Source organism: Amaranthus tricolor, chromosome 2 (genome assembly GCF_026212465.1).
Source record: "Amaranthus tricolor cultivar Red isolate AtriRed21 chromosome 2, ASM2621246v1, whole genome shotgun sequence".
Taxonomy (NCBI): domain Eukaryota; kingdom Viridiplantae; phylum Streptophyta; class Magnoliopsida; order Caryophyllales; family Amaranthaceae; genus Amaranthus; species Amaranthus tricolor.
In genome coordinates this window covers 40,633,693-40,877,485 of record NC_080048.1, presented here as the reverse complement: position 1 = coordinate 40,877,485, position 243,793 = coordinate 40,633,693, and the positions used below count along the sequence as shown (strand labels likewise).

The following is a 243,793-nucleotide window of genomic DNA, read 5'->3' as shown; positions in this document are numbered from 1 at the left end:
AGCAAATTACTAAACAATGAATGCAAATTTTAATCTCCTTAGAGATCGCTTCTATGTTCTTTTTTTATAAATATTTTACTACTTTCTCCGTTCTCTAATGTTTTTCCCATTTGAAATATTGCATCTAAGAAGAGAGAAATTAAATTAATATTTTTAACACGTATTTAAAAGATAAAATATATCCTTGTGAGATATCGTTAGATTCGTGTTAATGTATATCTTTTTATTAAATATATTTAGAGATATTGAGATTTAAAATTTACTTTGAAAACTCTGTAAAAAGTAAATGGAAAAAAACGGAGGGAGTAATAGTGAAAATTTACTCAACTTAAATCAGAGAACTAACATATATCAAGTGTAAACATAAAAGATAAGTTGATTTTAATCTCACTATATTGTAAATGTGAATTAAAAGTTACTAATAAATAATACTTTTCTATGCCGCCTAATTAATGAGATACTTGGTCTGCTTTTGCTTTTTGGTAGAAATTTTAGAACAAAACTAAAATATATTTTAGGGTTTGTTTCAGAAAATCAAGAATAAAAAATGAATTTGAAAAACATTAAATTAACATAATTACTTAAATTCTATATAAGCAGAGATCATATATATATATATATATATATAGCTCATAGTCTCATACACCTTAAATTTGTGAAAACAAATATTTTGGTTTGGATTGATAGTTGATTAATTCTTTGATATAAGATTAAGTTGTTCATCTTGGAGTGTATGTCGATTTGTTTATTTTATCAAAAGCAATTACCAAATTCGTCCAACAACTATTTTTACTACGAAAAAACTAATAGTTCAAACACAAGTCTAGCCACTTAGAAAATTTAGAACAACAAACCAAAATGCGCAAGCACGATTAGAAACGGGAAAACAAATGTTTGAAGGTGAACCAAGAAACCGAACTCCTAAATCATCCTGGAAAATTTTAGATGAACGCTAAATAATGAAACTTATTCAGTCTCAGCGTCTGGTGTCTCAACCTCAGCTCGCTCTTTCTCAGCCTCGGCTACCTCCTTCTCGCTCTTACGTCCCTTCTTGGACTTGTAATATACGCTCATGAAGGTTCCAACGGCTCCATATTTCCTTCTTGTCTTCTCATAGAGGGAGGCATCAAACATCCTCCAAAAGTCCTTCTCATTTAGTTCAGAGACAGCATATTGTGGCTGGAAAGAGTTGTTTTCAATCAACCACTTCTCCATCTTACGGACAGCCTCAGCACCGTCAAATACTTCACCACGGAGAATGGGTCCTGGTGCGTAGTAAACCCCAACATCAGTGTACATCTGAGCGTACTCAGTGTCACCTTGTCTCTTGTGCTGCTCAAAGCCTGGTTCAGGATATATCATGGTTTTGACGGGCAGTTTGAACAGTCGGTGAGGGCAGAGCCAAAGTGGGTAGACCTACAGAAAAAGCAGTAAGCAAATCATAAGGAAGCTTTGAAAGTTTTAGGGTTTAATTGCTGATGAGGTCCATCACAATGATAAGAGACTCGATTGGGTTTAACTGCAGGCTACGTTACCAAACCACTCAAGGACTTAGAAGTCTGGTAAGATCCTTCGGGAAAACATCATGTATTCATGATATGCCTAAGGATTAAAGCAATAAGACAAGAAATTGCAGAACGAGACTAAACTAAAAGAATAGTAAAAATGTATGAGTGAAATAATGTGCTGAAGTGAACTGAACCAAATGGAACGGAACTGAAATAAAAGTCAACAACCAGGGAGGAGAAAAGTTCAACGCACGTGTGGTTGAAAACCATCCAACTCACTGTCTCAATCCCTCAATTGTAGATTCAGTAAAAATGACAAATTTGTTGCGATTCGACTCAAGCAACAATAGCTAGCTGAATAAGTCTCAGTTCAACAACTTTCCCTTACCCTGATACCCAATGCCATTAACTAGCTCCTCGCCAAGACAGGGTTTTTGGAGTCAGATGTACGCAACCATACATTTGTGAGTGATAACAAAGAGGTTGTTAATGATCAACAAGTCTCAGTTCAATGGTTATAAATGACTATGGAGTGTATTTCTAAACCTTAAATAATGCATCAAAATGACAGCAATGTTAAAGAGCCAAGTGACATTACCTCCATTTCACGATGAACCCATTCAAGAGCATCACCAACCTTGTAAAGTGGAATAAGCATATCCTGAATCACATGATTTTCATGGTAATAATTTCTAATGGCCTCACCTTGAGTAGCTTTAAGAAGGGAAACCTTTGGTGGCATCAACCATCCTAGAAGAAATCTGAACCAGAACTGATCACCAAACGGAATGATAAGCTTTCCTTCCCAATACAAAGATCTGGTATGCCTGTGATAATACTCCCTAGTAGGAATGTACTCTACAAACTCCCCTCTGTCAAGGGCTGTCTGGGCGTGCTGATAGAACCAAGGTTTCCACCACCATCCACAGTTATTGATAACATTGCCCTTCTTCTTAGCCTCTTCTTTGGAAGCATATCGTCCCGTCATCATCACACCTTCTGAAGCATTGTAAACCATGCCTTCCACAAAATCGGGGACCTTATCAGGGTTGTCTTGATCCCCATCTTTGGGTGCAAATGAATCAATATAACCCTGGGCGATATCTTTTAAACTTCCTTTCACAGGAGTGTATGTCAACTTCATGTATTCTTTTATTGGAATAAGCTTAATTTCAGCTGACACAAGAAATCCTAGAGTACCCTGAGACCATGGAATAGCATAGAAGAGGTCAGAATACTCATTATCCTTGGTGGCTCTAACAACCCGTCCATCAGCTAGAACTATTTCATAAGCCACAACTGTGTCAGCGAATAAGCCATAAATATGGGAGCTTCCTTCTATCCCATAGCCATTAATAAGGCCACCCACAGTGAGATCATCCAACTCTGCAACTACTGCTAAAGCAAGATTCATAGGTACAGTCGCTCTAGTAATTTGCCCCATGTTGACCAAAGGCTCAACTTTGGCTATCATGTTCTCTTTGTCAATATTAAGAATGTTCCTAAAAGCTGAGAGATCAACCTCAAAGTGGCGTGCCCTCTTGTAATCCACATTCCTCATTCCCACGGCAATCCATGGTTTTCGGGCTGTGCAAACAAGGCCATCTTTGGCAGGATTCCTCTGTTTGAGCCGCTTAACTACTTTCTTGACATTTTCATCATGTTCTTTTTGGCGAGTCTTGTAGGACTTACATTCAGACCAGACATCGCCAAGATATAGGCAAAAATAGATGGTGGCAGAGATTGGAAGGACAACAAATATGACAGCAATCCATCTGAACTGAACAAGGAAGTCCACAAGAGTCTTCTTCCTCTTGGGGCGCAAGGGAACCTCTAATTCCGACATTTTGAAGATGTAGTCCTCTCAACTGCATACAACATGGAAACTTTGGTCAAGTAGTAATCTACCAGAGAACAAGTGAAACATAAAGTCAATGGATAGAAATTATCCTTAGATCTATATTTAAACACAGATGATAAATCCTCACATCATCACTATGCTCTGGATACAAGACAACCAAGACAGGCCAAGAAGAAATTGTATAATATTAAGATCAACATCACATGATTTAACAATCTTCTGGCTAATCCCCAAAAGGCAAATTATGGTTGGTTTTGGTCTATCTTGGGCCATTTTAAACGTATGCAAATTCAAAAAAGAGATTAGCTAGCAATTGTTGCACTGAGGAGGACATGCTATTTTTTTGTTAAAAAAGAAAACCAATTTTCTATGTCAACTTTAACTGGGGCAATGCAAATGTACGCTATAGAAACAATAAATACAAAACCAAACAAAAAATAGTTGCTATTTTGTGAATCATATATCCATCTAGGAGAAATACAAGCACAATAAAAAGTCAGATAAGAAATGAACAAAAGATAAAGGACTGAACGCCTCAACTAACAACAAAGAATATGAAAATAAAAAAGACTACTAGACAAAAGTTGCTTAAAGGTCCCAAAACCCTAAACTATACAAGACCACATAGCATTAGAAAATCCAAGCTATACCAAATAGATCAGTTCATATTCAGTAACTGACCAATAAATTTCAGTAAAAAGGGCAAAAGATACATCAAAGTCATCAAATAAAGCCAGCAAGAAATGCATGTGATCAGTAACAAGGTTTTCAGACTAAAGAAATTTGTTAAGCTTCAACCAAATAACTTCAAAAGCACACAACCAACCATGGAACAAGTCAAGCTTCAATTTGGATACATCATCCCATTGACCAATGTCATTAGGTGACTTACACCTTGGCGGGATTTGGATTGAATGTATACTTATTCATCCATAACAAAGACATTGTTTCTAATTAACCCTTAATAACATACAGCATCTAAAACTTAACAAAAAATATCAACTGCACAAACACAACATTTTACTATAGTCCATTAAGTTTGATCAAGTTTCATAATTCAGATCTTGACAAAAATATGAATCATCTCATTTCACCGAAGTATTTACATTTTACATAGTAACTGCTAAGGATATAGACAAGAATCAATCATTGTCATTGAGTACCACCTGCATAAGACTGCACCAACTCAGCTCAGATGTAAATCTGATTTGACCTTTGACACATTTGACATTTGTACAACAAATGCAAAAGCTAATAGATCAGTTCCGGTGGTAATCAACATGAATAATGAAAAAAAAAAACTATTTTAATTTAATTAAAGCTAAGCCGTAACACAAATGAAGATACTCTCTCCTAAGCTTTCATCCCCTCAAATTAAATGCTAGCAATTTACAACATTTTTGAAAAAATCACCCAAAAAAACCAAAAAGAGAAAAACATAAAATTAATAAATAATGAAAAGCTAACTGATTCTGATTAAAAAGGAGATTGAAATAAATAATTAAAAAGGAAAACAGATCATCGATAATAACGATTAAAAAGTTGCACTAACAAGAACAAATAAACTTCACCAAACAAATCAAAATGTGCATGCAAAAGCGAAAAAATATTACAGATCCGTTGTTTACTTAACTTAATCTAAACCCTAAGTAAGCCAACATTCACCCAAAATTTCCAAAAATAAATTCACTTAGCCAAAAGCATAACTTAAAGAGCCAAATAAAAACCAGATCGATTTCATATATGTAAACTAAAAACGATTTAAATCAATAATGCAGTTAGAAATACATATAATTCGGTGATCTTAGCGCATAATTAAGAGAAAAATAACATATTAGTAAAACATAAAAAAAAATCAATTCAAGCAAAAATAAATGCAACAAGAAAATTGATAAAAATGTGATAGAATCTATGTGATTTTGATTAGAAAGAGAGAGAAAAGATGATACCAGATGGGAAGAGAGGAGAGAGAAAATGGAGAATGGGGAGATTGTAGAGAAATGGTGGAGATGCAGTAGAGAGGAGACTGTGAGGTGAGTTGGAATTTAAATAGTGTCCTACTTTTCTTTCAGCTTCTAAGATCACCAATGATATTTTATACTTAATTATTTGATATCTGATGATTAATTATTATGACATTTGATTTTTTTTTATATATTTGTTATATTATTTTGGTAGCATTTCTCGTCATTTCTTGTATATTGAAATTTTAAAATTGTCTATAGTTACTTTTCAAAACCTTAAATCTCTAATATCTCTCTAAAAACTCTCTCTGAACACTCATTAAATTAAAATAAGCTAACACTAAAAATTGAATTATAATAGCCAACGAAAATGAACATCAATATGATTGCGACATCAATACAATTGTGTTAAAATTTGATACATGTTCACTCTTTTGGCTATAACTTTAAATAGGAAAATTATATAACTACAATGTTTGCGGCATTAGAACCTAAACTTTAACGGAAAAAATATCTACACCAACGAAGTCGTGTGCAACCACTCATCACAATTATGTAACGGTGGGCCCGCCAGTTCACCTTTGGAGCTATGGAATGGTAATTGATGGGACCAAGCATGCTAAATGAAGCAATCACACGGGTGAGTTGTTAAAATTTGACCTAACAATCAAAATCCACCATGATTTGATTTTATCTATAAATATTATATATAAAAATAATATTATATGAACGATTTACTGAGTATGATGATAATAATGTATATACAAATTATATTTAGAGAAATATTTAAGAACACAAGAGATCTAAGATAAATATTAAATTTCGTATTTGAAACTCGTTCAAATGTTTAGATTTATATTTTTATTAGTCAACTAAGAGACAACATAATAAAGCGAAATCATTATTTTTTTAATGCAATATTTAAATGTACATTTTAGTAGTTTAGCTTTATAAGATTTGCAACGTGAATATTTTATTGTCTCAATGTTATTAAGTAGTTTTCATCTGAATGAAATTTAAAATGTCAAATGTACATAATCTTACCATTTTAAAACTAAGAGATTATTCAAACTGATTGTTTATAACAATTATTTTCTTCAAAGTTGATATAGATAAAAAATTGTACATAATTGAATGAAGTATTTGATTATTATGGTTTAGAGTAATTTAAAATAAAAAAAACCATAAATGATATGATTACTCTAATTAGTGAATTTTATTGATTGTATGGTTAAATGAAAAGGATAAGAATAATAAGCAATGAGAAGTGCAAGAAAAATGATATGATTACCCAAAATAGTGAACATCCAAATCCTATTTCCTTGTACTAACAACAAATGAAGGAAAGAAACACATGAATGATTTAAGTGCCAATTATGATTACTTTTGCTAATAAAATTTAAACTCAAATTTGAAAGCGTTTGATGATAGCTATCCCTATGAATAAACCAATATTAATTAAAATAGTAAGAGTAATTAGTTGTTGCTTACACGTTGCTGCTTGGTTCATCATTCAATTCTGATCACAATCTTGTGACCATCTACTATTATACTCTAAATATAACACGCCAAATTAATTCAATAATAATAATAATAATAATAATAATACAACCACATGACTACTCACTACTAATAATTCTTGTACAACTACTGTACCACATAATTATTCTAAAATACACAACAACAATTTTATATACTTTATTTTAATATTTTCAAATTAAGACGCTTAAATTGTTGTTATTAATACTCTCTCCATTCTTATAAAGGTGTCCTTTTTTGTAGTTGATCTTAATATTTTAGGATTAAGGCTCTAAGCATATAATATTGTTATTGCGTTGTTATGGTTGTTGAATGATTAAAGGGTAGACCGAAAAAATAAGAAATTACACGAGAAATCGAACTCAAAATATTTCTAAAAAGTGAACTGAAAAGTGGGTCGAATTTTTAGTTAAGGGCCGCTTTGTATTTTCTTGCCCGTCATTCTCTTTCCATAGCAAATCTCTCGTGTTAATTTATTTTGATTTATATACTTGATATATATTGTTAATGTTGAGATTAATTGAAATTCCTTCAAAATTGTTAGGATTAAAGTTTTAACCTTGCATTATGTAGGGATGAACATTATCATCGTTATATTCAATGTATTCTGCTCATAAAAAATTATAGTTAGAGATGAACATGGTGCATAATTTTTAATAGCGTTAAATAAGAAATCAATTACAAACTAAAAAAAGTATGAATCAAATTTTTTAAAAAAAATTTACACACAAAAGTTTTTTATTGTAAAGTAGAAATTATTTTTTAGGGTATTATTTTAGAAAAAGATTCCAATATAGTTGTATATAAAGATCAACAAGCTTGAGAGATATATAAAAGTCAAACCTAAAATCTTATCTAGCAAAAGTGAAAATTACTTAAAATTTCCGATTGAGACGACATATGATTTTATTTTCATTATATTTAAATAAAAAAGAGAAATCAAATACCTTACGTGGTCACGTGCGTAACACTTCCAAGATGGTTACTTAGCAAAGAACCAAAATACTAAAACACAAAACGTGACAGCCAGCAAATCTCTCTTGTTTCTGTTCTTAAATTATTTATTTTTCTTTAATTTTTTTATATTTTTTAATTCTCAAATGAATTTAATTACACAAAAAAATGCACCAAACTCAAACATTAAACTTATTTGGCAAATAATTGTTAGTTGAAGTTGTTAGCTGGTTAGACAAGCTAAAAGTATTGGCAAAATTGTTTAAGCCAGTTGTTCCTGAGATGTTCGATGAAAATAATTTATTGGTTGTTGTTTATTTATTAAAGATAAAGAGGGTGTTTAACAATTGGCTATTAGCTATTGACTTTTTAGTTGGCTTGTTTGACTAACTGGAAATATTATTAGCTTTTAAGCTAGCTAAAAAAAGTTAGCTGTTTATAAAGATATTTGGTAAATTTAAGTATTGGGTGTGGCTATTTATTAGAGAAAAAGTGATTTAATAAGCCAAAAGCCAACCAAAAATGCTAACTGAAATAGCTTTTTTATTTTTGCTTAAAAACCACCTATTCAGCTGGCTTAAAAGCTATTCATCAAACACAATTTTTTTTGCTATTTAATCAACTAATAAGCTAAAAGCCAAAAATCAACCAAAAATTAAGCCAAAAGCCATAAATCAAACATCCCAAAAGTAGATCATATGAGCTAGCTTTTTAATTTTAATTTAAAAACTAGTTTTTCAATTGACTTAAGTCATTTACCAAATAATTTATTGGCTATTAACCGATTAAAAAGCAAATTTCCAAACACCCCTAAAGAAGAATTATGGGCTAGGGAGGATAAGACACTGGAGTGAAAAGTGAAGAGTAAATGCTGCTAAAGAGGTGATTGAGGAGTGGTGCATAAATACTTACACCTAATAGTGTAAAATTAAAGAGAAGAATTAATCATCGAGAAAGTAGTGCAAATCAAATGTCTATTGCAAAGCCAGAAGAAAAAACCTTTAAGGACTAACTCATGATTTTCAATCAACCACTATTCTCTCTGTGAGACGACCTCAAATAAGGAGTCTATTTGCTCATAATACGTATGAGATAGGCCATTTAACTCATGTATGACCGGCGTCTCTCAGTGAGACCATCTGATATAACAATTTGTATTTTTAAAACATAAAAAATGTAATTAGGCAAATTCAATGGAAGGAAGTAATCTATAGTTTTTCAACCCTATGTAAAAATCCCCGACTCATGTTATGATCAATGGTTATAAACCATGGTGCGGCTTCATCTCTCTCGACCAATCCAGGTTCAAGTGAAGGGTGACCGAGGGGACCTAGATTAATCTCTCGGCTAGCACAAACATTTATGCAGTACTCCGCGCATAACAATGCTAAAGTCTTAATCCCAACAATTTAAGGTCATATCAAACGGAAATTGCGGCTTATTCAAATCATATTTAGAGAGAGGAATCAGAGTCGTAAAACGGTAAAACTATCATCGTCATCATCCCAATGAGTCCGGCCCAAGGCAGGTTATGGGGGAACATTAAAAGAACCAGTTTCATCAAAAACTACCTGTGGTTTATATATAATATCAAAGCTAGCCAAGGTTACATGAAAGAATGGGGAAAGAGTTAGGATTTACAGTTTAGAAACCCTATTTGGGATGGGCAAAAAAAACTCCCCAACCAACTAAACTTACTACCTCAGCTGGAATTTGCATAACAAGGGCACAACAGCCATGGCTCGAGATGAATCATCTTCGGATCCTTCAAAGAGAGATCGCAGCCTGCTTCCTGTCAGTATAAGCTCATCCAAATCAGAAACCCAAGTCGAAAAACATGCACATTGAACCATCAATTACAAAAGGCGCAATGGAGCAAGAGATTTATAGTTCTTTGGTTCAGATAATAATGAAATATATCAAAAAGGCTGTTAAATTATGTGCCTTCTTATTTATGCGAAGTAGTTGATGATGTTTGCTATTAAGAATAAGGTTGCGTACATCCGACTTCCTTAAACCTGCCTAGGTGGGAAAAACTTAACAGGAGAAAGGTTGAGCTTCCAATATCATCAACTCTTCATGGGCATATTCTTTTCAACTTATTAGAACTACGAGGAAAAAACAATTTTAAATAATCAAATTACATGTTCGAGCAGCCAACTAAGGGGGCTCACTTACTTACAAACGACGATTAGAGATTTGTGACCTGTCTGCCTAAAAAGTTAAATAGCACATCCAACATATCAGCCATTACAGGCTGAAAAATGAAAATCATGTCATACTCCTATAATTGGGTAGTATGTGTATATGGCAAGGGAACTAAGGTAAAAAAGGATCAGAATGAACAGACTTTAAGAGGACTGGTATACATTACCGAGGACGGACCAAACATATTAATGTGGGGAAAGCTAAAGCTAAGATGGAGCAAGAGCAAACAACATAAGAAAAGTTAACTTCAACAAAGCATCAAATTCACTTGCAGCAGCCTAAAGGGCATGGCCGTCGATTAGCAAGGGTAAAGCAGGCTACCGCCCAGGGCCCCAAAATTTTTTAGGTTCCAAAAAAATTATTTTCATGTACAAAGTTATATTAACTTGGATTAAGTGTAGATATAATTTACATTTTTTGTTAAATAATATGAGTTATTAGTGCTTTTTGATAAATTAGTTCAAATATCTACAATAAAAACATAAGTATTATATTATTTATTTGCCATAAGTTTTTAGGGGGACCATTTTTATCTTTCGTTCTGGACCCAGAAATGAACTGGACGACCTTGCTAAAAGGAAGCAACATTTCGTTACCTCAATGCCTTTTAAGTAGCCCCCACCTAGGTAGGGTTTAGGGGTCGGAACTCGGATGTACGCAACTTTACCCTTGTTAGTGATAACAAAGATGTTGTTTCCGATTGACCCTTGGGTATCAAACATAACAAGCAATTTCACGAAAATAAAAAGTGCGCATGATTTAATTTGTAATTTTGATATAGTTCAGTATAATCCGAAACCAAATAATTATTAACCTTTAGCCCAATGGAAATAAGAGACAAACAGCAGCCTAAAGGAGATGTGAAAAATTCTAGCGTCACTAACCATAAAACCAAAAACCGGCATTTGCCACCTCGCAAGGTACTTCAGGGATTAAAGATATTGGACCCACCGACATTCAGAGCAGTTACAACCGCCATACTGGTAATCACAGCCAGCCAGAGGAGCGCAGATCCTACAAAATCCAATCATGGCAGTAATAAGTCATTGAACTAGAAAACTAACTTAATCTACTAGAAATTTTTTATCTTTATTACTTTCTCCGTCACCATCAACCGCAGACACGAGTTCAACTGCAAGGCCTTGAGACGGCTTTGGAGGGGTAGTTGCCGTAGTTCCTGCACTAGCAATATTGTCCCCAACTTTTGAATTTCCAGTTTCAGATGTTACGATTCCCTGAAATTCCTCGCTGACGATTAGAGCGGCAAGAACATCCATGAATGATTCTCTATCTTTATCTCCAATCGGACCCTCTTGCATCGGCTTGTAACTAAGATCGGGTTCATCAGCATCAGAATAATCGTCCTCTGAAACTACTTGTGCTTTTACCCCTTCCTCTTCCTCGTCTTCCACATATGCTTTATATGTCAACCGAAGAACTACTTCGCCGGCATTTCTCTTTCTTAACAAATTCCAACCCCCAGTCAAGACAACAAGCTTGTCCGTTGGAACTGTGTCTTGGAGAGTCGCTAAATCAATCTGACATCAATCCACATGATTAAAAATAGATCATTTAATGACCATTTCTGGGTCATGCTTTAATTAAGTAAATGTAAATATATTTGACGCAATTGTAAGAAGCACAATGCTTCGACGCATCACATATAGCTTCAACGGTACGCATGCTATGATAAAAGGTTTGAGCAACTGTAATTGCCATGAAAAACGAGGATATGTAACAGCAGAACAATAGTGATAAGATCATTTTTTGGCAACACACATAGCAAGACCAGCAAAGACCGGAATCTCAGGATACCAAATTCAGCAGAACAATAGTGATAAGATCATCTAATGCATTATGACATCCTTCACCCACTAAGAAAACAACGTTATTCAATACTACATACTATACAGTTCAGATCAAGACTAACGCATATAACAAAACTTAGCAGTATGGCATGTATCATGTATGCAAAGGAACATTTGATAATATTGAAACCTTGAAAAGAACAAGAAAAAGTACCTCCCCGGTACCAATTGTCATATTTGCAAAGCCAAGAGAGTCTATAACTTCAATGTACAATATTTCTTTTTGAGGATCTGCAACAAGCATATGGAAGTCCTGATTCCAGATTGGTTCACCCGGCGGTCCAATGATAGTGGTTTGACTATTCTTCTTACTTTGAATTTTTTGATCTCCAAGACGTAAAACAACATATGGATCCGTCTTACCTTTTATAGGATAAAAAGCACAATGAAAATCTCTTTCAACAAAGAAGTGGGCGGATTAGAAAAAAAGATCAAGTAATTTCCATCGAATTAAATCTTGATCATGACCCATTTGAATATTTTACTGAAAAGAAAGGAAGTAATGAATCGATAGAAGCGAAGGACAAACTAATACCATATAGAGCATATGAAAGATTACGAGCATCAATAAGAGTCACAGACAACTCTCCAACAGAATCTTTATTTTTCTCTTGAACATCTGCAGATTTAAAAAGATCAGGCACGGGCCCAACTGCTTCCCCTTTCTGAAAATCTAGAACAATTTTCTTAGGCCGTACGAAGAGTCTTGGTAAATCTTCAGTCAATAGTTTTATTAAGAACCTGTTTACAGGAAAGCTTGCAAACAATAAGAAAGCAGAAGCGAAAAACATAACCATATATATGGAAGATAAGAAGCGAAAGAGAGCAAATATGCTTCAAATTTGTTTAAAAAAACATTCGTTTGGCAAAGCGGTGTTTCCGGGCAATTGTTAAACGTAGAGAAAGTTACAAAACCTAAAAGAAAATGTAACTTCTAAAAGTAAAGATAGCATTGAGGAGGAACCCATACAAAAGGGGAAACCACGAACGAGCATACCAAATGAGGAAACAGACAAAAGCAGGAAAGGGGGACAAGTCTAAGTCAAATCAACTTTTATAACATCAAGGGAGAGTGTAGTAATAACAAGGCCTCATACTTACGTGGAAAGAACAGGTATAGCTGGTATTGCCCCGATAGCCCATACAAAAGAAAAAATATGGTTAGTACCGGATATCTATGTCCTGAAAAATCAAAATCAGCACAAGTTTGATGATTGATTTGGTGTTGTCCAACATCTTAAATAAATGCCAACTTAAAAGCAAAACGAAGAAATATTTCTGCCTTAAAAAATCATATTTCAAAGGTAATAACATTGCCCCAATGCCTTCAAACAACCTCTTGGGGGATGGGGGTGGTGGAAGAACGGATGTATGCATACCGTCGATTAGCAAGGCAAAGCGGGCTATCACCCATGGCCCCAAATTTTTTTAGGACCCAGAAATTATAATTTCATATACAAGGTTGATATTAACTTGAATATAATTTAAGCATAATTTTCATTTTTTGCTATGTATTATGTTATTAGCGTTTTTTATAAAAGAGTTAAAATATCAACAATACAAAACAAATGGTGTGTTATATTATTATTACGTCTTAAGTTTTTTGGGACCCTTTTTATCTTCCCTTCATGTATGCAACATGAACCTTGCTATAACAAATTCTGCCCATTATGGTTTTTTCATTGCAAAGAACAGAGGAAGCATCTCACAAATCAAATCAAATCAATTACCTACAATGATGAAGAAGGTAATAGAGATTTCCATTAAGCTATAATCAACAAAATTGAAGCATCAAGCAAGAGCACAAAAGGTTGCTTACCCATTAAATTGAACAAGCGAAATGGTGATAGTTCAAACACTATTTTTGGAAGGTCGACAAAAGCCCATGAAACAGCTCCAATCCAGGGTTCTGTGGGTATTAGACGTAGTTTAACCCAAAGCTCCCCATCAATATCAAAATCTCGAACACCAACTGGAACAACTATGGGAATTATACCAAATTTCAGTGAGAGCATTAAGAGCATACGAGCCCCACCAGTGTAACGAAGACCTATCTGGTACCTACCCAAATCAAAAGAAACACAGATGGGTAAGTAAACAAGCCCAAAACCTTTCCAATACACAAGAGCCCAAGGGAAGGCCCTTTCAAGCCTAAACCACAGTTGATTGAGAAATTCCAGTGTTGATACTAAATTGCAGCCACCACAACATATCCTAAAATTTTTTTTTCTACAAAATTACCTCAAATCTACAATGGAAGCTTTGACATGCCGAAATAAACCGACTAAATTTTCAATTTGCATAACATAAATTGATGACATATCCAAAAATTTGTGGCAACCTCAAGATGTAGGACACTACGAACAGTAAGTAGGTCAATAGTCAAGTAGCCAACCAAAAACTAACTAATCATAAAATCTTTTGAAGTACTTGGACAGCTGGTGTCATTAAGCAATATTAAGGATCTCCAAAGGCACAAATTAATAGATGCCTTCTAAACATCCCAACATGACCAAGGTAATATTGTGGTAGAAAAGTTTAATAATAGTCGCCTAGACTTTTCTTTGGTGCTGCAATACCTCTAGCTACATTTCCTTCAAAAAGCTCCCACATAAACGAGAAAAGTGTAGCTATTATAAAAAAAACAGAGGTAGTATATCAACAAACATCAATGCCAAGTTTTTCCTCTCCAGGTTCTTTCCAGTGTAACACAATTCGCTTGCTAATTCGTTTTTTGAATTCGCGATTTGCTCAACTTTACCAAAGAATAGCTTAAAACCGACCATAATTCGCTTTTTTCGATTCACGAGAAGATTACTGAATCATGTGACGCTAGTTCTTTCAATACAATAACCAATAAAGGCGGAAAATAGAAGATAACAAGCAGAAAAATAGTAGCATATAGCTAGAAACGAGATCACTTACTGCAAATCATTCACACGACGAGAAGTTCTGCGTTCCACGCTTCTTACTGACAGAGGCTCATCCCCTAAGGAAAACTGCTTTACCTCCACTCTTTGTACATAATCGGGTTTTTCTATATTGTCAATTACAGGTTGAAGTAACCCAACAATCCAATTTTCTAGACCAGGCCTATAAACTTTCCACAACTTTCCTAGCACCATATTCACCCATTCAACAGACTCTTTTCTCTGCAAATCCTTCTCTAAAAACATCGAAAACGTAGGGGGTGTTTGCCGCCTCAAAGCAAGCTGAGCATTGGACTTTTTCCTCTTCAAACGTGACCATACCTTGTCAAAAACTACACCAACAAAGAAGAAGAACACAAACAGGGCAAAAACGGTTTGGTTTATCGGAGGTGAAGGGATAGGATGAATCGGTCCGAGTTGTGTCCTAAGCTTATTCACCAATGGGTCTTGCTGAAAATTGGTAAAACTAGACCCCAATTGAATAGATTCTTGTGACAAGTCCCTATTAGCATCATCACTCACAAATTTATTCGAAATCCAGCTCCTACCATGATTAGATACCTCTACATTAAAATTAGTACCACCACCATCACTAGAAATAGCACAAGCATGAAAACACCAATTCTGTCTCAAATTCTTGTGCAATTTGTCCCCAATACACCATATTTTCTTACTACTATGAAACCCTAACAAGTAAAAACTACAAACCCAATTTCCATTTACATTAACTATTCTAGTAGTCCCAACTTTGTTGAATTTACATGGGGAACTCGGGAAAAAATGGGGGAAATCAGTGATTAAACATGCAGAATTCACAACCATTTGAAAACTGCAAATGGGTTGCTTGCCTTATAAAGTAACATCAAAATGTACAAGCAAACATGAATTCTAATCCAAAAAAGAAGTAGATGGGTATTGGGTACAAACAAGATAAACCACAAACAAAAAATGCCCAATAACAATCAAAGCTTCAATGAAAGAAATACAGTAAAGCAAACCTTAAATGAACAGCAATCGTTTGTGCCCATTAATCAATTGAAGGATTATGAAGGAAAGAGGAAAATGTTTTTGGAGAGTAGTGAACTTGTGGAGAAGGATGGAAATTAGAGGGAAAGGCTGAAAGCCTCAAGTGTGGGAAAAAACAGGATAATAATTTGTTCAATTTCTTATTGCCTAAATAAAATTTAAAAAAAAAGGGCTAAAAAGTGTGTAAACTTTGGGTGATTTATTTTTTTATTATCTTGAATAATTTAATTTTTTTTATTGATGTTTATATAATAATTTCAACTTTGACTAATAAATAATTTCAATTTTAGGGTCATTATCTAAAATCATTGTTGCCCAAATGGCTATCGATTTTTTCAGGTTAATTGCTAAAAAAAATAAAAAGTATTAAAAATTAAAGGTTAAAATAAAAAATAATCTTAATTGATTTCATTTTAAATTTTTTTTAAGCTTTTCACTTTTTTATGATTTAATTTTATATTTATTTTTTTATGCAAAATGACTAGTTATACAGGTAAGAGGTTATCTTAGTCCTTTGTGCATATTTAGCAAACACCCCATATAATTGGAGTTATTTATGTTTAATCAAAAGTTGGAATTATTGTACGAAAATCAGTAAAAAGTTTGATTATTCTAAGTAATTTTTTCTTTTTTAATACTTTCTTTTTTCCAGTCATTTTGCATCAATTATTATTTTGGTTCGTTCCATTCATTTTACATCATTTTTATTTTTGACATTGGTCATCACTTTATTTTGATATCATTTATACATTTTAACTCTTTGTTAATTTTATCTACACAATTATTTTCTCTCTCTATTTATTACCAATTTATTAAAAACTTCACAATTTCTCTTTATTTCAAATCTAGTTTGGTCAATGTATTTTTTCTCGATGCACGCAATAATAAAATCGTTAATGCATCACAAGATTGTGATACAATGAAATAATTTTTATTGGATTTAATAGATATTTGCAGCCTTAAAGCGATCATTTATAACCTTAAAATGATTGCTTATAATCTTAGAGTCACTAATTATAATTTTTTAACAGTTGCTAAGTGATAATTTTTTATATTCTTAACGAGTTAAAGTTGATAATTCATAATCTTAAAATGACAAATTATAACTTTTAAGTGATCACTACTTCACTCGTATTTGGAAGTGACAACTTTATATAGACTTAAAGTGATTACTTATAACCTTAAAAATAATAGCTCACAACCTTCAAGTGATCACTTACAATTTAGAAGTAATAACTTTTTATAGTGATCCCTTAAAACTTTAAAGTGATAGCTTATAATTTTAAAGTAATTAATTATAACCTTAATTTAATCACTTGAAGTTTTTAAGTGATAGCTTCTTATACTAAACAATACTAATTTTAAAGTAATTAATTGCAATTTTAAAATGAGCAATTGAAAAAATAATATGATTTTATCTCGTGATAAGACGATCTTATACAAAACTTGCTGGTGGACAGGGAAGCCCATAACACAAACACAAAATACTCTTAATTGATAAACACAATGTTCGAAGAAACGGTCTTTTCGTCTCTAATGGGTTGTACCATTAGATTTTTTTAAAATAAAAAACATAAAATTTGGTGTAACTGCACGCTTACTCGGTAAGATTTTAGGATACCTCAAATAGGGATTCATAGTATGTCAAGTAGGTGTTTCACACATGCAAAAGTTGTTAAAATATGTCTTATGTGTTGTAGGTGTTTAGGTTATTTGCTTTAAATGTTTAATTTATATGTTGTAGGTGTTTAGGTTATTTGCTGTAAGTGTTTTTGTTATGTGTTGTAGGTATTTTTGTTATGTGCTATAGATGTTCAGGTTATTTGCTGTAACGGTTTAGGTTATGTGTTGTAGCTTCTTAGGTTATTTGTTGTAAGGTTTAGGTTATGTGCTATAGGTGATTAGGGTATTTGTTGTAAGTGTTTCTGTTATGTGTTGTAGGTATATGTAGGTGTTTAGATTATTTATTTCTTGTATGTATTTAAGTTATGTGTTGTAGGAATTTATGTTACGTGCGGTAGGTCTTTAGATTATTTGGTGTAAGGATTTATGTTATGCACTGTAGGTGTTCATAATTCTATTTCAGTATACAAAATACTTAATAAAAATTGTAGTAGGTATTTTGTGGAACACAACTTCTTAGTTGAGACCGTCTATAACAAAGACGCCATATATTGGCCCAGCCCATTTTTCAATTTAAAAAATAAAAAATATAAACAAAAAAAACTGAAATGCGTGTAAAGTAATCACATTCCATCAGAAACTTTTTCAACTTTCATTTCTCTTTCTTGACAAAACCCCTCAAACTATCCATACCCAAAAATAATAACTCTTTGAATTTCAATCTTCAATCGTCATTTTCGACCATAAAGCTTTCCATCTTCAACATTTGCTTAGTTCTCATTAAAGGTATGTATCTTCTTCTACATTTGCAAGACCATCAAAGGTATTTATTTATGTTTCATCTTCACCATTTTCGTTTTCAAATCTTTCATTTTCATTTTTTTTGGGTTAATTGTGTAGTATATTAGTTGGAATTACAATCCTCTTATTTTTTTTTAAAAAAATTAAGCTTCATCAATGGTGGAAATAGTGATGTTGAAGAAGAAAAGTGAGTTGGTATTTTAACCTAATTAAAGTTTGTAGTTTAATATTTTATAATTTTAAATTTGTTTGTTTTTTGATTTTACATGTTATTGATTTTAAGGTTTAAAAATTGGGAAAGATAAGTGATGGTGTTGTCTTGGCTTTAGTATCCACAAAGAAGATCACAAAGATTCCTTCTAAGGATCAAAATGACAACCCTCAACAATCAAATGTGGCTGATTAAGTACCCAACAAAGGGCTTATAGTAGCTGGAATTATAATATTATGTATCTAGATTTATAATATTGTGTATTTAGGTTTATAATAGTGGTATTTGTTGTATTGTTATGTAAGTTATTATAACCCCGAATATACTATGTTATAACCCCAAATATATTATGTTATAACGACAAATATATTATGTTATAACCCCATTACTAGACAATGTTTACTCCCAATTACATCAACCTATGTCAAATGTTCACAATTATAATACCAATTATAATTTGATTATATCCTTAAATATATGAATATATAACCACAAATGCTTATATTACAATTCTCCAAAAATTAGTCATAGTTGTCTTCCTCAACATTACTGTTTTCTACCATTGATGAATCTTAACTTAAAAAAAAATCAGAACAACCACAATAGCTTTTATTACTTTCCCCAAATAGTATATATTGTTGTCTACTTTAACATCACTGTTTTCCACCATTGATAAAACTTTATTTAAAAAAATCTCACAATCGAATTAAAGCATCATTTCTTTCATTGTTAGACAATATTTTCAGTGTGTATAAGATGTGTATGTTCGATGGTTAAAGAAATGATATGAAAAAATCAGAAAACTTTTCATCTTTCAAAACACATAGCAGTTTTTTTCTCTTGAAAATGACACGCGCGTGATTTTTTAAAAACAATGATTTTTTTATTAAATTAAGATATTTTTTAAATATAGTAATGTGGGCTGGACTCTTCTTATGTCTATACTATAGATGGTCTCTCAAGAGAAAGTCTGTTTGTGGGAAGCGAGTGTGTAGTATGTGATTTTTTTAATGAATTAGTGAAAAAATGAAATAGATAAGATAAATTATTAAAAAACGGCACGAAATAAGACGAAAATCAACTTATTTCTAAAAATAAGCGTCTAATTTTCAAACCTGAGGTTTGGTTTTGTTCGCAGTTAGTAACTGCGAACACCATCGAGCATAATGTACTTGTTAGTGACTACGAATAGGATCAATAAAGTCAAACAATCCTGTTCGCAGTTATAACTTCTTTGCTTTTTAAAAAAGTGTAACACCCCGTAAATTATCGAGTTTAAAAATAAATAAAATATAATAAAATAAAGTATAACAAAATAAAATAAATAAGTAATATTGAATTATATTATTTTACATGGTTAATTATAAGAAACGAAGTAAGTTTATTTAACAATAACGCGTTTTATCGCATACGTTGTTATTGCGTAATATTTCTTTTCTGCTTTTAACAAAAAAAAAAAATAGACAATTATATAATTAATTAATTAATTAATTAAAAAAAATGATTAGGGAAGGGGAAGGGTGACCGGTTGTGTGAAGGAATGGGAGGAGTCTTGTAACTCCTCTCATAAGTGTGTATTAAGGCACATTAAGCTCATCCCTTAATTGCCTATTAATCCTTTTGAAAACCATTTGAGTTCTTCACCCTTCTAAGCTTCCAATTGAACAAAAAAAATCAGAAAAATTCTCCCCTTTGGGCTTGTGATTCGGCATTTCAAGAAAAAAAAAATTGTTCTCTTGTTCTTCCATTCAATCTTTTGATCAAAGAGGTAAGTTTAATTGAATTGCTAGTTATAGATTTTATATACAAGGTTTTCAAAGATGAATTACATTTTATGTATGATGATATCCTATGACTTTGAGGAGAATTGAGTATATTTTTATGTAATTTTCTTTAACAATCCTTTAATAAACCTTAATTTTGTTAAAAGGATTAAGTTATGTTCTAGATTTATATTCTTTAACAAAGTTTAAATTTTTTATAAGAATTGAGTTTTGTTGATATTCAAATAAATTTCTTTTATGGTTTAAATTTCTCTAACTAAATTTCAATTTGTTAGAAGAAATTAAGTTGGTATGGATTAAGTTATGTAGTCATCCAAGGGTTTAATAATCCATTAGCAAAATTTGATTTACTTGAAGGATTGTGTTATATTTATATATATGTGTGTCTTGATTTAAAAGGGTGATTCAGTTTTGTAATTCTCTACAAAATTTAATTTGTTAAGAGAATTAACTATTTAATTTAGTTATCATAATTTATGAAATTTCAAGTCTCTTGAAAGATTTTGTGAATGTGACCTTGCAAGAGTTATTTTAGTCATGAGATTTAAAAAGGGTTGATAATGTATATATAAACTAATAATAATAATGAATAAAAAAAAAAATAATAATATATAAATGTAGGCGGCAGCAGCTGTTCCACCTCGTTAGAGGTACCGACTCGGAAACGTTAGTCGTTTTCCGTTGTTTTAAACATCGTTGCGTTAAAAACTCGTTAAACGCTTAAAATAATTAAAAATAGTAAATGGATGTTAGAAATTATGAAATTTGGTACCCAAGGTAATTGACGCGTTCCGAACGCAATGGCGAAGTCGGATTTTTCATTTGAATTTTCTAATCTGTCCGAAATGGCCCTTAAAGTTTCTGGTCAGAATTTGTAATTTGGAACTATTGGGATTTGGATGTAAACAATTAAAAGTTATCAAGTCTTAGTGATATTTTAGAGTATGGAGTGGATTAAATGTGTAAACACGTTCTAATACGCGGTCGTTTTGTGTGTGTTATTTAGGACCTCGATTTATAAAAGGGCAAAATTTCGGTTGTGCTTGAGCAATGTTATTTGCAGCGCGTAAAGGTACACGCTTAGACCATACTGTTTATGTGGTTGTGCAAGGAGTGTTGTTTCATTTCTAATCAAGGCATTGTAAGTCACATAAGGATTAGACTTCTCAAATAATATGAAATAATTAACTGAAAATTGTGAATTTATGTGTTTGTCACTCAAAGGGGTTGACGTTTGGTTATGTTACCCAAAAGAGTTAACGTATTGGTTTGGATTATTATAATTATTGTTCCCATGGCAGTTTTGGATCATTACGGTCACCATGGGGGTATGCATACTTTAGCCTTTGGCGATCCGAACAGGACGGGCAACGTCTTAGGTCGGTGGTTGCCTTGGGATTAGCTCTCCCAAGTGTATTCCACCAAATGGATTGGTTTTATACTTGAACGACCTGAACAGGACGGGCAACGTTACAAGTTGAGATTAATTAATAAAAATGTGTAGAGCTTATGCATGCTAGGATGAACTTTCTGCTTGTATTCAACCTGATTGATATTTGTATGAAGTCTCTGACGTGTATTGATTGTTTCTTTGGAACCTACTGGTGCTGTCTTACGACGACTGGTAGGTTGATTGCAGGTGGGGTCGGGTGTGCGATCTCGACGTAGAAACCGTAATAATCACGACTATGTTTTACCTTTGGTATTAGATTATGAGTAGAAAGAAACTCTGAATTAATGTAACAAAAGAGATAGTTTTCTTTTCGCTTCCGCTGTTTCGATTAGTTTGTTTAGAGGCCTCTAGGCTCTCGAGTTGTACGTTAGAGCTTCCGCTGACTTATTACCTTTCACATTGATTTTGTTTTCTGTTTATCTATATTTCTTTATCGAAGGAACGTTGACGGTCCTAGAGAAAAGTTTTCTCTAGAGTCCAAAAAGTGAATCGGAATTTGTATTTTCATATGGATTTCCGAGTCACTTAAACCGGACCGTTACAAAAAGTCAAGCACCTGTTCGCAGTTACTTTTAGAACCAAATATCAGGTTTGAAAATTAGACACTTACTTTTAGAAATAAGTTGATTTTCGTCTTATTCCCTGATTTTTTTAATAATTTATCTTATCTATTTTAATAATTATGAATTAGTCGGGCTTGGAGAGCGTCTCTTAAGAGACCTACCGAAAGATAAAATTACGGCCCAAAATACAAAAGCGGTCCAAATTCTTCCATCAATTCAAAACCCTAACTCCCGTTTTTACATCCACCATCAACAAAAAAAACCTAATAACCATCCCCATTTTTATCGCCTCCCCCTTAAATTGCTTCATTCGCCGCAAGAGGGAGAGAGAGAGAGATCGAAAAGCTCGAAATCGTTTACAATGGCGACAGACGCACCAACACCATTGAAATCAGTGCAATGTTTCGGTCGTAAGAAGACAGCAGTAGCAGTAACTTACTGCAAAGCTGGTCGGGGTTTAATCAAGATCAATGGAACCCCAATTGAATTGATTCAACCTGAAATTCTCCGTTACAAAGTGTTTGAGCCTATCCTTCTTCTTGGTCGTCAACGCTTCAATGGCGTCGATATGAGGATCCGTGTCAAAGGAGGAGGTCATACATCGCAAATCTACGCTATTCGTCAAAGTATTGCTAAAGCTCTTGTTGCTTATTACCAGAAATTTGTTGATGAACAACAGAAGAAGGAGATAAAGGACATTCTTGTTAGGTATGATCGTACTTTGCTTGTTGCTGATCCTCGTCGTTGTGAGCCGAAGAAGTTTGGTGGTCGCGGTGCTCGTGCTAGATTCCAGAAGTCTTACCGTTGAAGAAGAAGAGAGAGGATTCGCGAAGAAGAAAAAAAAGCCATTTTGTGTTATTTTTGGACCTTTATATTATTTTTGCCTTTTCCGTTTAGGTTTAATTTTATTGGAATTATGAGCCTCTTCTCCGTTTACCGTAATTTATGAAGTTTTAACTTTCGGATTACAAAATTATGATATGATATCTTAGTTGCTTTCTGATGGATCAATGGTGTTATTTTGTGGTGATTTGCATTGTTATTTTCTATTCATTATTCGATTTACATTTGTTGATTGTTCATAATGTGCATAATTAGGAGGAATTAGGTCTTTTATGAAAATTTGAAATTAATTCGCATTGCATATTGAATTATCTTAGTTGTTTTGTGATGTATTAATGGTGTCTCATGGTGATGTTTTACATTATTTCTATGGATTGATTAGTAGTATACATTTATTTCTTAATGCCAATATAGAATTGGGTGATTTATATTTTGTTGAATGATCAGAATGTGTATATGCCTATGGGGGTGATCATTATTTTTCTAGGAAATTTAAAGTTAACAGCAGTTTGTTATTCACCTTTGTAATTAACCTTGATTTTCTTGGGTGCTGTTTGGGGATGTATTTTTGGTGTAATCGTGATTCATGGATAAACAGGGATGATGTGGATTGGTTGTAGTAGAAATTGTAGTTTTATGAACTTGTAATTGGAGTATGAGGAGAGCGTTTATGCTGAAGACTCAAGTAACTTGTTCTCCACCGGAAGTTTGTATGCTTTGTTCATTTTATAGTGGTTTGCTGCATATGTGTGATAGCTGTCGAAGTTATTGAATTTGCTATTGTGTTACCGTCGTGATAGCTGGTACGAGATATTTGAACAGGTTGATTATGTGTTGAATAGCTGCAGGATGGTGATTGACATTAAGCTACATTTAGTGATTCTGTACACTGCAGGCTGTTTTCTGTTGCGATACGGCTCAAAATAGCTGGGGTTTTAGCCTCTAGGGTAGTGCCGGAGTGTCTACGATACTGTGATATGGTTTAGTGTGGTTGTGTTTTACTTTTGTTTTTGGTGTTGCATTCTAGGAAGGGATTGAGGGATTCTTGTGGTAAAGCTGTAAAGGTTAAGGTTATCTCGTGGAGGACGCTTCTTGTTGGGGATATTTTGTTTATGCATATACGGTGATGTTTTGTTGGGGATAGAGATTGAAGAATGGAGTTTTGTTTATTCATTCCATCAAGCGTTCAGTGTTAGATCATTAAAGATTTCTACGTTTGATTCTTTGAACTTATTAGAAGCTTAATTTTACCTTAACTATTTGCGTCGATACGCAAGTTCTTTGTGCAGGGTTTATGCTATGCAAAACCATTAGTATTTCTTTGAGAAGAATTTTGATATGGGATTAGGTAAGAATTTTATGTGGCCTTTTGAAGGTAGGCTTTAGGCTAGCTTTTGTTGAGTACTTGAGCTCGTTTTCACCCTTCTCATGGTGCCAGAACCATACCTTTTTTTATTACACGGTAGACTGAGAGAAATGAAAGACTAAATGAGAATCAAACTCAAAGCTTTATCCGGGTAAAATAGTTTTTGCTCCAATTGAAACAATACCTTATACCGTACTCTAGTGCCAAATTACATCTCAAAACCACCTCTTTCTATCAAATTCTCTAAACAATGAATACAAAATTGTGGTTTTTTGATGTACTAAAAGGTTCAACTGGTGAATCTCTGTACTAAATGAGCCTCCTATCAAATTCTATGATACAAAGTAACATTCATACATAGGTAATACATTCATAGTGCTTGGAGCACATGCCAGGCGGATCATCGAACAATTAAAATCGCCTGCTCCAAGTTCCAGCACTGAAGTTTTGGACCACAGCAGCATAGATGCTCAATGCTCTAACCAAAACATGAAATTTCAGTCATCAGAGTCGGGAAAGATAAGTTTCAAGTCTTCGTTATCTCGATAAACTTGTACGAGTGCAGCAGCTTTGTAAGCGAACATTCCCAACATAGCAGGCACGATCTAACAAAAAATCAGAATTAAGAACGGTCAGGACTTAAATACTTCAAGGTTAAACCCTTGTTGATAAATTACGTTCACGAGACGATGAATTACCTGTAAATCGAAAAGGTCACTAGCAAAGTTCTTGTGAAGTAGAACCCAAAATCCATATATTGCTGCCGGAACTACTAGTCTTGGAGATGATAGAGCAATCCCACTACCCTTAACTGATTTTTCTAGACTGTCACGTAGATCCTCGCTTCGTATCCCAATTCTAGTCGGCAAGACATAGAACAAAAAGGCACAACGAATCAAAACGTTAGTCTACTCAACAAACTCTTTGTTATCGCGTGTAAGGTTGCATACATCAGACCGCTCCAAACCCCGCCAAGTTAGGAGGTTTTGGGGTAATGGAATGTTGTTTAATTTGACAAAGTTGAATCCGAAAAAAACAAGACTAAAAAGTTAAAGATGTAAATTACTTCTTCACTTTCTTTTGACGGAATATCTGTGGAATTGAATCCTGCGAAATGTTATCCACATGCCGGTACAACAATTGCAAATACAAGCAACTACATCAGAGAATTTTATATCAGTAAAAAGGTTACATGTAAACAAGAGTTTTCTAACTAATGTTGAGCTAAAGTTCGTGATAACGTACCTGAATCCAACTCCGGAAGCATAGCTTACAGCTGCCTAAGTGACATCAGAAAGAAAATACATGAGCCACATGCATATTTTAGGTTCAGAAATTTACTGCCTGCTATGTTAAGGGGAGTACTCGAAAACAAATTTATCCTTCGGGTTTAAAAAGTTATATTATAAGCTTTAATTTAAATATATGTTTTAGATTACTTGAATTAGTACGACAAAATGAATATTTTTCAAGTTAACAATTCATATTGCATGTCCGCTAAGTGAGTCATAACACAGCGAGGTGCCGCGTTTGCGACATCGCGACCTTTACTGCAATCGCAACATCCGTAATTTTCATTTTCATTTGCATGAATATTGGCTCACATTTATTTTTCTTTCTTAATCTACCTGGATTGAGAAGGTCAGCAAGCAATATCCAGTACAGGCGGCTCCAATTCCAAGTGTCATGAACAATAGCTCTCTCTTTAGCTGAAAAGAAGCAATCACACTAACATCAGCAGTACATTTGAACAACCAACTATGAAAACGAGGGCACAAAATCATGAAATAATTCAACAGAAGTAAGATCATACTCGTGTCCCCTTGAGTTTGCTACCGAGGGGATGGGCACGTGTGTTTAGGAGTAGTTTACTCGATGGTAGAATAAGACAAATAATTGGATTGTGCGGATGATCTTAAAAGAGGAAAAATGTATGGATGAGAATCAAAGAAAATGGTGCCGACAATTTCTAAAGAAATGTATCTAATAAGGTGGAACAAACAAAAATTGGAAATGTGGCAAACTCAAAGGGTTAATTCATTGTTTTGGGCATCATGTTGCGGAGAAAGAGCGGAAAACACAAGTTAAGAGCCTTACAGCGTCGTATCTGAGGAAGTTGAGTCTCTTTCTTCTTTCTCTATCATCCTGTATTTCCTATTATCAAACCTCGAGTCAATAAATCCTCTAATTGCCATCAATAACTCGATAAAGCCTACAAGTAAAGAGAGATGGGAAAAATCAGAAAATAAGAGCTAGAATGCAACGCATTTCAAACACACCTTGTTGGTTGGTTTCCGATTGATTGGTGCCGAAGTTTCACCCATCAACCATTCTTGAGTTGATGTCAATTTTAGAAACCCTTCATCGGGCTCACCAGTCAAAGCCTGAAAGTATGATCGAAAGTATAATGATGTTGCTTCTATCAAGAAAAACGTTCGCATCAAAAGTTTTTTCAAAAAATTTTGGATTTTTAAGTTGAAGCTGATCATAATCGTCTAGGAAGACATGGGAAATTAAGGAACGAGTAATACCTCCTCGGTTGATTTTGAAATTCCATCGAGATCAGCTGGAACATCATCAATGAATCCCATTACTCCCTTCTGGAAAATAATATCAGAGTATTTTGTTATAAAATCTCCGTTTAACAGTCTATCCCGGAAAAATTCTCGTAAAACATCTTCCTCAACACGTTCACTAGCTGGAGACGATAATCAAAGAAAATAAGCACACATATATAGTAGAACATCTCTAGTCAGTATAATTTTGAAGTATGCGCAGTCTGAGCATAGCTGAATATTGTTAAATTTAGGGAATTCTACGTGGTGACTCTAAGTTTTTAGCTTTTTCACGTGGAAGTTTTAAATCGGCAAGGTGACCTTGAGCTTTCAACTTTACCATGTGGTAGATAAAATATTAAATTTTTTGTTAAATTAAGTACTTATCTAGACTGGATTCAAAATATGCGGTCAATTAAAGAGATCGCGGCGTTTGGTTTTTGAAAAAAATGTCAATACATGAGGTAAAAATAGTGTAAAGTTAGCAAAAAAAAAAATTCCCTTTTGTCTACCATATGGAAAAGTTGAAAGCTTGTAAAGTCACCCAAGACTTGGTTTTCAATCCCATTCACGGTTCACCACAAAGACTAAAGTGGACTCTCGATCTTTCAAGTGACGTGTCTGTAGTAGTGTTTCTGAAGGCTTGTAAAGTCGCCCATTTCAAGGACGTTTGGGATAAGGGACTATAAAATCCACAAGCAGAGCTACTGAATCATGCTACAAGTTAGGCTACATGGGCATTTTAGAGGCTCAAATTTTCTGTTCAAAACCCACAAGTCACTTGCAGCTTTGTAACCACAAAATTCCATAGGGTTCCCATTTAAAAGCTTTCATACTCAGCCACCATAACTGAAAGCTTCTAAACATGTGAGCAAATCAAACTAACTACATAAAAGTAAGTAGAACTCCGGGAAAAAAACACACTTCAGGATATCGCTTATTGGAAATACTTCAAATGTAAGGAAGATCACATCACTAAAAGTGCTTGGTGGGTAATTCTCCCACTAACATATAGTTTTGGAAAAGAGTGAACCTCATCAAGTGTGTATACAAGTCAATCCTCATTACCCGTGACCCGTGGGTGTGTCCACACGAGTAGGCCCACGGGTTGATTATGTGAAAGACTGTCACGGCCTAACACCTCTATATGGCAATGGAATCACATATTTGCATGTAGATTACTTCGACATTTCTGAAGTTTGTCTATAACAAGCTGAGATTTGATACATTGATATTAAAGGGCAAACTGATCTTACATCAACAAAAGAACTTAAAATACAGAATCTTGCTATACATAAGCAATGCAATTCCTCCATTTCCTACTAACCTTCACACTTAACATTTCTTTCCGTTCCATAATATTACTCTTTTAACACTCTAAATGTATCTAGGAAGCTTTGCTACTCAAATTCTGACACTCAGACATGGGTTGGTCAGTTAGACACTTCATTTAGGACCAAAAATATTCTATTTCTCAAAATTTAGCCAAGTCATACACTCAGACACGTACCAATATCAGATACGAGTTCCCAAGTCCGGATAAACGAGCAGGGTAGTGTCTTTTCATTATACCTCAACCTTCTTTCTTCCATTCTTTCCCTTTTTCTCCATTCTTCTAAGCCCCATATTCTAAAGTAACTGTTAATAAGCTTGCAGAATCAAGAAAATGATATCATTCTAATAAACATACAATAGATGACTCACAAATCAACAAAACCCAATTAGCTAAGTCACACTACAACAATCCCACAATCACATATTCAATAAAAATTCTTACTTTACTGATTGTGAGAGACCTCAAAACAAGGACCCAATTCTAACTTTTTTTAATTTGTATTAGTTGGGCAAGTGCGTCTTACAGTGAGACAGTCTCGACCCTCATATAATTTGTGAAATTCTTAACATCTCCAAAAGAAATGTCATCTTGGCACTAAATTTCAAAACCCCAAAAGCCTAATACACAAAAAGTCACATTGCAATGTTCTAAGTTTCAACTCTCATACAACAATTTGTGAAATTCTTAACATCTCCAAAAAAAAAAAGTCATCTTGGAACTAAATTTCAAAACCCCAAAAGCCTAATACACAAAAAGTCACATTACAATGTTCAAAGTTTCTACTGTCTTACAACAATTTGTAAAATTTTTAACATCTCCAAAAAAAATGTCATCTTGGCACTAAATTTCAGAACCCCAAAAGCCTAATACACAAAAAGTCACATTATAATGTTCAAAGTTTCAATTCTAATACAACAATTTGTGAAATTCTTAACATCTCCAGAAAAAAAATCATATTGGCACTAAATTTCCAAACCCCAAAAGCCTAATACACAAAAAGTCACAATACAATGTTCAAATAGCAGAAAATCAAAACATAAAGAAGTAAAATTCATCATTAAAAGCTAAAACTGGAATTGATAGAAAGTACCAGAAGAAGAAGGGGATTTGAGGACTGAAACAGTGAGGTTTCTGTGTGGTGTATAAACAAATGGGTCATGAACTGAAATGGATTTGGGGAACAGAATGCAGTGATTTGGATTAGAAATTGTAGTGAATGAAAAATTTCTCATAAAAACTGGGCAGCTTATTCTTGATAAACTACCCATTTTGTGGGTTTGTATGAGTGGATGAATAATGGCAATTGGCAGGATATTGTATTTATTGTGCTTTTTCTGGATAGTTTTTCTTGTGCTACTGAATTGACTACTCTAAATTGTATTTCTTGGTTTGTTCACAAATATCTCCTTTTTTTTCAACAAGAGGGAATTCAACTTATACAGAAATAAAGAAGAAAAGTGGAAAAAATACAATTACTTTTTTTAAAGAAAAATGATATTGATAATCTAATTTTTCGTTTGTTCGTCGTGAATAATTTTATCTTTAAATTATGGATATTAACTTTTCAGCACGTTTGGTAAATGACTTTAGTATCAATTTTTAGTAGTTTGGTCCAACAAACAACTAAAAAAGTGCTTGATATATGACTTTTAAATCACCTATGATGCTCGCTTTTTAGCTAAAACATTCATATTTTCTCTAATAATAACAATTAATTTTTATGCCTAAAATACCCTTTGAATTAATACTTTGCAAACACTAATAGAATTAGCTTTCAAGCTATCATTTTCTAATGTGTTCAAATAAACAATCACTTTTTACAAATACATATTAATATTTACACAACTAGTATTTTACTAAGCACATTTACTTTAATTAATAATTCTAACCATAAATCGTGACAATTAACTACTAGTTTACCTTTAACAATGGAAAAAAGTGTCAAAATACACAAAAAATCCTTGATTAATTAAACCCACATATACATATTTATAATCAAAATAAGATATACTCCATAATTCCTAGTTCTTCATCAATTTCTAGTTATCTTTATGATGGCCTTTGTGATTATGGAGATTTATGTTCGTGTTCTTTACATGGCCGACCACATTCATACTCAAATGAGATTTTAAAGTAGTCTAAGAAAGAACTTGAGGCCTATCAAAAATCCATCGAAGATGACACATGTTCACAGTATCGCGACACTATATCTTCTGAGCCTATTTCTTATTCATACCTTAATGGAAAAGAACCCCCTTTGAAGATTGTTAATTTTGTGTATGATTCTCCTACTAAAATGACTCGTTCAAGTCCTTCTGTTGAAGAAGACCCAAATTTGGTGGTTTCTGATACTCCTGAAGAAGTACTTGTTGCTAGGGCAAAAAAAACCCTAAGAAACGTTGTTGATGATTGTAAGGATATTTTGTTTATGTTTGTTAATTTCATAGCTGAGAACAATCAGAATTTTGGGCTTTAGGATGTCATTTGATCTTTGGGTGAATACTGGAAATTGTTTACTGTTAGACGTGTAGCAGGAGCGGCACTCTCGATACATTATTAACATTAATAATTATACTTAAGATAAATAATGCGGAAGTGTAAAACGCCGAACTGCTAAAAACCATTTGAACTAAAATCGTTCAAAACATAAGTAAAAAAAATATCTTACAACTGAGAAAATATAAAATAAGGTTTACTTAAATACGATAAAAAAAACATAAGTACAATATAGTCATCAAGTAAAATCATTGAAGCTAAGTCCTTGATAGAATAATTAAAGTTGCGGCCTGGATCGAAACCTGAGCTAAATTTTCCTGCAAAATACTGTTATCCATAATACGGATGACAGCCGATTAATCGGTCAGCGATAAAGCCGAGTACAATTTTCTCAACAAGCTTATGATGCGATAGTTAAATCATGCTTACAAAATAATCATCAAGCATAATATAGAAGGTTATTACTCATTATTGACCTTTACTAAGCCATTAAGTTACATTCTCAATACTTGCAGAAGTTTATTACTGCTACTAAATACTTGGTAACCTTAATGCTTATTTAATCAAGTTCAATTAAGCCTCATAGCTTTACCATCATAGCACATCACAAGTTCACAACAATAATGACAACTGATATATGTAAGGGTCTGGTTAGGTGAGGACCGTAGTCCTAAACCCTAACTGTGGTGGGAGTCGTCACTCCTCTCAATACTGTTATGCTCGAGACTTCACAGGATGGGTTTTTCTCGGACCCCCTGTCTGACACAGCATTTTACGTGCCGGCTAACACGGACGTCGGGATTTTACATGCCGGTCCATGGTTCGACGTTACCTTACTATCAGAGTCATACAATCAATATCATGCAATATCAAACAAGACTCTAAACCGAAATAGTTTACATTCTTATAAGTCAAACTTCCACTAGTCAAAATTTTGACAATTCTACCCTTTTAATAGAATCAAATTACTAGTATCTAATAAATTAATATTAATTAAATAACAGATTTTCGTAGCTATACTAAGATTCCTGAGGCTAAACTAAGTCATTATTATGTCATAAATAATCATAACAGTCAAGGGTAATATTTCTAAGTACTTAATAACGTATTTTATCAAATAATCAGTAAAATAGTAAAACGAATCTATCATAACTATAAAAAAACATAATCTGACAAGTTATTAAGGGTCTAAAATCTAAATGAAATGAGTTTTCAAAAAAAAACAACGCTAAGCATTTTAACAAATTTGTTTGACTATTTTACCAATAAATCGATTAAAAATTTATCAAAACACCAAGTTGATATGGAATCATTTTAAACACATAAGTTTATTTAACTAGTAAAACTCATATATATTTATATTATCATATTAATCAAAAATTTCCATATATATGACTTTTTTTTCGAGTGTACCAAAAATATTATTGTTTTGACGAAAATATCACTAAACTAGATATGAATTTAATATTACCATGTAAAGTTTAAATGACTAAAATAAAATCATGTTGATCATACTTTTATATTATCGAGTAACCATAAATAAATATCACATAACGAGAGAGTTAAGAAAATGTGTACCATTTTCCTCTAAAGGTGGTGCTAAACCAAGTAAGAGAATAATAATAGGAAAATAAGGACTTAAAGAAGTAGCTCCAAAAGAGAAAGTCTTCAAGGCTCCAAGCTTCAAAGAAGTAGATCTTCAATTACCCAAAAGAAAATGATATCCAAGCTCCAAAAGATAATACTTGACTTTTCCAAAAGTTGATGATTATTGGCTTAAGAGGTGATAAGATCAAGCTTTATCTTCATTTGATTCTTAAACAAATAAAAAGGGTATAAAGTTAGTAAGATGTTAATGAAGTGAAGATATAAGAAAGAATGGTAGAAAGATTTGATGATGGGGGTGCAAGTGATCTCATGGCTAAGGAGGGGTATTTATAATGGATTTTGGGCAACTTTTTAGTTCATAAGATTGTATGAAAAAGAAGGTTAACTTGTGTAAGTGATTTAGAGTGTGTAAGTGAATGTGTAAGAGTTGGAGTGTGTAAGTGGATGTGTAAGAGTTTGGAGTGTAGAAGAAGGTTAACTTGTGTAAGGAAATGGTGATAGCTTGTGTAAGTGATGAACATTATGGATTGATGTAGAAAGGATTTTGGTTCATCAAATTTTTGTTCTAGTTTATACTAGTGAAATGTTTTAGATTAATGGGAAAGTATGATTAAGGTTTGATCATAAAAATATGATAGTTTACTTAGAAAATTTTGGTTAAAACTATACTTAAAGTTAATAAGAAAAATATAGTTAATTTTTAGGTATAAAATAATTAAATCAAAGTTGTAAGGTTAAAATGATAAGTAGTAAAGTTAGTTTAAGGAAACGAAATTGAAACGTAACGTTTTAATAAAATCGTAAATATAGTATTAAAATTTTACTTTTCATAGTAATAAAATGATATTTTATTGCTTATAAAGAAATTACAAAATCGGAATAAGGTTTAGGAATTAAAGGTGATTTGAATTAGATAAACCAAAGGATTAGGAATTCAAAAAGAAATTTCGGAATAATTAATCGGAAGATTAAGATTGAAAATTTTGAGCCTGTTACAGGACGAATTTGGGTTTTTCTGATTTTTTGGCTTGTTCTTGTTTGATGTTCATAGTTGTTTCTGTTTTGATGTTGAAGCCCCAATGATATTTTGATGATTTGGTTCTGTTTTGATGTTCATAGCCGAGAACATTCTGATTTTTTGATGATTTGGTTCTATTTTGATGTTCATAGCTGAGAACATTCTGATTTTTTGATGATTTGATTCTGTTTTGATGTTGAAGCCCCAATGATGATTTGTTATCATGAGTTCTTATAAATTTCATATTCTGAAAAATGACTTTAAATTCCTAGTTGAGTAGCTTTTGTTAAACGTCTAAAGTCACTGTGTTATATGCATGTTCGGTGGCATTCATTCATTTTTTATGATTGTTTATATTTTGAGAGGATTAACAACCTCTATGATGAAACAGGGGGATTTTTGTTTACTGATAACACTAATAAAATGAAGCCATTAAAAAACATGTACATTAACCTTTGATTTCAAATTTGTTTTGCAAAATGTTGCTCCTAAGATTGTTAAAAAAAGATTTCTAATGATGATTTTTCATAACATAACTAAGGGGCGTTGTTCAAAAAATTTCATCCTTGTGTCTCCTCGATTGCTTGATCATATGCTTCTTGTATTGTATTGGATGATTGTGTCACATCTTTATTCTCTGCTACTGTTTGTGATGCTTGCTGATTTCTGTTTTGATTCACAAAAGCAACAGCTTCCCTAAGTAGCTGTGTCAGAATTCGAACTTGAATTCTAAGCTTCCCATTATCTTCTTCAACTTTTTTACCAAAATGAGGTTGGACGTAGTCATTACATCCCTTAACCTTCAATATCTCATTTAAGTGGTGCTGCAATTAAATCCAGACATTTGTTAATGTCTTTGGATGAAGTTCAACATATGCATCGTCAATTGCACTAATCAACTCTGTCATATTCTTTGGCATTTTCTTATGCATTAATGATTGAATGCTTCTAAAGAAACCCAAGTCCAAGATGATACAATCTGGACTATTAGGGGATTGTTGTGTAAGAATGAAGGTTAACCCACCTTGCTTGTTGTGATGTTTCCATATTGGATCTTCATTTGTAATGTGCACTCTTGCATTGTCTTGTTGAATGAAAATGATTGAAGGGCCTTCATTTGGCCACTTTCTTAGTATTGTCGGAATGAGATTTTGGATGAGCATGTTTCTATAAACTTCTTGAGTGACCAATTCTGTTGGCTTAATTTCAATTGACCCCCTAGGCCTATTCTTCGAGTCCCTCACGGCTGCAACCCTGTTAATAAAGGGGAAAATTCCTATTTTCCTATCAAACGTGCATTGACCGTGTGGACTCCATCTTGGCCTAGCAACCGCCCCTAGGAACATGGCCTTCGGTATAAACTTAGATGACTTTGCTGCCCTATACGAGATCTTCTCTTTGTGTGCAAGGGAAACTCTTTGAGTTTTTTTGGTCAAATAAAACCATTTCTCATCGATGTGAATGAAATCAAACATTCCCTTGTATATTTGATGTCTTTGAATGCTATCTTCTTGGATGACACTCATAATCCACTCCACCCTTCTCAATTTATTGGCATCGGTTAAAGCCGGGTGAAGAGGATTTGAATGTACCTTAATTTTACCTCTTTTAATTAACCTCCAAACGGTCGATGGTGCCAAGTCTAAACAACTTGCAACATCTCTTATACTTGTACGTTCCCCCATCGGTGTAGATTCTAGAATGTTTGGAGGCACCACAACTCTCTTCCTTCCACAGTTTTTGTATTTTGAATTAACAATGTATGGTTTGTTTACTTCTTTTGATTGTATTGCCCTTTTCCATAAATTTCTTATGGTTCTATGATGATAACCAAATTTTTCTGCAATTCTTTGAAATGTTCCATAAGGTAATGAGTCGGTTGTTCGCATTGAGATCATATCTTGAAATATTAAATGCCTCATCTCACTACTGAGCCTTGGCTTATGATGATTGTGTTCTTCTTCTTGTTGCTCAACCATGTCTGTCGGTTCTTTCTCTGATTCTAAGCTTGATTGAGGATCATATTGGCTTGATCCATAATACCATGCCCCCTCGATTTCGTCCTCACTTCCTGAAGCCATGGATAAGGCTGTGATGCGGTGTGCAATACTTGCTTATACTTGGTGGGTCATTGGTTACTGTTTCTGTTGAATTCTTTTGAGCTGTTTTGGTGTTTTGGGATTTCAGCAGATAATATGAAGGATTTTTTTGATGATGATTCTGATTAAAGTTGAGCAATATGGAAGCACATTTGAAGATGATTGTGATTATAGTTTACCAACTTAAATACTCTCAAAACAAAATTTGAAAGATTTTTTTGATGATTATACTTGTAATCTTTGATTAAATTGATTTAATGTATAAATCCATGTACTTAAAAATTGCATAATGCAATTGTTTGTTCATGGATAAGTAAGTTGTATTCCATTTTAAATTTTGCCATTTTCCCTCCTTTTTTAGAAAACGCGCCAAAACTTTCCTAATTTGGAAAATTTAATGGTATGTTACTCCAAGTGTATTTGTAAGGTTCTCTCTCATCAATTAAATGCAATCATTTTTTTGTTCTTTAAATTTTGGTTTATTTTAATTTTCTCTCTCATACTTTTAATACAATCATTACTTTACACTAATATCTAATTAAAATAATACTCACTACAATAAAAGATTTTGTTTTTCTTAATAAGTGTGAAAAACCCAAATTGAACAAACTTAAAAGAACGGAGGGAGTACTATCTCTATTTCACTGAAATTATCTCATTTACTTTTTCACGCTATCCAATACACTATTATCTCTTACTATACATAATAAAATATTATAAAAATTTAATATTAATAATTTTTGTATTGAGATGAATCAAACAATATCTCACTTGACTATGTTTTAATTTATACATTAAGAATAAAATATAAATTAAGAGTAATAAATGAATAGTATAAAAAGTAAATGGGATATTTTTGCGTAATGGAGGGAGTATATTTTTCAAGTGATACATGAAAAAGTTTTTACATGCTACTCTGCCTAATGCCCAAAAAAATCAATGACAATGCATCAAAATACAAAGATTATATCCCAAATAAGGGATGTGTAATTTGTTGTACAAAATGCACTTATAAGATTGAGCGCAACTTCGAATACTCGAATATGTACATCTTTTATTCCTGATGCAAAAAGAATACCTTCCCAACTTAAAAACAATCTGGGAAACGATTGTGAACCGAACCAAAGGCAATCAAAAGAGACAGAAAAAATCCCATCTATACGGAACCTAATCTTATTTACGAAGTAAAAAGAGCTTCCAAATAATCGTCGATGTAAGCTAAGCAAGGCCAGTGATCAGTTCTAATTCGAACCAGTGTGGTAACATCGGAAACTTCCATCCGAAAGAGGAGATGATACCTCGGTGGTAGGAATATTAACACAAGAAAGCATCCCATGTTTGTCTTACCCATGTTAATCTTAGTGTCTTTGTCGTTTTCATATTCGGAGTACGTTAGATACAATGGACCTCTATCGGAATTCACAACTGAGTTATTCTCATCGGAATCTGACAACATATCTATCCACGCAACGTCTTTGATAAACCCACCATCCTTCACGGCCTCGACAAGAGGTCCACCGATCACACTGACAACGAATGGGGCCAAGTATCGTTCAACAACACGAATTACAAAAGTTGAAGGAACTTCGAGGAGCTTGACTGATTGTGTTCCGTGGATTGCTGCAAACACCTTCCCGCCTTTTAGTGGAAAGGTCTCTCTTCCTGCGTTGGTCGAGGCACCACACACTTCCCACAAAGAATCAAAAAGGGTCGAATAATATTCGGGCAACTCACCATGCAAGATCTCGGATGGGGCATTAGCCTTAAGGAACATGTCTTCTATGCCAATCGAAACTCCGTGAAGCTTCCCGTGTATAATCTGCCCGTTTTCTGCATTTGCATCAATGGAAACATCTAAAAGACCAGGCACAGGCTCCCGTGGTTCTAACTCAATGGTAACGGGTGACCCAGAGACTAACTTTTCACTGGAAGACGTTCCCACAGGGACAATCTCTAAAGATTCTTTGTTCGGTAGAGTCTCAGATGTCGATTCGCCAAGAATAAATGGGATATGATAGTATGGTATAGAACCGTATGGAGCGGAGGATGAGAATTTGAGAACTATTCCATACATTGCAGGACGAGCATCTAACTCATTAACACCACCCTCTGACGAACTTGTACCCCATATGCGGTTAAATGGTTCAGAAATGAACCGCAAAGAACATGGTATTCTAATCTTAATCCCCGACATATGCCTAAAATCAGGGATACAAGAAAAATGCTTTCTTAGTATGTCTACGATCCCCGAAATTTTCGAATCCATAACTCGTAGGGGCTCTTGAGGCTGATCTATTCTGTTACTATCGGAGACAAGCTCGGTACTTTTATCACCACTTGGACCTTCGCCATTCACTTGCGCATCACATTCCTTTATGCCATCTACATAAGCATTAACGTCAACATCATAATCTAAAGCTGGCAAAGCCAATGACCAAGATTGCTTTATGCGCAGTGGTATCACCCGGTCAAGATGGATGTAAGATGAAATACTTCTGGATTTCTGAAGATCTTCGGAAAACCGAGGAGAGTGAACATGGAAGAAACTAGCATGAGGAGATGGTGAAATGCCAACTAATTGATCCCCAAGGTTCAGCATATGCTTGAGTTTCTTCCCGGGTATGCATATCAACATCCGTAAGTAAATCCTAAAAAACACGAAAGGAGAAAAATATTCAGAGGTGAACGAGCAAATTGAAATGATTTTAAACACAACTTAAAAGGCAAAGCCACTGTTGTAGCTATTATACAATAAACAAATTTATTGAAATATATTCGATTAAGTAATGCACATAGAACTGAAAATCGAAAAAACAAAAAACTTATAAAACCCATAAAAGAGGAGATGCAACATCTCTCATGAAACATGCCTAAAGAAAATGACATACTATATCGTATCATGGTGTAAAAACAAGGTTGCACATCTCATCGGCCGTGCTATAAAGGTTTTCAAAATAACCGCATTGTAAAGGTGTAAAAAAAACCGCATTTAAGACTGTATCAAGGGATATCTTATGGTTTCGAGTTTCGACCTATATTTAGGCGTTACACTAACCGCATTACTTCTGTTACCGCATTACCGTTTCGTTATCGCGACTATTACCGCATTTTTACACTATACATTGTTTTGAATGTATTATAAAGTACTCCAGCAGAAAAATAAGAATTTAGAGTCATGTCATTCAATATAATGCTAAAACAATACAAATACTAATGGTGTGGGGATGATAAATTTAAACAGCAGGTCATTTCAGTACCTTGCATTATCACGAACTTCCAGATCAGGAAAATGAAGAGAAATAAATGAAAGAAGACGAGAGAGTCCCATGAACAAACGAGAGCTGTGGTGGTGCAAAAGCAGTGTTCGGCAAATGCCAAGAATTTTGCTTCCCTGGGACCACGACTTTAATCCAGTATCTGGACCATGCTTCTCAACTAGGAAGATTGAGAACTTAATAAGCAACTCTAGCAGTCTTTGAGGAGGTACAATATCATTTTTCCCGATTCTATCAAATATAAGGAAATAAGATGACAATCTATAGTTCATGACAACTTTAGAAAGTAAATGCTCGTCAATAGTTTGAAGTAGCTTTTGCCCCAAACAGCAGTGGTTTTGACAGCTCAATAATCGATCAATTAAGGCAACAACCAAAGGTACCAACTTCCGGTAGTCCAATAGCAAGGTCACAACCATCGTCTGCAACGTATCATGCAAAGACAGCATAGTAAATTCAGTGCATTTCTTCTACAAAAGGTACAACCAAGATAAAATGTAGAGATGCTAACAGAATCAACAAAGTGAAACAAAAAGTTTTTAGTGGTCATCATGTTTTGAATATATGAAACATTACTGTAAACAGATAATACACAAAGAAAAAGAAAAATGGCAGGACATGGAAAAGTTGGAGAGAGAAATCATAAGCAAGCGCAGGGGTTAAGGGAGTAACATTGAAATTGAGAAAGTTCAGTTGTACGTTGGTGGAAAATGTGGTGGGGGAAATTTAAAATGAAGTGAAAGAAGGAGAATGGAAATTTGGGCATGAGAGATTCAAATCTCCTAATAGCCACCAAATCAACTAAGCAGACATATCCACATTCGATTCCCTCAACTATCAACAAGAAAGCCGCAAAAATATACATATGCAACTGAGCATCAGAAGATTATGGCACAGAGTTCTAGGCGCACAAATGTGCTACTAGCAAATTGATACTTCATTTTCACACCACTTTGAGAGCACATGAAACTCCATATCTCCAACTTTCCTCATTAATGCACCCACACACCCAACAATGCAGCACCTGAATCCATCTTTTCTTCCTCAAGCTAGCATACCCTCACATTTTTTTGTCCCCAATTCCCAATTTCACAAACACTTGATACAGAAAAATATCCTAATTGTTTGTCCTCTCACAAGTCCACAACCTTGCGATAAAAACTTGATGAGATTCAAACATCTTCTATCATAAGTGATTATAGAGTTGTTAAAAAGCTATCTTCTTGCAAGAGATACATGTAGGTGAAGATGTCCAAATTAATATGACATGTACATTCAATACAGCAAAAATAACATCCAAAGGCACAAGCATCTAGGCATAGGAATATAAAAAAAATTCACATCCTAACAAGTACAAGCAAACCATGCACATTTATTATTTGGATAGAAAGCCCCTCTGCTTAGAGTAAAACAAGCACCATTATTGCTTTGAATCATAAACACATTTTTAATGCTAAAAGCACGGATTATTTGAAGAAAAGTGAATGATGAATGGTCAGCTACAAAATAATGAAGATTCGATGGTACTTAAATAAGCCCGTACCTCTATTGAACGGAAGATTGCAGATTCCATGATAGCTTTGCTGGAAGATGGATCAGCATCAAAATGAGATGATGAACCAATCAAAAATTTATGAAAACTCCTAAAAGCAACAGCTGTCTCCATGCTCCAAGGAGGCAACCATTTAAAACCATCTACACTTATAAGACCGTCCTTGAAGTAATTCACCACAATCTTCCCGGTAAACCCATCCTTGCTCACATCATCGATTATAACAGAGCAAAATGCAAGCAAATCGAGCTTCAATGACTTTAAAGCAAGTGCATCGTACACATTCGGGTAAAAGCTTGAACCAATCTCAACAATTAACCTCCTTTTCTCAAAATCATTACTAGAAACCAACACAACAAAACCCAACAACCAATGAAGAACCAGCAACCGGAACACCAACGGCTGCTGTCCTTCCTTTGAAATAAACATCAAACGCTTAACAATATCACCTTCCTGCCCATCAAACGAATCCAAAAACCGCCTCCAAAGCACCAAAACAACATGCCAAAGCAAAGGATCAAAGTTATAAAGCAACCCAGAGAACTGAACTTTCAACAAAGAGCTTTGAAGTTCTAACCCAATTGCCAATGGCATCAGCATTGACATAAACTCCAACATCCCACACGGAGTCAAAACTCGAGGCCACTCCAACAAAAACGCCATCACCCGCTTCAACTCCTTCAAACTCGTCCCTGATAATTCGACCCCAAGTCGCACACTATCCTCTTCTCCCCAATTTTCACCGCCACCATTATCATCATCATCAGTAATCACCCAATTCGGAACATTAAAAGGTACTAAAGGAACAGCAGTACTAAAAACAGAAACAACATTCAATTTACAAACTACAATATTATGAATTACCTCCAAAAGCAAAAGAATATAGCTTTGAGAAGCATGAGTTCGTTCATTCTGACAAAGTCCCCATAAATGTCCAACAATTTCCGCTAATAAACAAGGAAATTCTCTCTCCAATTCCCTTAAACACTCACAAGCAACAGCTCTACATTGCCGATCGACTCCATGATTAGGCCGATTAATAATAGTCAATAAAATCGCAACCAAATTCTCAATCTGAGACTTATAAACCCTAACCCTAACCCTAACCCTAATCGACAAAATTGTCATCAAAATCGAAGTAACAGCAACAAGAATCTGCTCTTTTAACGACAAAGTAATCGAAACCCCGTCAATTGGGGTTTGAATCACAATTTTTAGGGTTTCAATTAATTTAGATAAAACTTCTTCATTTCCATCGAAATTAAAAATTTGATCAGCGAATTCGTCAAGAAAAGTTAGTATATGAGATTTCAGTGAAATGGGTAAATCTTTTTTGAGGATAGAAGATATAGCAAGGTCGAGGATAGAGTTTGAAGATGTCCAAGTTTGGATTCGATGAGAATTACCTTGCTGAAAGTCGTCGATTAAGGACTCCCATTCTTGAATCGTAAAATGGGTTTTCTTCGAAGGGAGTTTCTCCATTGTTGGGTGTGTGAATGAAGGTTTTAATGGATGGTTATGGAGGTAAATCCGCCATGAAAGTGGTGGTTAAAGCTTGAAATGTGTAAAAGAGTAGGGTGATGATTGGGATTTAGATGTGGAGTAGAAGAGGATAAAGATTATCCATCTACACCATTATCTAGAGTGAATTGAACCAATTTACCACCCACATGACCACATTCATATATGAGAATGGTCATTGACCCTATAGAGTTCTACACTATAGGGATGTCTAAAAAAAATTGACTAAAATGGGCTTATTTTATGATTCGTATGGTGATTTTATTGACGGGTCAAAATATAAAAAATATAAGAGAAAATTATAATAAACTACCTATTTTATACCCCTCTTTGCAAAAAATTACCTTATCTAAAATTTTTTGCAAAAAACTACCTTATATAATACATTTCTTTGCAAAAGACTACCTTATAACGGTTTTTAGCATTTGACCGTTAAAATTAACCGTTGACTATCACGTGACCTTAAAAAATTAATAAAAAAAAAAAAATAATAATAATAATAATAATAATAATAATAATAATAAAATAAAAATAAAAATAATAATAATAAAAATAATAATAATAATAATAATAATAATAATAATAATAATAAAAAGTAAAAATAAAAAAAATAAATAATGATAATAAAAATATAAAAATTAAAAAAATAAATTTTTTTTCAAAATTTTTTTTTATAAATTATTATTATTATTATTATTATAATTATTATTATTATTTTTATTTTTGTTTTTATTTTTATTTTTATTTTTATTATTATTATTATTTTTTTTTTTTTAAATTTTTTTTTTTATTATTATTATTTTTTTTTCAATTATTATTATTATTATTATTATTTTTTTTTATTTTTTTAAATTTTTTTTTTTAAGGTCACGTGACTATCACGTGATAGTCAACGGTTAATTTTAACGGTCAAATGCTAAAAACCGTTATAAGGTAGTCTATTGCAAAGAAATGTATTATATAAGGTAGTTTTTTGCAAAAAATTTTAGATAAGGTAGTTTTTTGCAAAGAGGGGTATAGAATAGGTAGTTTATTATAATTTTCTCAAAATATAAATGGATAATGATAATATATTGAAATTTCATGTCTTAAGTTTAATTATGAGTATGTTTTTATGATTTTGATGAATTGATATGTTTTGAGGGACTTAACCTTACCAAATTGAAACAAGATTTTGAATCTCACACATTTGGATTTATAACCAAATTTAACCAATTGAACTATAGCCTACAATCAATTTTCAATTACTTGTATTTTCACTAAGCAAAAAGCGCAAATATCTAGTCTTTATGGTACAGTTTAATAACCACGACTCAAAGTGTTAGTCTAATTTAATTCAAATTAAACTTAAACATAACATATAATCCAAAGAGATAATAAAATACGAACTATAGTATATCTAGGCTATAGGCTCGTTAAAGTTAACAAGTTTAATTTTGAAACTAAATCTATATTTTTAAGATTTTTATGGGTTTTATAATTTATTAAACTTTTAAAAATAATACTCCCTCCTATTCAGCTTATGTGTCCCATTTCCTTTTATAGTCAAGTCACCTTAATTGTCCCATTTCTATTTTTAGTATGGGTTTTTGACTTTTATGCTCTTAGTAGTTTTATCCTATTTTTAATTATACCCTTCATTACCCATACTAATTTTCCTCCCTTACATTAAAAAATCCATAATATCACTCTCTTTCCTATCCTTAGGGTCCCACTTTTGACTCTCCTTAAAATCCGTGAAAAGTCAAATGGGACTCCTAAGGTGAATAGGAGGGAGTATGATTTAAATCTAAGTCTGATAAGACTCAAGTCACTTAACCTAAACACTATATATAATCATATTTACTCGTCTCTCTCTTTAAGACTTTTATCTCTTCTAATTAAATTAAAAATAAATTTTTACCTCAAAATAAGCATAAAATGTTAGATGAAGTGTAAATCAATCACCTCATGTACCACACGATTCCTATGTTAGGTCAATTTCATGAAACTAGCTAAATTGGACTTATCCAAGCTTTAACAATTGCTTTTTTTTCAATAAATTAAACTTTTTTAGACAAAATAAATTTACTTTTACTAAACATTGCTTCACATTTTTAGATGAATAAGATAGATAGTCTTATGAACATTTATCAAGAAATCCACCTATAATATAGTACTTCACATGTTAAGAACTTTTTTACAATATAGCTCATATTTAACATGTTTGTGAAAATTATTAAATTTGCAAATGTAGCCAAGGAAATATTGTCCTAACATCATAATAAAAATTCACAAGAGAAGTATCTTTTCATGAACACCAATTTAACACGATCATTAACATTTTTACCATTCTCCTAATTGAGTTTAATCTGATAAAACATGTTTTAGCAGATAATCGTCATTTTCTACTTTTGTATTTTAATTATTTCTCTACCTTATACCTTTCAATCCTTCCATCTCGTTAGATTATCCTTTCCTTCTTGCTGTCATGAGAACCACTACGATTTCCTATGCATTTTTATTACAAGATAGACTAAAGAAAGGAAAAGACTAGATAAGAATCGAACTTATGACCTTTTGTATAAGTGATATTTACTCTTCAACTAAAATAAAACCCAATTCTCCCACGCCTTCAAATGCTCTTATATTAAGGTTTACAGAAAGTACTTTACAAAGAATAGTCCAAAATAGAAGATTTAACTCTAGTGGTTTTCATTTCATGCTTAGAAACGGTTCAATTTTAAGTATGAAGACTATGCATGTCTTCAACCACAATAAATAGAAGCATCTCCTTTGACCCAAGGAAACTTCATCCAAATTCACAATTGCTACGCATCAGGTCAAACTTAGGCATGGAGACGGAGGAGCGTGAGCAAACCTCTCCTTTCATACTCATACTCATTGAAAATTTTCATTTTTATCATCTACTCGCCACTAGTTACCACCAGACATCTTTCCACGTGTGTAGATCTCTTCATACTTGCATCTACGATCATTCATGATCATTAAGAAACTAAAACATTCAAATACAATGAAGTTTGAAAGTTAACCAACAATTTCGAGCTGAATCAAACATTCACAAACTAAATTAATGACTGCTCAAGCTGTTATGCTCGCTAGGTATCACAATGCGGGTTTAGCTTAGCTCATTGTTTCAAACACTAACCATTCTGCCTAACATCAAACAATATCCTTCCCTCTCGGCAACACGCCCTCACTTCACTTTCCCTTCCCACCTCTCTACCATTGCTTTACAGTTTCCCACATATCGTATGCATAGAAGAAAACGAGACAACTACTTCATGAGCCAGTAAGTACTCTTATTGGCTTGGAAGATGATAAGATGACCCATAAAGAACAAGCAACATTATTAGGTGAAGACAATGTTTGGCCTTCATTGTAATTATAACATAAACAACAGAAGGGCAACATTTAGTACCAGCGGCAACACCAGAATTTGACATCGTAATTGAAAATCGAATTGTTAGACATAAAAATTCAAGTGTCTGATATTACATTCATGATCAGATCATACAGCATATCTTTTTACCATCCAGCTGCATAATTAGCTGCCTGAAACCAAATAATGTAAGGTTGAGATTCCTTTCATCTAAGACAGATACAAAAAAGGGCAAAAAGTTCCGAGATTAGATACTTAAATAGCTTGTAAAACATGGTAACAAGCAGAGTTCACTATTTAGCATAACGAATCACACAGTTACCCCAACTGAAAATAATCGATCAATTAATAGTCCAAATAATTGTGTCCGGTCACTAGAATAGAATAAAAGTATGAGGTGGAGGGAGCGGACATTCGAATATTTGTCTTAGTAAGGTGGAATGTGGAAAGCATGAAGGATCTATAACTAACAAAATGGTGTCTAAGACCATTACGAATGGTGGTTAAAAAACCACCAGAATTCACAATTCATACTTTTTTTGACCACCTCATGATTGAAAAAACCATCCCTATTTCACTCATGATAAAAAAATCACCACAATTCACTTTCTTTTACATAGTTTCATTACAACCCACTTTAATTCTCTCTTTTATTTCTCTCTCCTACTCAACACATATTACTTTTCTATTTTCTGTATTAAATAAGTGATTTTTATTCTACGAAAAAATAGGGCAATATGGGTCCCTATTCACAGAGAAGAAAAATATATGGATTTTAGTATAATTATTATTATTCGTGTATTGTATTTAATAAATCAGAATTTAATTAGATATTTCATGGGAATTTCCTAAAATAGGAGAAAGGAAGTCTTGCTAACATGTGGGGGCCTATGATCTGTGTTAATGTATGATCAAAAAACCATCTAACGGTTTTCTTGTTAAATGACCAGCCCATGATACTTTTTGTTCACCATTGGCAAGGATGGTTTTTTTGTTACCAAACTATGTTTTTCATATTTGGAAGAAAAATATCACGAATGGCATTGCTCTAAAAGAAAAAATAATTTTGTTCAATAACACCTACAAATTCTCTTAAGAAAAAAAACCCTCTGAATCCCCCTACATAACACCTTCAAATTCACATCTGAACAAAGCAACTTTTAGAATCTCAATCTTCACTCTATATATCATCAAACTACATTTTCTGCATAAACACCGGAAGACCTAAAGTAGTAGCATACTAATCCGATCTCTAAATCAGCTAATACTAGAGAATTAATACAAAAAATTTATTTTCTAAAGACTGCAAATGACTATAGGGAGCTAAATGTTAAAAACTAGATGGCAGCAAAGAGGCTGAACGGAAGAAAACAAGTACCAAATTCAATACATGCATATTCTCCGTTATCCAGGTAACATAGTGATGGATAGACAAGAATCAGAAGATAAAAAGTGCGCATCATAAACTGATTCAATCTTCAAAAGAAAAAGAAAAAATCCATTTTAGACCTATGTGTACCCAAGGCTATTTTTTGCTCAACACCAGTTTGGAAGTTTTCAAAAACAATGTCAAAACCTTAATCCCAAGAGTATGTAGAAATTTAGAAGCCTTCAACCGAGCAAAAATTAACCTTTGGTGTACCACATAGCTATTACAAATCAAACCCATATTCTCATGAAAATTTTGTGAGCCTACTTTTCTAATTAAAGAGATATTTAAGGTACAAATTAGTTGCAAACTTGTAATGGATCACTTGTTCCCTATCATGCTACTTTTGATCATCAATTAGTAATACTTCTAATCAAAGTATAGAATCATGCAAGTTAACCACATCAAGTTACCAACTCAAATCATAAGGTATGAGGAATACCAGATGTCTGTCTAATGCCCATCATGTCCATGATCATCATGCCCATCCCAAGGATGCCTCAAACCCTAAATTAAGTGTACAAGTTCATTAGTGAAATGGTGAGTGAAGAAAAGCTTTCCACAGCACCTAAAAGATGGAGAGACGATTCCAATTCTATAATCAAAAGATTAGAATGAAGCTCACCAATACAACTGGACCGTCTTGTTTAGCTCTGTAAAGAACCCAGAACCTAGGAAATTCAATATTGGCTTATTAGAGACATTTCATTACATGTTTTGGTTCATAATTTTCAGCCAAATATTCAAACATCACTCAAACATACACCAAAAAATTTATAAGTAACTTATGATACCTCATCGACCATCTCTTGAATGCTAAACACGACAATTAAGTATCATGTCAGCAACATGCATCACCCAGTAGAATCAGGCATAATCTAGATTAAAGTAAGTTCATAAACATGGCTTCAATGAGAAATTATACAGCCAGGTACAATAAGTTTCTACGCACAAGTGATTCTCACATGAAATGGAACAACCCAGACATAGCTATCCTCAAATCCTTATTAATGGTGATGTAATTGTGACACTGGTCTTATAAAGTCAACTTTTACACAACCTCAACCAAGTATTGTCATAAATTTTGATTCACAAAACCATAGAAAGCAACAATACCCAAGTGTAGAAAAATTGAGTTAACAGAGTGAATATCAGCCAGACACTTGCATAACCATCACAGTCCCTTCATTTCAATGATTAATTCAACAGCTTCATGCACAAACCCGGTAAGAAAAAGTATCTTAACAAATTAATTTCAACATCTTATCAACCTACCTCTTCCAATCACTTAGTAAGAGCAATCAAAGTTCTCAAATTACATGCAAAACCAACATCTACATAATTACAGCTTCAATCTTCTCTGACTACAAATATCTCGGAAATCAAACCCTAATTATTCCATCGTCAAAACCCAATCGATTCATAAATTCTAAAAGAAAAGTAGACATAAACAGATATAATTCTTCACATGGATTAGAATTTTGGCAGAAATTAAAATCGGATACCAGATCGACATCTACTTAATTACAGTTCCAACCTTCCCAGACTACAAAGATATCAAAAATCATAATCCTAATTAAGTTCACCATTAAAACTCGATCAGTACTCACAAATCCTAAAATCAACCAGTTCTAAAAAACCACCATTACCGAGTAAAATAAGAAATAAACAAATAAAAATTCTTCACATTAATTAGGGTTTTGACGAAGATGAAAATTGGATCAACAGATTCAAAAAAGAAGAAAAAAAATTACCACATAAGAGCACACATTCCCTTTCCCGTGACGGAATGCCATCGTTTAGGAGTGTGAATAGTCATTCCCTTGTAAGTTGTTCCATGACCGCCATGCCCACCTGCCATTTTTTCCTCTTCAAGTTTTTTTTCCCTTTTGTTTCTCCCTGATTCGGAGTAAAAATGCTGAATTATGGATACACAAGGCGGGTAATATTGGATCCGTTTCTTAGCTGGATCGGTTTACAATTTTGTATGTAGTAGATCTATCTAGTGTCTGATTTCAGGTCGGGTTATTTTCAAATCGTTTTTTCCTTGTAAAATTAGTGTTGAGTATGCCTTTGAGTCGATGGATCGACTCATGGGTGAGCATGGTTATCAAGTATTTTGATTATGCATGAGGTTTGGTTTTGAAAGTCAAAAGGGACATTTGAGCATATGAGAAGTATGTTAGAGCTTTGAAGAGGAGGGATAAGTCGATTCGCCCTTCCTTGTGCATGCCATATCCCAAAGTCGAGTCAACTTTTAATAACTGTAAGTTCATTTAAGGCATGTTAGAAAGTCGAGTCGGTTTCAGATTATCCTAAAAACATACTCGATTTGAGCATTTTGAGAACAATATGCGTTGCTTTTTTTGTTTTCTTTAGCCTCTTTTGAGGTGTGGTGTGTAAACACCATCCAAAATACTTCCAACTTAAATTAATTTAATTCCAACTAATCCATCTCAGTTATAATTCTAATCCTCCAGCCTAAACATTTAGTTGTATTTTTCAACTCTGCAAACTTCTATTTTAAAACCCGAATTGAAGGTCTTCGATAACTTTGTTTTCATCAATTAACAAACACACTAGGGCATGGCGAACATAACTCAAATTGGGTAAATCTCGATAATCTTTAGCGTTATTGATTGTAGTGATTTAAATGTTCTTATAGTTTGTACTTTTATAAAAGGGCAGTTCTGGAACCAACTAATGAGATTGTTGATGATGTCAACGAGTATGTATTGTCCCTAGAAAAGTTTTATTTAGGTTATAATTCAATAAGCAAATGTTAACTATAGATGATGCATTTTCAATTCAGTTCCAAAACTCAATACGTGTATTTGCAGTTTCAGACCATAGATTGGTGTTAAATGTTGGTGTTCCAATAATGTTGAAAGATATATGAATCAAGCATCGTGATTATGCACCGTACATGCTTATTGATGAATCATATAGGTGAAAAAGGTTATATAAGCAATTGATATATGACGCATATCCATGTATAACATTGGTTATAAGGTATTTATTTCAAGAATTACTCTAAACCTATGGTTGTACGGAGAATGTTGTTTATAAAAAGGTATTTCAAAACCTCTAAACCGTTATTTATAAAAATAAACATCTTTATATATATATATATATATATATATATATATATATATATATTATTTAAATTAATTGTTATTCGTTAGAAAAATATGTATGTCTACATACATGAATATTCACATATATTTATATACTATCCAACTATCACTTTATTATTAGTTCATAAATCACATTTTATATTAAAAATTAATTTTTAAAACATAAATTTTATACTTATATTGTCATCGCTTAAAAATCATATTATTATTATTATTATTATTATTATTATTATTATTATTATTAATTTGTATTAAAAAATACGTGCTTTGCACGAGTTTCCTTATTAGTGTTTTAATATTGAAAAATATATTTAATTATGAAAGGTTCTTCTATATCTAACAATGACAATTTTGAGTTAAATTTGAAGAAAAGTATTTTTAGAGCAAATTCTCCAGCAAATCTTGTATGAGACCGTTTCATGGTGAAATGGGCCCATACGTTCAGTCTATTATATTTATAAAAAAAATAACTTAACACTAAATCTAAACTGTTTTTTTAGTAAATTATAATTAGATCAGTCCATATTAAGCCCTACCACGGTGAAATAGTTTTAGTAAAAACTTTATCATATACAATCATAATTAATTGGAACTCCCTCATATTCACCACAAATGTCATATCCATTTTTTTGGGTATTATTTATTTCTTACTCTTAATTTTGTATTTTATTATTAATCTATAAGTACAAAATATAGTCAAGTGGAATCTTGTTTGATTCGTCTCAATGTAAGGATTATTCATATCAACTTTTTATAATTTTTAATTATACATAATTAGAGATTTTAAGTATTGAATAAGTGCATTGAATTGAGTGTAAAAAGCAAATAGACACTTATACTGAATAGGAGGTAGTATTTATTAAAATCATAAGTAGCGAATAGATTTTTCCGAAATTGTTGAGTGATCGATCCTCTGAGATTGTAAAACCTTTGTGTTAATAATTTGGGAATAAATTTGAAAAATAAAATTCGAGTATTTGACATATTTCATATTTAGACGGCGACCAAAAGTCTCGAAACTGCTCACATATTTCTGTTCCTTCGTCACTTCCTCCCATTTGCCTCAGGTAATTATTTTTCTCAATTTTGTTTGGATCTAAATTCAAATATTTTTATCCTCAATTATTTTTTACGCATTAGTATCTCTATTGGTTAGACTTTTCGAGTTCCGTTGAATTATAATTGTTTTATTATTGAATTTGCTTTGATACATTCAAATTAATTAGGGTTTAATATATTGAGTGAGATTGATTACAGTTCAATTCATTTTAGAGTTGAATTAGGGTTTATGAAGATTGTAATAAGCTGATATATTTTGATCGAAGAAGCTGAGTTCATTTTGAAGATGCTTTTGAGAATTGATAATCTTTTCTTTTAAGATAAATATCGAGACCTAGCAAGCTTCATGAAATCTGTGTTGATATGATTGTTTCGTATTTCTGGGGCTTTGTTGAATTTTGATTGATTTACAGATTAAATAAAGCTCCTTTTTTTTGGGATGTAGCTTTAACATATATGCTTAGAAGTTTCAAGAAATTGATAATATTACTCTACTTCAGCGAATTTGCTACATTTTGGCAAATTCACTTTTTCAAGGGAATGATAAGTTTGCTGGGATTTGTTGGGAAAATAATACAAAATATTAAATTATGTGGACCATATTATAAGAGAGAAAAAAAAATGGGTGGACGACAATTTTTATATAAAAAGGAAATGTCTCAAAATCATTGAGATATCTAAATCTAAAATTATTAAATGTAATAATTGAGGGAGATGCAGACTCATGCAGGGAGTATATATGATGTTAGATTGTTATAGTTTTATGAAAGGAATGCTCTTATAGGCACATTATCCATCCTGTTGATATGCAACATTGGTTCTTGTTTCATTGGGCAAGAATTACATCAAATGTGATGTTCTCAATGGTAGAGTGTACTCATAGGAATCAAGCTATGTTAAATTGTCAACATTGATGCAATTGTTGATAAGTTCCAGAATAGGAGAACACTTGTAGTTATGGACGTATGGTGTCAAATTGAGGTCGCATCACAAAGGGATCTTGGTTCACGGAGCCAGTATTTTCTGATGTGATGCAAGACTTTTTGATTCCTTAAAGATTTTCGGCGATCTTAGCTTAAAAAATTGCATCCAGAAGCAAGGTGCACTTGTGCGCTTCTAGAACATAAGGTGAGGCAATTGCTTGAGGTGCAGAGCAGAGGCACTATATTTTTATGGCGTTTGATGCACAACCAATTATCAATTTTTTTGAATTATTTAAGGAAGGAACTAGGTATGAGTGTATTTTTTTTTTAAATATTAAGGTGACAATGTTTTTGGTGATCACCTCAAAATCGGCCACATACCATCTTATAAAGTTCTATGTGTATTAAAATTGTTTTATCTTCTAGATCCTTAATATTTTAGACCAAGGTGATGTATCTTAAGATAATAAACACTATCTTCGTTCTGAAATAATTGCAACTTAGGTTTGTGAACTTGAATAATAGGATAGTGGAATAGCTTTGAAAAGAGAGATTAGTTGGGAAAATGCAAATATCTAGTGGAACCAATAAAAAAGGATAAAATCTAGTGTTGGATAACTTAAATAAGCTTAGCTCATGGTGCAAAAATAAAATTTTGGTCGTGGTTGTGAAACGGATATTGCGGTCAATAGGATGATTTGCAGTCAATACGACCTATATTCCGGTCGCACTAAACTCAAACATTTACAATACGGTTGCAATACAGTGATGGGGCCTTATTTTTGAACTATGAGTTAGCCATAGGGTTGAATGGTGAATATTTGTCAAAAATGAAACTTAGCAATTATGTTGGGACATTTATATCAGGTTGGCTGGTAATTATTTGGGACGAAGGGAGTATGTTAAAATCACATCTTAGTTTTGATAATATTAAGTTGGAACTTGGTGAACATTGTTCACCAAAGTCTGCCATTAAAATATTTGAATTTGTTTTATTTTATAGGGTTTGATTCTGGCTGCTTTTGTTGAATTGGGGTGAAACTGAAGCATTATGGCGAGCTACTTAGGCAAATCTGCACCAACTAATGGGTGCATCTATGTTTGTAACCTACCTGAAGGGACTGATATTAACATGATGGCAGAATTCTTTGGCACCATTGGATTGATTAAGGTACGAGCTATTCTTGATTATCACGTGATTTTACACTCTGCATGTTCTTTAGTACTGGATGTGGTTTGTGATTCTTTACCCATTTAACAAATGATACGCTATATCTGGTATTGGTACATCACAGAAAGATAAAAGAACCGGTCAACCAAAGATATGGTTATATCGTGATAAAGTTACCAACGAACCAAAGGGTGATGCCACTATAACTTATGAGGATCCACATGCTGCAGCAGCTGCTGTTGAATGGTTCAACAATAAGGAATTTCACGGGAATATAATTGGCGTTTTCATAGCCGAGTCCAAAAACAAGGATGATACAGTGGATGCAGGTGTACCTGTTGATTTTGGCGGTCGTAATGAAAGTGCTGTGGACTTAAATGGGGGTGGTGGAAGAGGTAGAGGGAGGGGTGATGCTTCTGGAAAAGCATGGCAACAGGATGGTGATTGGATGTGTCCAAATACAAGGTCTGTGATATGAGATTGGTGAGCAGCTCTTTCTTGCTCATGTTATATCCTAGTTTCTGTTTTACTCTAGCACTATCAGGTTTCTCACACATTTGGTTTTAACAGTTGTTCCAATGTCAACTTTGCTTTTCGTGGTGTTTGCAACCGATGTGGAACAGCCAGGCCAGCTGGTATCTCTTCTGGCGCAGGCGGTGGTGGTAGAGGTAGGGGTCGTGGAGCTGCTGATGCTACTGGCCCTGGACGAGCTCCGGCTGGTCCAACTGGACTGTTTGGTCCAAATGATTGGCCCTGCCCCATGTAAGTCTGAATTACATACACTATGACACTTGTTTTTGCATTTAATCTTAGTGTTTGATAATGTGATGCTTGCTGTATTCTGCTTACAAATGCTAATACATTCATAGAATTGACTTCTTATTTTGTTTTACCCTTTGCTTTAAAATTGTGGTCCAGCTGTCTTCAATTTTTTGGATCATTGGAGGCAAATGCGTCATTTGGAGCCTCACTCTGTGATTACTTGACTTCATATAATTTTTTTCCCTTGAGGACCCTTTGACTCTCTTGTTGTCCAATGTGCATAGCCCACTTTGAAGTGGACAATTTATTAGTTTTGTCCCTTCCCCTCCTATATTTACCAGACTGATGCTTCTTTAGTATCCTTCCAAAAAGCATTCCTTTATCGCTTTCTCTTAAGGAAAAAAATGTAAATGCTCATTCTTTTGTTTTTATGATTTGTAAGTAGATAAAATTTTTATGCATGCCATTTATTAGAAGACACTACATATTTTCCACTACATATTTTCCACTAGTTGAAGCTATAACGTGCATACAATTTGTTTGTGGCTCTCTCCCTCTCTTTTCGGAGGGAGGCATATTAGCGACATGCTGCACAATTTTATTGTTCAGTACTTTTCCCTGATGCAACTAGATTGATGTTGTAGGTGTGGTAACATCAACTGGGCAAAACGTAACAAGTGCAATGTTTGCAACACTAATAAACCTGGTCAGAATGAGGGAGGTGTAAGGTATGTTTTCATCAGCGTTATTTTCATGTTATTTGATAAGTCAACCTGATTATGTTTTTACAATAGGTGTTTGCATGACCTTGGTTTCGTTTCAATTAGTTAAAAATTTTTGCATTTGGCCCTTCTACTTAATAGCCTCGTAAGTGTAGACCTCTGCAAGGTGATCAAAATACTTAGTACCTATGGGATAAATATCTAGGATTTATGATATATCTTGTAATCATTTAACTAAAATGTATTAGCTTGTGTGCGTTTGCACTATGGTCAATGGTCATGAAGTTATGATGATTTCACAGAAGAACTAGTTTTTTTGATTTATATACAAATAGCATCAACAACTTAAGCACGGTTCTTCACGCTATCTTACTTGATGACCGTTGGTAGGCTTTGTCTGGGAATTCGGATGATACCTTCCTCTGTGTTGTTAAAGTTGACATTTGATTTGTATTTGCTTTTAAACTGACTTTTTTGTGGAATCTTATCGGAAAATGCGCTGAATTCAATTCTACTAATTTTTTTGTTTTGTACTTGGTTGGACTATGAATCAATCATGGGTTTTACAAGTTGATTAATCATAAATAATCCCTATTTTGTGGGGTATTTTCCTAGAGTAAACCCGGTGACAGGTGACTTGCTATAGCAAATTTTATTTTTTTAAAAAAACGATAAACTAAAATAAAATGTCGAAAAAAAATGTTACAAAAATGTTCAAAAAAAATTTATGATTTATTTTATTATTTAGAATTTTTTATGTAAATTTCAAAAATTTTCACTAATTTTAAATTAATTTCAGTTTTTTTTTTTGGTGAATTACCTATGTAGCAGGTCATCGGGTTAGCCAAGTTTACTCTAGTCAAATACCTCTTAAAGTTGTGTTTATTCATGGTTAATCAATAGGTGGAATCATTGTAGGAAAATCGCGAATAGATTAGATTATTCTAAGTAATTTTTCCTTTTTCTTATGAATGTTGAGATTTGTTTACAAAATAGACTAGCTTTACAGTTTTGTACGCTGGGAGTGCAAAATCATGACTTCACATTGAAATGGTGTATTATTTAGATGATGCAAGCTTTAAGAATAGATTGAGGGATATAAGAAGGTGAAAGTTAGTTTTGTTTGCCTTTTTGTCAAAATAACATAATAGGGTGTTTGTCTCATTTTGAAGGAAACTCATGTGGCTTATGTTTTGTCGAGAGTTTTATTCCTGAAGTGACAATCATTCTATAAAGTTTGTCTAAAAAACCGAGATGATTTTGAGAGGATGAATGTTGGGATTAAAGGTTTGGAATTGTTGTAAAAAGCTAAGTGGTGCACTAAGTTAGTAAAACAATCCATTCTAGACTTGTGCACACCATAAGAAGTTAAGAACACTAGGTGTAAGCTTGTGTATTTGAAGAAAAAGGTAAAAGTCTTCTATTGCACATAGACTTCACCTTTAACATCATTTAGTCCTTCTTAGGGCTACGTATATTATAATCCTTTAAACATTTAATCTAAATACAATGTTTGTGAATATTTTAGAAAAGCAGTATTAATTGCATTATCAACGAGCAATTTAGTCTGCATTGGAGTTGTTGATCTTGTGTGATCTAGTGCTCACTAAAATAGTGTGCACCAACCATAGACTTAGGGAGCATGAGTTAGAAAGTGTGGGTTTGTGGAGTGGAGGGTGGAGAGTGTAGGCTAGTGAAGAGGCATTTGAAAGTGGTGCACAATAAAAATATTGTGCTTTAAGTCTATGTTAGACTTCCTTTTCAGTCTGATTGATTGACACCAATTGTATTTTAAGTCTGATTGAATCAGGTTTATATACATCATCGACTTCAGTTTTCTATTGCATAATTCATAAATGCATATATATGCAGAAAAATTATTATTTTGTTTAGTGTTTGTTCTTTGAGCACTCTCTTTAATCTGATTCCGTATGGTTTCTCATGTACAATATCATTTATTCGCTCTAGTGATGCTAGATTTTCAGTTTTGGCCTTCATAATTTATTTATCATGATGCAGATAGCAGGATTCACATACTCTGTGACTGGTTAATGCCCATGATACTTTAAAATTAGGATTGGGCTAAATGTTCAGGTGAACTTCTGACCATATCCTTGATTGTTGATTACCAGGGGAGGGCGTGCTGGGGGCTATAAGGAACTTGATGAGGAAGAGCTAGAGGAGACAAAGAGGCGTCGACGTGAAGCTGCAGAAGTGAGATATCTAGATTTGATCATCAATGCTTTTTTATGCATCTGATAGATTTAATCCCGAGTAATCATTGGCATTTTTAGGATGATGGGGAGCTGTATGATGAGTTTGGTTATCTCAAGAAGAAATTTCGTGCAAAAACACAGCAAGCTGAGACAGGGAAGCCGCTTTCTGGATCAGGACGTGCAGGGTGGGAAAGAGAACTAGGTAATGCTTTTTAGCACCTTTTGTGTTTTTCATGCAGTTCTTGATTTTTTTTGAATTCTGCTTGATTTGCGTAGCATGTCATCTTTATTGGAAAGAAGTTATCTTACAGATGTTAGCATTTATAATGTAGTAAAACGTCATTAAATTCACAAGTGTTTCTGTGTCGGAGTATTTTTATGCCAGAAAAATTGGATGCATTGGCTTCTATTATGTTTTGCTGGATTGCAAAGTTGAGGTACCAAAAGGTTCTTTTTATTTTGTCGAGTACTTAGTTTAGCTGCTGATATTAGTGTCTTTAGAACTTAAATGCATAGTTTAATTACTAGATCAAACCTAGTTAATAGGAGTGCTGCTTAACTAGGTTTCTACAATGGTATTTGAGTGCTTCACTTCATGTACATTGTTTACACTGTGCTAGAATGAATTATGTCACTTCTGATCAACTTTTAAGGCTAACGCTCACTTGTTGACTCTACTTATTATTACTTTAAATTGACCTAGTGATTAGCGGGTTCTATTCTGATAATATTGAACTCCCTTAGCAACCATGGGATGCTAGTATCGTTCAGAATTCTGTAGATTAAGTCTCTAAAGGGGAATCGAAAGGAAGAGTTGTAATAGCTCCATAAGGCGAGATGCAACAAAAATGGCATAAGTGGAAGAACACCATAATTCCGTTAGTATGTTAGTTGTACAATAGTGGTAAAAGTGAGTGTTGAGGATGCGAATGTGATTGTAATAAATGAGGGATGAAGCGTATGATTTTTTATTTCCTTCAAATCATTATTTAATATTTATTTATGACGTCCATAATTGTGTTTTATTTTAGGTGTAGCTGATAGAGCTCGAGAGCGAAGCAGGGATAGAGGGAGAAGTTATGATGACAGAGAGACGAGGAGTCGAGACCGTGATAGTAGGGATCAACGCCGGAGCAGAAGCAGGGAGAGAGATAGGGGAAGGGAGTATCGAGATAGAGATTACGATTATGACAGAGATCGAAATCGAGATTACAGCAGATAAAGGGATCACTACAGACACCGACAAGATTATTAGTTGATTGTTTATGCTTTAATTTTTAGTTCATGAGCCACACATTTGCTTCTTGAGGTGGCCTACGGCTGGTTTCTTATGCCTTAGCTCGCTATGGGTGAAAATTTTCTTACGACATTTGCTAATTGGCTTGTATGGTATTTAAAATAGTCTCCGTGATGTGCAACCTAAATGGACTTATTTAAATCACATTGTCTTTGATGAGTACGTTAAATCTGTTATCCTTCATGATATCGGGATATCTTTTTGAGTTTTGAGGACCATGTAATCTGTAAGGAAAAATTAAGATCGAGTGTATATGCTATAACTCATTTGTGCTACGTGTTCTTGGATATTTTTGCGAGAACGTGAGGCAATTCATATGGCTTAGACATAATCACCAATTGTTGATACTTGGGAGTTGGGAGGTCTTTAGCAAGTGGAAATAAGAATTTGGAAACTTGAAGGTGAATAATGATAAGAAAATTACATTTAATCAAATGATGAAGAAAATATGGTCATTTTTTTCAATTATGCTCAAAAACAAAACCATTTTACTACACTTTTGTCTTTGCTCCAAGAAGACACAAATAACCAACTTATTTCCTCTTTGATTCTATTCTTGTGGTGGGGTATTGGGGTTGTAGCCTATTGGAGCCCATGAAGCATCATGGTAGCTAGACAAGAGTGGAAAATTTGAAAAAAATAATCAAAAAAATATAAAAAATTCACTTAATAGTCAAATTTTCAAAATATTTTCCAAGATAAGCAGATTTTTTCCGTACCTGTGGCTTGGGGTTGTTCGTTGTTAGTAACAGCGAACAAAGACTGGAGGTCAAAAGAAGTCAGAGTCTATTCGTTGTTACTAACAGCGAACAAACTCGAGCTAAATTCAACAGATCCCCCTTTCTTAGACCCTGTTTGACAAGGTTTTAGCTTTGTTCGCTGTTAGTAACAGTGAACACACACACCCTTTGCCTTTTTTGAACCCTTAGTATTTGTTCGCTGTTATTAAGTGCGAATATGCCAAACATCAGGTGTGAGAAAAAATAATTTCAAAAGTTGGCTATAATGTGAATTTATTATAGTTTTTTATGTATTTATTTTAAATTTTCACAAGATAAAACATATTATTATAATATCAAGTGAATTTCGTCTAAGTGGAGTTTGGGGTCTGATAACTCTTAGTTTAGGTCAATAATAATTAAATCAAAGGTAATCTTTGTTTAGGACACATTAACAACAGTTCTTGTTCTATATCTTCTTCAAATGTTTATTTTCAGAATTTGAATTCCTGACCTTTTGGTTACATGAAGAAGGCCACTCCAAAAAAAAACCAATAATAAGATAAAAGGTATTAACAAATAATTGAGAAGGACTGGAAAAGACATATTTCATATTTTGGTTTAGATGTGTGTGTCTTTCTACATCAATGGCATGAAATGGAGTTGGACATTTCGATACTGTGCCTTACAATTGCATGGATCCCTTTGTTCACATGTCATTTAATGTAATGTACAAGTATTTCACAAAACAATAAACCCAAAAAATTAATTAAATTTTTAGCTGATACGTTATCTTAAATATTTCACTTAAAAGAACGTCGAGCTTTGTGACTTAGGTAGTGCCATATGATTCACTAACTCTCTTTACGTATCAGAGTTGAAAAAACAAATTATAATCGATTTTAGACTATTTTTAATCAAATTTAAATTAATCGCTAATTTTAAAAGCGAACTAACTAATCAATTATATTACAATACAAGTCTATGTTAAATCCTTGATAAAAAGAGTAATGAAAGACAAATGATATGAGGGGAGGAATAGTATATGTTGAAGTCAAGTAAGTGGGGATACTAGACAAATGGAATAATAAGGAATAGATGGTTAGTGGTCTTAATGCAGAATAGCATGAACCCACCTCTAATATGAAACTTTGTCAGATTCTTAATCTCTCTTGCCTTCACCTACTAGGAAGCAAATACTTCTATGAAGAATACCTTGAGTATATTCTGCTATGTCTTTTTAAATTTGCTACTGAAAATAACATATTGTGAGGAAAAATATCACTTTTAATAATCAACATTAAAATAGGTAATAAAAGTATATTTTAGGTTTAATATACCCACAATTTTGATCGAGCAAAGCTAATCATCTAGATTTTCTTCATTATTGTTAAAAACTATTTCAACTAAAAGCTTATCATATTTTAACTAAACTCAATGGAATACTTCGAGCATAGAATTGATTTTTTTTTACCGGAAACTAAAAATCTAAACTAATATTTGGAGGCTCAAAATATGTTATATCTTCTATACGCTCTCTATGATAAAAGCCCTTGATTTCAAGATGTGAATGCAACTTCATACCTAACGCCAAATATTCCAACAGTATATAAGGTTGGATGAGATTACCTAATATTTTGTGGCAAATAGCAAGTATAGAGAAAGGACAGAAAAAAATATTGTCTGCTTAACTGCCACCACACTACACATGCTCTCCTACTGCCTACTTCACCTTTTGTGAACTTTCACATACAGTATAAACTTTTCCTTCTTTCCTCAAATTTCTTTCTCTCTTTCTTCGATTTTTCTATTTTTCTATTTTGGTGGCTTCATTTAATGAAAACAAACTAACCATGGCAAACCAATGTGATCTCCAAGTTCATATCAATGGTCAACAAACATTCTTTCTTAATCAGGTAATTTCTCATTAAATTATGTGCACTTATCGTTTACGTGAAGTTATCGATGATATTTGCTATAAAGGGTGAAGCGTAAACAACCTCTTTTTTTTCCCTAATTAAAAAGAAATTGCATGCAGCTGACCCTAAACCCCGCTTAGGTGGGGGTTAAGCCAATTGTTTAACCCCGCTTAGGTGGGGGTTAAGCCAATCAAAACAATTTCCTTCTATTACTAATAAGGATAAGATTGCGTGCATCTAATCCTCAAACCCTAATTAGCTACTCAGGGCTTAAGGGAGAAGCCGAGACAGTAAACAATTGTAAGATTGTGTGTATTGGACACCAAATTCCACTTAGGTGGGAGCCGAGCCAATAAAAAGAACCTTTGTTATCACTAGCAAAGAGTAAGGTAGTATACATCTAACTCCTAAACCGTGCTTAGGTTGAAGTCGATTAATGACATTAGGACAATGAAATGCAACTGATAATCACTATCTGAACATACTTATATTTACTCAAATTCCCTGCAGAAAATTGTGTCAGCTTTCTCAGGAAAGGTCAGAAAGATGATCAAACAACAAAAGAAAAAACCCTAGTTCAATAATTTATCTTTTTACCTTTAAGATTTCCCAGGTGGCTCAAATGGGTTTGAGCTTGTTTCAAGATTTTGCTACAACAATGGCAGAATCCCCATTACAATACACATCATTTCTCAGCTTTACTATACTTCAATTTTTCCGGGTATGACTGAAGAATACTCAAGTTTCAATCTTTTACTTCAAACTGAATTTCTTGAAGAAATATTTCAATGGTCTTGGACTAATCTCCTTATTTGCTTAAAATCTTGTCAATTTCTTTTTTTTTTTTTTTTTTTTTTTTTTTGCTGATTCTTGTAACCTAATTGATAAACTTATTACCAATTTGCTTGCTAAAATTGCTCAAAACCCTAATTTCCCCCTCAATTTCTCCTCAAATTCTTCATCATCATCTTCCCCTGATAGCATTTTAACATCCCAAAGATTTAACCTTTCAATTTTATCAACTAAAACTACCCCAGATTTGAGCAAACAATCATGGTGGTTTGATGACTTAGGTACTTTTTCTCCAATGGTGATTGAGAAAATAATAAGAAATTTGGGTGCATTTGGGAGTGATAATAATAGCTTATTACTCACAAAATTCTTCCTTTATTACCTAAAACAAACCCATTAATCCAAGAAAAACTCCCTAATTTACCCAAAATCTGATTACATTAGCCTTACTGATACTGCTGTTTATGGTGTAATTTTGATGGGTAAAAATGCATTTTCTTGTAGATCATTATCTTGGATAATGAAACTTGTTTCAGGGTTTGGATTGAGCAAATTTTGTAGAGATGGGTTGGAAAGATTGATTGGAAGTATGCTTGATCATGCAAAATTGGATGATTTATTAGTTTCAAATAGTGAAGGGATTAATAATGTTAGATGTGTTTATGATGTTAATCTTGTTATAAGATTAATGAGGGTTTATGTACTTTGTGAAAGTGTGTCATTAGAAAGATTAAAGAAAGTTGGTTGGTTGATTGATCAATATTTAGCAGAGATTTCTCCTGATCAAAACCTTAAGATCTTTAAGTTTATTGGTGTTGCTCAAAGTTTGTCTGATTCTTCAAGGGATTGTTTTGATGGAGCCTATAGAGCCATTGATATCTACCTTGAGGTGAATTTCTTTTACCTATTGAACTCACTCGTCCCGATATAATTGCTACATTTTTCTCTTTTCTGTGCGGACTTGTTTGATGACTATGTAGTACTCTAATCGAAACGAGTTTTCATCTTATATATTACGTTATTTATTACTCGATTGTGCTTTTGAAAATTGCTACACAATAATCATAAATGATAAAACTCTCATTTATATCATTATAATTTAGTGAATCCAAAGGTATGACTGTTCTCGAGATAAGAGTTCATTATCATTGTGTTACATTCATAAGCTTTGTAGTATATAAGTAAAATAATTTGAGTAATTAGATATTGTAATGTGCTAATATTTAGATAAATGACTAAAATTGCAGTCTCACCCAACAATCTCATTAGAAGAAAGATCAAGGCTATGTAGATGTCTAAACTATGAAAAACTATCCCTAGAAGCATACAAAGACCTTGCAAAAAACCCAAGAGTCCCTCCAAGGCTAGCTGTTCAAGCACTTGCCTCTCAAAAACATACAAATTATGACAATGACAAAGCAATTGAATTTTACGACAAAAGTTCTCATAAAAGTAACAACAGCAACAACAATAACAATGACAAACATATTTTTACATATGAACAAACGACAAGAACTCAACATCATCATCAATATCAAGATCACGAAGATTGAGATCAAAAAGATCAAGATCATGAAGATCGAGATTGTTGTCATTTAGAGCATATAATGGTCATCGTTTAAATTAAATAATCAATTTGAATAAATTGATTTGAGAATATCCCAAGGTTGCAAAGTTTATGTTTTTAGCAAAAAGTAATGTTCACGGATCGTGAAACAACTTGCGGCTCGCTAGAAAGGAAGGAAAAACTACTGTTTTGCGGTAACAGCAGGTCGCGGCCCGCGCGTTTCGCGCTGTTTTGCGGATTCTTCTTTGCAAAGTTAGTTTATCCGTTTGCTAGTTATAATGTAACTACCAACGGTTAAATGTGGTTATTTTAACCGGATATATTGGGATAGATTGATTGAAAGACGACATTAGTTCGTGAACCAATCTTGTGTCTCATGGAGTAACATGTTGCTTCGTGAAAAGGTGTAAGCTATTCTATAAATATAGAAGGCTTGTGTGGTTATTTTCGATATGGAATTTCAGATTTCTTTTCTTCTCGAGCACTTTACATAGAGAATTTGCAATCCTCGATTGTAATTGTCTGTATCTTCTTCCATTTAAGTTTTCCTTACATCGTTCTAAATTCCTTATGCTAGGAATTTAGTGTAATTCTTTGTATCTCAGAACATATTTCCGGTTTATTCTCAAGCACCGTAGTAGGGATGAAATGATGTTTTAGGAAAGAGCATCTCGCCTAGAATTAATATCAAGTTCAACAAAATCTTTTTGTTACTTTATTCGGGATTGAAGATCATTTTCTCGGAGTTCTCGGTGGTGTACATAAGCATAGTTCTACAAACTTATAACTTTATTTTATTGTTTATTTAATAAATAAAGTATTACAACAGAGATCACGAGGATGAGGATGAATACATCTCAGAAGTGAAGATATGAAGTTGAATATGCAAAGAATGCAATATAGGGTGTTGGAATTGGAGAAATTGTGTAGGAAATGAAAGGTCAAATGTCCAAATTAGTGAGGAATAATACATCTTTTAGTTCCCCTACATATAATAGACCTTCTAAACTCTATTAATTTCCTTTTTTTTGTAATTCTTTTTATCGTTTACATTTTTACAATTGTATAAGATGGTTTGTTTCCTTTTTATTTTTTCTCCCTATATTTTCCTTTTTTTTTTAAGTTTTTTGCTCTTTTTAATGGCACAAATTTGTAAATTTAAGGGTATGTTTTGATATATGCAATAATAATAGGAAAATTTGCAAAGAAACACCTTATAAAACCAGTTTTTTTGTAAAAAAATACCTTTTAAAATTTTTTTGTAAAAAAACACCTTTTAAGAGACTTTTTGTTAAGAAAAACACCTTAAATAAGTTTTCGGTGACTTTTGTCAACTTTCCGGCGTTGAATGCCATTTGAGCTCAAAAGTCAATGCCTGAAAGTTGACAAATGGCAAAGTCAATGCCGGAAAGTTGACAAAAGTCACCGGAAACTGATTTAAGGTGTTTTTTTTTAATAAAAAGTCTCTAAAAGGTGTTTTTTTACAAAAAAAATTTTAAAAGGTGTTTTTACAAAAAACTGGTTTTGTAAAGTGTTTCTTTGCAAATTTTCCATTATAATAAAATAGGAGTTATTGGCTCAATAAATTTTTCCAATCTTTGGCTTAAAGGGAAATACATGTTTATTTAATAAGACAATTTTCTAAAATCAAAATAGAGTGTATGTTTACCTCAACTTGTCTGTATAAAAATTTATGTAGGGAAGCCTTAGCACACCAATTTAAGTGTGTCACTATGTGACTGAAAGGTCAACGGTCTCTTACAGAAATGCAGGATATTATTTGTCTTCATTACACGCATGTGGTGAGAGTGAGGCTCTTCCTCAGACCCTCACTCTGTAAGGAAACGCTGTGCACGAAGCTACCGTTTTTACATTATAGACTATAGTCCATCATAATCCCGACCTTGATTTCCTTAAAAAAACTAAAGTAATCGTACTAAAAATTAGTTTCTCAATATATTACATTACATTACTCTAATACGAGTAAGTGGCTTCCACCTAGGGTGAGGTTTGAGTGGTCAGATGTAAGCAACATTTTCATTGTTTATGATAACACTAACAAATAAGTTGTTTCCGATTATCCCTTGGTAGTAAACATCATGTACAACCTCACATAAACAAGAAGTGCACATAAATTAATAAGTCATTTTATTATAGTTTATTGTAGTCCAAAACCAAAGAACCACATATCTTTGACCTCAACGAAAAAAGAAACATAATTTCTCAATCTATAAAAGGACACAAATTGAAGCTTGATAAAGCAATTCATCTCAGGTTCTAGTACTCATTGGTTATATAGCTACCCATAATCCAAAGCCATGAATGTACTGTATACAAAAATGATACAATAGGAAAAAGCACATAATGCTCAAGGGCCAAGGCTAACAAGATATAAAAGGGCCGCTTGGTGCACAAAACCTCCCCACAAAGCAAGGGTCAAGAGAAGGGTCAAACCACAGGAGTGTAAGGGACACAAACTTTACCCTGTATTTCCGTGGCATGCTGCTTCTAGAAGGATCCAGAATGCTCGTCGTTGTTAATTATTCCGATCCTCCTTCCACACACCACCCCTAAAAGCGACTCCCTCTATTGGGAACGACACCAGTTCTGGAGACCAGCAAGCGTTCACTGTCCGTAACTTTGGCATTACACCCTGAATTTGCCCCCAGTCCACACTTAAATGAGACAGTGAATCCAACTTCATGCCCTTGATTTCCCAAGACGTTTCACCGTTGCCCCAAAAACTTTGATTCAGCCACGCTAGGTTCCCTCCACATATTGAAAGATACGATAGCACAGGCAATGAAGTCGGGTTAAGCCATTTCGGGCTGATTTTTCCCGGGTAAAATTTAAGAGACAGCTCGTGTAACTGTAACGGTGGACTGATTTTCTCGAGTTTAGACACGAGTTTATCGCTCTCGAAGCTGTTAAAACAGTTTATTGTCAAAATCTGCATCTCTTTTAGGCCAGTTAAGGCGTTAGTCTCATCATCATCGTCGATTTCATCAGCTCGAGTCAGGTGCAGTTCTAGTATCCTGAGTCGACTTAAGCTTCGCAAATCGGAGATTCTAGAACCTTCAACACCCTCCCGAGCTGGCTTGAACCCCAACATGACTTCAAGATTTGAAAGCCTCCCCAACCCTTTTGGTAGAAACTCGAGGGACCCACAATGGCTCACGTCAAATACGACTAGATTCTCGAATGTCATCACAAAAGGAGGAAGAGATTTCAGACTCTGACAGTAACTTAAATCCAATATTTGAAGGTTACTTAGTTTCTCCAATGTTTGAGGAACTTGAGTCAATGGATGAGTGTTGCTTAAATTGAAGCACGTCAAGTGTTTTAGGGAGCCAATTTTGCCGAGTAGGTGAGCAAGCGACACTTGAAAGATCGATTTCGACAAATCCAACACTCGCAAGTACTTAAAATCACAAAATTTATACCCTATAGTCGAAGGAATTTTGTTCACTTCACCACTTTTCGGAGTGGATATTAATGCCCGCGTTTTTTTGCTTGTTATTATCGGCTTTTCTTTAGCATCGGACGTCAGTCCCTGGTGACGATAATGTGCGGTGCTTGATCCCGCAAAAGAATTTTCCTCCGCGATGTTGATTACCTGATCTCGAACCATATCATGAACTTTACATGTTGCTATCTTTCCGTTGTAGTCCCATTCAACCACCTCAACTAAGCATCTATTGTTCAAACCGGAGAAACAATCCTCGCTAGCTTCGGTTGCTAGCCTACTATTCCTCTGAGGCACAAAACCCTCCCCAATCCACCATCGGACCAATTGGTCTTTACTTATCTCACAATCCTCGGGATAAATCGAAAGGGAGAGGAAGCACAACTTCAAATATGATGGTAGCTCATCGTAGCTACACTGAAGGGATGCCATGACCGAGTTGTCGTTAACAGCTAATTCATCCCGAAAATGATCAGCAATTCGCCTCCACTCGTGATAATACGGGTTTTTGCATAGCATCATTCCTCCAACCGCCTTGATCGCCAACGGAAGACCTCTACACTTAGAAACAATCTCTTTTCCGATACATTCAAGTTCATTTGACGTACAACGACCATTACTTTCGGCAAAAGCCACATTACAAAAAAGCAACCAACTATGACCTTCACCAAGGACTTTAGGTCGATGAATTCGTGCTTCCTTTACTAGCATTTGTCTCGCAACTTTCTCGATTCGAGTAGTCACAACAATACAACTCCCTTTTTCTTTTGGTAGCCCTTCGTAAATTCTCCGCCACCATTTCGTATCCTCGCTCCACACATCATCCAACACAATCAAAAACCTCTTGCCTAAAAGGTATTGGTGTATCCTCTTTAGTAAGTCACCTCGATCATCCCCAATGTTGGCATCTCCGAGATTTCTCAACATACTCCTCATTATCTGCTCTTCGGTGAACTTTTGCGACACCGATAGCCAAATTCTCTTCTCGAAAAGGATTTCGACTTCTTTATCGTTGAAAACTGTTTGCGCAACCGTAGTCTTTCCTAATCCACCCATACCTGCAATCCCAACAACCATAAACTCAATTGATTATAATGATCATAATCATATGTTAATATTTAATTAAATCAAACCAGTGTCACATGATCCGCTAGCTAATTGAAAAAAGTAAATTATGGTCAATTTTAGGCTATTTTTGAACGATTTTGAGTGAATCGCGAATCCAAAAGGCGAACTAACTAGCGAATTATATTTCACTGAATCAAACACTTAATCGTAGGATACATTCCAATAATCCGGCCATACCTACAATCCCGACAGACATAATCCCGTTGCTATCAGCTTGAGACAACCAATCTTTGAGCTTTCTTGTATCGCCTTCTAGTCCAACAACTTGGGTATGGTCATAGACGGGAGAACTCCATCTAGGTAGTTCCTCTTCTTGCACAGTGCCTTGAATAGATTGAGAAATAGGGGTAAGGTAAGATACAATCTTATCTTTAATACTAGTGATTTTTTCCTTGATGTCCAAAAGTCGATTCCCAATATAGTACTTGGCCGGAACCTTCTTAGTGACATCAAGAAGTTTTCCCGAACTATATGACAGTAATTGGCAATCTGCAAGTATGTCCTCGGCCTCATAGACTAACTCTCGTAAATCTGCCAGAGTAACTTTCAAAGTCTCGTTTTTTCGTTTGAGCCTCTCCGCGTCCTTAATGAAGCTTTGCATGAATACGAGTTCAGTTTGTATCTTTTTAAACTCAGCCTTGTATCCAAGAAGAACATTGCCTTCCTTTTCAATGATTTTCATAAGTCTTTCCATAAATACACTGACTACTGCATCCACCATACTTAATTTCCCTCTTGAATCCTGATAGATTAAAAGAACAACAGGTGAAAATTAGTCAAAAGATCGTTCAACAAGATCACACACATTCCATTACCCAAGTTCCATTAAGTTGGTCCCACTTGGGGGGTTTCAACCGGTGTAACATAATTCGCTTTTTGATTTCATGATTCGCTCAAAATAACCTTAAAATAGCCCAAAACGGTACTTAAATTTCCTTCTAAAAAGCCAGTTGAAAATTGTACTTCAGCAAGTTAGAGACAGCAATTTTAAGAAAAGATCATTCAACAAGATCACACATCCCATTACCCCAGTTTCATTTAGTGGGTCCCGTTTGGTGGTTTAACAATGCAACATAATTCGTCAGTTTATTCACTTTTTGAAATCACAATTTGCTCCAAATGACCCTAAAGAGCACAAAATGGACCATAATTCGCTTTTTTTATTCGCCATTTGCAAGAAAATTAGTTAATTATATGACAGTGGGTTCAACATGATCTTCATTCAACTCTTGTGTTAGATAATCACAATCATTAGTGCAACAACTTCTTACATGTATCATATGGCTACTTCGAGTCCCCATATTATCAGGAAAAATCCAAACCTAACAACTTAGAGAAATAGGTTTTCAATTGATACACTTTCCATACCAAAGAAAAAAGCACAACCCCAAATCATAAAGTTATAAACAATGGTCATATCATAACTTAAATGGAGCCAAAATTTAAAAGCCTTTGATTTTAAATTATAATGTACCATAGTAAATTAGCAGGTTAAATAACATACAACGTGTCCAATAAGGATTGGAGAAATGGTCCCACCACAAATCGGGCGTAATAGAGGCAAACCTTATTGATACTTGTATTAAAGGGCAGCTAACTGCACAAAGCATAATCCGCTAAAAAGTCCCACCACAAATCGGGTGTAGTAGACCTTATTGATAATGGTATTAAAAAGGCAGCTCACCGCACAAAGCCACCGATAAAAGGTGGCACCACAAATCGGGTCTAATAAAGGCAAATCTTATTGATATTTGTATAATAGGGCAGCTCAGAAGCCATTCGATAAAAGGTCCACCACAAATGGGGGTAATAGAGGCAAACCTTAATGATTATTACATGAATCACTATAATTCCTTTTCTAATTGGTATAAAATCGGTAAAGTTCAACACTTTTAACTAATTTCACTACATCCTAATTAAACCAATGTAAAATTCCATTAAAACCCAAGAGTAAAGCACATAAAGAGCAATTAAAATAATTCAACTCCATAAATAAAATTAATATATAAAAAAGAGAGAGAGAGAGAGAGAGAGCTTACAAATTACAATGATGAAGAAAGCTTGTAGTTTAAAGATGATGGTTTGATGATTTTTGATGATTGGATATTCAAATTGAATAAGATGGAAAAAAATATCTTATTTTCAATAATTGTAGGTTAGTGAGCAATACATAGTTGACCTGGTAGTTGAAAAATTTTAAAGGCTTGACGTAGTCCCTACTATGCAAAACAATGGCAACCAAGCAAATATCAAGTTGGAGTTCTTTTGATTTAATTGACATATTTATAACAATTCTTAAACATCGCCACCCTTGATATCGGTTATTATACATCTTATTGCTTTATTGACCGAGAAAATATAAGCCAATAAGTTAAAGACGTAGAAAAAATCTACAATTTTTTATTTTGGCTTAATATCTGTTTTTTGGTTAGCGTTAAAACTGTTTACCAAATATCTATATCAACATCTATAACTTTTTACGGTCAGTTTGATAGGTGGTAATAGACGACGGTAATGGAAATGAAAAACTAGTGTAACTTTGGTTGAAAAATCTCTTAGCTACTTTGATAGTCATACTCGTCTAACTTCAATTATCTCATTTCTTCATAAAATTTATTCCAATGCATTACCAATAAAAGATGTGGTATTAAATGGTAATGAAAATTTGAAAATAAAAGAACTTTTTTGTGATCAAAGTTTCATTACCATGGGAGTGATATGAAACTTTTGATGAAATTTTACGCTATAAATCATTTTCATTACCACCATTTAATACTACCTATTAACCGGACCGTTAGTCTTATACAACTAAATCAATACCCAACTTATGCAACTAACTCAGTAACCAATACAAACAGTCAATAACTTAAACAGACCAAATGGGAAAATTGAATTTGTCACAACTCAACAACTAACAATAAATTGACAAACATTTAAAAAAAACTATCCCAACCTCACTCGTTTTACATCCCAAAAAAGAGCAAATTTGAGCTATAGCCCATGCATAGACTGTTAAACGCACAACATATTGGTTTTAAATCAACTTGGGGGAAGTACTTCTACATTAGAAAATCCTACATAATTTATAAATAATTATGAAAGGACAAAATAAATAATATTAAAATAAACAACATAAGAAAAAGATTAAATAAAAATCTCAAAAGACCTCCTATAAAATAAAGACACCTGAGCGTGATTTACTACTTTCACCGTTACTAATCATTACATCCTCATTCTCGATTACAGACACAAACATAATCGATTTTATATATGATCATATGTCAAACCACCTCGAATTTAAATCAATTGCATATCACCACGTTAAAAATAAACCTAAAAGCCATGTTTGCAATATTCAAATAAATACATCGATCAAATTTAAAGTTTGAATTTTTTTATCTTTCTAGTTCTATTTTAATCTAACCCTTGATAGTAATTGTTCTTGAGGCGAGGGACTTTTTGCGGCATTTTTCTTATTCCTTAATAGTATGATTGACATATATCTTCCCTTTTATAGACCCTGATCACTGTACTTAAAAGCAGCATACACTGAGTACGATAATGATCACAAGTGAGGACTTCAAGAATAGCCGTTAGCCCGTTACCTAAAAAGAGTCTAGCCAACTCTTGGAGACAATGATTGTTTCCCGCTTTCTCTAGCACTATAAAAAAAGACTTGGATTCACCGTCAATGCTTATTCTTCCCGCCAAATCTTAGCCCATTTCTCCTTTTGATTTCAAAAACCCGGGTACTTCAATTTGGCGCTGAACTTGATGATCAAATTCCCATGAAAAGCATCAAATGCTCGGATCTTTGCCACATTTGAAGTCTCAATTACTGTTAGTCTTCTTATTTTTGTGATTTTGTCTATACCCAATTCAATTAATTTCCTTCACAACTAGAAATATCGTTTAATCCCTAACCCTAATTTTTTTATTTGCTAATTTACCCAATAACATATTTATTTCAGTTGTTTCAGACAGTTTTCAATAGCAAAACGGCCATCAATTTATTGCAGCAATCAGAAATTTCAACAAAGTTTTTCAATATCTGCTTCAAAAATGGAAATCGATGAATCCAAGAAAATTGAAATTTCTAATTCAAATTCTAGCCCTAATACACGAGGTGCTTTGGTGGTATTAGAAGGGTTAGATCGAAGTGGGAAAACTTCTCAGTCTTGTGAGCTTCTGTCCCATTTGCAGAGTGTTGGATTTTCTACAGAATTGTGGCGGTTTCCTGATCGAAATACTGCGGTTGGAAAAATGATTTCGGCTTATCTTTCTAATCAATCTCATTTGGATGATCATACAATTCATCTCCTTTTTAGTGCTAATCGATGGGAGAAAAGGTTTGTTCTTTGAAAAGCTTTTCTTTCATTTGTTTAAGTTGTAATTTATGTGTTTGATGAAATGTCTGGTACACAATGCATATGTGTTAATGATTTATTGATTGATGGAATAAAGACACTTTTTTTTTTCCTCACTCTTGATGTCATAATTTTTAATTTTGGTAACATATATTGGGGGAATATTTTTTTGCATGAGATGGATATATACTTGGTGAGATTTAAATTGGGTTGTTATCTGTGAGAAATAATTTGTTGTTTTTTCCAATTTAAAATTGCTCCTTCTATGTGCCATATGGCTAAAGAGATACAAATTTATAATGTTTTGGTTGAGTTATAATGGACCAGAGTTAAAATGATTCATCAAATTTTTTGCACTTATTATGTATGTGAAATGAATTATGCCTGTTATACGAATTAGAGTCAACCTTTTTGTTTATGACACTTCACAAGGGTAAGGTTTATTACATTTGACCTCCAAACCCTGCCTAGGTGCGGCAACTTAGTGACGTTTGGGCGATGACTATGTTGTTGTGGTTTTGTTCCATTCAAAATTTAACATGGTATGATCATGGAAAAAAAGCACTGTCGCGAATGGGTGATTTGGACCTATATCAGGCGACGGCTTAGAATTCACTACAACTTTTCCTAAACTCTGTATAGGTCACATCGGCATATTTGGGGTGATTGAACCTCCTAACTCTAGCTTAATCGCTTATATATACATATATATAATTAAGTGTCTCTAGCAAGACATACAAAGATGCTCTTTACGGAAAGTATGTTGCCTACTTGGTGCCTTTCATTGTTTACCAGGGAACATGGTGACCCTATTCGGATTCCTATATTGCATCCTCACAATGCGAAAACTTTTATGCGAAACACCCTAAAAGCGTGAATGATTAGTATTTGAAAAAGATACTTGGGCTCTATTCTTGGCTCGGCTTAGACTTCTCCAAATAGTTCCCCATTCACTTTATGGGTCCTATCTAGATATTTGGGGTTGTGAAACCTTCTTAGTTCTTACTATATTCAAATCTGTCACATATATACAATAAGGTGTGTTTACTAAGTCATACAAAAGAGCCTTTTGACCTCATTATGTGGCTTTCTTGGTGTCGTTTCGTGTTTTTTAGGGCATGTGGTGACCCAATGATGTTTTCTATATTGCATTGTCACATTGCCACAAAAATTTCTAACAACCCCTAAACGCGTGAGTGATAAAGCCTTTGAAAGGGGGTAATTTGGACCTATGTGGGGCATGGGCTCAGAGATATCTACAATATTTCGCACACTATGTATAGTTTTTTCTAGATATTGGAGGTGATAAAACATGCTTACTCATGCCAAATCTCTTATATATATATATATATATATATATATATATATATATATATATATATATATATATATATAAAATAAGGTGTGTTTAGCAAGACTTAAAAAGAAGCTCTTAAAACTCAATATATGGCTTTCTTGTTGCCTTTTATTGTTTTCTTGGGATCATTGTGATTCAATTAGGATTTCTAAACTGTTTTCTCACGTTGCAAATTTTTTTTTTCCAAAACACCCCGAAAGCGTGATTTATAGACTTTGAAAATGGGTGATTGGGCACTATCTCAGGCCCTGGCCTAAAGTGATTTCTTAATCTTTATTGGTCTTATCAGGATACCTAGGGTTATAAAACCCCGTATTCGACCCAAATTGCCCACGTATACAATATTGGGTGAATACAAGGACATAATAGGGTGATTTGGACGTATTTTTGGGACACGATTTAGAATTCACTATAACTTTTCCAGTTTTCCTAAACTCTTTATAGGTCATATCGGCATATTTGGGGCGATTTAGCCTCCTAACTCTAGCTTAATCGCTTATTTATACATAAATATGGGTCTCTTGCAAGACATACATAGACGCTCTTTACGCAAAGTGTGATGACAATTCAGTGCCCTTCATTGGTTATGAGGGAACATGGTGATCTTATTCAGTTTCTTATATTGCGTTCTCCCAATGTGAAAACTTTTTTTGCGAAACACCCCAAAAGCGTGAATGATTTGTATTTGAAAAAGATACTTGGGCTCTATTTTTGGCCCTACTCAGACTTTTCCAAATAGTTTCCCATACATTTTATGGGTCTTATCTGGATATTTGGGGTGGTGAGACCTTCTTAGTTCCTACTATAGTCAAATTGATCACATATACACAATAAGGTGTGTCTACTAAGTCGTACAAAAGAGCCTTTTGACCTTATTATGTGGCTTTCTTGGTGACGTTTCTAGTCTCCTAGGGCATATAGTGACCCTCTCTATTGCATCCTCACATTCCCACAAAAATTTCTGAAAACTATGAAAGCGTGGGTGATATAGCGTTCTAAAGGGGGTAATTTGGACCTATATTGGGCAAGGGCTCAGAATTATCCACAACATTTCGCACACTCTTTACTAATATTGAGATATTTGAGGTGATGAAACCTGCGTCCTCTTGCCAAATCTCTCATATATACAACGTGGTGTGTTTAGCAAGACTTAAAAAGAAGCTCTTAAATCTCAGCATGTGGCTTTCTTGGTGCCTTATTGTTTTCGTGGGATCATTGTGATTCAATTAGGATTTCTAAACAGTTTTCTCACATTGCAAAAACTTTTTCCGAAACACCCCAAAAGCGTGAGTTATAGCCTTTGAAAATGGGTAATCGAGGACTCTTTCGGGCCCCGGTCTAGATTTCTCCAAATTTGATTTCTTAATCTTTTATTGGACTTGTTAGGGTTCCTAGGGTGATAAAACCTCTGTATTCGACCCAACTTGCCCACACTTACAATATTAGGCGAGTACAAAGGACATATTAAGGGGGTTTTTTGCTCTTTATGGGGCCATTTATGGTTACTTGGGAATGTGGTGACCTAATGAGGATTTCTATGTTGCATTCTTACGCTGCTATAAATAATTATCAAAACGCTTCTAAAGCGTGTATTATAGCCTCTGAAATGGGGTGATTTGGACGTATTTTGGGCCACGGCTTAGAATTAACTACAACTTTTCCCAAACTCTTTATAGGTCATATAGGCATATTTGTGGTGATTGAACCACCTAACTCTAGCTTCATTACTTATATATACATATATACATTAAGGTGTCTCTGGCAAGACATACAAAGACATACTTTACGCAAAGTGTGTTGCCTACTTGGGCCCTTCATTGTTTATGAGGGAAAATGGTGACCCTATTCGGTTTCTTATATTGCATTCTCCCAATTTGAAAACTTTTTTGCGAAACACCCCAAAATCGTGAATGATTTCTATTTGAAAAAGATACTTGGAATCTTTTTGGCCCGATTTAGACATCTCCAAATAGTTTCCATACTTAATGGATCCTATCTAGATATTTAGGGTGGTGAAACCTTCTTAGTTGTTACTATAATCAAATTGATGACATATACACAATAAAGTGTGTCTACTAAATCATACAAAAGAGCCTTTTGACCTCATTATTTGGGCTTTCATGGTGTTTAGAGGTGATATATCATGCGTACTCTTGCCAAATCTCTTATATATACAATAAGCTGTGTTTAGCGAGATTTGAAAAGAAGCTCTTTAACCTCAGTATGTGGCTTTCTTGGTGCCTTTTATTGTTTTCGTGGGATCATTGTGATTCAATTAGGATTTCTAAATTGTTTTCTCAAATTGCAAAAACTTTTTCCGAAACACCCCGAAAACGTAATTTATATAGCCTTTGAAAATGGGTAAGTGGGGACTCTCTCGGTCCGTGGCCTAGATTTCTCCAAATGTGATTTCTTAATCTTTGTAGGTCTTAGCAGGATACCTAGGGTGATAAAACCTCCGTATTCGACCCAAATTGTCCACATGTACAATATTGGGTGAATAACTGTGGCAAAACTTGGACAATATTTTAGTTGGGGTGGAATTACTATAATACATCCGTACGTCTTTTACTTGGTTTTTCCACCAAGTTTAAGGTTGTGTTTTATACATATAACATTAATGATTTAACATGTTTAAGGTCATACGTGTATTATAGTAAATATTTATGATTGAAATAAAAATCAAATTAAGAAAGCATGGTTACAAAAGTTGATAATTTAGAGAATAGTGCATTATTGTTGTTGTCAAAGGTAAAGCATAATTCTAAAATGATGGAGAAGAAAAAATATAAGAATTAATCCTCTAAATCTACTTAAAAATACTATATTCAATTTTTTGTGATTTTCTTTCTTGTGCTTTTTTTTAGAGGTCAAAAGATCACTACAAATAATGGTGCCAATTGTGATATTTAACGTATAATATCATGTCATTTGTCAAATGTCACCAAAATATTATGTGACACATGTAGGAAGTTTCATAAACTAAGATTGAAATATTAGGATAATACTCTAAGAATTGTAACATTTTGATGAAGCGTCAAAAATATTGTCTCATAATTGAACCTTTTTGTAGTGGATAAATTTGTTTAGATATTAAATATATTTGATTTTTATAAACACTCTTTTTTTAATCTATTTCTTTTAGACATATTTGAAATACATTATATTGGGACTGATAAGATATATTGTAAAACCAGAAATTTGGTCTAATAGATAGGATTTTCGGCAAAAATCTCAGGGGGGGCAAAGCCCCCTCCCGCCCTCTTTCAAGTTTCGTTCTTGAATGCAAGGACTTATGAAGGGGGGTTTTTGTTCTGTATGTGGGCTTTTTGGTGCCATTTATGGTTGCTTGGGCACGTGGTGACCGAATGAGGATTTCTACGTTGCATTCTTATGCTGCTATAAAAAATTATCAAAACATCACTAAAGCGTGTATTATAGCCTTTGAAATTGGGTGATTTGGACTTATTTTCGGCCATGGCTTAGAATTCTCTACAACTTTTCCCAAATTCTTTATAGGTCATATCGACATATTTGGGGAGATCGAACCTCCTAACTCTAGCTTAATCGCTTATATATACATGAATACAATAAGGTGTCTCTGGAAAGACATCACAAAGACGCTCTTTTCGCAAAGTGTGTTACCTACTTGGTGCCCTTCATTGTTTACGAGAGAACGTGGTGACCCTATTCGGTTTCTTATACTGCATACTCCCAATGCGAAAACGTTTTTGCGAAACACCCGAAAAGCGTGAATGATTAGTATTTGAAAAAGATACTTTGGCTCTATTTTTGGCCCGCCTTAGACTTCTCCAAATAGATTCCCATACAATTTACGGGTCTTATCTAGATATTTGGGGTGGTGAAACCTTCTTAGTTCCTACTACAGTCAAATTGATCACAAATACACAATAAGTTGTGTCTACTAAGTCATACAAAAGAGCCTTTTGACCTCATTACTTGGGCTTTCTTGGTGTCGTTTCTAGTTTCCTAGGGCATGTAGTGACCCAATGATGATTCCTATAATGCATTCTCACAATGCCCCAAAATTTTTTGGAAACCCAGAATGCATGGGTTATATAGCGTTCGGAGGGGGGGGGTTATTTGGACCTATATCGAGATATTACAGATGATAAACCATGCGTACTCTTGCCAAATCTCTTATATATATACAATAAGGTGTGTTTAGCAAGATTTAAAAAGCTCTTTAACCTCAGTATGTGGCTTTCTTGGTGCCTTTTATTGTTTTCATGGGATCGTTGTGATTCAATTAGGATTTCTAAACTGTTTTCTCACATTGCAAATCATGTTTTCCGAAACACCCCGAAAGCGTGATTTATAGCCTTTGAAAATGGGTAATCGGGGACTCTCTCGGGCTGCGGCCTAGATTTCTCCAAATGTGATTTCTTAATCTTTATTGGTCTTATTAGGGTCTTATTAGGATACCTAGGGTGATAAGACCTCCGTATTCGACCCAAATTGCCCACATGTACAATATTGGGTGAATACAAGGACTTATTAAGGGTTTTTTTTCCTGTTTATGTGGCCTTTTTGGTGCCATTTATGGTTACTTGGGCACGAGGCGACCTAATGAGGATTTCCACGTTGCATTCTTGCACTGCTATAAGCCTTTGAAATGGGGTGATTTGGACGTATTTTGGGCCACGACTTAGAATTCACTACAACTTTTCTCATACTCTTGAAAGGTCATATCGGAATATTTGGGGTGATTGAACCTCCTACCTCTATCTTAATCGCTTATATATACGTATATACAAGGTGTCTCTGGCAAGACATACAAAGACGCTCTTTACGCAAAGTGTGTTGCCTGCTTGGTGCCTTCCATTGTTTATGAGGGAACATGGTGACCCTATTCGGTTTCTTATATTGCATTCTTCCAATGCGAAAATGTTTTTGCAAAACACTCCAAAAGCGTGAATAATTAGTATTCGAAAAAGATACTTGGGCTCGATTTTTGGCCCGGCTGAGACTTCTCCAAATAGTTTCTCATACACTTTATGAGCTTTAGGAAATATAGTTGAACAAATGGTTTCTCAATTGTTAATTTGTAGATATTTTTTTGATGTTGCTATCTAAGATAGACATTGCTCTTGGGTTTTTGGCATCAAATGATCTTTTTAATGGGTTCCAAATATGATGTAAACTTTATTTTATGCATAAATCATATATATGTGATTTTTGTATTGCAGAGCATTGATGGAAGATAAGTTGAAAGCTGGAACCACTCTCATTGTCGATCGTTATTCCTACTCTGGTGTGGCTTTCTCATCAGCCAAAGGCCTTAATATTGATTGGTGTAAGGTAAGTTTGTTAGTTGCAGTCTGTATTTGAGTGACGGATGAATAATCTAAAAGTTTATCTTCGTCTCATGCCTCACTTTCACATTATTATATCTCGATGTCTCGATGAACTTCAACCATTTTTCATCTAGCAATTACAACATTTTATTGTTTCAATTATGCATTTTCCGTAATATTGGAACCGTGGTTTCTATTATAACTGGATGGAAACTTAACCCTCTAAGTTCTAACCATAGATATTTACTCTGGATATGTCTATTCTTTGTGTGCAGGCTCCAGAGTTCGGATTGTTAGCTCCAGACATTGTCTTGTACCTCGATATATCACCCGAGGTACATTTGTACAATACTAACTATAGAATTTCTAAGTTACTTGCAAAAGAACATGTATCATTGATGTGGATCCTTCGGTTTCTCAAAGACACCCTGACCGGGATTTATCACTTGGTGTTTCATGGCGCATTGTATTTTTCTGTTGAGATTCCTTCAGCCTTTTGGAGACCAGATTGTTCAATCAGATTGTACTTCTTACATATAATTTGCAATGGATTATACAAATTAAGTGTCTGACACTAAAAACTACAATCAGGCATAGATAATTAGGAACAATAGTGTCTTAATCTGGAAAGCTTGATCACAAGCTGAATGCACCAAATCTGTAATGTTAGGTCAAGTATATATCCTAAATCTAGTTTTGAAAATGCAGAGAGCTGCAGAAAGAGGAGGTTATGGAGATGAAAGATACGAGCGTCTTGATTTTCAGAAAAAGGTCAGAGAGAAATATCAGGCTCTTCAAGACACCTCGTGGAAGGTATACAATTAAGAGTTGATATTTCATATATCAGTAAAATCAATGCTTTAGATTGGCTTGCTGTAACTATGGGTCTGTTCAAGAATTTCCCTTGCACAAATTCTTGTGAAAGACAGTCTCTTTTAGAGACTATCTCTAATTGGTCGGCCCATAAAGGAAAATGTAGAATAAGAATAGGTATTAAGCTTTATGGATTAGGCTTGAGAGACGTCTATAAGAGAGACGGTCTTTCAGGATACTGGTTGTTTTTCTAGTCGACGCCAACTGTCTGCCTACTTTATTCGAATTGTCTTGAAACTCGGTATTACTGCCACTGACTTTCACGATGATGCTAAATGATAACAGATTGTTGATGCTTGTTTGCCAATTGAAGAAGTCCAGAAGCAGCTTAGAGAACATGTGCTCGACTGTGTCAGGACATGCCAAAGCGGAAAGCCTCTTTCTCGACTCTGGTTAGATTAATAAGGTAGTTCTCACCTTCTCGGCTGATTATCTCCGAGCCCTTTGTTAACTGCTTGCTTGAGGAAAGTTGTATACTGCAGCCTACAGTCAGTAGTTTATCTGCTACTAGTAGAATTATAGTCATAACTCAACAACTTGTTCTGAGTTTAAAGTAGAGGTGTTTTCAACTTGTTTCTTGTGTTTTTGAACTTATGTTATATACTCCTCCGTCTATTTTACTAGGCTTCCTTTTATTGGGAATGTTATGTTTATTTTCATTAATTTTCATCAGCACATTTACTTACCTCATTTAATGTCATTCACACAATATAAATTTATTTCTTTTCATCAAAAAATCATACATTATATATGTGGATAAACTATTTTATAGAAAATTATGGACACAAAGTAATATTCAAGAGAATATTAGCTGGAAGAAAAATATCGATAGAGTGAAGAGAAAATGAGTTTATGATAGAAATTAAGAGAAAACAATGTAATTTTATTCCGAATTAAAAATATAATAAAATAATTAAAACGTCTCTAAATGTTATTGAAGTATATAACTGTTTAAAGAGGACGAAGAGATCAAGAGAATAATCACTAATGAAAGAAGCAAATACAAATGCACAAATAAAAGAAAAGCATCTTAAAGTAAAGAAGTTTGAATAACAAATGGTAACACCAAAAACGTTGCAAAACGTGAACTTATTTTTGTTTTCTTGACAATAAAAGACAGATGTAGTTCTGAAAAGGTCGATCATTCCACTCGACCAATCACTTGAGATTTGAGAACACAAAACCCAGAAAAATCACACATCAAATGTCCAAATCGACTTATAACCTTAGAAAAAGAGTGCCAATATAACATCTTTCATAACGATCAAAAGATACAATCTAACACAGACCAAGATAAAAGCTCGGGTCATTTCATGATGAACATAATCAGCAATAATCTCGTTGAGCCCTTCTTCAACATGGAACAAGGGAGATACAGCTGTATGGTACAATCCTGCAACTCTATTGGAAATCGGTACGCTCTTATCTTCTTTAATTTCTACCTTACTCTCCTTTATGTCATAACCTACAAAAGAACATAGCATTTAAGTAACAAAATTTAGAATATGGGCAAAAAATGATAAGAATAACCTGAATTAAGGGTTATCTTATCGATAAAAATCCAAACTAATGATTTACTCGTGTATACCCTAACTATTGGGGTATCCTTTTCCAAAAACAGTATTAGATTTTCCGTGGCAATAGAACAGGTTAACTAGTGCATGTATTCTATTCTATTCTAGTTGGTCCCCTCTTAAAAAGTTATTTCTTCTACATAGATCACCTAAACCTTTCCAAGTTTCCTCCCTCCATACCTAGCCACCCTAAAGCAGAAAACCATAAACCTCACTGTAGCCTCTGGCTTCTTCTTCACATCATTGTCAAATGTTTGTGTTTTGCCGAACCAGCTCAGCCCCTACTTGACACCATGTCGTCCTTGCCTAGCAACCCCATCTACATCCCTGTCCACAATTTCCCTTTTAATTTGACAAAGCTATCAATAGTGCATTATGTTGCTTCAATTGTATCAATGCTACCTTGTCCCTATTTCAATATTTAACTATTCATTTTCAGAAGACTTGGAATAAGGAATAACTACATGGAAGAATTCCAACTTTTCCATACCCAAATTAATGGTGCACAATGTATAAAATGTTTCAAAGCATTTATATTCACATCAAAATTTGAGGTTTTCTAATGATCATTTACAAGTTAAGGATTAGTTTAGATATAGGCGAGGTTTGGATTTTTTTTTCTAGCTAAAAACTTGTGTTGAAATTTCTGTGTTGAGTCCTATTATTAGGTTCTGTCTACAATTTCTTTATTGTCATTAAATTAATTTTGCTTTATCTTCCACTTATACAGTTGCTCATGGACTATTGCTTTGACTTCAAACTAACATGATTTTTAATCTTGAACATGGATAGAAGAGATAATAAAGAGGACGATGATAAATGGTTAGTCACCAAATCTAATGATGACTAATTCTCGTATTCGGCAGTAGGCAAAAGAGAGAAGGTAGAAGTATTATAATGATTTGCAGCGAAAGTAATAAAAAATAGGAAAGCTATATAATGAAAGCAATTGAGTGAACAACTTAGCGGTATAGAAAGTCACCGGTTGTTTCTTTGGAAGGATATTCCAATACTTAGTAGCTGGAAATATTTTGATTTAGTTCTTAAAATTATTTTGAAAAGATGACTCATAGACTCATAATTAAAATTACTTTTGTCAATTTCTTCTTTAGAATTATAAAATAAAACTTAAAACTAAAAAAAGGAAATACATCCATCGTTTTCCTATTCTCTTCATCTGATCTATGTTCAAATGTTTCTCAACTTAACTTAATACTACTAAATTCATCTGATTAGTATTGAATTTCGGACCCGATTGGCTGAGTATTAAGAGAAGAGAAATGAAATTAGGCACCGCAAATTCCTTTCTAGATATTTGGTTCAAGTTAATGTCATTCTCAATTCCACAGTTTTCGTCTCTAAGTTCATCCCAAAGACCTTCCCATCCTATAGTCCCAACAAGGCTTATGATACCTCGGTATCAGTTTCACCCTTCTTCCCTTCCACACCATGAACACTCAGTACACCACCATTCCCACCCAATGTCACTGCAACTAAAGCCAGCACCACTTGACACCTTCAGCTAAGAATTGCTGATGACGCAACGATCCATCACAAAGAACTCGGGATTGCTGATGACCAACCAAATGACGCCCATCAACCTAGGTTGGTAACTGCATGATACTGCTGCTTCACCAATCACACCAACACTCTCACCCACCCAAACTCCTCAGTCCTCACCACCACCACCTAGCAACTCAATCGCTTGATAACCAGGAAAAAACTAAAAACATAATAATGAGATAAAAAAACAACTCGCAATAATCATAGTGAAATATAAAATGGTGCAGTTGATAACAGTTGGAGGGCACACCGGACTAGCCAATAGTGATGAGTTAATATTTCATGTTAGGGAAGTTTTGCATATGGGCATATGAGCATATGGACATATGGCAGTGTTGGCTTAATTGAAGATCAGGAATGGTGATGGTCAAACAAGCCACAATAGATTGATTGTAGGAGATGTAGGTGGATGCTAGCATGTTGATCTAGAATAGAAGGCAAAAGTGTTGATGCTAAGTTTTTCGTCTCTCTTTCTTAATAGCTAAGAGCCTGAGATCCAAACACCATATGTTTACTCCTCCTAACTTCAACCAAACCAAACAAATGAGTTTCCTAATTCCCTTTCTAATTGCTTTCCTTTCGTTCCCTACCTTAATTGCTTTCTTTTCACCATATCTAAATTAAATGTTTCGCTGAACTATCTCAACTAATCAATGTTAAATTCTACTTATTTGAGCTTATTAGCATCAAACTTATTTTAGCATTGATAAACTTCTAAAAAGTTTTGGAGAATAGGCCTTCAAGGGAAAAAGCTAGAATTTAACTATTATTCGGCAGCAACTAGTAAGTGGCAATAACTAGCAATCATCAACAACTAGAAATCAGCCAATGGTAACTTCTTACATACAGCCAAAAAACATTCCTTTTTTATTTCTCTATCTGATGCAACCACACGGACAAAATAGTGATAAACAACAGGAAAAATTACCCATGGCCACAATAATCCAACTTTCATGATTTTCCTACAATAATCCCACATATTGATTAGCCATAAATAATTCATACTTTGAGCCTTTGAGGAATGTTTGCTTATAATGCACCATAGCAACCCATTACCTAGGTAATTTGGCAAATAAAGAAAAAATAGAATTAAAAAAAAAAAAGAAAAATGATCCCAGCACACTCCTCCTCTCCAAAATTAGCCACCAGCTTCCACCTTCACTGGCCACAAACTCCTCTTTTCCACCGTCGACTTCCACTTCCCCCTCTCTCTCTCGCCGATGAAAACCTCTCTCACTTGCGCCATCCACCACACCCCATGAACAAAACCCTCCGTGAAATAACTCCTCTTGCTCCAGTCCGGCAATCCCCCAAGGCCCCAACCCCAATGAGCCCACCTTTCCTCAGCCTCAACAATCACCCGCCTCCCCCACTCACGTCGATCACATCCCTCCCCCATCTTCAAGCCATCAAGACACCTTGCCTTCCTCCACCAACTATTGGTTTAAAATTAAGGATAAGAGTTTTGGCTAAGCGTGACTAGGTTACAGTGTCAGTGGTGACTGCTTGCACATGACTAGGTGGTGGTGTTAAATTAGGGGCAACTAAGGGATGGGGGTTGTTTGCGGGTTGGCATGGGTGGTAAGTGGTGTGGTGGAGGGGAGGGGACAGTGATGCAATGGGTGGCAGTGAAGGTGGGGAAAGGAGGGGGTAGGAAGGTGTCAGTGAGGGTGGGGAGGGGAAGGGGTGGGGTGGTGGCCAAGGTAGGTGGGAAAGGGGGTTAGTTTTTTCTTTTTACTTTTTTTCAAAGATTTTACCTGCTATGTTAAGTCATATGGAAGTTATGTTATGAGCAAACACTCCTTAAGTTTGGATTATTTATAGTTAATCAACTAGTAGAATTATTAATGGATCATAGATAGGTTGGATTATTAAAAAAACTCATTTTGTATAAACAAAAACAAGTCGAAGAACTGCAACGAAAACACAAAGACCATAAAAATTAAAGTACTAAAAGCCTAGAATTAGAGAAATTTCTTACTTTGATTGTTTGCAGCAACAGTAGAGAAGAACCTTGCAAAACTCGGATTAACAAAATTAGGGTTAGAAAAAGAAGAAAACGAAGGACCAGCCTGCTTAACTGCTGTAATTGATGAAAAATTAAAACCCAACAACCCTGATACAGGTTCATTGCGCGATACAAATACACCAGATGGATTCGCAACTCTAGCACCATAACCATCACAACCAGTAATCTACAGTGTCAAAACAAATTAACAACCGATTAAATGAAAAAACGACAAAACAATAAACAATAAAATTGGAAAAAATTGGAAATAACTTGAGAACATACGGAATTCAAGAATGAGGAACGGAAAGATCTGGAAATAGAACGACTGATTCGTGAAAGCATCATCTTTTCCGATCGATCAATCGATGAGATTATATCGCAAAGAGAGGGAATCGCAGGAGTATGGCGAACTTGGATTGTGTATCAATGGCGGATTTGTTAATGCTAATGATGTGTTTTACCTTGGCAATATCATAGGAGAAGGTAGTTAATTGTGATTAATGATTACTGATTAGGAAGGGGATTTTTGTAATTCCCATTTAGTGTTCCATTTATTTTTGGCAAAATGTTAAAAAACTACCTAACATAAACCCAACTTTGCAAATAACTACCTTAACTAAAAAATTTTGCAAAAAACTACCTTACATAATACATTATTTTGCAAAAGAGTACCTTGTAACGGAATTAGGCCTTTGACCGCTAATTTTGACGTTGACCAGCACGTGCCAGTCACGTGTCACCTTCATTAACCTAAGTCTCCTTCTTTTCACTTCCCAGCATTCAATCCTGCTTCATCTTCCATTCATTCCTCTTTTCTCCCATTTGCGATAAACCCTAATTCTCTCAAAGATCATCGTTTTCTTCCAATTAATCAGTTATGTCTGCTTCTTCTTCAAGCAAAAACTCTTCCATTGAAAATTGTGCGTGTGGAGTTCCCTTTGCAAGGAGGGTTTCATGGACCAAGGAAAATCCTGGAAGAAGGTTTAATACTTGCGTTTTTTATAATCCTGATACAAAATCGAGGGGTTGCAAAAAGTTTAAATGGGTTGATGAACCTGAAATGGTTGTTTGGCAAAGAAAACTCACTAACAAGCTTGTGGAGGAAAAGCGTCAATTGGCAACTGAAATCAAGATCTTGACATCAAGGATATGTTGCTTGGAACACGAAAATAAACAAGCTCTTTCAGAAATTAAAATGTTGAAGAAGAAATGGTTGAATCAGAGGGAGCTTGGAAATCATATCAAAAGCTTTTTTTTAGGGTTTTTGTTTTGTTTTCTGTTGGTATTTCTTGTATTAATCAAGGGTGCTAACTGATGTTTAGCACCTAGTTAAGCATTATTGTAAGATTGATTTGGATATTGTAACATGATGATTCTGATTGAATGAATGATCTTTTTATTTTTTCCATTTAATTTTCTTTGCAGGTATTGTTCTGTGCTTCCTTTGTTTGATGTGGTGCTGTGTATGTTTGTTGTGGTGCTGTGGTGTTGTGTATGAATGAATGAATGAATGATGTACTGAGTTGTTGAACATTGCTGTGGTGCTGTGTGTGAATTGATTTGCCAAAATTTGCTTTGTGTTTGCTGGTGAACTGATGAACTGATGTGGTTGATGATCTGTTGAACATTGAATACTAAACATGGCTCTCTTCAATTATTGAACATTGCTACATACTTTAATGTTCAACATCAACATCAACATTGTTGCATACTAAAATGATCAGTTCTGTTGGTGATGTGTTTGATGATCAGTTCAAAATCATCCTCAAACACAATTCAAACACATTTGCACCACAAGATCAGTTCATTGCTGTTTCAAACACCTTGTTGCACAACATCAACATCAACACCTTGTTTCAAACACATTTTCTGATTATGGCCAATATTGATTCAATTTGTTGATGCACACACATTCTTGATTCAAACACACATTGCTAATGATAAACTTAAATTACTGAACTGATCATTTCAACTTCTATTCAATATTCAATTTTAGTTGAATTACTGATTACTTCAATACATGCTGCACAAACAATCAGTTCAACTTCAAACACACAGTTGCTGCAATAGAAATCAACTTAAATCCACATGATCAGTTCAATTACTATTCAATTACTATTCAATCAACTTAAACAATCAGTTCAATTACACATTGCTGCACATATTTTCTGCATACTCATCTTCTGCATACTGATTCAAAGCACAAAAAGTACTGATTCAAAGCACACTTTGATACTCAGCTTCACTGATACTCTGTATACTCATCTTCAAAATGTGAACTGATTCAAAGCACTTCAGGGTACAGGGTACAGCAACATTACTGATTCACACATATATGCCTACTGATTCAAGATAGTGCAAATAATTCAATTACTGATTGCAAGGAACATTACATTAAGTTCAACTGGGTACAGCAATATTAGAGCAACAGTACATTCTGAGTATACATACTTCATTTGCTAAAAAACATTTAATTAAGCTCAACATTACAGGGTACATCCCAGACATAATTCAACATAGTACAAGTCTATATTTGACTATTTTGATCCATTATACATGAAGTAGATGCAGCGTTTTGCGTTTGTTGTTGACCACTGGAGCTAGGCACATCATTGGTTGTAGATTGTTGAGTAGAAGAAGATCCCATTTTAGGCCTTCCACCTTTTGACTTGGTCTTTGTTGGTGGTGGTGGTTTAGGTTGATTTTTGCAGCCCTTTTTGTAGTGACCAACTTCACCGCAAATACCACATCTCCTTTGCTTGAATTCTGTAATAGCCTTCTTTCCTCCTTTACCTTCACCAACTTCCTTCTTTCTTTTCCTCTTGTTAGGCCTTCCAGGCATCTTTCTATATGGTGGAGGAAGTGGTTTGGCTAAAGTGGTTGTTGGCCACATTTTGTGTCCTGGCATACCATAAAACTTTGGACTATACGTTTTTCGATACGTTTCTATGAGATACGCCTCGTGGACAAAGTCTTTGGCATCTAATTTTCTAAGCACAATACAAGCAACGGCATGTTTGCAAGGAATTCCTATAAGCTGCCAACTTCCACAATGGCAAGTTCTATTGGCCAAGTTTACAACGTAACAGTCTTCAATATCATCCACCTCAAACTCATAAACATCCACTGGGATTACCCTTAAACCATATATTTCTTTTGCATTTTTTTCAATAATTTTAGTGATAGCTGGCATCAACTCACCTTGAAAGTTACTCAACCCTTCCCTTTTGGCTGCGCTTCGTTGCATTACATATCTCCTAATCGACTCCATTAGGGAAATTATAGGCTTCGCCCTTGCTTCTACTAACACATTGTTGAATGCCTCACAAATATTGTTCAATAACATCCCAGACTTACTCCTACTACAAAAAGCATGCCTAGACCAATGTTTTGCAGGAATAGCAGCTAGATATGCATATGCGTCAATAGAAATATTCTTTATTACATTCATTTCTCTATCAAAATGATTCTGTAACGAAAATTGTTACTAATTAGTTTGACATTAAATTCATTTATGTATCTAAAAGATTCTATAAACATAAATGATTCCATACCTTGTTGTAGGCTCTGGCTGCACTCCAAAAGTGTTGTTTGAACAACTCTCCAGGGAACTTGATCTTGAAGTTCGCCCATATATGCCTACAGCAAAACCTAATTTCGCATTCAGGAACCACTGAGTTCAAAGCTTCGACCAAACCCTACATTTTACACAAGTTTTTTTAGGGTAAATTCATTAGTTACATTTGAAACAAGAAATGTATTAACAAGAAATTACCTTTTGCCTATCGCTCATGAAGGTGAAAGCTTCACCTTCTGCTTCAACCCAACTACTCGATGCAGTTACCGACCTAAGGTCTACCACCAGAAGATTTAGAAACCATATCCATGTTTCTACATTTTCAGTTTCAACCACAGCCCATGCAATGGGAAAGATATTATTGTTCCCATCTTTACCAACAGCAGTCAACAAAACCCCAGGGAATTTTCCCTTCAGATGTGCCCCATCAACACCTATAATAGGCCTACAGCCAGCTACAAACCCCTCCTTACACGCTGTCAAGCATATATACATCCTTTGGAACAAAGGTGGGGGTGTGTCTATTCCAATGCATTTAACGATTGCTGTGCTTCCTGGATTAAACGTCCTTATTGCTTCCGCATAATCCCAAACCCTGCTATACTCTTCACTAGCATCACCATATAGCATTTTCATTGCAATTCTTTTAGCCATGTAACACTTAGAATACTTCACTTCACAACCTAACTCTCTATTAACCCGTTTCTTAAATGCCTTTAATTCCCAGGTTGGATTGTCCCTCCAATCATCTATGTATTTCTCAGCTAAATACAAAGCAGTGACTTTCTTATTTTGGTGTTGGTGACCACATGTGTGGTTTGGAAAATAACTCCTTATTTGAACTGTCTCCTCATCTTTCAATTTCACGGCATGAACCTTAAAATAACACTTCTTCTCCTTCCCACAAACACAGTTCACAATTCTACCTTTCAATTTCATGCAATCACATCTGTTGTAGCAATACACACTGATCCTATTTGTACCATTATGCAGGTAATAATAATTGTAACCACATTCAATAGCATGGTACCTTAGTGCTTTTCTAAACACATATGTCGAAGGAAACTTAAGCCCTAAAGACAAATTAATCTTACCCTTGAAATCAATCTCAGGGTTGAATGTAGGATAGCTGCATATACCTTCCTCATCATCAATCAAGGCACTCAAATCATAATCATCAGACTGCGGTTCATCATCATTAAAGTACATGTCTGTGTTGTTTTGCTCATCAACCTCCTTATCTAATATCAACCTAACTTCCTCATCGTCTATAAACACATCATCAAGACCATAAACTACATTTTCCGCAAACAAATCAGAATCATTCTCATATTCATCTTCATTAACACATGTATAATCATCATCACTACTACTATCCTCAACCTCATCAGCATTACCATCTACATTTGCTAAAAACAGCTCAGAACTTTCAATCAAGACATCATCTACCCTTACATTACCCACCTCAGTTGACAACTCACACTGCTTCTTTTTCGAATCAATGGCTTTTTTACGGATTGTCAATTTCTTCATCTTAGCTAATTTTTACGGATTGATATAGCTAATTTTAAGAACCCTAATATAGTATTCAGATACAACAACAATCAAATTACAAATTAAAAGATATGAAACAACAAATTCAAATACAAAAAACGCTGCAGGAGGAAGCAAATCTAAAAACGAAAAAATTTAAAATTATAACTAAGATGCAACAAAGAAGTACAAAACCATAATTAATTAGTAGTACATACCGGATTTGCTTAGAAATTCCAATGAACTTGATCTTACGAGCTGGATGGGAGCGAATTGAGAAGGTGAAAGCTTCAGGAATTACGAGCTGGAAGAATGGCTGCGAATTTGGGAGAAAGGAGATTTAGGTTAATGAAGGTGACACGTGACTGGCACGTGCTGGTCAACGTCAAAATTAGCGGTCAAAGGCCTAATTCCGTTACAAGGTACTCTTTTGCAAAATAATGTATTATGTAAGGTAGTTTTTTGCAAAATTTTTTAGTTAAGGTAGTTATTTGCAAATTTGGGTTTATGTTAGGTAGTTTTTTAACATTTTGCCTTTATTTTTTAAATGCTATTTATCTCTTATTATTAATTTATAAGTTAAACATAGTCAAATGAGATTTGATTTGCCTCAATACAAAGCTTATTCATATCAATTTTTCATAATTTTTCATTTTGGACAATTAGAGATATTAAAGATCGAATAAGTGCATAGAGCAAATTTGACATTTGTGGTGAATAGAAGAGAAAATTGTTTAATTTTAGTTCTTGTGTGTATCTTAATGATTTGAGTTTAGCAATTTGAATTGATTTTTATATTCGAATGATTCTGAATCTAATCGATTTATACTTAATTTACGTTAAATATAAATTTTGTAAGCATGTGATCCATATTATTTTAGTATTCACCAACCTAAAATAGCAAATATTTCCTAATGATTGTACGTATCGCCACGTGAAAAAAAAAATAGTACTAATTTTATACCTTTTAAAGTTGATGTACTAAGTTTATACAAGACTTTCTCTTTTGATCAAGGAGGTACTTCTATACTTTTATTAGATTGGATGCACAAAGGGAAAATAAGAGAAATTATATCTAATTATAATTTTCACCATCGTCATACTTAATATATCATGTTACCTAATGTGTAAGATATGGGTCTAAAAAGAGATGAAAAAATCCATAAAGTAGAATGTTGCCAAAAATTTAGTTAGAGTATAAAACTACATAATGACTTTGGTGGTTTTTTATGTAGCAAATAAGCTTAAGAGTTTAAAAATTGTGCAATTATATCTTTTAAGTGTAAATTTTAGATAATATTTACTTGAGAGTTATTGAACTCATCTAGAGTTGTTTAAACGTGATCTAACTCGAAAATCTGAATCGAAATCAAAAGTTATTTGACCTAAAATATGTTTTTTTAGGTTTATCAAATCGACATTGTCCGAACCAATATTGCACATGAAATAATTGATTAACAAAAATTAGAAAAAATGAATTCAAAATGCAATCGATATTTAATAACAATCAATCGACAATACTAGAAACTAATAGTGACAGAACTGAGTCATATTTGACTCGAATTATGCACGATTCGAACTCAATCCGGCTATAATTTACTTAGCCCAAACGATTTTTAGTCAAACTTTTTGTAAACCCAAATAGATTTTTAATCTAACTGTTGTAAATTTGAACCGATTTTTAATTAAAAACATGTCAAAACTCTAACAATTTTACGATTAATTTTATTATATCAAATTATCATTAAATTTATCCAATAATTTCACCAAATTTATTACTAAGTTAATTAATCATAGATAAATATTTGAAAACTAATTTCCAATTGCACATTGTAAATAACTTTATTAATAAATTAACAAAAATTTCTATAAAATTAACATCAATTACAAAATTATAAATTTTTTACAAAATTTGTTATACTATTTGTAGAAGAGCATTAATTTATTTTACTAACTCTCTCATCTCTACAAGAATCTTCCTCATTTTCATTTTGTTCTCCAAATATGGGTTAAAATTTATTTTAAATGTTTGTTTTTCTTTCTTGTGTTTTTTTATAAAGAAATACTAGGAGTGTTTATTGTTTTCCAAGAATTTATTTTTTAATAATGCTTCTCTGTTTTTACGATTTTAATATTGCTTATATTGTCTTTATATTGACAAATTTTAGATATAGTATTTCAATTTCATCATATTGAATAAATATGACATTTATCAATTATTATTTTTTTTAGATTACTTTATTTTTAATCATTTACAATTAAAATTTAGTGTGTAATGTATTAATAGATAGTATAAGTATTTCACTTAATTCGCTAGTTTCATTCTAATCAAATAACTCAAAAACTATGTACATCTATCATAATTTAACAATTGTTTATTTTAGTTTCATTTACCCACTAAATCAAATTTAGAATATTCAATATCATTACAGGCATATTTACAATTCTATCTTAAATTTATAGATAATTAAGATTTTCAACCGAATCATAAGTACTCAAATCAACCATGCATAACCCATGACTAATAATAAGATTAAAGATATAATTAAAATTAGGGAAATTCTACATGCTAGCATTCAACTTTCATAAAATGCCGGTGATAGCACTTTTTTAAGAAAATTCCACATGGTAGCATCTAGTTTATGCACAAACTAATTGGTGTAGTATTTTCCGTTAAGTTCTTGTAAATTCCGTTTAATTCATCATTTTGTAAGTTTTTTCCACATGGTAGCATCCAGTTTTTGTTTAATTAACAATTTTAATGTTTAATTCACCAATTTAATGTTTAATTCACCGTTTGATTTATTAACGCCCATAAATGCTGTAATAATTTTGTTTTCATTCAAATTGTTAGTATTATAAAGTTCAAAAGGTAAGTAGCTAAGCACTAATATTAAACATATTTACTCCAAGCAAAATTAGAGATAATTCTAATAATAATAAAATGATGATAAGCGGATTTAACAAAAGGCTAAGGTTTTGTTAGAGGTTATGAACACTGGTTCTCCATCGTGTCCATCAACACCAAATCCTACTTGTCATCTTCCTGTTTGTTAACGACGTTAATCATTAGCTTTTTGTAATATTGGTTTTTTTTTCATAAATTGTAAAGAAAAAGATAAATAAATAAGTAACTTTTTTGTAGCAAATTTTTTTAGCAGGAAAATACTTGCTTTTATTATTAGAATCATCTATAATTTTGCTTGAAGTAAATACGTATAATATTAGTGCTTGGCTACTTACCTTTTGAACTTTATAATGCCAACAATTTGAATGAAAATAAAATTATTACAACATTTATGGGCTTTAATGAAGTAACTTAAATTAGTGAATTAAACGTTAAAATTGTGAATTAAACAAAAACTGAATGCTACAATGTGGAAAAAACTTACAAAATGATGAATTAAACGAAATTTAACAAGAACTTAACGGAAAATACTACGGCACTTAATTTGTGCATAAATTGGATACTACCATGTGAAATTTTCTTACAAAAGTGCTACCACTGACATATAAAATCATTAAATTTGATTAATGGCATATAAAATCTTTAATAAACTTTTTTTTCATGAAAAAAATAAAATTATGAAAAGGAGCAAGTTTTCACAGGAAATCCTTATAAGTAAATAAGTAATATACCAGCATATAAAAATTTTCAGGTTGATGAAAAAAACGTTGTCATCACTTATAAAAGTTGTAAACTAAATAGAAAATTTATTTTTATATATTAATTATATATTTATTTTTTAAATTGTTGCAATGTTAGTTTTTTAAAAAGGGTTTTTTTCATACTCAACACCATCTACTATTGTCGTTATAAGCTTTTTCTAATATTTATATTTCTACTTTTGAGCCCGAGCATGACAATATGATAATATGTACATTTCTTATGAGTTATGAGCAATCTAATAAGAAAAGAAAAGAAAAAATTATAATATACAACAATGTGTTTATAAACAAGCAAAAGATGACCCACACCATTTCCTAATTCCAATACCATAAAAACCATCTAATAAAACTAACGAAATTATTTCTGATTATGCAAGCACGTGTAGGGTAGTCTAGGGTATTGTGACAATGGTTAGGATACTCGAAACTTTGAATTTACCCACATTAGAGTGTTTTTGACGATAAGAGGTCATTTGTAACACTGACTTTTTCCTAGTCAATGGCACGCGGGTTACTTGCTTACAGTCCTAAGGCAAGTCGAATCTTTCCAAAGATAAAGTGGGTAAAGTCTATGTAGTCATATTTTTTGCAAGTTAAGAAAGATTGTTAGTAAAGAAATGGAAAATAGTTAATATATGGCTCATAGGAACTTTACAAGGCTTTTTTCAAGTGATGTATGCAAATGACCCCTAATGGGTATTTATTGGCCTTAAGGGTCTTCTTGATATTTTTAAGCACCTTAATGGAAGGCTAAGATTGTGCCATTGTTTTCATCCTGAGTATCCTACTATAATAATATCTAAAATATTTCCTAATAAAATATCTAAAATATTGCTTAATAAAAGAACTAAGATATTTACCACGATAAATCTTGAATCATCTAATTTATGTCCTAAAAACTTTTCAGACTACCCTACACTACGAAAAATATATATGACTCACAGACTCTAGACACTTCTGGAGTGTTCCAGATCAATGGCCCCATAGCATGTTTTTCAAGGCAACCCCCAAATCGTTTCGAGCCATCTTGAACATTACCAAGCCACAATAATTCCATGTTGGTAAGTGTTCTATATTAAGACCCTCATACAAAATTTCATGGCCAACGAATATCTTTTGCCCCTCGGACGGTCCTGTCCTATATAACCCAACTAACATTTGGGTGTCTATTGGGCTTAGAAGGCAAATTTATAATAACTATTTTATAGAGGTGTCAGCACGCATGGGTACCTCTATGGACAGCCATGTGTTGTAGTTACAAGGAACGCTCGGTGGGCTTAGAGATAAGTCGTGACACATTGCTAATAAGCGGAGAGTATTCCAGAAGTTAAAGAGTTTGTCGGCTTGTTGCTGGAGCATATGTCCCAAAACTCAAATGGACGAACTCGAATTAAATGGGAGGTATTAGTCATACCAGGCAAAGAGATAAAACAGTCTCAATAGCTTAAATTGAGGAATTCGGTTAGCAACTACTTCATCCTAATGCTTTCAAGACTCATGCCCAATGATGAATAATATAGTTCACTTCAGTGGTCTCCTACGTAAATCGAATTTCCTTTTTGCTAGCAGTGTATTCCAATCATGCTGATCGTGGATGCAATAATCTACTCAACAAATTGTTCAAAACAGTCTCATTGATTATGTGTTGCAGCAATTGGTTTGAATAAATTTTTCTAAAACAGTCACCTAACACAAAATTTAGACAAAGAGAGCTTTGCTGGAATATAAAATATTGTCATAAACAGAGAAAGAAAGAGCTGGACCTGTATAAGACAGAGCGGTGCGCCAACATCCCAATCTTCTAAGTCAATAAAACACATTGAAAGCTTCAAAGTACGTCATTCTTAATCCTGGTCACTAATGATGATCGAAATACAATGTACCAAAAGAAAGAAAAAAAAACTCAAAATTGAAGCAACAACTTGAGACAGAGAAAGATATACCAAACACCAATAAGGAAGACCATCCAAACAATCAAAAGGATAAATGTTTATCTAAAAGGTAGTGAGAGAAGCAAGTGCCAATATACAAAAAACGATGACAAAGTTTAATGTGTGAGGCTTAATATGACATATAAGCCAAAGATAACACTTCAAATGGGCCACAAGAATGGATAATTCGTTTTATTTTTGGAAACAAAAGGTGAAATGTAAATCCAAACACTCAAATTATTTTCACTTTATCATTCTCTTGAGAATGGTAAGTCCTGAAAAGTCCTCCATCACATGCCGAATACCATAGTAAAAATGGTAAGCAAAAGCAAGGGCAGCAACCTCAAGAGATACTAGAGTAAGTTTTGATGAATAAAATACTGTCTGGTAAAAACTTGGGTGGGTGAAACAAATTGCCCCAGCCTTAAGGTAAACAAGATGGAACAACACCAGCATACCAGTGAGGTACATTCCTGACACTCTATTCAAAATTGACAGCGTAGAGTGAGGTTGCGGCTTGTAAACGGGAAGATGAGGAGATAATGGACGAAGAACATTCTTATTTTCTCCCGTACCCTCCTTTATCTCATAATCTACAAAAAAAATATATAAAATAAACAATGATTAGAAACTTGAAATAACAAGGACTAAAGAACCCAAAAAATTCATAACGATACCTTTTGATTATATTCAATTCAAATTGATTATGAAATAGAATAATTTTGACAAACTGGTGTCTAATTATTTGCTTTCACAAACTTAATTAGAACTTTCATTACGTCTTGCTTACCAACCCACTAAATAATCTTTCCTCTGCTTGAAATTTACATACACTTCCCAAATTGCACGAAAAATAACATCATACTTATCATCACACAACCAATTGAATCAAATTCCCTTGAATCATCAATGTTGGCGTTACTCGTTAGGTCATTTCACATTGATGTTTATTTCTATTATCCTACCAACTAACTCACAACAATTTCCCTCCTGTACGCGTTCTTTCAAATGCCTTCTCATTGTTCCAGTAAATTCATGTTCATACGCCATATTGGTAAGATAAATGCTTTGATATTGTTTTGTCATTTGTGTGTATTAGTGTTTCCTCTTATCAAAACAATAGAATGTACAGTAAACATAAACATCATTCTAAAATCGATGAAATTGTTCAACAATAAATTAATTAAATTCTACCAAAAAACTATCCAACTTTTCATGTAATTAAACACTATTCAAAAGACAACCATATAACAATAAAAGCAAGAACAACAAAAAGGTAATAGATTCAAATCTTACTTATTTTATTAGCGGCATCACTGGAGAAAACCCTAGAGAAACTAGGATTAGCAAAATAAGGTCTAGAAAGCGACGAAAACGATGGATAAACAGCCAATTTTCCAGAAGTAATCGTTGAAAAATAAGAATTGAAAAAACCTAAACCAGATTCACTTCGGGAAGCAAATCCACCGGTTTCGTTTGCAGCTTTTTCTACAAATCCATTACAACCAATTGTCTACACAAAAATTAAAAAACGTCATTAAAATTAGGAATGACCGAAAGGAAATTAAACATTTAGGAATCGTAACTTACTGGATTCAAAAATGATGAGCGAGAAGATCGGGAGATTGAACGACTGATTCGAGAAAGAATCATGGTGATGAATAATGGTGAGTCGCTGATGATTACGGTTCTTCCCACTCAAGTTTTGTTTTTTAATTTCACGAAAAAATATTTAAATTTCAGTTTTTTATTACTAAAATACTTCCTCAATTAATTGGAACTACTCTTGTGAAGTGCAATATCTTTATATCATCACATTGCGACTCATCTCTATGAAAATATATAGTCGATTCATATCCCGTTTGAAATATGTAATTTAATAATATTTATAGTATAAATTTTTTATAATTATTAATTGTGTATAATTTAATATATAGATAATTATAATAATATATTAGATTGTGTAAATGTCTAATATAATGAAGCAGAGTGGATATAGCTTAAAATACTATAGATTTTTCTTTTAGATAAAAAACATTAGTTATTTAAATCAATATTGGGCTTAAAAAACTTTCACAAATTTTGTCTCACTACTCACCATGAGATATTATTAAATTGGGCTAAATAATTTAACTAAATTTAATTTTATAAATTTACTTTCGTGTTTAAAATATATTTTTTAATGTTTAATGTTTAAGACATTATTTTCAATATTAAAATTGATACTTTAAGTATTAAAATACTCACTTTAATAGTAGAGTTAGCTCAAAATTTTATAACTTATAGGTGAGGAAACTTTTACTATATAAAAACTGACAAATATTAAGTTAATTGTATCTTGAACATATTTATGTAATATGTAAGTTATAAAAAATTTATAAATAATTCAAAAATGGGTCGGAATAGTTGGTTCTCAGTTGTCTCGAGTTGGAACAAATTATAGAGTTAGATCAAATACTAACAGTTCTACTTTGGAGTCAATGCATGTCAACGAATTCGCTATATTTTTAATTGGATTGCCTCAATAAATAACATGTATTTATATACTTGAATAACAATTTATAATGTCTATTTTTATTTCATCTAAAATTCATTCTAATTTGTGTTGAATGAGTGAATTAATCTAATTACCAATGGTCAAAACGTAACTTTTCATATAGAATAGAATGTAAATCATTTAGAGTTGAGAAAAGTCTTTAAATATAAAAATCAACGTATAAGTTTTTTTTTTAAAACGGAAGTTAGATTATGAAAAAAAAAAAAAATGGCATAATAGAAGTTATTATGTATTAGTTCACAAATTTTAAAACAAATAATAATATTCATTTCTTACGTGTGTTTGTGCTAATCGAAACAATAACGAGTCAACGATCATGTTTGACCAACACATCAATTCAATATATAATATTTCTTCCGTTTTGAAATACTTGCTATATTGCAGTTATTAACACTATTTATCGTTCAAGCTTATTTTATATATTGCGACTAATGTGTAAGAAAAAAAATATAATCAAGTGAGATATTGTTTGAATCATCTAATCGTATACTTTCATATAATATTAACTGTTTATAATTTTTAAGTGTACATAAATCATTATATAAATAATCAAAATAACATATTAAATTGCGTAAAAAATCAAATATAACAAATATATATAATCCAACGGATGAAGTATATAGTTTAATAATTTCAAGTAAGATCAATTATAACCAAATCTGATTAGATTTACTTATAGAAATCAAAAGTAAAGGATGGAGAAAGTAAAGATAAAACTATTTAGTGGACCAAAAGAGTCAAAAAGAGGAAATAAGTGGTCAAAATAAGTCAACAAATATTGATCAAAAAGATGATGAAACAAAGCATGAAAATTGAAATCTAAGGTTAGGACTCGATTAAACAAATAGATTCCCAAAATATAATATCTCCTTTCTTATTCAAATTTATTTTATATATTACCGTTCGAAATTTTGTTTAAATTGTTCAATTTTATTATATTAAATTTTTATAATATTTAGTTATGCATAATTTAAAATATAAATAATCAAAACAATATATTATATTGCATAATAAAGTGAAATATAACAACAATTATAATGAAAATATATTTTTATTATTGTTCGTTTAGGTTTGCCCCATCGTTCTTTGGAACATGATCAATCTATAACACCTCGCTTTTCATTTTTTACAATTTACCATAATTTTTTTAAAAGTTACAAATTAGGCTACGGGAAAAATATTTATTGATTTGTAATTCAGAAAATTTATGGGGGGTGTTTAGAAAAATAGCTTATTCGATAATTTTCAGCTTATTTTAATATAAATAAACGATTAGATAGTCAAACCATCTAATACTAATATTTGGTAAATTAGCTGATTGAAAATATAATTGTTATGAATAAGTTATTTTTAAACAAATTACTTATAGCATCGAGCTCAAAATTAATTAATAAAACTAATTAATAAAATTAACTGGTCAAATTAATCACTATAATTGACTATCAACTATTTGGTAATTCCGAAGCATCCACAATATTTACTCCAACTTACGCGAAATTCGATAATGGTTTGAGGATCAATCTTATAGGGACAACAAAAGAGTATTTAACTTTGGGAACCCAACAAGTTGGCGCCTAATTCCAATTAAAATAAATAAATTTCCCATCAAAAAACATGGAAGAAAACAGTACAAAAAGATGAATTTCCCAGATCCAAAGGCTCAAAAAGATGCTCTTGCATCATTTCCACCACTTTATTTACCTACTTTTTTTTTGTTTTTCTGTAAAGTTGCATGAACAATTCTTTTTATTCTTCAAATTTGTATTTTTTGTACAAAAATAAGAAGTGGGTAATGGAAATTTCTGGGATTGAACTTGCAGCATCTGTAGCTGTTCCTACTAATCATCAGGTAATTAAAAAAATTAAAATTTTTAAATAAAGTTAAGTTCTTTGTGGGTTTTATTTTTTGTTTCTGCATTTTTTTGGGTATCAATTGTTTTATTTTTGAGTGCAAATGATAATGATCATAAATTTGTAAATTTTTTTGTGTGGGTGGAGTGATCAGAAAAATATACATATTTTTTGGAGTTTAATTGTTTTTTCTGCATATTTTGGGGTTTAAATTGTTTTAATTTCTGGCTGGAAATACCACTGATCATAAAGCTATATGCTTTGTAGTGTTGTGTGCTCCTTAGTCCTTAATATTTGCTTTCATTTATTTCAAGAAAACAACTCAAATGAGAGCTTAAACTGATAAGTTGAAGCACTAAAATATATTATATACTTTATTATGACCCTCACACGAAAACCTTTTGAGCTGAAAGTGTGGACACTACACAATTTTCCCTCGTAACCTATTAATGAAATGAGGGGCGAATGAGAATTGAACTCATGGGTGGGGTTCTGATACCATGTTAAAGAAATCAGCTCAACAAAAAATTTAAGTTGACAGCTAAAAATATATACTCTATTAATTTCCTATTTATAGTAGTAGCATTTATGGTTATAACCCTTATTTCGATAGGGTTAAACATTCATAGTTCTTTGTTTTAAAATTATAATGCATTAAATTAAAATGACTTATTATATCACTTGCAATTATTATTTATGTAAAATTGGGGATGAAGTTTACCAAGTACCCAGAGTTAATCGAAAATAACCTCTTTGTTATAATCAATAACAAGGGTATGGTTGCGTACATTCGACAGCCCAAACCCTTGGTGGCTTAATAGCTAATGGCATCGGTGTTATGAAATATTGTATTAGTAGCATCTTTGTTTATATGCAGAAAATATATTATATTTTTTGGTGTTTAATTGTTTTTTTAAATTTTTTTTCCTTGTATGTTCTTGGTTCTAATCTTGTTTATTTTTTGCTAGAAAGGATACTGGCCATTAAGCTATGTATAATCTTTGTAATGTGGGTTTTGTGATCTTTAATTTCTAGCTTTCATTTCCTATTTGTATCTTTAATTTGTTTTATCCCTATACGTAGTTTTTATTATGTTTAGCTTTGATCTTTTTAGATTTAGAGATCCGCCCATTTGGTTATTAATAGTAAATGGAGTTATTAGTAATTACTAATGAACGTTAGTGTAAATTTGCAAGGAAAGGCCCTTTTCAATTCCCATGGTAAACATGTGTAATACTCTTAAATTTCTGTCACCACAAGTAGCATTTAATACTACATTTTCAAATGATAATCGGTGGTAATGAATTTATAAATAGAAAATGATTGTTCGGGTCAGGACAACCGTTACTATGGAAATGCCACTCTGACCTAGACCTTTTTATAATTTTCAAATAATGCCGCTCTAAATCAGGCTATGATTTTTTCACAAATTCTTTATTAAGACCGTCTCATCGTGAGACGACTTAATATGGACTGGCACAATTTTATTTCTTAAAAATTAATGAAAAAAAAAGTTATCTTGATAACTGTTGTGTAAGTTTAACTCAATTAATTTTATTATAAATCTAAATGATTTGGGATGCTTGTATGAGCCCGTTTCACGGACGGTCTCATACAAGACTTGCTGATGATTTTTTTGCTATGATTTGCATAGGATGAACATAATGATGAGAACTCTTTGGCTCATAATTCAAGACGTCCAAAACTATCTCATCTGCAAATTCCTACAAGATCTTTAGAGAATGCACTCTCTAATATAACATGTATCGATATACCTACCGCATCAAGTCCCTCGTCCACTAGATCAGGATTGCCTCCCAGACCTTGCTCAGCCGGGTTTAGATCGTCTGTGCGAAATATGCTCCCCCAAAGAAGCTTCTGCACAAAGACATTGACATCCCAGGATGGTGAAAAGACATTTCTCATCTTCTCAAACACACAGAAGTCAGACATTCCTGAGGAGAATCCTTCTACTTCGCGGTCATTTTCACTCAACAAGGTTTTCTCTTCCCCTTCAACCAAGAAGGCATGCTCATTACCAGTTACACCCATTGCTAATTCAGGTTCCAAATCTGGACGGGAAAGGGAAGTGATTCCTGTTAGCCATCATAATTGCTCAGTGAGTGTACTATTATATGAACTTGGACCATTTTGGTGTTGTTACTATATTAATATTTTTCCCTTTTTTTTTTTACTCGCAACACTTTGACTTTACACTGTTCACATGTTTTTCTTTGACCTTCTTTAATTAACTATCTTTAACAAAAAATATAGTCATGTAAAATCTTATTAGATTCGTTTCATACGTAGTTTCATTAAATTAACGCTTGATAATTGTTGAGGGCTTTTCGTTCAACCTTGTGACGAGATTTCGATTCTCACCACTTCCCTCCATCTGCTTGTAAGGATTTTTTTAGCCTAAATTCGAATTAAAAAAAGTGCACTGACATGTGTGTTTTGAGAAGTGTTTTAAGTAAAAAGAAATAGAGGAAGGTTTTGTCAGGAAGGATGTTAAAAAGCCATAGCCTCCGTTTGAATACTAATCATGGTTCCCATGTTGTTTTGTGTTTATGCAGAACCAAGCATCACAGTTGCACATGAAACGATCATTTTCTGTTCCAGTGAATGTCAAAAATCCAAGCCTAAGGCGAGTTGGTTCTACTGGAGGTGTAGTTCGCGTTCTTCCAGTGACACCTTATGAAGTAGAAGCGGGTAGATCTTTTCCAAATGATGTCACAGTGGGAGAAAGTGGTATGTGCATTGTGGTTGTTCTAATTTTATGCTTCTTTTGTTTTGTGACTCTTTTGTAATGTCTTATACCTTATTTTGCTTTGAAATGAGAATTGTTGATGATGTAATACCTTTGCTTGTTTTGTATTATTTGTTTTATATCTTTCCTTCTACCATTTTATCATTGTCCCCATGCACTATTCATCAGAATTGTTGTTACAACCATTGAAAAAATCACAGATGTTATCACGACTTGGGTATAACTGATTTTATGAACATCACAATGTGAATTGTTAACATGAAAAAAAAAACCATTTTATCATATTGAATCAAGTTTTCTACAATATATATGTAAAATAAAGCTTATAATAGACCTTTTAGAACCTAATACACAAGTGTGTCTACCATTAACATATAAAGGGACTCTTTGAAATTATTATGTGGCCTTCTTGGCGCCATTAATAGTTTCCAAAGCATTTGGCGACCCAATGATAGATTCCTATATTGCATTCCTCACATTGGTATAATTTTTTTGAAAACACCCAAAAAGCTGAATTTGCCTTTTAAATTGGGTAATTAGAACCTATCTCGTACCCCCATTTAGAACTCCCCCCAAAAAATTTCATGTTCTTTATAGGTCCTATTAGAGTATATTGGGGTGATAAAATCTCCTTACTCTACCTAATTACTCACATATACAGTAAGATGTGTCTATCAAGACATATGAAGGAGCTCTTTGAGCTCATTACTTGGTCTTTGAGCCCTGACTTAGAATTCTCCAAATTTTACCATACTTTGTAGGATATTTGGGGTGATAAAACCTCCTTACTCCTTAGTAAAGCCAAATTGCTCAATATACAATAAGGTGTATTTGACAAGTGATGCAAAGGGGCTCTTTGAGCTCATTATGTGGCCTTTTTGTTGCCATTTATAGTTGTCTAGGGCATGAGGTGACCCAATGAGGATTCCGATGTTGCATTCCGTCATTGCCATAACAATTTTGAAACACCCGAAAGCGTGACTCCTTTGAAATGGAGTTCTCATGACCTATATATCTCGAGCCTCGACTCATAATTCTCACTCTTTGTAGTTCCTATTTGGATATTTGGGGTGATAAAATTTCCTTATTCTAGCTAAATTGTTTACATATATACAAATGGCTTAATCCATGATTTTAGTAGGCATTATTCATCGAATGGTGGTAACAACACTACTTTTTGCCCAGTGGAATATGAGAGAAATTGCCTACTATCTGGACCTGAAATTTCTGAAAGTTGTTTACACTCATTAGAGGAGACAACTCTCTTTCTCACAACTAGTCTTTTTTACGGGCAAGGATACCTCACACCTGGACTCAGAGTTGTTTTGGGCATATGCAAGGTGCTCGGGCCCCTTAAATAAGGAGCCTCATATATATAAAACTATGTTAGCTTTTTGTGTGGTTTTTTTACTTGTTTTAAAGGCCCCAAATTTCAGGAATAATGTAAAAGAAAAATCACCTCAAAAAATGGTGTATTTTTGCACAACCTTGGTACTTGTTTAAGTGTTTGAGATTGATTTGTTAAATAAGTATTTGAAATAGCATGCAAATTTGAAATATTGGCTTTATACTACATATAATATGATCAAGCAGCTCTAGTTATTCAAACATTCACAATGACCTATAGAGTTTTTAATATATCGAAAACTTCACATATAGTACTACTCCCTCTGTCCTACAATGGGTGGTGTTATTTTTTCACATATTGTATTTGAAAGTATTTTGAGGTGAACACTTCCTCTTACTGTATTCTCTTTGGCCGTACTCCTCTTTATGGGTATGAGTTGCCGCCTTCTTTTCCTCCCCAGACCCTAATCATAGTTCCTATGAGCAGGATACACTAGGTATGGTGACGATGATGACGACTTCCTCGTAGTGTATTGTATATTTGTATCCTAACACTAAAACTCCAACAATGTAATATAATTTGTTTTTTTTTCTTTACGGTTTGCTAGGACATTAGCGAATCATGTGACGCTGAATCTTAATAATGTGCTCTCATTTGGTGTTCTAGGTAATAAAGACGCCAGTGAAGACATCCCAGAAGAAGAGGCGGTTTGCAGAATCTGTTTGGTTGAGTTAGGGGAAGAAGGTGTTACGTTTAAGTTGGAGTGCAGCTGCAAAGGTGAGCTAGCACTTGCTCACAAAGAATGTGCCGTAAAGTGGTTTACTATCAAAGGAAATAAAATATGCGATGTCTGCAAGCAAGATGTTAAAAATCTACCGGTCACTTTATTGAGGTTACAAAATCCTAATCCTGTCCAAACACGACCATCGACCATCAGAGAGAATACACAAGTACCGCATTACAGGCAAGTTAGTGATGACTAACTCACTCAATATGTGATACCTATATACTCCTTCTGTTCCCTTTTGTTTGTCCTATTTAGAATATTCCGCTTAAGAAGAGAGAAATTTGAACATAGTTTTTGAGGGACTAATAGAAGTTAAAATATTTGAAATCATGTTAGATTCACGATAGCTTTTATTAGTGGGATAAACTGGGTATGATGGATGAACTATGATAAACTGGATAAACTAGGTATGCTGGTACGATGCGCATATATAATATTGAGAAAACACGTGCTTTAAAAATTGTGCAAAAAGTTAACAAAAGGGACGGAGGGAGTAATGATTTAGGCAACTGCCTCCGCTCTCTGTCGTTTATTACCGGAAAATTGACGAGCAAACACGTGCGTTGAAAACACAGTTGAAAATTAGTATCTTTGCTTCTTTTGAAGGAAAACTCAATCATAAAGGAGTTGTTATGACAAATAAGATCTGATTGGTGCTTCTTAGGTGAACTTGTTGATTAAGTCTGATAGAATTTTCCATTATATTCTGTTTGCAGGGTCTGGCATGATATTCCGGTTCTTGTGTTAGTCAGCATGCTTGCATATTTTTGCTTTTTGGAGCAACTTTTGGTGGGTATTCCTTCTTTTTTAATTCGTGCATGTAAATTTTATGAGATTTTCGACTCAAACGTTTTATCTTGTACTTGATACAACTCATTTACCGTATTTCTACGATCATGCTCTTCCATTCCTAGACTATTTATAGCCAAATATTGCTATATACTATTTTGTACAATACAACAACAACGTTCCATTACCCCAATCTCTTTTAGTGGCTCCCGCCTTGGTCGGGTTTGGGGTGGTAACAAAGAGGTTGTTTCTGATTGACCCTTGAAAACAAACATCATCTGCAGCTTCACATAAATAAGAAGTGCACATAATTTGATAAGCCGTTTTTATAGTCCATTATAATCTGATTTTAAGTACTATATTGTACTATGATAAATTTTATTTGCTCCTTTTGTTCTTCTTAGTTCATGACTATGTTACCTTGTTCTAAATTGATTAAGGCTAATACTATCCAAACACAGGTTTCAGATCTCGGGGCACGCGCTCTAGCCATATCATTACCCTTTGCATGTGTTCTTGGCCTTTTGTCTTCCATGATAGCTTCTACCATGGGTAGGATTTTCAGCTCAAACCTATTGAGTTCACTTTATTATCTGTCTGATTATGTGATGTATGTCTCCTCTGTATGCTTATCCCTATCCATGTTCATTTTGGTTGGATAGAGCAGTACATAATTTACTGATGTCATTTATAACCTCTTTCCCTATTATTTGCCGTCTTTTCTTTGTTACATCTTCCTTGCGTGGAGTAAATTGTGAAAAATGCGGTAATGGTCGCGATTGCTGTAACGAAACGGTGATGCGATTATCGTAACGCCTAAATATCAATTGAACCATAAGATATGCCTTGATACGGCCCAAAAAACGGTTTTTTACTCCTTTACAATGTGGAAAATATCAGTTCATTTGTATTGAAAACTTTTACAACGCGCCATGCGATACGATGCGGCCTTGTTCTTACACTATGGCGTGGACAATCATGGTTTTAAGTACTAACTTTACGGTCCTTCATGGTCATGGAACATCTAGAATTGCCAAAAATCCCTATAAATCGAAGTCTTTAACACACGTTATCCTCACTCTTGCTGTCATGCACATCCTGAGAAACCTCTTGCACATTTTTAGGCTATTCTCAGCAAATCACACTGAACTACGTATTTTTTCAAGTTAGTATATGATTTCGCTGATTGAATATGCAAAAGGAAGCGAATTTTGAGTCAAAAGGCTTTGAAGTTAGGATATATTAATGTCATGTTTCAATTTTGATGGAGTAGAACTTCAATTTCTCGGTTCTTAGTGGCATTGTGACTTTCGTTTTCTGAAAAAACCTTCGTTGTTATGGATGATGCAGTGAACAAAGGCTACATATGGGCTTATGCTTCGTTCCAGTTTGCAATTGTAATCCTATTTGCTCATATATTCTATACATTAGTAAGAACACCTCTGCGTACTCTTGTATATGCAACATGTATCTTTTTGTCGAATATCAAGCGCCCTAACAAGGTTGTTTTTTGCATTCAAATACAGCTTAATGTAGCTGCACTTTTGTCCGTTCTTCTTTCGTCATTTACTGGATTTGGAATCGCAATAAGTACAAATGCCCTTATTGTCGAATATCTTAGATGGAGAACAAGCTCTACGCAACAATCTTCCCATCTGCCTGGTAACAGAGGAAGGCAACCAAGGCAACACCTTCGAGATCATCATCACCACCACCACCACAACCACCACATGCATCAGCATCAACAGAGATTGCATCAGCAACCCGTGCATGTAGAAGTGTCGTTGGGCCCCATGGATCATATCGGGCCATAAGTAAGGTCTTGTATAAAGTGTCGACAGTGCCAGATACATTTTGAAATGATGTTTACAAAAGGTATTGTGTACTTCGAATCACACATCTCCTTTCCACGTCGATTGTCATTTTTTTCGTGAAAAACCTTCCATGATATAAGCAAATTATGTGACGTGTTGCTAAACCTCTCGAAGCTTTGGTCCGTAATAAGCCTAATGATGTATTAATGCTGAGTTAGCGGGAAATTGTGTAGAAATTGGAAATTGGTTGACATTACTGCTCGGCTATTACATGTAGTCGATTTTTCACAATAATGCACACCTTTACTGGCTGTAGGTATGACCTTATGAGTTTATGTGAATCGATTGAAGACCGCACAGTACCTGGATATGACACCCATACGGCCATTCCATCAATGTACTGTCGATTTTGAATACTCGAAATATTGTGATGTTGGAGTATGAATGCAAGGCATTACTACCATCCAAGGTGACCGTGCCAAGAGATACAGTGTGCGCCTTCTTGCCGTGTTGTACCAGAAATGATTTTAAGGCGTTGTAGTTTTTTGTCATTTTTGACGTATGTTGTGTCGGGAAAAGATGAAGTATAGTATGTGTTGCCTATTTTCAGTGTATTCTGCTGCTCGGTTTGTTTTCCGATTTGATTGGCCCCAAAAAGTGATATTGTAAAATTTTGTTAGAGTAATGATTTGTTTTAGAGTTCCATTTCAATTGACATGATATTTGCGGTGAAATTACATAAATGTATCTACTGCACTCGTCATCATTTATCGCTAATAGCTTGTATTGTGCCTTCAAAGGAGGGGCGAGGACAATTTAGATGCAAGACGGATATTTAGAAAAGACGATACCTCTTTGTCTCTTTGAATTTTGCTACTTTACAGCCTATGAAAGTTGAACTGATATCGTTTTAGGTATATCATAACAAATTTAAAGGGCAGGAGTATAGTCTATGCAAGTTTGAAAATCAACTTTTGCCGTAGAATACTAAAGTAGAGTAGATCAACCCATTGGCCTGAATTTCAGATTATGGGCTTTCTAGGCTGATTTGGTGACTTTTCATTTATTTCTATTATCGTGTGGACTTGTTCGGGCCAGATTTGCAGGTCGGGCTAATTTGATCTACGCTCAAAGTTTCAGTCTCCCTTGATCAATTTGCACGGGAAAAAGACAAACGGAGACACCTTACTCGTCATATACACCTTTACAAAAAACACACTCATAATATAAACTTCCTTTGGAGTTAAGGAAGAAATAAAATTATCTTTATGAGGTCAGCATCACAAGAAAAACCTAACTCGAACCCTAATCAGCTTACACTGTTCAATAATGGCAAAAAGTTCGTTACAGACGCTATCATACAAGCCTAGAATGTGTATTTCTTAAAAACCTAAAGGATACAATTGGCATGGCATAATCTATTACTGTATAATAACGACCGTAATGTTGTTCGAACTGATCATCAAAGAAGCCAACTCAAAGATGTGGGCATATCAAAAGGGCAACCAAAAACATGTTTTCTTCCTCAGGGATGTAAAATGACACAGTATACGCTTCTGTCCATTAATTGACCCATTGGAGATGCGTATGAAGTTCACCAACTCAATGCTGCATTTCGATCAAACTCAAACTTTGCATTTTGATTAGAATACCATCCTCTTAGTTGGCTTCATCACCGCCTCAACAAACCTATACATCCAGCGATCTAGCATTCCTGCGGATATTAAAGAATTTGAAGATCCAAATCAGAAATAGAAAAGAAAACTCATCCAAAACATATTCCAGTATATTAATGTTGACGTGTTGATTTCTAAAAAAAAAATAAAAATTTGACGAATTCTTCGATTAAGACCGTCTGACAGTGAGACAGCTTAATATGGGGCTGGCCCAATATTTAATTAAAAAAAGCAGTTATCAAGTAAGTCATGTTCAGTTACATTTCAATTTAACAAATTAATTTCTTTAAAAAATTATTAAATGGGCAGCTTGTATGGGCCCATCTCACTGTGAGATGGTCTCATACAAGATTTGCTGAAAAAATTGTGCATCATCAATGTTTTGCGCAACACAGAATGTCTACGAGAGCTCTAGAATGCATGAGACTAACCACTTACAAAATCAAAATTCAGAATAGTATCGGATATACCTGTCAAAGCAAAGGTACCTCCCAGTACTGCACAAAGCCGAGTAAGGAAATGAAGAAAACTTCGGCGTTCTTCTCTGATTGTCACAGTGATAGGTGATAAATCATACAAGAAGTAAACAGCTGGAAAGAATGAAGCAAACATTTAGAAATATAGGAAGTAAGGTGAAACAAACGAATAACGAAAGAGGTAGCATATAAAACTGGTTCAGTGATGGCAACCTGGCCATGTTCTATCAAAATCTTTCATAGGTGAAAAGTACTCTGTAACGGAAAACTGATTGGTTGGCAAGACATCTTTTGAGATGTATCTGTACTCGGTAGGAACAATCTGAAAAAAAAAAATGGAATATAGTCATGTAAACCATCAGTCTTTTCTAACAAAATCAGAAAGAATTTAATGCTCTATTTGAAGGTCGGTTTTCTTATGACATAAGCTGCAAAAATAAACTCACATAAAATTTTCAGTAATTATTTCCTCAATTACTAAGAATATGTTTCTCAAGAGTCGCATACAAAATGCTAAGCCGCATCAAATCGTTACGCAAAACCAACCACTCAAACTCTAACAAAGATGGCCTCTATGGAAGCAGAATAATTTGAACTATTCATGGAGCGTTCAATTTGCCAAAATACTTCTTTTAAATCTCATGTAATGGAAATCACATGGAAAACCAATCACTGAATTACTAATAATGGATCATGAATGAGACGAATAACTGTAGAATTGTAATAAATACAAAGGTCAATCATCAACTATCACAAGTCACAACTTCAGACACACACTACAGTTAAATGACATGAATATAAACTAAAATCAGCTGAGGAGAAATACCACAGAATGCTCCAATAGAGTTATGAGGTACCTCACCTTGAGAACAAATTACTTTATAGGTAAGTGCACACATGGAAAATCACCAAGAAACTTGAAAATTAAAATTCAAAGACCCATATGAAATCACATATAAATGAACGCAGGAGATTTTTGACCATGGTTAGCCGTTAGCATGAGATACAAATGACTTTAGGCAACACATTGAATAAATATTTGTGCACATATGTTCCCCAAGGTATATCTTAAACAAAAGAAACATTACATGACGATGGAAAACATAAACACATACCTTTATATAGTACTTATAGGTGCCACTAGCACCACGTAAGATACGAGATGTCCCATCGAGGGGGTTATGAATTCCGGGATATTTTGGGCCAAATGATAAATCATGAATGATGTGGCTAACATTTACATGATTTGATCCATCAAAAATCTGTCAAAACAAAGAAAAAAGGTCAAAAATTGAATTCCTGGCTAGTCAATTTATCATGCAAAGAATAAACAATTTAATCAGCACAAGTAACTAAAATTCTTTCAAATATGCTAGAAGCATGTATGCTATTTCAATTTCGCTACCCTTTTAATAATTACTTCTTTTTTATGTGAATGTAAGTCCCTAATATTTTTTATATTTTATTTAGGGGCCAGTGGATGCATTGAGATGATTAGCAAGGAGAAAAGGTTCCAGCACACCAGCTCCAACACCTAGTCTCCTCAAGCCATTACCACATATCATATTCCTATCCGCTACCAGCATCTTATCCAGATAAGCATGGAACAAATGTATCCCCATTGAACAACAGACTAAAAGCCCTTCCCTATTTATGAATTCTTTACATATCATGTAGCTATAAGCAATCCTTCCACAGAAACAGACTCAATTCCTTTGCTCGTCGACATTTTGCGGCATACTTAATTATGAACATGGCTCTCATATTCCATTTATCAATTCGTAACCAATTTGTTAAGCTCATAACTAAAACTAGCTAATGGATTTTCCCGAAAATAATTTTCCTATTTGAATATAAAACAAGTCATGAAGTATACACTTTGTTCATGACAATCTCACATATTGATTTGTATTATTTCATTAACAGTCCCCATATAGTTAGAATTTAGATTTTAGCATTGTTCTTGTTAGGCATTGTTGTAGTTGTACATCAAAATAAAAGCCACTCTCATAATATATTCTCATAATAATAAGAGACACTCTCTGCTTCCATATCTTATATAAACAAGTAATATGAAACTTTATGCAAGTTAAACTCCTTTTACCAATCCAGAATACTTCAGCTCAAAAAAATGAAACCAAAAACAAAATCAAGGTTAAGCTGAGATATGAAAACACGTCAATTGCAGAAGTTGTACAACTCAAAGGCCTTACCATCTGAGCAACAAAAATGTTCAGTCCATGGACCGAGATATGGAAGTTCCCAGCAACCCTTTGCACATCTAAAACACCATACACCTGTGAAAAGAAACTCATCATTTGTTACATCACCACAGGTGAAGATTTCCACATAACCAAAGTTCAGAAATCTAACAAATACCCGACATCCTTCTCCATTAGCCATTGCCTGCTTAACTTTTTTGACCATGCTTTCAGTCTCTGCATCAAAGCTTTGCAGATGACTTTTATGTTTCAATTCCACAGGCTTATCTTTATGGTCACTATCCTTCTGATCATTGTGCTCATCTTTATGATCACCATCCTTCTGAACACCATGCTCATCTTTATGATCACCATCCTTCTGAACACCATGCTCATCTTTATGATCACCATCCTTCTGAACCTCGTGCTCAGTTTTATTATCACTATCCTTCTGATTCCCATGATCATCTTTATGATCACGGTTCTTCTGATCTTTAGGATCTTCATGCTCATGTTTATCATGACCTGCCAAAATGAATATACATTATTAACATTTCTACAACAGCCAAACTTTTCAAAGGAGTGAGCACACTACCAAACTCCACAAAAGAAAATTTTTAACAGCTCACTTAATCATAACTGTGACAGAAAGTGAGGAAACTTTATTAATGTTTTGAAGAGGATAGGAAAGATTTGGATAAGTCTGGGCATACTCTTTTATAAATGATGCATACAAGTTCAAACACATAGGCAAAAAATTTATTGAGGTCCATCTTAAATTGTTTTTTTTTTTTTGATTGAGCAGTTTATTTTTAAAATCTTTCAAGAATGAGAATCGGGTCCCTCACATAAGGTCTTGTGTTCAATTCGCACTTGACCCTTCCCCTTCCCTCAACCTACCCTATATTAAAAAAAAATTCAAGAAAGTGAAAGACAAAAAGTGGTTAAGTAACGTTTAAATGGAGAAAGTCACAACAAAGACAGAAAGATTCCAAAGTGGAAAAACAAAAGATCTGGCCGAAAATGGAAAAGATAGATAAACAACAAAGAATAGGGTAGTAATTGCGAACAATAAATTCATTACCATGGTCATGAGAGTGGTCATGAGAGTGGCCATGAGCATGCCCCTTTTCCACCAAGTCTGACAAATATTCAGTCCCAATGATATGGCCATCACTACTCAAGCGAAGCTGCATCATATCAAAAAGAGAATGTTAGGACCTAACCATCCATTTCCAATAGAAACGAGATTTAGTAAACTTTCCGGATGTTACGAATTATCTAACATGGTTTATTCATGTTGGAACATAGCCAAATGCATATAGAATCAAGGTTTATTCAAGTTGACAAATGATTAAGTAAATCAATCTACCATGATTTCTTTTCCTTAAAAGTATAACACTAGTTTGTAACGTAAATGTAAAAAGGCTAGTTCACTGAGTATTTGCCATATCTCATCAAAAGGACAGCTTTCCCATTAAAACAGTAAGTTCCAAGCAAAATACACAACTATAACGCACAAACATTTCAGAATAAAAAATAAACAGCAATCGTGCGTCACTGTATTCCTTGCAAGGCCAGGATATGCTTGAAATTATGAAATAATCACCCCTGCTACAACCATAAGTTACCACAACATTTGAGCTAAAGTCAGCAACTTTCCTTTGCAATCCAAGTACATAAAGGAGAAATACTGTTTTGCTTTTTTATCAACCTTGCAGGTGGATTCCTTTATTTTTTTTTCCTCTTATATAAACTATAGCAGATATTAACACCGTCATCAAGCAAAAAGTTAAAGGCTAATTAACAACCCTCAATTGCTTCAACTCAAAAAAATTTCTTTCCCAGTTCCAACCACCAAATCAATTAGAAACCAACCCCAACTTATTCTCCAAAAGGATGATGATTGTGAATGGTGGCAACAATCATGCTTAAGAAAGGAGGCGAATCTTCCAGCAACAAAGGAAAAAAATCTCAGCTTTCAACAGGCTGGAAGTTTACTAGGCAATAGTAAGCTTCTTACTCAGTATAATGCAGAAAACTAAGAAAATCCATAGCTCAAAGTTCGAGAAGCTCTTCTGCAATAGAAATACGGATTATTTCAAACAGTACAAATGTAGTGGTATAATAAGATGCATTTTAGGCCTTAAACATAAACACTTATGCTCCCTGACACATAACTCCAAAGAAAATTTTCTGCCTACAGCCCAACAATTACTCGTTAAACGCTTGTTTTTGAAATAAAACTATCATGATTGTTTCCATAATTTTAGAACAGGATGAACTATCCTTGCAGCTCATGAAGCGATTCTTTTGATGCATGACATGAACAAAAGCCTAATGACTAAAGAAGTTATCTGTAATGAGCCATTGAGCCTTACTAGTCACTGGATAAATTAGTCTATCAATGCAAACTGAGTTGAGTTGGTTTGAACTTTCAGATTTGAATACCATAACCCGTCTCATATTGGGGCAGTGAAACATGACATATGATCATCACAAGACTGGAAGTTCTGGCAGTCTCTTAATAACAATAGCAAGTTCTAGCAACATGCTAGGTAATAAATAACAGAAGGAGATAGTTTGTTAAAGGAAAAGCAAAGAAAAATAAGCATTCTCTACCTAAGGTAAAGACCGATCCAATCTAGAGATTTGCAAGGAAGTTAAAATCAATGAAACTTACTTATCATATTTTAAAATCTTGTAACTTGGGTTTTCATCTCTACTACTTCGATCAGAAAAAAATCTTGTCCAGCAGTGTTACAGGAGAAATAAGAAACAGAACCAGTATATTCATAATTCTAAGAGGGAAAAGAAGCTCCAAGATCATTATATCTAATATTTTGAACAATGAAATCATCTGAATTAACAAAGTAGGAAATCTGACTTCATACATAAGCATTCCAGCAACATTTCTGGCAATATTTTCTATTCAGAAAATAACAAACCATATGTACTTCACATGCCAACTCCACCTATCAACTATTGGACCACAAAGTCTTAACAGAATTTTTTTTTTTAAAAAAAAAAACAGAAGTGGAAGAGTGTGAGCCATTGTACAAACAATAACACCGACTATGTTGTGTAATTATAAAATTGAAAAGAAAAGCCTTCAAAAATCATAATATTAGATAAGAAACACATACTTTCCATATGTTTGTATCAAGATCCACCTCGTGCTTTCCAGACATATCTATAGCATCAACACTAAGAACTGCACAAATAAAAATCACTTAGGAAGAAATTGAAAGCAAAAAGACTGCAGTGTTATTTACGTGTGAAGGACAAGAATCAGAAAATTCAAACTGACCATCACATGGTAAGGAAGGAAATGTCATATTTATGTGTATTGGAAGAGTTTCACCCCGCTTCAAATCCACGGACATCTACAAAACAAAACAAAAAGACGCTTTTTAAAAGCAAAATCTACTAAAAAAAGGAAAGTCATGAAAACATAGGGACTGCACTACAAATGACTAACCTGATTTACAGTATAAGTAGTCAAATAATATCTTAACTCGTGTATAAACAGTGTCGCCATAATGACTAAGCCAATGATAGAAACTACATTGCAAAAGAGAATGGTGATTAGTGAGAAATCCATACAAAATCTGATAAAAAAAACCAGAAGAACAAAAAGAAAGTGACTACCAGGGTATAGGATGGCTGAACTGAACTTTGGCTCTAGCCCGTGGTGAGCAAGAGAGCCAATTATCAATTGATGGGCAAGAAAAGTTCTACTCAACGATATACCCATTAAACTATTTAGACAAAAGAAGTTCAATGCCCTTGCCCAAATGATCATATTACAAGCTAAAAATTTCCCCAACCTGAAAAAGAATATCTTTCCCCACCCCGCCCCCAAACAAAAGAGCCTCATTTTTGGAGTATTGGCTCCAGTGGTATTCAAAGTATCACATAGTCCACCATTAATATAATTCCCAGCCATATGAATACCCAATAGCATTCCCTCCATTTTCTGGTTTGTTGAGATCAGAGATGTTTCATTCATCATTTAATTAATTGGATCTTGCAACCAAAAGTCAAGGAAACTAGCTTATTACAAGAATAAGGCTGTAAAATCCAACCTTGCCCTCGGCTGCTAGGCAAGATCCATTTAAGTGCCATCGGGGTGATGTAATGTAGTTGTTGTATCCATTATCTACACACGAGTCTAAATTGAAGTAACACCATTAACTAACCCAAACTAACTGCACATTAATTGATTTAAAAAATAGCAAATCATAACCTCTCTTACAAAAGTTTATGTTAGAAAAACAAGAAAACCCATCCCAAAGGCTAATCCACTAGGTGAAAGAGCCCATTTGATCTATAACCCCTCATCGTCGTAGATGTCCCATGCCTTAAAATGACCTCAAATCTATCACTATCGCCCTATAGTGCCCAGCTTATCCCATGCCACCACTCCCTAGGCCATATACCATGTTTTAGCTAAGATTGGATAATTCATCCCAAAAGACTATCTAATAGGTGAAAGAGCTCATTTTATCTATAAATCCCTCATCAGGAGCCCAAACCTTGCAATGGCCTCAAATACTTCCAGTTTATCATACCAAAAACCAACACAAAATCCACAACTCCGGGTTTTCAACATTAATTCATAACCAAAAATCAAAATTAACCCAAGTAAAAAGAATCTAATTGGCCTAATTTTAGCAATTAAAATCACTAAACACAAGAAATCAAATCCGAAAAGAGGAATCACCAATAGCTCCTGATTGTGTCTTCTGCAACAAATGCTCTTCAGGTCGAGGAAACGCATCGAGTTTCTTTATAGCTTGCTTTACCCCCATCTTAAATTACCTATCCAACAATCAAAATTCTTACAAAAATGAACTTTTTCATATTGTCAAATAAATACAAATTATGAAGTGCGTAAAAACATTTTACATCAAATCAAAAATCGTAAAATGAATAAAAAAAATCAAGTAAATGGGGATGATAAAAAAACGTTAATTATTGTAGAAAGGGAAATTCTTACCGGAAATTGAGCGATTAAAGAAGCCGCCGGTAACGAGGAGAGAGAAAGTCGGTATGACGTAGAAGGAAGATCGTATCGGAGCAATAAGATCGATCTGTCAAAGAATTTAAGAACAAAGTTGACGTTGATTATTGTTTTTGTTTTTGCCGGCAAATTATCCCCTAATTTAGCAAAATTCTCATTTTAGGGTTATCATTTATTATTATTATTATTATTATTATTTATTATTATTATTATTATTATTATTATTATTATTATATTTTTTTATTATAATAAGATATATCATTTCATAATAACAGATTTTACGAAAAAATTAGTGGAGAGTCGAGCAACAAGCTGAACAAAGTTAGTTTCTATAAATATAGACCCTAGACTTGATGCTGCTAGAGTTATTAAAAAAAGGTGCAATCCTTAATAACATGTCGAATGCGTCTTTTCCTAGCTCCTTAAATATGGAGAAAATAAAGGGGATGAATTTGTAGCCATTATCCTCACACTTAGCGGTATATATCTAAAATAAAATTTCTAAAATAAGCTTTGGAGAATTTTAATTTTCAAAATAAGTGTCTTTGTGTTCGAGACTAAGGTCAGGTTTGTTCACTGTACTAACAACGAACAAGAGAAGAGAAAAAAATTTATTAAAAGCCAGATAGTATCGCAACATTTAAGGGACAAACAACAAATAATTTGTTCGATGTAATGAAAAGCGAACAAGCTTAGTTTTTTTTTTTTTTTTGTCCTTTATTATACTCCCTCCTATTCATCTTAAATGTTCCATTTACTTTATGCACTCTTCCAATGCACTTATTCAATCTTTAATATATCGAGTTATGTATAATTAAAAATTATAAAAAGTTGATATTAATAATCTTTACATCAAAACGAATCAAATAAGATCCCACATGACTATATTTTAACTTATAGATTAATAATAAAATGCAATTTAAGAGTGATAAATGAATAGTGTCTCAAAAGTAAATGAGACACCTAAGATGAATAGGAGGGAGTATTGTTTTTCTTTTGTTTGCTGTTAGTAATAAATAATAAAGTCGTGATAGATTTTTTATCTTGTTTGTTGTTAATAACGGCGATTAAACCTAACATTAGACTTAGATGCAAAAACACTTATTTTTAAAATTAAAATTTTTTCTAATTTATTTTAAAAATTGCTTTTTAATAAAAGATTATTCTATTCAATTTTTCGTGCGTGTAGTACAATGCAAATACATTATAAGAATGTTCACATTAAGCTTTGTTATTTATAAATTATTAAAAAAAACCATAAGTAGTAAAAGTAATAATCTTTCCATCGATTTTACATAGAACTTGTTTGCTTGAAGTTGGGTTAGCAATGGCGGATAAAGGAGGAAATGGGTTTTCCATTCGTAAGGGAGGTAAAGCTTCCTCTTCCCCTTACTAGTTTCATTCTTCTATGATGATTTCAATTTGTTTATCTCTTGTTTAATCATGCATTCAATCGATTCTTGTTAAAATTATTGAAATTTATAGTGAATTGGGATCAAAGAATCTCATTCTAATTGCCATGCATTTGTTCCAGTTTTTCCTTAATTGGGCTCTTATTCTGTTTCTCATCGATTTATCTTCCCCCATTTGAAACCCTATACCATTAAGATTCACAAATCACAATCATAGTGCAAAAATACGGTTTTGGATTTGGTCACAGAATCACAGTTGGATGGTTTTCATTTTTACGATATGGTCATAATACGGTGATGCGGAATTGTTTTTCCACTAAGATTTAAATATGATTTGAAGAAAAACTTTAGCTTTTTGAATTTCAAAGGGAAAATTGTTGGTAGAGTAAATGTTTGTGGGTTTTGGAGTTCTTTTATGAAATACCCAATAATATATTTTTCATAATTTAATACAAATTATGAACTTCCCTTTAAGTTTTTGATGAATAGTTTAATTATTAAGGTTTTTTTCCAAAAAAAAAAAGTTGTGGTTTAAATTGGACTTGGTTGGATACTTGGATTCTTGCTTTATTTTCAGTCCTGCAATTTTTTGTGAGTGAGCTGTGAGTGGTGAAAGTCAAGCCCTTTCCCCTCAGCCCTACAAAATATGACATCCATGCATTTCTTATTTGCAAGAGTTTTCTCCATAGTTGGAACCTACCCCTCTTTACCAAGCAACATTTCATTACTGAAATTGAGAGAGGTCATTCATTTTTTTGTGGGTGAAGATCTTCAGAAGTTATTTATACTATCCAAATCAAAAGCAAGACAAAATGGGGTCATTGGTTGAAAGGAGAGAAGAAATGTGGGTGGTTTTCAGTGGTTTACTGTGTATTTTGTGGAAAATGGATGCAATAACTAACATCTACTTTTAAAATCGATTAGAATGGACGATGATTTTTTTTCATAGGTGAGATGGTGGCACATCTATTGCAATCAATATCTCTAGTAAGAACATTTCACAATCTTAAACACCATGGAATATAGAAATGCGATTGTAGACTTGAGGTAGCTAAGCTTTCATGGCCACACCAATTACCTTTTGATCCTTAATGAAATATGAGATTGTGGTCTAGCCAATAGACTTTTTTGGTTTATGCTAGTGCTATACATTCAATGGTAGTGTTTTGATACATTTTATTTTGGAGGCAGATGCAACTTGAGTTTGGGTTTTAGTTTCTTTAGGCTGTTGTTTGATGGACTTTATTTGGGCTCATAAGCTTTACTTAAGGGCTATTGGGTATACACTTCGTACTGCAGCCCATATTATGGTAAGGCGAGAAAAGTCTTTAATAATCTGTCTGGTACGTTAAAGCAATTTTAGTCAAATTTTAGTCTCTAATAGCATTGATGCTCCCTTGGTTCCACCCGTGAATGGCTGCGTTGAAGTTGCAAAGTATTACCTCAAATTTCCAACTTTGAAACTGTGATTGCTTCCTGGACACTCTGACCCATCACCCACTGCAATTGGTACTTGGCCACTGGCTACGCCTATCGGTAGTACCTTGGTCAGTTCATGTAAAGTTAATTTGTAGCATGCATATACCTGTAAGTAAGCTGTTCTAGGTTGGTTTGAGCTCATATCAGAATGTCGTTGCTTGTATTCTTCTATTTTGGTTGAGTTTGGTTCACATCAAAGTTCTATGTGTATGCGGTATGTCTTCCATAATAGATCGAATTGATGTAATTGACATGTTCTTGTGGACAGTGTCCTTTAATGGAAGTTTTGATGACTCTACTGGATTAAAGAAGGGAAGGAAAGTGCAATTCAGTAATCAAGGTACAATCCTGTAGACCCGTCAATCTATTTTTTAACCTTAAGCTCAGTTTTTTTAGTTTTCGTTGTCAATTTGAGTTGGTAGATGTATTATTTGTTGAATTTGAATGTCGAAACTTATTTGTGTGCTTGTTTGTTAGTCATAATCAGCCGTTTGGTAACTAGCTAGCCTTACTGAATTGTTTCAGTGTATTTGCCCTAGTGTACGTTGTGCTTCTTTTTTCAAAGGAGGGAATTTTCTATTTGTTTCGTTTTAAGTTTTGTCTAGTGCCTGTTCACTTCACCTTATTTTTGCTGAACTTTTTTTTTATTGAATTGAACTTAATGTTGTTAAACAAAATTGATTTTTACTAACACTTTTGCTAACATTGTGTTTGGATAACAACTTAACGAAGAAAAGAAATGAAGAGAAGGGGGTAGGAAAGGAAGGGGAGGGGTAAGGAGACAAAGTGCACCTTGTTTGTTTAGAAGGAAAGTGAAGGAAAAAGGAAGGAAAATCAGTGTTTTCCCTTCAAATCTTTCCGCTTTAGGAGACATTGTATTCTTAACAAAATTTGCCCATGTATTCCCTCCAAACCCCTCCCCTCCAAATCCCTCCCCTCTCTTTTTGTTATCCAAACAAGGGATCCTTTATCCTTCCAAATCCCTCCCCTTCATTTCTCTCTATCCCAACCAATGTCACATGATTTGCTAATCACGTCACGAATCACGAATAAAAAAAAGCGAATTATGGTCGGTTTTAGGCTATTTTTTGACCATTTTGAGCAAATCGTGAATTCGAAAGGCGAACTAACTAGCGAATCATGTTTCATTGATCCCAACACAATGTAAGTGAACTCTTGTTTTTATTGTTTCCCGTTGTTTTTCATCTTTGGAGCTACCAATGTTCGTTGATCTAAACTTATATTTCTTGAAACAAACTTATTTTGATTGAACTTAATTTTTTCTGTTACTGCAAAAAAAACATATTCTTTCATCTGGTCTAGTGCCTGTTTTGTTGTGATTTTATTCCTCAAAAAGTTATGAAATACTTGTATCTGGTGGAAACTGATTCAACCAACCTCTTTAGTTAATCAAGAGTTCCCTGCAAACATCTCATCAAACTCTGGAGGAAACTTACAAGGTAATTGTCATCTGAAATCTGAACTTATATATGTTCCATCCTTGATTTTACACGTGGATTTTCTAAAGATTTGAATTTTCTCTCCGTCTCTTTTTCTCTCTATAGGTGATCCGGATAAAGTGGGCAAGGGAGGAAAGGGTGTGAATAGTGGCAAGAGTTCTGGCCGGAAGGAACCTGCAAAATATGTACTCAATATTCAGTCAGGTGTGTACATAGTCTATAGAGCCCTGATTCTTTTTTTTGGAAAAAAAAAGATTTTTATTAATCAAAACCGACCAATTTCACCAATATCCAACTCAAGGCTAATTACAGTCGACAAATTTTTGTGAAGACTTCTTACATGTATTTGCCTCTAAGAATTTGTTTTGTGAGCTGAAAATTTTATTTTGTATCTGATTATAGAGCTTCCAAAGAACTCCCGGTGTGTGATGGATTGTGAGGCAGCAGATATCTTACAAGGAATCCAGGAGCAAATGACTTTTCTCTCTCGAGATCCAACCATCAAACTTCCTGTGTAAGAAGCTATGCTTTAACTTACTTTCTGAACCTCTATCCTTTTTTTGGTATATTGTCTTTAAGTTGCATTTACTGGAGGATTCTGTGAGGTTACGGTTATATTTGAATTCTATATCATAGTGCAAAAATGCGGTACAGTGATGTTGTAACATGAGCGATGCGGTTATCATAATGTCAACTGAAAGCGTGACATATATCTTGAAACGGTCTAAAGCGCTGGTTTTTTATACCTTTACATCACGGCGAACATCAGTTCGGTTTTTTAAATAACCTTTACATTGCAACCTTGTTTTTGCACTTTGGCCTACCCAGTGAAACATAATTTGCTTGTTAGTTCGCCTTTTGAATTCGTGATTCGCTCAAAATAGTTCAAAAATAGCCTAAAACCGACAATGATTCGCTTTTTTTGATTCGCGATTCGCGAGGTGATTAGCGAATCACATGACACTGGGCCTACCTCAACATTCTTGTTTGGTGGCTCCTTAGCCCTTTATGTGATTGTTAAGACTTGTTGTAAACTTATCGTTATGTAACCTACAATTCTTCCAATATCAGATCATTTGACAAGGGACTACAATATGCAAAAACCGGAGCACGATATTCTAATCCCAAGACTGTTAGAAAAGTTCTTGCGTATCCTTTTACCCGATTATTTATTCTACATGACTATAGCCATGATTATCAAAGGTTTTTCCCTTTAACTCGTTAAATAAGGACTCTCAAGAAGCACGGAGTTTCTGATGCCGAGGTTAGATTCACAAAATTTTTCAACCGAGAATCGAAGATGAAAGTTTTTGCTAATGTTAACACTTTCCGTTTCAGATATGCATTATTGCCAATACTTGTCCCGAGACTGCTGAAGAGGTTTTTGCCCTGGTTCCTTCCCTGAAGGTACGCTTTTCATGCAAACTATAGTATTCGATATCTACTACGGTTATATTTGAATCAGATACTCATTTATCAATTTTTCTTGATAGACCAAGAAAAGCAACCTTACCGAACCACTTGAAAACATCATAGCCAAGCTGGTTAAGTTGAAGTTGCCAGCGGAAACCTTTAAAGACTAGGGAGAAATGGTAAGTACGCACGTTTTTGCTTTTCTCGATGCTCTTCTTCGAAATTTAAATTTGCGGAGTCGTTCGTCATTGTGAGGTTTCAGTTTTCAGTTTTGTACAAGCTATAAACAAGTTCTGGGACACTAGAAGATCGACTTTCTAGTTTTCTTTTGTTACTTTTTAAATTACGTTTTTGGTGAAATCTACTTATAAGCTCACATCGTAAACAACCTTTTATTATCACTAATGAATGTTAGGGGTTGTGTACAACCGACATTCCGACCCCTCAAACCCCAGTTACACGGGATCCATTTTATGTCGTTGGGGTAATGGAATGTTTACAAGAGCATTGCCACTCTGAGATTCTGATGCCTTGTTTATTTCGCATCTTTTCTATTTTGCAGTAGTAATCAATGCTAGAAGCATAACGAGCTTGGCTTCAGTACGTATGTGTGGATTCGTTTCTTCTACTTTTAATCAGCATTTGGTAGTTTGTTTTAGTTTTGAAAACAATATTAGGTTTTATTGGATGCGAATCCTCAATCCTGAACTACATGTAAATCCTAACTGTATGAACCATCCATTTGTGAACCTGTTCATTGCTCCTTTGAAGTTCTTGTTTAAATTCACCTTGCATGCACTTAGTTTTGTCTCAAGCACCATTGCTTTGCACCAACTTCATTTGACTATCATTATTATTATTATTATTATTATTTTTGTAATTTTTTTAATAGTTATTGCCTATTCTAAATTAAATAGCATCTTTATAAATCTTTAGTATTGTATCTCTCTTTAAATTTGCTATATTACGTAAAATAAAGCGAAAGCTTTTAAATAAAAATGTGGTAAATTTATTGCACAATTTGTAGTAACAGTTTTTAATATAATATAAAAAATTTAAAGGGATAGAAAAAATAGATAAGAAGCTATATTAGTTGTGGTGTTATATCAATAATAATATTATTATAATGCACCATTAGTTAATTTTATGCCAAGATATTTTACTACCTAATTAATGATTTATTAGCATTATCGCATTATATTTTCTTTTAGGAGCCTAGGTAAAATACTTCTAGTTGAGGAGTGTTCCCATATGCTTTTTCTACTCTTTTTTTTCCATATTTTTTTATTTGGTAAATTTGTAAAAAATAATATAAATTATGACTCATTTATTCAAAATAATCTTTAATATTGATTTGGAGTAGCATTTGCATAATAATTCAAAGTATGTTTCTTACAACTTAGAATGAGATCTCATTTTTATTCAAAAGATATGGTAATTAACAAGAAATCTTAATGAATAACCGGTTACAATTTATATATATAAACAACTTTTTTATTTTTCTATTAGTAGTCTTGTACACAATGTCATGTCTCCATCTGCAGCCACAATTAGTAAAGGAAATTAAAAAATAAAATAAGGTTTATTTTTTAATTACACACAAAATATTTGATTGAGAGTTTCTTTTTATATATAAACAAATGCACTTTCTTTTTATCACCTATCAATCAAACACGACATATTTGGTTTTGCGAGTTCCTAAATATTTAAAGATACTATGTCATTTTTATATATCCATAAACCAATTTGATTGTCATTTTTCTATGAACATTAGACCATTCGATACCAATATAATTTTGATCAAATGATCAAAATCATTGTCTAGGTAGATTTCCCTTTGAAGGGTTGGAAAAAACATCTTCGTTAGTTTTCTCTAATGAAATTGCGTACACCCGATCCCAAACTCCACTCTAGGTGGAAGCCACTTAATAGCCTTTTAGTAACTTCAAATAGGAGCATATAGTTGTAACGTTTTGATATTCCAAGCACATATATGTAAGCCTAAAAGCATAGAAGAGCGGGACAAAAGTTGAGTGACGTGTTTCTGAGCATGTTCACATAATAATTTCGATCGTACACGACATCTAAAAAATAAGGGCATTATATACTAAGTAACACATATTCTATTCACATATATCTTAAAACATAGCACATTTGTATTAGGGTTAAAAGCTTTGAGGAGCACAACAAAATTTTATTTCTTTCTGCAAGTCAAGGGTGATTTCGAGTATGTGTAACATGTACTATCATACATACACGATTCTTAAAAATAAAGGCTTTAAATACTAACTAATGTATATTACACCCAAATATCTTAAAATAGAGCAGGTAGTAGAATATTTTGATATTCCAAACATATTTATCTAATCAATATAGAAGAACAAACCTAAGCCAACATCCTATGGAGGTCATCTCTAGCTTCTATGATTCTTTCTCTTTCAGTACTCTCCACAACAAAGATAATACAACCTTGACCATTGTGGATGAAGTGTTTCCACAATGATCCATTATTTTAAAGTATATTCACTTGTACATAGTAGAACAAAAATTTGATGAACAAAAATTCTTTCTATAGTAACCCATTATGTTTATTACTTACACAAGCTATCACAATTTCCTTACACAAGCTAACCTTCTTCTACACTCCAAACTTTTTACACATTCACTTACACACTCCAACTCTTACACATTCACTTACGCACTCTAAATCACTTACACAAGTTAACCTTCTTCTATACTCCTAATACTCTTTTTTATACAATCTAATGAACAACAAAGTTGCCCAAACCCATTATAAATACCCCTCTTAGCCATGAGATCACTTACATTATCATCATCAAATCTTTCTAATATTCTTTCTTATATTTTCACTTCATTAGAATCTTACTACCTTAATACCTTTATTATTAGTTGAAGAAATTCAAGAAGATGCAACTTAGAACACTCTTTATTTACCTTAAATCATCATCATTATGGAGCATTATTGGGTTATTACTTTGGATACAGTATCATTATTTTTGGAGTTTGGATTTAATTATTTTAGGAGCTTAGAAGATCATCATTATTTTGGGAGTTTGGATTAATTATCTTTGAAGCATTATTATCTATCTTAGAGGGTCTTATTTCTTACTCTTATTTTTCTAATTAGTACTTAATACTAATCCTTGGTGTTAGTATGGTATAACTTCTTACCCTACTCTTTTTGTGAAATTTTACATTATATTTACTTTATAATATGCAAAGTATGAAATATGTTGATATGTTTTAGTAGGAAGTTAGTTTAATGAAATTATGATCAAGATTATATTAAGTATGTGTATGATAAAAGTATTTTTTAGTATGTTAATTTAATATTTTTGGAACAAGTTTAGGAAGTTGGGTGCAAAATTATATTTTAGTGATATTAAGTATGATTCATGTTATAAACTAGTGTTAGTTAGTTTATGCATTATGCGTTACATTAGGAATGTTAGTATATCTAAGAATTTTTATGTTAGAATTTTATTAATATGCTTATGTTAGCCTTCAAATTAGTTTATGAACTTATTTTTTATTAAGTATGGTTATATTAAGAATATTGTTATTATACTTTAATTTGTGATTTAAGTTTATCCTTAAGGTTATAGTAAATTTCTAAGTTATTACGCCTTGTATTAATCCAACTTAAGTGTCCCTTTTAGGTTGACACAGGTGTCAATGCAAGTATTCAAGCCATAAGACATTAAGGCATACATACCAACAGTCAGAAGAGTTTAGACCACTTGAACAAGTTCGAGCTTATAAATGATGACTGTTGAAAAGGTCGAATCATATGTATGCAACCTTACTTCGTGATATCAAAAAGGTTGTTTTTCGAGACATAAAATAGTTGTAAGGCAATAAGGCATACATGCCAACAATAGGAAGGGAAGAGTTTTGACAACCTGACCAAATTCGAGCTTATAAATAATGATTGTTTAAAGGTCGAGCCAAATGTGTGCAATCTTATTCTTGTGATAACAAAGAGGCTATTTTCCGATACATAAAATAGTTGTAAGGCACTTAGACATACATACCAATGGTAGGAATAGTCTTGACAACTTGTATATAATAGTTGTTTTTCCAAGCATTACAAAGTACTTTCATAATTATCCTCATCTCTTTCTTTCCAAACATAAACTTCTCTAAACTTGATAGCATTGCCTCCATTTCCTTTGCTTCAAATTACTTCAATATCATCAAACTTCCTGAAAATAATACAAGTAAAACCCAAAAATGTTTTAATTAATTTGGTTTATAATTTTTTGATTTATAAACTCAAATTATTTGGTATTTAATGATGCATTGGTGGGTATTCTTATACAGTTATATGCAATATTCTTTGATGTAATACAGCCAATAAGAGGTTGGTATTGTCCACTTAGTCAAAGTCAAACCATATAGAATAAATAATTTTAATGTCTTAACTCTTAAGCAACATCAACATGGTTTTCAAAAGAGTTTATAGCTTAACAACAATCTATATTGACTTCTTTCTGTGGCAATGGATCGATTTTCACTTTTTACGAGAAATATTTATATATTTTTTTATCTATACAGATTTTCTAGTATGTCCTTGAATAAAAAATAAATTGTAGTAATATAAAATGAGTCGAACACTTATCTATTCATCTATGTTTGTATCACAATCTTATAAGGAGAAGTAGTTGACTTAACCAACTAAGCGAACTACTATTGATATGATCGCTTCTGTAATTAACATCCTCTTTGGTATATAAAAATTGATGAAAAAATTAGTAATAGATTATAGCTTGAATTAGACGGGCCTACATCAAATCAATTTTTTCGAAAATTTAGTCGAAATGAGTACTTAATTTAACAAAACAGTTAATATTTTTATTATCATATGGAAAAGTTGAAAAATCGAAATCACTATACAAATTAATAAAACATTTATTTACCACATGAAAAAGTTAAAAACTCAGGATAACCAGGTTAAATTTCCCATAGTTATTGATTCATGGGTACTAGAACCCTCCAAGGCACACTAGTGGAATAATAAGGGATAAGTCCAACTCATATCCTTGGAGGTGGATTAGAAATTTATATAATCAGGATAGTTTTGATGAAGGAAAAACATTTGGTGAGAATCGAATTTAATACTTAGGTTGAAAAAATTATATTTATTTTAGTTAAGATAAAACTTGATTCTCTGACTCTTACCCCAAGTTATGCATCAAAATCAAAGGAACGTGACAACAAATGTCAAAAATATTAAGAGTATTTGACATTTAACTTTTTTATTTGGTTATTGATAGATTTTTGGCTTTTGGTCTTTAAATTTGTTAAATAATCAAAAAAATGTTTGATAAATGACTTTTAAGCGCACCGAGAAGCTCACTTTAAGCCAAAATCAAAAAGTTTTTTATTAGCTTTTAACTTGTTGACAACTTTTCTCTAATAAACAATCACCCAACAAATAATTTTTACTTAACATCAATAACAGTTGGCTTAATCAACAAATTTAAACAATTGGATTTTCACTTAAACTTTCTAACTAGCCAAACTATTCATCAATTCTAGCTAATAATCATTTGCCTAACAGACTCATTATAGCCCAAAAAATTTATAAGTAGGGTCCACCTTCTACATAAGTCATACTCAAATTAATAAAGCCTTGATTAGTGCATGAGAGGGAGGGCATGTGTCTTAACTTAAGAGAGAGATAGAAGAATCCCCTTAGGTCTTAATTACTAATTTAATTAAATATACTAATAAAATGGAAAATTGTAATGAAGTGTATGTTATTATTAGAAGAGGAAATAGCCAACAATGCAAAACCAAACCCAAATATTTTCTACATATTTTACATAATCACAAGCACAATCACTTCTTCTCCATTACCCATTTTTCCAATTTTCCAATTTTCACCGCCATTGACGGATCTTATTCATCCACATTCCTGTTCAGGTGAGAGAAATTAAAATAGGGGAGAAAGATAGAATTATAAAGATTTCATCTTTGATCTTGTTCAAAGATTCCATCTTTTTTTGAGGTAAATTTAATCCCATTTTTGTTGGGATTTTTTTTAATAATTATTTTTCATTTTAATTTTTGAAGGTTGTTAAGTAGAATTGTCATCTTTTCATTTTATTACATTGTTTTTATAGATAATTAGTTGATGGAAGAAGAAAGATTTCACCTTGATCTTGTTTAAAGATTCCATCTTTTTGAGGTAAATTTAATCCCATTTTTTGGGTTTTTTATTTTCGCATTTTGATTTTTGGAGGTTGTTATGTAGAATTGTTATCTTTTCACATAATTGCATTGTTTATATAGATCATTTGTTCATATGTTGTTTAAGGAATCATGAAATTCTTGTAAGATGTTAAAAGAAAGATTTCACCTTTGATCTTGTTTTAAGATTCCATCTTTTAGAGGTTAATTTCATCCCACATTTGTTTGTTTTTTTTTTTTTAGTCATTTTGATATTTGGAAGTTGTTATGTAAAATTTTGTGTATATAATTTGTTATAATTAATTAATATTATGTTGTTTAAGAAATCATTTTTTTTATTTGGGAGTTTGATCAAACAGTGGTATTATTGTTGGTATTTTGCTGAAAGCTTTCCATCCTTATTTTGTCTGAATATTTTATGATCTGGGTTTTATGTTTAAATTGCAATGAAATCATGGGTCAATCATGGATGAACTTGAAACAATCTCTTTGTTATTATTATAAGGGTAGAGTTGCTTACATCTGAACCCTTTTACTTCGCCTAGGCGGGAGCTACTTTAATGGCAAATGGGTCAAGAGGAGGTCTTAGTAAATAACGATGATTTGTAAGATGTGGTAGGATTTAATAGGGTGAGACTTTTATGATTTTGATTTACCGTTTTTGGTCTTGTTTATTTTACTATTATTGTTTTTGTCCTTTTGTGGTGATTTACAAATCACGATGATTGATTATGAATTTCTGATGGGTCAATGTAATGTTATTGTTGCTGAGCTGCAATGAAACTCTGAAAATGAAAGTATGACATGGGTTTTCTGTTAATATTGCAATAAAATTGTGGGTCAATCATGGATCAACCCGAAACTTCTTTGTTATCGTAAGAGTAAGTTTGATTACATCTAGACCTTCTTACCCTGCTGAGGCGGGAGCTTCTTTTGTGGCGATGGGGCAATGAAATGTTATTTTTGTTGAACTGCAATGAACTTCTGATAATGTTGGAGTTGATGTTGATACTTTTTCTTTCTAATTTTTTGGTGAAATTTTGATTGAAGGGAGATAGAAAGAGGGGAAATTATAATTTGGTGAATTTGGGCAGGTGATTGCAAGTTATTGCACATGCCGGGGAGCCAATCGCCAGTTGCAAGCGATCATGAAGAAGAAACGGGGGAAAGGGAATTCCGTGCCAATGGGAATTCCATGAAAACTGCTGAGGTTGAAGCCAAACTTGATGAAGGCAATATTCAGGAAGCCGAATCATCGTTGCGCGAGGGTTTATCTCTCAATTTTGAAGTAGATTTTCTTTCTTCTTTTTTTTTTTACCTTCTCATTGATTTGGTTTTAATATGGTGGCAAACATTGATGGTAGGAAAGTGTTTTAGGTTGGATAAATAATTTGATCATGCATTGTATGAAATCATGCTCTGCTAGAGCATATAACATATGCTGGTGCCTCAACCATCATCTTAAGCTTTTGGCTGATTTGGTTCTTTGACATGGTATCAGTAACCAACGTGACAAGAGTTGACGGGTTTGAATTTCAACCACCCCTCTTTAAAGTGGAATATTTAGCGCCAGGTATGCGGAGGCCTGTGTTGCATCCACACTTCTAGCCCATAGGGCTCTCGTGTAAGGGGGCGTATGTTTCTAAGAGATAAAGAGAGATTCCAACTATCACTCCCTCTGTTCCTTGAATTTGGTGAATCGAAGGGAGAGCTTTACATACTTGTAACAAATTCAAAAAGACAGATGGAGTACCTATCTTTAGTTATCTTGAATTTGCCGAAATGTTAATTTTATTGGTTTATTTTTAATGTCTTCATCATAGGAAGCCAGAGCTCTTTTGGGAAGGTTGGAGTATCAGAGAGGTAATGTCGAAGGTGCTCTTCGTGTATTTGAAGGTATTGACCTTCAAGCTGCGATACAGCGATTTCAACCATCTGTAGGAGATAAAACATCTAAAAAGGGCGGTCGTCCTCAGTCTCAATCTATGCATGATGTCCCACAACATGCTGCTGGCCTAGTTCTTGAAGCCATATATTTGAAGGCCAAATCCCTTCAAAAGCTCGGGAGGTTAACTGGTATGGAGCATTTTTTACAAGACTTTTGTGTATATCTATGTTACTTGGACTCGGTACTGATGTCGGATACGTTTAAATATTCAATTTTACGCCTAAATTGAAGTGTCTAAGTGCCATACCAATGTCCGAGCATCAAGGATCGGACACGGGTACGTGAAGTAAAATGAAGAGTCCGAGAAACACAGGTATGTTTAAATATTCAATTTTACACCTAAATTGTTGTTGCTCGTGTTGCAGAGGCTGCAAGTGAATGTAATAGTGTCCTAGACGCAGTAGAAAAGATATTCCTGCATGGCATACCTGATTTGCAAGTGGATGGTCGGTTGCAAGAGACGGTTAGTCAAGCTGTAGAACTCCTTCCCGAGCTGTGGAAACAAGCTGGATCACACGAAGAGGCTATTGCTTCTTATAGACGAGCGCTCCTCAGTCAGTGGAACCTTGATAATGATTGCTGTGCGAGGATTCAAAAAAAATTTGCAGTCTTTCTTCTGTATAGTGGTGTGGAGGCTGTAGCACCCAGTTTGTCTGTACAGATTGATGGGTCGTATATTCCTCGAAATAATTTAGAAGAGGCGATTCTACTTTTGATGATTCTCATACGGAAATGTGCGCTTGGCAAGACCAAATGGGACCCATCAGTTATGGAACATCTCACGTTTGCATTGTCTCTATGTAGTCAAACTTCGGTACTGGCAAGGCAACTTGAAGAGGTCATGCCCGGGATTTTTAACCGTATTGACCGTTGGGTTGCCTTGGCTCTTTCACATAGTGGTGCACGGGAAAACATAGAAGCCTTGAACCTGTTAAGGAAGTCTTTGCATGAAAACGAGAGACCAGACGATCTTATGGCTTTGTTACTAGCCGCTAAGATTTGTGGCGAGGATCCGCTTATGGCATCCGAGGGTGTGACTTATGCTAAGAGGGCCATTAGTAGAGCATCGGGAAGAGACGAGCATTTTAAAGGCGTTGCTCTACAGATGCTTGGACTTTGTTATGGAAAGCAAGCTAAAGTATGCTCGTCGGACTACAAAAGGTCTATATTGCAATCTGAAGCTTTGAAATCGTTGGAAGAGGCCTTACGTTTTGAAAGCAACAACCCGGATTTGTTTCTCGAGTTGGCAGTTCAATACGCAGAACATCGCAACGTAAATGCTGCGTTGCAATATGCGAAGCAGTTCATTGATTCAACCGGTGGATCTGTTTTAAAGGGTTGGCGGTTGCTTGCTTTGCTTCTTTCTTCCCAGAAGAGATACTCAGAAGCCCAAGTTGTTATTGATGCCGCTTTAGACGAGACTGCGAAATGGGAGCAGGGACCACTTCTTAGAATCAAAGCAAAGCTCAAGATCTTTCAGTCATTACCTATGGATGCTATTGAAACTTACCGTTACCTGCTCGCACTTGTTCAAGCACAACGAAAGTCATTTGGCCCCGTCAAAACTAATCATCAGGTTAGGTTGATTCCATCACATCTGAGTTCTTTATGATACACTAATCATATGACTTTTTTTCCATTACCGCAATTTCATTTAGTGACTCGCGCGTTATTTGAGGGGTCGGATATACGTAATCTGGCCCTTGTTAGCGATAACAAAAGGGTTGTTGTTGGTAGCAATCCTTATCTACAACTTCACGTAAATAAGAAGGGCACATAATCATGTGACTTGTATTTGTCAAATATCTTCTCATATATATTAATATATAATATATAATTCCTCAGTGTCTACTTGAATTGAGACGTTATACATAATATATAATTCCTTCGTTCCGTTAGTACTTGCTATATTTGACTTTTTACGCAATCATGTTTTATTTTGATCATTTATATATCAAATTACGCAAAATTAAAAATTATAAAATGTTAAGATCATAGAAATATGCAATTAGACGATTCAAATAAGATCCTACGTGACTATATTGTTTCTTACACATTAGCCGCAATATATAAAATAAACTTGAACGATGAATAGTGCCAATAACCGTAATGTAGCGAGTATTTCAGAACGAAGAAAGTACATGTAGTATTCTAATTTGCTTTTCTAGGTATCCTTATGGATTAGGACTGATATTGTAGTTGCATCTTTTGTTTTTTCTTGATAAATTATATCCAACCCCTGACGCATTCTAAAGTGACTCTTTCGCGTATTGATAGGCTGATGATGATAAAGTAAATGAGTTCGAAGTCTGGCTTGGTTTAGCAAATTTATACTCGGGCCTTTCACACTGGAAGGATGTTGAAGTCTGCTTGGAGAAAGCCGTGTCTCTTAGACAATATTCCGCGGAGACATTACACACTGAAGGCAAGTTCAAATTTCTGATTCATAGATAGTTGAAACTATTTAATGATTCGTTTGCTGCGATTGTTTTCAATTGTGTGGATCAATTTATTAGAAGGCTGTTAAATTCAATTTTGCACCACAGAATTAGAGGACCCAATGACCCGATATTACCCGACATTGAAACCGAACCCGACTCAACTCAACTTCAAAATGAATTTAAAATGATGTAAAAATCAATGTCGACACAAAACCCAATTTTGAACCGACCCGAAATTGACCCGATGACCCGAATGAACACCTTTACGCAGAATGATTGCATTGGATTCAGCATTCATCTTATTGTCGCATAAATAGAGAAGAAAACCTAGAAAACGCCTATCAAACCCTTTTTTTCTTTATTCTGACATTTTAGCTGGGATTTTTTTTTTCTGTGAAATAGCCTCTGTCATTGTCCAGGATAATGCTTCATGAGTCTTTCAGAACCCATCAATGGCAGGATTCAGAAATATCATTGGTCTTTACATCATCCCCGTCTTTACTGTCAAATATGAGAGTATCGCAACTCACAAGTCACAATCCTTGAGATATTTTTAATCGTATAATGGATGGAAATGATTGTTAGAACGCCCAAAAGAATATATGAACTAACATCCTTTAGCAGCAATCTTGCTACACCTTAGTTGTGTACAACGTAGCACTTAGCAGGCTAACAAGAAAGTCAGCAAACCATTCGGCCCTATTAGGGGGCAAGAGGGGCATCTGCCCTAGGCCTATCCAAAAAATTAGAAAAACGACGTTTTAATATTTAATAATTAGGTGCCTATAATAGTGTATTAAGTAATTAGACTCCATAATTAATGTCTCGCCTCGAGCCTCTCAAATCGCAAGGTCGGCCGTGCTTTTCATTGTATTGAAACCTTCCTCCCCGCCCACCCCCACCCCCGATTTATATCACTTATTTTACTGCCACTATTCAGGAAAGTGTACCTGTTCTGCTGAATTTTAGGTGTTGATTCTCGATGTAGTTTGTTAGTAGAATAGATAATCGATAAGGGTAGGAGGTTTTGTAAGAAATGCATGTTAGGATATCATGATTCCCCGGTTATACTAGATCCCCTTTCGAATTGTTTTGACTAGAGCTCAAACCCTTTTGATAATGAATTTGAATAAATTTCTAACATTCCGTTACTACAATGCCACTAACTGGCTCTCACCCAGGCGAGTTTCGAGGGCTTCATAAACTTTTATAGTACATGACTAGAAATTTTTAGACGGGAATTGCTTTTCTTGGAGTTAAAATATGTGAAATTTTGCTAGGTATCATGAATGAAGGACGGGGATCAATAAAGGAAGCGTTGGCTGCTTATACGAATGCTGTCTTTTTGGACCCCGAATATGTGCCGTGCAAGATATTACTAGGTGCATTGTTGTCGAAAATGGGTCCACAAGCATTGCCGGTGGCGAGAAATGTGTTGTCCGATGCACTAAGGTTTGATCCTACGAACCGTAACGCTTGGTATTACCTTGGAATGGTACACAAAGACGATGGGCGATATTCCGATGCTGCCGAGTGCTTCCAAGCAGCCTCTATGCTCGAAGAATCCGATCCTATCGAAAGCTTTAGCTCTATTCTTTAACTCTACCCCAACAATTGCTGCACTCCACAGTACACAATTTTCCCCAAACAAGAATGTACCGAAGGTATTCTTTCGAATCTATTCCAATATTTTCCCGTCTTTTCTCCCTTTCGTTCTCTTTTTCTTTATTTTCGGTTTTGGAGTGTGGGTCATGAAACGGATATGCGCAAAAATGTATATCCATGATATAAGTTAAATTCTAATAGGTCATCATCTTCATAGCCGATACATCTAGCTCAAACCAGGATTCTAGTATAAAAGACGATTTTGTATCATAAATTCATTTCAATATTTTCGTTTAGAAAAAAATTTAGGAATACTTCGTATGAACTACCGAATACACGGTTGAACGAGATGGCGAGTGAATGAAGATATAACCGAGGAGTTGTGGTCTCGTCTGCACCGAAGAAAAGGCGAATTAGTTGTTATGAATCTGTGGTTCTGCTAAGATTGTGTAAATATTACTAATTACATTTGATTATTTTTGATACATATAGAATAATTGATTGTTTCATTTTTGCTATTTTCACCCTTTAAATTCAGCTTTTGTAACCCGAATCGGTAGAGCCAACACTGGGGTTGCCTTTCCTCCCCTTTTCGAAACTATAGAACTATAAATTTTTGGTTAATGAATCAAAATATATCTACATAAGAGATCGTCGCTGATATAAGCTTGTTTTGTTCGGCCTTTATTTTTGATACTAATCTATAATTACGAACATCAATTTGATGTTCTTAGTGGTAGATTAGTATCATAAAAAAGGGCTATCATAATGCAGTGCATAGAAGTATTAAATTATTGATGATCTCTCACGTTGATTTATTTTACTTTATCGACAATCTCATATAGTTGAGGTTAAGGTTTTGCCACCGTTGAATTTATATGAAAAGGTGAGCTTTTTACCGTTAAATCGAAGTTACTTGTATATAGAGTGAAACATGATTAAGCCCTCACATTGAGTGAAACATTTTTACGTCTAATGGGAGAGCTTTTTCTTTCACTTGCCATAAAAACTTGCGAGTGGTGATTTCATATTGAGACCGTTTATATAGGCCGGCCTAAAAATTAAAAACTAGAATGGCCTCAAATCCAAAAGTTAAAAAATAAAAATTAAATATTGACTTTAAGGGTCTCAATTATGATATTAAAGTTATTAATTTCAATGTAAAATAAGCCTTAAATAAATTAATTAATATAAAAAATTTCAATTTTATTCTAAAAGTAATCAATTTTGACTTGAAAATAATTACTTTTGACATTAAAGTGATCAGTTTATACAACTCAGTAATATCTTTCTTTTCCTTACAAGATTCATTCACATCTATAACTTCTTGATGACTTGGGAAATCTACAATGTAAAGCTACAAACAAAAGGCGTGCTTGAATAAAAGTTTGATTACTATGGTAATGATACAGTAGAAACTTAAACCAAAATCATTGTCCTAACCTTCATTTATAAGAGTACCAAACAAATGATATAGAGTCCTTACTCCTTAGAGTATTTGTCGCAAACTCAAAAGAACGAAAAGTCGAAAACCTTATTTATAAACATTTGCAGTTCAAGAAAGTTGATCACAAATACATAAACAAAGACTGTTCACACAAAATATAAATTACAAAGCAAGATCAGTAATTGGCATTAACCAACAGCCACAATTTTAGTACATAATCACAGATGCTGTGATCACATCCTAGAAATAAGGAGAGGGATGCTAATCGAGTCCTCGCCCATAACAGGCTGGAACAAGTCCAACTCGCCATATCGTTCGAGGACACGCATTCTGCAGTCCTCGGCTGCTTGTAGGCCGGTAGAATATGCGCCATGAACTGAACCAGGATAACTTGAGCTTGTAGCCTCCCCCGCAAAGAATAAGTTGTCAACGGGAACTCTAAGCCTTTCGTATAAATCATGTGGCTTGCCGACAGTATCGTAACTGTAGGAGCCTAGAGAGTTCATATCCGATCCCCAATGCGACACTAAATACTGAATCTGCAAATATAGTAGCGTGCATAAGTTCAGATTCAGTCAAATTTTTATCTTCGAGAATACAAAAGGGTTCATTGAATCACGTTCATTTTTTATTCATGTGAAGTTGCAAATGAGTTTGCTACTAAGGATCGATTGGAAACAATCTCTTTGCTATCACTAACAAGGATAAAGTTGCATACATGAGTAATGATACATCCGAACCAGTGTCACATGATTCGCTAATATCCACACGAATAGCGAATTGAAAATTGCGAATTATGATCGGTTTGGGGCTATTTTAGGGCAAATTGAGCAATTCGCAAATTTAAAAAGCGAATTATGTTACACTGATCCGACCCCCAAAACCCGGTGGGAGTCATTTAATGAAGTATAAGATAACCAAAAGGCGGATTTTTGAAACAAGAATAGAAAACTTACAGGTGCGGAAGCATCAGGAAGAATTGTTTTCAACTGCTTAAAAGCAAAATCGACAGCGGCTTCATCAGACATTTTTTCGATGTCCTTGGCCAACTTTCCAGCAGGCATATATACAAGAACACGATGACCAGTAGCCTTGTGAAGATTCAAAAAGTAACTACACCCATACGAAGTCTCGGCAACCACACCTAGAAACTCCACACTTGGCCAGAAGACCTTTTCAAAGTGCAAAATTAACTTGTTCTCGATCCCGACTCCTAGATTAGAGATGGCATCTGCTTTCCATTCTGGAAGCTTCGGTTCGAACTTAATTATATCAGCTTTTAGAACACCGAGAGGAACAGCAATAACCGCAGCATCAGCTACAAAAGTAGCTCCATTTTCTACGGTTACCTTCACCCCACTGTGATGCCTCGTAATCTTTGTTACTCTGCACGACAGGAAACAGTCAATAATGCTACAAAACAAACCAACACAAAATATAATGGTTTTGCATATAAATTCAAACCTGTGGTTCAGACGAATATCTAGACCCTTGGCAAGTGTGTTTATAACAGGGAGGTATCCTCGCACCATAAGCCCATGTCCACCGGGGAGGAGGACTTCCTACAAATCAAGAAACCAACAGAAGTCGACAATGAAAAACCAACGTCAAAACTTCAAATGAAAAAGAGCCTAATTTCGGGTGGTTTTAGAAATATAGATGCCGTCAAAATCCCGACACCGCATAATTGGAAAATCTATAGCCCGCCCCACAGCATCGAAGCTTACAACAGGATGGATAACACATACCTCATCCCAAGCCTTAAGAGATATAGTCTCGGCGTCTGCGGCAAACCAGCCCTCCATCCTACATAAGTACCACTGTAGTACCTTATGAGGAAGTCCCTCTAACCTGCCATTGTATTATCGTTTGAAATAAATAATTATTTCACTATCAGAAGATCGAACTTACAAAAGAAAAGATTACTACATACTTCAAATCGGGTCTTCTTTCAAAGACAACTGTAATGGCTTGTTTTATAGACATGTCCTCAACACATTCCTCCCGTACTTTTTCCGTCTGAATACCAAAAAACCATCAGAGTTTGTGACACCCACATGGGAATCAAGAGGTAAATATAGTGTGATTCATGGTAAGTAAAAAGACGAAAATATAGTGAGCGAAACTAAAACTTGCCTCCTTTAGAATACTTTCAAATGTTTCTCCAACTTTGACAACCAGCTCCGGTGGCACCTTATTTCCGTCCAAATCAAAGAGAGCATAACTGCAATAACGTATTACAAAGACACCACTTCCACTCATTTTCTGATTGTATCAATTATTGACAGAAGAACATATAAATATATATTACAAAATGAGTTGTTGAAGAGCTACCTCTCTAAGTCGTGATCGTATAAAACGGAGTTGTCTTCGCTAGTACGATACAGAGGCAGGCCAAGTCTAGCAATCACTGGTGCCAAGGGATTCTCATTGCATACACCATGCAACCTGATAAATTATTTAAAAATATCAGGGGAGGTTCTGAGCATGTTCAACCGCATGGAGCCCCACAAAGTTGGGGGGCCTTAAATGAATTCGGCAATTTTTGCTCCGACGTTGAAAAATATTAGACGAAGGGGAGAAGGAGCATAGGAAACCACATATACCATCATCATCATAATCATATTCAACGCTCATACAAGCTGACCATAACCCACATATACCATGAAGTCCAATATAAATAAAAGCGTTCATGTCCTTACGAAACTTACCATGAAGCACCAAGGTCAACTGGAAACCCGAATGTGTAATCTGTGCATACTCGACCCCCAACTCTATCACGTGACTCCAACACCGTCACCTGAAAATTCAGGATATGTATCTTCATTAACAAAAATAACCTTGGTAACAAAATATGAAGTGACAAAATAAAATATTATAGGGGTCTCCAGCCACTCCGTGATGGGTCATAGAATGACATGATTAAGATACAAGATGGTGTGCAGGAATGTATATAATCTCAATTTGAGCATCAGCAGCACCCGTTACCTCTAACAAAGCTCCTGCCCTACGCAGGATAAGGGGCTTCAACGTGCACAGCCTTACCCTTGCGAAAACAGAGAGATCATATCCTATTAACCATTAAAACGTTATTCAAGTAATGCAACTTCACAATAACCAAGTAGTGCAGACAGCTCAATGACCCATTTAAAATTATCAGATATATACATCTAAAAGCAAAGTAATAGTGGGCATTTGACGAAAATGAGAATTTTCAAAAGTACAAAAACAAATGTTAGAGCTAGATGCTCTCAGTTTTTTATACATATAAAAATTCTTTTTCAGGGTCTACGTTGAGTCATTGACCACATTTTTGTTACTAATACTTTATTATAAGGAACTTGTTAAATTTGTTTTTCTGCCTATCACAAAATATTAACTTTTTATAAATACTTGGGAAAAAAAGTAAAGGTCAAGAAATACATTTAATAGGCCATGAAAAAAGATTTTGCACGGTCAAGAAATACATTTAATAGCTCCCATCTGATAAGTTAGAAATTCACAATATTTTGTTGAAATTTTGCATATAGGAAATATATGGTTGCACGCACCTGAAATGAAGCGTCAAAAAGAGTGCGAGCTGCAGCAATACCAGCCATACCAGAACCTATAACTATGACAGATGGTGATGTAGCCTGCTTCCCCTCCATTGTAGAGTAGCAAAGACCTGCAGAATACGGTACGTTCAGAGAAGTGCAAAAAACCAAAGAAACTAATGTGTATCAAGCAATAACAGATCAAGCTGCAATGTTTTTATATAACTTTCTCTTGATCTAAACTCAAGGATTCACTTTTCCTTGTTTGTTTTAGCCCGAATAAATGGGAGTTACTAGGAGAAGTAAAAAACTTTGATCTCATTTTCCTTAACTAAATTTCATGAAAAAAACAATATAAATAAAGCCTTACCATAGAAAGAAAGAGATTGTCACCTATAAAGCATTATTAGTTATTCGAGAAAAGCAAATAAATACTTCCTTCGCCCATATTAATTGATACATAAGGGTTTTGGCTCAGTTTGTTTGGAGTGTAGAGGTTGAAAATTGAGGGTAAGGTTGTACAGAAATTAAAATCATCATAGTTATTATTAAACAAAATAGTGTGTAAATGCGTAAATTAGATCAAATTGTATATTTTCCAGGATTAAAACTCAGTCTAAACGAAAATGTATGAACTAAATTGCGATAATCCAAAAATAAATATACAAATAACATTGGGACGGAGGGAGTAATATTTTTCACAATTTCTTATCATCACTTTAAGTATTCTTATTGTTTGCGTCTTAACTCTAGATTTAATATGATATCGAAGGTTCATTTACTAGTATTTTGATCTCATTGCTTTTAACCACAAAAAGAGTAGACCTCCTAAAGCTATCAAGTAGTAGTAGTTGCTATTGTTTCACAAACAACAAACCCCTACTTCTAAACAGTTAGCATGAGTGTTTGTTCGCACACATCCGTAAATATATACCGATACCAACTAAACCTATAGAACAGAACAATCAACTATCATCAACACTTGTTTTTCTAAATATATAGGAGTTAATATATTATGTTTATACGTTCTTGATCTCCTAAGACAATAGGGGACTACATTTCAACAACTGAAAAGATGTATAATAACAAAGATCAGCAAAAACTGGTTTTTATAGAGTCCTGATGTCAGCATACAAGTTCTGGATGCTTCCTAATTGACCTAAGACATCAACTTCAACATGATAAGTTTTTCCATATAGAGTTCTAGCACATGAATAAACTCTTTCAACACTTACCAAGTTCCTACAAACTTCCATTTCGTGTACCTCAATGTAAATTGCCTCCAAAAAATAAGCAAACAAAAATAACTAATCTATGCTTCGAAAGAATCATGGGTTGGTCTACTGGTTGAAGGTTTCCCTTTGCACCCTTGTAATAGAGGTTTGATTATCACCACATAAGATCAATTCGTCCTCCCCAATTAGTCCTCCCATTGACCGGAGGGAATTCTCCTTACCTTTGAATCTCAAACAAACAAGACTTCAAGCATCCAACCATTGAAACAATATAAAAAGTTGTCCCTTCAATAGTCCAAACATTTGTCATCAACTAGGTCAAATAAAAATCATATTATCAACTTAACCCAATTATTTAGTTTGGAATTTGCCCCTAAAATATAATTCTACTTGTCTTTAAAAACACTCAAAGGCTAACGAGCCTGATGTACCAGAGTAAATCCAAAACCCTCCCAAAGTTCAAAACTTCAAGCTCGTTTCTTATGTAAAAAAGGACCCTTAATCATCATAATTCATAAGTATCTTAGCTACACCAACCATTAATCCACCCAAGGATGTTCTTATTTAATCCAACAACTCATTAGCAACTCAAACTCGACTTGATCAAAACTCGATCAAGAGTTGTATCGAATCAAGCATGAGTATTGATATAACAATAACCAACTCAAACTCAAACTAGACTCCATCAAAATTCGAATAAATCTTGACCAAAAATCTAAAACTCTATTGAGTCAAACCAAACTAAACATGCTTACTAAATTCAACAACTAAAAACCAACTCAAACTCAAACTCGATCCGATCAAAACCCCCACAATTTTTCACCCAAAAATTAGCAAATGGAATCAAGTCAAGCAAGCTTTGGATCATGAATCATGATACACAATTAGTTAATTAGAACCCTAAATTCAACTGATTAGATCATACAGCTATAATAAGTGAAAAGGTTTTTAACGTCTTGCAAGAACAAAATTACAGCAGTAAAGTTAAGATCCTTTGGGGGGGTCAAACTGACAAATCATAACTATACTCTGATTACAACATTTTGATATTTTCAATGCAAAATTTCACATCAAATACCCACCACACAAAAAATAAGGCTCTAAATAGTGGACCCCACTAATCAGTGGTCATTCTCCATCTATTTCTACTACTTCCAAAGGAAAAAAATAAAAAATTAGGTATTTTCTAGTAAAATAAAGACTATACCTTGATGCAATTGACGATTACGCTTGTTGTTCTTGAGCTCCATTGACTGGTGATGATTGATCGTCACAAATTAAAAAGAATTCAAGTTATTTAAAATTGAATTAGATGAAATTAATGGTGAATTAAGGGGTTGATTGGTGAGATTAAATAATAAAAAAGCAGGGCGCAATTGAGGTGAATAATGAATAAAGATCAAAAGACAAGTTATGAAGTGATTTGAATTTGACGATAAAAATCCCAGATTTGATTTCAACCAGTTCATGCGTCTGCTTGTTTTCTTTGTATTAATTCAATCGATTTTGGGCAAATTTACACACTGACACAACAATGGTGGATGAAAATTCGATGGGTTTTGGCAGAAATCAAATTCTGGGATTTGATGGGTTTCGATTTTCAAGTAAAAGGGTTTTGATTTTCAGGATTTGGGAAATTAAGAGTAAAGTTGAAATTATTTGAAGATGGGAATTTTAAGGGAGAGGATAGAGAAGAATACGTGATGGGTTTGGTAATGATTTTTGGCAAGGGTGAATATGTATTTATAGGCAAAAAAACTAAATTAATTTTTTAAAAAAAATTAAAATAGGAGAAATGGTATATAGGACGTGTATGAAGTACTATTATATATGAAGTATGAATGTAAAAATATTAGTAAAAAAATAAGTATTTTATTAATTACACTGTTATTTGTGTACATGCATTATTTGCATTGAAATTATAAGATAACTATTTTTTAAGACGAATTTAACGCTTATATATAGTCTTAATAATTGTATATTTATATATATTATTTTTCCTATAAAAATATTTATAAACTTAATATTAATTTAAATATAGTGGATATGCTAATTTCAATTATAATGGGCCTAATAAAATGAGACACAATTTGGTAATGTATGTGTGGTGAAATTAGAAGAAAGATCAAACATTTTTTGTGATTTTATGTTATTTTTGAGAAAATTGTGGTAATATATGCTAATGAATAAGATAATAATTTTTTGGTCACCAACTTATAAAATCTAATATGGCCATGATCACTATTTCTATTGAGTTGTTCTAATGCATATTTATTGTATTAAAGTGATTATTTATAATATTAAAAAATTATTTTTTATAATCTTAAAATGATTGCTTATAACTTTCAAAATAAATGCTTATAACCTAAAAGTGATTAACTAGAAAACTGAATTAGCTATATAATTTATTTTATTATAAGACAGTCTCATATAAAAATTAGTGTACCTTATGATAATAGTTTGATCATTGGTGGGCCATTGGCTACTTTTCTCCCAAGTCTCAAAATGAAATATTTGATTAATTCCTTTTGCTTAGATTTAGGAGAAATTAGACAATAATTCTTTCTGATATAAAATTTTTATATGTAAACATTCAAATTTGTAAATAGCAATTTGAATATATATAGACATGAACAATAATCAAACTAATTTTAATACCTTTCTTCACTTTGTCAACTATTTTTATATGTCATAGTAATCTTTTTTTTTTAAAAAAATAATGATTGGGTTTTGAATAAAATAAATTAAATTTCAAAGAGACAAATCGCAGGAAAAAATGAAATATGAATTCTTAAGCCAAATATATGATCAATAATAAGAGCACATTCCATATTATGCTTGTTAAGAGATAGATTACTTCTATTTACTTATAGTAGACGAATCTATATTTTAAAATAATATAGAAATAAAAGCAACTAAAATTAATCTATGAATTTTTCTAAAAAATATAGTTTTAATAAACATCAATGCTATAAAATGATATATATTCATCTCAATCCAGTTTTTTTTATTAATTGTTGATGAACATAACTGTTATAAGGTGACTCTTATTAAAAGAAAAATTCAAGATAAAAGAGGTTGGTGGAGAGCGGAGAGAAAAAGAAAGAAAAAATTCGGAAAATTATCAATGGTACTCACGTGTTTTGTCAATTTATCAATGGTACCTTTAAGTTTTTTTTATTATCAATTGTATCCTCGTATTATTGAGCGTTTTACAATCGTAATCTTTTTTAACTTTTTATGTTCAAAACCGTTAACTTTCTTTTATGATTTGAATTGAAAAATAAAAGAAAAAGAAAAAAATTTAACGGCTTTGTACAAATTTAGATGAAGAAAGTTTAAAAATGTTATGGTTTGTAAAACGCTCAATAGTATGAGAATAACGTTAATAATAAAAAAAACTTAAGAATACCATTAATAAAATGTTAAAACTCAAAAGTAACATCCATAATTTCCTTAAAAATTATGAAAGACTTGGTGGAGGGTGGACAATATATAGTGAAGAGAGAGAAAAAAAAAAAAAAAGAAAATATAAAGCGGATTCAGAAATATACTTATCGGATGAGACTACCATTTTAATCATGATTTAAAGTGTCGGTAACAACCATTAAAATTCAAAAGTATACCTAAAAAATATATGTAGGTTATTTGATAAGTATACCTTAATTAATTTGTTTGACATGTTAGCTTATGTCATAAGTCTTTGAAATTAGTTGTATAACTTTTTTAAAAATTTGTATATACATGTATAATTGGAAAAGTATTTTCACATTGATTATTTACATGTGTTTGTGGATATTAAGCCTCAAAAATTGAGAAAAAAATGATATTTATAATATAAATTTTTTATGATTTTAATTAATTATGGTTGATCGAAAATAGTAAAAGTTAAAATAGTGCATATTGATAAATTGAAAATAAAAGTAGGTGTTTGGTAAATAATTTCTTATACAATTTGAGTATATTTAGGTACAAATAGATTTTTTATGTATGATATCTTTATGATATAAACTATATATTACTCCCTCCGTTCTTTTTTATCTTCCACATTACTATAACGGATAGTTTCAAAAGTTCTTCCACTTTAGAATACTTTCTATTTTTAGAAAGTTTTTATCCCACTTTTACCCCTTAAAACCCTCCTTTTATTTTAATGTACCCCTTTTCTTTTATTTATAATTATTTTCTCTCTCATACTTTCAATACAATCATTATTTCACACTACTATTTAATTAAAATAATACCCACTACAACCTCATAGTTCCAATACAATCATTACTTCACACTACTATTTAATTAAAATAATACCCATTACAATCCAAAGATTTTATCTTCCTTAATATGTGTGAAAAACTCAAAGTGGAAGATAAACAAAGAACGAAGACAGTACTAGTATTTAGTAAACTAGCTGGTCAAATTATTTTATTGTCCAATTTAGAATAAACTCCATCCACCAGCATAATCAAAACCAACTAGTTAAATCTGCCCGATAAAATTAATTTGTCCAAACAATCACTTTGATTAGCTATCAAGTATAACCTATCATACGATTGTCAAACTCCGAAAATAACTAAATTGAATAAGATGACAAATTAAAAGAATTTGAAACATCAACTTTTATTTTAATATTTTTTTATATCCATTTTCATTCTTAAATCTTAACATAATATAATCACTTTTAATTGTGGAATATTAAGAGTTACCATTTATTGCAATCAAATTCAACCCAGAAATAGTGAAGCACCAAGACAACCCGGTAACCCACCCATTACCGGCAGCATCTACCCTATACGGCAACAACTGCAAATCATCCCATTTCTTGAAGGTAACAACTTCATTGTCCAAACCCATATTCTGTTGCTGCTTTTCTTATTATTATTATTATTATTATTTTTTTTTTTTTTTTTTTTTAAAAAAAAACTATATTTCTTGCCAGATGTTCTGGATGGGATTTTGAAATTTGTTGTGCAAATGGTGTGAACTTTGAAAACTTGTTTAGATTTAACGTTTGGGTAAATTAATTGGGTTTGTTGGGCGAATCGTAAATTAGTGGGTTTCTTGTGAAGGTATTAGAGTAACCGTTGTGTTTTGTTGACTACATTTTTGTACTGATTATTTGATAAAATTAATGGGGTTTTCGGGAGGGTTGTAGTGATAGTGTTCGTATCCTATGTTTGAAATGCTATTTATTTTAATATGGGGTAGGGCGAGGAAGGGGAGGGCTAGGGGATGGGACAACGACGATCAAACATAGGAAAGGAAAGAAAGGTAAAGAAAGTGGAGGAATTTGGAGGGAGTATCCCTTGTTTGGATGGCAAAATGGAAGGAAAGGGATTTGGAGAGAAAAAAATTGAAAGAATTTGATGGATACTTTTTGTTAAGTTTCGATGTCTCTAAAGTTGGAAAGATTTATGGGAAAAACTCTCATCCCTCCTTTCCCTTTCATTCCTTTCTATACAAACAAGAGTTATTACCCTTTCATTCCTCTTTCCTTCCTTTCCCTTCCCTCTCTTCCCTTTCCCTTCTTTTCTCTTCTCTTCAAAATTGTTATCCAAACATAGTGTGATAGTTGATATACTTCTATTTTAGTGGTATTCATCAAGCCCTATTGTTTTACATCTTGTTTTTAGTATAAAAACATAGTCATATGAGATTTTGTTTGATTTGTTTTAACAAAAGCTTTCATAATATAAACTTATCATGAATTTTACTTATACACAAATAGAGACATTAAGGGTTAAAATAGTGCATTGGGCCAAGTAATGTTTTTGTGTTAATGTCTAACTCTTTGATTTAGTCATTAAAAGGTTTGAGTTTCCAATGTTTTTTGGAGTTAGGGTATGTCTTGAACTAATTATTGACTTGATTGGTTGATGTTGTTCCAAAATGCATGATGATTGATTCTGTATAAGTGTTATGTTAAGGATGACGATTTTCTTAAATGGTTATGGTCTTTGATGGAATTTTCTTAGATCGGATAACAGAGGAGTGTAGGAATGAAAAAAATATTGTTTAGCGATGCTATCTTGTTTTTCTAACGCTAACTGAAATAGGCAAAAATAGGCCATTTTGGGATAATTTTGTGCCATTTTTAGGAATTCATAGGGAATGAAAAAAAAAAATTACTATTTTTGTCCGTTCCACAATGTTTGCCTTATTACTATTTTTGGACATTATCCAACTTATAATACCCCACTAAAACGTACAATTTATTTTCAATTCCTACATTGAACTTAATGATTACCCCACTAAAGACTAAAATATCCAACTTAAGTGACGAAGTATCTTTCACGAGTATAAGTAGCAACAAGACAGGGCTCTCGTTAGTTTATGTGGATCAAATTTGAGCTGTAGGAATAATTCGTTTTGGAAATGCTAACCTTTGTTGCCTTGTCTTAGTTGAATACAATTTGAGGAACCAGACGGAAAGTTTAAGTTGATTATAAAAAGTCCCTTATATCTTCTTCGTTGTTACCTTATATCTTCTAGTTGTCACTTATGTTTTTTTTCTTCTATATTTCTAGTCTCTAGTCCATGCTTGTCTCTCTTAGCACGCAGTATAAACTCTGAATGTTGTGGGTCTAATTTTGCCTTTAATGTTTTGTATTTTGTTGTAATAGTTGCTACGAAGTAATGGCCACAGTCCTAAGTAAGGGGTGAAGTCGAATGTCTAGAGTTGAGCACGTTTAGTGTTGCTAGTTCAGTTTGAGTGCTATCTTTTTACGTCTTTTATAGTTTTGTAGTATCTAAGCTTCTCCTTAGTGGTTTGAGTTATAATTTTAGTGTCCATCAATCTTTCAATATCCAATTGTTGTTTGTAGAACAACTTTTTCTCGTGATTCCAACTGCTAAATTTTATCTATTAGACTTAGTGTATTCACTGGTTTTATATTAGATGCGCCTTTCGTGAGTACCTTATAGCCTACATCTTAGATCATTTTTTATTACCCCTGCAAATTAATATTTAAATTTTAGAACACTTGTGCACAAGGATTATAATTGGTCAAGAAAATTTATTATCTTAGTGTCCATCAATCTTTCAATATCCATTGTTGCTTTAGAACATCTTTTTGTTGTGATTCCAACTGCTAAATTTTATCTATTAGACGGAGTGTCTTGATTGACCTTATAGCCTACATCTTGGATTGTTTCTTGAGATTTTTCCTTTTTTCTTTGGTCATTCAGTTGAATCTAGATTAGGATTGAAAAGATGATCTTGAGGGAATTGGATTACATTTTTTTGGGGAAGACTTTTACCCCCATTAGCAGGAATACTGTTCTTCAGATCATGAAGTTCTCCTTCATCCCCCCTCCATCTTCATCAACAAGAGGATACCGATCTTTCTCCACCATTACTAGATCCTGCAAGGCAGGTTTCAGGGTTTTCTTGTTTGTCAAGACTTTTTTATGTGTGGCTATGGTTGTATTCTGTATATTTAGGAGTGATTTTGCATCTGTTAATTGATTATCCATTCAAACATGCAGATGGAAACAGGATCTTTTACATTTGGGCCTTATAAAATAGATGCAAAGGAAGTATTTCACTCTACCAATCTCTCTTATGCCATGGTGAATTTGCGCCCCCTTCTTCCTGGTAGCCTCTTTATCTTGTCTAATGCACATTTTCATCATCTGTTGTATTCTGGATATAACTAATGCTTGTAAATGACTGGCGAATGCTTTGTTCGGACATGATGTACGAAGAAAGGTTAAGTTCTTGTCGAATGACAATTTGCTTGCTTGACAGTACTGACGCTTAGTCTGGTCGATCTTATACACGGTTCAATTAGAAAGAGCACATTGATTCACATAGGCTCAAAGCTCTTTAGTTTTCTCGCTTAAGTTGATATGTAAAATCGAAAGGTTTTATACTTTCTCCTCACATTTTTATAATTTGCACCATTTCTCCTAAAAAATCACAATTATGGGAGGTACGGTGCAAATCAAAAAGAATGAAGTATAACTGATGACCGATGTTGCTCGGACTCTTCATTTTGCTTCACGTGCCTGTGTCCGATCCTTGATTCTCGGACAATGGTATGGCACTTAGACACTTCATTTTAGGCGTAGAACTGAATATTTAGACGTATTTGACATATGTACCAGTATCCAACATTAGTAGTCCAAGTAACATAGGCTACATAGCTGATGACCCATGTTTTTAATATGCAGCAGAAATTGGCTTTTTAGTATTTGCAGTTGCTCATTTTTCACTGTGTGGATTGCCTATAGATAGGCTTTGGCAATCAGAGTATTTATGTAGACTTAAAATAGCATTATTAGAAAAACTTTTCCCTGTTCTAGAAATTTTGTTTCTTGATTATAGAATACATCTTAGAAATTAGCTTACCCATTTCTAAGAGATATTTTTTCATCCTTTTTTGCAGGTCATATCCTCTGAATTTCGTTAACATTGTATTTCATATGATTGCATGTTCGTAATTTTTTGCATGATAATCATCTCAACTGGACAACTTAGGCATTATGAGTCTTTTCATACAAATACAAAAGAGAAAAAGAGAAGATTTACTCATTTGTCTGTTTCCACTTTTCTCTTCTCCTTGATGTTATTTGCTTGTTCTTTTACCTGGGGCGGAGCAAAGATTTTGAAAGCACTATTTATTTTTGCGGTTTCTTTTAAAATTAGGCCCTTCATTATATTAAAAGATAAATTTTTTTCAAGACAAAATGTATTGTAAAAATTATATTACTTTAAATATAAAAAGTTTTACATACAAATTACTTAAAAAGTGTTGCTCGGGATCGGGCTTAAATAGCACCATTTAACATTTGAGGCCTCTTATTTTGGGTGCCTAGGTGGTTGGCTTCTCCGGATACCCTTAGAACCGGCCCTGTCTTTTACAATAAGTAGATTGCTTCGTGCTTATGCTCTTTGTTCATGCTTGTACATGTGACAATAAAGTACATGTAAGTTTTAATATACTAAATGAAACTGGGATAGATCCCGCTATTGTTACCTGGAATGAAATTCGATTCAGAATGGATAACGAGAACAAGAACAAGGAACCCAACCTCGATTGACTTGAGAACGATTGGTACGAAATGCATTATATATAAAAATATCTTTGATGCTTGTATTGTCCATTGCTTGGTTTCCTTGACATTGCTTTACATGTACTCGTCTGCCCGAGGCGTGAAATGAAGCGCTTTGCTGATCTCACTGCCGATGAGACTTGTGATTTATGGCTTACAGCTCAAAAAGTTGGTAGTCGGCTAGAGGAGTACCACAAAGCATCGTCGCTAACTCTTGCTATACAAGTACGTTCTATAAATTTACATTACTTCTTGAAATGTTAACATTTCACTCTTTATAATTTATGAGTTGTATTCATTTTTAATCTACTATCTGTAGTACAATGTGTTAAATGTAAACGTATTAAAACGTCTTGAAGGACAAAAACCGCTGACCTGAAAGCAAATTACGACCCGACATCGTTGTTTATTGTCACTGGTTGGTTTGCCCACGAGGTTTGACACAACAGTATCGAATACTACCACTAGTATGAAACATATTTGCTATTATTAGGGAAAACCTAAAGGGACAAAGGTGTAAATATTTAGGTTAAACGGTCGAACCAATGTGACTAATCTATTTTTCATAATATCCGAGTCTGACACTTGGACATGTATTGTGTCGGATCTCCGAGTAACATAGCATCATGGAATCCTATGTTACTCGGACTCTTCAATTTGCTTCACGTACCCGTGTCCGATCCTTGATACTTGGACATTGGTATGGCACTTGGACACTTCAGATTAGGCGTAAAGTTGAATATTTAGACGTATCCGACACTTGGACACTTACCAATATCCGACATCAGTGCTTGAGTCCAAGTTTCATAGGTGGAATGCAATATACATGATGTTGATCTCGTTATCGATATCTCAGGATGGGCCTCACGCAGGACAGACTGTACCCCATGTTCACATTCACGTCCTTCCTCGTAAAGCTGGTGACTTTGAGAAGAATGATGAGATCTACGATGCGGTATGTCATGAATCCTTTTGTTTCGTTTCAGTTCATCTGTCATGAATATCTTTTACACTTTCGTTTTCCTGCTGTTGTGATCCCAGATAGACGAAAAGGAGAAGGAATTAGCTCAAAAGCTAGACTTAGACAAGGAACGGAAGGATAGAACTCTCGAAGAGATGAATCGAGAGGCCGAGGAGTACAGGGTGCTATTCTCCTGAAAGCTAAATCTTCAATCATTCGATGTACAATGTCTTATGCTTCCGTTCAAACTTCATGAATTCATTTTCCTGGTTGTTAGTTGCACTCTTGATTCGTTAGAAACCGAGCTCATGCACTTACTAATGAGCATACGATATGAATAAATCATTAATGTCGAACAATGTGAAGAAACGAGTAATTGAAATCCGATAGTTGATGCATATTGAACGTTGCCTGTATGCTAGATTGATCATGCCTTAGTTTGTGTAGATTGGCTATACTTAAGATGGCTTAGAGGAGATTGCAAATATTAAGAATTGTTTCGGTCATTGTTTGCGTTGTTTAAGTCATCATTTGACTCGTTCAAAGGATTTTTAAAACACATATAATTTAGTTTTGTCTGATGATTGGATTTAATGTAAGTCGACAAAAAATTGTAAAGTAAATAAACAACATTTTTATAGGCAAAGTTTTACGTACATTTTCATTTTTAATGCTTCAAATAATTATTTATTTTCATGCTTTATCCCACTTAAAATCTTTCTTTATTATTCTCGTGTTTGTCTAAATATAGTCATCTACACAACCAACACTTGGTATCAATCGTTTAGTCATATTGCAATTGTAAACAAAACGATAAAATTTACCTTATTAGTTATTTATAAATTTTAAACTTTAGATATACAATAATAATCAACTAATTACCAAAACAGTCTTAAGTTTTTTTAAATTGCTACTAAATGAGTAATTATTATAGAGATGTTTTATTGATAGTATGAGAATTATAAATTTGTAATAATATAAGATTAGATGAGAACATTGACACTTCGGTCTTTCGCGGGTTAACCCTCGTTTTGTAGGGACGTTTTTGCAAACACTATTTATTTAATGGATATTTCATGATATATCACTGAGTTTCTCCGAAATTCACCATATACCACACAAAAGTTTTAATACACCATATACCACACAAAAGTTTTAATACACCATATACCATTGAGTTTTCGTCTGTTAGCACAGAATACCATTAGTGACAATTGTCGTCAGTGTGTCATTTGTGTTAAATTACCAGTATGCCCTTACGCATTCAACTAGCGCCATTGTTAGGTTTGACTTCCCCAAACACAACATATGTCTTCAAAAAATTGACCCTCATCTTTCTTCTTCTCCATTCAAGAAACTCTCTATTTGTCTTCGTTGATTTAGAACTTTTAAAATCCATCAAAAATTTGCAAAGTATCGATTTGTGTGAAGTGAATTGCAGGTTTGTGAGGCAGTATGGTGGTCGTGACTGAATTTTGCACAAAGTTCGCTAATTCGGTGGATTAAGCATACGCAAGGTATTAGTATCCTTATCCATTTGCATTTCAAGTTCTGATTTTGTATTTTTTTTTCAAAATTGAGTTAGGGTTAGGGTTTGGTGGAAAATGATTATCTGTGTCAGTTTGTTTGCTATGAAATTCGAATGTGAATTATATGAAAGTTAAGTGTGATGTGTTGCATGCGAATTTGAATTATGCTAAAGTGATGTGTTTTTGTTTTATATGTGATTTATAGTTTGGATTGTGATGTAATGTGTTGTTGGTAAATGTTGTTGTTAGGATGAGTACAATGTGGTTGTTATTAGTTCGTGCTCCAGGGGGTACTTTTGATGCGAGGGTAGATGACACTAATAAGACCAATTTGATGGAGTTGATTGAGTATATATTTGAGGATCCAGTGAAACAGAACGTATATCTCCCTAAATACTTCACCCTGTTTGTGAGTAAACCTAGAACAAATCGTAAGTTAGAGTTAGTTGATGATGGGGCAATGTTAAAAATGTGGGAGTGGAATGAAGGGAAGAGTGAAATTGAAGTGTTTATAGAAAAGACAGAAACACTATCTCTTGTGTTTCGGTCTGCAAAAGCTAGTTGGGCAAAAACTTTGAAGAACATGGCTGAAAATATTAGGCTAATGGAGGAAGAGAATAGAAGGATGGCTGAGGAAGCAGAAGCTGAGGAGCAGCTTTTGGCCCAGCAGGCATATACTGTGGCTGTTAAGGTCCCTGTTTTGAATGTTGATGATAATGGGATTGAATATGTAAGAGTGTTTGCTACCCCAGCAGCTGATGAGGTTTTTCCAGGAGATTCACAATCTCAACCCTCACAACCTCCATGCTCACAAACAAAAACATTTCAACTAAAAACATCTCAACCAAATTACCCTCCAAGAAGAAAAAAGCTTACTCCAAAGAAGAAGAAAATACCCCTGCACAGTCAACCCAACAGCAGCCTAGGCAAACAACCCAACCCAAAGAACAAACCAGGTTTAAACCCAAGGAGTGGAGGGTGCCTAAAATCACTGCTGTTAAGTTTGGCCTTGATGTTGGCAAGAAAACTGCACCAGGGAGGCAACTCAACACTAGGAGCAAAAAAAAAATTTGTGATCGAAGAAATTGATGTTGAGTTTGATGGCTGGCTTTCTGATGATAGTGAAGATGGTGATTATGAAGCTTCTGATGTTGAGGCTAATTTTGATATGGAGTTGGACATTGAGGATAAGTACATTGTGAGAGAAGAAGATGTTCCTGATAATATACATGAGAAGACCTTTGAGGATTACTTAGATGGGTCTCTTGTGTTAGACAAAATGTACAAAAATGGTAAAATCTGGTCTCACTTACCATTTGGATCCATTGTTCTTGAGGAGTGGTTGATTTTTGAAACCAAAACACAGTTTCTAGATGTATTCAGAGATTACTGCATACAATAGGGCTTTTCTGTTTTAGTTGACCATGCTAACAATAAGAGATACATAGCAAGGTGTTTGAGGAGGGATTGCACTTGGAGGATTCATGCTTCAGTTCTAAGAGACAAAGTCAGTTGGGCTATAAAGAAGATAGAAGGAGAGCATGCAACTTGTGGGAGGCTGGAAGAGAATCCTATGGTCTCTTCAGCATGGCTATGCAGACAATTGTTACAAGACTTAGAGGCAAACCTAGATGTCCCAGTTGATTCATTGCAGAGGCTGTGCATGGAAAGGTATAGGATCCATTTGAAGCTGAGATTGTTATACAAAGTGAAGAGTTTAGCCAAGGAGCAATTACACGGTGGGTTTGCTGAGTCCTATCCAGCTCTTCCAAAGTATGCTGAAATGATAAAGTCCACAAATCCTGGGTCTTATGCTCTGGTTACATGGACTGACAGTTTGAAATTCAAGGCCTGTTTCCTATCTTTTGCAGCTCAAGTTAGAGGATTTTGGGGTGGTTGTAGACTTATCATAGGAATAGATAGTACAAAAGGATTATGCTCACTGCAGTTGCAATAGATGGGAAAAATAAGATCTTTGTGTTAGCCTATGGGATTGTTGACACAGAGAGCATAGATACCTGGACTTAAAACTTCAGAAATTTGAGGTGCCTGTTTGCTCAGTATGGATCTCAGAAGGATGATTGGACTTTTATTAGTGACGGGATGAGGGTAAGTTTCTTCTTTGTCTTTAATTTGAGATTATGAAGCTGTATACTAACTTAGTCTTTTTTTTAGGGGGTTGAATCAACATTGTTTAAGGTTTTCCCAAGAGCTACCAGGAGGTTATGCTGCCAACATTTGTACTCAAATTGCAAGGTTGCAGGATGGAGTGGGACAACATTTCATAAACTGTTTTGGATTGTTGTAAATGCCTACAATGAGTATGTTTTTGGAAAAGCTATGTCCAAGATAAAAGAGTTTGATGCAACAACATATGATTACTTTACAAATGTAAAAGAGCAGTGGAGTGTGCACATGTTTGACAGGACAGTTTGTTGTGATCATAACACAACAAACTTCTTAGAGTCATTCAATGCAATAATAAAGGCCAATAGGGGCATGCCTGTGTTGACATTGCTGGAAGGTAAATTTTTGTCCCTGTTTTGCTCATTTAAATGCAAAAAAATTGTTGTTGCTTACTGTGTGTTTTTTTTTTGAATAATTAAGCTATCAGGAATTGGTGCATGAAAAGGATGGGTTTCAGGTTTGATAAAGCAATGGGCATGGGACCTAATGATCTGACAGAGCATGCAAAGGGGGTGCTGGCGACTAGGATTGATGAGTCTAGGTTCTGCAATGTCACTGCAGCTGGAGGTGGAGAGTTCGAGGTGAGGGATGGCCATGTCAAGTTCCTTGTCACCCTTGAAAATATGACTTGTGGGTGTGGGAAATGACAAAGATCAGGGATCCCTTGCAAGCATGGTCCAGGGTCATTTACAACCAGAGACTTGATCTTAAGGACTTTGTCTCACCTTTCTACAAGGGGGCTGCATACAAACTCACTTACGGAGACCACATCCACCCCATGGTTGATCCAACTCACTGGCCTTCACTTGATGTGTCAGAAATTGCACCACCCCAAGGGAAAAGAAATGCTGGTAGACCACCTAAGCAAAGGAGAAGAGCTGCTCATGAAGCAAAAAAAGGAAAGAGGTACGAGAATAACAAATGTAGCCTATGCAAAGAACTAAGCCACAATGCAGTGACATGCAAGGCAAAAAAGTCATCAGCAAAGAAGGCAGAACATGCAGCTTCCTCTTCACAGCAAAGGGGAAGAGAAAGGCTGCTACTTAGCATTGTTTAGTGTCATTTTTTGGTAAACAATGTTTAGTGCCAAATTGCTTTTGAACAAAATGTTAACTACTTGGTTTGTATGACACTTCTCTTGTTTATCACAATTCTAATGTATGCACAAACTAGTCCTTACACTCAGCCAACGACTATATTTAAAAAAAATGGTATTTCACATAAAAGTAATAGTACATGGTGAATTATTAATTTACCACAAACGGCACATTGACGGCAGTTGTCATTAATGGTATTCTGTGCTAACGGATGAAAACTCAATGGTATATGGTGAATTAAAAATTTTTGTGTGGTATATGGTGAATTTCGGAGAAACTCAGTGGTATATCATAAAATATCCGTTCTTCTACTTTAATTTAAGAAATTTTTTTTTTCCATAATTAGGATTTTACCTTTTACCAAGTTGACAAATAACCGTTATTAACTTATAATTGCTCTTTTCTAACCGCCTAACGCCGCCATATTCGGAAAGCGACGCCCATCGTGCCACTTTGTCGCCGCCAAAATTCAGCGCTCACTATACTCCCAATTTTCGATAGGCGAAATTAGGGTTTCCCCGGGGAATCACATTTCCATTACCATTATCGACGCCCGTTGTCACTCCTAAGGTAATCCTGTAAGCTTTTTTGCAATGTTAGTTTGCATTTGAAACTATTCAATTTGTTTAATCATCAAATTTTTGGTGGAATTTCTGTAATATTGAGAATTATTTTTTGGAATTTTCGGTCAGTTAAAACACTACTCTATAGCTATATTATCGTCCTATGTGTTTCTTCAATTTTCAACTTGTTCAATTATCATTTTTCGGTGGTATTTCTGTAATAATAGTAATCATCTTTCTGAGAGATGAATTGATGTTCAATTGTTTGATTTGGAGTTCATATCTCAATGAAAAAGTTATCGTCCTATGACTATTTTTGATGATTTATTTGCTCCAAATTTATAGAATTATAGTGTATATATTTTAAAGATTTTCTAGGGTTTCCCCACAGGGATTTAGCTAGTCGAAAGACCTCATTCTATTACTGTTCTGATTTCGTCTGATGATAACATTCTATTTTATAGGTGCACAAGAAAGAGAACTGAGGACCACAAGATGGGTAAAAGAGGAAGAGCAACAGTTGTAGTACTAGGAGATATTGGCCGTAGTCCGAGAATGCAATATCATGCTCTCTCACTTGCTAGTCAGGTGAATCAGTGCCTTCATTCTTTTTTTCTTAATTTTAAAACATTTGTATGTTGTGATTTCACTATCTTCTATTCTTTTTTCACCCATGCTCTCAAACTATGGTGTATATTTATTTATGGTACAAAAAGTGATGGATCATTGGTTTCCATGAGCCAATCAAAGGAAACATTAAAAACAAATGAAGAAAAGAAATGAGAAATTGTTGGTTTTTATTGTAGCTTTATCGTGTGGAGTTTTGCTAATGGATTTACTGTCTAGTGAATGATTCTTTCAAGCAAATGTTGTCTTCAAAATGCTTGATTAATAGTTGTTTATCTGCTAGATTTACTATTTTCGCCTTTGTTGCTCTGGAGACATGCCAGTTTCTAATATGAGTTATTTTTTGCCTTTGTTAATGTCATTTGAGTGACACCTTTGTTTTGTTTTCTTAGGCATCTCTCAAGGTAGATATTGTTGCTTACGGAGGTATGTATGGCATCTGATGTTTTGTTTCTGGTTATCATTTCATGTGGTGCTAATCTTATTGTGTCTTTTATCATGATCAAAAGCCTTCTTTGCTTCCGAAATTCAGATCTTGCTCTTAAGTTTTCTGAATTCTTTTTAGCTTTTGAATTTAGATGAGCTAGTTTGGCATGATTAAGACTCATCTAATGCATTTTATTGACCTTTTGGAGGATTTCTATTTAGGTTACCCGTGGAATTATTTTTCAAATTAAGAGGAGATTATGGTGATGCTTTAGAGGTATTTGAATGGGTATAGTTCATCACTGTATTGAGACCATACTGTATAGGTTTTTCAGCTTACTGCGATTGAAACATAGGCTGGGAAAACCGCAAATGTTCTTGATGAACGCAAAAGCCGTTTTGCTGTTTTGACAGTAACCATATTTTTACACTGTGCAATACTTCCCTTAACCTTTTGTAGTTTCTTTATTTCATGTATGATGAATTTATTCTTTTTATGGAGTGAATCCTAATTTTGTATGGCTTCTATACAACATAAGTCAATAAGTGCGACCATACGTCTGTATATATATATAGGGGTGGAAATCTAATAAAAAGGGTGCTTAAAATAAAAAGGATAAAAACATTATACACCCTTGATTTTAATAAGATTTAAAAAATCTAAAGTCAATATTGAGCAAGAAAAGCTTAAATTGTTAGGGTCACTATGTTATAAACAAGTGAATTTTTTTGAAATTCTATTCTATAACATAGTATAATTCTTATTTTATATACAGTGACAAAATCCTCCTTATCCTTCATATTTTAAGTAGTCTTTTTTATTTGATCCTACATTTGTATTAGAGGTACTTTTACCATATAGAACCATAGATGTGAATAAGTGAAGGAGTGTCATCAATGAGGACACACTTACCCCCTAAGGCCCTAAATGCTCATATGTAACTGTTTTCTTGGTTTTCATCATGAAAGTAGTCATCACATGATGCTATTAGAAATGCCTTGTCGGATTATTTTTGCCTTATTCATCTAGAAGAATAGGGAGAAACACGGAACATGGAACATGGAACACCTCACCAGTTGGCAATACTTAGGTAGTTTGTTCTTTATTTCTATGTCTTTAAATGTCATTATGTTTGTCACTAGATTGTTTAGCAATACTTTCACTGAGTTTGTTTCACCTTTCCTGTTGTCAACAAGCTGTTAGTGTTGTGAAACAGGATTTGAGCATGTTATTTTCCTTATATAGTTGACTTGGAACTTCTGTAGGTTCCGATCCGCACCCTGCTGTTCTTAAGCATCCTTCCATTTGTATTCACAAAATGGTAGTGCGCTGTTTTATGCTTTAAATTGTATTAGTGCAAATTGACGTCCATTTTTCTCAAGTTTTGTGTTGATTTGCAGGCACAATGGCCTAAGTTTACACAAAATCTACCTTGGGTACTCCGTTATTTTGTACTTTTGCTCAAGCCAATATTTCAATTTCTTGTACTTCTCTGGCATCTTTGTGTTAAAATACCAGCTCCAGATGTTTTCTTAGTCCAGGTGAGCAAGTGCACAATCTTTTTTTCTTTAAACCTATTGGTTGAAGTCTCAGGTCAACTAGTTTGAGTTTGTGCTCTGGATTATTGTGGAAATTTCTGTACTTTATATGGCTCTCATATTTGGCAGTTTTATTAGCTTTACGATTTTCTCTTCTCTAGTTAGGAATTCAACTGAGTTGTACTTTGGTTGAAGGGGCGTCGTTTCAGAAAGCTCCATTTCAGGAGATACCCTCTAGATTTGGAGTTGAGGGAGCCACAAGTTTATAGTCGTTCCAGGGTCTTTCTTGTTTTCAGAAAATTCTGATGGGGTATGGTTGGACAAATGCTAAGGTTTCTTTTTGCAGTAGTTTGATGCTTAAAAGAGTCTCATGGCGAATTGGTAGTGTGTAGAATCAGATTAGGCTCTTTTTCAGACGAGGCTATGCTTTGAGTATCTTCTAGCTTGTGAGTTTATGACTTCACAAATCTTAACAGCACCTTGCTTCTGTGGAACAAAGCCAACATTTCTAATGAGGGTAATAGTAAGGAGTGTCTGAAGGGCTCAATTTTAAGCTAGACTACCAAAAAGCTAAACACTGAATTGGATTCTGATTCCACCTTTTTTTCTAATGAGGTTGTTATAGATGATGATGAGGTTTGATTTTTAAGAGAGACTATGAAACGGCTAAAGAGTAAACTGGGATTTCTTGGGTGGAGATATGAAGTCTTAGGTTTTGCCGTTTTGGCTTTGCATTAAAGACACAAATTTAGGGTTATCTTTAACATCTAGTTTCTACCTTTTTGGTTAATGGTTGTCCTGTGATATGGTTCGCAACCTGGATAGAGGGATAGTGCTCATGTTGTCACTTGTCACCTTTTTTACTTGCCTTATGATTTATTTTATTTTCATTATTTATTTACTTGGTGTCATTGAGGTAATGGAATGTTGTTGAAGATTTCCTTTTTTATTAGGATCAAGTTCTGAATATGTTACTATGCATAAACATTTACTCCTTTACATAAAATAATGTAATTGTTCAACCAGAGAGCTTTGCGTTCGTGAGTATGTTGAAAACTAGTCTTTTTTTGGCAAAAATATCTTTTTCTGGATATATTTTATGCTTTTTCTAGATATATTTTATGCTTTTTCTTTAATTCAAAGAAAACCTTATTCTATTATCTTTGTATCTACTATATATTTACACGTGACCAAGTGTGTTTGCCTGAGATTAGTCGCTAGATCACAATAATTGGTTTTCTGTCTCCTTACTGGAGAAATGCGATAGCGGATGTACACGCTGCATGCTTGAGGTGACATCCATACATTTTTTTTTTGAATTTTAGTTTGGAAGGAAGTAATTATCCATCTCAGGGAAATAGACCTTTTACTGATACAAAATACCAGAAAGGAAACAAACAAAACCAATAACCAACTTCTTTGTATAAAAGGATATATGGAGACATTTGAAAAGAACCATAGTCCATTACTAGAACCACAGCCTTGCATCATATTATATATTTTGGGCCTCTGGTACACATTATTTTCTGTACTTCTCTATCATCAACCTCAGTTGTGCGTTTTCTGTTTTTCTTGATTTCTTCATGACTCTGGTAGTATTGTGTATTGTTTTTCACTTTTCCTTCTGAATTGGGTTCATTACAAACTCAATTTGGTTCTAGTTGACCCCTTCCTTTACAATATTTGGTTGGTTTTGCAATGCTTGATTCCTGAATATATAGTGCTACCCTCCTTGACTTTTATTGGGATTTGCACAGAATCCTCCATCTGTACCGACTTTGGTGGCTGTTAAATGGGCAAGCTGGATAAGGCATTCAGCTTTCATAGTGGATTGGCATAATTTTGGATATACTCTTCTAGGGTTGTCTCTTGGTAGAGGAAGCCGTTTTGTTGCAGCATATCGTTGGTAATTTCTCATTGTTCGGTTTTGGCATACATGCTCTTGATATGACTGTATGTCATGATTAATGTTTGTATTTTCTTGCAAGGTTTGAGAAGCATTATGGACAGCTGGCAGATGGCTCTCTGTGTGTAACAAAGGCCATGCAACATGAATTGGCTCAAAACTGGGAAATCACGTGAGTGCTTTACTTGATTAATTGTATCTGTTTGCTGTTAATAGTGATGCTCCTTCAGTGACTAATATTTTTTCCTCTGTCGAGTGTAGAGCCACTGTGCTGTATGATCAGCCTCCGGATTTTTTTCATCCTGCTTCTGTAGAAGATAAACATAAGGTTAGCCAACTTCTTCTTTTTATTTTGGTTTATGATTTCACTTGTATTTGCGCAATTGAATCATCTTTTATCATCTGCAGCTGTTCCTTAAACTGGACAAAGAGTTCAGACACTTTGAGGGAGTTCGAGATTGTATCAGTCATGGTAACATGCGACTTTCGAATGCTTTTCTATAATGTAGGTGATGTGAATAGCCTGTTAAGATGCCTATGTTTTTAGGAAGTAGACATATGACAGATGAGTCACATGACAGTCTTTTCACAACCATTTTCAAAACTGGTGTCATTGAAAAGTCAACCAGGCCGGCACTTGTCGTTAGTAGTACAAGCTGGTGAGCTGAATCTGCAACTTAATACTTCATTGATGTGCTGTCCTGCAAGTATGTCTTACATTTCTTCTTTGTTTGCTGCTTGAGATTGGTCTATAATTAAGTTTTTTGTTTTCTGATGTATTTTCTGCTTTTCAGAATTAAAAAACAAATATAGGGCTATAAGTTGGTGGTTTGTTTATGTGTTCATTTTTCTTTGAGGAACAGGACCTATGTATCTTTACTTCTCTAGCTTATGGTGTTTCTTATAAATGAAGACCCACATGCTTTTCTCATGACTTGCATTTATAAAGGTATTAGGTTGATATGCTAGATAGTTCATGTTAAAATTTTGATCTGAAAACTCAAGCTCATTTACTTGCTTATATTGAATATTATACGCCTTCTCTTGGTCGCTTTTGCAGATTTCTTGTCCTTCATTTTTTATGATAGAAGATCTGTGTGAAAATTGAAGTGTTTGTACCCTTGTTAGAGATTAGGCATGTTGACTATTGAGTATGTAGCATTTGATACAAATGTTAATTAAATGAAATGTCCAAGTACATAGGAGCTTATAATGATCACGTGCATTGTTTCTCGATCGGATTACAAAGTCAATCAAAATTCAAAACTGACATAAAATATGATTCCTCAAGCTGTCCTGTAGCTTTCTTCACTCTGGGTCCACTAAATTATGGAGTACGTTCTTGTTCCTAAATGTTCCTACAAGGAATGTTCACAGGATTTAAGAAAGATGAAATATTTGTAATTGAGTAATGATAAGGTAGGTAGTGAAAATAATTTTATTGGTTTCAATTACGTAGGGAATATGTAGGGACCACAATAAAATAAAGTGAAAATAGAGAAAGAAAAATATGATTCTTTGTGGATTAGATATTTTATTTTGGTTTTAATTGTAAGTGGGAACATTGAGGGACCACGAGAATAGACTATAGAGATTTTATAAAAAAAAGTAAGAACAAATTTGTCCAATATATGTAAATTATGGATTAAATATAAATCGCTATGATGCTTAGTGTAAAAATACTGCAATAGCCGCGATCGTGCTAGCGGAACGGTGATACGGAAACAGGATTGATGTGGTTATCATTATGCCTAAATATTTGTTGAAACCATACCCAAAACGCGGTTTTTGTACACCTTCACAATGTGGGAAGTATCAATTAGTTTTTCACCATAGGTGGATAAATTTTGAAAAAAAAAGTGCTATCACTCGGTTTTCACCATAGTTGGATGCTAAGATATGGAATATCCCTAATTTTTTGGTCAAAGACAATAGATTTCTAAAAGTTCTCAAATAATAAGTTAATCAAATTAAAATTTTCTGCTTACAACTTCATGTGAGGTGTATTAATTTGCCAATACTTGATGTTAGGACACCAGATGAAGATTTTGATATCCTCCTGGAAGCAGCTGTCATGTATGACAGACGCGTTGCAGCAATCTTAAATGAGGATGATTCAATAAAGAACGAGGCTATTTGGGATGCAATGAATGATGGAAAACAAATTATGTATCCTAGATTGTTGTTTGTAATTACAGGTACTTGATGTATTGACATGTTTATCTTATTTGCTATTTCCCTAAGAAGGCTGAGGAAATGAAATTTTCACAAATGGTACATTGCAGGAAAAGGCCCCGAAAAAGAAAAATACATACAGAAAATAAAGAACCTAAACCTTAAGCGTGTGGCTTTTAGAACAATGTGGTTGGCAGCCGAAGATTATCCGTTGCTTCTTGGTAGTAATAGTAAAGTTTTGGTGACGTTGTTTATTCCTCCTGATGAATGAACCTGCTTTCTTATCTGTCACTTAGAAAAAGATTGCAGTTAGTGAGTTTACTAGTTCTGGTTGTTTACAGGTTCAGCTGACCTGGGGGTTTGTCTGCATACTTCCTCATCTGGATTGGATCTTCCAATGAAGGTGTTGGAGTGATGTTAAATTTAATATATATTTGCATGTGATGAACCAGATTTCTTTATCTTGTGGTTATAGATAAGATAGAAGAACCTGCAACTGTGCTTAAGAAATCTTCTTTAATATGATTAACTCTTGGTGCCAGGTTGTGGACATGTTTGGTTGTGGCTTGCCGGTTTGTGCTGCATCTTACTCATGGTATCTTGATGAAACGTTTTCCTTATTGCCCCCTATTTTTCCCACTTAGTGATTAAGTTACACTTTTTTGAAATGCTTGATTCTCCCCATTTCTTAACAATTAACTTTGTAAATCTGATTGGATTTGCTTTTTTTAGTATTGAGGAACTTGTCAAAGTTGAAATCAATGGTCTTCTTTTCTCTTCATCTTCAGAACTTGCAGATCAGCTCTTAGTAAGTTTTCTAATGTTTTGACTTGTATTCATGTTTTGGCTATTGATTAATCTTCATTGTTCTCCCCCTATAAGTCCTCAGTAGTTATTTGTGATAAGGCATAATTTCTGGCCTCGTTATGGGTCAAGGCCAATGGCCTCTTTCAACATTGTTCTTTAAATGAGCTATTTAGAGGGATTCCGATCACTGGATATTAAAATGACTTTCCAAACTCTTTTATGTTATTTGATTCAATTAAATTACCTTTGAGCTTATTGCTCACCAAACTGATTTGCTCCCATTTTGGCTATTTGCTACAGTATTACGCTTTTGGCCTTTCCCTGCTTAAATTCATTGTTATTATTGCACTAATTGTATCCATTATTTGTAGATGCTTTTTAAGGGTTTTCCTAATGAATGCGATGTGCTGTCGTCATTGAGAAATGGAGCTCTAGAAACAAGGTCTTCAGCAGCCTGGGCAACTGAGTGGGAGGAGCATGCAAAACCCTTAGTATTAGAGGCAAGTACTGCTTCATTATCTATTAGCTACTTTTGGTGTGTGCTAAAGTCTTGGGAAATTGAAAAGGTATTGAAATTATATAGCATTTATAAATTTATTTGATAGGAATTTGCAATTATATTTCACACATGAAGGTAAGCCGAATTTATGTGTATTTTCTAATGCACCCTATTCCGAGGTTTCATTTACCTGGAGTATATGTATCATTGCATTGGTACAACAACGATGCTAAAGCTCTAATCCCAACTATACGGGTTTGGCTATATCGATAGATCGTCATTTTAAAAGAGAATACTGGATTTGGCCCACCTCAAATTTTTCACGTCATTCCTCACTTTCTTTTATTCTGATCATCTGCAAGCTACGTCCCACCTCTTCCTCTTTTCGACATTCAACATTTTTTGGTCTTCTTTGCACATGACTAATATTTTATCTAGTTTTCGTGTAAATTTGCAAACAATGACATTTTTCCACATAATTCTCATTATGTTCACAAGGAGTATGTAAGGTTGCATTACTATCCCAAAAGTTTCTTTGTATGTACTACTCTTTTAAAACTTCAAATTGTTACAGATGAACATCGTATGTTCTTTAACTTGCAGGTTATTTCTCGGAACTCGACTTGATCTTCAATCTTCATCTTATTGTGCTCATGAAACTATAAGATCTGCCATTTTCTGCACTTCAGAAAAGCTTTAGAATTCTGTCAAAATTTGGTTATGTAGTTAATCCCCTTGTTCATTTACTGGTCTATCAAAATATGAACTCATAATGTATCTGGATTTCGTCCATATCGGCCATTGTTAGGGCTGTTCAAAAAAAATTCGACCCGTTTGATCCGACCTGCTGACCCGCAACATAAATGGCGGGTCAAATTCATTGTAGTTTCATGTTTTGATATGGATTTAATGGCCTTGGAATCAAAGGCATTCATTCGGATCATCAGTTCGATTACGTGTAAGGTGTTTTCGGTCATGTCAAAATTGAGTCTTGTATTCACGTTGGTTTTTACATTCTAAATCTTTTACAAGTCGAGTTTGATTGTATAAGGTATGGTAAATATTGGATCAATTGCTTAAAGGATACTCTATCATTATTCAAATTTTCATCATCTTTATCTAAATTTAGTGCTTTGTTGGCGTATTTTAGGAGTACCTTTTTAACAATTTGCATTTTAATTATTACAGATTGTTGTATGAGACGGTTTCACTGAGAGACACATTTCATACATACCAAATAGCTTATTTCATATCAAGAGATGGTCTTTTATAAGATTAACTATTTAACTATTTGCAAGTAAGTCTTACCCTTAGTCACTCATACACATTTGTATATGGACAAATGTAAGCATAAACAAATGCTTTTATAAGGTTTAGTTTTTCTATTTGGAAACTTAGAAAATTCGAAGTTTGCTAAATACAAAAGACAGTTTAATTGTAAAAAAAGAAAAACTTTTAACGGGAAAAAAGACTATTAATATTTATTTGAAAATCAACGCATACTCAAATTGTTAATGCTACAATTAATAAATGACCTTAGCCAAATATGAGATAAAATTCAAAAATAAGCTAATTGAGTCAAATTTATATCTGAGTTAACATTAAATCGATTAAAAATAGAAAGATTGAAACAATTAAACAATATTTTTGTAAAAAAATAAAAAAATGAGCTTAATTGCGAACAAACAATCTTAGACTCGAACATAAAAATGCTTATTTTGAAATTAAGTTTACTTAAAGCTTATTTATTTATTTTTGTTAACATTACTTAATTATTTCAATTTTTCTTAAAAATACACAAATCTAAATAATTTATTGAATAAGTCAAAAAGCTCAATTAAAATAATGCCATTTATCAAACATATTGCCCACCCCACCAATTAATCCCATCTACCTCTGATCATTCTTTTTTGTTAATCACTACAACTATAACATTTAATGAACATAGAAATTTGTATGCATATTAATTTTTACATTATTCTTAATCTATTTATAAAGTCCAGTTAAAATCAAATTTAGTTATATAAAGTCGGATTAATAATTGCTATAGTAAAGCTGCGGTCAGGAACTTCAAAATTCAAATAAGTACCATCATCGATCATCAAAGTCTAATCAGAAAATCTCAAACCCTAAAACTCTTTTCAATCAAGAAAAACCCCAACAATTTTGCACATCTCTCTCCCAGAAAAGCCAATTTATTTGACGAATTTGTAGCAGTGACTATTAGATTACACAAAAAAGACAATAATGGACGAAATGGGTGAACTGAAACACCTACAAACACTAGAAGGGCATACAGATCGAGTATGGGGCTTGGCTTGGAACCCTACAAATACCAATATTCTTGCTTCTTGCAGTGGTGATAAGACTGTTCGCATTTGGCAACAAGATATTTCTGGCTCCTTTCATTGCCAGGTCATTTTTCTGTATTTCATTTGGTTTTTTTGTTTTGTGATTATGTTAGTCGATAAAGTTTGATTCTTTTTTGGTGGGTTTTAATATTTATAGTTCTTTGATATCATTAGGAAATAGGAATATATTTCATTTGGGTTATTTGTTTTGTAATTCATGTTATTTGATAAAGTTCGCGTTTTTTTTTTTTGTTTTTTTCACTTCTTCCTGTAGAAGGAATACTGTGTTTTGGGTTTTGAGTAGGGTGGAATCAGTTCTAGTTTATTGATCGAGATAATAATTCTAGCTATTTTCATTGCTTGGCCAAATTTTTTATCTTTTTTTGTGGGTTTGGTTAATTGTTCTTTGATTCATGTTAAATGATAAAGTTTGCTTTTTCTTTGTCCTCCTTTGTGTAGGAGGGAATTCCCTTTATTTTGGATGGCTCTAAAAATTTATAGTTCTTTGGTTTCGGATTATATTTGGACATATAGAATGGCTCATTTAATCATGCACCATCTTATATTTGTGAACTTGGAGATGCTTATAGCTACAGTGTCAATCGGAAACAAACTTTTTTGTTATAGTAACAAGGGTGAGGTTGCATATATCTAAGCCCTCAACTTTGTCTAGATGTGAGCCATTGAATGGCATTGAGTTAACGGATTGTTGTTGCTTTGTAGAAGGGTAATGGGTTTTGAGCTTTCATTTTTTAGTTTTAGTAGCTTATTAAGTTGGTATTAGTTCTAGTTTATTGATTTGGCTGTTGAATTGTTAATTGAAGATCGCAAACATACCCAAGGAGCAAATACGTTGGTAAATTTATGTGATTGTATTGATAGTTTGAATTGAAAATTTGTTGATTAACATTTTTGTGATCAATGGAGATGTTATAGATATCCTAGATTTTTAGAAAAGTTCCTTAATTTCTTATCAGATATGATTGATGGAGATTTATTAAGAGAATAAAAGTACAATCGTTAGGGTAATTAAGCCAACAGTGGCGGTCACTCAAGTCCGATTGAGGCCTAATTTGCTATTAGATTCGTAATTTGCTCAAACAGCATAAAATCTGCATATTTTAATTGATTTGTGATTAAGGGGATACTGCTAAAGTCACTTGCTAGGGAAGCTTAAAAGCTTGAAAAAAGGTTTAACTAGGGATCGAATTTGCTAAGCTATCCCATGGGCATGTCTAAGCTGTCCCATGGAAGGCTTTTTAAACTTTAGTATGCTAAGTCATCATTATTATTATTTTAATAAGTTATTTAAAGTTATGTTGTAGTTCTTATGTTCGTGGCTTCTTATAACCTAGTTATATAATGCCTTTTTTTAATTACTTTTGCTGGTTTGCTAAGTGTGGGACAGATATGAAACGGTGGTAACTAGTTGCAATAATTAACAATACTGGGTTTTGCAGGCAGTATTGGAGGAAACACACACAAGAACTATCAGATCGTGTGCGTGGTCACCTTCAGGCAAAAGGTTGGCTACTGCTAGCTTTGATGCTACTGCTGCAATATGGGAAAACATTGGGGGTGATTACGAATGCGTCTCAACTTTGGAGGTACTCATGGGAGCTCATTAAATTTCGTTGAGTTGTGCATTGATTTTAAGGTGCCATTTATAATTGATTACCCCTGCATCTCTGGTTTATAACTTTCATCTCAATCCCTTTGCGAGGGAGTTCGGATGAACGATTGTTAGTTTTTTTTGTGGCTTGTACGTACATTATATAGACATTGTTTATTTGTGCAGAGCATATGTGGGTCCTTGGGATCATTATTATTTTCATGAGAAGATATAAATTTTCATATTGTATTTAAATTTGGCTGCTTCAATTTTTTAGTTTACTTTTTGTTTATAAATCATGTTTTTGCCTGTAGAATTTTACCTACTTGTGATTCTGCTAAATATTAACTTGTATAAGTGGGCTGTAATGTGTGCAGGGCCATGAGAATGAAGTCAAAAGTGTTTCCTGGAATGCAGCTGGTTCTTTGATTGCTACTTGTGGGCGAGACAAGTCTGTTTGGATATGGATAGTTGAGCCTGGAAATGAGTTTGAGTGTGTGGCAGTATTACAAGGTCATACACAGGATGTTAAAATGGTCCAGTGGCATCCTTCAATGGATCTCTTATTTTCGTGTAGCTATGATAATAGCATCAAGGTACAGATTAAAAGTTACCTTTCTGTGTATAAACTGCAAAAAGTGGCATTATATCTTTTATGATGAATTTTTAATTTCGGGTGTTAAACATATAACTGAGTTACAAGGTAATTCTAATACCTCTTATCTCTTCAGATATGGGCTGAAGACGGTGATGATGATTGGCATTGTGTTCAGACACTAAATGAGGCTAGCAAGTATGGTGACTTTCTGCAATTATAAATTGTTCAGATCATCCACCCATTTTTGTTTTTTTAATGTTAAATGTTTGTGCCTATATATATATATATGCTCATTTGCCTTTTAAATCAAGCATGGGCTTGTAAAGCTATATTGTTATGCATGGGATTGTGAGGTCAGGTGGAAATAATTGATCATGCTGGAATTTTTGTATTGTGTAGTCTTACTTTTCTGATGATTGTTCTTGTAGATTATAAAATAGGATGCCTTCTCAAATTTTAACTGAAAATTTCCTCAGTTTTACAATGTTTCCAAAAAGTGGGAGGGTATTGACTATTCACATCAGAAAGAGATGAAACAACTTATTGCCTAATCATCTTTTTTTACAGTAAAAAACATATGATAAGGAAAAAAATAAAAGGAATTTGGAAAGGAAATTGAAGGGGAAGAATGCAAATGAAAGAACAAGATCATTGTCATACATTGCTTTGTAGTGGAAACTGTTGATGTGCATTAGAGATCCATGGACTATGATGAACAATTCTTTTATGAGAAGTTAACTCGCTACATAAAAATGTTTGGAAAAAGAGTAGTAAAAGCTACTTTGCGAAATCATACGTAATGTGCTTGAATGGGTTTAGGTCATTGTGAAATGCTAAAATTTTCAGCAATTTCTGTCTTACTAGTAAAAGAATTCATAATAACTTTCAACGGTTTCTTTGAACTTTTATTTTTTGTGTCTCAGTGGGCATACTTCAACAGTATGGGCTTTGTCTTTCAATGCTAGTGGTGACAAAATGGTGACTTGCAGGTATGTTGTGACCCTATCTCTTATTCCTTTTGTTAAAAGCATTGATAAAACAGCTGTGACTAATACAACGTTTGAATGGTTTCTGCAGTGATGATCTTACTATCAAAATATGGGGAACTGACAGCTTGCATTCAGAATCTGGTGATGACTTTGCGCCTTGGTAGGAAATTTCTGACTGTTGATGCTGTTTATTTCATCTTTGAGATGCAAATCATATGTGTGCTTTATTATGGTCGATGTCACGTGTTATACTCAATAATCAGGGGCGGTTCTTAAGGGGTGCGGGGTGCACAACTGCACAGGGCCCCCAAACCTAAAAGGCATCATATAAAACATTCATATTAAAATTACATATTAATAAGGTAGAGTAGTTATTGATGGTCACCCACATTGTCTTTTCTGATTATATCTTTATCGTATTGCAGGAGACATTTTTGTACTATCTCAGGCTGTCATGACCGCACAATTTTTTCAGTTCATTGGTCAAGGTTGTTCCAATTCCTTGAATTTTCGCATTATTGTTATATGATTTTAATCAAGGACTTATGTTTTGGTAGGAACGGTGTAATTGCCAGTGGTGCCGCAGATGATGCCATACGCTTGTTTGTTGAGAACGATGAATTGGTAGGCTAATCTTTCCTTTCTCTACTCCCTAGGGACTACTTGTTATTGTAAGGATAATTTGAACGCCCAAACCCTTTCTTTGTGGGAGCCACTTTAGTGGCATCATGGCAATCTATTATGATTCCTTTCTAACAACGTTTCTTCAGACACATACGTAAGTAAACAAATGGACAGTACCTTTTCTCGGGAATTAATGCATGAAATTAGACTTCCCTAATTTGGCATCAAATTCTGATACCAAGGGGATGTTTAGAGGGGTGTTATATTTTTAATGCCAAGCGTCTCTTTTTCAAGCATACACGTGTACGCTATTGTTTTTCATGTGATCTATTGCTGCTTATGCTTTAGCCTGTGTTTTCGATGCTGCTGAGGTGGTGACGTGTTTGGTTATTTTCCTTCTCAGGTAGATGGCCCGATGTACAGGTTATTATCAAAGAAGGAAAAGGCACATGAAATGGACGTGAATTCTGTACAATGGAGTCCTAAGGTAATACTTATTTACTAGACAATGGTAATATGTTGGTTCAAGTTTGGCAAACTTATCGATATGGGGTGGGCGGTTCCCTTTTTTCACATTAATTGGGTATTATTCTTCTTTTTTTTTGGGTTTTTTTTTTTCTTTTTTTTTTGGGCGGGGGGATTAGGCAGATTAGATCAGGTTGGGTTGGATTTGTGTTTAGGTCGTATATAATGGGTCTGATTCCCTTGCCCTGAAACCTAACCCGATCAATTAATTGGGTCAAAAATCACGAAACCTGTTTAGAGTTTTTTGTTTCCCTTTCAGGGTTTTAATTATTGACTACATCCTATTCTTTAGGCCTTACCATGAACTTTATGCCAATGCAATAGCTTTACACATTACATTACATTATCCCAATGCCATCGAACTATAATTCTTTGGTCTGATTCATCCCCGGAATGCTTGACCCATAAAATTTCATTCCCACCGTTACTATTTGGAAAGATGATATCTGACGGAACCGAAAATGTATGAAGAAAAATACGTGTTAAGGGATAAAGTTTCAATACCATGGACATTAAGTTAGGGTTTTCCATGTTTTATCACACTAATAATTCATCCTCCTTACTAGTGTTTATTACTATTACTTATTACCGAAAGTTTTTTTAAGGATTTCTTGATTAAATTGAGGAATATTTTGGAAGATACCGTCCCTCGGTTCTCCTATATGAGTTGATGTACTATATATTGTGATGTAGGAAAAACCGTTGCTTGCTTCAGCAAGCGACGATGGAACAATCAAGATATGGGAGTACGCATCTACATCATGATTTTACGTTTCAGATTGAGGACCGTCCCTGCTGCATTTCTTCATAGCCAAATGTTAGCCCGGCTAATTGCTTTTCATGCAAAATGAAGTGGTAGTTATTTTACCGATATTCTTGTATTATCTCAGTTTCGAACTTTTTGTTGCAGAATATTGAACAGAACATTATGTTTATACCAAATTTTGTTGGTGTATAACAGAAATAATTGGGGTTTCGGTTCATACATGTAAATTTGATTAACATCCTCGATCGAGAGTCTTTTTAAGTGTAATTTTCGCATTTTTGTGAGTAAATGTTATGCTTTATATTGTGTGCAAGGAACTAATTCTTGTTTCCTCGGCGTTTTGACGTTGTTTTAGATTACATGCAGTAGTCTAGATTTTTGGTATCGCTTGACTCGTTTGAGTGTGTTGATAAGTCACAAATTACAAGAATATATGAACCAAGGGACTTCTCAAAGTAATGCTCAAGCTATAGCCAAATTTCCCACTCTTTAAAGACTTTTTTTAAAGTCATATTTTTGTGTAGATCTTCTATGTGAGTTTCTATTAATATTATAACATAAGTAAAAAAAATATATTTTAAAATATACGATTTATTATAAATCATTAAAAAACAATGTGATTTACAAATCATTAAGAAACAATATGATTTGGATTTATCCATCATATCACATTCATTATATCTCTCTTATAAAAGAAATACCAAAACAACTCAATTGCAATTTATTCAATTTAATTTACGATTTAGACCAATTTTTATTCTGAACAGACTAAAAATATACCCCACGTGGTTTTTGTGAAATGAAAATATAATAATGAATCACAAAAGATCTATGACAAAATTATTGGTAATTGAGACGCCAAATGCTCAAGCGAAACGACTAGTAATTGACAATCCTCGTCAGCGTACATCCTACACACATTCTTCCCCCTCAAACTCAAACTGCTGCGAATCAAAAACATCAACAAATTTTACACAAAACCCATTTAATTCTACCCATTTCTGAGAATTTTTTATTGACGAACCCTACTGATTGGTTTGTCTTCATTTCCCTTCTCTAAATTTCGTATCTTTTTGAATGAATTCATATAGTTTTTTCTTCTATTGTTATTGGGTTTATTTCAGATTTGAGAAATTTTGTATCTTTCTATGTTTAATTCAACTTGGTTTGATTCTAATGTGATATTTATGAAGTGGGTATTTTTTATGTTTGATGTTTATTGGTTAGTTTATTTGGGTTGGTTTTGGTTTTGGTTTTTGCTGATACAATTTGTGAGAATGTTTTTTGATGCTGGGTTTTTTTATTAGGTTGTTGGGTATTTAGGGTATAATTTTAAAGTTTTTATTTATTTTCAAGATCCCTAACAAGGCTCGTACATTTGAAACCAAAACCCGCTAAGGTGGGACTTGAATGTTGTTGAATGTTCATTGTTTAGTTTATCTAGGTTGATTTTGATTTTTGCTTCTATATTTTGTTAAGTTTGTTGTGAATTTAGGGTTGTAATTTTAAGTTATAATAGTTCTTCCTCTGATTCTATTAAGGATAAGGATGTGTACATCTAACTCCGAAGACCCCACTTTGTGGGATAGGGAGCCACTAATGACATTGGTTAATGTAATTGTTATTGAATGTTCATTGTTTAGTTTATTTGGGTTGTTTTGTTTTTTATTGATACACTTTGTGAGATTGGTTTTGATGTTGGGTTATTTTATTTAGGTTGTTGAGAATTCAAGGTTGTATTCTAAAAAGTTATATTCTTTCTTTGTTTATGCTATTATAATTTTACTTTTTCTCAGATTTTTTTGGGTTTGAAAGGACTGTTTGACATGTAAAGAGTACCTTTCCTTGGCTGCCTTTTTCTTTTCCTTTTTGCTCTTTTGATGGCCACCTTCATTTAGAAGTTGTAAATTGTCATCTTTTTTTTATTGCAACTTTTTTTATGTCATTCTTGTTTTTGAGATCTGATACCGAGTATGTTACATCATATGTGGAGTGATTGATGTTCAATTGTTGAGTATTTTTCGAATTTATTTTTACATGAACTTGATGTCATTGATTCAGAAAATATCTAGAAAGTGAAGACCGTTCAGAAAATATTTTTACATTTTATTCCAACTGCGATTTTTTCGTAGAAAGTAGACTTGTAGTTTGTAAGGTCATTGTGAGTTGGGACTTAGAAGGGAGCCTTCATAGTTCATACATTCGTATCGGGTATTGGTTAGGTGTCATCAAAATTACTGTAGTTTTCGGTTGTTCTCTGAGGTAGCAGGCTGCTCGAAATGAACAAATTCTATATAATCACCCTAGGGACATCGTTTTTGACCATTCTAACAGTAACATAATTCCCCTGTTAATTCGCTTTTTGAATTCGTTATTCGCCCAAAATGACCCAAAAATAACCCAAAACCAACTATAATTTGCTTTTTGATTCGCAAGGTGATCAGTGAATCATGTGTCGATGTCAACTATAATCGTCTGAAATGAGCTTATGTCTGTCATATATCACCCCCATGAACTTTTTCTGCCATTGATCAAATTTAAGCTGCATTACCCATTGGTTAGTTATATTTTTTGTTCACTCCATGTACAGAGAAAATGCCGGAAAGCATTACAGCTGAGAATCTTATGAACAACATAATGGAAACAATATCCGAAGGCATTCATAAACAGAACTCTGGTTCCCTTTTTGAGGAGGAAATATCCAATCCTGTTGCTTCAAAGTTTAACCGTCTTTTTGGTCGTGAGCAGCCTGTGCATAAAGTTTTGGGTGGTGGAAAGTGTAAGCTTTGTCTAGTTTCTTCTTCTATGTTTTGGTTCTTGTATTTGTCCCTTTAACGTTATGAATAATCAGTTGTGATTTGCTCTTTCTCTTGCGCGTAAGGGCAGCTGCTGATGTCTTGCTATGGCGAAACAAGAAAATTTCGGGCAGTGTTTTAGCTGGTGCTACTGCTATCTGGGTGATGTTTGAATGGCTGAATTACAATTTTCTGTCCCTTGCCTGCTTTTCTATCGCCGCGGGTCTACTCGTTCAGTTTCTTTGGTCAAATGCTTCGGGTTTCATGAACAGGTTAAGTATAGAAGTTTTATCTTATGTTGATTCTATGTCCTTTATTTCGATGGGCCAAAGATTTATTGTTCTTGTTAGGCTGTGACAATTCGTCACATGATCACCCAATGAGCCTACTTGTGTGAACGCACCCACGAGGCACCAGTAAGGTCGGGCCCAAAAACCCACGATTAATGAGCGTTAACTTGTATATATACTTGATGAGGTTATTCTTTCCTAAACCATAGGGTATTAGGAGGATTAGTCACCAAGCATTATATGCAATGCCGCAACCCAATAGTATTTTTTAGTGATGTGGGATCTGCCTCACATGTGAAAATTTTCCGATAGTTCTTTGATTTCGGATTATTATGGACTATAGTAAAATGTTCATTAAATCATGTTTATTATAGTAAAAGGTCAACCGGAAAGAGCTTCTTTTTTTCGCTTACAAGGGTAAGGTTGTGTACATTCAACTCCTCAGACTACCTTAAATGGGAGCTGCTTGATGGTATTGGGGTAATGGCATATGTTATCTGATGTTGGTTTTGTTGAGTTCATCTGAAAGTGCTTAAACAATCTCATCTATGTGAACAGGTCACAAGTCGAAGTTCCACGAATTCAACTGCCAGAGGAATGGTTTGGTAATGCCGGCATTGCAATTGGTAGAGAACTCAACCGGGCATCGAGATTCCTTCAAAATATTGCTTGTGGCGGAAACTTAAAGCAATTTGTTATTGTATGTATCTTTTTCCTTTAATTTTTCCTCTATATTTTCTTTTCCATTTCCCCATCTAATCACCAAGGTCTTGAACTATAGCTTGTTAATCTAGTAATTTTCCCGTGCAATGATTTAAATTGGATCAAAGAGATCTATATCCAGAAATCTTAAGAAAACAACATTTTCTAAAGTCTATTACCCTTGCGGGAACGCTTTGTGCACTAGACTACCCTTTATTCAGAAATCCTAGAGTTCAAAGCAGTGTACAGCCTCCGAACTAGTTCCTTTCTAGATGCATACACCGTTCATTTTTTCAACTCGTTTAAGATTCGGTAGGTTACCCGCTTACCTAATTATGCACAACATTTTGGAAATTGATCAGTTTGGTGTATCTTTAGGTCGTATCAGGCTTGGTGGCTGCTGCTATGATCGGGAGCTGGTGCAACTTTCTTACACTTATCTACCTTGGTGAGAATGGCTAGAGCTTAATATACTTTTGTTATCATATATATCTGCCGTTTAATCCAACGTTACTCCAGACTAACTTCTCAATACATGTTTTACGATCATTAGATACGAAGCACCTCGCGTTCTAACCTCTAAACTGTTCTGGGTTTTTGAGACATCTCTAAAACATTTTTTCTTTTCTTTTTATGGGTCGTAAACACTTTATGACTGAAGTTGTGAGCTTGTTTTCGCATGTATACTCAACTTGTACTTGAGATTTTGTCTTCTGCGCGTAACTTTCCAAAGCTCTTCGAACTGTGAGTTACATTTCAAGTTCCCGAGACCAAGTTACTCGCACGATCATGTTCCGCTGGTTTTCCGAGACATTTTCAGGGATGACATTGGATTTCAGTGAATTAGATTGATCTTGTGTTCATTGTTAGTTTTAATCACCATGGACCGCTGATTTTTATGATCGTTTTCTAAAGAATGGACCCGTTTTAAGGGATGACCCGTGAGCGTAAGCGTGATGAACGAGAGCCTACGGTAAAAAGAACCTTATATGCGGAGAAAACACGTTTTTGTAAACAGTTTTTTTCATATGGTTGATGCAACTCGCGACTTAGCACAATACTTATCATCGGAAATAGTGTGTATGCCTTTCATTTTGTATATGAGGCCATTATCAACTATTATTCCTAGATTATCTAGAAAGTGAAAAATGGCACCATGCTGCAAAAACAAGGCCCAATCACCGTATTACGACCATATTGAAGGTTTTTGAGCTTACTGCGACCAAACGTACGCTGAGACTACTGCGAAACCATCCGAATTGACCGCCGTATCAGGTTCGCGACCATTACTGCGATTATGAGCGAAACTGTATTATTTTTAATATGAACGACATTGCTTAAGATAGACGATGACCATATAAGAATCTTCGTATCACTGCAAATTTTAGGTGTTGTAAACCGGAAGACAACTTTTTAGTTCTAAATTTATTTCAGCTGAAATCACGGTTCTGTAAGATTTATTTTATTCCGCGTGTCGCTCATGTTGCTTTATCTTCCTTGTTGTCAGGTTTTGTTGCCGCACACACCCTACCAGTTCTCTATGAAAAATATGAAGATGAAATCGATGGCTTTGTGGACAAACTCCTCAACCGCATGACACACCATTATAAGAATGTTGATGCTCGTTTTCTCGGTAAAATGCCCACTCGAAAGTACTGGGGAAAGAAACACGAGTGAAAAAAGAAGGTCGAAATTTGAAGGTGTGTATTTAAGGTGCGCGTTGAATGTCATGTTAGGAACTCATGTTACCATTAATATCTTTTAGTGTTCTTACATTATTTGTTGTTCAAATCTGTAATGTTTTAATTTTATTTTTATCGAGTCAGTTTAAAAGTATATATTCCTAGATTCTAAAACAACTCTATATTATTATTAATAAAGTTAAGCTTACGTACATTCAACCTTCTATATATACATGATGGTCTTACCAACATGCTACATCAAAAGAACTTTTGTGACAATATACTGAATATTCTCCAGGCTTAAATGGTTTGCTACATTAAGAAAAACTTTTGTCCTCACGAAAAATGGCTCCATTTAGCCAGCTATTATGAACTTATATTTTTATTTTACTATGAAAAATGAGAAAAATGTACTAATAAAATGAAAATGTAATAACTAAAAATAAAAATATGGTGACCTTATATTTATACCTCAAATTGTTGAATGCCATGATGTCACTATGAGAACACAAGTTAAATAGGCCAATAAATATAAATTATGAGAATATAAACTTCTTGTTTGAAACCTTTTCACTGAAAGATGACTTTACATATTAAATATTGATTAGATTGATTGGTTGATGTGCGATGTGACAATTTTCTAAATTTATTTTGATTTAAAATTATATAATTAATGCTTATTCTTTTAACTCATAGGGTGATTAATAACTTTGTTGCTATGATTTTATTTCCTTTACATTAATTAGTTCCTTGCTAAATACACTATTAAAACACATTAAATCACAAATTAAATTTTATCATCGCACTTCTAAATCTTAAATTCATACAATTTTACAATAACACGATAATTTTAACAACTATGTTTGTGCTGAATATCCATGGCCCATAAATCCCCCAATTTGCATTTACAAATTTATATATGAGACGGTCTTATTGTGATATGTGCCTCGTACATGAGTTGATTTAACTCATTACAAACTATTAGTTTATGAATTTTTTGTTTTGAGATTGTCTCACCAAGAGATGGTATCTTACAAGAGTAGCTCAATTGCATTACAAAGCATCGTACGATTCATATATTAGTCATGATAAGCTTAATTTAGCCAAAATATCTTTATAATACGGTTGTGATACATGATACTTAATTTTGATATATGATATACAAATAGTTTGCACTATATATGATCATCTCGTCTTGTATGCGAGAGTTATATAATTAGTCTATTATTCTAATTAATCACTTTTAAATTGTAGGTGATCAATTTAACACACTAAATACACATGTATTAGTCCAATAGAGATAATCTCACCATGAAATCGTCTCATTTAAAATACAAAATTCAATCACATGAAACTGGCTTTTGAGCTCTATAATAATTAATCATGATTGGTGTTGACATTCATGATTTCTTCAACATTACTCATATAATTTGCAATTAAAGAGAAATTGTTGTTTTTAACAAAAAGGTGGATGATGGTAATAAATAAATAGAGATAATAAATTGTATGGATGAAATTTAAAGAGAATTAAAATGTATTGATGAGATTAAAAGGAAGTGGTAGGTCATAGTCCAAAAAATAGAAATAATGCAAATTAAATAGGACGGATCAATATAAAAAATACTGCAAATTAAACGAGACTGTTTGGGAATATTCTACTTTACAACTTGATCAACCACATGATTAGTATCTATAAATTGAAAAAATTTTCTGCCTGCTACCTCACAAAATATTGTGCACTTTTATTCAATCAAAACATTTCCACCATAGCTATTCTTGATCATCAAGCAACAAGAAATATTAATGGAGGATTTTCGTCAATTTAACGTGCCCAAAATCAAATTAGGTGGCCAAGGATTAGAGGTAATTTCACTATATTAAATCTCTTGTATGTTTTGGGCTTATTTAGCTGAAGTTATTGGCTGATTTGATTTGACGGGTTAAAAGTGTATAGCTAGTTATTTAATCCAATTGTTATTATTAGTTAGTTATTGGCTGTTTATTAGAGAAATAATAGGCTTATGTCCATAAAAAAGTTACTAAAAGTCAATTTTTTAGCTGATTTAAAAGTCATTTATCAAACACTTTATTGTTTGATTGACCAACTAAAAAATCAAAAAAAAATAAATAAATAAATAAAACAACCAATAAAAAGCCTTTTTATTATTTTTATAGTTATTTTTATTATTAGAAAGTCAAGAGTTCAAACTTTTGGTAATCTTAATTTTTAACCCCACATTTATAGTCTTATTTTTATTTTTTTTATAATTAATTTTATTATTATATATGGTGAATAATTTTTGATTGAATATATGCAGGTTTCAAGACTAGGATTTGGTTGTGGAGGACTATCCGGTATATATAATGCACCTCTCACACATGAAGAAGGGATTTTAATGATCAAGCAAGCTTTTAATAGTGGCATTACATTTTTTGATACTTCTGATTTATATGGTGATAACTATGACAATGAGATCATGATTGGCAAGGTATCACTTTTGTTCACCAATTTTTGTTGTCAAATCCACTCAAAATTAATGGGTTTGAATAACAAGTTTCAACTCGTGCTCATTTTCAAATTAATCCTTCATGTAGATGGTGTGAATCAAACTCTTATTATAAGAGTGAAAGAAAAGGTCTTCAACCACTAAACTAACTCTAAATTCTCAAATTTAGTTAATTTTTAAAATTTCACGTCACACATCTTATAAGACCTACTATATTTTTCTATCTATTTTATATTACTATTTTTTATTGGAGCTTTTTAAGTTATACATTGATTTGTACCCAAAAAAAGTTAGAATAGTTAGTTTTATGAAGCAAAAATATATATATATATATATATGATATTAGAAGTATTATTTAAAAAATGTAATGCTATATGAAACTTTTGAATTGTCGGGTTGTCCAAAACCATGTGAATTGTGACATTAAAAAATATCCTAATTAAAAACAATTTGATTTAAAATTAATACGACTTAAAAGTGATTTACTTGATCGTTTTAACAAGATATTGATGATGTTTAATGTTACACACTTTGGCATATGTTTGTGTATTAGGCCCTCAAGGAGCTTCCTAGAGAAAAAATTCAACTAGCAACTAAATTTGGTTGCTTCAAGATAGGTGATGTATTTGGTGTCAAAGGTAACCCAGATTTTGTAAGGAAGAGTTGTGAAGGTAGCCTTAAACGTCTTGGTGTTGACTACATTGATCTATATTTCCAACATCGTGTCGACACATCGGTTCCGATAGAAGAAACTGTATGTGTACCTCGTCTTTGCCTTCTCGGTTTGTTTTAGTTTCGATATTAGATGTTGCGAATAGTGATGAATATATAACATATTTAATAAAGATTTAAACAAAAATTCATTTTGATTACCACCATTTAATAGAGTTAGCTCGTGTGGATGAGCTCTATAAGTGATTGCTTGATGCCTCGATTTTGGCAGCGCCTATACTTTGTTTTGTTTATATATTGATCAAATATATTTTGTTCTTTTGGATCAGATGTCAAGATAATATACTTTTGATGGGCTATTTAACCCAAGTATAAAAAATGTCTCCCGGTAAAACCGTCTCACACTAGTGGAAAAAACTTCATATGCTACGTGACATATGCTGCAGTTCTTTTATAGACACAACATAAAATAAATTGAAAAATCGAAATATCCATTTTAGATATAAAAACGCTTACTAGGCTCTCTTTACATAGAACTATTTCACAATGAGACGATCTAATATAAGATTTGCTCTGTTTCTTAAGAGTAATATTTAAACATCCGCTCAGGACTCTAAAAAGTTAAAATTGTCATGCCATCAGTACCAATAATCAAACGGGCCGAATCGTATGAGTTTTTTAATTTGTAAATGAGAAAATGCAGATGGGTGAGCTAATGAAGCTAGTAGAGGAAGGTAAGATAAAGTACATTGGATTATCTGAAGCAAGTGTAGACACTATTCTAAGAGCACATACTGTTTACCCTTTAACTGCCGTGCAAATACAATATAATCTTTGGTGTCGTGATGTTGAACAAGATGTAATTCCTCTTTGCCGGTTAGTTTTTGCTTTCAATCTCGGTTTTTAATTATCAGTTTAAAATTTTGATTGCATTGCTGATCACTTTTTAACGTATTAAAAGTCAACGTAACGATTAATCATGTATACTTACATCCACACTTCTAACTGAAAAGCTCTAAGATGAAAGGGTCTGAATGTCTGATGTAGTCATGGGTGAAGCCTTGGCCTCACTCGTGAACACGCAGGAAAACTTTTCAGGAAATCATCCATCCTAAGATTGCTCCCCACCAAGCACGTTTAACTGTAGAGTTCTTAGCAAATGAGTTCCCATGAAAAAAAGATGCATCTTATTGATATGAGTTGTCTATCAATCCTTTTTCAAGCTAAATCTAGGGTATCACACTTGGGGAGGCCCGGGACAAAGGGATGTAAGACACCAGTGACTTATAAAATGTGTACACCATCTTTAATTCATCGATGTGGGACAAACCATCCTAACTCTCCCTCAAATGCGAACCCCAATCCTGTCGAATTCGCATGTGAGAGTAATCACTTAGGGTAAGAATGTCATTTTTTTGAACCTACCACTTAATTGTTAATCGAACTTTCAGCTCTAAGACCATGTTCAGATTTAATAACCCTTGACTTTTCATTAAGTGAGAATGAATATTTATACAAGTGCACATTAGGCTTACACAAAGTGGGCTATAATTACATGAGCCCAAAATATTAAAACTAAACTAATTATATTTACACATACACAAATTCTTGTATGAGACGGTCTCACGGTGGGACGCGCCTTATACAAGAATATGAACTTTTTGCCCAATAATACAAATTATTAGTATATGAACTTATTTGTACTACTCTTGTGAGAGACATTATTTTGGTGAAACAACCCGAAAACAAAAAGTTCATATGATAATATTATTTATTTTGTTGGACTATTTAACCCATGTATAAAGTCCATGTCAGGGGAGAACTTTTTATACAAGAATTTTTGATTTATTTATCATCATTAACAGTGTAGTGTTTATCCGAAACTTCTCAAATCCCATTAAGGTGTGAATTTAATAATATTGAGATGATGAAATATTATTTTTTAACTTGTAAATTAGATCGGAAGAGTTTATGATTAATGTTTATAAATGCAGTGAGCTTGGAATTGGGATAGTTACTTATAGCCCTCTTGGTCGTGGCTTCTTTGGAGGAAAGGCAGTTGTGGAAGCTCTACAAACAGAAAGCTTTTTGGTTTGTATTTTATTATACAAAAATGTTGGTGCACTTCAATTTAACTTGACGTATATGAAAAACAAGGTCGTATCGTATTATACCAAATTAATACTACTAACATTATAAAAGTGTAAAAGAATTTTAAATCATATCCGTATAATAAATATTTCATGCTTTTGACCGATATTAGCAACACTATAACCATAACATCTCAATATTACATCACTATAAACGTTTTCAAATCCAAATTCAATCCAAACTCATTAAAATCAGTCCTAGATTTTGACAAATCTAGATTAGACCCATGACTCATAGTACGATTAATTTTAGACAATTTTAGATTAATTTTTAATTCATTTAAACTCATTTAAGACTTAGATTCAATAACCTGTGAACCCATATTCGATCTAGTTAGGCTTTTACAATGTAAAAATGATGGAATAAGATCAATTAAATTAAGAGCCTTGGTCCAAAATTTTCATTCATTATGGATTCGAATCTAAATTCAAGTCAAAAATAAATGAATTTGGATCAAAATCTGATTGGACTCAAATCATAACCATTTTTAGTCATGAAATTACAATATCTTTTTACCCAATATTATTACAATCCTGACTGAAATTGTATTTTTACACTTGCCCTTCTAATACTCTTGTTTCAATTACAATAGAATTTACATCCAAGGTTCATTGGTGAAAATCTAGAGATAAACAAGTTATTGTACAACCGACTTGCTGATTTATCAACAAAGCATTCATGTTGTGTGCCACAATTAGCCTTGGCTTGGTTGCTTCATCAGGGGAATGACATTGTTCCCATCCCGGGTACACTTTCCTTATTCTTTTTCTATTATTTATATACTCTTTTGTTCCGGCCGTTTAGCTTTATTAACTTTGATACAAAAACTAAGAAATTGAATATAATAATTTAAAACAGTAGGGTAGGATATTCAAAAATATAAAAAGTAATATAATTTAGAGTAAAAAGTGGTGAAATCATTTCCAAAAATACAACGTAAAAAATACAGTAAATAGAGCTCTTAGTCATTGTTCATAAAGTTGCTCGTGAAGCTAATGAAGTAAGCGACACGTAAAACTAGACAAACTTATCTTCGACTTTACAAAAAAGTGATTCTACTTCATTTCTGTACAATGATATCTTATTTGTCTAAATGCAATTAGTTTGTATTTGTTTATAGTATTATATACTCTATCAGCGATATAGTCAACAAATAATAATTTTTTATATTCCTTTTCTTTTTAGGAACTACGAAAATAAAAAACCTTAATACCAATATCGAGTCATTGACAATAAAATTAGAGACCAATGATTTGAAAGAAATATCGGATGCAATTCCTATTGATGAAGTTAAAGGGGAACAAGATCCTGATGCCCTAATGAAAATTTCATACAAGTTTGCTAATACTCCCATGAAGAAATTCATTTGAGCTATGGATTGAATATCAACTATATATCATGTTGTACTCCTACTTGCTTGAAGTTCCAATTCAAGCTATTTAATTACTTTTTATGCCAAAAGTGTATTTTCATTTTCATAATTTTGTATTAATAATAAAAATAATCCAAATTGTTGATTATTCAATAATAATTATGACTTATTTGATTGCGAATCAAAATACATCTAAGTGGATTACAATATGCATGGTTTTATTTGTGTTAAGTAGCATATGACGATTTTGTATGAAAGGTAATTGAGAATAATATCTTTTTTATTGTACGGATGAAATTTATTAGACTACCTGAGCATATCGATAAACCTGTCAAAACAATTGGATTTTTGTTGAATTATTTTCTGGTCGAATTTTAAGTTGAGTTATTTTATTAGTTGAGTCGTTTTTAATTTCGATTGGTTTGGATTGAGTCGGAAGTTTAAAGATTATTTTAAAAATACTTTTTTCTTATATTAAATGCTTGTTTGGGTTTATAAATGGAAAAGGTTAATGGCTTCTTAAATTTTATTTGGGCTTAAATGGACCAAAGATGAACGTATTCATCTCCTTTAAAAAAAGCTATTTTTATGAGAGACTGTCTTCAGGTAAGACGATATAAAATAATAAGCTTATATGGGCTATTTAACTCATATATAAGGTGTGTCTATCTGTGAGGTCGTCTCATATATCAATTTGTGTTAAAAAAAATGAGTCGATTATGACTTCTATGTTGTGGAGTTGTGGTAGCATATACTATAAGTACAAAAAATGCAATAACTAATAAAAAGTGATAAAAATAGATAAAAGGGGTAGCTTATGAGAAAATAGAAGAAATATTAAATGGAATGAAAAAATAATTTAAATATATAGATGATAGTTAAAAAGATGTAATTTATGACTAAAAATAAAAATATCGAATTAAAATGGGCAGATATTTTTGTTTTACTTTGGACTCCTGTCACATACTTGCATGTAGAATTCCACCAATGGGAGAATAAAATATGATTGTATGTAGAATTTAGACTTATCATCATGAGAAAAATCAACCATAAACATAAATTTAAATTAGTGGTTTATTATTTAATAAATATGACTCATACTTCCTCAATCTTCATCAATATATATGATATATTAGCACATCTAAAATTTGTGTTTTATTTATGTTTTTCAACTAAATATCATAGCATTTGAAAATAATAGCTGGAAAAGAATTTTATTAACTTTAAAAAACATTTTTTTTTATTAATGTTTTTAGAGTAAATATTATAGCTATTTAAATAAAAAATAGGGAAAAAAGTAATTTTATTAACTTTTACAAAAACAAAAACATTACTTTGATGAATGATGAGTGCACATATATTCTTTAGCTCCATTAAATTTGCAATATTTAAATTCTCTATAATTCAATAAAATAGATAAAATAAAATATCATAATTAATATCTAATCACATTAATAAGACCCTTAAAATAGTTAAAACCAACTTTGAGAGTACAAAGTATATACTATAAAAATAGTAGACACTCACCTCAAAGTGACCCTATAGGCTCCTTTATTAAATTTTTATAGGTAATGTTTCGTCTTTTCCTTGCAACTTGCAAAATGGTTGTGGAAAAGGCAAATTAAAAGGCATGTATAAAAAATAATTTTTAAAAAAAGCATGTAAAAAAAAGTCTTATGAAAGAATGAGCACACAATATTAACATTTTGAATTTGTGACTACTCTCTCTATTTTTTTTCTTTTACTTTTTATATATTTGTATGTAGGCATTATAAAAGAAGTTAAAAAATATATTATAGTGAAGTATACATTAAGATGAATCTCACATAGATATATCATATGTTCTATATATCTCTGTTAAAAATTATGGTCAAACTTCTCTGCTTAAAAATAGAGTATTTTAATTAAGAAAAAAATTATAGACCAAAGGGAGTACCAATTTTTAATCTGATTTATAAATTTGATCATAGCCGAATAAATTTTATATATCTTTTTCTAAAATTCAATAAAATTTACATTTTATATTAACATTTCTAGTATAATTTATTACATTTTCGTTATATTTTGAATTTGGGTCAATTATTCATAACCAAGACTTGAAAAACTATATTTTGTTTATAAGTTAGTTTTCAAATTGTAATTAAATTAACATAATATATTAAATAGTTTATAACAATAAAAATAAAATAAAAATGTATTGTTAATCTATTACACAAGTCAATTCCAATCTATTTAGAAAACCAATTTGATTTGACATTTCTTACTACTAAAGTTGTCAAATATTTTTTCCACTAAAAATACTTGAAACTTGACAAATAATTAGTAGGATATAATTTTAAAATTGTCACCAGTAATCTAAACATGACCTAACTTAAAAGTCAAAACATGATCGTAATCCAAACCTAATCATTATGACCAATTATATCAACTTTATCAAAATTATAATATTTCATGTCCATCGTATTGAGTTGGTCAAAATACATCAAGAACCCAATTCAAAACAACTCGACCATAACTTGATTTTTTTTAACCCAAAACCCTTCCAACAAACCATGTTGAAAGGTCTATTTGCTCTTAGAATTTTTCATTCAGGTTTTTGAGCAAATTTAGATAAATATCTCAGGTTGAATTAATTTTAAGTTTTAATTATATGTAAATAACTCGACAAATTGATTTGATTTTTATATACAGTTAATTTAAGTCGAGTCAAAGGTGTTCATATAGGTCATCAGGTCGATTTCGAGATATGTATTTCAAGTCAGTTCAATATTGAGTCTTTGTATCCACATAAATTTTTACATTATTTTAAATTTTAAAGTCGATCAGGTCGAATTCAATTTCAAGTTCAGATAAATATTATATTATCGAGCCTATTTTAAACCTCTCTGGTTCGATTTCGATCAACGGAATGAATATTGAAGAGGTCTAGTTGTTGCTCCTATTAGCAAAGCAAGCAAGCCAAGAGGTAAGGTGAGAAAAGAAGAGTAGGCTCCACAATAATTGGCATCAAATACCTTATTGGGATTCTCACTGTTTCTGAATTCCAAGATCTGCAACACTCACTACAAAACCTGAAATTTTACATTTTTATACAACAAATCTCTTCCTTCTTTCTCTCACACCAACTCATACATTCACTCTCTCTTTCTCTCTCTTCATCCACCCACCTTTTTGTTCCCTTTTCTTCTCCTCCCCCCATTGGAGGATACTCAACATACCTTCTTTCTTCACAATAAAGTTTGTGTGAGAAAATACTTTCAGATAGCAACTTAAAGTTTGAATTTTTTTTAAAAAAATTGTGGGTATTTTATTGGGTTGTGGGTATTTTTTAAAATTTGTGGGTATTTTCTGGGTGTTAATTGATAAACTACAAGCCATAAGAATCCCCAATTAGGGATTCTATTACCAGAAGTTCTTCTTTTTGCCCCCTTTTTCTAAAGGTATCTTTTCTTTTTCTCTTCCTCTCTAATTTCCCATTTATTTTGATTTTCATTGTTGTTTGTTTGATTTGTATCTTTTGAGATGTTTTTGATGATTTTCTGCTTCTGGGTTTTTCTGGGTTTTGGATTTGAAGTTGTTTAGAGCTGAATTTTTACTGGTTTTTGAACCTTTTGATCTTTTTTTACTCAATTTTTTGTGGGTTGTTCTACTTTTATGTTCATATATTTGATTTCTTTGGAAAATTAGTCTTTTAGGATATAATTTAGATTATGTTTTTAAATTTATGGTCTTATGTTTGATATCTTTGGCAATTTACAATTTTTTTTGGATTGAAATTAGATTATGTTATTCAATTTTATTGTCTTATATTTGGGTTTAATCATCTTTTTGACTTTACTATCTTAGATTCCATGGTACTGTGAGGTTATTAATCTTTGGCTGAAGTTAGTTTGCACTTTTTTGAGTATTTTTTGTTCCTAGCTTTAATTGAGATGTCTCTGTTTACTAGGTGTAGTTTTCACGCAATGTGATTATGTGACAACATAAAGTAAGGTTCTTTTTTGGTGTTGTACTTTCCAAATTTGTTGAGTGAAGGTTGAGATGGCAGCTGAGTCTAATACCAGTTTTCACCAGGAAGATTCTCTGAGCTCCGGTTTGCACCGGCATGCTATATCGTTTCAGTCGGGGGCTGTGAATAGCATGTCTGAGATGATCCCGATTGGTAATTATTATGGGATGAATGGTGGTAGTGGGAATCTAATGTTTTGTGATAATTCTAGCATCATTGGTAGTAGCAGTCCTAGCACAACACAAGGTGGGAATTCATCTGGTTCCCTGCTTTTGGATTCGGTTCCTGGGTTGAAACATGACGCGGGTCTTGCTGTGGAATGGACCGAGGAAGAACAGTTCAAATTGGAGGAAGCACTTATCAAGTTAGTATTCTGTTCTCGAGATTACTTCTAGTGGTTGAGCTTTTAAGTTTGGCATTGAATGTGTTTGTGGTTTACAATTCTAAGTATTGATTTTGTGTCAAAAACTCGTATTAATGTTAGAAATGTCGGAAAGTAGTAATTCCCAACTTTACTTAATAATGGAAGAATATCTAACTGTTTTAAATGATTAGGTTATCATGTTGATACCATGTTAATGATTTCGACATTTATGTTGGCTTCTGATAATTTCTGTTTGCTGTGCACCGGTTAATGGAATCTTATATCCTCGAATACCTTGGTATTAAGTACAATTAGGAAAACTATTGATTGATAGATGGATTTAAAAACATCTGAAATTGACAGTTTTATGCTAACCTCAGGTATAAGGATGAACCTAGTATCATGAAGTATATCAAGATTGCCGCTCTTTTGCGGGACAAAACTGTACGTGATGTTGCTCTTAGATGTCGGTGGATGACGGTGAGCTGTCCATTCTTTTTCTTGTTCTACCATTCAATCTCCCCTGGCTTTATTGAGTTGTCATGATAAATTTGTTAGCTTCTTGTGTTTTAGGCATTGATAGTTGATTTTTTTCAGTTTTAATAGAAGTATGGTATAGGTTTTCATACTGTTTAGTGCTTTCTAATCTAATAATCCCCAAAGAAATTTCAAACAATATCATATTTGTTTTTATTTCTTTTGATTATAACAGCGAAAGCCTCATATCATCTATGGTTGATAGTAACTGATTATATTATTTTGAAAATAGTAAAGATGAGAAGTTTCCATAAATCAAAGGAAAAAATTTGCTTATTGCAGTAGCAACTTTTACCCTTCTTTCAAAAACACTATGCTCATTGCCTATTCACGTGCATGTGCTTAATTTTGCCAATTCCTTTTTTGAGTGGACCTTTACCTGATGTTTACCATGAATATTAAGTCACACTTGCACGTGAGTGACATGTCTCAACTCACATGTGACCTTCAAGTTTTGACGTTGGAGACGACATTTATTAGGAAATTAAACACCTTCTCGAGGTCTTAGTGAGGTTGGGGAAGAGCTTTCATTCGTGTTGTCGGCTGCCGTAAATGCTTTTTTAAAACCACTGCTAGATCTTTCAACTACATTTATAGTATTTTTCTACTACTTAACTGCCACTAAATATCTGAAGTTGTCTCCTAAGAATTTTTTCGGGCAAAACTCGTGTCTGAAAATGACTCACAGATGATTAGAAAATTTCTGATACCTTCTTGTTCCGAACACTAGGGAAGGGCTTCACTCTTTGCTCTTCTGAGTGTGTTGCAGATTAAGTGTTCTATTGCCTTAGTTTGTTCTAATTTTTCCTTTTCTTGGTGGTGGTCCATTATGATGCTTGTTGTAATTATTGATGCAAAACTTCATAGGGCCTTGTCAGATGCAGAAGATCATATCAGAGATATCCCTTGCCCTAAGTGAGAAGAATTGGGGCAATTATTGAAGGGATCCACAATTAAGGTAATCCACTGTTATGGGTGGATATGGATATTTGTAGATTAGACTATTTTCTGCGATTGAAGGATAAGCGTGTTACATACTTGTAGGAATGAGGCTGTTATAATGCTTTTTGTCATAAGATAGAAAGTCCATTTGGATGTAAAATGTAGTACAACCAATTCATGTGATCACTGAATCACTCTAGTATCAGACTTTCAAGGTAAGAAGGAAGGAATTCAATCACAATGATGAATCGTGTAGAAAATTTAGGCTCTTTTATCTTCTCTTTCCGATTCCCCCGTAAATTGTATGGTTACTGGTTTCAGTCTTTTGGAGACTTGGGTCAAAGAGAGTCTTGGTTATTGTTGTTTTTTCCTTGGTATGATGTATGAACATAAGTACTTTAGCTTATGCCATTGAGGCTGTCAGTTTCTCGGTTAGTTAGTGAAGCAACTCATATCCTTTAATTGTTGTATATGATGTCTCATGACTATGCCTTTGAGAGATTGAAATCTGTCAATTTTGTTTTATGATCCAATTTTCCCATCTGTGGTTTTAAGGCTTTGTAAATTTGGGAAAAAAATTCTATTTGAATTTGGAGATGTACAACTAGACCAGGCTTTTCATATTTTAAATTGGAAGGCATAAAACAAAGTCGTTGTTAAACAGACCATTCTAAAACTTCCATAATGTTTCATATATGGCACACTTTCACCTACGGCCCATTCATTATTAATTTTTCTTGTAACTGAAGCTCCCTACAGGATTGTAGATAAAGACAAAGTTGAGCCATTTTCTTTGTGAGGAAGTTGCATATTCTATATACTTTAAGCTGAAGCATCTAGTTGCTCCTCATATCTTTCCTTTAGTCTCATGTTAGCATATTGTGATAGAGATGCTAGGGTTCGTTTTTTATTTTGAAAAGATAATTCAGGGTGCTAGGGTTTAAAATTATGTATAATTTAGATGAATGCGTAGGATGTGACACTACCTATCTTGGGTCAATCATCGAACATGCATTGAAGTTTGAACATTCGTGTAGAGGCGGGACTTTGGAAGAAGATATCCACTTAAAAAGATTTAGGCAGCGTGGAGTAGATAACAATTCGCTCATCTAGCAAATGATTGAAATGGTAGCCCTTGATAGGTGGTTAGAGTCCTTAGCTTTTTTGAGTCAACCCAAGTAAGCAGGGTTTTGCACTCTTCTACTCTAGTTGTTTACTGGTTTCTTCTCTAAATCTTATATTTGTTATATATGTTTCCTTGTCAATGTTTACTGGGTTTTTGTATCTTTTTGCTCCATTTCTTCTTTTTTAAGTCATTTATTTTTTCAACCAGTTCTCTTCTCTATGTTCTTTTGAGGGGGACCCTTTGTGGATTTGCTTACAACTTCATTCATTTAGAATAAGTCACATTGATCGACCATATTATAATTAAGATTTAAGAATGGTATGGATTTGTTGAGAGAACCTTTGTAGTAGTTATTTACCATTACTTACATTTTAGGAAAGATGTTTTTTTTTGCACAAATCCCAAAGCTAGGGTGACTATCATTTTGACTTTTATGACAATATTTAGTTATTTAGATACCAATACATGTAAATAGTGAGAAATCGGAAAGCTCATTCATGCTTTAAGGTTGTGATTGACAAAGATCTTAAAGTGAAGGTGGCAAGCTCATGTCTTTTATTCCATTATTTTAGACTTTTAAGTAGTTAGATCAATCTCTATTGTTTATTTCTCTGATGGAAACTCATTTATTGAGCCTTGTAGCTATAGTATTTTTGAATTCTAGTGTTTAGAAACAATTGAAGTTTGTTTATCAAAACATTGCTTTTATTTGATTCTTACATTTATGATTGTATTCTTCCACAGAGGAAGCGGAGAAAACAAGAGGAATGTCACTTGGGAAGGAAGGGAAATTACAGAAAGGTATGGTTTCCAGAGTAGATTTTAGTTGTATGCATTTCCTTTATGTTTAATTTGAAAGATTATTTTTATGATAGATTATTATATTATAGGAGACAAACATACACGAAATTTATGCGGACTTTTCATAAAACATGTTGTCTCTGCTTGCTAGTTTGTCTTGTATTTGCTACGGATAAACTGTACACTAATCATGAAACTTTTCCAGGATAAGTTTGTGGAATCTTCTTCAAAGACTAATATGCCTTCGGCTTCAATACCTAGCATGAACATGACACCATATTCTCATCAATCGAACCAAATGGACCAGAACCAGCGTGTTAAATGCCAAGGTCTTTTTTTTTTCAGCTTTTTATGGCCAATGTTTGTGCCTTGTACAAATGAAATTTAATCTTCGTTTATGTTAGACTAACCTATTTTTTCATCTTCGTTCGCCCTCAGATAATTGACTAATGTGGAAGAAAATTTGCCTATCCTTTTGTGTTGAATTATGTATGTACATAACTTTTCCAACAACGTTATCATTGCGGGTTTTAGTTTATCATATAGTATTGCTTTTGGTATCTATGGTGGCTGAAATTCTTGGGATGTCCTTGGGATAAAGGTGGTTGTTTAAGAAGGGAAGTAAGGAGTATTGATTAATACAAATCTAACATATCTCCTAATTTCATGTAGATCAATAGTTTTTGTAGTCTGCAATCAAGGGTGCTATTGCGTACTTTCAAGCCTCCTAATCCCATCTAGTTGTGGACTATGTAGTGACATTGGGTAATTCATATTTTGTGCAATGTAGCTCTGTCTCACCACAGCTTAAGTGAGTAACAATAATGTCTTGGCTTATATGGTGTGTGTGATAGGAAACAGTTTGACTATCTTATTCAACTCTTATAAAAATGACGTTTTTAACATTTAACATTCTATTTCCCCAATGCCATTAAGCGGCTCCCACCTTGGTGGGCTTTGAGAGATCGTATGTGCGCAACCTTACCCTTGTTAGTGATAACAAAGAGGTTGTTTTCGATTGACCCTTAGTAGTAAACATCATCAGCAACTTTTAAACAAATAAAAATCATGTCGATGTTGCAAAGAATTGTTGGAAATGCAGATTCCATAGGTATATTTATATACACTTGTTTTTCTGGTTAAATACTTCCTCTGGTTTCATCAATTGATCTTGTTTTGGATGTAGTTGTTTGTGTATGGTGTAAAATATATTCAAGTGAACTCTTATTTGATTCGGCTTGATGCATATTTTCATAATTTTAACTTTTTAGACTTTTTAATCATATGTATTTAAAGATATTTAGGATTAAACTTGTGCAGAAATATGTAAATTTTATTATGGACTTGGGAGTTGAGACGAAAAGTGAAGTTGGATTTCCTAGTAAATTCTTTATTTTCCACAAGCCAATTGACGTACCATCAATGAGCGTTCCTCTTTTGGAATCGAAAATGTTAATGCTTGAAATCGATTTGACTGAGTGGTTTAGACAATTCCATGACTACGATCATTGTGTTGTTGTGTCTGTGAAGTTCATCTATTCAGTTGGTTGAGCATGCAGTCTTTTTTGTTTATGTTGTAAGTTGTAACAATGATGCACGTTTCAGTTTCTGTTTTTTGATATTGAACCTTGTGCTTGTATTTTTCATTGTTCAGTGTTGACTAGCAAAGCAAAGCAGCTTTTAGAGCAGAATGTCCAAGCCTTTAATCTTATTAATAGTAACCTTTCATTGCTAAAGGTGAGCTTCTTCTTCCTGAATGTGGGGCCTTTCTTTTTTGAACTACATATTGAACACATCCGTGAAGAGTTTTTGTTGATATCTCAATATTTTGCTTTGGAAGTACTCAAGCGCACCCCCCATGGCTCCATCTTATATTGTTATCGATTTCTCCTAATTTCTTTGCCTTAAAATTTGGTGTCAATTGCTGTTCATTGGCCGCAACCTTTTTATCTCTTTTGATAAGGGTATGGCCCACCGCCGTCTAACCCTCCTCAAACCCTGGTCATAGCTTCTATGAGCGGGATATACTAGGTATGATGTCAAGGATGGTTGATAATCAGCAACATGTCAAGTGGCTCCCGCCAGGATGATGTTTGGAGGGATCGAATACTCGAATGTATGCAACTTGACCGGTATAATTACTAATAAATTTATTTGTTCAGTTGCAGAATAACATCGACCTCTTTCGTCATGCAAGAGAGAACATTAATAATGTTCATGCCATCATAAATGAGTATGTAAAATGTATTCCCATCAGTTATTAGAATACAAACTTGCCGTGTTTCTTTCTATGTTTTCATTACAATCTTTATATCACTGCAGCATGAGAGAGCTTTCCGAAAAACTTGGCCAGATGCAAGAGCTTCCAATATCCATTGATCAAAACCTTGTAGATATTGTTTTGCCACGTACAAATTCGGTAATTTCTCATATTTTTACATCATTTTTTTTTTGTAAATTTCACATCATATATCGAATTGCTTTGGGACCCCCTTCATACATCACTCACAAAGAAAGTAAGTGCTCGTTATCTGAATGACTATTTTTTCTTTGTGACCCCACTCCCCTTCGATGCCTAATACATTCATCCTTCAACCTCCATCTTTTTCGGGTGCCTTTCTCTTCACCCGTCACTCTTTTTCTGATTACATCTTGTCACTCACCATTGCTTCAACTTTTAACATCCATTGCCTCTTGCTCGTGATGTGCAAATCTCTTTAATTTGGACTCTTAAGATGTCGTAAACTTGTAATTGCTTGGCGAGTTAGCGTTTATGATCTAATTTACTTAGTATAGTATTATACGGAAACAACTATGCTTATGGGTTCTTACTGTTTTGTTTGTTTGCCCGTACTATCTCTACAAAAGTCTCGAAAAACGTTGCCATTTTAACATCAATCTCTTTCGATTTTCTTTGCTCTTGATGTGTTGTACATACATTAATTTTTTATGGAGGTCGTCTCACCATGAGACGACTTCAATTGGGTTAGCCCAAACTATTTTAAGAAAAAACTGCTTCCTGTACAAGTGGGAGTTCAGTTTTCATTGTTTTTTTTAATGTTTTTTTTTTACTAATGGGCCTTTTATGAACCCGTCTTACGGTGAGATGGTCTCATAAAAGACGGGCTGGTTGTACAATTACCGGGAACTTACATACTTGTCTTATTTGCTTTCCAGTAGATAACGACGCATAATGAATTGCAACCTAAGCTGGAATCAAGATGTTGATACAGGGCTATCATCATCAAGAGTGAACTACGACTACAGAACCTTCTGCTGTAAATTTAGTTAGGACCTTTTAACGGTTGTGTACAATTCAGTTGCATATATCGGGTGTACGACTAAAGAACACAATTTTGGAACCTTCTAGTTTACATCAAGTGTACGTGGAGTCCGTTTAATCACACAAAATATAACAGAGGTTGCTGATTACACCCTCGAAGCATCTATCAGTCCGTTCTATCTCTCGATTTGGAGCTAAACTCTGTACAGAATGATGTCGTTCAACATTAAGACGTAAAGACAAAAATAACAAGCATGGTTTTAACCCTGTTCTTACCCTCGAATAGGCCAGCCACCAGCCGCCAGCCTCCTAGGTGTCGTCGAGTATGTTTCTGTAGCTTTTGTTGGAGTATTTATCCTTTTTGCTTCTTTGTTTGAAATGATTGTGTATGATGGTTGGAGAGTAGAACTAATTGCTGTATCTGTGTAGTGTTAGCCAAACAAGGCATTGTTGTAGAAGCTATACTGATCTTTTGCTACATTGTAACCTAATTTCCCACTTTGAGTTGGCTCAAAATGTATCTATTTTGCATGGAATTGGAAGCTACCCTTTTTTAGTTGGGTTTGGAACTCTATTTTTTATGTTTGTGATGATGCAATATTTCCTTGCTACACATGTTTAACAAAAACTTATAATCGAACTCGACTTAAACCTGACTTTATAAATGCATTTGCAATTATGTGGAAATTAATAAGGACACATCACTTGATTTTCAACTAACTCAAAACACCTAATTCAACTACTCGATGACTTGAATAAACATTTATTCCTCCCTTAGAAAATATGATTACACTCAACAACGAATTTTAAATAATTATATTAAATGATCAACTTAATATAGATTTGACGATTTTAAAAATTACAGTGCTAAATATATAATGATTATATCAATCAAAATAAGTTAGGTTAAATGATACTTAGTTTAAAAAATTGGAGCTCTAAATTAGTTATTAAATTACAAGTTCAAGGATTATAGTTCCTCAAAACAATTATGGAAAAAAAAAACAATTGAGTAGCAAATAACAATGTTTCTTTAGTTATTGATATAAGAAAAGTACAATCACAATGCAAATGAAGTATTTGTTATGTATAACTAATGCTAATTATTATATATTGATTCTAATTTAGAAATTATTTTTTAAAGAATTATTTTCATTCCACGAAAGCCAATAAAAAAAACTAAGAATTTTTTTTATTTTAATTTAAAAGTAAAATTTTTATTTGATTGATTGAAAAGTCATTAATTAAAATATCTTTTTGCAATTGACCAACCAAAAATCCACAGTCAGAAAGCCAAAATAAAAATCACTTGTCTAGTGTGAGACAGTCTCACCATGAAATGGTTAAATAGACCTATTTAATTTGTTCATTTCTCTATTAATCACTTTAACCAACCAAACACTAATTTTATAACTTAATACCGTCTTTTGAAATAAAAAATAAAAAAACTAAAAATGCCATTAAATTGGGCTCATTAAAGCATCACTTAGCAAAATTTTAAAAAGAAGGGGCTTATCCGATTTCTTCTTACACTCATCTCCTGCGCTCACTCGCAGTCAAGTGTCCTTGAATTGAAGAAAGCTATGGCTACCATTGCACCAAACCTCCATTCACTCACTAACCATTCTTCAAATGTCTCAATTACTTCTTTTAATTTCAAAATTCCCATTAAAAGAACCCAAATTTCTGGGTTTTCCTTCAAAAGACCAAACATTCTTTACCCAACTCAGTTTCATGCTTCATCTGCTATTTATGCCCAGAATAGTTTCAATTTTCATGGTATGTACCTTGAAAACTGTGAGTTTTATGATTTAGTTGTTGGGTTTTTTTCGCATTTGCTAATTGGTAATTTCATTTGATATTAGGAAGATTATGAAGCTTATTTTTGTATGAATTGTTCAGTTTTACTTGATTGATTTTAATTTATAATGGTGTTGTCTTTATGGTTAATCTATTTTGAAGAGTGAATAAATGAAGTTTTAAGGATTCCTATATTGCTTTTTCACAATGACATCGAAACTATCTAAAACTCCTTGTAAACGTGAGTTATATCCTTTGAAATTGGAAAATTAGAACCTACCTAAATTGTTGAATATTTTCACCACACTTTTCTTATAGGTTCTATCGTGATATAGAGGATGATAAAACCTCCTTATTTTAGCCAAATTACTCGCATATACAAAAGTGTGTATACCAAGACTTACAACAGGGTTCTTCGAGCTTGTTATGTGGCCTTATTGGTGCCATTTAGAGTTGTCTTAGGCACGTGGTAACCTAACGAGCATTTTGATGTTACATTCTCACATTGCCATAAAAACTTTTCATAACACCAAAAAGCGTGAATTATAGCCTTATAAAGGAGGCATTTTGGATCAATCTCGGGCCTGTCTCAGAATTCTCCAAAACTTTTCCCGTACTCTTTATAGATCTTATTAGGATAATTGGGGTGATAAACTCCCTCCTTACTCTAGTCAAATTGCTCATATATAAAATAATGCATGTCCACAAAAAAATATAAAAGGGATCTTTGAGCTCATTATGTGTCCTTCTTGGTGCCATTTATATTTGTTTAAGGCTCATTGTGCCCCATTGAAGATACCTATATTGCTTTTTCACATTTACATTAAAACCTTAGAACTCCTTTAAAGCATGATTTACCCTTTGAAATGGGATAATTAGAATCTACCTTAGGCTTTAACTCAGAATTGTGGAAAACTTTTTCCACACTCTCTAATAGGTTCTAGCACTATATTTGGGATGATAAAAACCTCTTTATTTTAGCCAAATTACTCACATACAATAAGGTGTGTCTACCAAGACGTATCAAGGGGCTCTTTGAGCTTATGTTGTGGCCTTATTGGTGCCATTTAGAGTTGCCTTAGGCACGTGGTAACCTAACGAGCATTCCTATGTTACATTCTCACATTGCCATAAAAACTTTTCATAACACCAAGAAGCGTGAATTATAGCCTCATAAAGGAGGCATTTTGGATCAATCTCGGGCCTGTCTCAGTTTTCTCCAAAACTTATCCCGTACTCTTTATAGATCTTATTAGGATAATTGGGGTGATAAACTCCCTCCTTACTCTAGTCAAATTGCTCATATATAAAATAATTCGTGTCCACAAAAAAATATAAAAGGGATCTTTGAGCTCATTATGTGTCCTTCTTGGTGCCATTTATATTTGTTTAGGGCTCATTGTGCCCCATTGAAGATACCTATATTGCTTTTTCACATTTACAATAAAACTTTAGAACTCCTTTAAAGCGTGATTTACCCTTTGAAATGGGATAATTAAAATCTACCTTAGGCTTCAACTCAGAATTGTTGAAAACTTTTTCCACACTCTCTAATAGGTTCTAGCACGATATTTGGGATGATAAAAACCTCTTTATTTTAGCCAAATTACTCACATACAATAAGGTGTGTCTACCAAGACGTATCAAGGGGCTCTTTGAGCTTATGTTGTGGCCTTATTGGTGCCATTTAGAGTTGTCTTAGGCACGTGGTAACCTAACGAGCATTCTGATGTTACATTCTCACATTGCCATAAAAACTTTTCATAACACCAAAAAGCATGAATTATAGCCTTATGAAGGAGGCATTTTGGATCAATCTCGGGCCTGTCTCAGAATTCTCCAAAACTTATCCCGTACTCTTTATAGATCTTATTAGGATAATTGGGGTGATAAACTCCCTCCTTACTCTAGTCAAATTGCTCATATATAAAATAATGCGTGTCCACAAAAAAATATAAAAGGGATCTTTGAGCTCATTATGTGTCCTTCTTGGTGCCATTTATATTTGTTTAGGGCTCATTGTGCCCCATTGAAGATACCTATATTGCTTTTTCACATTTACATTAAAACTTTAGAACTCCTTTAAAGCGTGATTTACCCTTTGAAATGGGATAATTAGAATCTACCTTAGGCTTCAACTCAGAATTGTTGAAAACTTTTTCCAGACTCTCTAATAGGTTCTAGCACGATATTTGGGATGATAAAAAACCTCTTTATTTTAGCCAAATTACTCACATACAATAAGATGTGTCTACCAAGACGTATCAAGGGGCTCTTTGAGCTTATGTTGTGGCCTTATTGGTGTCATTTATAGTTTTCTTAGGCACGTGGTAACCTAACGAGCATTACTATGTTATATTCTCACATTGCCATAAAAACTTTTCATAACGCCCGAAATCGTGAACTATAGCCTTATGAAGGAGGCACATCAGATCAATCTCGGGATTGTCGCAGAATTCTCCAAAACTTATCCCGTACTCTTTATAGATCTTATTAGGATAATTGGGGTGATAAACTCCCTCCTTACTCTAGTCAAATTGCTCATATATAAAATAATGCGTGTCCAAAAAAAAATATAAAAGGGATCTTTGAGTTCATTATGTGTCCTTCTTGGTGCCATTTATATTTGTTTAGGGCTCATTGTGCCCCATTGAAGATACCTATATTGCATTTTCACATTTACATTAAAACTTTAGAACTCCTTTAAAGCGTGATTTACCCTTTGAAATGGGATAATTAGAATCTACCTTAGGCTTCAACTCAGAATTGTTGAAAACTTTTTCCACACTCTCTAATAGGTTCTAGCACGATATTTGGGATGATAAAAACCTCTTTATTTTTGCCAAATTACTCACATACAATAAGGTGTGTCTACCAAGACGTATCAAGGGGCTCTTTGAGCTTATGTTGTGGCCTTGTTGGTGCCATTTAGAGTTGTCTTAGGCACGTGGTAACCTAACGAGCATTCTGATGTTACATTCTCACATTGCCATAAAAACTTTTCATAACACCAAAAAGCATGAATTATAGCCTTATGAAGGAGGCATTTTGGATCAATCTCGGGCCTGTCTCAGAATACTCCAAAACTTATCCCGTACTCTTTATAGATCTTATTAGGATAATTGGGGTGATAAACTCCCTCCTTACTCTAGTCAAATTGCTCATATATAAAATAATGCGTGTCCACAAAAAAATATAAAAGGGATCTTTGAGCTCATTATGTGTCCTTCTTGGTGCCATTTATATTTGTTTAGGGCTCATTGTGCCCCATTGAAGATACCTATATTGCTTTTTCACATTTACACTAAAACTTTAGAACTCCTTTAAAGCGTGATTTAACCTTTGAAATGGGATAATTAGAATCTACCTTAGGCTTCAACTCAGAATTGTTGAAAACTTTTTCCAGACTCTCTAATAGGTTCTAGCACGATATTTGGGATGATAAAAACGTCTTTATCTTAGCCAAATTACTCACATACAATAAGGTGTGTCTACCAAGACGTATCAAGGGGCTCTTTGAGCTTATGTTGTGGCCTTATTGGTGTCATTTATAGTTGTCTTAGGCACGTGGTAACCTAACGAGCATTACTATGTTACATTCTCACATTGCCATAAAAGCTTTTCATAACGCCCGAAATCGTGAACTATAGCCTTATGAAGGAGGCACTTCAGATCAATCTCGGGACTGTCTCAGAATTCTCCAAAACTTATCCCGTACTCTTTATAGATCTTATTAGGATAATTGGGGTGATAAACTCCCTCCTTACTCTAGTCAAATTGCTCATATATAAAATAATGCGTGTCCACAAAAAAATATAAAAGGGATCTTTGAGCTCATTATGTGTCCTTCTTGGTGCCATTTATATTTGTTTAGGGCTCATTGTGCCCCATTAAAGATACCTATATTGCTTTTTCACATTTACATTAAAACTTTAGAACTCCTTTAAAGCGTGATTTAACCTTTGAAATGGGATAATTAGAATCTACCTTAGGCTTCAACTCAGAATTGTTGAAAACTTTTTCCACACTCTCTAATAGGTTTTAGCACGATATTTGGGATGATAAAAACCTCTTTATTTTAGCCAAATTACTCACATACAATAAGGTGTGTCTACCAAGACGTATCAAGGGGCTCTTTGAGCTTATGTTGTGGCCTTATTGGTGTCATTTATAGTTGTCTTAGGCACGTGGTAACCTAACGAGCATTCCTATGTTACATTCTCACATTGCCATAATAACTTTTCATAACGCCCGAAATCGTGAACTATAGCCTTATGAAGGAGGCACTTCAGATCAATCTCGGGCCTGTCTCAGAATTCTCCAAAACTTATCCCGTACTCTTTATAGATCTTATTAGGATAATTGGGGTGATAAACTCCCTCCTTACTCTAGTCAAATTGCTCATATATAAAATAATGCGTGTCCACAAAAAAATATAAAAGGGATCTTTGAGTTCATTATGTGTCCTTTTTGGTGCCATTTATATTTGTTTAGGGCTCATTGTGCCCCATTGAAGATACCTATATTGCATTTTCACATTTACATTAAAACTTTAGAACTCCTTTAAAGCGTGATTTACCCTTTGAAATGGGATAATTAGAATCTACCTTAGGCTTCAACTCAGAATTGTTGAAAACTTTTTCCAGACTCTCTAATAGGTTCTAGCACGATATTTGGGATGATAAAAATCCTCTTTATTTTAACCAAATTACTCACATACAATAAGGTGTGTCTACCAAGACGTATCAAGGGGCTCTTTGAGCTTATGTTGTGGCCTTATTGGTGTCATTTATAGTTGTCTTAGGCACGTGGTAACCTAACGAGCATTACTATGTTACATTCTCACATTGCCATAAAAACTTTTCATAACGCCCGAAATCGTGAACTATAGCCTTATGAAGGAGGCACTTCAGATCAATCTCGGGACTGTCTCAGAATTCTCCAAAACTTATCCCGTACTCTTTATAGATCTTATTAGGATAATTGGGGTGATAAACTCCCTCCTTACTCTAGTCAAATTGCTCATATATAAAATAATGCGTGTCCACAAAAAAATATAAATGGGATCTTTGAGCTCATTTTGTGTCCTTCTTGGTGCCATTTATATTTGTTTAGGGCTCATTGTGCCCCATTGAAGATACCTATATTGCATTTTCACATTTACATTAAAACTCTAGAACTCCTTTAAAGCGTGATTTACCCTTTGAAATGGGATAATTAGAATCTACCTTAGGCTTCAACTCATAATTGTTGAAAACTTTTTCCACACTCTCTAATAGTTTCTAGCACGATATTTGGGATGATAAAAACCTCTTTATTTTTGCCAAATTACTCACATACAATAAGGTGTGTCTACCAAGACGTATCAAGGGGCTCTTTGAGCTTATGTTGTGGCCTTATTGGTGCCATTTAGAGTTGTCTTAGGCACGTGGTAACCTAACGAGCATTCTGATGTTACATTCTCACATTGCCATAAAAACTTTTCATAACACCAAAAAGCATGAATTATAGCCTTATGAAGGAGGCATTTTGGATCAATCTCGGGCCTGTCTCAGAATTCTCCAAAACTTATCCTGTACACTTTATAGATCTTATTAGGATAATTGGGGTGATAAACTCCCTCCTTACTCTAGTCAAATTGCTCATATATAAAATAATGCGTGTCCACAAAAAAATATAAATGGGATCTTTGAGCTCATTTTGTGTCCTTCTTGGGTCCATTTATATTTGTTTAGGGCTCATTGTGCCCCATTGAAGATACCTATATTGCTTTTTCACATTTACATTAAAACTTTAGAACTCCTTTAAAGCGTGATTTACCCTTTGAAATGGGATAATTAGAATCTACCTTAGGCTTCAACTAAGAATTGTTGAAAACTTTTTCCAGACTCTCTAATAGGTTCTAGCACGATATTTGGGATGATAAAAAACCTCTTTATTTTAGCCAAATTACTCACATACAATAAGGTGTGTCTACCAAGACGTATCAAGGGGCTCTTTGAGCTTATGTTGTGGCCTTATTGGTGTCATTTATAGTTGTCTTAGGCACGTGGTAACCTAACGAGCATTACTATGTTACATTCTCACATTGCCATAAAAACTTTTCATAACGCCCGAAATCGTGAACTATAGCCTTATGAAGGAGGCACTTCAGATCAATCTCGGGCCTGTCTCAGAATTCTCCAAAACTTATCCCGTACTCTTTATAGATCTGATTAGGATAATTGGGGTGATAAACTCCCTCCTTACTCTAGTCAAATTGCTCATATATAAAATAATTCGTGTCCACAAAAAAATATAAAAGGGATCTTTGAGCTCATTATGTGTCCTTCTTGGTGCCATTTATATTTGTTTAGGGCTCATTGTGCCCCATTGAAGATACCTATATTGCTTTTTCACATTTACATTAAAACTTTAGAACTCCTTTAAAGCGTGATTTAACCTTTGAAATAGGATAATTAGAATCTACCTTAGGCTTCAACTCAGAATTGTTGAAAACTTTTTCCAGACTCTCTAATAGGTTCTAGCACGATATTTGGGATGATAAAAACGTCTTTATCTTAGCCAAATTACTCACATACAATAAGGTGTGTCTACCAAGACGTATCAAGGGGCTCTTTGAGCTTATGTTGTGGCCTTATTGGTGTCATTTATAGTTGTCTTAGGCACGTGGTAACCTAACGAGCATTACTATGTTACATTCTCACATTGCCATAAAAACCTTTCATAACACCAAAAAGCGTGAACTATAGCCTTATGAAGGAGGCACTTCAGATCAATCTCGGGCCTGTCTCAGAATTCTCCAAAACTTATCCCGTACTCTATATAGATCTGATTAGGATAATTGGGGTGATAAACTCCCTCCTTACTCTAGTCAAATTGCTCATATATAAAAAAATTCGTGTCCACAAAAAAATATAAAAGGGATCTTTGAGCTCATTATGTGTCCTTCTTGGTGCCATTTATATTTGTTTAGGGCTCATTGTGCCCCATTGAAGATACCTATATTGCTTTTTCACATTTACATTAAAACTTTAGAACTCCTTTAAAGCGTGATTTAACCTTTGAAATAGGATAATTAGAATCTACCTTAGGCTTCAACTCAGAATTGTTGAAAACTTTTTCCAGACTCTCTAATAGGTTCTAGCACGATATTTGGGATGATAAAAACGTCTTTATCTTAGCCAAATTACTCACATACAATAAGGTGTGTCTACCAAGACGTATCAAGGGGCTCTTTGAGCTTATGTTGTGGCCTTATTGGTGTCATTTATAGTTGTCTTAGGCACGTGGTAACCTAACGAGCATTACTATGTTCCATTCTCACATTGCCATAAAAACTTTTCATAACACCAAAAAGCGTGAACTATAGCCTTATGAAGGAGGCACTTCAGATCAATCTCGGGCCTGTCTCAGAATTCTCCAAAACTTATCCCGTACTCTATATAGATCTGATTAGGATAATTGGGGTGATAAACTCCCTCCTTACTCTAGTCAAATTGCTCATATATAAAATAATTCGTGTCCACAAAAAAATATAAAAGGGATCTTTGAGTTCATTATGTGTCCTTCTTGGTGCCATTTATATTTGTTTAGGGCTCATTGTGCCCCATTGAAGATACCTATATTGCTTTTTCACATTTACATTAAAACTTTAGAACTCCTTTAAAGCGTGATTTAACCTTTGAAATAGGATAATTAGAATCTACCTTAGGCTTCAACTCAGAATTGTTGAAAACTTTTTCCAGACTCTCTAATAGGTTCAAGCACGATATTTGGGATGATAAAAACCTCTTTATTTTAGCTAAATTTCTCACATACAATAAGGTGTGTCTACCAAGACGTATCAAGGGGCTCTTTGAGCTTATGTTGTGGCCTTATTGGTGCCATTTAGAGTTGCCTTAGGCACGTGGTAACCTAACGAGCATTCCTATGTTACATTCTCACATTGCCATAAAAACTTTTCATAAAACCAAAAAGCGTGAATTATAGCCTCATAAAGGAGGCATTTTGGATCAATCTCGGGCCTGTCTCAGTTTTCTCCAAAACTTATCCCGTACTCTTTATAGATCTTTCTAGGATAATTGGGGTGATAAACTCCCTCCTTACTCTAGTCAAATTGCTCATATATATAATAATGCGTGTCCACAAAAAAATATAAAAGGGATCTTTGAGCTCATTATGTGTCCTTCTTGGTGCCATTTATATTTGTTTAGGGCTCATTGTGCCCCATTGAAGATACCTATATTGCTTTTTCACATTTACATGAAAACTTTAGAACTCCTTTAAAGCGTGATTTACCCTTTGAAATGGGATAATTAGAATCTACCTTAGGCTTCAACTCAGAATTGTTGAAAACTTTTTCCAGACTCTCTAATAGGTTCTAGCACGATATTTGGGATGATAAAAAACCTCTTTATTTTAGCCAAATTACTCACATACAATAAGATGTGTCTACCAAGACGTATCAAGGGGCTCTTTGAGCTTATGTTGTGGCCTTATTGGTGTCATTTATAGTTGTCTTAGGCACGTGCTAACCTAACGAGCATTACTATGTTACATTCTCACATTGCCATAAAAACTTTTCATAACGCCCGAAATCGTGAACTATAGCCTTATGAAGGAGGCACTTCAGATCAATCTCGGGCCTGTCTCAGAATTCTCCAAAACTTATCCCGTACTCTTTATAGATCTTATTAGGATAATTGGGGTGATAAACTCCCTCCTTACTCTAGTCAAATTGCTCATATATAAAATAATGCGTGTCCACAAAAAAATATAAAAGGGTTCTTTGAGCTCATTATGTGTCCTTCTTGGTGCCATTTATATTTGTTTAGGGCTCATTGTGCCCCATTGAAGATACCTATATTGCTTTTTCACATTTACATTAAAACTTTAGAACTCCTTTAAAGCGTGATTTACCCTTTGAAATGGGATAATTAGAATCTACCTTAGGCTTCAACTCAGAATTGTTGAAAACTTTTTCCAGACTCTCTAATAGGTTCTAGCACGATATTTGGTATGATAAAAAACCCCTTTATTTTAGCCAAATTACTCACATACAATAAGATGTGTCTACCAAGACGTATCAAGGGGCTCTTTGAGCTTATGTTGTGGCCTTATTGGTGTCATTTATAGTTTTCTTAGGCACGTGGTAACCTAACGAGCATTACTATGTTATATTCTCACATTGCCATAAAAACTTTTCATAACGCCCGAAATCGTGAACTATAGCCTTATGAAGGAGGCACTTCAGATCAATCTCGGGACTGTCACAGAATTCTCCAAAACTTATCCCGTACTCTTTATAGATCTTATTAGGATAATTGGGGTGATAAACTCCCTCCTTACTCTAGTCAAATTGCTCATATATAAAATAATGCGTGTCCACAAAAAAATATAAAAGGGATCTTTGAGTTCATTATGTGTCCTTTTTGGTGCCATTTATATTTGTTTAGGGCTCATTGTGCCCCATTAAAGATACCTATATTGCATTTTCACATTTACATTAAAACTTTAGAACTCCTTTAAAGCGTGATTTACCCTTTGAAATGGGATAATTAGAATCTACCTTAGGCTTCAACTCAGAATTGTTGAAACCTTTTTCCACACTCTCTAATAGGTTCTAGCACGATATTTGGGATAATAAAAACCTCTTTATTTTTGCCAAATTACTCACATACAATAAGGTGTGTCTACCAAGACGTATCAAGGGGCTCTTTGAGCTTATGTTGTGGCCTTGTTGGTGCCATTTAGAGTTGTCTTAGGCACGTGGTAACCTAACGAGCATTACTATGTTACATTCTCACATTGCCATAAAAACTTTTCATAACGCCCGAAATCGTGAACTATAGCCTTATGAAGGAGGCACTTCAGATTAATCTCGAGCCTGTCTCAGAATTCTCCAAAACTTATCCCGTACTCTTTATAGATCTGATTAGGATAATTGGGGTGATAAACTCCCTCCTTACTCTAGTCAAATTGCTCATATATAAAATAATTCGTGTCCACAAAAAAATATAAAAGGGATCTTTGAGCTCATTATGTGTCCTTTTGGTGCCATTTATATTTGTTTAGGGCTCATTGTGCCCCATTGAAGATACCTATATTGCTTTTTCACATTTACATTAAAACTTTAGAACTCCTTTAAAGCGTAATTTAACCTTTGAAATAGGATAATTAGAATCTACCTTAGGCTTCAACTCAGAATTGTTGAAAACTTTTTCCAGACTCTCTAATAGGTCCTAGCACGATATTTGGGATGATAAAAACCTCTTTATTTTAGCCAAATTACTCACATACAATAAGGTGTGTCTACCAAGATGTATCAAGGGGCTCTTTGAGCTTATGTTGTGGCCTTATTGGTGTCATTTATAGTTGTCTTAGGCACATGGTAACCTAACGAGCATTCCTATGTTACATTCTCACATTGCCTTAAAAACTTTTCATAACGCCCGAAATCGTGAACTATAGCCTTATGAAGGAGGCACTTCAGATCAATCTCGGGCCTGTCTCAGAATTCTCCAAAACTTATCCCGTACTCTTTATAGATCTGATTAGGATAATTGGGGTGATAAACTCGCTCCTTACTCTAGTCAAATTGCGCATATATAAAATAATGCCTGTCCACAAAAAAATATAAAAGGGATCTTTGAGCTCATTATGTATCCTTCTTGGTGCCATTTATATTTGTTTAGGGCTCATTGTGCCCCATTGAAGATACCTATATTGCTTTTTCACATTTACATTAAAACTTTAGAACTCCTTTAAAGCGTGATTTATCCTTTGAAATGGGATAATTAGAATCTACCTTAGGCTTCAACTCAGAATTGTTGAAAACTTTTTCCACACTCTCTAATAGGTTCTAGCACGATATTTGGGATGATAAAAACCTCTTTGTTTTAGCCAAATTACTCACATACAATAAGGTGTGTCTACCAAGACGTATCAAGGGGCTCTTTGAGCTTATGTTGTGGCCTTATTGGTGCCATTTAGAGTTGTCTTAGGCACGTGGTAACCTAACGAGCATTCTGATGTTACATTCTCACATTGCCATAAAAACTTTTCATAACACCAAAAAGCATGAATTATAGCCTTATGATGGAGGCATTTTGGATGAATCTCGGACCTGTCTCAGAATTTTCCAAAACTTATCCCGTACTCTTTATAGATCTTATTAGGATAAGTGGGGTGATAAACTCCCTCCTTACTCTAGTCAAATTGCTCATATATAAAATAATGCGTGTCCACAAAAAAATATAAATGGGATCTTTGAGCTCATTATGTGTCCTTCTTGGTGCCATTTATATTTGTTTTGGGCTCATTGTACCCCATTGAACCTATATTGCTTTTTCACATTTAAATTAAAACTTTAGAACTCTTTTAAAGCGTGATTTACGCTTTGAAATGGGATAATTAGAATCTACCTTAGGCTTCAACTAAGAATTGTTGAAAACTTTTTACACACTCTCTAATTGGTTCTAGAACAATATTTGGGATGATAAAAACCTCTTTATTTTAGCCAAATTACTCACATACAATAAGGTGTGTCTACCAAGACGTATCAAGGGGCTCTTTGAGCTTATTTTGTGGCCTTATTGGTGTTATTTATAGTTGTCTTAGGCACGTGTTAACCTAGCGAGCATTCCTATGTTACATTCTCACATTGCCATAAAAACTTTTCATAACACCAAAAAGCATGAATTATAGCCTTATGATGGAGGCATTTTGGATGAATCTCGGACCTGTCTCAGAATTTTCCAAAACTTATCCCGTACTCTTTATAGATCTTATTAGGATAATTGGGGTGATAAACTCCCTCCTTACTCTAGTCAAATTGCTCATATATAAAATAATGCGTGTCCACAAAAAAATATAAATGGGATCTTTGAGCTCATTATGTGTCCTTCTTGGTGCCATTTATATTTGTTTAGGGCTCATTGTACCCCATTGAACCTATATTGCTTTTTCACATTTAAATTAAAACTTTAGAACTCTTTTAAAGCGTGATTTACCCTTTGAAATGGGATAATTAGAATCTACCTTAGGCTTCAACTAAGAATTGTTGAAAACTTTTTACACACTCTCTAATTGGTTCTAGAACAATATTTGGGATGATAAAAACCTCTTTATTTTAGCCAAATTACTCACATACAATAAGGTGTGTCTACCAAGACGTATCAAGGGGCTCTTTGAGCTTATTTTGTGGCCTTATTGGTGTTATTTATAGTTGTCTTAGGCACGTGTTAACCTAGCGAGCATTCCTATGTTACATTCTCACATTGCCATAAAAACTTTTCATTAAAGCCCGAAATCGTGAACTATAGCCTTATGAAGGAGGCACTTCAGATCAATCTCGGGACTGTCTTAGAATTCTCCAAAACTTATCCCGTACTCTTTATACATCTTATTAGGATAATTGGGGTGATAAACTCCCTCCTTACTCTAGTCAAATTGCTCATATATAAAATAATGCGTGTCCACAAAAAAATATAAAAGGGATTTTTGAGCTCATTATGTGTCCTTCTTGGTGCCATTTATATTTGTTTAGGGCTCATAGTTCCCCATTGAAAATGCCTATGTTGCTTTTTCACATTTACATTAAAACTTTAGAACTCCTTTAAAGCGTGATTTACCCTTTGAAATGGGATAATTAGAATCTACCTTAGGCTTCAACTCAGAATTGTTGAAAACTTTTTCCACACTCTCTAATAGGTTCTAGCACGATATTTGGGATGATAAAAATCCTCTTTATTTTAACCAAATTACTCACATACAATAAGGTGTGTCTACCAAGACGTATCAAGGGGCTCTTTGAGCTTATGTTGTGGCCTTATTGGTGTCATTTATAGTTGTCTTAGGCACGTGGTAACCTAACGAGCATTCTGATGTTACATTCTCACATTGCCATAAAAAAATTTTTCATAACGCCCGAAATCGTGAACTATAGCCTTATGAAGGAGGCACTTCAGATCAATCTCGGGACTGTCTCAGAATTCTCCAAAACTTATCCCGTACTCTTTATAGATCTTATTAGGATAATTGGGGTGATAAACTCCCTCCTTACTCTAGTCAAATTGCTCATATATAAAATAATGCGTGTCCACAAAAAAATATAAATGGGATCTTTGAGCTCATTTTGTGTCCTTCTTGGTGCCATTTATATTTGATTAGGGCTCATTGTGCCCCATTGAAGATACCTATATTGCATTTTCACATTTACATTAAAACTCTAGAACTCCTTTAAAGCGTGATTTACCCTTTGAAATGGGATAATTAGAATCTATCTTAGGCTTCAACTCAGAATTGTTGAAAACTTTTTCCACACTCTCTAATAGGTTCTAGCACGATATTTGGGATGATAAAAACCTCTTTATTTTAGCATAATTACTCACATACAATAAGGTGTGTCTACCAAGACGTATGAAGGGGCTCTTTGAGCTTATGTTGTGGCCTTATTGGTGCCATTTAGAGTTGTCTTAGGCACGTGGTAACCTAACGAGCATTCTGATGTTACATTCTCACATTGCCATAAAAACTTTTCATAACGCCCGAAATCGTGAACTATAGCCTTATGAAGGAGGCACTTCAGATCAATCTCGGGACTGTCTTAGAATTCTCCAAAACTTATCCCGTACTCTTTATAGATCTTATTAGGATAATTGGGGTGATAAACTCCCTCCTTACTCTAGTCAAATTGCTCATATATAAAATAATATGTGTCCACAAAAAAATATAAAAGGGATCTTTGAGCTCATTATGTGTCCTTCTTGGTGCCATTTATATTTGTTTAGGGCTCATTGTGCCCCATTGAAGATACCTATATTGCTTTTTCACATTTACATTAAAACTTTAGAACTCCTTTTAAGCGTGATTTACCCTTTGAAATGGGATAATTAGAATCTATCTTAGGCTTCAACTCAGAATTGTTGAAAACTTTTTCCACACTCTCTAATAGGTTCTAGCACGATATTTGGGATGATAAAAACCTCTTTATTTTAGCATAATTACTCACATACAATAAGGTGTGTCTACCAAGACGTATGAAGGGGCTCTTTGAGCTTATGTTGTGGCCTTATTGGTGCCATTTAGAGTTGTCTTAGGCACGTGGTAACCTAACGAGCATTCTGATGTTACATTCTCACATTGCCATAAAAACTTTTCATAACGCCCGAAATCGTGAACTATAGCCTTATGAAGGAGGCACTTCAGATCAATCTCGGGCCTGTCTCAGAATTCTCCAAAACTTATCCCGTACTCTTTATAGATCTTATTAGGATAATTGGGGTGATAAACTCCCTCCTTACTCTAGTCAAATTGCTCATATATAAAATAATATGTGTCCACAAAAAAATATAAAAGGGATCTTTGAGCTCATTATGTGTCCTTCTTGGTGCCATTTATATTTGTTTAGGGCTCATTGTGCCCCATTGAAGATACCTATATTGCTTTTTCACATTTACATTAAAACTTTAGAACTCCTTTTAAGCGTGATTTACCCTTTGAAATGGGATAATTAGAATCTATCTTAGGCTTCAACTCAGAATTGTTGAAAACTTTTTCCACACTCTCTAATAGGTTCTAGCACGATATTTGGGATGATAAAAACCTCTTTATTTTAGCATAATTACTCACATACAATAAGGTGTGTCTACCAAGACGTATCAAGGGGCTCTTTGAGCTTATGTTGTGGCCTTATTGGTGCCATTTAGAGTTGTCTTAGGCACGTGGTAACCTAACGAGCATTCTGATGTTACATTCTCACATTGCCATAAAAACTTTTCATAACGCCCGAAATCGTGAACTATAGCCTTATGAAGGAGGCACTTCAGATCAATCTCGGGCCTGTCTCAGAATTCTCCAAAACTTATCCCGTACTCTTTATAGATCTTATTAGGATAATTGGGGTGATAAACTCCCTCCTTACTCTAGTCAAATTGCTCATATATAAAATAATATGTGTCCACAAAAAAATATAAAAGGGATCTTTGAGCTCATTATGTGTCCTTCTTGGTGCCATTTATATTTGTTTAGGGCTCATTGTGCCCCATTGAAGATACCTATATTGCTTTTTCACATTTACATTAAAACTTTAGAACTCTTTTAAAGCGTGATTTACCCTTTGAAATGGGATAATTAGAATCTACCTTAGGCTTCAACTAAGAATTGTTGAAAACTTTTTACACACTCTCTAATTGGTTCTAGCACGATATTTGGGATGATAAAAACCTCTTTATTTTAGCAAAATTACTCACATACAATAAGGTGTGTCTACCAAGACGTATCAAGGGGCTCTTTGAGCTTATTTTGTGGCCTTATTGGTGTTATTTAGAGTTGTCTTAGGCACGTGGTAACCTAGCGAGCATTCTGATGTTACATTCTCACATTGCCATAAAAACTTTTCATAACGCCCGAAATCGTGAACTATAGCCTTATGAAGGAGGCACTTCAGATCAATCTCGGGACTGTCTTAGAATTCTCCAAAACTTATCCCGTACTCTTTATACATCTTATTAGGATAATTGGGGTGATAAACTCCGTCCTTACTCTAGTCAAATTGCTCATATATAAAATAATATGTGTCCACAAAAAAATATAAAAGGGATCTTTGAGCTCATTATGTGTCCTTCTTGGTGCCATTTATATTTGTTTAGGGCTCATTGTTCCCCATTGAAGATACCTATGTTGCTTTTTCACATTTACATTAAAACTTTAGAACTCCTTTAAAGCGTGATTTACCCTTTGAAATGGGATAATTAGAATCTACCTTAGGCTTCAACTCAGAATTGTTGAAAACTTTTTCCACACTCTCTAATAGGTTCTAGCACGATATTTGGGATGATAAAAACCTCTTTATTTTAGCATAATTACTCACATACAATAAGGTGTGTCTACCAAGACGTATGAAGGGGCTCTTTGAGCTTATGTTGTGGCCTTATTGGTGCCATTTAGAGTTGTCTTAGGCACGTGGTAACCTAACGAGCATTCTGATGTTACATTCTCACATTGCCATAAAAACTTTTCATAACGCCCGAAATCGTGAACTATAGCCTTATGAAGGAGGCACTTCAGATCAATCTCGGGCCTGTCTCAGAATTCTCCAAAACTTATCCCGTACTCTTTATAGATCTTATTAGGATAATTGGGGTGATAAACTCCCTCCTTACTCTAGTCAAATTGCTCATATATAAAATAATATGTGTCCACAAAAAAATATAAAAGGGATCTTTGAGCTCATTATGTGTCCTTCTTGGTGCCATTTATATTTGTTTAGGGCTCATTGTGCCCCATTGAAGATACCTATATTGCTTTTTCACATTTACATTAAAACTTTAGAACTCCTTTTAAGCGTGATTTACCCTTTGAAATGGGATAATTAGAATCTATCTTAGGCTTCAACTCAGAATTGTTGAAAACTTTTTCCACACTCTCTAATAGGTTCTAGCACGATATTTGGGATGATAAAAACCTCTTTATTTTAGCATAATTACTCACATACAATAAGGTGTGTCTACCAAGACGTATGAAGGGGCTCTTTGAGCTTATGTTGTGGCCTTATTGGTGCCATTTAGAGTTGTCTTAGGCACGTGGTAACCTAACGAGCATTCTGATGTTACATTCTCACATTGCCATAAAAACTTTTCATAACGCCCGAAATCGTGAACTATAGCCTTATGAAGGAGGCACTTCAGATCAATCTCGGGCCTGTCTCAGAATTCTCCAAAACTTATCCCGTACTCTTTATAGATCTTATTAGGATAATTGGGGTGATAAACTCCCTCCTTACTCTACTCAAATTGCTCATATATAAAATAATATGTGTCCACAAAAAAATATAAAAGGGATCTTTGAGCTCATTATGTGTCCTTCTTGGTGCCATTTATATTTGTTTAGGGCTCATTGTGCCCCATTGAAGATACCTATATTGCTTTTTCACATTTACATTAAAACTTTAGAACTCCTTTTAAGCGTGATTTACCCTTTGAAATGGGATAATTAGAATCTATCTTAGGCTTCAACTCAGAATTGTTGAAAACTTTTTCCACACTCTCTAATAGGTTCTAGCACGATATTTGGGATGATAAAAACCTCTTTATTTTAGCATAATTACTCACATACAATAAGGTGTGTCTACCAAGACGTATGAAGGGGCTCTTTGAGCTTATGTTGTGGCCTTATTGGTGCCATTTAGAGTTGTCTTAGGCACGTGGTAACCTAACGAGCATTCTGATGTTACATTCTCACATTGCCATAAAAACTTTTCATAACGCTCGAAATCGTGAACTATAGCCTTATGAAGCAGGCACTTCAGATCAATCTCGGGCCTGTCTCAGAATTCTCCAAAACTTATCCCGTACTCTTTATAGATCTTATTAGGATAATTGGGGTGATAAACTCCCTCCTTACTCTAGTCAAATTGCTCATATATAAAATAATATGTGTCCACAAAAAAATATAAAAGGGATCTTTGAGCTCATTATGTGTCCTTCTTGGTGCCATTTATATTTGTTTAGGGCTCATTGTGCCCCATTGAAGATACCTATATTGCTTTTTCACATTTACATTAAAACTTTAGAACTCCTTTTAAGCGTGATTTACCCTTTGAAATGGGATAATTAGAATCTATCTTAGGCTTCAACTAAGAATTGTTGAAAACTTTTTACACACTCTCTAATTGGTTCTAGCACGATATTTGGGATGATAAAAACCTCTTTATTTTAGCAAAATTACTCGCATACAATAAGGTGTGTCTACCAAGACGTATCAAGGGGCTCTTTGAGCTTATTTTGTGGCCTTATTGGTGTTATTTAGAGTTGTCTTAGGCACGTGGTAACCTAGCGAGCATTCTGATGTTACATTCTCACATTGCCATAAAAACTTTTCATAACGCCCGAAATCGTGAACTATAGCCTTATGAAGGAGGCACTTCAGATCAATCTCGGGACTGTCTTAGAATTCTCCAAAACTTATCCCGTACTCTTTATACATCTTATTAGGATAATTGGGGTGATAAACTCCGTCCTTACTCTAGTCAAATTGCTCATATATAAAATAATATGTGTCCACAAAAAAATATAAAAGGGATCTTTGAGCTCATTATGTGTCCTTCTTGGTGCCATTTATATTTGTTTAGGGCTCATTGTTCCCCATTGAAGATACCTATGTTGCTTTTTCACATTTACATTAAAACTTTAGAACTCCTTTAAAGCGTGATTTACCCTTTGAAATGGGATAATTAGAATCTACCTTAGGCTTCAACTCAGAATTGTTGAAAACTTTTTCCACACTCTCTAATAGGTTCTAGCACGATATTTGGGATGATAAAAACCTCTTTATTTTAGCATAATTACTCACATACAATAAGGTGTGTCTACCAAGACGTATGAAGGGGCTCTTTGAGCTTATGTTGTGGCCTTATTGGTGCCATTTAGAGTTGTCTTAGGCACGTGGTAACCTAACGAGCATTCTGATGTTACATTCTCACATTGCCATAAAAACTTTTCATAACGCCCGAAATCGTGAACTATAGCCTTATGAAGGAGGCACTTCAGATCAATCTCGGGCCTGTCTCAGAATTCTCCAAAACTTATCCCGTACTCTTTATAGATCTTATTAGGATAATTGGGGTGATAAACTCCCTCCTTACTCTAGTCAAATTGCTCATATATAAAATAATATGTGTCCACAAAAAAATATAAAAGGGATCTTTGAGCTCATTATGTGTCCTTCTTGGTGCCATTTATATTTGTTTAGGGCTCATTGTGCCCCATTGAAGATACCTATATTGCTTTTTCACATTTACATTAAAACTTTAGAACTCCTTTTAAGCGTGATTTACCCTTTGAAATGGGATAATTAGAATCTATCTTAGGCTTCAACTCAGAATTGTTGAAAACTTTTTCCACACTCTCTAATAGGTTCTAGCACGATATTTGGGATGATAAAAACCTCTTTATTTTAGCATAATTACTCACATACAATAAGGTGTGTCTACCAAGACGTATGAAGGGGCTCTTTGAGCTTATGTTGTGGCCTTATTGGTGCCATTTAGAGTTGTCTTAGGCACGTGGTAACCTAACGAGCATTCTGATGTTACATTCTCACATTGCCATAAAAACTTTTCATAACGCCCGAAATCGTGAACTATAGCCTTATGAAGGAGGCACTTCAGATCAATCTCGGGCCTGTCTCAGAATTCTCCAAAACTTATCCCGTACTCTTTATAGATCTTATTAGGATAATTGGGGTGATAAACTCCCTCCTTACTCTACTCAAATTGCTCATATATAAAATAATATGTGTCCACAAAAAAATATAAAAGGGATCTTTGAGCTCATTATGTGTCCTTCTTGGTGCCATTTATATTTGTTTAGGGCTCATTGTGCCCCATTGAAGATACCTATATTGCTTTTTCACATTTACATTAAAACTTTAGAACTCCTTTTAAGCGTGATTTACCCTTTGAAATGGGATAATTAGAATCTATCTTAGGCTTCAACTCAGAATTGTTGAAAACTTTTTCCACACTCTCTAATAGGTTCTAGCACGATATTTGGGATGATAAAAACCTCTTTATTTTAGCATAATTACTCACATACAATAAGGTGTGTCTACCAAGACGTATGAAGGGGCTCTTTGAGCTTATGTTGTGGCCTTATTGGTGCCATTTAGAGTTGTCTTAGGCACGTGGTAACCTAACGAGCATTCTGATGTTACATTCTCACATTGCCATAAAAACTTTTCATAACGCTCGAAATCGTGAACTATAGCCTTATGAAGCAGGCACTTCAGATCAATCTCGGGCCTGTCTCAGAATTCTCCAAAACTTATCCCGTACTCTTTATAGATCTTATTAGGATAATTGGGGTGATAAACTCCCTCCTTACTCTAGTCAAATTGCTCATATATAAAATAATATGTGTCCACAAAAAAATATAAAAGGGATCTTTGAGCTCATTATGTGTCCTTCTTGGTGCCATTTATATTTGTTTAGGGCTCATTGTGCCCCATTGAAGATACCTATATTGCTTTTTCACATTTACATTAAAACTTTAGAACTCCTTTTAAGCGTGATTTACCCTTTGAAATGGGATAATTAGAATCTATCTTAGGCTTCAACTAAGAATTGTTGAAAACTTTTTACACACTCTCTAATTGGTTCTAGCACGATATTTGGGATGATAAAAACCTCTTTATTTTAGCAAAATTACTCGCATACAATAAGGTGTGTCTACCAAGACGTATCAAGGGGCTCTTTGAGCTTATTTTGTGGCCTTATTGGTGTTATTTAGAGTTGTCTTAGGCACGTGGTAACCTAGCGAGCATTCTGATGTTACATTCTCACATTGCCATAAAAACTTTTCATAACGCCCGAAATCGTGAACTATAGCCTTATGAAGGAGGCACTTCAGATCAATCTCGGGACTGTCTTAGAATTCTCCAAAACTTATCCCGTACTCTTTATACATCTTATTAGGATAATTGGGGTGATAAACTCCGTCCTTACTCTAGTCAAATTGCTCATATATAAAATAATATGTGTCCACAAAAAAATATAAAAGGGATCTTTGAGCTCATTATGTGTCCTTCTTGGTGCCATTTATATTTGTTTAGGGCTCATTGTGCCCCATTGAAGATACCTATATTGCTTTTTCACATTTACATTAAAACTTTAGAACTCCTTTTAAGCGTGATTTACCCTTTGAAATGGGATAATTAGAATCTATCTTAGGCTTCAACTCAGAATTGTTGAAAACTTTTTCTACACTCTCTAATAGGTTCTAGCACGATATTTGGGATGATAAAAACCTCTTTATTTTAGCAAAATTACTCACATACAATAAGGTGTGTCTACCAAGACGTATCAAGGGGCTCTTTGAGCTTATGTTGTGGCCTTATTGGTGCCATTTAGAGTTGTCTTAGGCACGTGGTAACCTAACGAGCATTCTGATGTTACATTCTCACATTGCCATAAAAACTTTTCATAACGCCCGAAATCGTGAACTATAGCCTTATGAAGGAGGCACTTCAGATCAATCTCGGGCCTGTCTCAGAATTCTCCAAAACTTATCCCGTACTCTTTATAGATCTTATTAGGATAATTGGGGTGATAAACTCCCTCCTTACTCTAGTCAAATTGCTCATATATAAAATAATGCGTGTCCACAAAAAAATATAAAAGGGATCTTTGAGCTCATTATGTGTCCTTCTTGGTGCCATTTATATTTGTTTAGGGCTCATTGTGCCCCATTGAAGATACCTATATTGCTTTTTCACATTTACATTAAAACTTTAGAACTCCTTTTAAGCGTGATTTACCCTTTGAAATGGGATAATTAGAATCTACCTTATGCTTCAACTCAGAATTGTTGAAAACTTTTTCCACACTCTCTAATAGGTTCTAGCACGATATTTGGGATGATAAAAACCTCTTTATTTTAGCAAAATTACTCACATACAATAAGGTGTGTCTACCAAGACGTATCAAGGGGCTCTTTGAGCTTATGTTGTGGCCTTATTGGTGCCATTTAGAGTTGTCTTAGGCACGTGGTAACCTAACGAGCATTCTGATGTTACATTCTCACATTGCCATAAAAACTTTTCATAACGCCCGAAATCGTGAACTATAGCCTTATGAAGGAGGCACTTCAGATCAATCTCGGGCCTGTCTCAGAATTCTCCAAAACTTATCCCGTACTCTTTATAGATCTTATTAGGATAATTGGGGTGATAAACTCCCTCCTTACTCTAGTCAAATTGCTCATATATAAAATAATATGTGTCCACAAAAAAATATAAAAGGGATCTTTGAGCTCATTATGTGTCCTTCTTGGTGCCATTTATATTTGTTTAGGGCTCATTGTGCCCCATTGAAGATACCTATATTGCTTTTTCACATTTACATTAAAACTTTAGAACTCCTTTTAAGCGTGATTTACCCTTTGAAATGGGATAATTAGAATCTATCTTAGGCTTCAACTCAGAATTGTTGAAAACTTTTTCCACACTCTCTAATAGGTTCTAGCACGATATTTGGGATGATAAAAACCTCTTTATTTTAGCAAAATTACTCACATACAATAAGGTGTGTCTACCAAGACGTATCAAGGGGCTCTTTGAGCTTATGTTGTGGCCTTATTGGTGCCATTTAGAGTTGTCTTAGGCACGTGGTAACCTAACGAGCATTCTGATGTTACATTCTCACATTGCCATAAAAACTTTTCATAACGCCCGAAATCGTGAACTATAGCCTTATGAAGGAGGCACTTCAGATCAATCTCGGGCCTGTCTCAGAATTCTCCAAAACTTATCCCGTACTCTTTATAGATCTTATTAGGATAATTGGGGTGATAAACTCCCTCCTTACTCTAGTCAAATTGCTCATATATAAAATAATGCGTGTCCACAAAAAAATATAAAAGGGATCTTTGAGCTCATTATGTGTCCTTCTTGGTGCCATTTATATTTGTTTAGGGCTCATTGTGCCCCATTGAAGATACCTATATTGCTTTTTCACATTTACATTAAAACTTTAGAACTCCTTTTAAGCGTGATTTACCCTTTGAAATGGGATAATTAGAATCTACCTTATGCTTCAACTCAGAATTGTTGAAAACTTTTTCCACACTCTCTAATAGGTTCTAGCACGATATTTGGGATGATAAAAACCTCTTTATTTTAGCAAAATTACTCACATACAATAAGGTGTGTCTACCAAGACGTATCAAGGGGCTCTTTGAGCTTATGTTGTGGCCTTATTGGTGCCATTTAGAGTTGTCTTAGGCACGTGGTAACCTAACGAGCATTCTGATGTTACATTCTCACATTGCCATAAAAACTTTTCATAACGCCCGAAATCGTGAACTATAGCCTTATGAAGGAGGCACTTCAGATCAATCTCGGGCCTGTCTCAGAATTCTCCAAAACTTATCCCGTACTCTTTATAGATCTTATTAGGATAATTGGGGTGATAAACTCCCTCCTTACTCTAGTCAAATTGCTCATATATAAAATAATATGTGTCCACAAAAAAATATAAAAGGGATCTTTGAGCTCATTATGTGTCCTTCTTGGTGCCATTTATATTTGTTTAGGGCTCATTGTGCCCCATTGAAGATACCTATATTGCTTTTTCACATTTACATTAAAACTTTAGAACTCCTTTTAAGCGTGATTTACCCTTTGAAATGGGATAATTAGAATCTATCTTAGGCTTCAACTCAGAATTGTTGAAAACTTTTTCCACACTCTCTAATAGGTTCTAGCACGATATTTGGGATGATAAAAACCTCTTTATTTTAGCAAAATTACTCACATACAATAAGGTGTGTCTACCAAGACGTATCAAGGGGCTCTTTGAGCTTATGTTGTGGCCTTATTGGTGCCATTTAGAGTTGTCTTAGGCACGTGGTAACCTAACGAGCATTCTGATGTTACATTCTCACATTGCCATAAAAACTTTTCATAACGCCCGAAATCGTGAACTATAGCCTTATGAAGGAGGCACTTCAGATCAATCTCGGGCCTGTCTCAGAATTCTCCAAAACTTATCCCGTACTCTTTATAGATCTTATTAGGATAATTGGGGTGATAAACTCCCTCCTTACTCTAGTCAAATTGCTCATATATAAAATAATGCGTGTCCACAAAAAAATATAAAAGGGATCTTTGAGCTCATTATGTGTCCTTCTTGGTGCCATTTATATTTGTTTAGGGCTCATTGTGCCCCATTGAAGATACCTATATTGCTTTTTCACATTTACATTAAAACTTTAGAACTCCTTTTAAGCGTGATTTACCCTTTGAAATGGGATAATTAGAATCTACCTTATGCTTCAACTCAGAATTGTTGAAAACTTTTTCCACACTCTCTAATAGGTTCTAGCACGATATTTGGGATGATAAAAACCTCTTTATTTTAGCAAAATTACTCACATACAATAAGGTGTGTCTACCAAGACGTATCAAGGGGCTCTTTGAGCTTATGTTGTGGCCTTATTGGTGCCATTTAGAGTTGTCTTAGGCACGTGGTAACCTAACGAGCATTCTGATGTTACATTCTCACATTGCCATAAAAACTTTTCATAACGCCCGAAATCGTGAACTATAGCCTTATGAAGGAGGCACTTCAGATCAATCTCGGGCCTGTCTCAGAATTCTCCAAAACTTATCCCGTACTCTTTATAGATCTTATTAGGATAATTGGGGTGATAAACTCCCTCCTTACTCTAGTCAAATTGCTCATATATAAAATAATATGTGTCCACAAAAAAATATAAAAGGGATCTTTGAGCTCATTATGTGTCCTTCTTGGTGCCATTTATATTTGTTTAGGGCTCATTGTGCCGCATTGAAGATACCTATATTTCTTTTTCACATTTACATTAAAACTTTAGAACTCCTTTTAAGCGTGATTTACCCTTTGAAATGGGATAATTAGAATCTATCTTAGGCTTCAACTCAGAATTGTTGAAAACTTTTTCCACACTCTCTAATAGGTTCTAGCACGATATATGGGATGATAAAAACCTCTTTATTTTAGCAAAATTACTCACATACAATAAGGTGTGTCTACCAAGACGTATCAAGGGGCTCTTTGAGCTTATGTTGTGGCCTTATTGGTGGCATTTAGAGTTGTCTTAGGCACGTGGTAACCTAGCGAGCATTCCTATGTTACATTCTCACATTGCCATAAAAACTTTTCATAACGCCCGAAATCGTGAACTATAGCCTTATGAAGGAGGCACTTTAGATCAATCTCGGGACTGTCTCAGAATTCTCCAAAACTTATCCCGTACTCTTTATAGATCTTATTAGGATAATTGGGGTGATAAACTCCCTCCTTACTCTAGTCAAATTGCTCATATATAAAATAATGCGTGTCCACAAAAAAATATAAAAGGGATCTTTGAGCTCATTATGTGTCCTTCTTGGTGCCATTTATATTTGTTTAGGGCTCATTGTGCCCCATTGAAGATACCTATATTGCTTTTTCACATTTACATTAAAACTTTAGAACTCCTTTTAAGCGTGATTTACCCTTTGAAATGGGATAATTAGAATCTACCTTATGCTTCAACTCAGAATTGTTGAAAACTTTTTCCACACTCTCTAATAGGTTCTAGCAAGATATTTGGGATGATAAAAACCTCTTTATTTTAGCAAAATTACTCACATACAATAAGGTGTGTCTACCAAGACGTATCAAGGGGCTCTTTGAGCTTATGTTGTGGCCTTATTGGTGCCATTTAGAGTTGTCTTAGGCACGTGGTAACCTAACGAGCATTCTGATGTTACATTCTCACATTGCCATAAAAACTTTTCATAACGCCCGAAATCGTGAACTATAGCCTTATGAAGGAGGCACTTCAGATCAATCTCGGGCCTGTCTCAGAATTCTCCAAAACTTATCCCGTACTCTTTATAGATCTTATTAGGATAATTGGGGTGATAAACTCCCTCCTTACTCTAGTCAAATTGCTCATATATAAAATAATGCGTGTCCACAAAAAAATATAAAAGGGATCTTTGAGCTCATTATGTGTCCTTCTTAGTGCCATTTATATTTGTTTAGGGCTCATTGTGCCCCATTGAAGATACCTATATTGCTTTTTCACATTTACATTAAAACTTTAGAACTCCTTTAAAGCGTGATTTACCCTTTGAAATGGGATAATTAGAATCTACCTTAGGCTTCAACTCAGAATTGTTGAAAACTTTTTCCACACTCTCTAATAGGTTCTAGCACGATATATGGGATGATAAAAACCTCTTTATTTTAGCCAAATTACTCACATACAATAAGGTGTGTCTACCAAGACGTATCAAGGGGCTCTTTGAGCTTATTTTGTGGCCTTATTCGTGTTATTTATAGTTGTCTTAGGCACGTGGTAACCTAGCGAGCATTCCTATGTTACATTCTCACATTGCCATAAAAACTTTTCATAACGCCCGAAATCGTGAACTATAGCCTTATGAAGGAGGCACTTTAGATCAATCTCGGGACTGTCTCAGAATTCTCCAAAACTTATCCCGTACTCTTTATAGATCTTATTAGGATAATTGGGGTGATAAACTCCCTCCTTACTCTAGTCAAATTGCTCATATATAAAATAATGCGTGTCCACAAAAAAATATAAAAGGGATCTTTGAGCTCATTATGTGTCCTTCTTGGTGCCATTTATATTTGTTTAGGGCTCATTGTACCCCATTGAAGATACCTATATTGCTTTTTCACATTTACATTAAAACTTTAGAACTCTTTTAAAGCGTGATTTACCCTTTGAAATGGGATAATTAGAATCTACCTTAGGCTTCAACTAAGAATTGTTGAAAACTTTTTCCACACTCTCTAATTGGTTCTAGAACGATATTTGGGATGATAAAAACCTCTTTATTTTAGCCAAATTACTCACATACAATAAGGTGTGTCTACCAAGACGTATCAAGGGGCTCTTTGAGCTTATTTTGTGGCCTTATTGGTGTTATTTATAATTGTCTTAGGCACGTGGTAACCTAGCGAGCATTCCTATGTTACATTCTCACATTGCCATAAAAACTTTTCATTAACGCCCGAAATCGTGAACTATAGCCTTATGAAGGAGGCACTTCAGATCAATCTCGTGACTGTCTCAGAATTCTCCAAAACTTATCCCGTACTCTTTATAAATCTTTTTAAGATAATTGGGGTGATAAACTCCCTCCTTACTCTCGTCAAATTGCTCATATATAAAATAATGCGTGTCCAGAAAAAAATATAAAAGGGATCTTTGAGCTCATTATGTGTCCTTCTTGGTGCCATTTATATTTGTTTAGGGCTCATTGTGCCCCATTGAAAATACCTATGTTGCTTTTTCACATTTACATTAAAACTTTAGAACTCCTTTAAAGCGTGGTTTACCCTTTGAAATGGGATAATTAGAATCTACCTTAGGCTTCAACTCAGAATTGTTGAAAACTTTTTCCACACTCTCTAATAGGTTCTAGCATGATATTTGGGATGATAAAAACCTCTTTATCTTAGCCAAATTACTCACATACAATAAGGTGTGTTTACCAAGACGTATCAAGGGGCTCTTTGAGCTTATGTTGTGGCCTTATTGATGTCATTTATAGTTGTTTTAGGCACGTGGTAACCTAACGAGCATTCCTATGTTACATTCTCACATTGCCATAAAAACTTTTCATAACGCCCGAAATGGTGAACTATAGCCTTATGAAGGAGGCACTTCAGGTCAATCTCTGGCCTGTCTCAATTTTCTCCAAAACTTATCCCGTACTCTTTATAGATCTTATTAGGATAATTGGGGTGATAAACTCCCTCCTTACTCTTGTCAAATTGCTCATATATAAAATAATGCGTGTCCACAAAAAAATATAATAGGGATCTTTGAGCTCATTATGTGTCCTTCTTGGTGCCATTTATATTTGTTTAGGGCTCATTGTGCCCCATTGAAGATACCTATATTGCTTTTTCACTTTTACATTAAAACTTTAGAACTCCTTTAAAGCGTGATTTACCCTTTGAAATGGGATAATTAGAATCTTCCTTAGGCTTCAACTCAGAATTGTTGAAAACTTTTTCCACACTCTCTAATAGGTTCTAGCACGATATTTTGGGCTGATAAAAACCTCTTTATTTTAGCCAAATTACTCACATACAATAAGATGTGTCTACCAAGACGTATCAAGGGGCTCTTTGAGCTTATGTTGTGGCCTTATTGGTGTCATTTATAGTTGTTTTAGGCACGTGGTAACCTAACGAGCATTCCTATGTTACATTCTCACATTGCCATAAAAACTTTTCATAACGCCTGAAATTGTGAACTATAGCCTTATGAAGGAGGCACTTCAGATCAATCCGGGCCTATCTCAAAATTCTCCAAAACTTATTCCATACTCTATAATTCCTATCAAGATAATTTAGGTGATAAAGTTCCTTCTTCCTTTGGTCAAATTGGTCATATACACAATAAGGTGTGTCCTCCAAAGTATATAAATGGGATCTTTTATTTGTTTATGTGTCATTCTTGGTGCCATTTATAATTTTCTAAGGCATGTGCTGTGCCCATGAGGATTCCGATATTGATTTTTCACTATGACTTCAAACTATTTAAAACTCCTTGTAAGCGTGAGTTAGATCCTTTGAAATTTGAAATTAGAACCTACCTCAGGCCTCGACTCAGAAATCTCGAGAACGTTTCCTTTATTCTTTTTTATAGGTTAGGTTCTATCATGATCTTTCGGATGATAAAACCTCCTTATTTTAGCCAAATTACTCACACATACATTAAGGTGTATCTTCCAAGACGTATAAAGGGACTCTTTGAGCTTTTTTTGTGGCCTTATTGGTGCCATTTATAGTTGTTTTAGGCACTTGGTAACCTAACGACTCTTTTAATGTTACATTCTCACATTGCCATAAAACCTTTTCATAAGACCCAAAAGCGTGAATTATATAGCCTTATAAAGAAGGTACTCGGATCAATCTCGGTCCTGTCTCAGAATTCTCCAAAAATTATTCCATAGACTTTATAGATCTTATTTGGATAATTGGGGTGATAAAATCCCTCCTTACTCTAGTCAAATTGCTCATATATAAAATAATATGTGTCCACAAAAAAATATAAAAGGGATCTTTGAGCTCATTATGTGTCCTTCTTGGTGCCATTTATATTTGTTTAGGGCTCATTGTGCCCCATTGAAGATACCTATATTGCTTTTTCACATTTACATTAAAACTTTAGAACTCCTTTTAAGCGTGATTTACCCTTTGAAATGGGATAATTAGAATCTATCTTAGGCTTCAACTCAGAATTGTTGAAAACTTTTTCTACACTCTCTAATAGGTTCTAGCACGATATTTGGGATGATAAAAACCTCTTTATTTTAGCAAAATTACTCACATACAATAAGGTGTGTCTACCAAGACGTATCAAGGGGCTCTTTGAGCTTATGTTGTGGCCTTATTGGTGCCATTTAGAGTTGTCTTAGGCACGTGGTAACCTAACGAGCATTCTGATGTTACATTCTCACATTGCCATAAAAACTTTTCATAACGCCCGAAATCGTGAACTATAGCCTTATGAAGGAGGCACTTCAGATCAATCTCGGGCCTGTCTCAGAATTCTCCAAAACTTATCCCGTACTCTTTATAGATCTTATTAGGATAATTGGGGTGATAAACTCCCTCCTTACTCTAGTCAAATTGCTCATATATAAAATAATGCGTGTCCACAAAAAAATATAAAAGGGATCTTTGAGCTCATTATGTGTCCTTCTTGGTGCCATTTATATTTGTTTAGGGCTCATTGTGCCCCATTGAAGATACCTATATTGCTTTTTCACATTTACATTAAAACTTTAGAACTCCTTTTAAGCGTGATTTACCCTTTGAAATGGGATAATTAGAATCTACCTTATGCTTCAACTCAGAATTGTTGAAAACTTTTTCCACACTCTCTAATAGGTTCTAGCACGATATTTGGGATGATAAAAACCTCTTTATTTTAGCAAAATTACTCACATACAATAAGGTGTGTCTACCAAGACGTATCAAGGGGCTCTTTGAGCTTATGTTGTGGCCTTATTGGTGCCATTTAGAGTTGTCTTAGGCACGTGGTAACCTAACGAGCATTCTGATGTTACATTCTCACATTGCCATAAAAACTTTTCATAACGCCCGAAATCGTGAACTATAGCCTTATGAAGGAGGCACTTCAGATCAATCTCGGGCCTGTCTCAGAATTCTCCAAAACTTATCCCGTACTCTTTATAGATCTTATTAGGATAATTGGGGTGATAAACTCCCTCCTTACTCTAGTCAAATTGCTCATATATAAAATAATATGTGTCCACAAAAAAATATAAAAGGGATCTTTGAGCTCATTATGTGTCCTTCTTGGTGCCATTTATATTTGTTTAGGGCTCATTGTGCCCCATTGAAGATACCTATATTGCTTTTTCACATTTACATTAAAACTTTAGAACTCCTTTTAAGCGTGATTTACCCTTTGAAATGGGATAATTAGAATCTATCTTAGGCTTCAACTCAGAATTGTTGAAAACTTTTTCCACACTCTCTAATAGGTTCTAGCACGATATTTGGGATGATAAAAACCTCTTTATTTTAGCAAAATTACTCACATACAATAAGGTGTGTCTACCAAGACGTATCAAGGGGCTCTTTGAGCTTATGTTGTGGCCTTATTGGTGCCATTTAGAGTTGTCTTAGGCACGTGGTAACCTAACGAGCATTCTGATGTTACATTCTCACATTGCCATAAAAACTTTTCATAACGCCCGAAATCGTGAACTATAGCCTTATGAAGGAGGCACTTCAGATCAATCTCGGGCCTGTCTCAGAATTCTCCAAAACTTATCCCGTACTCTTTATAGATCTTATTAGGATAATTGGGGTGATAAACTCCCTCCTTACTCTAGTCAAATTGCTCATATATAAAATAATGCGTGTCCACAAAAAAATATAAAAGGGATCTTTGAGCTCATTATGTGTCCTTCTTGGTGCCATTTATATTTGTTTAGGGCTCATTGTGCCCCATTGAAGATACCTATATTGCTTTTTCACATTTACATTAAAACTTTAGAACTCCTTTTAAGCGTGATTTACCCTTTGAAATGGGATAATTAGAATCTACCTTATGCTTCAACTCAGAATTGTTGAAAACTTTTTCCACACTCTCTAATAGGTTCTAGCAAGATATTTGGGATGATAAAAACCTCTTTATTTTAGCAAAATTACTCACATACAATAAGGTGTGTCTACCAAGACGTATCAAGGGGCTCTTTGAGCTTATGTTGTGGCCTTATTGGTGCCATTTAGAGTTGTCTTAGGCACGTGGTAACCTAACGAGCATTCTGATGTTACATTCTCACATTGCCATAAAAACTTTTCATAACGCCCGAAATCGTGAACTATAGCCTTATGAAGGAGGCACTTCAGATCAATCTCGGGCCTGTCTCAGAATTCTCCAAAACTTATCCCGTACTCTTTATAGATCTTATTAGGATAATTGGGGTGATAAACTCCCTCCTTACTCTAGTCAAATTGCTCATATATAAAATAATGCGTGTCCACAAAAAAATATAAAAGGGATCTTTGAGCTCATTATGTGTCCTTCTTAGTGCCATTTATATTTGTTTAGGGCTCATTGTGCCCCATTGAAGATACCTATATTGCTTTTTCACATTTACATTAAAACTTTAGAACTCCTTTAAAGCGTGATTTACCCTTTGAAATGGGATAATTAGAATCTACCTTAGGCTTCAACTCAGAATTGTTGAAAACTTTTTCCACACTCTCTAATAGGTTCTAGCACGATATATGGGATGATAAAAACCTCTTTATTTTAGCCAAATTACTCACATACAATAAGGTGTGTCTACCAAGACGTATCAAGGGGCTCTTTGAGCTTATTTTGTGGCCTTATTCGTGTTATTTATAGTTGTCTTAGGCACGTGGTAACCTAGCGAGCATTCCTATGTTACATTCTCACATTGCCATAAAAACTTTTCATAACGCCCGAAATCGTGAACTATAGCCTTATGAAGGAGGCACTTTAGATCAATCTCGGGACTGTCTCAGAATTCTCCAAAACTTATCCCGTACTCTTTATAGATCTTATTAGGATAATTGGGGTGATAAACTCCCTCCTTACTCTAGTCAAATTGCTCATATATAAAATAATGCGTGTCCACAAAAAAATATAAAAGGGATCTTTGAGCTCATTATGTGTCCTTCTTGGTGCCATTTATATTTGTTTAGGGCTCATTGTACCCCATTGAAGATACCTATATTGCTTTTTCACATTTACATTAAAACTTTAGAACTCTTTTAAAGCGTGATTTACCCTTTGAAATGGGATAATTAGAATCTACCTTAGGCTTCAACTAAGAATTGTTGAAAACTTTTTCCACACTCTCTAATTGGTTCTAGAACGATATTTGGGATGATAAAAACCTCTTTATTTTAGCCAAATTACTCACATACAATAAGGTGTGTCTACCAAGACGTATCAAGGGGCTCTTTGAGCTTATTTTGTGGCCTTATTGGTGTTATTTATAATTGTCTTAGGCACGTGGTAACCTAGCGAGCATTCCTATGTTACATTCTCACATTGCCATAAAAACTTTTCATTAACGCCCGAAATCGTGAACTATAGCCTTATGAAGGAGGCACTTCAGATCAATCTCGTGACTGTCTCAGAATTCTCCAAAACTTATCCCGTACTCTTTATAAATCTTTTTAAGATAATTGGGGTGATAAACTCCCTCCTTACTCTCGTCAAATTGCTCATATATAAAATAATGCGTGTCCAGAAAAAAATATAAAAGGGATCTTTGAGCTCATTATGTGTCCTTCTTGGTGCCATTTATATTTGTTTAGGGCTCATTGTGCCCCATTGAAAATACCTATGTTGCTTTTTCACATTTACATTTAAACTTTAGAACTCCTTTAAAGCGTGGTTTACCCTTTGAAATGGGATAATTAGAATCTACCTTAGGCTTCAACTCAGAATTGTTGAAAACTTTTTCCACACTCTCTAATAGGTTCTAGCATGATATTTGGGATGATAAAAACCTCTTTATCTTAGCCAAATTACTCACATACAATAAGGTGTGTTTACCAAGACGTATCAAGGGGCTCTTTGAGCTTATGTTGTGGCCTTATTGATGTCATTTATAGTTGTTTTAGGCACGTGGTAACCTAACGAGCATTCCTATGTTACATTCTCACATTGCCATAAAAACTTTTCATAACGCCCGAAATGGTGAACTATAGCCTTATGAAGGAGGCACTTCAGGTCAATCTCTGGCCTGTCTCAATTTTCTCCAAAACTTATCCCGTACTCTTTATAGATCTTATTAGGATAATTGGGGTGATAAACTCCCTCCTTACTCTTGTCAAATTGCTCATATATAAAATAATGCGTGTCCACAAAAAAATATAATAGGGATCTTTGAGCTCATTATGTGTCCTTCTTGGTGCCATTTATATTTGTTTAGGGCTCATTGTGCCCCATTGAAGATACCTATATTGCTTTTTCACTTTTACATTAAAACTTTAGAACTCCTTTAAAGCGTGATTTACCCTTTGAAATGGGATAATTAGAATCTTCATTAGGCTTCAACTCAGAATTGTTGAAAACTTTTTCCACACTCTCTAATAGGTTCTAGCACGATATTTTGGGCTGATAAAAACCTCTTTATTTTAGCCAAATTACTCACATACAATAAGATGTGTCTACCAAGACGTATCAAGGGGCTCTTTGAGCTTATGTTGTGGCCTTATTGGTGTCATTTATAGTTGTTTTAGGCACGTGGTAACCTAACGAGCATTCCTATGTTACATTCTCACATTGCCATAAAAACTTTTCATAACGCCTGAAATTGTGAACTATAGCCTTATGAAGGAGGCACTTCAGATCAATCCGGGCCTATCTCAAAATTCTCCAAAACTTATTCCATACTCTATAATTCCTATCAAGATAATTTAGGTGATAAAGTTCCTTCTTCCTTTGGTCAAATTGGTCATATACACAATAAGGTGTGTCCTCCAAAGTATATAAATGGGATCTTTTATTTGTTTATGTGTCATTCTTGGTGCCATTTATAATTTTCTAAGGCATGTGCTGTGCCCATGAGGATTCCGATATTGATTTTTCACTATGACTTCAAACTATTTAAAACTCCTTGTAAGCGTGAGTTAGATCCTTTGAAATTTGAAATTAGAACCTACCTCAGGCCTCGACTCAGAAATCTCGAGAACGTTTCCTTTATTCTTTTTTATAGGTTAGGTTCTATCATGATCTTTCGGATGATAAAACCTCCTTATTTTAGCCAAATTACTCACACATACATTAAGGTGTATCTTCCAAGACGTATAAAGGGACTCTTTGAGCTTTTTTTGTGGCCTTATTGGTGCCATTTATAGTTGTTTTAGGCACTTGGTAACCTAACGACTCTTTTAATGTTACATTCTCACATTGCCATAAAACCTTTTCATAAGACCCAAAAGCGTGAATTATATAGCCTTATAAAGAAGGTACTCGGATCAATCTCGGTCCTGTCTCAGAATTCTCCAAAAATTATTCCATAGACTTTATAGATCTTATTTGGATAATTGGGGTGATAAAATCCCTCCTTACTCTTGTCAAATTGTTCATATATAAGATAATGCGTGTCCACCAAAAAATATAAAAGGGATCTTTGAGCTCATTATGTGTCCTTCTTGGTGCCATTTATATTTGTTTAGGGCTCATTGTGCCCCATTGAAGATACCTATATTGCTTTTTCACATTTACATTAAAACTTTAGAACTCCTTTAAAGCGTGATTTACCCTTTGAAATGGGATAATTAGAATCTACCTTAGGCTTCAACTCAGAATTGTTGAAAACTTTTTCCACACTCTCTAATAGGTTCTAGCACGATATTTGGGATGATAAAAACCTCTTTATTTTAGCCAAATTACTCACATACAATAAGGTGTGTCCACCAAGACGTATCAAGGGGCTCTTTGAGCTTATGTTTTGGCCTTATTGATGTCATTTATAGTTGTTTTAGGCACGTGGTAACCTAACGAGCATTCCTATGTTACATTCTCACATTGCCATAAAAACATTTCATAACGCCTGAAATCGTGAACTATAGCCTTATGAAGGAGGCACTTCAGATCAATCCGGGCCTATCTCAAAATTCTCCAAAACTTATTCCATACTCCTTAAATTCTATCAAGATAATTTAGGTGATAAAGTCCCTCCTTCCTTTGGTCAAATTGCTCATATACACAATAAGGTGTGTCCTCCAAAATATATAAATGGGATCTTTTATTTGTTTATGTGTTATTCTTGGTGCCATTTATAATTTTCTAAGGCACGTGCTGAGCCCATGAGGATTCCTATATTGATTTTTCACTATGACTTCAAACTATTTAAAACTCCTTGTAAGCGTGAGTTAGATCCTTTGAAATTTGAAATTAGAACCTACCTCAGGCCTCGACTCAGAAATCTCGAGAACTTTTCCTTTATTCTTTTTTATAGGTTAGGTTCTATCACGATCTTTCGGATGATAAAACCTCCTTAGTTTTGCCAAATTACTCACACATACATTAAGGTGTATCTTCCAAGACGTATAAAGGGACTCTTTGAGCTTTTTTTGTAGCCTTATTGGTGCCATTTATAGTTGTTTTAGGCACTTGGTAACCTAACGACTCTTTTAATGTTACATTCTCACATTGCCATAAAACCTTTTCATAAGACCCAAAAGCGTGAATTATATAGCCTTATAAAGAAGGTACGGATCAATCTCGGTCCTGTCTCAGAATTCTCCAAAACTTATTCCATACACTTTATAGATCTTATTTGGATAATTGGGGTGATAAAATCCCTCCTTACTCTTGTCAAATTGTTCATATATAAGATAATGCGTGTCCACAAAAAAATATAAAAGGGATCTTTGAGCTCATTATGTGTCCTTCTTGGTGCCATTTATATTTGTTTAGGGCTCATTGTGCCCCATTGAAGATACCTATATTGCTTTTTCACATTTACATTAAAACTTTAGAACTCCTTTAAAGCGTGATTTACCCTTTGAAATGGGATAATTAGAATCTACCTTAGGCTTCAACTCAGAATTGTTGAAAACTTTTTCCACACTCTCTAATAGGTTCTAGCACGATATTTGGGATGATAAAAACCTCTTTATTTTAGCCAAATTACTCACATACAATAAGGTGTGTCTACCAAGACGTATCAAGGGGCTCTTTGAGCTTATGTTTTGGCCTTATTGATGTCATTTATAGTTGTTTTAGGCACGTGGTAACCTAACGAGCATTCCTATGTTACATTCTCACATTGCCATAAAAACATTTCATAACGCCCGAAATCGTGAACTATAGCCTTATGAAGGAGGCACTTCAGATCAATCCGGGCCTATCTCAAAATTCTCCAAAACTTATTCCATACTCTATAAATTCTATCAAGATAATTTAGGTGATAAAGTCCCTCCTTCCTTTGGTCAAATTGCTCATATACACAATAAGGTGTGTCCTCCAAAATATATAAATGGGATCTTTTATTTGTTTATGTGTTATTCTTGGTGCCATTTATAATTTTATAAGGCACGTGCTGAGCCCATGAGGATTCCTATATTGATTTTTCGCTATGACTTCAAACTATTTAAAACTCCTTGTAAGCGTGAGTTAGATCCTTTGAAATTTGAAATTAGAACCTACCTCAGGCCTCGACTCAGAAATCTCGAGAACTTTTCCTTTATTCTTTTTTATAGGTTAGGTTCTATCACGATCTTTCGGATGATAAAACCTCCTTAGTTTTGCCAAATTACTCACACATACATTAAGGTGTATCTTCCAAGACGTATAAAGGGACTCTTTGAGCTTTTTTTGTGGCCTTATTGGTGCCATTTATAGTTGTTTTAGGCACTTGGTAACCTAACGACTCTTTTAATGTTACATGCTCACATTGCCATAAAACCTTTTCATAAGACCCAAAAGCGTGAATTATATAGCCTTATAAAGAAGGTACTCGGATCAATCTCGGTCCTGTCTCAGAATTCTCCAAAACTTATTCCATACACTTTATAGATCTTATTTGGATAATTGGGGTGATAAAATCCCTCCTTACTCTTGTCAAACTGTTCATATATAAGATATTGCGTGTCCACAATAACATATAAAGGGATCTTTGTGCTCATTTTCCTTATTGGTGCCATTTATATTTGTTTAGGCCATGTTGTGCCCAATTCAAGATACCTGTTGCTTTTACACATATACATCAAAACTATTAAAACTTCTTGAAAATGTGATTTATACCCTTTGAAATAGGATAATTAGAACGTACCTTAGGCCTCAATTCAGAATTGTTGAAAACTTTTCCCACATTTTTTTATAAGTTCTATCAGGATATTTGGGATGGTAAAACCCTTCTTATAGGTGTGTGAACCAAGAGGTACAAAGGGGCTCTTTGAGCTTATTATGTTTCCTTATTGGTGGCATTTATAGTTGTCTAAGGCACGGGTAGACCCCATGAGGTTTCCTATATTGCTTTTTCACAATGACATCAAAATTATCAAAACTCCTGGTAAGCGTGAGTTATATCCTTAGAAATTGGAAAATTAGAAGTTACCTCAGGCCTCGAATCAGAATTGTCGAATACTTTCTTCACTCTTTTTAATAGGTTTTATCACAATTTTAGGGGTGATAAAAACCCCTTTATTTTAACCAAATTTCTCACACATTATATAGTGTTTCTACCAAAACGTACAAAATGGTTCTTTGAGTTTATTATGTGGCCTCATTGGTGCCATTTAGAGATGTCTTAGGCACGTGGAAACCTAACGAGCATTCTGATGTTACATTCTCACATTGCCATAAAAACTTTTCATAACACCCGAAAGCTTGAATTATAGTCTTATAAAGGAGGCACTTCGGATCAATCTCGGGCCTGTCTCAAAATTCTCCAAAACCTATTTCATACTCTTTATAGATCTTATTAGGATAATTGGGGTGATAAAATCCCTCCTTACTCTGGTCAAATTGCTCATATAGACAATAAGGTGTGTCCACCAAAATATATAAAGGGGTTCTTTTATCTCTTTATGTGTCATTCTTGGTGCCATTTATGGTTTTCTATGGCATGTGGTGACCACATGAGGATTCCTACATTGCTTTTTCACAATGAACACTTTTTTTGGGATTAAGACTATAGCATTGTTATTGTTTGTGTTGTTGTATATGAATGGCAATGTCAACCAGTCTGCTCAACTAGTGATTATACTGTGTAATTTAGCAACTTTAATTTTGGCACTTGCCATAATCCAGTACATAGTACATCACAAAAAATTAACTTAACCAAATAGTACATGCAGATGCAGTTTCTTCAACGAAGAAGCCCGGCTTTAGTAAGGATCTGACTGTAACCCGAGCCACTGAAGCAGTTGCGCTGACCACTGAGGAGTCTAAAGCAAAATCCTCAAAGAAGAATAAAAAGGAAAAGTACCCTCGTAGAATACTTGATGTGTATCAGATCCTTCAAGTCCCTATTATAACCGAAGCTGCGATTAAAAATATTGCTGATGAGAACTCGCTGCTTTTCACCGTAGATGTTCGTGCTGATAAAAAGATGATCAGAGAGGCTGTAAATAACTTTTTTGGTGTCAAAGTTCGTAAAGTAAATACTTTAATCAGGTGAGCATTAAGATCTTTTCTTCCCAGCGTTCTATCATGTGAAGTTGCATATGATTTGTGTTATTAAGTGTCAATCGGAAATGACTTCTTTCTCTTTACAAAGGTTAAATTGTTTACCATAGTGCAAAGACAAGGCCGCATCGTATCACATGGGCCGCATCGTAAAGGTTTTAAAAAACATACCCATCCCTCTTAGTAAAGACGTAAAAAACGGGTTTGTGCCTTTTTAAGACACATCTCATGCTTTTAGCCGTTATTTAGAGTTATGATAACCGCATCACTCCTTACTGCATCAGCATGTCGTTACCATGATGGCCAGATCATGACTGTTACCACATTTTTGCTCTATATTGAGTACATATAACCCCTCCAAAACTCGTCTAGGTGGGATTCCTGATGGAAATCACTTCACGGCATTGGGATAGTGAAATGTTGTTATTGGACATTACATATGTTATTTCGAGTTTTCGACCCTTAGTTGATGAGGTCCTTTTATTTGCAAATTCCTCATAAATGCATCACATTTTTCTGCAATGCAAATGTCTTCTTGAAGTACTTCATTATTATCCATACTCTTTCACTCAGAAAATTTTCATAAAACCTAGTTTTTTCAGACATAAATCATTGATTTTATATAGATGTGCAGGCCTGATGGAACTAAGAAAGCATATGTCATGTTGAATAGAGAATACAATGCCTCAGATCTTGCAAAGAAGATAGGAATCTTCCCAAGCAGCGGTTAGCTTCGAAGATTTTCGATGTATAATTGCTGCCCTTTTTGTCCTTCCTCCTTCCTCGACAAAAAAAAAAAGCAAAGCCGTGTTTGGAGGTAGAATTGCTACGAAATTTGCAGTGATCTGGGGTTTTTGTTGTTGTGTTGAGTATAACAGGTTCGTACTTGATTACTCTTTTCAAGAGGTGAGGGTGGAAGCCATGAATGCCTTCCTTGAGTTTGTTTTGAGGTAGTTTTAAGATTTGTTTGTGTAAATTGTAAATGCACTTTATGGTTGAGCTGTTTTCATGAACACAACTTCCTGGTTTCTATGCAGTTCCCGTCTTCCTTTCTTAGTGCCACAGTCATTAGCGGTGTCAAAGCGTTAATCTCGATTTTATGATGTTGGCTATATGAATCGAAACAAATCATCGTAAGACATAGTCATGAATATATATATATATATATATATATATATATATATATATATATATATATATATATATATATATATATATATATATATAAGGAAAAAATACTCTAAACGGAAATAAAAATATTATAAACTTTTGTCGTTAGGGATCGGGATTTCGAGATAAGATGTTACATAATCAGAGCAAATATTTCATGAATACAAATCATGGGTGAGACCGTTCTCACAATGCATCTTATTGGGCTGGCTTATTTTTTTTATCAATTTTAAGATTTAAACTGTCAATTTTAATGCTTAAAATTCTCACCTTAATATAGAACTTTAAAGTAAAATGACTCAAACATTAAAAATGGTATTAGAAACTTTGAGATTGGCTTTTAAGTCTGTCAATTAGCCTTTTAAATTTTAAATTGATATGTTAAAAGTTTTTTTAAAATTTTTACTAGACCTGAACCAATCGCACAACTTAGACCGTCATAGACGAGATTTACTCTTTCGTGAAAACTTGACAATGAGATATGTTGTGATATCAATAGTACTATATATAGTTGTGACGGATTGTATGAATTTTCCCGTTATTATTACAAAGTCAATAAATCATTTTTTGAGAAATTAAGAAACGATCAAGAAAGTGACACTTTGATAAAATAATCCCATAAATTGGGGATCATGAATTGAAACAAATTACTTTAGCTTCCCCTCTTTTTAAGCTGCCTTAAATGCCCCAATAAAAGTACTACTAGGAATGAAGACGAAGAGATCTTCCAAGCTAGAATTATTCGATAAATTCATAATAATTTCCTATATGAAAATTAATCATAAAATAAAAGGAGTTTTGACTTGTTTCAATTAACATCTATTCGAGTTCACAACATTTTGAATAAATTAGTTAGAACCTACAAAACTTTGACTAAAAATTAATTCGGGTTAAGTTGATTTTAAACAGATCAAGTTTAGTTTCATGTCTTATTCGGGACGAATATGAATCACTTTAGTAAATAGGTTCGGAAAATCTCGATTCTTAGTTATGTCAGTTATCAAAATCGATCGCACTTTGAATTTAATTTTCTAATTTTCAATTATCAACCAATTCCGATGTAACTTCGGTTCAAATATTTTCGAATCAACACAATCAATAAAAAACATTTTTAGGTCGAATAACTTTGATTTCCATTTACTTACATAACTCTACGAAAGTCCATGATGCATCCTTCAAAACATTTGATGTACACTTTACTTTTAATTTTCTATAGTTAATGTCAACTAACTTAACTGATAAAGTCACAAAATAATACTCGTAAAATAACAAGCTAGATAATAATTGATAACCAATCGCACCCGTTTTAGCCTAAAATAACATACCGATCCAAATTCCAAATCACGATCTAGTAAAAAAGATGTGATTTGTATACAACAATAACAAAATCGATCTAAAGGACCAAGTGAGTGACCAACCGCAAATATTTGAAAGAGAAAGACAACGTAAGTTACATCCAACTAACCGCCTGATCGACGAAGTTCAAACCAGCCGATGCAAACTCATTGTTGAATCCAATACCAATGCTAGCCCAAAACCGCCAAGGCGCCAACCTAACTAGTAGTCCAGTACTACAAATATGAAAATGAAGAAAAAGAGAAGTTGTATCTTATACATTAGTGAAGACTACCTTTAATACTTCGTCAGATGCACACAAACAATATACAATAGGCCAAATAATCCGTAAATTATTGAAACTAATTTTATAAAATATCAGCAAAATAGTCAGATATTACAACTATTCTTACGAGTTTGTATATTTTCCATATAAAGCCATAACCAAATCCTCGCATGAAGCTGCACATTAAACAAAGCAAATATCAACATTAGATATAACAAATCATATTAGATACAAGATTATGTATGTAAGACTTGACTCGATCCTAATATGAAGCAATTTACGTTTTCCTATTCAATCAGGACAACATTCCACCATCTCGATGCCATTAAGTGGATCTCACCTAGTCCTAGGGTGAGATTCAGGTTGGTGGGTCAGACGTACGCAACTTTACCCTTGTTATTAATGGTAAAGAGGTTGTTAATGACTCACCCTTCAATAGGCAAATACCATCTGAAAGTTTCCATATTTAAATAAAAGGTACACATAATTTGACTTGATCCAGATATAAAACAATTCAAGTTTTCCTATCCAATTAATCAACAAATATTATCCCCGTGTTTCACTAGTATGTTTAGCATATGGAAATTGAGCAAACCATCGCCGTTACCTAAATGAACAACGATGTCTTGCCCTTCAGGAACATAGCAGTAAGCATGGTAACACAGTCGGGCAACTAAATGGAATATGACTTGGTTCAACAACAAATGAGAATTTGCATCTACCTAGCTTCACGTAGTCAGCAGACTTGCCCGACACGTACATAAAGTATCTGCCCCAAGTCTAATCCAAGTTAACCCAAATCAATCCAGCAACAATTAGTCTAAGATTCGCAGAAACCACAGGAAGCAGCACAAGAAGAAATGAAAAATGAAATCTTTAACAACTATCCTTTGTTTTTTTCTAATAGCTACCCCTATACTTCATTAAATACTATCCTCAACTTCCTTTTAAAAGCTACACTCCTCCATGGCTTCGTCCCTTTCGAGTTAGTTATATTTTCCAATTTTGTCCACAACTCTGATTTTGACACATTTTCTTTATAGAAATATCTGCACCACTTTCAATAATTCTCATGCACACAATTTTTTTCTATTTTAATACCATTCGGTATCCACACCAATTTTAATTTTGCTTTAATCTCCCAACAACCGAACCAGAAATTATTTTTGTGAGCAAACACAGAGGGACACAGGGAAATACGTAATATGTTCTATAAAACAAACAGCAAAAGGATATCCACATCATACCTGCTCAACAATTGCTTTTTCTTGGTAATTAGGCTTCTTAAAATTTATCGTCCCCAAAGCTGCCAAACCGATTTGAATTAGCATTTCTGCTCTGAGTAGAACGACCATCACCGAAATTACCAAAACCACCGGATTTGTCTGTCCTCCCAAAGTCACCAAATCCCCCACCACGGGTTTGGCCATAATTGGACCTACCAAAATTTCCACCTGAACTATATTCACCACCTGATCTTGAAAAACCACCAGATCCAGAACCTCGCGATCCTCCAAAATTCATATTGCCATAATTACCAGGTCGTCTAGAATAGGAATCCCCACCATAACCGCCAGAATTGTAATTCCCATATCCTCCTGAACGAGTGAAACCAGAGTTCCCGAATCTATTGCTCCCACCCATGCCCATTTGCATCGAGGTACCATCAGAAGCAACTGGAGGAAGCTGAAAAAGAAACTTAAAGTCAGTAATCTATTGCATATACATAATGTTAAAGTTGTAAAATGACGAAAAAGATGGCAGCAAAAGTGAAATCAAAATCAGAATCATTTTTATTCTCTATACAAAAATTTAATGCAATTTAATTTATCTAACTGGACTAAGGATCAAACATTTTTTGACTCCATAGTCCATACAATATTTTAGAAGTGCGGATTTTTTAGGATCTTATGAGTCATTCATAATGAAAGCAAGAGGAATATCATCAAAATAATACTAAAAGTTATACAAGCAAGGAGAAATATCATATAGGTTTGTTCCTAATCCATTTGTAAAGACTACCATAAACATGAAAATTTCCAAGAAGTAAACTGCAAGTTTAATGAAAAAGGACACCAAGCACGTTTCTACAATACTATTGCAGCGAGATTTGACTACAAATGATCATCAGTTCAAGAAACAAGCTCCAATTGACAAAGATTGATAAAGCTATACTAAATAGCGACTTTCAAAAAACTCAAAATTCGGGTAATTTATGTATATATGAGTCAGCCTCAGGCCAACAATGGCCGATCAGCCATGAACATGGAAAACCAGACAAAGAGAAATAGTACTATACTGCAGCCATACGAAATTAACATCAAAGTTATTCTTCTGCCTCTAGAGAAGCTTCCAATACTTGGCAAGACAGGGCATAAATGTACACAGCCTTACGCATGCAATAATAGACCCTCTCACATTGCAATGCATGTTCACTTTCAAACTATATAAGGACATGATATCTAATAAGTCATTTTCATATATACTTCCCCAGTAAGCAATGACATCACAGTAAAGCAAATAACATCACAAGAAACACCAACCTCATGGAATCTACATCCGACATCACGCTGAATAATCTGCAAGGCTCTTCTTTGATCACTTGAATAAAGGGTAATTGCAGTTCCTTTTTTACCAGCACGTCCAGTTCGACCAGAACGATGGACAAAATTCTCAGAATTTGTAGGGAGTTCATAATGTATAATCTAGTAAAAAAAAAAAAAAAAAAAAAAAAAAAGATTACAAAGTTGTTAATATAATTGAGATGAAACAATTAATTAAGATGAATATCTCAAAATTTCAATCATTTCTAAAACTTGGTAAAAAAAAGTTAAGCAGGAAGCTTTACATTACGTGAACTCATAAAAAGCGATTTAGTTCACCACAGGTCCACAACACATGAGACCAAGGTCATTCAAGAGCTAGCACTAACAGCAAGAAAAATATTCAAAAGGCCATTTGGCTAGCCCCATCTTGATTTCAAACTTTTTAGCTTAAGGCCATGTTGATTAGGCAGCACAAAGTCAAATTTTCTGCCTAGCAAGATTTCAAAGAAACATAACTCAAAAACTACCATGCACATGATCAACCTATTGAGATTCCTAGTAATCACAAAAAACAACTTGAACACAAAGTCAACTACAAAATGAGAACTATTGGTCCATTGGCACAACACTTTCCCACATAACTTCTATTGGCAAAAATTGGTCCCTAAAACCACAATTTTGTCTAACCAAATTGACCAATAGTAGCCAAGAAGCATGTATTCCAAAGCTTATGTAGGATATTGTTAAGCCTGAAGCCATAAAATTTCATCCCCAAGAAATCACAAATATGTCGTGGAGCAATCCAAGATTCCTCTTTGATGACAAAGAGTATCCCACAATACTCTTGCATAATCACAGTGAAAAAACAAATGATCATTGAACTCCAAACTTTTATGGCACATTACACACTAATTAGGGTTGAGAGCCAAATTAGGATGAGTCTAAAGACTTTCCAAGTGTTTAGTTTGCCAAAGCCACAAGCCATGCCAAAGTCGTAACCTTAAAAGGCAATTTAGCCTTCCAAATAAAATCGACTACCAACACAAGATCATTATTTTGCATTGGACTCACTAATTATGGGTAGAAAGAGGCACATAAGAAACATTTAGCAAGACCAGGAATCCAAATTCATTCATAGAAGGTTGAACAAAGTGAAGAACTGATAATAAAAGTGATATAGTATCTACATCTCTTTCAAAGTGGGCATTACGAAGAAAGAGGGATCATGATGGAGCTTCGCTCATTCCATCCCAAGAGTAAAAAGATACTATCGGGGTTAAATGAGGGAGGATAGACATTATAGTCTAAGAAAACCCAACAAGCCCAAAAGAGAATTTCATCCCTCAATCCAATTTTAAATCTAGTTAACGCCAAGAATTTGGAATGTACCTATGACATAGCTATCCAAGGACTATTCCATGAAGAGATAGATTTTAGAGAGTTAGAACAGAAGAGAGAATATGAAGGATAATGAAGTTTAGTCTAAGGACCGCTTTCATCAAATGCCTCCCAACTAGTTATGGTGGTCATAGAGGTTGAGGGGATACTTAATTGTGGATGTGGAATTTGTTGGAGAATCCATCATTTGAATTTCATTTTTTCTATCCATTAAAATACTTTAACATAAAGAAAAAAATGCCTACGACTAATTTCCCTATTGAACTTAATCCCCAATTTCATAGTCACCGAAATAACTTCCTTAAATTTATTCTTTGTCCTTATAAATTAGAACTATTTATATTTAAGTGTATCTCATTTACTTCGCACAATTTTCTTTTTTGGTAAGAGTACTACATTTTTTTTAATCTCATCTACAAACTCATTCTTTCTAGTTCATCCCATCTGCTCATTTCTTCCATTCACTTGTGTTTTATCTTAATCTTTAACTAAAAGTTAATTTTACAACTAAAAAAGGGATGCAATTTTACACGAATGAGGGAGTAACTTGAATCTAGGCAAGGCCTAAGGGAAACTGGGTCCCAATTACTAATTCCCTTTCATGATCCTGCATACCAAAGCAGCACGAAAGTAACTTGCAACCTGTGTTCCACCATGAAAATAATGCTAGAGTTTGTTGCAATGGTCAATTATGCTAAACTACAATATGACTTTCAGAGAATCCACAACTAATATTGCTTTCAGAGATAACATGCTGACAAAGTAACTTCAGAGGAGGCCACAAGTAGCAACAAATTTTAGCAGTACCAAAACTTTCAATTTCAGAAGCTAAAAAGTAACTACCAGATCAACATTTGGAATGTCAAGACCACGAGCAGCAACATCAGTGGCAACCAAGATATTGATGTTTCCGTCCCTAAACCGTTTAAGCGTTCTCTCCCTCTGACCTTGAGCGATATCCCCATGTAAGGGTTCACATTTGTAGTTTTTACTCCCCAATGCAAAAGCTAAATTATCTGCATCACGTTTGGTTTGGGTGAAAACAATAGTTTTCCCTCCATTTGCATGTTCCTAGAGCAACGTAGAACTCAGTAAACAGATTGAAAGACAGATATCTTCATCGAGATAATTAAGTAAAATGAGAAATCAAAAAATATACAAAATTACCGTTACAAGAGGCCCAATAACACCGGCTTTTGAATGATGATCCACTAGAACTGAATGCAAAGCTATTCCTTCGGCTAGCTTCTGATCTGAATCTCCAACCTACATACGATTAACACAATAAACCCCTCAAACAAACAAACAAGACTTGAGCTTTTCAGCAACATAAGCACCAATACTATATCCAGCATGAAATGAAACACAGAAGGAATGTTCCCTCTCTTTCCCAACAAATCTATTGAGTCCCTCACCATCATTAGTTTCATCTACCCTTACACTAGTGGGAGACAAATTCAACAAGAAAATAGCTCACTCAAATTCTACATTGAATACTGAGCAATCTAAGTCATAAACTTATTCTATAATAGACAGCATAAGCAATTAATTTAGTAATTTCAATCTTACAAGATCAATCATCAATGGGTCTTTCAAGTATTTTCTAGTCAGATTCATGATTGAATGCGGCATTGTAGCAGAGAACATCAAAGTTTGGCGCTTTTGTGGCAGTTTCTCTAATATAACCTCCACATCCTCCTCAAATCCGATATTAAGCATCTGATCAGCCTCGTCCAGAACAACAAACTGAACTTGGGACAGATTCAAAGCCCCTCTCTTTATCAAATCAATCACCCGACCAGGGGTTCCGACAATCACATCAACACCGCGGCTGAGTGATTGCATTTGTCTACCAATTGGAGTACCCCCATATACACACAAAGTGTCTAGCTTTGAAGATTCGTAAAACTCCTTCTCAACCTGCCGAGCAAGTTCTCTGGTTGGGGCTAACACCAAAGCCAGAGGATCTCTCCCAGCCCTGCAAGTGAAACATAAACAAAGGAAGACATTGGAATAACTGAAGGAAACTCAACACAAATACTCAG

General features: G+C 33.9%; 26 protein-coding genes across 46 annotated transcripts in view; 14 read left to right on the top strand and 12 right to left on the bottom strand.

Moving 5' to 3' along the window:
* Positions 1 to 771: 771 nt before the first annotated feature.
* Positions 772 to 5,475, bottom strand: LOC130806205 (delta(24)-sterol reductase). Its single transcript, XM_057671201.1, has 3 exons — positions 5,319 to 5,475; positions 2,107 to 3,376; positions 772 to 1,416 (listed from the first exon to the last, which is right to left on the bottom strand). The coding sequence occupies exons 2-3, from the start codon at positions 3,352 to 3,354 to the stop codon at positions 967 to 969; spliced, it is 1,698 nt and encodes a 565-aa protein (XP_057527184.1). The 5' UTR covers positions 3,355 to 3,376; positions 5,319 to 5,475; the 3' UTR covers positions 772 to 966.
* A 3,906-nt stretch (positions 5,476 to 9,381) lies between these two features.
* LOC130806211 (tricalbin-3-like) lies at positions 9,382 to 15,987 on the bottom strand. The gene is made up of 8 exons (XM_057671207.1): positions 14,828 to 15,987; positions 13,722 to 13,963; positions 13,004 to 13,022; positions 12,438 to 12,643; positions 12,057 to 12,265; positions 11,131 to 11,572; positions 10,919 to 11,048; positions 9,382 to 9,618 (listed from the first exon to the last, which is right to left on the bottom strand). Exons 1-7 carry the CDS (start codon positions 15,652 to 15,654, stop codon positions 10,960 to 10,962), a joined length of 2,034 nt encoding a protein of 677 aa, XP_057527190.1. The 5' UTR covers positions 15,655 to 15,987; the 3' UTR covers positions 9,382 to 9,618; positions 10,919 to 10,959.
* A 6,513-nt stretch (positions 15,988 to 22,500) lies between these two features.
* Positions 22,501 to 23,304, top strand: LOC130805876 (40S ribosomal protein S16-like). Its single transcript, XM_057670694.1, has one exon. The coding sequence runs from the start codon at positions 22,655 to 22,657 to the stop codon at positions 23,099 to 23,101; it is 447 nt and encodes a 148-aa protein (XP_057526677.1). The 5' UTR covers positions 22,501 to 22,654; the 3' UTR covers positions 23,102 to 23,304.
* Positions 23,305 to 24,625: 1,321 nt separating this feature from the next.
* LOC130805874 (uncharacterized) lies at positions 24,626 to 29,784 on the bottom strand. Of its 3 annotated transcripts, none has more exons than XM_057670692.1 (9): positions 29,484 to 29,784; positions 27,034 to 27,102; positions 26,782 to 26,886; positions 26,600 to 26,656; positions 26,131 to 26,211; positions 25,748 to 25,782; positions 25,569 to 25,658; positions 25,201 to 25,360; positions 24,626 to 25,107 (listed from the first exon to the last, which is right to left on the bottom strand). In XM_057670692.1, exons 1-9 carry the CDS (start codon positions 29,550 to 29,552, stop codon positions 25,000 to 25,002), a joined length of 774 nt encoding a protein of 257 aa, XP_057526675.1. In that variant the 5' UTR covers positions 29,553 to 29,784; the 3' UTR covers positions 24,626 to 24,999. The 3 variants fall into 3 exon arrangements, with proteins under 3 accessions (XP_057526675.1, XP_057526674.1, XP_057526676.1); XM_057670691.1 differs by having other exon boundaries at positions 27,034 to 27,200; positions 29,484 to 29,779; XM_057670693.1 differs by lacking the exon at positions 29,484 to 29,784 and adding an exon at positions 28,568 to 28,639.
* Positions 29,785 to 34,075: 4,291 nt separating this feature from the next.
* LOC130805819 (uncharacterized) lies at positions 34,076 to 35,596 on the bottom strand. Its single transcript, XM_057670601.1, has 3 exons — positions 35,291 to 35,596; positions 34,388 to 35,239; positions 34,076 to 34,339 (listed from the first exon to the last, which is right to left on the bottom strand). Exons 1-3 carry the CDS (start codon positions 35,594 to 35,596, stop codon positions 34,076 to 34,078), a joined length of 1,422 nt encoding a protein of 473 aa, XP_057526584.1.
* An 844-nt stretch (positions 35,597 to 36,440) lies between these two features.
* LOC130806134 (uncharacterized) lies at positions 36,441 to 42,156 on the bottom strand. Its single transcript, XM_057671084.1, has 3 exons — positions 40,433 to 42,156; positions 38,872 to 39,311; positions 36,441 to 38,262 (listed from the first exon to the last, which is right to left on the bottom strand). Exons 1-3 carry the CDS (start codon positions 41,921 to 41,923, stop codon positions 36,792 to 36,794), a joined length of 3,402 nt encoding a protein of 1,133 aa, XP_057527067.1. The 5' UTR covers positions 41,924 to 42,156; the 3' UTR covers positions 36,441 to 36,791.
* A 3,132-nt stretch (positions 42,157 to 45,288) lies between these two features.
* Positions 45,289 to 48,991, bottom strand: LOC130806731 (NADH dehydrogenase [ubiquinone] 1 beta subcomplex subunit 2-like). Its single transcript, XM_057671925.1, has 4 exons — positions 48,528 to 48,991; positions 47,399 to 47,444; positions 47,216 to 47,280; positions 45,289 to 45,517 (listed from the first exon to the last, which is right to left on the bottom strand). Exons 1-3 carry the CDS (start codon positions 48,632 to 48,634, stop codon positions 47,227 to 47,229), a joined length of 207 nt encoding a protein of 68 aa, XP_057527908.1. The 5' UTR covers positions 48,635 to 48,991; the 3' UTR covers positions 45,289 to 45,517; positions 47,216 to 47,226.
* A 1,826-nt stretch (positions 48,992 to 50,817) lies between these two features.
* Positions 50,818 to 58,307, top strand: LOC130806565 (transcription initiation factor TFIID subunit 15). Of its 2 annotated transcripts, none has more exons than XM_057671698.1 (8): positions 50,818 to 50,977; positions 52,896 to 53,063; positions 53,188 to 53,528; positions 53,634 to 53,825; positions 54,470 to 54,553; positions 56,680 to 56,761; positions 56,842 to 56,965; positions 57,801 to 58,307. In XM_057671698.1, the coding sequence occupies exons 2-8, from the start codon at positions 52,944 to 52,946 to the stop codon at positions 57,983 to 57,985; spliced, it is 1,128 nt and encodes a 375-aa protein (XP_057527681.1). In that variant the 5' UTR covers positions 50,818 to 50,977; positions 52,896 to 52,943; the 3' UTR covers positions 57,986 to 58,307. The 2 variants fall into 2 exon arrangements, with proteins under 2 accessions (XP_057527681.1, XP_057527679.1); XM_057671696.1 differs by having other exon boundaries at positions 57,795 to 58,307.
* Positions 58,308 to 60,281: 1,974 nt separating this feature from the next.
* LOC130806528 (BTB/POZ domain-containing protein At3g19850-like) lies at positions 60,282 to 63,878 on the top strand. Of its 2 annotated transcripts, none has more exons than XM_057671656.1 (2): positions 60,282 to 60,695; positions 62,738 to 63,878. In XM_057671656.1, exons 1-2 carry the CDS (start codon positions 60,633 to 60,635, stop codon positions 63,041 to 63,043), a joined length of 369 nt encoding a protein of 122 aa, XP_057527639.1. In that variant the 5' UTR covers positions 60,282 to 60,632; the 3' UTR covers positions 63,044 to 63,878. The 2 variants fall into 2 exon arrangements, with proteins under 2 accessions (XP_057527639.1, XP_057527638.1); XM_057671655.1 differs by lacking the exon at positions 62,738 to 63,878 and adding an exon at positions 61,995 to 62,731 and having other exon boundaries at positions 60,320 to 60,695.
* LOC130806526 (thymidylate kinase) lies at positions 62,334 to 80,423 on the top strand. 2 transcript variants are annotated; one of them, XM_057671651.1, is made up of 7 exons: positions 62,334 to 62,379; positions 71,169 to 71,491; positions 71,623 to 72,000; positions 78,586 to 78,697; positions 78,969 to 79,028; positions 79,402 to 79,506; positions 79,852 to 80,415. In XM_057671651.1, exons 2-7 carry the CDS (start codon positions 71,454 to 71,456, stop codon positions 79,966 to 79,968), a joined length of 810 nt encoding a protein of 269 aa, XP_057527634.1. In that variant the 5' UTR covers positions 62,334 to 62,379; positions 71,169 to 71,453; the 3' UTR covers positions 79,969 to 80,415. The 2 variants fall into 2 exon arrangements, with proteins under 2 accessions (XP_057527634.1, XP_057527635.1); XM_057671652.1 differs by lacking the exon at positions 62,334 to 62,379 and having other exon boundaries at positions 71,252 to 71,491; positions 71,632 to 72,000; positions 79,852 to 80,423.
* LOC130806523 (disease resistance RPP13-like protein 4) lies at positions 65,172 to 69,846 on the bottom strand. Of its 3 annotated transcripts, none has more exons than XM_057671647.1 (3): positions 69,691 to 69,846; positions 67,829 to 68,393; positions 65,172 to 67,581 (listed from the first exon to the last, which is right to left on the bottom strand). In XM_057671647.1, exons 2-3 carry the CDS (start codon positions 68,370 to 68,372, stop codon positions 65,594 to 65,596), a joined length of 2,532 nt encoding a protein of 843 aa, XP_057527630.1. In that variant the 5' UTR covers positions 68,373 to 68,393; positions 69,691 to 69,846; the 3' UTR covers positions 65,172 to 65,593. The 3 variants fall into 3 exon arrangements, with proteins under 3 accessions (XP_057527630.1, XP_057527632.1, XP_057527631.1); XM_057671649.1 differs by lacking the exon at positions 69,691 to 69,846 and adding an exon at positions 69,218 to 69,690; XM_057671648.1 differs by lacking the exon at positions 69,691 to 69,846 and adding an exon at positions 69,156 to 69,679.
* A 173-nt stretch (positions 80,424 to 80,596) lies between the features above and the next one.
* On the bottom strand, positions 80,597 to 95,396 carry LOC130806524 (uncharacterized). Its single transcript, XM_057671650.1, has 7 exons — positions 95,257 to 95,396; positions 90,043 to 90,140; positions 88,490 to 89,867; positions 88,269 to 88,412; positions 84,997 to 88,183; positions 84,685 to 84,898; positions 80,597 to 81,031 (listed from the first exon to the last, which is right to left on the bottom strand). Exons 3-5 carry the CDS (start codon positions 89,822 to 89,824, stop codon positions 87,242 to 87,244), a joined length of 2,421 nt encoding a protein of 806 aa, XP_057527633.1. The 5' UTR covers positions 89,825 to 89,867; positions 90,043 to 90,140; positions 95,257 to 95,396; the 3' UTR covers positions 80,597 to 81,031; positions 84,685 to 84,898; positions 84,997 to 87,241.
* Positions 95,397 to 95,402: 6 nt separating this feature from the next.
* LOC130806527 (uncharacterized) lies at positions 95,403 to 97,262 on the bottom strand. Its single transcript, XM_057671653.1, has 3 exons — positions 97,015 to 97,262; positions 96,721 to 96,937; positions 95,403 to 96,017 (listed from the first exon to the last, which is right to left on the bottom strand). The coding sequence occupies exons 1-3, from the start codon at positions 97,075 to 97,077 to the stop codon at positions 95,668 to 95,670; spliced, it is 630 nt and encodes a 209-aa protein (XP_057527636.1). The 5' UTR covers positions 97,078 to 97,262; the 3' UTR covers positions 95,403 to 95,667.
* Positions 97,263 to 99,521: 2,259 nt separating this feature from the next.
* Positions 99,522 to 108,364, top strand: LOC130806125 (uncharacterized). Of its 3 annotated transcripts, XR_009040261.1 has the most exons (9): positions 99,522 to 99,830; positions 101,487 to 101,951; positions 102,409 to 102,583; positions 104,617 to 104,914; positions 105,454 to 105,526; positions 105,988 to 106,078; positions 106,877 to 106,956; positions 107,053 to 107,401; positions 107,657 to 108,364. XR_009040261.1 is itself a non-coding variant. In XM_057671070.1 (8 exons), exons 1-8 carry the CDS (start codon positions 99,714 to 99,716, stop codon positions 107,338 to 107,340), a joined length of 1,587 nt encoding a protein of 528 aa, XP_057527053.1. In that variant the 5' UTR covers positions 99,522 to 99,713; the 3' UTR covers positions 107,341 to 108,364. The 3 variants fall into 3 exon arrangements, 2 of the variants coding, with proteins under 2 accessions (XP_057527053.1, XP_057527054.1); XM_057671070.1 differs by having other exon boundaries at positions 107,053 to 108,364; XM_057671071.1 differs by lacking the exon at positions 99,522 to 99,830 and adding an exon at positions 99,883 to 100,840 and having other exon boundaries at positions 107,053 to 108,364.
* A 179-nt stretch (positions 108,365 to 108,543) lies between these two features.
* LOC130806126 (uncharacterized) lies at positions 108,544 to 116,862 on the bottom strand. The gene is made up of 12 exons (XM_057671072.1): positions 116,696 to 116,862; positions 116,420 to 116,517; positions 115,175 to 115,257; positions 115,004 to 115,079; positions 114,840 to 114,907; positions 112,778 to 112,883; positions 111,872 to 112,218; positions 111,706 to 111,789; positions 110,608 to 110,754; positions 109,706 to 109,814; positions 109,487 to 109,606; positions 108,544 to 109,054 (listed from the first exon to the last, which is right to left on the bottom strand). Exons 2-12 carry the CDS (start codon positions 116,505 to 116,507, stop codon positions 108,984 to 108,986), a joined length of 1,299 nt encoding a protein of 432 aa, XP_057527055.1. The 5' UTR covers positions 116,508 to 116,517; positions 116,696 to 116,862; the 3' UTR covers positions 108,544 to 108,983.
* A 1,077-nt stretch (positions 116,863 to 117,939) lies between these two features.
* Positions 117,940 to 123,270, top strand: LOC130806124 (DNA-directed RNA polymerases IV and V subunit 4-like). Its single transcript, XM_057671069.1, has 10 exons — positions 117,940 to 118,089; positions 119,879 to 119,950; positions 121,017 to 121,070; positions 121,176 to 121,274; positions 121,473 to 121,584; positions 122,142 to 122,219; positions 122,301 to 122,334; positions 122,409 to 122,477; positions 122,564 to 122,662; positions 123,046 to 123,270. The coding sequence occupies exons 1-9, from the start codon at positions 118,047 to 118,049 to the stop codon at positions 122,651 to 122,653; spliced, it is 651 nt and encodes a 216-aa protein (XP_057527052.1). The 5' UTR covers positions 117,940 to 118,046; the 3' UTR covers positions 122,654 to 122,662; positions 123,046 to 123,270.
* Positions 123,271 to 128,212: 4,942 nt separating this feature from the next.
* Positions 128,213 to 135,370, top strand: LOC130806121 (protein NPG1). 2 transcript variants are annotated; one of them, XM_057671066.1, is made up of 7 exons: positions 128,213 to 128,517; positions 128,633 to 128,697; positions 129,750 to 129,987; positions 130,523 to 130,775; positions 131,013 to 132,223; positions 132,925 to 133,072; positions 134,369 to 135,370. In XM_057671066.1, exons 3-7 carry the CDS (start codon positions 129,814 to 129,816, stop codon positions 134,686 to 134,688), a joined length of 2,106 nt encoding a protein of 701 aa, XP_057527049.1. In that variant the 5' UTR covers positions 128,213 to 128,517; positions 128,633 to 128,697; positions 129,750 to 129,813; the 3' UTR covers positions 134,689 to 135,370. The 2 variants fall into 2 exon arrangements, with proteins under 2 accessions (XP_057527049.1, XP_057527047.1); XM_057671064.1 differs by having other exon boundaries at positions 129,794 to 129,987; positions 134,369 to 135,369.
* An 838-nt stretch (positions 135,371 to 136,208) lies between these two features.
* On the bottom strand, positions 136,209 to 142,696 carry LOC130806122 (polyamine oxidase 2-like). Its single transcript, XM_057671067.1, has 10 exons — positions 142,119 to 142,696; positions 139,692 to 139,807; positions 138,852 to 138,940; positions 138,475 to 138,588; positions 138,277 to 138,364; positions 138,074 to 138,159; positions 137,889 to 137,991; positions 137,605 to 137,702; positions 137,097 to 137,526; positions 136,209 to 136,679 (listed from the first exon to the last, which is right to left on the bottom strand). Exons 1-10 carry the CDS (start codon positions 142,159 to 142,161, stop codon positions 136,374 to 136,376), a joined length of 1,473 nt encoding a protein of 490 aa, XP_057527050.1. The 5' UTR covers positions 142,162 to 142,696; the 3' UTR covers positions 136,209 to 136,373.
* A 2,789-nt stretch (positions 142,697 to 145,485) lies between these two features.
* On the top strand, positions 145,486 to 151,342 carry LOC130806123 (bifunctional bis(5'-adenosyl)-triphosphatase/adenylylsulfatase FHIT). Its single transcript, XM_057671068.1, has 6 exons — positions 145,486 to 145,736; positions 148,097 to 148,280; positions 148,397 to 148,506; positions 150,043 to 150,190; positions 150,822 to 150,920; positions 151,007 to 151,342. Exons 2-6 carry the CDS (start codon positions 148,122 to 148,124, stop codon positions 151,121 to 151,123), a joined length of 633 nt encoding a protein of 210 aa, XP_057527051.1. The 5' UTR covers positions 145,486 to 145,736; positions 148,097 to 148,121; the 3' UTR covers positions 151,124 to 151,342.
* Positions 151,343 to 156,139: 4,797 nt separating this feature from the next.
* Positions 156,140 to 165,384, top strand: LOC130806120 (UDP-glycosyltransferase TURAN). 2 transcript variants are annotated; one of them, XM_057671062.1, is made up of 17 exons: positions 156,141 to 156,309; positions 156,767 to 156,890; positions 157,322 to 157,355; positions 158,622 to 158,677; positions 158,757 to 158,897; positions 160,652 to 160,800; positions 160,883 to 160,972; positions 161,062 to 161,128; positions 161,209 to 161,272; positions 161,348 to 161,459; positions 162,832 to 162,998; positions 163,086 to 163,196; positions 163,317 to 163,378; positions 163,518 to 163,570; positions 163,708 to 163,783; positions 164,154 to 164,282; positions 164,885 to 165,384. In XM_057671062.1, exons 2-17 carry the CDS (start codon positions 156,798 to 156,800, stop codon positions 164,906 to 164,908), a joined length of 1,428 nt encoding a protein of 475 aa, XP_057527045.1. In that variant the 5' UTR covers positions 156,141 to 156,309; positions 156,767 to 156,797; the 3' UTR covers positions 164,909 to 165,384. The 2 variants fall into 2 exon arrangements, with proteins under 2 accessions (XP_057527046.1, XP_057527045.1); XM_057671063.1 differs by lacking the exon at positions 161,348 to 161,459 and having other exon boundaries at positions 156,140 to 156,309; positions 162,840 to 162,998.
* Positions 165,385 to 166,168: 784 nt separating this feature from the next.
* LOC130806117 (protein CIA1) lies at positions 166,169 to 172,781 on the top strand. Of its 2 annotated transcripts, none has more exons than XM_057671059.1 (10): positions 166,169 to 166,696; positions 168,093 to 168,239; positions 168,622 to 168,840; positions 168,976 to 169,037; positions 169,766 to 169,831; positions 169,920 to 169,991; positions 170,257 to 170,319; positions 170,389 to 170,455; positions 170,859 to 170,942; positions 171,674 to 172,781. In XM_057671059.1, exons 1-10 carry the CDS (start codon positions 166,529 to 166,531, stop codon positions 171,743 to 171,745), a joined length of 1,020 nt encoding a protein of 339 aa, XP_057527042.1. In that variant the 5' UTR covers positions 166,169 to 166,528; the 3' UTR covers positions 171,746 to 172,781. The 2 variants fall into 2 exon arrangements, with proteins under 2 accessions (XP_057527042.1, XP_057527043.1); XM_057671060.1 differs by having other exon boundaries at positions 166,274 to 166,696; positions 170,257 to 170,313.
* Positions 172,480 to 177,429, top strand: LOC130806119 (reticulon-like protein B8). Its single transcript, XM_057671061.1, has 6 exons — positions 172,480 to 172,781; positions 174,337 to 174,525; positions 174,633 to 174,813; positions 175,390 to 175,531; positions 175,912 to 175,981; positions 177,041 to 177,429. The coding sequence occupies exons 2-6, from the start codon at positions 174,342 to 174,344 to the stop codon at positions 177,208 to 177,210; spliced, it is 747 nt and encodes a 248-aa protein (XP_057527044.1). The 5' UTR covers positions 172,480 to 172,781; positions 174,337 to 174,341; the 3' UTR covers positions 177,211 to 177,429.
* Positions 177,430 to 178,921: 1,492 nt separating this feature from the next.
* Positions 178,922 to 184,065, top strand: LOC130806116 (perakine reductase-like). The gene is made up of 7 exons (XM_057671058.1): positions 178,922 to 179,078; positions 179,534 to 179,704; positions 180,276 to 180,476; positions 181,098 to 181,270; positions 182,389 to 182,485; positions 183,138 to 183,291; positions 183,731 to 184,065. Exons 1-7 carry the CDS (start codon positions 179,019 to 179,021, stop codon positions 183,913 to 183,915), a joined length of 1,041 nt encoding a protein of 346 aa, XP_057527041.1. The 5' UTR covers positions 178,922 to 179,018; the 3' UTR covers positions 183,916 to 184,065.
* A 2,864-nt stretch (positions 184,066 to 186,929) lies between these two features.
* Positions 186,930 to 195,553, top strand: LOC130806115 (uncharacterized). Of its 7 annotated transcripts, XM_057671056.1 has the most exons (10): positions 186,941 to 187,357; positions 187,867 to 187,905; positions 187,992 to 188,290; positions 188,671 to 188,770; positions 191,640 to 191,696; positions 191,902 to 192,025; positions 193,351 to 193,433; positions 193,859 to 193,929; positions 194,019 to 194,115; positions 194,877 to 195,553. In XM_057671056.1, the coding sequence occupies exons 3-10, from the start codon at positions 188,058 to 188,060 to the stop codon at positions 194,922 to 194,924; spliced, it is 813 nt and encodes a 270-aa protein (XP_057527039.1). In that variant the 5' UTR covers positions 186,941 to 187,357; positions 187,867 to 187,905; positions 187,992 to 188,057; the 3' UTR covers positions 194,925 to 195,553. The 7 variants fall into 7 exon arrangements, with proteins under 7 accessions (XP_057527035.1, XP_057527033.1, XP_057527037.1 ...); XM_057671052.1 differs by lacking the exon at positions 187,867 to 187,905 and having other exon boundaries at positions 186,930 to 187,357; positions 187,953 to 188,290; XM_057671050.1 differs by having other exon boundaries at positions 186,930 to 187,357; positions 187,867 to 188,290.
* Positions 195,554 to 196,448: 895 nt separating this feature from the next.
* Positions 196,449 to 236,075, top strand: LOC130806114 (50S ribosomal protein L23, chloroplastic-like). 3 transcript variants are annotated; one of them, XM_057671048.1, is made up of 3 exons: positions 196,449 to 196,758; positions 234,683 to 235,001; positions 235,648 to 236,075. In XM_057671048.1, the coding sequence occupies exons 1-3, from the start codon at positions 196,563 to 196,565 to the stop codon at positions 235,742 to 235,744; spliced, it is 612 nt and encodes a 203-aa protein (XP_057527031.1). In that variant the 5' UTR covers positions 196,449 to 196,562; the 3' UTR covers positions 235,745 to 236,075. The 3 variants fall into 3 exon arrangements, with proteins under 3 accessions (XP_057527031.1, XP_057527032.1, XP_057527030.1); XM_057671049.1 differs by having other exon boundaries at positions 196,456 to 196,758; positions 234,674 to 235,001; positions 235,640 to 236,075; XM_057671047.1 differs by having other exon boundaries at positions 196,459 to 196,758; positions 234,674 to 235,001.
* A 1,360-nt stretch (positions 236,076 to 237,435) lies between these two features.
* Positions 237,436 to 243,793, bottom strand: part of LOC130806113 (DEAD-box ATP-dependent RNA helicase 53, mitochondrial-like) — an 8,434-nt gene continuing 2,076 nt past the window's right edge. The window contains exons 3-8 of the mRNA XM_057671046.1: positions 243,318 to 243,726; positions 242,916 to 243,014; positions 242,592 to 242,819; positions 240,348 to 240,509; positions 239,052 to 239,490; positions 237,436 to 237,980 (exon numbers count right to left, since the gene is read on the bottom strand). Coding sequence (XP_057527029.1) covers positions 239,089 to 239,490; positions 240,348 to 240,509; positions 242,592 to 242,819; positions 242,916 to 243,014; positions 243,318 to 243,726 — 1,300 coding nt within the window. The 3' untranslated portion in view covers positions 237,436 to 237,980; positions 239,052 to 239,088. The remainder of the gene's footprint in view (positions 237,981 to 239,051; positions 239,491 to 240,347; positions 240,510 to 242,591; positions 242,820 to 242,915; positions 243,015 to 243,317; positions 243,727 to 243,793) is intronic.

What these genes read in the sequence shown, in the direction of transcription:
- LOC130806205 (XM_057671201.1), bottom strand. Translation starts at nt 3,354, where the DNA reads ATGTCGGAATTAGAGGTTCCCTTGCGCCCCAAGAGGAAGAAGACTCTT. An exon ending in GGGTTCATCGTGAAATGGAG is followed by an intron (nt 1,417 to 2,106) that starts GTAATGTCACTT and finishes CTTTTTCTGTAG; the next exon opens with GTCTACCCACTTTGGCTCTG.
- LOC130806211 (XM_057671207.1), bottom strand. Translation starts at nt 15,654, where the DNA reads ATGGTTGTGAATTCTGCATGTTTAATCACTGATTTCCCCCATTTTTTC. An exon ending in CGTCGTGTGAATGATTTGCA is followed by an intron (nt 13,964 to 14,827) that starts GTAAGTGATCTC and finishes TGATTTGGGTAG; the next exon opens with GTACCAGATAGGTCTTCGTT. An exon ending in TGACAATTGGTACCGGGGAG is followed by an intron (nt 11,573 to 12,056) that starts GTACTTTTTCTT and finishes GATTGATGTCAG; the next exon opens with ATTGATTTAGCGACTCTCCA.
- LOC130805876 (XM_057670694.1), top strand. Translation starts at nt 22,655, where the DNA reads ATGGCGACAGACGCACCAACACCATTGAAATCAGTGCAATGTTTCGGT.
- LOC130805874 (XM_057670691.1), bottom strand. Translation starts at nt 29,661, where the DNA reads ATGGGTAGTTTATCAAGAATAAGCTGCCCAGTTTTTATGAGAAATTTT. An exon ending in CAAATCCCCTTCTTCTTCTG is followed by an intron (nt 27,201 to 29,483) that starts GTACTTTCTATC and finishes TATCGTCTCCAG; the next exon opens with CTAGTGAACGTGTTGAGGAA. An exon ending in ACTTCCTCAGATACGACGCT is followed by an intron (nt 26,212 to 26,599) that starts GTAAGGCTCTTA and finishes GCTTCTTTTCAG; the next exon opens with CTAAAGAGAGAGCTATTGTT.
- LOC130805819 (XM_057670601.1), bottom strand. Translation starts at nt 35,596, where the DNA reads ATGGCTTCAGGAAGTGAGGACGAAATCGAGGGGGCATGGTATTATGGA. An exon ending in GGGCAATACAATCAAAAGAA is followed by an intron (nt 35,240 to 35,290) that starts GTAAACAAACCA and finishes TGTGGAAGGAAG; the next exon opens with AGAGTTGTGGTGCCTCCAAA. An exon ending in GTGCAATTGACGATGCATAT is followed by an intron (nt 34,340 to 34,387) that starts GTTGAACTTCAT and finishes ATTTAATTGCAG; the next exon opens with CACCACTTAAATGAGATATT.
- LOC130806134 (XM_057671084.1), bottom strand. Translation starts at nt 41,923, where the DNA reads ATGGAGAAACTCCCTTCGAAGAAAACCCATTTTACGATTCAAGAATGG. An exon ending in CAATCTTCCGTTCAATAGAG is followed by an intron (nt 39,312 to 40,432) that starts GTACGGGCTTAT and finishes GATACGTTGCAG; the next exon opens with ACGATGGTTGTGACCTTGCT. An exon ending in GAAGTTCGTGATAATGCAAG is followed by an intron (nt 38,263 to 38,871) that starts GTACTGAAATGA and finishes CGTGTTTTTTAG; the next exon opens with GATTTACTTACGGATGTTGA.
- LOC130806731 (XM_057671925.1), bottom strand. Translation starts at nt 48,634, where the DNA reads ATGGCAGGTGGGCATGGCGGTCATGGAACAACTTACAAGGGAATGACT. An exon ending in GGAATGTGTGCTCTTATGTG is followed by an intron (nt 47,445 to 48,527) that starts GTAATTTTTTTT and finishes TGAATTTCCTAG; the next exon opens with GTTCTGGGTTCTTTACAGAG. An exon ending in AAGACGGTCCAGTTGTATTG is followed by an intron (nt 47,281 to 47,398) that starts GTGAGCTTCATT and finishes CACTTAATTTAG; the next exon opens with GGTTTGAGGCATCCTTGGGA.
- LOC130806565 (XM_057671696.1), top strand. Translation starts at nt 52,944, where the DNA reads ATGGCGAGCTACTTAGGCAAATCTGCACCAACTAATGGGTGCATCTAT. An exon ending in CAGAATGAGGGAGGTGTAAG is followed by an intron (nt 54,554 to 56,679) that starts GTATGTTTTCAT and finishes GTTGATTACCAG; the next exon opens with GGGAGGGCGTGCTGGGGGCT. An exon ending in AGGGTGGGAAAGAGAACTAG is followed by an intron (nt 56,966 to 57,794) that starts GTAATGCTTTTT and finishes GTTTTATTTTAG; the next exon opens with GTGTAGCTGATAGAGCTCGA.
- LOC130806528 (XM_057671655.1), top strand. Translation starts at nt 60,667, where the DNA reads ATGGTCAACAAACATTCTTTCTTAATCAG. An exon ending in AAACATTCTTTCTTAATCAG is followed by an intron (nt 60,696 to 61,994) that starts GTAATTTCTCAT and finishes ATTTTCTTGTAG; the next exon opens with ATCATTATCTTGGATAATGA.
- LOC130806523 (XM_057671647.1), bottom strand. Translation starts at nt 68,372, where the DNA reads ATGGTGGATGCAGTAGTCAGTGTATTTATGGAAAGACTTATGAAAATC. An exon ending in TATGTCTGTCGGGATTGTAG is followed by an intron (nt 67,582 to 67,828) that starts GTATGGCCGGAT and finishes TTGGGATTGCAG; the next exon opens with GTATGGGTGGATTAGGAAAG.
- LOC130806526 (XM_057671651.1), top strand. Translation starts at nt 71,454, where the DNA reads ATGCTCGGATCTTTGCCACATTTGAAGTCTCAATTACT. An exon ending in GCTAATCGATGGGAGAAAAG is followed by an intron (nt 72,001 to 78,585) that starts GTTTGTTCTTTG and finishes TTTGTATTGCAG; the next exon opens with AGCATTGATGGAAGATAAGT. An exon ending in ACCTCGATATATCACCCGAG is followed by an intron (nt 79,029 to 79,401) that starts GTACATTTGTAC and finishes TTGAAAATGCAG; the next exon opens with AGAGCTGCAGAAAGAGGAGG.
- LOC130806524 (XM_057671650.1), bottom strand. Translation starts at nt 89,824, where the DNA reads ATGAAGAAATTGACAATCCGTAAAAAAGCCATTGATTCGAAAAAGAAG. An exon ending in TCATGAGCGATAGGCAAAAG is followed by an intron (nt 88,413 to 88,489) that starts GTAATTTCTTGT and finishes TGTAAAATGTAG; the next exon opens with GGTTTGGTCGAAGCTTTGAA. An exon ending in CAGCCAGAGCCTACAACAAG is followed by an intron (nt 88,184 to 88,268) that starts GTATGGAATCAT and finishes TTTTCGTTACAG; the next exon opens with AATCATTTTGATAGAGAAAT.
- LOC130806527 (XM_057671653.1), bottom strand. Translation starts at nt 97,077, where the DNA reads ATGATTCTTTCTCGAATCAGTCGTTCAATCTCCCGATCTTCTCGCTCA. An exon ending in GCTCATCATTTTTGAATCCA is followed by an intron (nt 96,938 to 97,014) that starts GTAAGTTACGAT and finishes ATTTTTGTGTAG; the next exon opens with ACAATTGGTTGTAATGGATT. An exon ending in TGATGCCGCTAATAAAATAA is followed by an intron (nt 96,018 to 96,720) that starts GTAAGATTTGAA and finishes TTTTTTTTGTAG; the next exon opens with ATTATGAGATAAAGGAGGGT.
- LOC130806125 (XM_057671070.1), top strand. Translation starts at nt 99,714, where the DNA reads ATGAACAATTCTTTTTATTCTTCAAATTTGTATTTTTTGTACAAAAAT. An exon ending in TGTCACAGTGGGAGAAAGTG is followed by an intron (nt 102,584 to 104,616) that starts GTATGTGCATTG and finishes TTGGTGTTCTAG; the next exon opens with GTAATAAAGACGCCAGTGAA. An exon ending in ACACAAGTACCGCATTACAG is followed by an intron (nt 104,915 to 105,453) that starts GCAAGTTAGTGA and finishes TTCTGTTTGCAG; the next exon opens with GGTCTGGCATGATATTCCGG.
- LOC130806126 (XM_057671072.1), bottom strand. Translation starts at nt 116,507, where the DNA reads ATGGGGGTAAAGCAAGCTATAAAGAAACTCGATGCGTTTCCTCGACCT. An exon ending in ACATTTTTGTTGCTCAGATG is followed by an intron (nt 110,755 to 111,705) that starts GTAAGGCCTTTG and finishes TTGTTTTGACAG; the next exon opens with ATTTTTGATGGATCAAATCA. An exon ending in CCTATAAGTACTATATAAAG is followed by an intron (nt 109,815 to 110,607) that starts GTATGTGTTTAT and finishes TTTTTTTTTCAG; the next exon opens with ATTGTTCCTACCGAGTACAG.
- LOC130806124 (XM_057671069.1), top strand. Translation starts at nt 118,047, where the DNA reads ATGGCGGATAAAGGAGGAAATGGGTTTTCCATTCGTAAGGGAG. An exon ending in ACGGAGTTTCTGATGCCGAG is followed by an intron (nt 122,335 to 122,408) that starts GTTAGATTCACA and finishes TTTCCGTTTCAG; the next exon opens with ATATGCATTATTGCCAATAC. An exon ending in CCCTGGTTCCTTCCCTGAAG is followed by an intron (nt 122,478 to 122,563) that starts GTACGCTTTTCA and finishes TTTTCTTGATAG; the next exon opens with ACCAAGAAAAGCAACCTTAC.
- LOC130806121 (XM_057671066.1), top strand. Translation starts at nt 129,814, where the DNA reads ATGCCGGGGAGCCAATCGCCAGTTGCAAGCGATCATGAAGAAGAAACG. An exon ending in GTTTATCTCTCAATTTTGAA is followed by an intron (nt 129,988 to 130,522) that starts GTAGATTTTCTT and finishes TCTTCATCATAG; the next exon opens with GAAGCCAGAGCTCTTTTGGG. An exon ending in GGAGACATTACACACTGAAG is followed by an intron (nt 133,073 to 134,368) that starts GCAAGTTCAAAT and finishes AAATTTTGCTAG; the next exon opens with GTATCATGAATGAAGGACGG.
- LOC130806122 (XM_057671067.1), bottom strand. Translation starts at nt 142,161, where the DNA reads ATGGAGCTCAAGAACAACAAGCGTAATCGTCAATTGCATCAAG. An exon ending in TTGAAAGTATTCTAAAGGAG is followed by an intron (nt 138,160 to 138,276) that starts GCAAGTTTTAGT and finishes TTTGGTATTCAG; the next exon opens with ACGGAAAAAGTACGGGAGGA. An exon ending in TTCCTGATGCTTCCGCACCT is followed by an intron (nt 136,680 to 137,096) that starts GTAAGTTTTCTA and finishes CTATATTTGCAG; the next exon opens with ATTCAGTATTTAGTGTCGCA.
- LOC130806123 (XM_057671068.1), top strand. Translation starts at nt 148,122, where the DNA reads ATGATCTTGAGGGAATTGGATTACATTTTTTTGGGGAAGACTTTTACC. An exon ending in TTGCGCCCCCTTCTTCCTGG is followed by an intron (nt 148,507 to 150,042) that starts TAGCCTCTTTAT and finishes TGACATTGCTTT; the next exon opens with ACATGTACTCGTCTGCCCGA. An exon ending in ATGATGAGATCTACGATGCG is followed by an intron (nt 150,921 to 151,006) that starts GTATGTCATGAA and finishes TTGTGATCCCAG; the next exon opens with ATAGACGAAAAGGAGAAGGA.
- LOC130806120 (XM_057671062.1), top strand. Translation starts at nt 156,798, where the DNA reads ATGGGTAAAAGAGGAAGAGCAACAGTTGTAGTACTAGGAGATATTGGC. An exon ending in GTCGTTAGTAGTACAAGCTG is followed by an intron (nt 161,460 to 162,831) that starts GTGAGCTGAATC and finishes ACTTGATGTTAG; the next exon opens with GACACCAGATGAAGATTTTG. An exon ending in TGTGCTGCATCTTACTCATG is followed by an intron (nt 163,571 to 163,707) that starts GTATCTTGATGA and finishes TGCTTTTTTTAG; the next exon opens with TATTGAGGAACTTGTCAAAG.
- LOC130806117 (XM_057671059.1), top strand. Translation starts at nt 166,529, where the DNA reads ATGGACGAAATGGGTGAACTGAAACACCTACAAACACTAGAAGGGCAT. An exon ending in AATGCGTCTCAACTTTGGAG is followed by an intron (nt 168,240 to 168,621) that starts GTACTCATGGGA and finishes TAATGTGTGCAG; the next exon opens with GGCCATGAGAATGAAGTCAA. An exon ending in GGTGATGACTTTGCGCCTTG is followed by an intron (nt 169,992 to 170,256) that starts GTAGGAAATTTC and finishes ATCGTATTGCAG; the next exon opens with GAGACATTTTTGTACTATCT.
- LOC130806119 (XM_057671061.1), top strand. Translation starts at nt 174,342, where the DNA reads ATGCCGGAAAGCATTACAGCTGAGAATCTTATGAACAACATAATGGAA. An exon ending in ACTTAAAGCAATTTGTTATT is followed by an intron (nt 175,532 to 175,911) that starts GTATGTATCTTT and finishes GTGTATCTTTAG; the next exon opens with GTCGTATCAGGCTTGGTGGC. An exon ending in TCTTACACTTATCTACCTTG is followed by an intron (nt 175,982 to 177,040) that starts GTGAGAATGGCT and finishes CCTTGTTGTCAG; the next exon opens with GTTTTGTTGCCGCACACACC.
- LOC130806116 (XM_057671058.1), top strand. Translation starts at nt 179,019, where the DNA reads ATGGAGGATTTTCGTCAATTTAACGTGCCCAAAATCAAATTAGGTGGC. An exon ending in CGGTTCCGATAGAAGAAACT is followed by an intron (nt 180,477 to 181,097) that starts GTATGTGTACCT and finishes GAGAAAATGCAG; the next exon opens with ATGGGTGAGCTAATGAAGCT. An exon ending in GATGTAATTCCTCTTTGCCG is followed by an intron (nt 181,271 to 182,388) that starts GTTAGTTTTTGC and finishes TTATAAATGCAG; the next exon opens with TGAGCTTGGAATTGGGATAG.
- LOC130806115 (XM_057671052.1), top strand. Translation starts at nt 187,959, where the DNA reads ATGGCAGCTGAGTCTAATACCAGTTTTCACCAGGAAGATTCTCTGAGC. An exon ending in GTTCATGCCATCATAAATGA is followed by an intron (nt 193,930 to 194,018) that starts GTATGTAAAATG and finishes ATATCACTGCAG; the next exon opens with CATGAGAGAGCTTTCCGAAA. An exon ending in TTTTGCCACGTACAAATTCG is followed by an intron (nt 194,116 to 194,876) that starts GTAATTTCTCAT and finishes GCTTTCCAGTAG; the next exon opens with ATAACGACGCATAATGAATT.
- LOC130806114 (XM_057671047.1), top strand. Translation starts at nt 196,563, where the DNA reads ATGGCTACCATTGCACCAAACCTCCATTCACTCACTAACCATTCTTCA. An exon ending in GAATAGTTTCAATTTTCATG is followed by an intron (nt 196,759 to 234,673) that starts GTATGTACCTTG and finishes TTAACCAAATAG; the next exon opens with TACATGCAGATGCAGTTTCT. An exon ending in AAAGTAAATACTTTAATCAG is followed by an intron (nt 235,002 to 235,647) that starts GTGAGCATTAAG and finishes ATAGATGTGCAG; the next exon opens with GCCTGATGGAACTAAGAAAG.